We start from the raw sequence: 281,292 nt of genomic DNA, 5'->3' as shown, positions 1-281,292 counted from the left end.
AGCAAGTAAATTCGCCCATAGTGACATTCGCACGTGCATAGGTAGACGTCACGCAATATCCATTATGCGATATCACGCATCGGGAATTTATAGCAATATCACCTTTATTGTAACGGCGTTAAAACAGTGTTTCTAGTATCAATGTTCGTTTGAGCGAACCTGCTCGAACCGAACCATTCGGCAGACCCGACAAAAAAAGTTTCGGGAATTTATAGCAATATCACCTTTATTGTAATGGCGTTAGAACAGATTATGCCATTCGGCAGACCCGACAAAAAAAGTGAGTGTCATTTTTTTTCCAGATGCTTCGTCCATATTAATGTCATTGGTGTGGATAGTATTTTTTTGAAAACGAAAGTCGGAATGCAGTTACTGTCAATGAACAACGCTACAGAAACATTATTAATAATTTTCAGGCATGAATTAGATGATTTTGATCTGGGCGATATGCGGTTCTAACAAGATGGTGCAATATGCCATACAGATCGTGATACAATAATTAAATTTTTGAGAGTTGATTTTAAAATATATATTTTTTATTTGATAACCGTATATATAGTTGCCGTGTAACATTTTCACAAAGCGTTTTTATCACAAAGCGCAGATGGAAAATAAATCTCAAAACCCACGTGCGAAATTTCCTTCAAATGAGTTAAAGTCAATTTTACCATTAATCTCACTGACCTTTTATCGGTCTCATTATAGTAATACAATAAGGCTCCTTCTGAATAGAATAAGGCTTTCTTCGACACCTTTGACTTCAACTGTTTTTTTTTGTACTCATGTAAATACTTGTTTAATAATTAGGTTGATATTTTTTTTAAACGTTAAAACAACCTATTGTATAAGTATATACCGATACTGGGTACCATTTCGCATGTATCACGCAGGTATCAGTAATGAACTATGTCCGACAACAACGACTGACAAGCCCGTCAAAAGTTTCGTTTTCTGTCAAACACTCAGTTACTTACAAAATGACTATCTACTTGTAAAAAACAAATTACTTACTGAGTGGGTCAAACATGTCCTCAACAGAAATGTACATGTACGCTATTCGTGGACGCATTTCCGCATTATTTAAATTAAGAACCTGACAGAGAGATTATACTAACTAGATAAATTATTTGAGAGTATAGTAAACAACGTGATTCATAGCACGTTGTCAATTCTTTGACGTATAACATCACCATTAAAGGTTAACTACTTTGCAAGAGTCCCATTCCATGCTTTCCATGATTTGATAACGTGAACGTGAACATTTGATAACTTGCAAAGCTCACAAAAGATACAATGGATTAGAAAGAAGACAAGAGTACACCGTATGATAGATGTCGTCAAAATAATGATTTCGACTAATGATCGACTCGATTAGATCATCGGTAGCCCTTACATATTGGTATCGAAGAGAGACTTGCTGTTACGACAGGAGTGCAAATAATTGGAACGATCACAGAACAAATAATAAATAGAATACCGATAGGCTATATTCAATACGCCGCATGTTGATGCAGTGTTTTGAATGTGTGAGTGTCCTACGAAAAATGAAGCATGCATTAAGCACGTGCAATAGTGTGTGTAATTCACCAACATTAAATGAGCGGAAGTGCATAAACAGAGAGCAGTTTTCAGTATTCGACGTAAAACGTATTCTTGACACGTGTGTAAGTTTAGCGCGGATTCTTCTTTACTAGAGTCGGTTACCTGCTATCGCCTTACCTGTTATGTATTTCAGTTCCCACTATTTCTGAGTTCCCTGGGAATGATCAACGAACTGATCAAAGTCGGTGGAAATATGTGGCAGCAAAAAGCAAAAAACTAACAGGAGTGGAAGGTGTGAATAGGATGTCTTCATTTATCAGTGAATCAACCCTGGATTGTTATGCTAGTACCATGTTCTTATAATAATCTTCAGTCGGGTTCAATCCACTGTCAGATGAACGCCTCTACAAGATTATTCAATTCCTATAGGTTCTGAGCATTACGTTGCCATGTACTTAAATATATCACCGTTCCAACGACCCATTTTTTAAAAAGATAAAGTTACCTTTTGTTTTTATTTTGGAAACAACAACATAATTTTCAAATAAATACAATTTTAGCTAGTAAGCATATTTTGTAAGACTCCCTGTGGGAAGGTGTGTGATATAGTGTAAGGGTCGTATGCATGAGATTCCCAAAAACCTTATAGGCTATATACTGCACGTTTGTATGCATGAGTACAAACGTAATTAGCTGTTAAGTGACGTCACGAATGTGACATCTCATGTGTCATGGTGTTCGTATTATGGTAATCTTATAATATTTCATTCCCCGATAAATAATTCAAAATTTTGAAATTGTAAATGTGTCTGAAAGTGTGTAATAATTATAAATGAATAATTATTATGAACTTTAAATAATTTATCAGTTATTTAATCACATTTATTGTATAATTCTACTATACGAAAGGATACAGTATTACCAGTAAACATTTCCATATGGCAATAGATACAGTTTTTGCCGGTAAAGCTTGACGTGAAAGTGACAGATTGAAGCAGCCATTTTGAATTTCGCGTGACGTCAGATTGCTTACGTCACAAACAGTGTTATACGTTATAATTATGATGAAACATCGGTTAAATAGCTTATAAAGAATTAGGGAATCTCATACATACGGCCCTAAGACTTTTGTATTAAACTATAGGTACTATAGGTAAATGTATAATTATTGTATTAGCAACTGAAAACTACACTGTTTCGAAAAAAATGTCAAATAATGTGTATCAATTTTGAATAGTTTTGGCGTGACAAAACATATTACATACATGTTTCAAGATACCCCCTAAGGTTTTAATATATATATATACACGATATTATAACGTTTGCTATTTATTTTATTATTGGTAGTGATATTTCTAAATATAATGTAGGTAAGCAGGTATCTAGGAAAGGGCAAGTGAATGCTATCATTAGCGTTGATTTGTATAATGTGTAAGTAGGTAGCCAATATTAATATTATATGCCTATATATTAATATGTCTTCGTTAGATGTTTTTAATGATCTGTCAAGATATTGACGTGTGATTTACTATAGATATTTATTTCAAGCAACTCGGTCTTGGTCTGAAGCAAATATTTGTGAATTTAGTACGTGATTAATCAGCGTAAAACCTTCTATAATATTTGACATATTTTTTCCCTATTGTGACTATCGCGAAGAATTTTTAGCTTATAGTCTTTTTGTATTATTATCATATTTTTGTTGAAAATACATCGTTTTAAAAATCATCAGAAATATATTTAATTAAAAAGGGTTGGACAACATACCTATTAGAAAAATTCCTAGAGCATTCATCACCATTCAAAATTCCTACTAAATATACTTACACATTATGGAAAATACACGATTTTTAAAAAGTTCAGTAACATTCATAGTATTAGAAAAAAATTCTAGAACAAAATAAATTCAAATTATTTATTTTACATATAATGAATATGACAAATTATAAATTCAAAGCGTTCACAACATGACCTAAAATATTTGTTAACAATTTTGTTTGTAAATATTACACATAAAAGTACATGGAAGCACACAAAGTGAACTAGGTTGATAGACCCAATCTTAAAAACTTATAAAACAACGTCTTCCTAAATTCACTCTCACGTAAGCGGAATATATTAATATCCGAAACGAATCAAAGTTGGACCGAGTGTGACTGGAACTCATCCGGGAAGTGAAAGATGTGAGTGTATTTTCTATGATACAGAATTTAATATTCATAAAGGTACTGTTCGGTTAAAGCGGATACAGCGGAAAACGCATTTTGAAAATAGCCGATAAACTGGATTATTTGTTAGGTTAACCTAACCTAACCTTACCTAACCTTACCCAACCTAACCTAAACTAACCCAAACTAACAAATAATCCAGTTTATCGGCTATTTTCAAAATGCGTTTTCCGCTGTATCCGCTTTAACCGGACAGTACCTTCATAAATCTTGTCTAGGTATAGTCAGTAAGTAAAATAGTATTAGATTTTTGTAGGATAGTTACATTCAAAACTGTAGGTGTCGATAAATCAAAATAATCTGCGTTGGTGGCACTGTTTGTAAATAAATAACAACTTGTTTTAATTTTATTCTACTCTTTAATCAATATGTAGTATTGAATAAACAAAAGATTTAAAAATGTTTGATTAGAAAAATCTCTGAAATATACCTACATATGTTGGAATTGAAAATATTTTGGATATAGATCGGACTAATAGACGGATCAGTAGCTTAAATGATAGAAACAATCACTAGGAAAGTGAGATAATATGTGAGTTCCAATTTCACTTGGTACAACTTTCTTCGAGGATTTTTTCAAAATTATATATTTTCATTACAATTAGGTCAATATTCTTAAACATAATATGTACTCTATATATTATATAGAGTAATAAAATATATGTTTTTATTTAAATAAGACAGTTGTTTACGATGACACTTTGATGTATCTGTTAGAGATAACTGGACTTTCACCGATAAATTTAATAATAATTCATTCGCATTATTTCGAGTAATATGTTCACTAAATATAATTGACCGACGTTAGAAAAATGGTTTGGTCAGAATAATGCTGCCAAACAGGCTTTTGATAACACTCGTAAAAATATAATAGAAATTAAACGGCTTCTGAGATTTAGAATGCCTCGAAGATAGAGTGAAATAATTGAGACTATGCATCATTCAATTTATGTACCTACTCGTCGTTCTAATAAATATATTTTGATATACGAGTATATTGCGGGCGAAAAATGAAAAGAAAAATAATTATTTATTTATTTATTTAAGAAAACTAAATATTGCGGACATAGCAAATCTAAGCTCAAGACGTCCACAACATGAGATTTACATTATAACAAATATTATCCTCACAAAAGAGAAGAAGAGAATATAGAAAATAATAATAATAACAAAAAAATAAAATAAAAGCAATACAATTTAATGCAGAAAAATAAATTTTTTAAAACAAAAAAAAAAAAAATTTAAACAGAAATAGTTACAAGATAAAAGAACTTTTTATATACCACGTTTTTAAATTTTCTGTTGAATCATATAAACTTGACAAGTCTATGTATTAATAAATACTTTTTTTGTACTTGATAGAAATACTAAAATGTCATTTTGACGTTTCATATTGATATCCATAGTAACGCACGTATATATTAATAATTTAGTTGTTAGGACCCCCTTAGAAACCAATAATAGTGTTTTACTTTTAACGAATTTTCTCCGAAATAGCTTTCCATACAAAACAGAATTAACTGAAAATGAATTCAATTCTGCTTAAAAATGGCTAAAAGTATTAAAAGAATGCATTGCCGTCGTGTTCTGATATATTCTAAAAGTTTCAAATGTCTAGCTTGACGGGAAGTTAGTTAAAAATCTTCAATCGTCCAATACAAATCTTGGACAAACAAGAAAAAATCTGTACTGGACAAACAAGAATACGAGCTAATAAAAACGTGGTAAAATGAAGTTTCAAAGACAAAATGTAACGTACATCATTGTAAATGTCTATGTCTTTAGGGAGCGCATTTACTAATCTTGCACCGTTCGCTAATGGTGCCTGATAGGCTTGACACGAGGAAACGGTTCCGATCCAGAATAAATCATGGCTGCGACCACGTAAGTAATTAACATGCGCATGTAAATTCAAATTCATTAAGACACCAGGATTGGAAACCATCCCTCGCGATAACAGGGAAAAGTGTTTCAAGAGCAGAAGAGATCGACTAGATTCAAAAGATTGAAAAGTAAGGATGCCTCGTAGAAAGGTAGTCGGAAAATAATCATTTGAAGAATTATCGAAAGGAAAAGAGTTAAATGTCTTAAAATAAAGACATCTAAGAAATTTCTTTTGGACGCGTTCTAAAAATATAAGCTTATAGAAAACGACACCAGATAATCGACCCATATTCAAGAATGCTATGCACTAATGAGATGTAGAATTACGTAAGACATTTGGATTCTTGAATGGTTTGGATTGTAAAATGATGAATCTTAGAAGCCTACTCGCACGTAAAGCCGTAAAAGTGGGTCTAGGACGATTTGGCACCGGACAACTGGCCGCCACGGAATTCGAAAATAAATAGACGTTAGGTACTTATAGGTACTTTAAAAAATATTCAATATTATTATTTATACTTCAATGATTATATTATGATTTAATAGTTGGTAAGAATGTAAATATGCAGACGTAAACATTTATATATCGTGCATAATATGTTTAAGTTCCAACGAAAAAAGAGTTTTTTTTTATTTTATATAAAGCCTTAGGCATGGTAATTCTCAATCCGCGATAAAGAATACATTATGTTAAGAGCAAAATGAATTCAAACTTCTAAGTAGTAGATAGAAACTGATTAAAATACCTCGTCTACACGTGTCTACGACAGTGCGGCGTCCAATTGTCCGGAGGCCAATCGTCCCATTCCCGTAAATTTATATGCGAGTGAAAAGATAATGAAGAATCAAAAACTATCCCAAGATCTTTCGCCTCAGATTGACGCTTTAATGAACTTTTTGACATAATATAATTATATTTTAATCGAGGTTCTTGACCTAGAAAAAGTAATACAAAAAAATTGTCAGTTATATTATACTATACATTATTATACTACTGTTGGTAACACTGCTATTATGCTACAACATTAAACAAAATATAAATTTCAATGAACAATGTATTTAACTACATTCACTACTTACTATTTATTTTGATTTACGCTTTCTTGTTGCTTAGTTACCTCTGAAAAAGAATGAACGTATTGTCATTTTTATATCATGTCATGTCAACCGAAGAAGTAAATTGGTGATTCTCTTTTGAATGCCATATTAGTGGCAACGAAAAGTTTTCTAACATATTAATCGCTCGAGAGATTCCACAAACTGCCAAATAACAATTATAGCCATAATACACACGAATGTTTAGAAATCACCTAGGCGTTATTTCGACCATTAATAATTGACAGTATTTATCCATATAACTCTCATAAAAGTAAAAGTTGAAATCGGTATGATACAGTTAAAAATAATTTAATATATTTCTCAGGAGCGAAAGTTCAATATATTAACAGTCATTAAAATATCAAAAGTTACAGGGTAATATTTAATTTGTTTGTAAATAAATACCTACTTGTGCGCATTAAAATTGGCCAAAACCATTAAGCTGATTTTCGATTTCAGTATTAACACTTGTGGCAAATGATGCCTATTGTAGGTAGGTAACTAAATAAAAGTCCTAAGAAAACCATATATACGGGACTTTAATTTGAATTCTGTTTCATCTTCAGTATTTTACTAATACAAACCAAACCTAACCTGACCTAAACTAATTATTATATATCTATTATTATTATTCAAAATAGTATGTTTTACTACTTTTATAACATTTATAATAACGTCGTGGGTCCCAGGTACGAATCCTGGGTCGGGCAAATACACATATTGTATTTCAATTTGTGTTTAAATCAAAGTATGGACCTAATAGGTTGGGCAAGTGGCTAACATCCATTTCTTGTAAAAAACAAATCTGTTAATACAAACTCCACTATATGGAGGGCCATAATATGATCTTATTAGGATCGGACACGGTAAAAAAAAAAATATTTTACAAAAAAGTGATGCTGTACCGGGAATCGAACATGCGCTAAAATTTTCGTTAGTTAGACTTCTTGTCCATGAAATGTGCGCAAAATAACAAATGTAGATAGGCGTTGTCATGAAAGCATTATCCATTTCATATATTGATGGAGACAATCCTCCGATCTCAAGGACAAACACCATCGGAGTTACAAAAAAACTTTAGAAAACAATCCTCCGCTTGCATGTGTTAGTAGAAGATTCGATAGACATGGATACAGTCTAAAATCTAAAATTAGAAACATATGACTTTGTTGCTTGTAGAATTAATATATCTGGTTGGTATTTTTAGACCTTTTCAATATCTTTAGGTTATTTCTTAAGAAAGTAGGCTTAAAATAATCACCTGGCATGGAGTCTTCGCCATTGATTCACACTGAATCGAATATTGTCATCGACCAGCACTTTACCTATGTAACATTTAGAAGGACTTATAGAAGATTTGACATTAATTATTTCGTCAAACTTAGAAAAGAGAGAATTAATTCAAAGCGGATGTCCATGAAAACACATTACGAGCATCAGTGGCGGTTTTACATGAAGCGGATGAGGCGATGTTTGTAAATATATAATATATAAATTGCACGACCCAATAAATTGAATATTTTTTTTTGCGTAGGCACTTAAACTTTGAACACTATTTAACAGGATATCGGTCATGTTTATTAGTTGTTATTAGTACCCGCTTACTTACATATTATTAAGAAATGATTTGAGCATTGTCGAAATCGATGCCCGATATTGGTTGTGGTCAATTGAGATTCAAGATGAAACAATGCAATACCACGTATATCATATTGCAGTATGGGTTTATTAAAAAATACTTTTTCTTCTTCCTACAAAGCCATCTTCACTCGAAGATTGGGAAATGAACTACAATAATTAATACGACTACATATTATCCTGTTCCACTCCGAATCGTGGACTTAGCAAGTTGGGTAGATAAGAGAACAATAATTATTTATCTTGCTATATTACAGAATTTTCTTGCATGATAATATGTTACAATAAATGCTCTTTTATTGCAGAGAATGTATTCACAAGTATACTTGATATTGTTACTAGTGGCAGAATGAGTTAACTCCATTAGTATTAATAATTCTGAGATATTAACACAAAAAAGATTACAATTAGAATATTTCGTTTAATTAACATTTTTTTTTATTCAACGAATAATTCACAAGTTTTGAGAATGTAAGATTGTTTATTGAACATCAATAATTTGAAAGAAAGATTTTTTGTTGTATGTATCTATATATCTGTTAGTTGTTTTAAAAGTGTGTAGAGTATATGTTTCATAACTTTGCACTCCGACTCTAGGATGAAAATGATGTAATATATTCTACAAAATATTTTTTTACATATATTATCTGTCTATTTATTTATTACTAAATATATTAATACAAGTAAATAGCATTTGAGGTAAATTTATGCGAGGTGATCAGACAAAGAGGCGCAGCAGTATATGATTTGAGTTTCCCCATCTTCATAAACCATGTATAATGCAGTCGCGGTTTGTGCACGGCCACCTTCTATGACGCTATAAACGTGTTAGAATGAAAAGATTTTAGTGTCACACTTCCTTGTCCCGAAGCGATGCTGCACGGGACTGATGTAGCAACCATGCACCTTAGTGCTTCAGTATAGTCTCAGTATAGTAAAGAGTGCAAAAAAGTGCAAAGTTATAAAATGTATACTCTACCTATCATTCTTTATGGCACTACAACCCTTCGCGGGTCTTGGCGTCCTTCAAAAAATGCCTCCATCCTGGATGATTTATCACCGATAATCTCCAGCATTTTTAAATCTCCTGCGGCGCTGCCCAGATTTTCTCTTGCTCTTGGGTGTACATAGCACGCCTTGCTGGTATCTCCTTATACATTCTATTCAGCGCAGTCTCTGCATTTTCATATGCCAAGTGATCTTTTCGCACCATATAGTGTGTACAACTCTTCATTATACCTTGACCTCCAAATGCCAAATATATGTTTAACTAATTATAAATGCGAAGAGCGAAATATAATTACATAAAATACATTATAATTATTAATCAACCTAATTTTGATCTTAGTCAAATAATAAATTATCTATATCGGCTACCAAATCATAACGAATTTGCATCTCACGTCTGGTTTGAACCCATTTCACTGTAAGAAGGCTAAGTTAATAACTAATCCAATGATAAAAACGTGGATAAGAACATGTACCATGATCTATTCAATCAACAAGTTTATTACGGAATATAAAAAAGTGTATGTAAGTGACATTGAAATAATTAATACACTCACTCAATGATGTGTCAGTTCTCTTATGACTAGTCCGGACCAAAATACATAATACTATGTTCGAATAAAAATCAAATAATTGTTTGTAAACCTTTACTGCTACACAAACGCACATATACAATAGTATACATACTCGAAACATTACGCAAGTCAACACCTGGCAAGCAATGCTATCAAAATATTAACTTTTGTTGGCATAGTTATCGCGGAAATTTACATGATTTAATAGAAATAACCTTTTACAAGATCATGCGTCGCTACTACCGATGGCACAGTACAGCTTTTTCTCCCGATATAGTCACATTTTCTTGTTTATCATTAAATTTGCACATTTTTTACCAACCACGATATAACATGAAAAAACCTTGTTCATTTGTATAAAAAAACATTTTTTATGTGTTTATAAAAATGGTTTTGTACATTTCTGCACAACTTTTGTTTACGGACGTTTGTAGATAAACAAAAGCAAATGTACAAAAAACAATAAACTAATCTCAAATTCTTGAGATTCAAATATTCTTGAATTAGAAAATTCTGAAATTTTGAGAAATTATAAGCTCTATCATGTAATAAGTATATCAGTCAAATAAACAACGATTTTAGCAATTAATTATATTTTAACAACACAACTTACAACGAATAGGTACGAGATTAATGGGATACGAGATATTGCTTTCATTTGAAATATTTGTTACACATTGGCAATAAAATCAATGATCCATTAAATGAAATTTTATGTGATTTTAATAATAAGAATCATTGGTTACTTTCTTTTTTTATTGTTTCAAATGAAAAAAAAATTACAAATGAGATTTGGCGTAGGTGTTACTCGCCGCAGTCTACTCATATAATGTGGTCATAGAGAAATGAAATTATACATATTATATTTAAGATTAGTGATCTCTCGCATCTTTGTCCGCCTAAAATAAAAAAATATACTTACACAATAATTGAGAAGACTAAGTTTGATTGTAATATAATAATTAAACATAAAATCATTTTTTTTTATTTCTAATAAGTACATACCAGAAGCAAATGACTCTTGTTTGATTGGTTCTAAGACTATTCACCAATTTGGCATTGAGAGTGAGTTATTGAGTTATACATATAGAATGTTTATTACACTTGAATGGTCAAAAACATAGCTTATAATTAGTATCTTTAGAATTATCTTCAAATGTGTTAATCTTGCCCATTTTTTGAATAATAAAATGCCTAATTCTTGTCAAATTTGGGATCACAGAGATTATCAATATAATTTTTTATCGTAAATATTTTACAAAAATATTCTCGTCATAAATTATACTAATGGTTTTATAAATGCGTTTAAAAATTAATAAATGTAAAAAATCTTAACACCGCTGCACATTCATGTACTGAAATATGACTATATTCTAAAACATTAGAGCGAGAGGTTTAAAAGAACACTATTTTATCTAATAAAATACTTTTTGCAGTCATCAAATGTTTAAAATACATATAAAGGATAACAAGGCTTCAAAATTATATAAATAGATTATCTACAACGTTTAAGGAATGTCCATGATCATGGTTTGAAAATGCAATAAAAGTTCCATTTTGACCTACGCTGAGCATGTCCCCCCTTAACATAACTTGTTGTTAAGCTGTAATATTTTTTCCTGATAATAATATCACTAATGTTTATGATATTATAAACATCTTGGATATGGGTAATTCCAGGTAGGTATAATATAAAATTTGGCATTGAAATTTTCTATTTAAGTACTAAGTATCTTAAATTTGTCAAAATGTACCTATTCAAAAAATAATACATTTTTTGAATTATTGATAGGTAAATATCACAATGTTATTAAACTTATATTATGCTAAATTTAAACATTTCTTCTGAAAATACATACCGGCAAAATAATATAATATTATCATGTCGTCACCGTTCAGGTAAAGATTAATTAAGAGGATAATAATTGAATGTATAAAGTTGCATGGAAAATAAAGATGTTGGCACATATTATTTTGTTCTAACTCTATATTACTCTGTTCAACCAAATCGGTTCAGATTTTGATATATTCTAACTACGCGAGGATGAGTTTAGGTGGACGTTGTTATATAAATTCTTAAAATAGAGTGTACTTAGCTCATTCGGCATACTTCCATTTATCTTCTTTATACTCTTTTTATACTGTTTTTATTTTTGTTTTAATACCATTTCTTTGTTTTTCATATCAATTGTGAACGTCTTGAATTTTTAATTCGAAAAGTTTACTATACCCACATAAATAAATAAATTTGAATTTAAATTTCTCTATTTCAGTATTTTGTTTCAATTAACCAATTTAAAGTGAATGCTTCACCTATCGGAGGCATCTAGCGAAAAATAACATGCTTACGATTTTAGACAATTTACATGTGAAGTGTTTTAATTAATCAATACATAAATGTAAAAATAATACAAAATAAAACATTATTTTATTTGAAGTCAATATAAACTTACGATTAAAATGTGAATTTGTTAAAGGACGTATTTTATTATATGTTTATCTTTTAAAAAATCAGCTTTTTATAACGCGACAAAAATATTTATCTAGTATTTTATATCATTATGTTTATAAAAAATAAAAACGTGTATATCTACATCGTAATCCTTCTTATTTATATCGAATCTAATTTTGGTATGGTCGTAATATTATGTAAGCACGATTTTACATTGTCACTTCATCAGTTTGGTGATATTAGGTAATTATCGCATCGCATAATCTTGTCTGCCTCTGGTTGGTTATTACGGTTCTTTTTCTGGCCTTTCCGCGGTTGCAAACCGTGCCTCTATCATTGCATTTCACTCTTTGATAATTAATAATTGTATAAATATGTATCTATCTAATTGAACTTTGTAAAGCAATAAGTAAATTCAATTTCAATCAGAAATTTGTACCCCAGTTGATTTTATTAATATATTATGGTTTGATAATGTTTTACTGTGAGTATTTTAGACTTATTAATTATTTTTTTTATTGTATGGCCAATAAATTTGTTCGTATTGTTTTCACACATGAACAACGTGAGATAATAAAATAGTGAAACCGCCACGTTTACATTTTAGAAAACATTCTTCAAAAGAGAGTAACTTAGAATCACGATTTTTAAGCACCAAACGAAAAACTGGTTTTTTTTAAAGCTCATTTCCAGCAATAATATATTTTGATTTATCGATCACTAGATGCAAGACTATAGGGACTATAGGCATTACAGATAAGCCACACAATAATTTATGTAAATTACGAGTACCATTATCTCTCTTAAGCAGATAAAGTATGATGGGCATCCAAAGAGTGAAGGAGATATTAACAATTTCTTTTATTTTTATGTTTAACTCTACAATAGGCTATTTGACCCAACTACTACTAGGCTATGTGTCCGAATTGATTACTTGTCATTTTTATTCTAAATGTCATGTTGTGAACGTCCTGAATTAATAATTTGTTATGTACTCAACGTGTCTTTTTCAAATAAATAAATAAAAATAAATAAATCTATATCGATGCAGCATGTCCAAAAGACAAAAAACAAAGGGACACAAACGATCTTAATAATTAAGACGGTTAACGGACCACTTGTGGATGGAACAGTTCGCAATAACTCGTAAGTGAACGGGCTTCATTATATTTGCAGACCTGGTGTTTATAGCAAGACCCAAACTGTGGAGTATCTGGGTATGGAGAATGTATACAAAAAAAGTTTGTGGAGGGGTCCAAAGTTAAAGCCACGAGAAGGTAGCTAGTAATAGGCGGAATAAATGTGGAAGTTAGCTACGGTTTCATAGACGGGCTTTCTACGACTACTCTACCGTCGAACACTGAATAAATGGTAAACTTAAGAGATTGTGAATTTTTGTTCTGCTGATTGGTTTATAACATAGTAAAATTGTGAGCTACGGTGATTCTTGGAGTTGGCATGGACTGAGAAGACAATGAAGAAAGCTGTGCAGTTATGCATTTGTAGATTAGATTTCTTGACGTGCACTCCTGTATTGTGTGGTGTTAGTCACATGGCCTCCACATCCTGAAGCGGGCCCTCAGGCTAGGATCTTTGTCGGGCCCCCTACCTATCGCTAAGTTTAATGGCAGTGTGACGCATTCAGTGTATTACAAGCGATTTTTTCTATTTTTAATACATCTGCTTTAATTATGGAGGTGTCGAGTATCGACACACAATAATCAAAAATTACGTGGCACAATCATATAATTTAAAATGTTAATGGTCATGAAGTATAAAAGCACCGCAGGCGACTTTTTTACGATTAAAGCAAATTTATGATGTGTGTTTATCTCATTTATCTGGTCAAACCGCCACGCCGGGACCCTTTAGAACCTGGGCCCCCAGGCTAAAGCCCTGTCACCCCCCCCCTTGTAGGGGCCATGGTTAGTCGTATATGGTTTCTATAGCAGACATTGTTTAAACAGCGCTGTTGTATCACCTTGTATTGCTCTGCGTCCGACATTAGTGTTTCTTGCAAAAACTTTTGAACCATACATCATTCTTATAGCATGGAAAATATAGATCACATAACGTTGCAGTATCTCTACATGAATTACGAATCAATTGCAAACTTCAATAAAAAGTTTACTGAATATATTTGACGCAGTGGCCGAATGGTGGCTTGTCGGATTATAAAGTCATCGGGTCTCGGGTTTCAATCACGGGTTTGACAAATTTAAATGTAATTTTTTGATGTGTGCTTAGCGTAATAGGATGCAATTGGCTAAAATCCATTTCTCGTAAAAACAAAAATCTGTTAAAAACCTGTTCGTGACGCGGCCCAGATCCACATAAGATTGTAGAGCAATTAAAAAAATACTATGTTATTTACAGATGGTAAATTTTATACTGCCCTGCTAAGTAAAAAGACAGTGTTTTTGTTTTAGTGAAATGAGAACACAAGTTTTAAACTACCTTCTAACTATACACTGTCTATATAGAGATTATGTCAAAACAATACAATAATTTTACATACTATAAATTTAGTTTAACTTGGGTTCTCATTTCACTAAAACCAAAAACATTGTTTTTTTACTTAGCAGGCAGTATACTAAAACCATTAAATTAAGAGCATACTTCAGTGAAACGGCAAATAATTTTCAACTATAGGTGCGACGAAATTTCTCACTAGTCGCCAATCGGAGAGCGAAAGTCGAGCCGTGAACACGTCTATTTGTTTTATGATGGCGTCGGGGGAATTAATTCTTAAATCGTGTAAAGATGACTAAAAAACATTTCCCATTTACTTGAAAAAGAAAACATGTCAATGAATATATTATTATTATTACTAATAGAACAATAAACATAACATTAAATGGACGCATGTTGGATTTTTATGACAAATTATATTTTGTTCTGCACGCGTCGTTTACACAATCTTCGCGTCACGATCGTTTTAGACCGTACCCCAGCTGAAGTATAGCCAGAGAACTCAAAAATAATGGGAACTGAAATACCTAACGGGTAAGGCGATAGCAGGTAACCGACTCGAGTAAGGAAGAACCCGGGTTAAACTTACACACGTGTCAAGAATACGTTGTACGTCGAATACTGAAAACTGCTCTCGGTTTATGCATTTACGCTCATTTAAGGGGGAGACGCATGTCAGCAGAGAACCTAGCGGAAATATACGAAGCTTGCAATTTGAGATTTTTTTTTGATAATTTACAATTTCAACTGTATTAATTAATAAATATGTATCCGAAAACATTAAAAAGGTTTTTTATTTTTTTTTAAACTTAAAGATAAACTTACAATTGTAAAAAAGTTAATAAAATGTGAATACGTTGCAGAGTCAAATCTTATTATTGCATTATATTTTATAGTCATAATTATCATTAAAATTTAGTTTATTAAGTTTTAGATTTTCTGTCTTTTAGATTTTTGACTAATTCATCGTTTTAATATTTTTTATATTTATTTTTAAAAACATCGATTTTTATAAAATTATAAATGTGTATAACTTGAAATCCTTTTTATTTATATATATATATATATATATATATAAAATATTAAAACGATGAACGCAATGCAACGAATTCACATTTTTTTACAATTGCCAGTTTATCTTTAAATTAAAAAAAAAAATAAAAAATCTTTTCAATATTTTCAGATACATATTTATTAATTACCACAGTTGAAATTGTAAATTATCAAAAAAAAATCTCAAATTGCAAGCTTCGTATTTTTCTGTTAGGTGCCTCTTTTCGCCTCTGATAGTATAAGCATCCCCCTTAATGTTGGTGTATTACACACATTATTGCACGTGCATAATGCGTGCTTCATTTTCGTAGGACACTCACACATTCAAAAACCCTGCATCAACGTGCGGCGTATTGAATATAGCCTATCGGTATTCTATTTATTATCTGTTCTGTGACTATAGCCTTAAACTCAATAAAATTTCAATAGTCATCATAAATGTTCATTTGAATGAGTTTTGAATAAAGCGAATTTTGAGAAACGCTATAGGTATAGAGGGGAAGAGGAAATTGAACGAATACATTCTTTCATCGCCTTTTCTATTGAATTTAATATGCGAGTTTTTCAGTAATGACTTTTTATAATGTGACTACATAATAAATAAAAACCACAACATAATTAAAATAATAAATCACGATATTATACGTAGGTGACGCCAGAATGCATCAAGTCGAAAAAATTTGCATAAAAAATGATTAGTTTGGTTGGCCCGCCCACCAACAGATGCCGTTAGCACAGAAATCAGCGAATTATTTATATGCAAATTATTTTTTACCAAATTAAATGCATCGGGTGATGTTATAAAACTGTTTGTGGTCGTAAGCGATATGCACCAACTGCAAACTAGTGAAAGCTATAAAATATGCCCCTTTAAGTGCAGCTAAATTATTTATTATATTGTGCCCCTTTCTGACTTTATTTAAATTTGTATTTGTTGTAATATGTTATAATATGTTGTAATATGTTATTATTACACAAGCAGCTGTTAATCTACGTACTGCTTGATGAAGATATCTCGAATTAATGGTAAATTCGGTCTTTTTCACATATTTTATTTAAAATTATACATCACGAATCCGCAAAATGGTGCCTACGAAAAATATTTAATAATACATATGCTTTTATCAGTTTTGTCAACTGACGTCAACAAACATAATATGCCAGATGATTTAAAATAATTAAAAGATAAAAAGAACTTTTTATATACAACGTTTTCAAATTTTCTGTTGAATCATATAAGCTTGACAATTATATGTATTAATAATTTAGGACAAATAAGGCAATTGTCAACAAATCATTTTTTTGCTATTTTGCAACAAACAAATATAAATAATACTGAACTGTCATTTAGATTTCCATATATATTAATAATTTAGTTGATAGGACCACCCCCCTTAGCAACCAATAATAGTGGATTGGATTACGGATTTCTTCCGAAATAACTTTTTATACAAAACAGAATTAACTGAAAATGAATTCAATTCTACTTAAAGATAGCTAAAAGTATTAAAAGAATGTATTGGCATCGTGTTCTGATATATTCTAAAAATTTCAAATGTTTAGCTAGTCGGGAAGTTAGTTAAAAATCGATTGCAAGATTTGTACTGGATAAACAACCACCGGACAAATAAGAATACGAGCTAAGAAAAACGTGGTAAAATAAGCCATTAAAATGAAACAATCTATATTCCTTTAAATCCCATGGATAGTATTTTTCCGCTAATTATGTTCCTATACCCACCCCGCATTTTAATACCTCCCAGGCACATTTATGACCAGCGTAAAATCTATCGCTACTAGACCAATATCAATAATTATAAACCAATAAGCAGCAAAGTTATATTAAGTCTTTGAGCAGCAATGCTACAAGGTGACTGCGCGCGAGTGAATAAATAACTCAACAATATAAGACAATAAGTGTACGAGTGTGTTACCCGGAATTTAGGAGTGCTTCAAGATTCCAGAATGACTTCCTCTGAATTCACCAAACCCTATAAAATCTCTAGTCTTCTCTCATAAAATTCCACGTACAGACCTACACACTTATGGGATCGGGGAGCCACTGTCGAAAACTACCCAATCAAGACTCGTAACTGGACAAAATCTGACATTCGAATGAAATTTTCAAAATGGCGTCCCATTAGTAGTGCCATTTTTGGCTATTCAACAGATAAGTTTGTAGGTCTGTACCAATGACATTATTAATGGACAATGCACTCAGTACAGTACTTAGCAAGTAAATTCGCGCATAGCGACATTCGCACATGCATAGGTAGACGTCACGCAATTTCCATTATGCGATATCACGCATCGGGAATTTATAGCAATATCACCTTTATTGCAATGGCGTTAGAACAGTGTTTCTAGTGTCAATATTCATTTGAGCGAACCCGTTCGAATCGAACCATTCGGCAGACCCGACAAAAAGGATCGGGAATTTATAGCAATATCACCTTTATTTTAATGGCGTTAGAACAGATTATGCCATTCGGCAGACCCGACAAAAAAGTGAGTGTCATTTTTTTTCCAGATGCTTCGTCCATATTAATGTCATTGGTCTGTACTGTACAGTAAAAAAAGGTGCAATTTTGTTTCGAATTACATATAAACATTTTTAAAAATTGCTCACCTACGCAATACTACTTTTTAAAGTCACTTAAATACCCGATCATTAGAAAAAATACGAACTATTTTATACAATGATGATTTTTTTATCGTTAGGTCGCTAAATTATCATATTAATTGCGATAATATTATGGGAGTGGCTTTCGTACGTATTGAGAAATCAACTAGTATTCTGATAGAATTGCGAAAAAATGTGCTCAGTTTGACATATTCGACTATTTTCAAGCCTTGGCCGTTTTACACCTGAATAAAAAAAATAATAAACATTTTGATGTATTTACTGCAAAAAATTATGAGATTTTACTTTCTTTTCATATCTATTTGACCTCTTACACCACGTCTTATCTTCGTCAAATACGGAACTTATTGATTAGTTTCTTATATTTTACTCTACTTATTACTGTATTAACAAAACAAACTTTGAATTATTATTCACCAACAATAAAAAACTAAACAGATATACATAATGACTTATTTGATTTTTTTAAAACAATGAGATAAACAACGATTGAATCTAGGCATGCACCCCGTCTATCAACATCTCATCTCACCACCTTACCGTTAATATCAGACTACTAACGTACTTGTGATGAATTATTGCAAGTGCGATATTTTCGAGAAGTTTTATCTTAGCTTTGGAACTTTTTAATATAGCAATATAAATTTCTAGTAAATTCATACCAATAGTATTGCATGGGTTAAGTAGTTTTTTTGTTACAACGGAACAAACAGAGAGATACAAAGAAACTATATTTTATGCTTGGATATCATGGAAATAGTCAAAACGCTGATCAAATGGCAAATATTTTGAAAGACAGATAAACATTTCAATTTTATTATTAGTATAGATTCGAAATTGACATATAATATTATGACCACTGGAATCCCGTTATAGATAAAAATGGTTTTGGTTATAGGCTACTGGGTTTTTCAATTTCTTTTATCGACATCAAATCTATCTAATGGTTTTGTAGCGATATGAATTGTGAATGTATAAATTAAAAAGTTTTGTCGAGTTAAAAACCAGATTGTTATTTTATTTACGAACGGGAAATAAATGGTATTGATTGATATTTTGAATTGATTGTAATAATTGACCCATAAAACAAGTTTCCAATTACCGACTCGTCTCTCTGCAGGTTATCTCGATAGGTTAAAACAAAACCGATGATGGTCGCTATATAAATGATTATTGCTCACTATGATGACTTAGAAAAGATTCATGAAGTCATCATACCTGTTATTAGAAAAAGGCGTTGCCGGATATTTTATAGCCTGTTATCTGGTTCGCGGTCAATGGCTATAGGTCAGTTTCACTTTTTTTGTTCTATGGAAATAATTAAAAGTAAACAACAATGATCTCGAGTATTGCCCACCAGTCAGAGTAAACGCAGCGTCCATTGCAAAAGATAACAGATAATGGAATCTAACAATAGTTGAATGCTACGGTATGAATTGGTAAGTTTGTTTATTACATGTATTAGACTACCCGATGAGTGCTAGTGTAATACATAAAGGACACATTACGGAAAACATACTAAAGATTTTTCAAGCACTTAGACTCTCCGCACATTACGATGGCTATACGTTGCCAAAATGGTAGGAGTTGCATGACTGTTGCGATGTAATGCGCGGATATCGCATGCGTAGAATATTAACCGATGTATCTATTAATTAAAAATGCTGTCAATGTTAATAAGAACCATGGGAACATATTAACGCTTATGAGAGAGTCATATTCTTTATTAACTTTCTTCTTTAAGCACTACGGTGTATGGTTGCAGCATCAGTCCCGTGCGGCTCCGTCTCGGGACGGAATGAGCACTTAAAATCACTTCTTTCAGACACGTTTAAAGCTTCATGTAAAGCGGCCGTGCATATTCACGGCTGTGCATATATAACGGGTGGTGGTAGGAACTTTAACGTAGTCATCAATTTCGTATACTTGGGGTCCTTGCTTAATGATGACAATTTACCCTAGAAATCTAGATTAGGAGAAGAATTATTGTGATAGGTAAGAAATATGAGAAAGTCAAACATTAATGAATTCTTCACTTTTATTAAACACCTTTTACGATATATTATATTATATTGTTCTTAATCAGTGATGGTAGGCAGGTCAAGCGTTGATTAGGGGCGGTGCATTATATAGGGTAGCAAATGAAAGCCCGGACATAAATATTACAATTTTTTAAACCAGTGATGGCTTTCCATGAAACAAGCGATGTTAGGCGGTCGTTTTCTTAGAAAGTGTCGACATCTTAGAATAATAATATAAGCATAAAAAATCCTGGTAACCTATCAAATTTTTGTATTGTAATACCCAATGGCGGTTTATCGCAGAGGTAATTTTTTTACATGGGGGCCTCGAATCCTGTCAGCGTCTCAGACTCTCAACATATCTAAAAATATCCTTGTTTGTTTCGTGAAATGTTCTAATCCTCAGTAAATCATATGTTTATCGATTGTTTTAAAGATTAGGTAGGTAAACAGCCACTAAACTAAAAAAATTGCATACAATTTGACACTAGAACTGAAAAGTGACGGTATTCTATGTCTGTCTAATGACGGCATTCTGCTTAGCGACGTCACTCTACTTAATTATTTTAACTAAAAATACGTAGCGTTCATTAAATTAAATTTAAATTGTACTATTAGACTGTACAGGCTGCATGACGATGCATTAATTCTATAGAATAGCTATTGAGTATGTTTAATTTGGAATCTTTGAGTCCATCAAAAATACGAAATGGACCACGCATCAAGCAAGTTCTGAACACTATACCGGTATCAAGTACCGTTAAGAATTCATTGTTGCCAACATTATTTTGTTTTCAATTATTCGTCATTTCTATAGATGCAGCATACATTTTTTTCTATTACATACCTACCTATTTAATCGAGCGGTGCGTAAACGTAGTATGCGGAAGAAACGTAACTGAGTATAGCCATTTGCAGAACTATTTTTTAATTGATTAGATTAGTCGGACACGGTCACGGGCGGCGAAAATTGTCTATTGGGCGAGTAAGAGAGATACATGAGTTATGTTGGAGTACAGAAGATGCACGATAGGTGGCTTCGACGAATTTCGCGTAAGTCGGGGTACAACTTTGCATATTTGGGACCGAGGTCTAATAAAAACACTAGTTTAAAATAAAAATATTTAATAAAATAGAATATTAAAAAAATAAATGGGTTACATAAAAAAAATATTTCGTTGTCGATGGGAGGGAGAGAAACTATGACAGGGTTGATGACCTTCTTGCGAAATTTAGTTAATGTTATTCAAAATGTGCGGCGCGAAATATAATTATAGGTAATCTTAATTCAATGCACTGATGCACTATAAAAAAATTAGGCTATAACAAAATGTAAACTGCTCTTTCCTTATTTTAGACGCTAGACGTGAAAATATGTGTTTGTTTCAGTTTTGGAATGTTCTGACGAAACGAACGCCATATTATGTGCTTCAAGGAAAATCGTCACTGATTATTTTATATTTAGACCATAGATACATTTACATATATCAACTTACCTATGAAACGTAATACCATCTTCTTGCTTATCAGTACGGCTACCACATTTTAATACAGCACACAGAATTAACTAAAAATATTTACCACTGAATTTATGTTTAACACAAAAAATATCAATTTTAGCAACACGCGCTCGCGAGTTATCGACGCTCAGTTAAGCAAAAAACTAAGATTTGGCGGCTACGCCGACAACAAAATCTTCTACACATCTGTAAACCTTTTATCTTACTCTAGCGCGTGTCACAGAGATTAAAATGGTGCCGAATACTTTCTCACTCGCACTTATGCTTCGTTTTTGTTCAGGCTTTGATTTCATATCAATTTTCGTATATTTAGGCTCAGTCTCTATCGAAAAAGGTTATCTTCGACGATATTGAATAATATGTTTGGTTACTTATATAATGTTTTAATCGTTAACATCACAGGATACCATAACAATATATTAAAGACTTAAATTCAGATTCAAATAAAATAAAATATATTCACCCCAACTAAAGTAGCCTTTGTATGATTGAAACCGTAATAAAATTACACCCTTAATATGCAATACAACATTGCTCTTCCCCGCTGCACTATTATGTATTTAACAGTGACGTGGCGATGGGAGGGATTTATATATACTATGTACCTAATAAGTAAAACATAATATTTAAAAAAAAATCCTAGATACATATAAGCACATGCAATTTTTCATAAAATGACAAAAACTTTCATAAATAATTTGAGCTTCGGGTAAGAAATATCTTTACTAAGTATATTAAAATATATTTTACAATTCCTACATCAATCTGATAAATTTTATCTATAATACCCATGTAACTATATGTTAAATAAATAGGTTATTCTGTAACTACATCAGAGGTCACATTTTAGATAATGTTTAGGAGAGAATAAAATGTAATCACATATGCGTGTGAAACATGGACCCTAAGTAAAAGAGAGATCCAGTAACCAGAGTAGCACATCGTGGTATGGAGATGTGCATGCTGGGCATAATGCGAAAGGACAAAAAGCGGAATGATTGGATAAGAAAACAGACAAGGGTTTGCGATGTAATAAAGTTCGCTAAAATCTTCAAGTGAAAATGGGCTTGACATAAAGCTTGAAGAAAAGACAATCGCTGGACAAATATAGTCATCCAGTGGTACCCAAGACGTACAAAACGTCCGCAAGGTAGACCTAGAGGCCGCTGAATCGATGAAATGGTTAAGTTATGCGGAAGTACATGGAAACACAACACACATGACCGAGAGAAATGGAATTAACTTGGAGAGGCCTTCATCCAGCAGTAGATAGATTCAGGCTGATGATTATGATGATGATGATGGAAATGTAAAATAATGCAACTGTTATGGCGTACACTCAATTGATTAACTTCAGATCGCTCGGCCCAACATTTTATCTAATTTGAATGGTTTTAGAGTTTTTAAGGATGATGTATTTTCAATTATGAATATTCTTACATTATTAAAATTTTATATATTATATCCAGTAGCGAATAAAAAAAATATACGTATACAATTATTAAATTTATGTGTTTTTTTTATCTTATCAATAATATTGTTGTTCTGTTATAATTATACATTTCATAAATTTTTTATAAATCTTGACGATATAATTGATCATCAGACTGTATAAAGACTTAACTTCTCCATTTTCATTGCAGGTAATCCATTAATTTATCAATAGTAGACAAGAAAGTGTTTATTACTCATTTTCGTAAAAAATGAACACCCAACCTATTACTTCTGGCGTACAGAAGTATTTTCCAATAAACAATAATACTTGATAATATATTTTATTAAAGCAATAATTATTTCACATTCAAAAAGTACATTTGTATTTAATTTTATTTAAAACGAATGTTTATTTTTATTAAATGCCCTTCTTGAAAATTACTTGTGGTACCGTCACTGAACTTCAACCCCCACAACATGAGGGATAACACTATTTTTCTTTTCTCGAAAATATGTTTGCATTGTGCAAGAATTATGATGCGATTGTGTTCACAATGAGAGTTTGTGCGGATTGTCAGCATCTGTCAATAAAGCGGATTATTCAGTTCCTCACGATAATACAATAATAAGGTACAACATATAATACGATATTGACGATCGGTGACTGATAGAAAAGGTCTTGTCGTAAAGGGAAGGGGGTGTAATGCTACTGGCGATATCTACCTACGGAATTATCAAATACACAATAAAATATAATTTAAAGATTTTTTTTAAATTAGTCAATCTAAAATGAAAACAAAAATCGGTGTGTGTATTTGTGTACGCGCGTTAGAAGTTATACTTCTTTGGCGTAACAAAACAAAAACAAAACTTGTGATAAGCTAGATTCTTTGACTAACTCTTAATTATCTTGTTAAATTACACACTTAAGAAAAGGGACCGCTTATTGGAACGCCGTTGGTTTATTTTTATACACTTTAACTTATATTACTAACTGACGTTTAATCGTTTGTTTACGTAAGGAATTGAAAATAGCCGACAATAATAAATTCGCTGCCTAGGCAACGGAAAAATTCTAAACTATACTATTATACTGTATATTCGTCACAGTATCATACTGTGGCGTAAAGGTAGTGGGTTCGGCTGATAACCGAACAATCGGTGGTTCGAATCCAATCGAGTGCGTTTTTTTTCGTGTGAAAAAATAAATTATTTGATGCATGTCACACGCCAAAAATACACTCTGATATGATATCCCAAATGCGCCAAAAGAAGTATAACTTCAAAAATATATTTATTATTTCAATGAAAATTTACTAAATCAACGTGATACTGTATGTAGTGATCATAAGTGTGTGTAGCGATACTACGGCTTTCGTAGCTTAGTGCGTAAGGCATTAGTTTCAGATCCGGGGGCTGCGGGTTTGATGCCTGACGAGGTTACAATACATTTATATGATTTTTGATTTCAGAAGTGGTTTGAGCACTCGCGAAGCACTTTTCAGCTTGAATGTTCTAGTGCAAAGATGCCTAGATGTTAATGTTGATGTTTATATGTGTTTCATCGATTACGAGGAAGCATTCGATACTGTTAGGCATCCTAAACTTCTCGAACTCTTACAGGAGAAAGGCATCGATGCAAGAGACATTCAACTGATAGCTAACTTATATTGGAATCAAACAGCGAATATTAAGATTGAAAACGAAATCAGTGGAGAGGTAAAAATTCGTCGCGGTGTAAGACAGGGGTGCATATTGTCACCTTTGCTATTTAACATGTACTCGGAAGCTATTTTCAAGGAAGCCTTGAAAGGTGAATAGGTGGGTATTATGGTTAATGGCAAACATATTAACAATATACGATATGCCGATTGCTGATAGTTTAAAGAGTTTACATCAACTGGTAGAAAAGGTTAATGAGGTCAGTAATTCTTATGGTTGAAAAATGAACCTCAAGAAAACAAAACTATTACTAGTATCAAAAACAGTGACACCAGACACCAACACAAATTTTGTAATTAACAGCGAACCAATCGAACGTGTGACCCATTATAAATATTTAGGTACATGGGTCAATGAGAAATGGGACCAGTCTCAGGAAATAAAAACTAGGATTGAGATCGCAAGGAGCGCCTTTCTCAAAATGAGACGCCTCCTTAGCAATCGAGATCTTAACCTAGGTCTGAGACTGCGTATGGTACGTTGTTATGTGCTCTCAATTCTTTTCTATGGTATGGAGGCTAAACCATGAGATGTCACGGAGACTTGAAGCTTTCGAGATGTGGCTGTATAGACGCATCCTCAAAATTCCTTGGACTGACCGGGTGACAAATGTTGAAGTTCTCAACCGAATGGGAAAGGACCGAGAAGTTCTACGTAGTATCAAAACCAGGAAACTACAATACCTCGGCCACATTATGAGAGGACAAAAATACAGCATTCCCCAACTTGTCATTCAAGGAAAGATCAATGGGAAGCGTAGCAGAGGACGGCGCCGCATTTCGTGGCTTAAGAACCTCCGTGATTGGTACGAGTGCCGCTCCACCGAACTGTTCCGGGTAGCAGACGACAGAGATAAGATCGCCTTGATGGTGGCCGACCTCCGCTAGGGGATGGCACAATAAGAAGAAGATCAAAGCCTGGATGTATATGTAATTGTTTCACTTCAACTAGTGCAATACTCATTTTCATTACTCTACTGTTATTGGGCGACATAGCCTCATGTAAAGAAAAATAAAAGAATAATGCAATTATTATTATTTTTACAATAACATATGTTTAACACCCACGATGGCTGAGCGGCTTACTTGTCGGCTCATAATATTGTGGGTCCTAGGTTTGAATACTGGGTCTGGAAAATACATACTCATAATATGATCTTATTAGGATCGGACATGGTCAAAAGAAAAAGGGATTGGCAGTTTTTTAAATCTATTTATATATATATTGGTCAATTAAAAAAACTTAATGAAATAAAAAGATCATTGTCTTAAATATAAATTTGTGTTTCTTCAAATTATGTTGTGTTCAAAGTGAGTCATCAACAAAGAGATTGGAGTCCAATCTCTTTGGTCATCAACAAATTTCAACAATTTAATTGGCATTTCAAAATTTCACTGGTAATTTATTATTACACTGCATCTTACCTAGTATTTACAATGTGTAAAATCTACCTACATTAAACCGTTTAATGTATAGTTTAAGATTTAATAAAATCATTAATATCCCATCCTACGACAATGATGATGAATAAGCATGGAATTAAAGTGAAACATACACGTAGAAGATTTGTTTCAATATCTTGTTAAGTAAATACATAATACCATGTTTTAGGGTTTTCATATAATATTATTATGTTCTTATTAATTATCTCACAGAGTAAAAATCAACCAAACAGTACTTAATCAATAATCGCGTGTCGAGCGGGCATGGTTAAAATATTACTTCGTCACTTTTGTGGTTGTGTTGCGGTCAAATTATGAAGATTTTTGTTTTATTATAATTAACTAAGATACAGCCTCTGATGTGCAGAATGTTTCAAAAATATATTTTGATTATTTCTCACCCGTTTATGTAAAAATGAGTAAAAAAGGTAAATTGCCATTTTAGTTCCAAGACGTGTTATGGACAGTTCACAGAAAATTGGCCTGGCGAATATTTCAATTTCAGGATATTTTTTTTCTATTTTTGTAAATCTTATGACTGGTAGGTAGGTACATTATTCGAATAGAAAAAAAGAAAATTTCAATGGTGTAACTCATTTGGCCGGTTGTAAGATAGAATTATTCAAAGAAAATTCATAAAGCCCCATATCAATTTTTTGTATGATGTGAAAAATTTTTTTTTTTTGCTAATTGTTTCGTAATAATTATATTTTCATTATTATTTTTATTGAATACAAGCAGAAGTACCCGACTTCGCACAGGGTCGCTTCTTGGATACATTTATCTTAGATATTTAAAAAAATAATAATAAGTAATTATCTTTTTAATATTAAAATATCTGTGTAATACAATATGGCAATATGAAAATAATTATAATATGAGTAAAGGTCAAACTAAAGAACACTAAATTAAAATCGAATCCAAAATATGCAAACGTTATTAATGGTATTAATATGTAGTAAAAAATTCAAAATTGGATGGAACAAACAAACAACAAACTATGTATTTTATATAATACTAATTTAGAAACCTTCGCGGGTGTGCGTACAACAACTGAGAAAAGTTTCATCGCAATCGGATGAATGGTATAGGAACGCATACAAATAGAAGAAGAAGATGGTTTTTCTAATTCAGAAACGTTCGCGGGCGTGCGCACAACAACTCACCAAAGTTTAATCGCAATCGGATGAATGGTATAGGAACGCATACGGGACAGACAGACAGACATTCATTCTTATATATAAGATATAGCCCATACTCTTCGCGCAAGTGCAAGCAATAAGTTGACAAAGTTTTATCGCAATCGGATGAACGGTATGGCAGCGTATAAAATACGAACAAACAAACAAACAAATATTGATTTTTATATATTAGATTACAGCAAGTTTTTAATGGTTTTTCAATCTAGGGGAGTGAAATTGTCCGAATGTCAATAATATAGATGTCTCAATGGCTTGCGGTGATGTAGCACACTAGACGATGTTGTAGCAAAAAATAAATATTACATACAAACATCTGTTACATTATTATCTACTTTAGGTTTTATAACTAACTGCATCTTGGTAGGAAGCAGTGATTTCATTAAATGCAGATATAGCACTCGATTCGATAGAATATTAAAAAGGGGACCTTGACACAGTTCGAACCAGTCATGCACATATTCAGTTATACCAACATTTTAAGAAGAATCGTATTTATCACAAATTGAGTGTAGAATATTACCCAAAGCATAACCAAATCCCTGCAATTTACACAGTTTTGCAATAATAATACTAATCAAACACATTCGAATATTAAATTTACACACAAAAAAACATTATTTGTCATTTTTTAATAATAACTATTTTTTTTGTCTTTATTTTAGGAATGAAAATATCTAAAGGGTCGACAAGAGTTATATTGCAGTCATTCAAGATGTCAAAACGAAATAAAAAGAAATTCAAATTCGATATAAAAATGTTGGCCTATAAAATTGTGTAATATTAAAAAATTTAAATGACCTGCCGTAAATTTTCAAGATTTTGAAATATGAACCTTTTAACAATACTGAATAATTAAAAGGATGAAAGGTATTATTAACCTAATACCCATATTTTGTTAATATATAAATGTATGAACTTGGGTAAATTACCAAAAAAAAAAATGATAGCCGGTTGTTTGTAGTTGCCTAACCATTCTTTGGATATTACACACATCTATAAAAAATAACGAGATGTAATCTTTTGGTTACCTTGATATTCAAACCAATGCCGTAGAGTTTTAGAGTTTGATACTCTGCCACTACTCCATGTGGGTGAGAAGTAATCGTGTAATGATGTTGTATTATTATGATTATTAATAATAGGCACGCACACAAGGAGGGGGGTGAGGTAGATTTCTGGCCCGGACCCCCTCTCAGAAGCGGAAAAATACAAATTAATTGGGAAAATTGAATAGGTATTACTTCTTCTTCTTCGTCAAGACCTCATGATTTGACTGTCGAACATCCTTCACCACGGAATAGACCTGCTCACAGCATTCTACCACACCCAAGACCTGAGGCCACTAGAAGTCTTGCGGTCATAAATTAGTGCAACTAGTTGAGCCATCCAATGTTTGCTTTTATACTCCGATTCGGCATCTCTAAAAGACAAGACAATTATGACCGTTAAACCACGTGCATTCGATAACCATTTATGAATGTAACCGCTCGCAATAACTCCTAGGTGAACGCCGAAAGTTATACTTTCGGCCAGGTGTGTATTACTTGAATCAAAGAGCGGAGTGTCTGGGTATTGGGAACGTATCTGGAAAAGTGTGATATTGCACGATTGAAGCGACTAGAATCAAAGAGGAAGTCAGTGGTATGTACATGCTAGATTTTGTTAATCCGCCCGTCGCTTTAAAAAAATAATAATATATTATTATTATGAATATTTTTTTTAAATGTACCCCATACTATTTTCTGTGCGCGCGCCTGACTTATGCATTAATATAACTTGTGCATTGGCTTAGCAATTAAATCATTGTTAAAAAACCAACTACAAAATATGCTATCAAAACAAGAGGTCTAAAATACTGCTAATTAGCAAAAAAAATAGTGGTTCATAACGTCACAAGATATTCGGCAACTATTCTCCCCTATTACAATTCTTCACATCATCCTTCCGTCCTGTTAATCAACAATATTTAAAAACGATTATGACCGGTTTCGTCCATTTATATGGACATTGTCAAATTTTATCCATATATGGATTGCATCGGTTGTGATCTTTATTACATAATGTGAATTTGGTACTATAAATTTTAAATCGTGTCCGGAAATTATATTAATGCAATTCGCCGTATCAAACTCCACCATGAACTTTTGTACTGGAAACAAATGGTCGTATATCATTGAGGCCGCATTGTTCGTGGAGCAATTCACCGTGAAATAAGTTGTACGTATGTTAGAAACCATGGCCCCCACATCGAAAAGCGGGCCCCCACACCTATCGCTAAGGTTAAGGGCAGTGTGATGTTCTACACTAGTGTTCCCTAAATGGTATTCCCCAATGGAACCCTAGGGTTCCGCAAGGTAAAATAAAAGACGATTCGTGTATTTTTAGTGATTTGTAGTATTTTTAAATAAATCCACTTGAATTATTGAGTTTTCGGAACTCAGCATTCTAGGCATTATAAAGCACTGAACCCCATCCATTTAATAGTAGGCGGGTAGTCAAGTAACATGCGACCTTTCAATATATTTGATAAATGGCCACTTTTATTAGTTTGGAAACACACTGAAACCAATTAAAATTAATGTCTACACGTGAATTATCATTTAATTATATAAATCTTCATATCACATCGAATTGCACCACATACCCACATATTTGTAAATGTTAATAATTGTTATCAAATGAAATAGCGCCGCCGGCGACTTTTTTATTATTAGGGCAAACTTTTGATATGTGTTTATCTCACTTAACTGGCCAACCTGCCACACCGGGTCCCCTTTAAGTCCGGGCCCCAAAGCTACAGCCCTGTCGCCCCCTTTGTGGGGGCCATGGTTATAAACCTAACTTAGAAAATAAGTATCTAATCGGTGTTTTAAGTATACTTCAATGGTATCAACTGTAAAGTAGTGGTGGAAAAAACATTGTAATAATTAAAATACGACACAATGATAATATATATGTTACGCCGAATGTGCGAATTTGAATATTACATGAAATGGGCAAAATTTTGCCTAAATCATGAAAAATGCAAGCCCGTTGCCTTATTCATGAATTAGACAAAATATCTGGAGAGTGCGTGAAATCGGCAGTAATTTTTCTGCCTACTTCATGTCTTGGACAAATTAGATAGTAGCGCTACGGTGGTAGTTTTTGCAACTAAACTAAATGTATCAAATGCTCATGGATTGGTCAAAATGTACATTTATATTATCTATGGTCAAAATAGATGATCGCGCTCCGTGGTGTTTTTTGCAACTAAACAAATGTGTCAAATGTCATTGATTATAATGTAAAAATATACCAATCAATAACTTAAATGACGTTCATATCCATTTACTATGCGCAAAAAAATTCTAGAACTATAATATGATAACGGAAGAATTTTATTGAAAAGTATTTTCGCGATTTGATTCGTGCTTGGGTATCAATTGTGCAATGGTCGATTGAATGTTTGTGATAGTTTGTTCACACTTGATAGCTAACCTCAAAATGGACATTCAGTTGAATAATTTAATTCAGAATTACAAAGCCTAACCTAACCTAACCTAACCTAATAATAATAATATTATATTATGTCCGATTATAACTAATAAAACCATCCGTATTAAATTTACTCATGTCATTTGTCATGTTGACAGTTCAAGAATTCCATACCGTGGCGAATTCATGTACTCAGCTGAAAAATTACCTAATTCATGAATAAGGCAACAGGCTTGACTATTACATGAATTAGCCAAAATTTTGCCCATTTCATGCAATAGTCAATTTCGCACATTCGGTGTAACATATATAATATGTAGTGTTAATTTCAAATTAATAATTAGTGTTCTATAACAAATAATTTTAATCTGTTTGGTAATATAAATACCAATGCCATCTCAATGATATACGGTAATCTGTTGCTGGTATACTACCCTCCACGTAACCTTGCAATTTGCAATAGATTTTTTTGAATTATTTTTAATTATTTGATGTAATCAGCCAATCAGGCGCCTGGCATCTACTAATACACTAATACGTAGTGCGTGTACACACAAATAATCTTGTCACTGAGTACAATGGCAAAGTTATGTGAAGGATGCTATACTGTCCAACAGGTCACGATGAACTATGCGGTACAATACATAGAACCATTTTGTATAGAATATATTAAAATAATATAAAATTGTAATAAAATAATATTTTAGCAGTAAGAATTTATGGTCAAAGTGATTTGTGAGATATTAAATTGTGCAAAAATATTGTTCATTGGTATTTGCAGAATTTTGGACATAATATATTTAAAAAATTATCGTCCTCATTGTATACATAGGTATGATTTTCATTTCATGTTGTAATAATATTGTAATGTTGTAATAATATTGCGTGTAACGTTAAAATGAATGCGTGAATAACGTCAAAGCGAATTTTGATGACAAAGGGACGAACTTGATTGAACTTTTAATACATTTAAAAAAAATGTTGATAATGATTTTTACATGTACCTACTTTGTTTGCTGTTTTTTAAATGCATGCTGCGAATATTTAAAAAGAAACATGACCTTTTATTAAAAAAAATATTACAATTCAATTTAATTCGTGCGTGAAAGTTTGGTATGTACAAACAAGGCAAGATGATAAAATGGTGAGAAATATTATTATGGCATTTTGGACCATGTATTCAATTAATGTACAGTAAAATGGACACAATAATGCTTCTAGCATTATAATGGCGACAATACCTAAGGCCGGTTAAATATAAATATAAAAAAATCAACTAACACACATTTATATTTTTTGGCAAAACAAATAATTAAAAAAATCTTTCGAGAGAACTTATCAAATAATATAAGTAGGTAATAAAAAATTCTTATGTATAATTCTGCCCAGTTGATGACTATTGTACAAAAAAAAATTGAAAATAGCATTGCTGTTATTCGAATTACGCCCTCAAAAATTAGTTGTCAATTAAATTATATTTGGATATTGTTGTACGAAGTGTCGCACTCGCTTTGGCGGCATCCGGAACACGAACATTTTGTACACTTGTGGCACAGCCTCAAGGGTTTCGTCGCCGTGGCCGGCCCTCCCTCTCCCTGCAGTGGTGCTACAAGAGCGACCTACGTGCTGCAGGTATGACATGGCGGGAGGCGCAAGAGTTGGCGATGGACCGAGGGAAGTGGCGCCAACTTGTGCTTGGCCTATGCCCCAATGTTGGGACGTGACAGGGTGGAAGAAGAAGATGAAGATTGTTGTGCATTAAAATAATGGAATTAGTTGTATTAGAAGACATTCTAGCTATTTGGATGACTTCATTAATTGAAAATCGTGGAAGTAATAATATTATGACTAGTAAACTAATTAAATTTAACAATGATTGTACTGTCATAAATAGAAATAAAGCAAAGTTATAGGCAAAGTCTTATTTCGTATTGTATTCTAAACCGCCATCTATCTAGCGTTCATTGAACAAACTGTTCCCAAACGAACACAATAGCTACGCACTTAACTATTTTATTAAAATACCGATAATATTTATATTTATTATTTCATTTAATAGCTATAATACGTCATGTTAACTTAATAGTGAGTTCAGGGAACTCAGAAATAATGGGAACTGAAATACTTAACGGGTAAGGCGATAGCAGGTAACCGACTCGAGTAAAGCGTCAATTACATTGAGCTTTTTTACGAGCTGATTATTGGCAAATTTATAATCTGCCTGTAAATTCGCCCAGTGTAATCATCGAACAAGCTAATAAGCAGGTTGTAAACACTCCACCGAGAAAAGTTGAAAGCCGGTCAACTTTATAAGCTACACGCCGGCTTGTGGGCGTATCGCGTCTGCGCAGTAGAGCGTGGTGGTGGAAAAACGAACTACTCATTTTGAAATTTACCTTTTTGACGTTTAATGGAAACATTATTATGGAGCGTAGCGACCTCCCGGCAAAAAAACGAACTACGTTCCGTCAAAATCGCTCGCTGGCTTGTGGCTTATCAGCGAATGGAAAATTTTGTGTGTAATCATGAAATCGCAGTAGCTGAACCGCCCGCTTTTAAATTTGCCAATAATCAGCTCATAAAAAAGCTCAATGTAATTGACGCTTAAGGAAGAATCCGGGTTAAACTTACACACGTGTCAAGAATACGTTGTACGTCGAATACTGAAAACTGCTCTCGGTTTATGCATTTACGCTCATTTAATGTTGGCGTATTACACACACTATTGCACGTGCATAATGCGTGCTTCATTTTCGTAGGACACTCACACATTCAAAATCCCTGCATCAACATGCGGCGTATTGAATATAGCCTATCGGTATTCTATTTATTATCTGTTCTGTGAGTGAGTAATTAAATTTATATTGGTAGAAAAGGGATATAGGACACGCGGACATGGTGGCAACCGAGGCCAATTTTGCGGCCTTTACTAAATTCGCCAGAGCGTACGGGGGGCGGGACACTCTCGACTCCCCTTGCGACTCTTCAAATTAAAGTCACTCTGATAGTTGCCATATAAATTAACATCATGCATTCGCACTTCGGTGCAAGGTTGCATCACCAGTCCCGTGCGGCTCTGCTCGGGACAAAATGAGGGCTTAAATTCTTTGATCTGGCACACGTAAGGGTTATGTTAGCCGGCCGCGTATGACGTGGCTGCATATACATAACGGGAGCGGAGGTGGGAATTTTACACACCATGTCCTTTCGCAGTTTTGAAAACATGTGTAAATATCTACTTTGTTAAACTTTGTTTCAGTATTAAATTTCTTATAAAAGAGACATTCACTATTTCAACCGCAATGCAAAATCTTTGATGAGCTTTAATGTCAAAATCATTAATGATGCTATACGATATTATTGGTTTTACAGGTGTGTCTGTGGGCGATGATCAAAAAATAATTGTTGAAAATCTTATTGCAATGTTAAAACTCCAGATTCAGATAATGCCTATAGTTATAATATAATCGAAACACTTTCAAACATTCATGGTGAGTGACCAGAATATTATAGATCGTAGAAAATTTCTTTAGAAGACTAAGCCAATTTGAGGAGGGTTGGCCGTTACAGCCAGCTGGAGCTTTTATATTCTCTTATTGTGTTTTTTTTTTAAGTTATTGGAGATTATAAATGTCATATGTAATTATCTTCAAATGGTTTTCAGTTTTGAACTATTTAATTTAAGTTTTTTTTTGGAATCTGGATTTCGCCTTTCGGCATCTTCAGGCACTATGCGCACCAATGATAAATGCATACTGACAGTGTCAACAATAGTAATAATTTATAAATAGTACACAACTTAAATCCATTTTATTTTATTTTCAAATTCCTTCAAGTAGGTACCCTCGGTCGATAGCATTAATAATTTAATAATTATCTGTCGAGCTATGACTATAGCTCAAAGAATTTTGTAAAATATGAAATAAAAACAATGCACCATCTTTGATATAACCATTTTAAATACACATTTGAAGAGATTGGTCGGTTACTCCATGAATATTTATTTTGAAATAATTACAAGCAAACTGTCACCTGTACATTACCGACTGCATATGGATTTATTTTATTAATATATTTTGTATTGACAACGGTTATTAAAATGACATAGAACACATTCAAATTCAGTGACGACCCGTGGGGGCAGGCAAGTCATGTGTTGCTTAAGAGCGTCAAGCGATGGAACGAATACGATCATTGCATCTTTTGAAAACAGTGTTTGTTTTCCACAAAGCAGATAATGCTGTCGCTTCGTTAAAAAGTACTGAAATTTCAGTTTTAAAGCTCATAAGGAGGCCACCAAACATGTCAGTGCTTTAGATCTCCACGTATCTAATAGCACTGTTTGGAAGTAGGAAGTAGGGTTTCGTAGAAATGCTTTGACCCTCAGTAGATTATAAAATTATATATATATATATATATATATATATATATATATTTATATATTTGAATATTTATGTTATCTGTTTAAGAGTTTTAGATACCAAAATATGTAGGTATGCACCGTACGATTTTGAATGTATGCAATTTGAGACTAAAAAATAGAGGGTACCTACTCCATTCTAAGTCTGTCTAAGAGCAGTACTTTACCTGGGGATGTCAACGTTAGAATTATTAACTTGTTGACCGCGGAGCATTTAATTACTTTTTAATTACCGCATTTAAATAACATGCTAATTATATCGAATGGCCAATTAATTAGTGTACAACAGGTGTTCCGTCCGCGTGGAAAGGAATTTAAAAAACTGGCTGCTACCAACGCCCGGTATTATTATTTTTTTACTGGCAATGAAGCTGGATTCGATAGTTTTTGAACTTACAGATACTCAGAATCATACTCGAAAACAACGTGTATGTAACCAATCTTGAAACTTATACTCTGATTTCATGATTCCATATTGGTGAATTCTATATTTACATAGTATTATCATTTATGGAACTACAACACTTGGCGAGTCTTCTCCTTCAAAAACTTCCTCCATCCTGGACGATACAGCGTCGACACTCTCCAGTTGCTTTGACGGAGCATTCTTAAATCTCTTATGTCGCTGTCCAGTCATCCCAAGTCTTCTGTTGCCCTTGGGGGTTGCGTACATAGCTCGTCTTACTGGTATATTCTCCGTCATTCTATGTACTTATGTGGCCGATATTTTCTCCCCTATAAAGTGTGTACAGCGCCTCATTATACCTTGACCTCCAAATGCGACTTAACAGCCACAAAGATTTTTCTCAAACACTTATTTTTACATGGTATTAGGGGTTATAAACCCCTTTTCAAATAGCACAACAAATTTACTTGTTTGAAAACTAATGCGATTGTCGAAAAAAGTTTTGTTGCAAATAGGGTATCATAAACCCCCAAAAACATACTTACATACCATGTCCGATCCTGAGACGATCATATGGCCTCCACAGAGTGGAGGTTGCATTAACAGATTTTTTTATACGAGAAATGGATGTCAGCCACTTACTCAATTTATTCTCCATACTCTGACTCAAACACAAATTGAAAAACATGCACAGTGTATTTGCCAGACACAGGATTCGAACCTGGGACCCACGACGTTATAGATCGACACTTAAGCCGCTTAAGGCTGTGTACAAACATGAGGGGTCCCATAATTTTGAAAACCGCTGGTACAAGTGAAGATATAATCACTGAATTCTGCAATTGAATATACTTATTAATACAATGAAATGTAAATCGTGCAACGATTTAAACTGTGACTAGTGCGATAAAGTTGCTAATCCCATAGTTGGAGCGATGTTAAGTTTGACGCCGAAGTGTCCGTAGCATGTACCTACAAATTATTTCATTCTCTTGCTCGCCATTGACCTCGAGTCACGACAAAGCAGTTGCCACATTATCATATTAGACCTCTTCTTATTATCAGTGCCGTAGAGAGAAAAGTTAGCGCCGATCATTTTTTGAGCCTTGGTCGATATTATGGAGTAGATCATACGAATATTAATTTAATAATTTAATTTTGAACTGCAGTAGGTAATTAAAAAATATATTTATATGTTTTCAATAATAAGAAGATATAAATTTGTCAGCTTCAAGGACGTCAAACGAAAAAATGGACTACTTTCGATGCCAGCTATAAAACATGTTACTGCATTGATTTAAAATGCATAGTTAGTAGCCATTTCTTGACGGAGTTTGAACACATCAGATATCGAAGTTTTTATGCATATATAAATTATTTAAGTACAAGGATGCTCTCGGAAAATTAAAGGAAGGAAGATTTTACTTGATTTTTTCTGGGATTTTTAAGCAAGTTGAAAAATAAAGTTTATTTATTTTTTTTATTTAACAAAATGGTTTATGGTTATTTTTTATCATTAAAATTAAAATGTGTATAACTTGAAATCTTTTTTTATTTACTGTGACCATTTTATGTATTGTGACCATCTCCTTTGTAATACAACATTTTTTTAACATCATCTATTGTCTAAAATCATCTAAAATGTAATTTCAACGATATTCTACAAACGAAACAAGATGGTGTTTTTATATTAATACTTGATGGAATTTGAATTTAAATTCTAATGAATTTCAGTTTTGTACTATTCCGACTTTTGCATTTTATTACATCGTTTTTCTTAGCTCGTATTCTTTGTCCGGTAAAAATCTTGCAATCGATTTTTAATTAACTTCCCGACTAGCTAGACATTTGAAACTTTTAGAATATATCAGAACACGATGCCAATGCATTTTTTAATACTTTTAGCTATCTTTTAAGAAGAATTGAATTTATTTTCAGTTAATTCTGTCTTGCATGAAAAGTTATTTCGGAAGAGATCCGTAATTCAATCCACTATTATTGGTTGCTAGGGGTCTCGGGTCCTAGCAACTAAATTATTAATATATACGTTCGTTACTATGGAAATCAATATGAAAGTCAAAATGACATTTCAGTATTATTTCTATCAAGTACAATTTTTTTTTGATCGTTTAAGCTGGTCAAGTCAAGTTTATATGATTCAACAGAAAATTTAAAAACGTTGTATACAAAAAGTTCTTTTTATCTGATATGGCTCAAATGGAATAGTACAAAACTTAAATGCATTAGAAATTAAAATGACGTTTCCTTTGTTGTCTTATGGTACAATACCCTGTAGGCTTTGAGAAACCAATACGATAAAAAAAGAAAATCATAACATAAATAATATATCTGTCTCTTTTTGACGCTAAATAAAATAACTAAAACTTTGATATACTTAGTCCGTGCCGACCCCACGATGTGCGGCGTCACTGTAACTTATGATCACACTGCCAAATCAAAGATTTTTCATTGTGGATTCGGATGTTTCTAAACCAGTTTTAACGGCATCTGTGAAAGTTGACCACAGTGCGTAGTCACAATAAGCTGTTGTAGTACCTATATCCCGATAGAATACCGGTATCATAAAATTGGCCAAGTCACGGATACTCCGCCCAGTGTAACATATTTTTTATTAGATGGAATACTTAGGTGCTTCGGATGCACATTGTGAACGGACGGACGTTTGCAGAAAGATGTATGGACCATACTTGCGGCGAAATTAACGATTCGCCGGACATCGTTATCAATAAATCAATATCAATATGTAACAGAGATTATAAACCATTGGTGGTAATAAATTAATTATGAAATGAAAATTTATATTTATATACACATATTATAAGGTCATAGCCATATTTGATTTAAAATTATTAATTTTACACAAATATGTAGGTACATACTTAGTAAAGTGAACAAATTATAAATTCAAAATATTCACAATGTGACAAGAAACAAAAACAAAGATATAAGTAAATACAACTGGCTTCCTCTTAGGTATGGTTACATCCTGTAGTTTAAACACTAGACCAGTGGTTCCAAAGTTGAATGGACTCCGACCCATCTAACAAAAATTTCCAATTTTGGGACCCACCTCTTAGCTGTCTTAGAGAAAAGAGAACATAAATATTGGTAATGCCCAGATTCCCTAGCGGCGAGTCGTGGAACTACTTAATGCTGTCTTATTTGTTCTAATTGAAATATTTTTTACCAATATGAATGAAAGACTGTTGAAATAAGAAACACAACTTAAATAAAAAAAAATATTTCTTAAATACCCACACCTGCACGGTTTTTTTACAAAGCAATTTCAATGGGAAGGATGTATTTGTTTCTTATTTTTCTTCATTACAGTTTTAGCATCAACTTCAACTTTAGTTACCTTTAATCGCAGTGAGTTTGCTATATCCAATTTATTTCGGTATTTAGTTTTAATGTTAACCATAGCCGAAAATCTGACCTCACATAGATATGAGGTAGTAAAGAGGAGGAGGACTTTCATAGCTTCATCGAACACGCAAGGATAATTATTATCAGCAACTGAGAGCCAAAATTTCGTTAACTGTTTACGATTGAAACTATTTATTATTTAACAATGTAGTGCATTGGCAATTCAAATTATTATTATTTTATCACAATATTTTTCGTAACTTAAGTTTATTTCAATTTTTAGGAATTATAAATAGCTGAATGAAATATCAAATTTATCACTTCCTATTTTTTTTAATTAATGTATACAGTGGCGAGGGCCCACTCATTATTCGCTATATTATAGTTTGGGAAACCATGCACTAGACGATATTTATATTGTCAGTCTAAATGAGAATTCTGCCATTATTGGTAGTATTGACCTCTGTGTCCCTGATAACTATCTTATAAATCGGGATCATCAGTTGTTTGTTCTCCCAAGGTGCAGAACTAACCTACTGGTAATGCCAATTGGGAGGGCAATAACTCTGTTAAACCAAATCACTTCGAATATTGATATATTCTACCTACGTTAGGACGAGCATAGATTACAATATGGACATATGAATACGTGTATTAATTAAGGCTCTAAGTACCAAAAAGTAGTATTGCCTGTAGTTACAAAATACTGAGTCATTGCAGTAAAATTTCATGAAGCAGACATTTTGAAAAATGTGGTTTTACAGTGTGAAACAATCACGGCAGTTTCTATAATTTTAGGTATTAAGAACTTGCAAGTGTCAACACACCATCGACAGCCATTTTATATTGAATGAGGTTGACCACTGTAGTGCTATTTACACCATTATAAATAAAACAGGCCAACGGACTTACAACGTCGACAGGTTTAAATATTTTGCTGTATTTTTTTGACTTGCTTGAGGCACTTAGACCATAGTTAAAGTTATTGGCGTTCGTATGTAGAACACTTTTCTATAAAAATGTCAGTTTTTTTGTTTTTGGTACTTAGCGCCTTAATTAATACACGTATTCAATGTGATTTTCTAAATGTCTGGATGTTCCTTTGATGGTTTCACTATTACTACTACTATACTAATGTTTCACACTTTTACTATAACACACTTCTGTCGTTTCGTGGTTCACAGCTTACTGAACTGTTGAAATGAATAAAAAAAATGCTCGCTTATTTATTGCAAAAAATGTGCCCTCTACCATTTTTGATAAATGTGCTCTTTGTAAGACCCCATTTAGGAACCTCTGGGTAATACAGTTATAGTTTGGTATATTATATTGTTTTTAACAATACGTTAAAACTAGATTCACGTACTATATTATTATAAGTATGTATGCTTTTACTTACACATTATTTTAACCGCACCAGCTTCAATGATGAGTGGCCACTGAAAAAGATATTATATACAGCCACCAGTATTATGCAGCTCGCATACATGGACTCAATGCAACATCAGTTTGAATCTTTGATAAAATCTCCGATATTCAACTTTGAATACCTCGCAAGCAGTCGCACTATTTCACAATCAGTACACCTGTCATATCGTTTGTATTTAAAACACTAAGGAGGAAAGTAGGTACTTTTTAATATATACACGTTCATGTTTTTTGTAACACTACAACAGGTCATGAGTCCCAGTGGCAGTTGTGTAATGAAAGGGTAGTGCAATTAGTAATAGAAATAAAAAAAATCACAAACACGCAGACACTTTGAGAAAATCACGTAAATATATTGTGACCTCACCGGAATCCAACTCGGAGCCCCCGCATGAAAGGTCACCGCCTTACGCACCGGACTACGAGGGCTGTCATTATTTACTATGTAGTGTGCAATTATATTAATATGGACGAATCATCTGGAAAAGAAAACGACACTCACTTTATTGTCGGGTCTGCCGATTGGCATAATCTGTTCTAACGCCATTACAATAAAGGTGATATTGCTATAAATTCCTGATGCTTTTTGTTGGGTCTGCCGAATGGTTCGGTTCGAACGGGTTCGCTCAAATGAACATTGACATTAGAAACACTGCTCTAACGCCATTACAGTAAAGGTCATATTGCTATAAATTCTCGATGCGTGATATCGCCTAATTGAAATTGCGTGACGTCTACCTATACATGCGAATTTACTTGCTAGCTAGTGTATTGAGTGCGTCGTCCATTAATAATGTAATTGGTAGTGTGTATATTTATTACTAGTTGGTAGGTAGTCTATTGTTATAGTAATGGACGCAACGTGTGGAAAATTAACTCTGTTCTCCGATATTTGGGTATGTTTTAATGATATTTTTATTAAAAAAAAAAAACAAATAAATACACAAATCTGATGAACATAAAAAGTGAATTTGTGTCAACGTTAATATGACGTACATTATTATAATATAATAATGGAGAGTTTTTGTATACGTCAATTGGGTACTTATATTACCTACCTACCATGAGTAGTGTTCTATTTAATCTACAAAAACATGTAAATTTTATGGTACATTTCTGAAGCTTTTATATACTTCATTAATATAGCATTTACTATATCTTTAAAGCATATTAATATATGGAAGAAGTAACTACAACTGAAAACAATAAAATTATTAAACATATCATATTATATAATCGTAACTAGGGAATCCAGTCCCCAGCCAAAATTCTGATCCCGGGATTTTGGGATTACAAGTTGACAATCCCGGGATCCCGGGAGTGGTCCCGGGATTGGTATTTTTTTCCATCGTTAATATAAATTTTTTATATTTACAAATAACATTAAGAAAATTGGTCAAAAATAAATCTAGTATAATTTATACTATTTAAGACATTTATTTTTAATATTGTATACGTTCAATCTTGGAAATACACAAGTTTAATGAAGTATATCATGGCGGAATTACTTTGTTAAAAGTGCGAAGCATTGTTTTTTTCCAATCTTTCTCATTTTTAATAATTTATGTGAAAAAATAAAATGAATCGGCGACCTACACATGGGTATAAATCAAACTTCATTCAAACTCAGTTTATTTATAATGTAGTTATTCTTTATTAAAGGTATTTTTTTGTTAAATTTTCGTTTTTATTTTATTTTCCATAAAAATTGATAAAACAAATCAATCCCGGGATTATGTTTATCAATCCCGGGATTCATAGGTATCGAAAATAGCTCGGGATCCCGGGATACCGGGATTCGGGATCCCAGGATTGGAATCCCTAATCGTAACTGAAAAACGTGACAAAGAATGGACCTTGGCATAACAATAAGTTAAACCATGAAAAAATAATATATTTATATCATGGCGAATATAGATCGCAGGATGTAGCAATTTCTGTAAAATTACGGGCCAATTTAAAATTACACTATTAAGTTTTACCGCACGTGACTACATGTGTATGTGATTATAAATTATATTAATGTGAAGTGAACATTATAATATATTGTATAAGGCGCATGTTTACTAATGAATACTTTGAAAAACAGCTACAACAAGTTTTTTTAGAATAGAATAAAAGATGTTTAAAATAATATTTTTTTATTTTATATATGAAAAATATTTTATCATCAAAGTGATCCAAATATCTTTCCTACGAAAATTATTTATTGATCAAGGCTTGGTATACCTACGCCGAATTATTTGTGTTAAACCCTTCAATTGCATGCCTGATCTTGAGTAAAAGGTGCTTTGTGGACAGCAACTATATTCCATATATAAAATTAACGAGTTGCGATTGCACTGAGCTTCTGTCTGCAAGCTCGTTAACTTTTTTAAAACGTATTTATCAACCACAACATACAGGTGGTATAATTTAAAAAAATAATCTAAATCAACTCTATGCATGTAGGAATGATATGCGATAAGCTAGGAAAACTAGTTTGCATTATATTTGTATCAATCTAATATCGATATATGTATATGAATAATTCATTTTTTGCAGCTGACATTGATTTCAATTGTCCGACTCATAAAAATCAATAACAACGAAAAAAACTCGTTTTGACCGCCACAGAATGTTACCAGTGTGAGTTTTTTGATTCTCTTAGCATAATTAATAATATTGATAGATAATACCAATGACATTATACATAATAATATACACATATAATTTTATTGTAACTGTTAACTGTAATATTTTATAGATACTATTATTATGGATGTAGTAAATATTAATTGAAAAAAAATACCCTAGAGTCGGAAAGTAAACCCAGTATTATATGAAAAGTTTAAATATATATTTTTTAATTTTAGTCAAATTAATATTATTTACTAGTGGAACAAAAACTCACCATAAGTGCGAGTGAGAAAGCAGTCGGCACGCATATAATCTCCTCAATATGCGTTAGAGTAAGATAGGTGCCAGAATATGAATAATCGACTTTGTGAAGTTAGAAGTGAAGCCTGTAATAATATTTATTTGACTTATTCGCTTAGAACAAAACTGAGAGTACGTGTTACTGAAATATATAGTTTTTTATGCGAACTATAGATAAAGTGACGGTTATTATTTCAAGTTTTATTTAGTAGAAAAAATGGTTAGCTGTGTTTTGTTTAAATTTGTTACCCATACTAAAAAGCTAGATAATACTATATCGTTTCACAAGTAAGTAAATATTAATTAAATTGAGGTTGTACTGTGCACCATTCACAAAGAAAATGGCTTCATATAGCGGTATAAAACCCTATAATTATTTTAGTATTAAATTGCTCTGAGCTATAGAGTTTCCGACAAAACGATAGAAAATTTTCCTCTTTAGATTTCAGCTACTTATAGATATTTCACAAAAGTAGTGAATAAACAATAATCATCGGAATATACCGAACCATTGCCAAGTCTTAAAGTGCCTTATGTAGTCAATGTTAGATAATGTGAAAATATTTATATTATAACAATGTGATACTGAATCTTATTGAATCAACCCTTTGTTTATATGGTTTATTTTTTTAATGAAAAGCTTTGTTAAATAATATTAGGAGCTTGAATAGGTTTGATTCAAGCATTTCCTTCATTATTTTCCTTGTTTAAATTATAATTTATTATAGCGTAATATACACGTTTATATAGAGTCCACTGTCCGCTTTTCCATATATTTCCACCTCCCTAAGGTAAAGTTCTATTCAAGAGATGTGATCGGCGGTCAGATAAAAAACACACGATAGAAAAAATTTGTCGATTTCCATATCATGAAACTACTAAAGCATATGGGTGGAATATCTGAAACATTATAATCCACAATTTTAACCAGTAACTTATCTATGTAGTTTAGTACGAAATGAGCTGACGAGTATGAAATATTGAACAGCATACACCACCACATAAAAATATCAATTCTAACATGCATATAATATTTTGCAGAATTATGTCAAAGATATCTGACAAAAATCTAAAAAAAATATCTATTATTGCAATGCTGATAGACTTCTCAAATACAGTTCATTATTACGTAAACAATCGAACACCTATATAATATTATTAAAAAAAAACTCTGCATACATTGAAAAATCCGCATCGATGTGATTGCAGTAGTATTGTCATATTATGCTAACGTGTATACACGCGTCCATTTAAATATTGCCACATACAAATACATTGAATATTGTCTGTGGTTGACAAATTGATACTACTCAGGTTCTTTATAATAATAAGAGTTTACTTGAATATTAAGACTAACTGCCTGGTAATGTTCCGTATGAGAGAAAATGTGGTGTGGTATGGGACTTAATGAAAAAACAAAAATACAATTCTTTATTATTTTAGGAAGCACGGTCAAGATTATAACAAAAAACAAATTGCATAAATTATCCAAAAAAATAATCCTTAATGATTTTAATATAATATAAACAACGGAAATTCTTCCTGTGTGAATAAATGGAAGTTGTCATTATTGATGGTATATTTATTATTACCTATATGAAAGTGTAATATCACATATTATATTCATAATTATTACTAATTTGGAAACACAGAAAGTACCTATATTAATTAAGCTTATTCACTAACACCAAATGACAGGAAATGCTACGTTCATTTGTTTGGAAAATATTCTGTCATCGATAATGTATTAATTTCAAATTTAGAACATCCGGTGTAATAAAACAATATTGCATATAAACATCTGAAAATACCTCTCATTAAAAAGGAATCTATTTTTAAACAATGTCTGATGGTTTAGGTATTATATCACTGCTTATGAACAATCGCTCATTGCGTATGAGGCTCGCTGTAATTTACAGCATGCGGGCAAACTGAGAGAAAACATGATTAATTGGACCTTAATGAATATGTATGAGAATTATTATGGTCGGCCGTCTTGCGGCGACAAACCCCAAGTCCTGGTGCACCGAAGGGCTAATTCAAACCTTTGGTAAATAAGTTAAGCTCCTAGATACCTATTTCATTGTTCATCAAAATAGGCTTAGCAGGAACAATGTAGGTAGGTGGGTATTCTTTGAAATTATGCATAATGATGCAAATGAACCATATTGGATACGACACACAGATTTAAGATACCTGCTATAAAGTATCTCTGTATAAACAAAATAATATGTTGGTGTAATATTATTTTATATGTTGTGAAGGTTTTGTGGAACATGTAATCTCGATAGTCGATTTTAGTTACTAGTAATAGAGTTCGTGACTTCATATAAGTGAAATACAGAATATACGCCTACCTTATCTCAACATATTGTCGCTGCTATATTATGATCACTATACATGTACAAACCTGGACAAACTGTTGCAGGTACTTCGTTATTTTTGTGTGGTATTTTATCTTAGCTTCTTGTTTTTTTCGACTATGTTCGCACCTTATTCACCCCTGTTGCTCGCCAGTCTTCTTGCATCTTTCCAGGTTCAGCATTCCGTATATCCATTGTATACACCCTGTGTATATTGTTTAGTGGCCGTACAGAACGCTGAGATCCGGTTTGTTTGAAGACTGGGAAGTCAGGTTGAAATTTTCTTGAAGCACCGGTATTGGCACATCCGAATGTGGTGCGGGGCGGTTGGTTTGGTGGGCTTATGTTTGTGTTGTAGATTCAACTAGGTACACTATTTCACTCTCCGTGTGATGAGAGGCTACTTGGTCCACTCTCTTATCTCCTCGTTACTACTAAAGTTATACCACCGCCCACCGAGGATCTGCCACAAACATCTGTTCTTAAAGCTCAGTATACGTTGAATAGGTGGGCTTTAACTAAGTATAGCCGGGAGTACCAGGCATTCTGAATCGAGTTGAAGTTGAAAAAAAAAAGGTCTTTTTGTGAAGTGCCATATCATACGACGTGCACCCCCATGTATTTACAAAAGCTGTCCAATGCAGTTGTCACTACCGCCCTTAAGCCGCCCTTTTCATTTTAGTTTCAAATTGACTGAAAATTCATTAGGTACCTATTTTATTATTAATTTTCGACTATCTTAAGTAGACAAATACACCGACCCATATACTGATAATTATAATTGATAATTAGATATGTGTAGGTCTGTGGCGCTGACAGATTTGGAAGCACCATTTTGAAAATTTTGCCTGTGCAATAAACAGCCATTACAATATGTATTACCTACACTATATTGTGTATTACATTGGGTATAACAATAGTTATGTGATCAGGATTTTGTATACTTATAATATTTATTAAACCAAGATGTCGACACTTTCTAATGAAGTGAACGTATCTTCTGCTTCATTGAAAACCGCCACCGCCACTGCTCTCAAAAATTGTACAATTTGTATTCGTTCTTTCATTTGCCGCTCTTTATAATGTGCCGTCCCTATGCAATGCACGACCTGCCCACCCTCACGGGAATTTACTGGTTGATGTATGTTAATTTAGACGATGCGTATTTATACATGATAATTAATTATCTATAACTTTCAAAATCCGTTAAAATCTTTAAAAAAAATACTTAAAGACTAATCGATTAATTAAAATGATATTAATATTACCGATATTTTTTAATTTATTTGTATTTGTTCGATGTTCGATCTAACAAGATCATTTATGGGCCTCCACGGAGTGGAGGTATGTATTAACAGATTTTTGTTTTTACGGGAAATGGGTGTTAGCCACTTGCTCAACCTATTAGGTCCATACTCTGACTCAAACACAAATTGAAAAACAATTATGTGTATTTGTCAGACCGAGGATTCGAACCTGGAACCCACGATGTTATAAACTGACGCAGATTATTTATTGCAATAAATGGTTATTCAGTTAATATAAATGAGGGTAGGTAGGTATTGTTATATTTTAATAATATTATATTCTGATTGAAAAATAACTTATCATCTGTTTCTACTTTTTATAGTTTCTACTTAACGCAATGCTTACGGGCCCTTTTAATTAATTTTGTAATTAACGTGTTAATTTGCATTTGAAAAGTAATTAGCAAAAACACAATTTTGTGCGGCCCGTAAGATTGATTTGTGAACTTATCGGTTTTTGTAAATATACGTCTCAATTAATGTTATTTTGATTTTAAATAATACAAACAAAACATTTTGCAGTCACACTGTTGGTGTAAATATTATAAAATATTATACTTTGCGCAAAATACGGGTGCCATATTGAAAAGCTCTTTGTATACATTATTATTATGCACCGGATTCTAAACAGCGCCAACAATTCGTTTAGCGAAACTAAAACCGCCATAACACGGCTAATATAAATGGCGGCCATGACAGGGGACAGGGGTGGAGTTAGAGTTTGCCAGTTTAATAATATCACAAGTTTGCCGAGTGGGCACACGGGCACCTAGCATTACCATCACAATGCTGTGATATATCACCGGGAAGGACGGTCACCGCGCGTTCAGGCTACTCCAACTATTCTTTAAAGTAAAACGGTATCATCAGTTGGGTAATTCTCAATTTAAACTATCTTGCTCACAGAACAGATAATAAATAGAATACCGATAGGCAATATTCAATACGCCGCATGGTGAAGCAGGCTTTTGAATGTGTGAGTGTCCTACGAAAATGAAGCACGCATTATGCACGTGCAATAGTGTGTGTAATACACCAACATTAAATGAGCGTAAATGCATAAACCGAGAGCAGTTTTTAGTATTCCACGTAAAACGTATTCTTAACACGTGTGTAAGTTTAACCCGGATTCTTCCTTACTCGAGACGGTTACCTGCTATCGCCTTACCCATTGTGTATTTCAGTTCCCATTATTTCTGAGTTCCCTGGTCTTGCTGTATTTTTTTAAAACCTCCATCCATCCCTTGAACTTTTCCTAAAGCACATGTTTCAATATTTCGATTATTAAGTGGTGAAATTTTTGTGATATAATTATAATAATAATACGTTTTATACGTATATGGGCTGGATACACAGCCCGAAGATGGGAAAATTGCTGGACAAATATAGTCATCCAGTGGTACCCAAGAGGTACAAAATGTCCGCAAGGTAGAACTAGAGGTCACTGGATCGATGGAATTATAAAGTTATGCGGAAGTACATGGCAACGCAACGCACAAGACCGAGAGAGGTGGAATCAGCTTGGATAGGCCTTCATTCAGAAGTGGATAGATTCAGGCTGATGATGATGATACATATATGCTGGACTGGCGTACGTGCGGAACCCTAAACCCATGTCCAAAACGCCCCTGCACCGAACTACTGATTGACAGCATTGGGTAGTTAGGTATAGTGTAATATGTTCTGTGGGTATAGTATATTATGCTTGGCTAAAGTTTAAAAAATGCAATATTTTTTTTCCATAGTCACTTCGAAATTAGACTGAATAATTGTTTTTCTTGTATTATTATGCCCAGCTAACTATTATAGGTATATTATAAGTTAGCGATTTTGTCTCAAAGTAAAAATAAAAATGACATCATTTTATATTTCTTTTATTTTGTTAACTGTCAATTCATGGTGGAACTGCATTGTATTGTTGTTTTTATTTAATAAAACGCAATTTTTTTGTAGTACCTACTTATTCCACTTTTAATCAAGAGATTAGTAGTTCAGTTGAAAATGTCCCTCTGAGTCGGACGAAACCGGTACTAATCTCTTGATTAAAAGTGGAATAAGTACTGCAAAAAAAATGCGTTTTATTAAATAAAAACAACAATCATTTTATATCATCATCATCATCATCATCATCAGCAGCAGGGGTCGATCCACTGTTAGATGAAGGCCTCCCCTTACTCCCTCCACTCTTCTCGGTCCCTAGTTATTTTTTGCCACGTACATCTACCGAACTTTATGAGTTCGTTTATCCAGGGGGCTTAGGGTATCAATGTGGGCGTTTAGTGCCCTTTGAATACCACTGTATGACAACATTTGTCCAACGGTTGTCCGCTCGCGAAGCGACATGTCCAGCCCATTGCCATTTCATCTACTTAATGACTTATATATTCATTTGATTCAAAATGATTGTGTATAACATAACTATTTAAAGAAGTGCCTGAAGTCCGACTGAAAATAAATTCGGGGTCGCCAACCCGACGCGCCCCGACTAATGTATAATTCGCCGTCTAATTATTGTCAAATTTGGGATCAAAAAGATTATAAAATATAATTTTATGCCGTAAATATGTCACTATATAATGTTAACATTAATTTTACTAATTGTTTTGTAAATGCGTTTAAAAAATAATAAAACTAAAAAATCTTAACACCACTGCATATGGACGTACTGAAATATGACTATATTCTAAAACATTAGAGCGAGAGGATTAAAAGAATACTATTTTATGTAATTGAAATATTTTATGCAGTCATCAAATAATGTTTAAAATAAATATAAAGCATAATAAGGCTTCAAAATTATATAAATAGATTATCTACAACGTTTAAGGAATGTCCAGGGTTATGCTCTGAAAATACCATAAAAGCTCCATTTTGACCTACGATGAGCATGTGGGCCGTTAAAAGTCAGTTTTTTTCAGCCGGTTATTTTTGACGTAATTGCTATTGCCAATAATTTATATTGTTATAGATTATTTTTTGTGTAAGACAAAATACTACACGGTTTTAAGAATTCTTTAAAAATTCTTTGTTGAGAATAAGTTATAAGTTATGAAACAATATCAGAAACATAGAAACTTAGAAGAAACAGTGACTTCTTTTCCCACCAATATCATTTTTTTTTTTTTTTTTAATTTTCTAATCTGTACCTGTACATTAATAATAATTGTTTATTAATAAATCTGATTAATATAGAATTCTTTCACCTGAACATATATGACGGAAAGAGAGCAGTAGTCAGTATTTTAACAACTCCAAATTGTCCACTGTGATTTTTTCTCTACCTATATAGATAAGTTCACTTACGTAACTGCAGCGAACGAACCAAACTATGTAAGTACATACAATAAATGGGTACAGTAAATTCATAAGTTATATTCATTGGAGCCATAATATAGTTTGAAATTGCCTGTTATGTCCGGCCATTAACCATAGAGGGCGATGGTGTCGGACTATGTAAATGAAATTACCGCGGGTTGACGGCGTGGTGTGGCGAGAATGTGGCGACGGGGGTGGCTGGGGTGGCGGCCACTGTGGCGAGGCGAAATCCTCATTCGGCGCGCATAATGGCAAGATCACGCCAAAACCCTTGCGCGGACGGTGACATCTATACAGCGGCAATCGAAGCAATTAATTTGATATCTTAAACACTAACAATCTATGGACATGGCTACATAAAAAAACTTGATACTTGATAATTAATTGAGTATATTATACGTATTTCTTTCTTATACGATAGCCAACGATCAATTAGGTGTCTTAAACCATTGTGATTTCTCTGGTGAGTGTTAGGTATGTCTCAACGGACATTATTATCTGCCTTAAAGGATTGTCGATAAAATACCTCTCATGATTTTCCGTATTTTTGACAAGACTCTTCATTGTCCTCGTCTAAGTTACCTACGTTACATATTTTTAAACTATCCTATTCTTTAAAAATATATTAGTTGATAACAATCTACTTCAGTATTATGTTCACACGGAATAAGCTATTCTGTAACGACATATTTTATAAAAGAAACTCCACTATTTCCTTAGTCTCAACACATTGTATCTGACTATCCTCAGGCCGTAATGTCGTATATGGATGACGCCTAAAACCATCGCACAAGCGTGTATTATAGTAAAACAAGACCATTATGATTGTTTATTCCATCATATAGTTATAATAATTATGGGTATGTATGTTCCAAATTAATATTACATGTTTTGACATTGAATTCATTTTTGTTTGTTTTATGAGTTTTAAGTGTATTCAATTCTGAATTAAAATAAACCATCGAATCCTACCTGCATCAGAAAACATAATTATAATTATACACGATATGACTGTAATTCTAATTTACTTGCCAACATATTTTATTCTGTCTTCCCCTTATATTCTGTTATATATATATATCGTCACCTCAATACTACAACTATATAACTCTTATTTGGTCATTGTTGGGAAAATGAAATTTAAACTTTACTTGATTAACATAAATCTAGGCTATAATTATTATTTTAAATAAAGATGGAACATTGTGTTAGTCTAATTGGGAACATTTAAATAATGTTCAATTGTATGAAAAAATATTTTACATATATTATTTTATTTATTTAATGCTTTTATGGTTTTAAAGTTATGTAATATTTTCGAACACAAAATTAATTCAGTTTCCATTAACTTCTGACTTACCCAGCTTTATCATTTTGTAAAGAAATAAATGTAGAATCATATTCAATAGCTTTCTCGAAAATAGTGAAAATCAAGTTATCTAGTTGTAGTATTGAGGTGACGATATATTTAATAGAATATATTATCCTAATAAGTAAAATAACATTATTGCAGATATTGTGTGAGTCTATGTACTTAATCACACCTAGGGAATCCAATCCCGAGCCAAAATTCAGATCCAGGGATTTCGGGATTACAATTTGACAATCCCGGGATTGGTATTTTTTTCCATTGCTACTATAAAATTTTTATATTTACAAATAACATTGATAAAATCGGTCAAAATAAATATAGTATAATTTATACTATTTAAGACATGTATTGTTAATATTGTATACGTTCAATCTTGGAAATACATAATTTTAATGGAGTAAATAATATCATAATATAAATAATAATGTAAATTTAATATGAGATTACTGTTTCTGATAGTAAAGACTTAATGAATGGGTTGGCGAGATTTGAAATAGTAAAGCAAATCATGGTGTACTTATGGCCTTTCCGCTTCATAAATCTAATTAGTCAGCCAAATATGAAACTGCCGTAAAACGTATGAGATCATGGTGAAATTACTTTGTTAATAGTGCGAAGCATTGTTTTTTCCAATCTTTCTCATTTTTATTAATTTATGTGAAAAAATAAAATTAATCGGAAACTTACACATGGGTATAAATCAAACTTCATTCAAACTCAATTTATTTCTAATGTATTTATTTGTTATTAAAAGTATTTTTTCTGTTATATTTTCGTTTTTATTTTATTTTCCATAAAAATTGATAAAAAAATCAATCCCAAAAGTTTCAAGATTATGTTCATCAATCCCGGGATTTATATGTATCGAAAATAGCTCAGGATCTCGGGATTGGAATCCCTAATGCGCGATTAACATTGACTGTCACACAACATCTTCCATCTTATATTTAAACAAATAGTATTTTAATTTAAAAAAAAAACATTGCTAAGCTGCACTAAAATAAACATTGTGTATTGTCATTTGGTCAAATAAAATTATTGTTTTTATATCTGTGGACAAGATTAGACCACCAATGCGATGATACGTAAAATAATTGAATGTATTAAAAATGCAGCTATTGTATTATGGGAAAGACGTTCATTTACTTTATCAAAGAATATGCAAAATTATAGCAAGAGCCTAAACAAATATAAACATTAAATCTGTTATAATATATAACAATGAAACCACTGCAACCAAACAGCGATATAAATAATCATTTTCGCAATACCGAAACTGGTGAAATTACCATTTGAATAGGATAGGTCGCTGCGCATTGCTTGTTTGTGTACACAATGTACCTACATACGCCATTATCTATGGTCGGTGATATTTACTTCTGTATATATATATTATTTCTCATTCTCTATGACCTATGATATATTATGCTACGCTACTCGAACCCAAACGAAATAAGTGACAAAACTTATATATTATTTTATCTGTATTCGCTTTACTTTTTTGTTGATTTGTTTCATTTTATTCAAATGTCAAAAACGTAATACTTAATGGTTTCCGTATATATACATAGCTTAAATTTTATTTAAAACCTGACTTTTAATAGCAGTTACAAACTCATTTATATCGTCATAGTATGGGTGTAACCACTCTAACCTAATGGGTTGAGCAAGTGGTTAACATCCATTTCTCGTAAACACAAAAATTTGTTTTTTAACCTTTACTCTCTGGTGAACATTGTGATGTAATGTAATGCAATATTGAAATGTGTATGTATTACATTTTATAAACAGTGTATGTTTACGCGAATAAATTTAAGTGAATTGCAATTAAACCATGATTGTATAATTTATACAAAATAAAGATGTCAAACTTATAGTTTTATTTGTGAAAATTACAATTTTTCCAGCGGATCTGCATCCGCTACTCGGCTGCCCAATCTACAAACCTGCTAACTGTATTTTTGAACAAAAATAAGATTTTGGTGGCATTTTGTTATAAAGCATGTTTTCTACAATCACACACAATTTCAAATTCCTAAACCTATAAATAAATGCGTTATCGTTCTTCACAAAGAAACAGCCAACTACAGGTGCCAAATTTCCAATATCATAAATGGAACAAAATCGCTCTTTATAATATATATATTTAATAGTGTATTAATTCGTAGTGCAGCTTATTTGTAAAGATTTGTAAATTTCGCTCGATAGTTAAATTATTGTTCTTTCTCCTTCCTGGACAATATGCCCAAGTGTAGTTAGCCGGTTTGTAAATTAAGCAGTCGTCTGTTTGTTTTGAAAAAAGTGGTCAATTCACAAAATTGTTTTATAATAAAAATTGTAATAGTGACTGAGTGACGGAGTTTTGAATAAGCTTATGAATCTATCCCCACGTACAGTTGACAAGGTACGACGTGAGAATATAGTTATATAATTAGATATATTATAGAAGATTTTTTGAAATTGCTTTGGCGAGGACTGGGCGATAGCCTAACATAACGCAGGAATAATGAGAAATAACAATACACTGAAAGCGAAATTTAATACATTATTTCATTTACGTGGATGAATAAACTTACCTTTCGTTATTTTTTCAAGCGATTCATCTTTGCAAAAAAATATGTTTAACTAAACTACGTACCGAAAAAAAGAAAGTTGATTTTATAATATGAAATTCGGTGAATTGTGATGGCATGAAACAAAGTGGTCTGAATTTATTGGAAGATGTATAATTTATTTTCAATTGATAGTTGCAACGGAGAGTAATTATTATATTTGCTACGTTTTGGTTGAGCAAACACGCAGACTCTTATGCAGAGTCAACTATGAGAGAAAAAAAAACTTTTTTTAAATATCTCGTGTAAGATTTTTTGTATGTATGATAATATAAAAAGACAAAAAATAAATGAATTTCTATATATATATACCATTAGCGAAGGATGGAGATAGGCTGTTAAGATCCGATATAAATAGTACACATTAAACTTTATCAGTCATACATATTTTTGTTTGAGTTGAAAATGTCCCTCTGAGGCGGACGAAACCGGTCCTAATTTATTGATTACAAGTGGAATAAGTACTACAAAAAAATTGCGTCTTAATAAATTAAACAACAATATTTGTTTTCATTGATATAAAACCACAATAATATGCAGGTAGTATTGGTTAGTTTTTAAAATTAATTAAACCCTGCGGAACTAAGCCATTATTAGATAATAGTCAACAAATATTTGTAATAAAATGCAATACTATGTAGATATATTGTATCTAAGTCTATTGAATCTTCTACTAACACATGCAAGCAAAAGCTAGATATACTCATAATCCAAAGTTTTTTTGTATGTAATTTGATATTATTGTCCTCGAGATATCATAACTTTCTGCTACATATGACATTATATACACATTAATGAGAATGGTAGGCTTTAAGTAATCAAGTAGTATGGAGTCTTCGCCATTGCTGGATTGACCTTCCGAGCTAATCTAATAGAAATGGAACATTACTGACGCACCATTTTATGCTCTCAGTGCAATACGGCTATCTCTTTCCGGTGAACGGTGATCTCCTTACGGTGAAATACAATAAATGTAACCGACACGTTGTGTTAGTAGATTTTGCAAAACTGCAGAAATCGACGCGTGGCTAATCTAAAACATACTTAATTGACAAATCTCTAATCTAAAACATACTTAATTGACAAATCTGAGATTTTAGTGGAACCCAGCACCATCTATATAGAAACGCTGAAATTTTTTTAAAACCTTTTACTTAAGTTTTTTTATTTTTATGAAGACAATAAACTAACTGATATTATACGGAGTTATTTTGGCTATGATTCATTCTCAAAAATTGATATACTACAATGTTCTCAAACGTTTCGCAATATAGAAAATCATTGCCAAACTTTTGGCGATACCAATCTTTAATTTATTGCCAATTTTATTCAATTGCTACAGTCTGTTCATTTCAAAAAGATTCTCAACTTTCACTTCTCGTAATAACCACGAATTGAAATAATACATATTGCCGGTAAAAATAAGTAATCGACTCGCCCCCTGTATTATTTTGATAAAACTCCCGGCAATCACACATTATTTATGTTCATTGGAGATATAAAACGGATTGAGAAACTGTATCTCGTAATTTAAATTACCGCCAATTACGTGTCGAAGAAAATACTGTCTGACGAGATTGAGACGTGCGTAATACGTACGTGATACTTCGGACAATTTGATAAATTGTATACTATTGCTATTTATTACGCTTTACGCGTGTGTAATGTTATTACAAATAATATGTAGGTGCCCGCCCTGGTGGATACATGAGATTATTTTTAAGGTTGCGCACTACTCACGAAAATATTCACAGTCAAAGTATACCAGGGAACTCAGAAAAAATGGAAACTAAAATACTTAACGGGTGTGGAGTAACAGGCAACTGATTTCGAGTGTGGAAGAATATGAGATAAACTAAAACACGTGTAAAGAATACGCTTGTCTTTCGGTCTGACAACTGCTCTCTTTAACATATTAATGACTTGTCTCCCTTTTCTTTTCTAACACAGAAATATGCATTTAAATATTTTTTGAGTGATTTTGGTACTTGATGTTTTTTTTTGTAATTTTGCTATTATATTAATATAAAACGTAAGTGTGACATGAAATTAGGTTCTTGCCTCTATGCGCAGCGTGGCTGAGATGTCATCTGACAAAATTTAAGAGAACCAATTTTATTATTCCTATTCACAATTATATGGAATTTTCAGGGTAAATGACTAATAAATGGTATAAGGAATCTAATTTGTAAGTGAATTAAAAAACGAAAAAATTCATAATTATTCTTCTTCTTTGTCTTTCGACCATGTCCGATCCTAAGAGGATCGTATCGTCTCTGTTCTGGCAGAACACACTAACTGGAGAATACTAGATTTGAGTAATTTCACTTTTAAGTTGTTAACATGTTGGAAATGGTCTATCATGTGAGTTTATTAAGTAATCGTAAGAAGGATGACTTTAAAATAAAGACTGTTTATTTATTAAGAAGGTTTCCAGACGGTAAAGTTTGAAATAAGGAACATTTTGGTATAACCAACTCAATATGTCATTTTTTCGAATTAGTGTCTTCTGCCAGAACAGTGACGATATGGGCCTCCATAGAGTAGAGGTTTGTATTGACAGATTTTGTTTTTTACGAGAAATGGATATCAGCCACTTGCTCAACCTATTACACACAAATTGAAAAACAATATGTGTACTTGCCAGACCCAGGATTCGAACCTGGGATCTACGGCGTATAGTATAGTATTGGACTATAGTCCAACGCTTAATCCGCACGACCACCGTGGGCGTGGGGGGGGGGGGGGTTGGTTCATAATTATATAAGTAGATAAATATTATTATGATTAAAAAAAATGACACTCACTTTTTTGTCGGGTGTGCCGAATGGCATAATCTGTTCTAACGCCATTACAATAAAGGTGATATTGCTATAAATTCCCGATGCTTTTTGTCGGGTCTGGCGAATGGTACGAGTTCGCTCAAATGAATATTGACACTAGAAACACTGTTCTAACGCCATTACAATAAAGGTGATATTGCTATAAATTCCCGATGCGTGATATCGCATAATGGAAATTGCCTGACGTCTACCTATCCATGTGCGAATGTCGCTATGCGCGAATTTACTAGCTAGCTACTGTATTGAGTGCGTTGACCATTGATAATGTCATCGAGAAGGTGCATAAAAAGCATGACATTATGACTGTCATATTGTGTTCGTTAGTTATAACTATTAATATGTATTTGACAACTAAACAAAAAATCAATAAGTAATAGGGTTACTATTCACTGAAATAATATACTTCAATCATATTATCATAATTTAAAAATATATATTTTGTTTAATTCATTAGGTACAGAACAAGTGATCTCAAAATACTGCGAGAATTTTTGTACTTCAATATAGCATAGGTACTCTTAAGAAATTAAACGAGTTTAAAATTAAAAACATGAACAGAAGTTATAAACGTTCAGCTTGTATAATTGATGTTGCCATATCTATCATTATTAATTTCGGAATAAATTGAAAGGTTTTCAATAATTATCGATTTTTATGAATTTAAATAAATGTTTACTATTATATAAAGTCTCATCGTTAAAATAGTAGCATATTATCTTATTGTAAAGTCGTGGGTAGTGTGTTTGAATCCCGGGGTTCGGATTCAATCCGTATTTTTATTTCTAATCTTCACTTATACTACAGAACCTATATGGAAATACATTTCCACGTACTTTATCATTATAATTAACCTTATATTAGGCTTAATTTTGTTTATAAAAAATGATACATACTCATAATTTAAATAGAAACTGCCGCAATGAGAAATGAAATGAAATAATTCCAACGCTCGAAATGGAAAAGTTTACGAACCGGAGCGCCCGAAATTTTCTGAAGATATTAACATAGTTACCAAATTTTATGTGTATTTTATACTTAAATACAAGTGTATTATAATATTAATAATATCGACCAAAGGTACTTGATGGAATTTAAATTCTAATGGATTTAAGTTTTGTAATATTCAAAACTTAAATCCATTAAAATATAAGAGTGTTAGATTTTTTGTTATAACGGCATATCTAACTCAGATGGTCAAAATATTTTTCCACGAGACGGAGCGATAATTTTACCGATTCATGAACCGGAACGGCGCTCCGGTGCGCTCCGATCTATTTCGAGCCCTGAATAATTCCATTGGTTATATTCAATGACATTATTAATGGACAACTCACTCAGTACAGTAGCTAGTAAGTAAATTCGCTCATAGCCACATTCGCACATGTATAGGTAGACGTCAAGCAATTACCATTATGCGATATCACGCATCGGGAATTTATAGCAATATCACCTTTATTGTAATGGCGTTAGAACAGTGTTTCTAGTGTCAACGTTCATTTGAGGGAACCCGTTCGAACCGAACCATTCGGCAGACCCGACAAAGAGCATCAGGAATTTACAGCAATATCACCTTTATTGTAATGGTGTTAGAACAGATTATGCCATTCGGCAGACCCGACAAAAAAGTGAGTGTCATTTTTTTGTCTAGATGCTTCGTCCATTTTAATGTCATTGGTTATATTATTACAATATGACGTATATAATCGAAGTTAAAATTAAACTAATAGATTATAAAAAATATATAAAGCACATTCTAAATGGCGGTTTAAAATTTAAAAAATTAAGAAAGGCATATGATCGTTTATTTTTTTAGTGTAGATTCTGTGAAGACGAGAATTTTTTAGAAAAAATAATAACATTTAGGAGGGAATTTTTTTACATATAGGTATTGAGACAAAAAAAGTTAGGTGCAGCTATTTGAGACTATAATATATAGGGGAGGCACTTTACCTTGATACGTCACTGCCTGTATGAATATATTATTCTCAATGGCGTATTTAGGGACGTGGATGCCCGACGCAGTCGACCAGATTTCAAGTCCCTCAACGATACAAATATGACATTAAATGAAAAAAATATTATATTATTACAGATGACAGTATTATTATTTACTTTAATAAATCGCAAATTTATATCGTACTTCTTCCACTTTTATTTAATATCTTGGACCGTTTTCGTCCGCCTCAGAGGGACATTTTGAACTGGCAAAAGATGACAGTGATGATACAATATAATAATATTAATAACTTATACCTACTCATTTTTTGAGAATTGTGCATTTTTTAAGATAGTCCTAAAAATTATTAATCATATGACTGGTTTGAACAGTTTCGAGGCCCACTTTTAAATTTTCCGATTAATCGATTGCGTCATCTGCGTCATCTGCGTCATCTGCGTCATCGAAAATTTCCACTGATTTTTTTATCGATCGAATCATGTCATTTGTATGCAAGTCGCGACCCTACGATGGCTGTAATGTGCACCAGTGCAGTGCATACATTTTAAAAATCACGCACGCATTTCGCAAAGTACACAGCATCCAGCGAGGCGTTTCTAATATTGACACGTCTATTACATTCTTGAGGGTTGGTAATGCAAAATAAATAACGGGCGACATTTTAGTTTCCTCCCGCCCGCGACTAACCTCGCGCACGTGAGCGGCACGCGCCCTCCACGTGTCGGAGGAGGGCGGGGGCGCAAGAAACACAAGGGATGCCACCGGTTATGTGGCGGGAAATTGCACTTTTCGTTGGGCGGGTAGTTATTGGATTGGCCGTGTGGCGACGCGTCGGTGCGGGGTATGTGATTAAAATCGACATTCGGATCGGTTATGATTGATGAAAAATGATATATGAATTTGCAGGAAATGCGATATTAAATATCAGTGTGCAATGCGATCAGCCGCTTTCTCTACACTGGTGGATGAAGACCACCCTAAACTTCTAAATTGTATTTCTGTTTTTTTAAAAAATCTTCAGATTTGATCATTTCATAAGACACAGTTGCTTTGATTACTAACATAATAATAATTACAAGATAAAAAGATTTTTTTATATACTTACAACGTTTTTAAATTTTCTGTTGAACCATATAAACTTGACTTGACTAGCTTAAACGATCAAAAAAATTTGTACTTGACATGTCATATTGATTTCCATAGTAACGCACGTATATATTAATAGTTTATTTGCTAGGACCCCAGAGCCCTAGCAACCAATAATGGTGTCGAAATAACTTTTCATACAAAACAGAATTAACTGAAAATGAATTCAATTCTACTTAAAGTTGGCTAAAAGTATTAAAAGAATGCATTGGCATCGTGTTCTGATATCGTCGGTGTTTTGTAAAAAAGGCTACTTTACAGGAGGAGGATTTTTAACTTTTTATAATAAAGCTTAGAAAGAATACTCCCATTTACTTTACGAGCTGCTTGTTGGCGAATATACAATCTGCCTGTAAAGTCGCCCAGTGTCATCATCGAACAAGCTAACAAGCAGATTGTAAACAATCTACCGAGAAAAGTTGAAAGCCGGTCAACTTTACACGCTACACGCCGGCGTGTGGGCCTACTGCGTCTGCGCAGTAGAGCGTAGTAGCAACCTCCCGGTAAAAAAACGAGCTACATTCGGTCAAAATAGTTGCTGGCTTGTGGCTTCTCAGCGAATGGAAAGTTTTGGTGTCATCATCACAATCGCAGTAGCTGAATCGCCCGCTTTTAAATTCGCCAACAAACAGCTTGTAAAGTAGCTCAATGTAATCGACGCTTTAAACTCGAAATTAGTAATGTTCGCTTTTATATACAAATGAAATGAATTTAATTTGAATTCGTTAATAAAGTGTGGTTATCAATAAATAATTCATTAGGTTTATTTAATGTATTCAAATATTAAACCGAATTGATAATAGTTATTGCTGATCGATAGTACATACTTATTACCGTTTTAATAAACGTATATTTATTCTTAGTATTCTAGTTAGTGGGCGAAAAACAACTTTCCTTAATCTAAAACCGATTTTAAATATACACAATAGCAATTATATTGCGTATTTAGAAAGTTTAAATAGACTATTACAAGTAAATACACCTCACAGGTGTGTATTATTTACGATTTAAGAGGGCGTGGAAACAAGTGCATTTTAAACCAAAACCCTCACGGCAAACTTCCATTCGATTATTTATTATTAAAATCACATTCTTGTATATTATTATAAATTTATTGTGAATGGAAACTGATACTAACTATAACATAACCATACGTCAAATGTTAGATTTGATCCGCATTTAAATTTGAAATAATTACAAGATAAAAAGAACTTTTTATATACTTACCACGTTTTAAATTTTCTGCTGAATCATATAAACTTATAAATAAGGCAATTGTCAACAAATCATTTTTTTTTTTGCTATTTTGCAACAAACAAACAAATATAGAATACTGAAATGTCATTTTGATTTCCGTAGTAACCACCCCCTTAGCAACCAATAATAGTGGATTGGATTACGGATTTCTTCCGAAATAACTTTTCATACAAAACAGAATTAACTGAAAATTAATTCAATTCTACTTAAAGATGGCTCAAGGTATTAAAAGAATGCATTGGCATCGTGTTCTGATATATTATAAAAGTTTCAAATGTCTAGCTAGTCGGGAAGTTAGTTAAAAATCAATTGCAAGATTTTTACTGGATAAACAACCACAGGATAAACAAGAATATGAGCCAAGGAAAACGTGGTAAAATGTATTTTGTTTTTCTTTTTAAATTTGTGGAGAAAAATGTGCTAGCCGTATTCAACAAATGGATTTTGGCAGAAGCCGGAAAGTTTTTGATGCGAAGCCGTCTGGGTGAAGTCTTGGATGACCCATAATGCGATGATTGGATCACTCTTGGATTGGTGGATGATTGTGAAGGATAGACTGGGGTGGAGACGACGATTTGAGGAGGCCAAGGTCCGTACCTTGATTGCGCTATTGCGCTACGTGTGAGATTTGATTTTAAAATTAAAATAATTATGATGCCAAAAATATAAATACAAGCCATAGTTTAATGGGAAACTTGAGTCGGTTTGTTGTTGGTTATTATTATGTATTATCATCAATGGTGATAAAATGAGTTTTGACAACGGAACATAACGATGAGGAAACTGGATTACCTTCTGGGTATGGCTGTAAGAAGGTACAATTTTCGAGTGACTGACACTCCTGTTAAAGAATATGTTATTAAAAATATTTAAGCCTGTATCATAATGTGCATTAAAGTTAATCACGTAAATGAAATGCGCATTTAATATTGGTAAAATTTGATGATATTAAGCGGGCTTTGTATTTCTTGTATGTTTAAGCCATGCCCTACTGGGTTTCGAGTATCTATCTTAATAATTTATTCCGTGCTCTCTACCAGGGATCCTCAACCTTGTTGCCGTCGGCGCAGGCACTCCCTCAATCACTTTTGCGTGTGCCCATGAACTCCAAAATGATATATTGCTGATATCATTTGCAACAGATGAGATCTGGTGGATAGAAAAAATCCTTCCCCAAAAAGTGAGAAAAATTATATTATGATAAAATAAAGCTTTGGTTCAACATAATTATGCGAATTTTCAACAATAGACATAATTCAATCGAATCATTAATGCGAATCTACATGACTGTTTAGGAATAAAAATATCCATTTATATTACTAGCTATTAAAAGTTGATAGAAGAAATCGAATGCCAGATATCGCCACTAATTAAATTGTCAATATTTTAATATACTTATATTTTTTCAATACGACGATAATATTATAAAATACTTTTATTAATAAAAAAACATAATTACATATTTATGATTATTATCTGTTTCATTATATTTTAAAATATTATTTAAAACTTCATTAATAAGAGTTATTGACTGGGAATTAATTGTTAATAAATGTTAAAGTAATATGACGTATTAGTCAAATACACATATTATGTGTAGTATTCTTTGTTTAAGTTATTATAGCATTTTTGACAATAAATGTGCTTCTAATAAAAAAAACACCCACGGTGCCCGCGTGGCTTAAGCGTTGGACTATCACGCCGTGGGTCTCAGGTTCGAATCCTGGGTCTGGCAAGTACACATATTGTTTTTCAATTTGTGTGTGAGTGTTGACAGGGCTGTAGCCTGGGGGCCCGGCGTGGCGAACCGACCAGATTAGTGATTTAAACACCCATCACAAATTCTCACGAATAGTAAAAAACGTCGCCTGCGGCGCTATTAATATTCAATAATGTTATTGTTAAAAATTATGTGGTTTTACGATAGAATTTTTAAATGTGTATCGATACTCGACAACTCCATAATTCAAATAGATGAATTCAAATATACAAAAAACACGAAATATACACATTAATTTTAACGCGTATACCATTTGGAAAACGCTACAGTAGAGCGTCACACTGCCTTTATATTGAGCGATAGGTAGGGAGCCCGTCAAAGATCCTAGCCTGGGAGCCCGCTTCAGGATGTGGGGGCCATGCTTTCTATCATCCAACAAGCTGATGAAAACACTTTTCATAGATGTTGAAAGACATCCAATCGTGTGCCAGAAAAAGTATTTGTCCTCTATTTGCATAATTAATATGCGACCAGCATTAGGAGAACATAACAGACAGAGAAGTGTCACAAAATATGCAAAGCAAACAGAATGACAGACGTCGAAGGGAAGTATTGTATTAGCCGGCGACGCGCGACCAGCACGTGCCATCGCACAAAATCTGCCCTCGCAAGAGCGGGTTATTGTGTACAGAGCATAATTGCCAGGAAAGAAATCTTGTTATATCACCCCTAAGTATTTATGGTAGCCTGATACTTTTGATGATAACATGCGATAGTATATTTTTCAATTGAGATAATTTGGCACACATACAATGTTATCAAATGAGTAACAATGTACTTAGGTACCAGTAATTAGTGAAATAAAACTACATGGATATTGTTATGCAATAAAATAATTTTAGAATAATCTGGCGACCGAAATATTTACCAATATGTGAAAGTTTGTATAAATTAATATTATACTTTTCTAAAATGGAATTAAGTAAAAGTAAACACACAAAGTAAATTAGGTACATCACTCATAAGTGGAGTAAATAGGGAGAGGTCCGTTCCACAGAATGAATGTTATATTAACATATGTTTTTACAAGGAATGGTTCTTGGCCATCCGCCTAACCCATTAGGCCCTTGCACGGGGTTAAACAAACATAAAAAAGCAAAGTATTTTTTTAAAATAATATTTTTAAGATAATCCCGGTTAATGTCCATACAAAATTGTAATACTGCGATTTCGGAAATAGTATTTGGTTTAGTTCAGATATTCCGGAATTAAAACAAAACTAGGTGATATTGATCTATGAGATTCTAATTTTTATTCTTAGAAACATAACTTAAATCTATTAACTACACAATCTAATTTCAAAACTCGTAGTTTCCACTAAATTCATTATCGTGATTTCAGGATCAAAAAAATCAGGTAGAATCGTGCATCATTGCAAATTTTAGTTAACACCATCATATTGTTTTTAATTTAGATAAAAAATATCAATACACCTGTACCTACAAGTTACTCGTACATAAGTGGTATCATTATTAAAAAAACTCTCAAATACAATATTCTTAAAAGGCCAGAACAAAAACAAACCATAAGAGAGCATTCGACACGCTTATATATCAGAAATATGCGTTGGAGTAAGATAGAATTTCTACGGCTGAATTAAATATTTATTGTAAAAGTCGCCGGTAAATATTGATTTGAATACTACATTCATTTAAAAACTGCGAGCACGTGTTGCTGAAATTTATTGTTTTTGTGTTAAATATAACGTTAATGGTACTTACCTACTTTTAGTTAATATAGACTTGAAGCTTTAGAGATGTTACTGTATAGACGCATCCTCAAAATTCCTTGGACTGACCGGGTGACAAATGTTGTAGTTCTCAATCGAATGGGGAAGGACCGATAAGTTCTAAGTAGTATCAAAACCAGAAAACTACAGTACTTCAGCCACATTATGAGAGCACAAAAATACAGCATTCCCCAACTTGTCATTCAAGGAAAGATCGATGGTGAGCGTAGCAGAGGACGGCGCCGCATTTCGTGGCTTAAGAACCTCCGGTACGAGTGCAGCTCCACTGAACTGTTTCGGGTAGCATACGACAAAGATAAGATCGCCTTAATGGTGGCCGACCTCCGCTAGGGGATGGCACAATAAGAAGAAGTTGATTAGGAGAAGATATGGTTAACTATGTTGTGCTTAAATTTGGTAGACGTACTGTGAAGCAACATGATGGTATAACGTTTCATAGTTAAGTTAATAATAATAAAATTGAGGTTTCATTTTGTCGAACAATAGCCACTCTCTTTATATTATTACTCTGAGTATGCTTATCTATTCCTCTCTCTCTTACACTGTGTAGAAAAGTTACAAATTAATCTACTGGTACGTTGCAGGTCTCATATGGCAGGAGACACCGGACTAGGTTATGGAACACACGTAAATAACACGACTTTCTAATTGTCTTATGCTCCGATGATGAAGCGTCACACCTCACAAGGTTAAGTAAATATTATGTAACTATTCTGTATAAATAAAACGTTATTTAAAAATGTTCAAGTATTCCGGTCTCATTTAGTTCGATTAAAATATGAGAAAAAAAAAATTAGTCACATACGGTATATACATAATTTATCTATACTGTTAGGGGTGAATTATAAAGGTAGACTGGCAAGTTCTTAAAAGTTTCGGAGATTTATTTTTTAGTGCTCGTAACGGGCTACGAAGAAAAAATAAGGAAAATACTTCCCATTGAAAAGTCACCTTCGTATTTCCAAAACCCTTTTCTTGTAAAATAAATGATTCAGTATGGAAGATCCGGCATATATAGTTAACGCATACAAAAAAGAACTAGCCTTTGTCTTATCCTGAAGTTTTAGTATATAATGAAAAAGCTTTAAAATTCTATATTTGAAATTTGATTCGATTTATTATGTTAAAATCATAATAATAACGTGATTTTAACTGTTTTGTGAATATTGATTTCTGAATTTAATATTTTTTTCTTCTCTACACAGAAGTTATGAGAAATATTTGAAATTTACAAAACATCCAAAGAGATCTTAGAGCCACTTGCAGTGTAAAAAATACCAAAGTGAAACTAGGGATGCGACTACGCATCCTTCTCAATGGCGCTCGACGAGAAGTTGCTACCTGGAGGAATGCAGATCTTCGCAGGATGTAGGACAATGAATCGAATAAAAACTGAAGTAACCAGCACCAATAACATTATGAAATGGAAATACAGCCTGAGAATGTGGCGCTAAGAAAATTGCGAAGCATGTGATGGTTTATCTGCTCGTTGCGATCAGCTGCATCGCCAATGATATTATTTGAAGCCAATGGTGCAGCTATCGCGGTGGCCAATGCTTGGTTGGGAGGAGTCTAAACGCATCTCTCACACGGAAACGATAGAAGAAGAAGATGCTCAACAAATGTAAAAAGGTTTTGAAAAAGGATGTATTTCAAAAACTTTCTTGTGTAGAGATGGAGGTTTAAATTTCAAGTGAAATAAAAAGGGATCTTCGGGAGAATTGTGCGTCATGTTGTTTCTTTCTTTTATAAGCAGTTTACGTAAAACTGGAACAACAGTGATTTTTATAGAGGCATCATATAGGATATTATATTCATAGCCCTCACTGCCTAGTGTTTATATCCCGGTGGTGAAACAATTGGATGGCGATTGTTCTACCGTTTCTAGTGGACTTGATTTCTTTGAAATTAAAGGCGTTTCGTTGGCAATCTTCCTGAAAGTTCATTTCATGTCCCCCCTAAAAATACCCCATATTGGAATCGCTTATTTTGGTGTATGAAATGATGTAGTGAAACCCACGAAGTAGGCAAATGATCCCAGATACCCACTCCATGCACATTAATAATAAATTTCAAATTTTCAAGAAAAGTTTGATTATGGGGACAATATAAAACAAGTAGACTATATTCTGGAAGTTAGCTGATAATATGGTAGGATTAATTTAAATGACTGTACACTTTAGGTATTAAAAATTTAAAAGAGGACGCTGCAATTTATTTTGTAACGTTATTTTTTAGTGTTCGATACGCAATTATCATTTTGTACCTATTGATTTAAAATTTTCATTAATATCGTAGTGAGTAATTTTATAAAACGCATATAAATCCGTTTCCGCATGCAATTTTTGTAATTTGATAGCAATTTAAAAATAATCCATGGATGGATTGTGGTGACGAAATGCTATAAAATAACCTAATTTTGATGGTTGGTATTTCCTCAACATTTTTACAGATTGTAGAGAATCTCTGCAAAATACACGTGAGAGATATGGCCGAAGCGAGTACGGGTAAGGGTAAGATCCTAAACATAATAAAACTTAGCCGGGGTAAGCCTTCCCGGCCACGCGCCGCTACTGTACCGACGCCCGACGCCGACGTCGACCAAACTACTCCTTTCGCACAGAGGCGTAGGGAAATTGTAAACGCAACCATTATATTATATTTTATGTGACACATTATACATTTTTAAATATATTATGTCATAATTTTATTATTTTCTATTAACTTAGATTGTTATATAACAATTTAAATAATATACTATCTAAATTTATCCTTTACAGTAAAACGTAAAATAATTTAGAACAAGATTAACGCTTTCGCTGCTGAATAGATAATGAGATTTTAATTGCCCCCTTTAAAATGCACGTTAATTACATCGATCGGCCGCCTGGTCATTACGCACCGTGTGCGTCTTCCGCGTCCAAAGTATTAAGGGCCAAGGTGCCGTGTGAGGGTCGAAAATAAAGAATTTTAGATATATTTGCAAACTAAGCCTGAATAATTTGTAAATTTAGTAAAAAAGATGTATTATTATCACAATGTCCAATATTATTTCCCATTCAATAATTAATGTAAAAATAATTAAAAAGAATAATATTTTTGGTTTTATAATAACACAAGATGGTGATTTTTTTGCCGATTGGAAATACCAATTTCATCGCAAACATGTTATCTAACCATGAACTATATTTTATTATAAGAATTGATATGTATTTTTTAATTGCAACGGATACATAAACGCGGCGTATCAAATGCGAACCACTGATCTAGACTACACACTTTTTAATGATTCAGGAATTTAGTATATAATATATCATAAATACTATTTAAAAAATATAAACCTACACATAGGTAGGTACCTATATTAATTATCATTCTGAAATTTTTGTATATTTGGCGCTGATTTGTATCTGGACGTTTCAAATCCATAGAAGAAACTATATAAAGATACATGTTTTACATACTGAACACAATTACAAATTTGGATTTGTTTCTTAATTTATGTATAGTAACATTGACTAGTAATTATTACAAAAAATGTCACCTTATTATAAAATTTTATATTAAGTAGGTACTTACTTACTGATAAATAAAAATACTTATCAGTAAATACTAAAAAAACCTTGAACTGCTGAAGGACTTACCATAATATACCTAATTTACAAAGAGTTAAAATAATAATTATTTAAAAAAAAAAAATACTTACCAGATAAGAATAATACATACTAAACAATTAATACAATTACTTGCGAAATATTCACACTATTGACCATAAACACATTAGATGCGGTTCCTAAAAATTGTATATATAATAATAAAATATATTTACGTTTTGACTTTCCAGGTCCACGCCATGCCTTTGGAAGAAGTACCTGGCGGGTCCTCCACTGTAGAGTCTCCTACGGTCTAAATTGCTGCACCGGATTACATCGGGATTTGCTTTCCGGGATACTTTATGCTTAGTGGCGACCGACTCCCGGGAAAACCCGAGACCTCTGTACCCTCCCCCGCTTTCCTCTGGACCCCGCCCCTCTCCCGCGGTGAGAACATCGGTACAAATCTACGCTAACTTTCTGCCGTGCCATTTACCATGGACAATACAGCCTGTGCGAGAATAAAACGTATATATTTTACCTACTTAGGCAAAACCTAAAAACGCACATAGATATAATATTTTTTGATTCAATGGAACTTGACTCCACATCCATCGCAATCCAGGAGATAAGATTTACCAACTAAGCTACTGCCTCAAATACTATTCATGCAGAAAATTCCTGACAACTGAGTCATCTGAGCAGTTAAGTCCCTAGGCAGAGTGCCGCCATTAAGCAGACGTATGATGCAGAGTACTTTGTGTGTATTTTTGGCTATCGTAAACAGAAAAATACACCAAAAATCTTAAAATGACATACCTACACACCAATTACTGAAAATTGGAGCGTTTCAACGAGACCTACTCTGAGCGGTGTTTAAGGTACGTGTGGCGCTGATAGGCTTGGAGGCACGGTTGTGAAAATGTTGCCTGTGCCGCATACATATTATAATACATATCATATATATTATATACATTATATAATGTAATTTTAGTAACAATTAGTAATAAGTAATTTTTGTAAGTAAATTATTAATTTAGTAATAATTAATGGTTTTTTTGTCTCTCCTGTAAAAAAATTGCGCAATCTTAACACTTATCTTGAATTGCGTAAATTTTACAAGAGAAAATAAACCATTAATTATTACTAAATTACTAATTTACTCATAAAAATTACTTATTACCAATTGTTACTAAAATTATTACTTTTTTTATTTTTCGAGATCTCGGCCTTCGAGATTCCGGCCATTCGGGATTTCGGCTTTCGGGATTTTGGCCTTCGGGATTTCGGCCATTAGGGATTTCAGTATTCGGGATTTCGGCCTTCGGGATTTCGTCCGGCACCCGACTATTAGGTCCGTACTCTGACTCAAACACAAATTGAAAAATATGTGTATTTGCCACACCCAGGATTCGGACCTGGGACTCATGACGTTAAATCGTACTGTGATCGTACTATATATCATACTATGATTATTAGTGTGAAAAAATGATAATTAAAAAAATATGTGTCAAGAAGATTACCAGAAAACGTTTTCAGACACTCTGTATATGCCGTAGAAGTACAATATCGTATCCGTAATTAAACGAAGACGGGGCTACGAAGTCCGAAACACCTTTTATATTGCCGTACTTGAATTTGGGAAATCCCCTCGCAATTGTGGCCGTATTTGCGCCGCTTCTTTAATTTATTATGACCGCCTCTATGGATTAATGAGTCGAAGTTATCCGTTTATTATTGTGCATTTAAAAATATATTATAATCTCCGGCAATGTATTACAATAATATATTATGAACTGTGTATGCGGTTAATAAAGGCACTGCTTTGAATAATCATCTACCATTATCATCTGTCGTATACTCATGGCCCCCACATCCTGAAGCGGGCCCCCAGGCTAGGATCTTTGTCGGCCCCCCTATCTATCGCTATATATAAGGATACAGGCAGTATGACGCTCTACAGTAGCGTTTTCCAAATGGTGTCCGCGGTAAAATTAATGTGTATTTTTAGTGTTTTTTTTGTATATTTTAATATCTAAATTCATTTGAATTTTGGAGTTTTATCGAAATTGTATCGTACAACCATATAATTTGAAATAAAAATATTACTGAAGGAAATTAAATTAACATTTTTTTACTATGAAAGCAAATCTGTGATGTATGTTTATCTCACTTATCTGGTTGACTTGCTTCACCCGGGCCCCCAGGCTAGAGCCCTGTCACCCCCCCCCTTTGTGGGGGCCATGCGTGTACTACTTGAACCTCAAGAGTATTGTCATTTTCGTATATTCAATCAGAGATAGGTATATAGCGAATATTGTCTATAAGTAATCTTCTAAACTTGTGTATGTGAATAAGCTGACGTTTAGTAGCCATGTAGATGGCATTTATAACAAGCCACTGCAGATGTTGGCCATTGTCACAGAACAGATAATAAAATAGAATTCCATAGGCTATATTTTTAATACGCTACATTTTGATGCAGGGTTTCGAATGTGTGAGTGTTCTACGAAAATGAAACACGCATTATGCACGTGCAATAGTGTGTGTAATACACCAATATTAAATAAGCGTCAATGCATAAACCGAGAGCAGTTGTCAGTATTCGACGTATGACATTGACACGTGTTTAAGTTTATCCCGGACCATCCATTATTCGAGATCGGTTACCTGCTACTCCTTATCCGTTAGGTATTTCAGTTACCATTATTATTTCTAAGTTCCCTGGCCGTTGTGTTAGATCGTGTCCAGAAAATTGTACATATTATATGTATGTGGCCGTATTACAGTTTAATGTGAGATTTTGTATCGGAAACTGATGGCCATATATAATAATTAAGGTCAAATGTCATACCCAAATAAAACGCTTAAAAATACTTAATAAAAACTACCGAATTTCGAGGGAAAGTCAAAAGAAAATATGTAAGTAAGTAAATTGGAAATACATTCATAACGTATATAATTCATATAAAATTCTTAATGATTCGAAAGTCGGTTAGCAAGGAGGTGCTCGTAAGTACCAAGTTGTACCTAAAAAATGATGTTGAATTTAATAAAAATGGAACAATACAGTCTGCAATACTCCATGATTAACGCATCATTTTTTGATCTCAATGCTATACCCCCATCTCTCCTGTATGATAATTTACTAACGGTGAACTCTAAACGAAATGTAATATATACATACAATTTATATATAACCGTGTTGGGTGTTTTTAAATATGTCAGTATTAAAACTTCTGTAAGTTGGTATAATCAATTACTTAGTTCGATACAGGATTGAAGTAGGTCGATTGTTTGAGTCCCTCATAAGTTTAAATACAGCCTCGAGGCAGATAGGATTTTTTTTACTTAATATATAAATTATCCGTAACTGAAAGATAATCAACTAACTCATAAATAATAGGAAGTGAAGCACATTTTAGGTGTGGTTCTAAGAGGGTACAATTATTATACTGTGTGGAAAAGTGTGGGATATACTTGAACGCGTTTTTTCGAATTTCCGTCTATTTCCGGCAAAGCGCATTTAATATTGGCCATTTTTAGGACATTCAGGCGGCTATGTATTTCTTGAATTTAATCTTCTTCTATGTATAATAATCTTTATCTATAGTGAGTGATATTCACATTATCGAATTTGGATCGCGTTTTAGTGATCACATTCAATATCAAGGACTGATGGGTATCTATCCGAACTCAATTGTTTATGAAAAAAAATGTATATATTAGTGTACCTCCGTATTAAGCGGTGATATTAATTCTTAAAATTCGTAATGGTTTTGTCTTGGGCACACACCGATGGAAATCGCCACTGTATTACGTGAAGACCAAATGGTTGTTGTTCTACCTATGTTTTTGTATGGGTGTGCGACAATTTATATATATATTTAAAACAAAAACGGTGTTTCCGTAGTCACAAAGAATGACATTTTAAAAAAGTTAGTGGGAAATAGTTGGAGTGCTGGACCGAAAGACTGCGCTGTCATTGTCTGGTGAATATGCATGTCCTGTATGGAACCGTTCACACTATGCAAGAAAGGTGTATATACACTTGAATGACACCTTTAAGGGATGCAGTTGTTACTTCCTTTGTTCCAACTGCACCTATTATTCGTTTAACTTCTGAAAGTTGCTCGCGTGTGTGACATATGTTAGGGCAGTGAAGAATGGAAACACGAGTTGGTATTTTCTTGGTTTTATATTATAGGTTTAAAGTTTGGTAACACGGCACTATGAAATATATTATATTAATTCTAGTTTGAATGTAAAGGTTTAAGCTACACTTTAGAATTTAGATATTAAAAGAGACACGGACGAGTGGCGCGTGTCGACTACATTTTAGAAAAGCTCAAGAATGACTGTAATATTTCCGTCTATACATGACCATAGACAATAACATGTCAATATAAAACTTCTATATACCTACCTCATACTAACGAGATGCTTGAAACCTAGTCATGTGGCAAATGTGCACATTATGGCTGAAATTGCAACATTGGATGTACGTAGAGAAGTAGTCGCCGATGTAAATCGCACAACATAACTTTGTGATGAAAAACACATACTATATGGACATACACTGGTACACTCAGGTCTAAAATGTAAAACACGCTTCCTTAGAATGATCTACCAAAGAGATTTTAGAAAGCCTCCGGTAGAAATAATAGCGAGGTGGTGGACTATGAAGCCTTCTTATTGATGTCGATAAGGGGTTACGCAGGACTTCACAGTTTGAAGGACGTCGAATAAGATAAGAAGTAACTTGAATTATAAATATTATGAAGAAGTGGGGATACTCCAATGATCATTCAATCTGCTAATATAGTAGCGAGGAAATTGCTGAAGATGAATAATCGATGATACGTTGCCACGACGTAGTTGGGAAGAGTCTAGGGGTATCTTTCATATACGAAGACGATATACGAAGATCGAAATTTATTTAAAAAAACACTCTTTTATTTTGTATGTTAATATTACGTACCTATATTATGTAATGAAAAGGGAATTTCCCATTTCTATACAATGAAGCGTTTCTGCAAAGCGTTGACGAAAGATTCTATGAGAGCGAGCAGAAAGCTTTTTATTAATAATTTAAGGCGAAAAACAAAGAGGCAGTCTTAATTGTTTGATACCTTTTTAAGGCTGCAATGTTTTCCGAAGCTTAAGTCGTTATTTAATAGAGTATATCTACACAACGACTCTACAGGCTACACATAGCGTCGTAACGGCGAACTGCGACAGTCAACCAAAGCGGAAAACTTACATAATATTATCATCAAAATAAAATCTTCAGAACACAATTGAATATTATTAGGTATATTCTTTAGAAAATAAAGCTATCTACATAAGGATGAAGTTGCACTTGCAATTTTAAGTATTGTCTTTTTTAAAATTACTACATATGGTGACCATATCCAATACGAATTATGTTTGATTGGATCATTATTAAATCATTCAGATTGTATAAAAAACGTAATATATTATGAAATGACTGTCCGCGTCTATTATTATATACATATTATATTATTTGTAACACTACGACAGGTTTCGAAGCCAAATGACAGTAGTGTAAGTTAGTAATAGAAGTGTCACAATCACGAACACATTCCGACTTTTGTTTTGATAATTGCATAAGTATATTGTGATCAGGGCTCGAAATGGACCGGAGCGCACCGGAGCGCCGTTCCTGTTCGTGAAATTGGTAAAATTATCGCTCCGTCTCGTGGAAAAAGTTATTTGACCGTCTGACCTAGACAAGCCATATAATAGAAAATCTAACACTTATTTTTATGAAATTCACGTAAAATTTGTTAACTATGTAAATATCTTCAGAAAACTGTCGAGTGCTGATCGTGATCTTACAGGGATCGAACTCGAAGACCCCGGATGAAAAGCCAGTGTCTTTCGCACTGGACTACAACAGTCATTGTATATATATTGGCAATGACATACAGGTACTGTGCCATGATTTAATGTACAATCAACTTATGAGTTTCGATCAATAAAAAAATTAAAAAATTAAAATAAAATCAATTGTATAATGAAGAAATACATTTTATGGCTTGGAAAACTACATGTTAGGTACATTATAACGCGGATAGGTTATAAAAGCAACCAATGGATAAGGAAGCAGACAAAAGTACGCGATGTGATAGAGTTCACACGAGCTAATGAAATGGCAATGCGGCAGACATGTCGCTCGATAAGTGGAAAACCAATGCACAAATTCAGTCATTAAGGACGGCGAATAAACATGATATCAAAGAAATAGGGACCGAGAAGTATGGGAGGAGCAAAGAGAGGCCTTCAACCAGCAGTGGATCGACCTGGGTTGATGGTGACAATTTTTTTATTTTTCTGATTTTGTTAGGTTAAATCAATCTTTTAATCAAATCGTAATTTTAAAAAGTTTTATTTTTAAAGTAATGTAGTTATTTTACTTGAAATACTAGGATAGTCAATTTAAATTTTGTGGGTAGGCTCCACTTTCCGTGACTGTAAAATCGGCGTCCTAAATAGAGACTAAAAGCTTTTCATTATTATGAGAGAAGAAGAATAAGGAGCTTTGAGCTTTTGTTGTTTCTATTCACCTATCTAGTCGCCTCTCTCTGAAAAGCTTCAGGAGTCGCTCGCGAAAGCCTCCGGCCTTATTCAAATCCGTTCGCAAAGATTCTTCTGATAGCTCTACATAATCATATTTTGCCTTGTACTTCTCTCTCCATGAAGGAAATTCTGCTAGATGATATATTATGGGAATCAGTTGCGTACATTAAGAAATAATTTCTTCAAATTTGAAATTTTGACCGTATCAAATTATTATATTGTCGCCAAGATCTTGTTTACTACATGTAAATAAAACTCTATAAAATGTTGTTAAATTCAATCATCATCAGACGTCGTCAATGCACAGATGGATGAAGGCTTGATCAATCTCCCTCCACTTTTATCGGTCCATTGTTATTCGTTGCCACGTACATCCACCGAACTTTCTATCCATCTGGTTTTAGGGTGTCCCTGTGGGAGTTTAGTGCCCCTTGGGTACCACTGTATAACGGAATTTGCGACTTCTATTACATCGCGTACCTACACTCTCCTTTCTTGTGCATTGGTTTATTTTGCGATCATTCCGAGTTTTGCCCAACATGCATCTTTCCATGTTGCGCTACTCGTAATTTTTGGATTTCTAAAACATTAAAGCTTTATTTTTCACACGCATACCTGAAGATTGGTAGCACACAATGTGAGGTCACTTTTGAAGATACTTTTCAGGAGCCCAAATGCAATAAAATTATAAAAGTAAATAATAAGTTTATTTATAAATATTACCTTATCTATGTTAGGACTATATAAGTACATATAATATGTACAAGTATCATTTAATTTAAAAAAAAAGTGTTTAAAACCGTTTTTATACCACTACATAATAATAATATGTACCTATTTATCATATATAAATAACGTCATGTAAGTAATTGCTTTATATAAAAAGTTGTATTCATATAATTGTGTTTCAACCCATGGATATAGTATGTAAACGGTCGGCATTATTTTCACAGCTACGTATATAATTTGAATATCTCTCTTGGCTTGTAATTCTTCAAACACAAATGTTTTGATCACTTGTAATACTACTAAAACGTCAGGCTACGTTTGAACCCGCCACCACTTCCCCCGTATGAAGTGTAGGAGCCAGCCGGAGGGAACGCTTTCGCGGGATATATAAACGCAATGTCTTATGGTTATGTTGGCGTGCAGTTATAGTAATTCAATCATGGCCATCATAATTAGTATATGTTTTACTGTATTATGTCTCAGTGGTGAAGATTGATTACCAAACAATTACTTCGCACCTGTAAAAATGTGTTTTAATTATTTAATTACATACAAGGGTACGGAGCACGTCGCGGAGTTCTTCAGTTTGTATTCCTTCCCGGATGAGTTTGGTGTTAGGATTGACGCGTTGCCGGTAATAATATGACTTCTATAATATATTTTTTTCTAACATTTTATTGTCTTAACGTTATATAATTTTTCCCACTTCACAGTTCTCCATTGCACGCCACTGTCGAGGAAAACATCTATCTCGACTTATTTTATTCTTAAGTGAGTATATTTATTAGTTCTCGTGAACGACGAAATACGCAGGCAGCGGCGAAGCGAGGTGCGGTGGAGATAGGGGGGTCTGACGTATTTCAAATGTTTGTTCTGGAAGGCGGAGGTAAATCGTCGCTATAAATTATTTAAATATGGTAATAACTTCTAAAAGGTGTTTAGGGATTTATTCAAACATTTCTATAAAAAAGCTATCGCTATACATATTGTCATATTAGCTGTAACTTGTCTGGTTTTTCAACCATTTGAAAGAAAACACAATTTTAGTTTTTAACAGACACGTTATTTTCTACCAACTATATAAATCTCGAATCTATATCGAGTCAGATAGTCGATAGAAACACATCTTAAGGGGGGAAATGCTCAGCGCTCAAACACGCGCGTTATCATGATCTTACTCCCTACTTCATTTATCGTTTGTCAATTTATGGCTACGGCCGTATGTTGTAGCTTAGCCACTGGGAAATGCCAATAGAAATGGCGTATTTCAAAAAAATACTATCTTATTCTTAGGTCATAATTATTATAAAGCAAACATTATTCGTAGAATGTTTATCACATTTGAATGGTCAAAGACATAGCTTATACCTAATCAGTATCTTTAAAATTATCTTTAAATGTGTAAATCTTGCCCATTTTTTGAATAATAAAATGCCTAATTCTTGTCAAATTTGGGATCACAGAGATTATCAATATATTTTTTTATTCTAAATATTTCACTGTAATAATGTCGACATAAATTTTACTAATGGTTTTATAAATGCTTTTAAAAATTAATAAATATAAAAAATCTTAACACCACTTCACATGGACGTACTGAAATATGACTATATTCTAAAACATTAGAACGAGAGGTTTAAAAGAATACTATTTTATGTAATAAAAATACTTTATGCAGTCATCAAATGTTTAAAATAAATATAAAGGATAATAAGGCTTCAAAATTATGTAAATAGATTATCTACAATGTTTAAGGAATGTCCAGGATCATGCTTTGAAAATAGCATTAAAGCTCCATTTTGACGTACGCTGAGCATGTGGCCCGTTAACTAATTTACTCAATATATATAAATATATTATATCTGTAGGAAGATGACGAAATACAATATTGATTGCTTAATCTTCAAACTAGCCAACTGCACTTTTGACCAAAGATGAGATTTTGATAGTAATAAAGCATGTTTTCTATGCTCACACAAAATTTAAAACTCCTATACCTATAAATAAATGCGTTATCGTTCTTCACACAAAACACCCAACTGCAGATGCCAAATTTCCAATATCGTAAATGGAACAACTCCACTCTTTACCTATATACATTTTCTTTATACATAAAAGGGATGCTACAATAGTGTATTAATTCATAGTGCAGCTTAATTTGTAAAAAAAATAGTTCCAAGTCTATTTTTGCCTATTTGCTATTCCCTATTTTTGGAATTTTTAAATTCCGCTCGATAGTAGATAAGTTATTATGTTTTTTCTCCTTCCTGCACAATTTTCCCAAATGGAGTTAGTCGGTTTGCAGATTAAGCAGTCGATATGTCTGTAAGGTCAATACCCTATCATCCGCATGACTTGGCAGGAAACCAATAATTTATAACTACAATGTATCTTGCAACATAATATTGTTAAAATTGCAAAACAAGCGATTTATGTGAGTCAATCAAAACTTCAACAGAAAGCTAATTTAGCAAAAATAATTTAACAATTCACTTAATCAATAATATTGCAAATTAATAAATAATGCTATTTAAGCTTACCATAATATGCACAAAAGTTATTTGTATAAAATCAATCGTGCTTAATTATTAAAAACTGCATAATTGTTAAAATTAAAATCAATTATTTATAATTTACAAACGAGCCATGCATCACACAATTAAACCTAATAAGTATGAGTATCAAAAATATTCAAGTACCTAGTTGATAGCAGCATTTTCTATTGTATCGAATCACTATAAAAACACTCAGTACATGAAATCAATTGTCAGTCAGTTATCAGACTTAACCGTAAGGTTATCGTTCACTTCGCCCGTTCAATTTCGTAAATCCATCAGAACGCATAATCGTGATTTCACCCAACTAAATTATAATCTGTAAACTTATCTGTAATAATTTAATTAATATTTATTTGGAAGGAGATAGTAAAACCAGGGTTCATTTCATTCACGCACCAAATTCTGAGTTATTCATTTTGGAGTCAACCTACCCTGCCTGTTCCCTATACCATCTCACTTCCGATATGTCCGTTATTTTAAAATGTTCAGGAGACTAATTTTATACTTCAAAAGACATTCAAACAATAGACATATTATTATCACATATTGACACAGCTTATTTCTCCCAACCTATAATACCTATTATACATACCATATTTTGATATCTTATACATCTCACTGAGACGAGTCCGATGGTACTTATATATAACTCAATTAGCCAAAAAAAACGGACATACCATGTTTTGTCATCTTAATACAGATATAATATTATCATGGACACCACAAAAGGGGAGGGGGCTGACAGGACTCTAGCCTGGAAGCTTGGGCTTAGGAAAGGTTCAGCGTGGCGGCTCGGCCAGCTAAGTGAGATAAAAACACACACACCAATTTGTTGTAATCTTAAATGGTAGAGGCGCTATTTGACATCATTGAACTATTAACTTTTTTAAAAGGTATATGATTTGTTTGATAATACTTACATAAATGATAATTATTCACGCATAGAGTTTAATTTTATATTTATTTTTAGCGAGTTTCCTGACTCTTATAAAAATGGCTATTTAATCCAATATTATGAGGTGTCGCATGTTAGAGTATTTATACGCTTTATAATTTTGCGCTTTTTACTACACTCATACGCCTCTTTGCCTGATTACCTCTCATAAAATTAGGTCTAATCAGGGCTTAAAATGGACCGGAACGCACCGGAGCGCCGTTCCGGTTCATAAAATCCACAAAATTATCGCTCCGTCTTGTGGAAATATTAATTTGACCGTCTAAGCTAGATATTTCATATAATAAAAAAATAACACACTTTTTTTTATAAATCACTTTTACAATTAATCTAGTATGGTATAATATAGTTGATATTTTCGTAAAATTATCGAGCGCTCTGGTTCGTAAAATTTTCCATTTCGAGCGCTGGATCTAATGATATGCACTTGCATTAATGTTTGTTAAAAAAAATATTTTTAGAATATATTACATCATTTTCATCCTAGAGCAGGTGTGCAAAGTTATGAAGAGTATACTCTACTTGGCTACCACAAAAGGAGGCCGCGACCAGTTCTTCATATGATACACAGTGCGGACAGCCATTGCCGACTCAAGTAGAAAGCCGATACATTCACAACGACTGGTCCTACTTTTTCCGCCCCTCTCGTTGTTGTCTATGGATGACCTGTCATTGTTATACAGAGTGCTCGTACTGACGCATCTATCGCTTTGACACAGGGAATGATTTGATTTGGATAGATGAGTTACATGATAAATAAAACACTAGCATTAACACACATTCTACAAATGTAATGCATGTTTTGATCAATGTTACAAATTTTTTGGATATCGATATTACCACCGGTTTTTGTGTGAAGGACTAATCTGACTTTGACAGATGATGAATAACAGGAATGTATATTATTTATAAATAACACTGATAGTTAATATATTTGATTTAAGAAGTTTTTATAATTCAATTTGAAACGAGAAAGGGTGAATCAATATGTCAAGAAATCGCGGATCTGATTTTGACAGCTAAACAGTGGACCACTCGTTGCTTGTGCAAAAAGATATACTCAGGCTTTATTAATCTAAAGATGGCGCTGGGACAGCTCAATAATTATTCAAGTGGTTTTATTTAAAAATACAATAAACATACACGGAGTATACTTACTTAATTTTACTTCGCAAAACTATTGGATTTCGATTCTGTAGAGCAATGCTGTGCGCTTAGAGGGGCCCGCTTCAGGATGTGAGGGCCATGATATATTGTATAATATAGAAACATACCTAACAGAAATATATTTTTGAAAAAAATGGTACGTAACAGGGGTCGAACCCGCATTTATTGGAAACATCAATATTTTTTCATGTATGTTTCTAAAGTTTTCTATATTATGTACATATATATTTAATAACGAACGCAAATTAAGCGATATGACTTATTCATTGAATAAAAAATAGTTTATTAATAGTATACTTTCGTTTAACATTATAGAATGTTGTAAAGATATAAAACAATATTCAGACAAATTCTTTTTAGTACTACAACAGGTCCGGTGACGTCTCGTTGGGGTAGGCAGGTCATGCGTTGAATAGGGGGGGGGGGGGGGAATGAAATAACGAATTCAACTATGACAACTTCAAGCTATAAAGCAGACGATGCTGTCGCTCCTTAGATATATATATATATATATATTATAATAAAAAATAATCATAAAAAAATTGATAACATAATATCTATTACTATACTGTACTATATTGTAATGGCGGCTTAGCGCACATGTAAATTTTTCGCAAAAGCGCTACCACAGAACAGATTAATAAATATAATTCAGATAGGCTATACACCCAATACACTACGTTTTGAAGCAGGGGTTTGATTGTGTTTAAGTGTACTTCTAAAATGAAACACACATTATAGACGAGCAATAGTCTTAGTTGCAACCTACAAAAACACCAATATTGAATGAGCGTCAGTGCATAAACCGAGACGATTTGTCAGAACGAATGGCAAGCTTGGAATGACGTATTCTTGACGGGTTTGGGTCGAAATCCCGAAGGCCGGAATCCCGATATCCCGAATGCTGAAATCCTGAATGCTGAAATCCCGAAAGCCTAAATCCCGAAGGCCGAAATCCCTAATACCGAAATCCCGAATACCAAAATCCTGAACGCTGAAATCCCGAATGGCCGGAATCCCGAAGGCCGAAATCTCGAAAAATACAAACAGTATTAATTGCGCAATTTTACAAGAGAGACGAAAAACCATTTTTTTCATGGAAATTTCGGGATTTCGGCCTTCGGGATTTTGACTTTTGGGATTTTAGCCATTCGGCATTTCGGCCATTCGGGATTTCAGCATTCGGGATTTCGGCCTTCAGGATCTCGACCTAAACCCGTCAAGAATACGTCAGGATTTCGGCCTTCGAGATTTCGTCCGGCACCCATTCTTGACACGTGTTTAAGTATATCTCATATTCTTCTACACTCGAGATCGGTTGCCTGTTACTCCACACCCGTTAGGTATTTCAGTTCTGATTAATTCTGTCTTCCCTGAGTGCCATAGACCTTTACGTATACGAAGCCACTACTATTTGAAAGTAGGTTTCGTGGAAATGCTCTAATTATCAGTGGGTAGATATATGTCAATTTACAGAATTTTTGTGTATTTGAGTTTTAAAAATCGCCGAAAATAAACAATACAATATGAAAGTGGATACTTGAGCAAATTCGAAGACAATAATTTACAACTAAATATGAAAGGGGCCTGCTTTCTAAGTCTGCTAACGGGCGGCACTTTGCCTAGGGATGTCACTGAACAAGTCACGGTGCCCAATGACACCTGGAGTGTAGTTAGTAATAGAAGTGCGATAATAAAAAATACACAGACATTGAGAAAATCATATAACCATATTGTAAAGTCAGCGGGAATCGAATCCGGACCACTCGGATGAAAGTCAAGCGTCTTACACACTGGACTACGACATGTCTAGTAGTGCTGGTGATACAGAACTAGCTTCGAATCCCGCCAGTTAAATGATGTGTAACACATGTTATTTTACCACGTTTTTCTTAGCTCGTAGTCTTGTTTGTCCGGTGGTTGTTTATCCAGTACAAATCTTGCAATCAATTTTTAACTTACTTCCCGACTAGCTAGCTATTTGAAACTTTTAGAATATATCAGAACACAATGCCAATGCATTCTTTTAATACTTTTAGCCATAATTAAATAGAATTGAATTCATTTTCAGTTAATTCTGTTTTGTATGAAAAGTTATTTCGGAAGAAATCCGTAATCCAATTCACTATTATTGGTTGCTAAGGTGGTGGTCCTAGCAACTAAATTATTAATATATACATGTGTTACTATGGAAATCAAAATGACATTTCAGTATTCCATATTTGTTTGTTTGTTCGCTTTGCCAAATAGCAAAAAAAATGATTTGTTGACAATTGCCCTATTTGTCCTAAATTATTAATACATAGAATTGTCAAGTTTATATGATTCAACAGAAAATTTAAAAACGTGGTATATACAAAGATTTTTTTATCTTGTAATTATTTATTTTTCTAGTATGTTTTACTGGTTTGTTGTGAACACAAAACAGATTATTGTGATCATCTGAAATAATATTCGTTCGTGTAAATAAATTGTATGTGACTTTTTAATTTAAACAAAAATAACTTACCTTTGTTTTTACCAATACGAGTTATTTGAAACGATGACAATTTTATTATAAATAAAGGCGACGAGCAACCACCTTGTGACAAGGTATCCACGAATATGAACGAAGATTAACATTGCTTTGGAATAAATCTCGTCGCTTTGTTTGGGACGTTGGAGCCATTGTTTTGGCGGTGCCGTAATGTTTGTATAGGGAGATATCATTGGAGTACGCAATATTTTTAAGTAGGTAATAAGGTCATTTGAATGCCGATTTTTTTTTTTTTGAAAATAGTTTCATGGGAAGAATTCACCGACTATATTTTAATGAATTGGCGTGCCAAATGCTTTCAAAAGGCATAATCATTTTAAATAGATAATTAACTATTTCTTTTATTCAACGAATAATTCACAAGATTTAATAATGTATCATTCTAATTATTGAACATACATAATTTTGAAAAACACTTTCTGAGAGAATATATTATAACCAATAGAAAAAATCTTTTTTTTTTTTAAAAGTAAGCCACCCCGGCGGGAAATCGAGCCCTGCATCTCCTGGGTTTACGCCCCATCCGCACATTACCACTATTCTACGCAGTGACATACTATTGTGACAAATTTTAACTATTGGTCAATTTTAATACCTACTCATCAGCGCTTTTCCAAATCAAGCTACTTTGGCAATCAATTTTTGTTTCTTAAATCAAAGTAGATACCTATTACTTCGATTACTAACCGACGTCGTGGATTTCTCCAATATTTTTTATGATGTAACTTACTTGTACTTGCTAATAACTTATAATTAACTATTTCTTTTATTCAACGAATAATTCACAAGATTTAAGAATGTATCATTCTAATTATTGAACATATTGAAATAACATATTGAAAGAAAAAGAACATATTGAAACATAAAAAATATTGGAGAAATCACGACGTCGGCTTATTATTTAGTGTCATTTTCAAATAACTAATTTTATTAACACGTTAACTAATAGCATTGTTTGCGAGTAATAATATTTTAATACGATTTCTTACTGAATGTATTATCAGTATCTAAGGTAGGTACTACAGGTTTTTATAAACACTTCAAATATTAAAAATATTCAAAATTTGTTTTTATACATAATCCTTTACTTAGTATGTAATAAGGTTTTAACATATTTTATTGCATTAAATTACTAAATAAACAAGAATTAACTGTATTCGTTGTCAGTGTATCTTTGCCATTGGTGAGTGCGCATAGTGCCTGAGATCAAATGGAATAGTACAAAACTTAAATCAATAAAAATGTATAATATTAATAAGTATTATCGATCGAGGGTACTCGATGGAATTTGAATTTAAATTCTAATAGATTTAAGTTTGTACTGTTCAATTTGAGTCGTTTTTCGCGACCCGGGTTTCACCTTTCGACATCTTCAGGCATTATGCGCACTCACCAAAAGGTAAATACACACTGACACTGAGCGAATATATAATAAACTAATACAATAAAGTAGGTAAAAACTTTATCACAAACCTAAAGTATTCGACACCCACGGTGGCTGCGAGGCTTACGCGTTGGACTATAAAGCCGTGGGACCCAGGTTTGAATCCTGGGGCTCGAGTTGTTTTTCAATTTGTGTGTGTCAGGATATGGACCTAATAGGTTGAGCAAGTAGCTGACATCCATTTCTCGTAAAAAACAAAATCTGTCAATACAAACCTTCACTCTCTGGAGGCCCATATGATCCTATCAGAATCGGACATGGTCGGAAAAAAGTATAAACAAATTAAGAATAGTTGAAGTTTTTGTAAAAAATCCCTACATTATCACTAATAATTAAATCAGCGCAGAGTGGTAGAGTGCAGCAAGTCAATAATTATGCTTCTAATGCACGGAGACAGCGCTGTAATTTACACGATGATCGCTAATCGTGTGGTGTATCAGCGCATCGTATTAATGTGGTGAGTGAGTATTAAGGTGGAATCCAGAGGCACTGACTAATTCACTGATATCAAGGGTCCCCATGTTTACAAACAAAAACATCCATATTCGTGATTCCTCTCGATATGCCAATCTGGAATATCGGAATGAAAAATACTTGTATAATTCTTAATAACAATCTATTATAGAATTCATGAAATAATAAATTGGCACGCATTGAGAATTTCATTGAATCATTTTTAAAAAATCCCAATTAAAATACTATTTTACAACGTTTTTATTAGGTCGTATTCTTGTTTATTCTGTGGTTGTTTATCCAGTACAAATGTTGCAATCGATTTTTAACTAACTTCCCAACTAGCTAGACATTTTAAACTTTTATCATATATCAGAATACGATGCCAATGCATTCTTTTAATATTTTTAGTCATCTTTAAGCAGCAATTAATTAAATTCATTTTCAGTTAATTCTGTTTTGTATGAAAAATTATTTCGGAAGTAATCCGTAAAAAGTAAAACACTATTTTTGGTAGCTATGGGGTATGGGGTCCAAGCAACAAAATTATTAATATATACGTGCGTTACTATGGAAATCAATATGAAATGTCAAAATGACGTTTCTGTATTCTATATTTATTCTGTATTTCTATCAAGTACAATTTTTTTTGATCGTTTAAGCTAGTCAAGTTTATATGATTCAACAGAAAATTTAAAAACGTCGTATATAAAAATTTCTTTTTATCTTTTAATTATTTACTATTAATTTTATTTTGATACATTTATCTTTCATTGTAACAGTAATTTTGTCTCATTATCATATTTTAAAAAAATCAGTTAAAAAAGTGTGTATGTATTTTATTAATAGCACGCCACTGCAAAAGACGTAAATAAAGGGCGATAGAAAGAGGTTTGTTTCCAAGAATAGAGAGAGACAAAAGAGGACACAATTATTCGCATCTTCATTATTTCATCTTAATTAACGAGATTAAATTTCGCCTCCTTAATAAAGAGCTATTAGTCATTGTCGTGTTTTTAAATACCTACCCACCATGCACAATGGTTGACTTCCACTTAAATAATCTATGCATTCTGCTCAATTTAACTTCAGACATTCAATTAAGAAAATCGTAGATTTTTCTCTTTAAATATTTTCCCAACAGAAAATGAAGGATTTTATAAAATAATTTCAGTTTTAATTAAATTTTGTTAAATTAGACAAGTATCTAGTGAAAGAGCCGGGGGATTTTTCGAGTTGGTATTACCCTAAACCTACGTATCCTAAACGATATTAAGGAATTTAAAGAAGACAATTTTTTTTCGACCATGTCCGATCCTAATAGGATCATATGGGCCTCCACAGAGTAGAGGTTTGTATTGACAGATTTTGTTTTTTACGAGAAATGGATGTCAGCCATTTGCTCAACCTATTAGGTCCATACCCTGACACACACAAATTGAAAAACAATATGTGTACTTGCCAGACCCAGGATTTGAACCTGGGACCCACGGCGTGATAGTCCAACGCTTAAGCCGCGCGGCCACCGTGGGTGTGCTCACGAAATTGCTCACTAGTAATCAGATCTCAAGGTCATGATTTAATAAAAAGGTCTTAAGTGACTTACGTGCACAATACTTTTAAGATTTCATTCAAAACATCTTCATTTCAGGTTTTGGAAGAATGGTAGTGTGTTTAATTTTTGATAAAATAATGTTTATATTATGAGGGTTTCATGATGACAGAACAATTTGGATCTCGCCTCGTTGTCAGTTTTCGAGGTCTATCTGATTTCTGTTTTTTCCAAGTTGATATGGATAGAAAATAATCTATATTCACAAATACATGTAGTTTAATACACTGGACGCTAAAGACGCGCCCAGCGCGTAACGATTAGGTGGTCATTTGATATAATTAGCATACTATTTAAATGTGGTAATTAAAAAGTAATTATATAGTCAGCAGTCAAATCGAAATAGCAATTTTTTACTCATTACTTATAGTCAAAAAGATGAGAGGTTTGTTTTTTTTCTGAAATTCGATGCATGGATAATAAAAACTGGTGTAATATTTTTATTTCAGCCTATATTACCCCCAAAATTGTCACGTTTACCTCATTTGAGCAGTGGCAGTTCTCTATGGAAAAAAATGAGATGCTTGCTTTGTCAAAAAATGCCAATAACTTAAAAAAATCTACATTTTTTAGAATGTGAGTATAAAACGTTAATCAAAGTATTAGAAATAAAACTCTGGCAACATAATTAAATATTTATGTATGTTTAATAGTCGGTGGTGGTTTATCGTACAGTCAATTTTTCGCAAGCTTAATCGGAACCTGATAGCGTCTCAGACTTCCACTTACCTAAAAGCTCTACAGTACTTGAAATAACCAACCCATGTTTCCCGACCCTTAATCTGGTTATTTAATTTATCATATGCCTACGTTATTTATCTTAAAACTAAATAGTAAGATTATTTAAATAAGTGTCTGTAGAAATCATACCACTCAGCATTAAATGAGTAACACATTTTTATACCTATGTATGTTTTGTTGTCAAAACAAAACAATAGAGCGATACTGATCCTCAGATTCTCAATCATAACTAGACCAGTAGGGTCTGTTATGACTTGTCAATTGCGACAATATCTCTTGTAATATATGGACTGCATTTGTATAAATTGGAAGGAAAATGCATGAATCCTCACTCACTCATCGAGTCTGTCACGAGACGCACTACTATTGTCACGAGTCCTTCACTCGACACAGTCATCTGTCGTTCTACTCGAATTTAGTCTCTCAGTTCATTAATTTATAATCAATCTTTTGATCACATCGATCTCATCATTGACCGCGATTATAATCTCACGCTGCCATATCTATTAAAGCATTATTGTATTTATTGTATTCGTATTCTTGTATCGATCAATAAAATCTCCTTCAAACATCCACCTAACAACGACCTTCTATATTCTTTACCTACACTAAATCATCTAATGCTAAATATTTAGCATTGGTGTGTAGTGAAATACGTCCATGCAACACACATATTACGCCAGTCTCCGAATTCGCTACTAAGTGATATATTGTAGTATCCAGGTATGAAACATTTTAATTTGTTATACTAATTTCTTTTGGAAATAAACTTTAGTAAATACCTACCAAATGATATATTATACTTCGCACCCGAGGAATAATAGTGGCACAACTCGAAACAACTTGTTTCTGCAGGAGAGCAGTTAGAATATTTTATTTTGGTATGTTAAATCAGTTTTATTTTTAATTTACTTTATAATAGCGTGAAGTTGGCAAACTTGAGTCATCTCATTTTGAATGTTATCCGCAATAACAATAGCACAATGATCATTGTGCCACTATTTCTGCTTGAATTCAAGTAAAATATGATAATGGCAAAAATGATTTTAAGGCCACCATTATATTTTAAGAATTATGCCGCTATTTGTGCGGATAGAAATGATATCTTGGAATATTTCTGCATACTTAACTCAAACATGACAAATTTGGGCTTGTGCCACTATTATTCCCCGGGTGCAGCTTGTTCCTTACGATAGAATAGTGGATGGGTGCCCGTCTGTGAAGCCAGTTTGCTAAATTTACTAAATATTTTATCCCTATATACAAATAGGCGTATAGCAAGCTGCAATGCCCGGGGCAGTTCCAAAAAATGCGCCCTTTACGGAATACAAAACTTGTACCGAAACATACATGTACATAATATACTACCCATAAATCCACAGTCCACCTGTTTTCGGTTGCCACTAATCTTCAATTTGAGAAGCATAGGCGCAATGAGACCTTTGTTACATTCGTAAGCTTCTCTTTAATATTTTCTAATGGTAAAATGTGCACATGTTTTTTTATTATTACTTTTTTTTTAAACGTTTAGTTGACTAGTGATTTTAAACAGGTACGTAATAATTTCTTACTGGTTGTCGATGTACGAAAATTGCACCGGGACGACTGCCCTACTCGCTTGCCCCTTGCTACGCCACTGTATACGACATGCAACGTGTCATTGGTGCGATTTCATTGCATTGTACGTAGTAGGTAGGTATAACATCAGAAACAGAGCTCATATGAATTGATAATATGTATAAGAGCACTCACCCGAATAGTGAATGATGTGAGTCCGAATCCTGCTCGGTTAAACTAAATCTATGTTTTTTTTCTAATACGTGTGTACATTTTCAATGTTTTTCAGAAATGTATATTTGTTGTGACTTCTGCATTAAATATTCTACAAAAATAATATAATTATTTTCCTATGAAATGTGTCTGTATGTATGTATTATAAATTGATTGTCGGCTTGCTCAACCAGACGGACTCTATGTCACTAATGCCACTAAAGGACAATCAAATAAAGGCTGCAACTATAAAGTGTGGTACATACATGTGACGCATTTAACACTTATACACAAATTACAAAAAAAAAAAAAAACACTACGTATGTCAAAACCAGCGCCGTACTAAAATATTTACATAAATGTAATTTTTGTATACTATATCCATTAATAAAATTCAATGCCAAATGGTATCATGGTTAATAATAATTAACACACTGAACTACTGGGATAGTGGAATTTTCTAGCCCAAGTTTGAATGGCGGTTGGGCATTACTTTTTTACAACGTTTTCATTAGCTCGTATTATTATTTGTCCGGTGGTTGTTTATCCAATACAAATCTTGCAATCGATTTTTAACTAACTTCCCGACTAGCAAGACATTTTAAACTTTCAGAATATACCAATGCATTCTTCTAATACTTTTAACCCTTTATTAAGTAGAATTGAATTCATTTTCAGTTAATTCTGTTTTGTATGAAAAGTTATTTCGGAAGAAATTCGTAATCCAATCAACTATTATTATTGGTTGCTAAGTGGGTAGTCCTAGCAACTAAATTATTAATATATACATGCGTTACTATTGAAATCAAAATGACATTTCAGTATTCTATATTTGTTTGTTTGTTTGTTTTTTTATTTACTTCAAAGTATAAGTTTGAGCATATTGAGCATAATGCAAAATTTAAAAATGTTGTAAGTATATAAAAAAATCTTTTTATCTTATAATTATTTTAATATCGAATGCATGTTGTATTTTTTCATGAAATATATAATATTGAAATGTAAACTATTACTTATATTTTTATTCAGTAAAATACTGAAGATGAGTAAAATTCGAATTCAAGTCCTATAAATATGACTGTCATAGGAATGTCTTTTAGTAACTAACTACAGCCTACCTACCTTCAATTGGCAACCTTTAGTGGAGGCATCCTACTTTTTTACCACGTCTTTAATGCCGCGTTCGGCGTCATTAGATGGATAGTCCCGCGTCTTCATGAATAATTTTTCACCACCAAGGCGGAGAGGCGGCGTAAGATGAAAGTCACCGACGTCCGCCTCCTCGCCTTTGAGGAGTTTTGTGGATGCACCGCATATCTGTATATGCAGATGGGGGGACTCCATCCAAGACTAGGTATCACAGCATCATTACGACTCATTGAAACGACCATAAACCTCGTTTTATTATAAACAGATACTGAAGAATACTAAACTTCATTGTCTACTTGATTGTTTAAATCGTAATGTACGTGTATTCCTTACCGCAATTCATTATCTATACAGCGAACAGTTGTCTTGTCTTCCAGTTGCCCTGGCGCCTAGTCAGCGTCATACTGCTGGCGGAGTCCAGTTCTGTGGCGATCAATCATTCTAAACTCTCGAGAATTTCATCGTGTCCAATAGATTCAGACCGTACTTCAGTGAAACGGCAAATAATTTTCAACAGTAGGTGCGACGAAATTTCTCACTAGTCGCCAATCAGAGACCGACTGTCGAGGTGTCCACACGTCAATTTGTTTTATTATGGCGTCGGATGAAAATATTCTTAAATCGTGTAAAGATGACTAAAAAACTTTACGCATGTACTTAAAAAAAAACATGTCAATATAACAATAAACATAACATTAAATTTACGCATGTTGGATTTTTATGACAAATTATATTTCGTTCGGCACGCGTCATTTGCACAATCCGCGCATCGCCTAGCTACGATCTTTTTAGACCATGCCTCAACTGAAGTTTAGCCTTAACGGATTAACCAATGTAAATGAGAGGTGACGTCAAAATACGATATTATTATAATGTTTGAAATGTGTTTATTTATTTATCTTATACGATTATTAATATGTAGTCTATTCATTATTGTATAATTTCTGTGGTAGGTTTAATGAAGTTTTTTTGTATCTGTCAATATGCGAATATGAAATGTGGATGAAATACGTAGGAATATGAACATCTGATAAGATGTTTTACCTATTTTTGAAGCAAGCAGGATTTTAGTGTTATCGAAAGCCTAACTAAATCATAGAAAACTAACTGCAGTTGACCTGACATTACAAGAAGAAAGATTTCTGAATAGTTAGTGGTAATTTTTACAACGTTTTTCTTAGGTCGTATTCTTATTTGTCCGGTACAAATCTTGCAATCGATTTTTAACTAACTTTCCGACAAGCTAGACATTTGAAACTTTTAGAATATATCAGAACACGATGCCAATGTATTTTTTAAATACTTTTAGCCATCTTAAAGTAGAATTGAATTCATTTTTAGTTAATTCTATTTTGTATGAAAAGTAATTACGATACCATTATTGGTTGCTAAGGGGTCCTAGCAATGAAATTATTAAATAATATATACGTGCGTTACAATGGAAATCAATATGAAATGACATTTCATTATTCAGTATTTCTATCAAGTACAATTTTTTTGATCGTTTAAGCTAGTCAAGTCAAGTTTATATGATTCAACAGAAAATTTAAAAACGTTGTATATAAAAAATTCCTTTTATCTTGTGATTATTTAAAAAATATTTGACTCGGTTGACATTCCATATGGAGAATAGATATGATTAAAGAAAAAAGGTCCTATAGAAACGTTATGCTAAAATTAATAATAAGTAAATATACACAAAGCAATTTTTTTGCAAATAATTAATCATACGTAAACCCCCAAAAAAATGATAAATGCAGTGTATTTTTTTAAACGTTGCGTTTGGGGATACATTAAAAAAACAGTTTTTTCAGAGGGTTGCCACCGAGCGTCCCTTAAATTTCTAATATTATTATAAAGATTACATAACTGCAAACGCTATTAACTCCCCCACCCCCCCGCGGGAGGAATAGGGTGTCATTGGGGTGTCCCTCACTTGTGTCACTCTACACAATGAGGGTGAGACAGCCTTTTGTGTGCACCCTTGCCTCTTATAGGGTGACTGTATTTTTTGACAATTTATAATGTTGTACTACATTTCAGAATTGTATTTACTATACAAATACGCCAAAACCTAATTTTATCTTATTTACATAACATGGTTAAAAAAAAGTGGCACCCGCAGTGGTTTAGCTTTGGTTCGAATGGAGCGGGAGTACAAATCGTAGAGTGGTAATATTTTTAAAAAATCTACAACTTTACTATCATTTAAACAGCATAGCAAGCGGTTGTAAAGCATAAAAGCATCGCGTTGTTTACTCAGGTTATGTTCCAGCAAACAAAAACCAAACTGAGTCAAACAAATCAGACTGGAGATCCGAAACCATCAAAAACCGTCAGATTTTTGCGGGAACTTGATTCCTATAACTAAATTAGTGTTGCCAATACCTAAAATTAATCAGCGCTCAAAATGGAAAATTTTACGAACCGGAGTGCTCGATTTTTTTTTTGTTCCGACCATGTCCGATTCTAATAGAATCATATGGGCCTCCACAGAGAAGAGGTTTGTATTGAAAGATTTTGTTGTTTTACGAGAAATGGATGTCAGCCACTTGCTCAACCTATTAGGTCCATACCCTGACACCCACAAATTGAAAAACAATATGTGTACTTGCCAGACCTAGGATTCGAGCCTGGGACCCACGGCGTTACAGTCCAACGCTTAAGCCGCGCGGACACCGTGAAATTTTCACTCGATTTTACGAACATATTAACATAGTTATCTAATTTAATGTATATTTTAAATAAATAAGTGTGTTAGATTTTTTTATGTGACCTATCTAGCTAAGACTATCAAATTAATTTATTCATGAGACTGAGCGAACGATTTCGGGATTTTATGAACTGGAACGGCGCTCCGGTCATTTTGAGGCCTGAAATTAATTCAATAATTTATTTGTCTCTAAAACAGCAACACAAAATACAGATTGCTAAAACATTTTATTTATTAAAATTGTTTTTACCTGGAAGTATTTTTTGTCGGCGATAGGTACTTAACTGTCTTTGTGAGTTGATGGCGTGTGGTTATTTTTACAAGTCAATGAGTTCTGCGTGTACATGTAAGTAAATGGTATATATTGACTTTAAGTTACCTTATGCTACTACACTTGACATAATTTTCTAATATTCCAATTATTAATACCCAAAAAACTATTGCGTACTCTATTAACATGTTGTTTAGTATAGCAACCCTTAGCAGGTTTTGGCCTTATCCAAAACTTATTTATCCCCGCCGATCCGGAACAGCTACTTTCCTGTTCTTTTTGGCGGCATTATTTAATCATTGCACGCTAAAGTGTGTATTAAGTTGTGGGAAGCGACTTTGAAACGATTTTTTGACAAATGGCTACAAATCTGTGTTAAAGTATGGGGCTGCATAGGAAAGTCGATGTTTATCGCGCGAAAACTTTTAATATGTTATTATAATATAACGTAAGAGGCAGCTCTCGTGGTGCAGTGGGTAAGGGGCTGGCCTTCCACGCGAGAGTTATGGGTTCGATCCCGGTTATGACAAAAACATTTATGTGTTTTTCTCAAAGCCTGGGTGTTTGTGATTGTTCAAAAATTACTAACAACCAACCACCTTGTACGAAAAAGCAAGGACATGGTTATTAATAATTCTAAAAAAATATATATATATATAACATAAGATACATCATAATATTGTGTAGTACTAAATATAATACCTTTTTGTGTTAATTTAATAATAATCAGCACCGGTTTCGTTATTTTCAATGGGACACTATTGTTATTTAATTGTATGGAGTAAGTAAGTAGGTACTACATATTGTGTTTTATTTTATGTAATACAACTACTTACCATTAAGAATTGACAGTTAATATCATGAAAGAAATACCTATATTTGTTATTAATCGATAGCTTTTCCAAATGTAAATAAATCAAAGTGAAAGTGTGAATCTGTACATTGACAAGCACGCGTTCTTTAAAATCGTTAAGCCTATTGTTTACCATGTCCAATCCTAATAGAATCAAAATAAAGGTTTCCACAGAGTGGAGGTTTTGTATTAACATAGTTTTGCATTTACGAGAAATGGATGTTAGCCACTTGCTCAACTTATTAGGTCCATACTCCAAACACAAATTGAGAAACAATATGCGTATTTGACAGACCCATGATTTGAACCTGGAAGGCGTAAGTTTCTCAGCCATCGTAGGCGTATAGCCTAATATAGGTATAATATTTAAAATATTTTTTTTTAAATAACTCACATTACTTTCGGAGTTTACCTCTCGTAGTTTTTTCAGAGTATTTATTCTTATTCCAATATTTTTTAATTTTATTATATGTGCGGGTTTTTTATTAAAAGTTTACAGGTACAACTAATAGTCACCCCATATTCATTGCGACCCTTTCTCAGCACGCCCCATCCTGACATAATGCGATATTTATGCCTCGATCATCATATGCGACCCGTCATGCTAAATTTGACCCGACCCCACGACGGCGGAGGAATCGCCCGCCGGAGGAGGGAAGATTCGCGCTATCTGGTCGCTCACACCCCTTACTTGTTTACAAGGAAATGCAAGTGAAAATTTTCGAAGCGTTCTGATCGAGATCCGACAAGTGTCGAATATCATAGAGGTATTGGCTGCTTAGCCAGTGGGATATATTTATTCAATACTACTTACATATACGATAATCTTCCTCTAATAAAACATGTTATTTTTCTTCAATAAATTATTCAAAGGTGTAGAAAAAAATCATCTTTTATAATATCACCCAAAATTATCAGCACCCCTCTACAAAAAAATGTATATATTCATATTTCAAAACCAAAATATTGAAGTATGTTATTGTATTTCTAATACATATTTCGTAAATGAAATAACTTACAAATGAAATTATAAAACTATTTCATCATCATCATCAACCGGTGTCGATTTTTATGAACTCGTCCATCCAGCGGGTGTTAAGGCGTCCATCTAGTCGTTTAGTGCTCCCTGGATACCATTGTATCTGTCTCGCGGTTGTCCACTTACCGAACGATGTGTCCAGCCCATCGCCATTGCTTAGAAACCTCTCAACATCACGTTCTCTGGTCTGCTTTCTTGTCCATTGTTTTATTTTGTGATCTTTTCGTGTTACGGCCAACATGCACATTTCAATGCCACGTTTCGCTACTCGTAACTTTTGGATTTCTCTTACATTACGAACCCATATTTCACACGCATACGTGAACACCGGTAGCACAGATTGGTTGAATACTTTACGCTTAAGACAGAGTGGGAGGTAACTTTTGAAGATACTATTCTATACAATTTATGAAATATTAAATTGCATATCACAATAATATTTACTACTAAAAACATAAATAATAATATAATACTTATACTGGACATACATAACAATCATAACATGAAAATATCTCTGATATATACCCACTAAAAAAATTATGTTTGAAAAAAAATACAGAACTCGACGGGATTTCAACCCGTATAACCATAGGTGTTGCGCCAATCTGTGCATTAACCAATTATTATGCTACGAGCTTCCTATCTAATGACGACAATTTAAACTAGTGGGTCATACAATGACATTCTTATCAAATTGTGTTATTGTTGACTATCGATTTGCGTGTATTAAATCAAGGAATATTAATTATCTTAATTACTAACCGACGTCCGGCTCTCGCCAAATATTTTTAGTTATAACGTCTACTTGAACTTGCTAACAATCTTTAACAAACAATTTCTTTTATTCAAATGAATAAAAGAAATGGTTTATTATAATACTTATATGTTAAAAAAAATGATTTTCTTAATTAACATTGTAAGGGGGCTCGCAATCAGCAGCTGGGGCTTTCCTAAAACTCACACTTACACTAAAATTTTGAATATTGATAATTTTCTTCTTGATGCAGTGGCTCGATGTACTGCCTACTAACATTAAGTAACATGTAAGATTTTCGTGTGATTTAATAATTCTATCATTGGTCTGAACTATTTCGAGACACATTTTTAACCTTCTAACGAATCGATTGCGTCACATGCGTCAATAAAAATTGCCGCTGGATATAAATAAATAGTCCTGGCCAATCGTATCAGAATCAGACCATCAACACATTTGACAGCCACTTATGGAGTGCGTAGTGTATTGTAATCCGCAAATAAAATAAAATACATTCTGTAAAATGCGTTTACAAAGTAATTAGATGGTGTCGAGGGAGTGGGACGACTGGCCTCCGGACAATTGGACGCCGCACGTGTAGACGAGGTATTTTAATTAGTTTCTATCTACTACTTAGTAGTTTGAATTTATTTTACTCTTCACATAATATATTCTTTATCGCGGATTGAGAATTACCATGCCTAAGGCTTTATATAAAATAAAAAACTCTTTTTTCGTTGGAACTTAAACATATCCACGATTAAATCATTGTTTACGTCTGCATATTTACATTCTTACCAACTATTAAATCATAATATAATCATTGAAGTATAAATAATAATATTGAATATTTTTTTAAAAGTACCTGTAAGTACCTAACGTCTATTTATTTTCGAATCCCGTGGCGTCCAGTTGTCTGGTGCCAAATTGTCCTAGACCCGGTGTCGACATCTGACGTCTCTGACGTCGATTCCACGACACATGTTTTTTTTATACACATTTTAGCTTTGATAAAGTTACAATTGTTTATGCATGAGCGACAGGTTGATTGAATATAACATATTTTTTATTGGATTTCAACTGGTGGAGGGTGGCTTAATTAAACATCGACTGTCATTTAATAATATGTAATATTTAATAATCAAATGTGACACATTTACCATTTACGGAAATAATGAGGCAAATAGTCTCCGTAGCGGAAGCGGATATTAGTTAACCTCAAAATGGCGCGACGAATCCGTAGTTAAATATTGTTTCAATCAGAATGGAAATGGCACGTGTCAATCCAGCCCCACGTGCGAGAAGCGGTTTATTTAATAGTTTTTAAATCTCACCATTGTTAATTCTCTTTCGTATATAAATCATGTATGCAAAACGGGTACAGAATTTGCATTTAATATAATAATATTAAGGTAAAATTGTATTGCATCGTAACCTTTTTAGAGCTTTCGGTATGAAATTAATTCTAGGCATAATATATTGTTTATTTTTTTATAATCAGTATTATAATTATTATAATAAAAATAGCTGTGTATATTTTTTATTAAATTGTAAAAATAAAACTAGTTATTGTTATTTCGGATACATTTTTTCATGTTTGGTCAATAGTGAATCATGATTTACTATGTAACTAACATTTACATCCATGATGAGCCTCTCCAAGGTATTTTTTCGCCCCAGGAATGATTCGAAAAAAACAATATATTGAAGAATGAAAACGATTTTATTTGATTAGTAAGATAATCAGTTAAGGTAATTATGCGGACAATACATTTTATGTAAGTAGGTAGTTTTTTTTACCTAGTACCTATGTGTATAAATGTAGTCTTCAAAAAGTTTTTGGTATTTAATTTGGCCCTCGTAAAAAAGGGTTGCCCATCAATGATTTATAATATAAAATTATCAGGATGCGTTGAATACGGCTAATTATATTACCTACATAGTATATTATTATATCAGCCATTCTCGAATCTTGATCCACAGTTAAGCGAAGGCTTCTCTTTGCTGTCCCCAGTAGCGGGTTTCCATGAAGTAGACGAGGCAGTCGCTTCTTCAGAAAGTATGATAATCTTAAAAAAAACGCATATCTTTTTGTCTATTTTTTTGTAAATTAGTTTTAAAAAATAGCCTGCCCACTCACTATACGCAAAACTTTGCAGGTGCTCATTTTTTTTTTAGATATTTTACGAATATTAAAACGAATAATAATTGATTGAGAAAATACGGTCAAAATGTAATTTTCGGGCAATGACAATAGGTAAAGCTATATTAATTTATTTTGAACATCTGTCATCGCGAGTATTCGGTAGAAATAACGTATTTCAAAAATTAGAAAGCTGGCAAAAAATGGGTCGCTCAGACTTATGATTTGTATTTTCCACCTTTATTATTTTTGATTTAATACAAACAAGTGATTTAAAATACATCAATATAAGTATATAAAGAAAAATAGTTGGGTATCAAAAATCACTTTAAAGTTTAAATTTTAAAGTCTTTAAACCATCGAAATATAATTTCCAAATAACAATATTGGGTGGATTCTGTACTGTCACTTAAGCCTTTCTAAACAATCAGAAATCTTCATCTATCATACTGTCATTGTGAATTTAAGATCTCGGGAAAGTGACATACTGCATTTTATTTATATATAAAAACAATGAAAATCCTCAAATGTTACATAATATAATAATATATAGGTAGGTGCATACATATAAAAATATCGGTACTGTTCGATGATCAGGAATACAGCGGAAAACACATTTTGAAAATACCCGATATACTGGATTATTTGTTCGTTTGGGTTAGTTTAGGTTAGGTTAGGTTGGGTTTGGTTAGGTTAGGTTAGGTTTGGTTAGGTTAACCTAACAAATAATCCAGTTTACCGGCTATTTTCAAAATATGTTTTCCGCTGTATTCCTGATATCCGAACAGTACAAAAATATCATATATGATAATTTAGAATTTACCTGTAGGTATAATACGATTTTATTTTCTGATTTTTAATTTGCTGCATTATTTTTTTGACAAATCCACCTAAAAAAATTACAGCCTGTCAACTAAAAAAGCTACGTTTTATTAGCTGCATATACACGTGGATGTATACACGTGGATGTATACACATATTATTATATAGACAAGTCACGAGGTACATATCTACTCGCTCAATTTGAAATTCAATCAATCAAATGACACAAAAAGAGACCTGCCGTTCTCGATGGAGCGATGTCATATTAACAATGCACTCTGTTATATTCAAATACGGCTTCCAAAAAATCAATCAATTAACCATGCGGATAAAAAATAATCTTTTGTCATTTTCCAACACGTACATTTTAATGATATTGAACGCTGAATAAAGGATAGCACTGAAAAAAATGAGAATTATTATAATATTTTGTGACAAAGGTCAGGTGATATTTTACAAAATCGAACAGTGTGGTATATTCGATTATGACACTTGTTATGAAACGTCAATAATTTGAGATAAAATATGATTGCTAAATATTTAATTTATTAAATAAATAAAAATTGTTTCATAATGACAAATACCTGACCCAGTGGTGGGGAAATTTTTCATTTTGGAAGACTCAGAACTTTCAAGATGTGCATTAATTTGTAAAATCGATGTAGGAACTAATTAACTTAAAATTAACGGTATTGTATTGTACTTCTAAGATTATTCAAAATTTTGTATATTATTCAGTATTGCATAAAAAATAAGTAATTTGGTTTAGGGCCAATAAATAAATAAATCAGTTTTATTGGCATAGTAGTATCTATCGGTGATTTATTTTCATATTTAACCAAAATATATAACAGACAATTTATATTAATTTTAAAGTTAACAAGCCTTTTAATGACTGCATTTTGTAGGGAAGAATTTGAATATTTACTTGCATTTCAGATTAAGCTTAAAATAATGACATATATATTTATAAAACAAAATATATTAACAGAATTAAAAAGATTTATTTTAAAACAATGGATTCATTTTAATGGTCGGCTGCAGATTCTCCACTCCTGATCTAACCTGTAAATAAAAACTCAGTATTAAAAAATAATCATTCAAATATACGGAGAGGTGCATATTGGGAATAAGACGCGATGATCGAGAAAAACACAATTGGATAACATTAATGCTCATTGACTTCCGAGTGCAGATGGGCAGACCACATCATCAAGAGGTTACCAAGAGATTTTAAAATACTGAAACGACAACCATGCCTGCTGCATTGTTGAAACATACAAGATTGGTGAAAGTAAAAGCAAGGTAACAAAAACGCCCAAGGATCGAGATAAGTCATCCAGCAATGAACTGAGATTGATTAAAATTGATGTATTTTTATAACTTACTATACAAAACATTGTGCATTGTTTATTTTCCATACTATAATAGGTACAGATATACCTAACTATTGAAAATAACATATTCTTTAACACGTGTATAAGCTTATCCAATGTTTTTCCACACTTGAGAATTAAATCTTGTTTAGGCTCACCCTGAAAGCAACTCACTTCCTACTATTTTTGTGTTCCCTGATGGCAAATATAATATCAATCTTTTGATCAACAATAATTTTATTATGGTATACAATCTTCGACTAATAATACTACGTTAATTACAAATTATATTAGAAATACCTAGATGGCTACATTCAAATTATAATTGCAGCAAACATGGCCCCCACAACCTGAAGCTACCCCCCATGCCAGGATCTTTGGCGGAGCTAACTAAGATTAAATATAGTGTGACGTACTACAATAGCGTTTCCCAAGTAATATTTTACTGAACCCCAGAATTCCACGATGTAAAATTAAGGATATTCCATGTATATTTACATGCGTACATTTCTTTATCATCTAAGCCCGGGACCTCAGGCTAGAGCCCTGCCAGTCCTCCCCCCTCCTTCATTGTGGCGGCTATGGCAGAATATTATTATTTTATGCAATATCTACCTGTTTATTTTTTCAATAAAGTAATTTTATTTATTTCAAAGTCATCATTTGGAAGATGTAATATTTCAATATTAATTAGGATGCACTGCACTGATATTATGTTAAGGCAATAATTAACAATAAACAAATGGTAATTCATTTCAAATAAATAAAAACACAGTTTTTTTAAATGTAAAGATTTTATTCGTTATTTCGTAACAGGGTGAAGTTAATGTAGTGAAATGTTTTATAGTTATAAGTACATGTGAACTATTAGTGGATCCAAGGTGGAAGGTATGAAGACCATGATCACTACTTAGTCTAATTTAATTTTACAAAATATAATATATTGTGTACCTACTTATCTACTTATATAGTAGATTTCACCATTGCGTAATATATTTTTTTTTAAATTAACTAGTTTAATATATTTATGGCTATGTAACACTTACTTTTAATACCTATGTATGTATACTTTGTTTATATAAATGTTGAGTTAAGAGTTTGTTAATTTTTTTGAAATTACTACAGCCAAAAATACGATTCTGTGAGTTGTATTGACACTAACGACTCTTTTACACAATATATTTAAGAATAGCAAATAATGAAAAGGTGTGACTGATAAAGTATATTTTTGAGTTGATAAAATAAACTTCTGAGAAAGGACTGAAGTCTTTCAGGCCAAATAAACAACAGGTTGTAAATCAATCTCCAGATTAAACAATTTTTTTGAAGTGGGTTTCACAGACTTGGGTCCGCTATTTATTATCTTTGCAGACGTGTGATATTTCGATATTTTTATTGGTGGATACTTTTATTTTTTTGAAGATAGCAGTTCAGATAGAGATCTGTGAAATGAATGGTAGGTACAATCTGTTATCCTCCTCTGATAATTAAACATACATTTCAATATAATTAAGCACAGTGTAAAGTTTGCGACACTTTTTCGTGCAATATGATTTACAACAGAGTAATTAAAATTTTTTATGCTCCGAGAGGTTGAAATTACTTTTCTTTGAAATAGAATATATGACCACGAGTGTAACTATATATAACCCATAAAGCATTGCCTCCACATAATGAAGCGGACCCTCACTCCAGGATTTTTGGTATCGCTAAAGGGTCTCAGGTTCGAATCCTGGGTCTGGCAAGTACACATATTGTTTTTCAATTTGTGTGTGAGTCAGGGTATGGACCTAATAGATTGAGCAAGTGGCTGACATCCATTTCTTGTAAAAAACAAAATTTGTTAATACAAACCTCTACTCTGTGGAGACCCATATGATCCTATTAAGATCGGACATGGTCGGAAAAAGGGGTAGTATGATGCTCTACAGCAGCAATATCCCAAATGGTATTCCGCGGAACTTCATGGTTCCACGAGGTAAATTAAAATTAAGGGTATTTCGTGTATTTTAAGCATTTTTTTTGTATTTTTAAATAAATAAATACATAGCTGTTCTTATTAAAAGATAATTATAAAATAAACATCTACACGTGAGTTATCACTTAATTATATTGATCATCATATCTCATTAAACCGCCACGCTGGGCACCCAGACTAGAGCCTTGTCAGCCCCCACCCTAATGGGGGCTGAGGTTTAATGTATATCATAATATATTCGTAAATACATACTCTTCAGGTATCTAATTAGGTACTTAGGTAGTTACCGTTAAAAATGTTTTAATAAGTAGATATTCTTTATAATTGTATGTAAGTATATACATATATTGAAATACTTTGATAGGCTTTGTTAATTATAGAAAATAGTTAATCTTACTTAGATTTTAGTCATTTTCATTGTGCCAACGTAATACTTAATAGTATTTAAGTAACCTAGATAGTAGATATTACCTATAAATAAAGGTTATATTCATGGGTATCGGAAAATTGCAAAGGAAACAACTTAATCGGTCTATTACCTAAGTTCCAACATAATCGATGGAAGCTTTATCTACGTGAAAGCTTGAGGCGCAGATGCATAGCTATTTAGTATTAATTAAACATTTTTTACATTCAGATTGTCAAAATACACAACTATATAAAATGTGAATAGTTTCAGAGCAAGCGACCGCCTCATTTGCTTCGCCCAATAATACTTACATTTTTTTTAATTTAATGAATGTGGATGAAAAGTTAAGCTAAGATTTATACCTAAGTATTTCTTTATTTAGATGTTTTGTATATGTTTTTCCAGGAATCGATAAAAATGAAAATCCAATGATGCAACTTTGGTTTTTGCATATTGATATTACAAACATTTAATAATCATAAGCAGTCGTAATTTTATTTGACGCAGATGACCCAATCAATTCGTCAGATGATTTAAAAAGGGGTTTCGGAATAGTTTAAAACACTCATACAATAAATTATTAAATTATAACTACATTATTAAAATTTTAATTGTTACTTTAAGCGACACCGATCACATGCAATTGTAATGCATAGCTTAAACACCCGTATCAAAGTATAAATCTAGTACGTATCAGTGGCGAAGGGTGGAGGTAGGCTGTTAAGATCCGCCATAAATATTGCACATTAAACTTTTTCAGTCATACGTATTTGTTTTCATTGAAAGAAGACTATAATTTACGGATGGTGTTGGTTAGTTCTTAAAATTAAATTAAATCCTGCGAAAACCATGCCAAAATAGATAATAGTGAAAAAATACTCGTCTATATATAAAATATCTTAAATTATGCAATTAAATCATATATAACTTTGGATATTTTATAGATGTAATCATATTTTTATCTATTATAGTTTGGTTTAGGCAGGGCTTAATAAATTTAAAAAAATCCAGCAATATATGTAATATGTATTCTTATTCAAACGAAAACAAATAAGTATGAATGAAAAAGTGTGTACAATTTTGTCGTGTCGCCCAAAATATACCAAAACTATTATGGCAGGGCTTAATTGGTTTTTAAAAACTAACCAACACCATATGTAAATTGTAGTCTTAGTTCAATAAAAACAAATACGTATGACTAACAAAGTTTAATGTGTACTATTTTTGGGGGGTATTAACAGTCTACCTCCATCCTTCGCTACTGGTAGGTATTACACCCAGTGAAAATGAAATTTATTATAAGACATCTGCTAAATTTTTCAAACGATATGTATTTGAGTTTTCTTTCACAATATGAAAACTATTTCCGAAAAACAACCATCAAGGCTTAGTCGATTCAGGACACACTCGGCGCTAAATATCCAGCCAAATTGATGTAGGCAGAGGAAGATATTCTATTTGTCTTGCAACAGACAGTATATAAATTAATAACAATATTTTGTTGATATTAATTTTTGGCGGTGGCTGGTTTAACGAGGGGTCAGAAACTCAGAAATGAGAGAAACGGTATTGATATTGAGAAACTGTGTGGTGCACACTAAACTCATCCATTATTCAGAATTTTTGGGTGCAGTTAAAAAACTGTCTACCTACAGTACAATTTGAAACAAAAAGGTTGGAAAACCAGTAGTTAATCATTCAACTCGCTCTAATCGCGATTTTTATAAAAATAAATGATGTAAATTCATTCGGGTGCGATTGATAATGCATTATGGAACTATATCTAAAATATTATTTTAAAAAAATACTCCAATAGGCAGGTAGGTATTTAGGTTATACGTCAGTGGCGAAGGGTGGATCTAGGTTATCAAAATTCGACATAAATAGTACCTAAGTACACACTACTAAACATTGTCAGTCATATTTATTTGTTTTCATTGAACTAATAATACAATTTACAGATGGTGCCGGTTAGTTTTTAAAATTCAAACCCTAATAAACCCTAAACCATAATAGTTTAGGTATGCTATGGGCGATCCGACTAATATAGTGCACACTTTTTCAGTCATAATAAATTATTTTCGTTTAACTAAGAATACATTTACACAGGCTGTGGGTTAGTTTTATATTAAGCCCTGAATCAACCAAACCGTGTTCGATAAAAAAATATTCTCCTATCTAAAATTATGTATGGTTTAATGGCATAATTTTAGATATTTTATATTTTAGATTTAGGATTTAGGATAGATTTAGATTTTTAGAATATTTTTTGACTATTATGTATTTAATATTTGTGTAATTAATATTTAATTACCACATTTAAATAACATGCTAATTATATCTAATGGCCTTCTAATACCGATTAAATTTCATTTATTGAATTTTAAAAACTAACAAACACTCTCTAAACATTGTAGTCTTAGTTCAATGAAAACAAATACCTACATCTGACTGACAAAGTTTAGTGTGCACTAATTATGTTTGACTTTAACAGCCTGCCTCCACCTTTCGCACTGTTATACGTAGATCTTAATTTGATATAAGTAATATATTTTTGTTCTTATTGAACTCTTATTTTGAGGTGTAATAATAAATTCCTCTATTATTGTCTAGCATTTATACGAATACACTATTTTCGATATTATAGTAATTGAAGAACATATTATTTAAATATTAAAAATAATTATTTTGATGTTCTTTTATTTTAATCCTAATATCTTACCGGATATCGGCAATGATTTTAAAAATCAGCCATAATTATTTTCACAACAAAAATACTACAGTGATTTCCCGTGCCTTCTGGAGACCTGGGTAGGTACCACCTAGACACTTTTTTTTAAAATAAACTTTTTGTGTACCTAATTATATACCTACCTATCTAAAATATTTTGAAATGGTATTTTTCGAATGAAAAACAGGTAAACACATAAAAAAATTAAAGTAATTAGGTAGATATCAATCTATGTTTGGATAGGTAGATAATATCTACGTAGTGATTTTATTAGATTTTAAATTGTAGGTATAATTTTATTATATTTGTAAAAAAATATACCTAATTACTTATACATTGGAATTTAACATAGAATTTCCCGACTAACAATACTAATTTTCACATTGTATGTGACACCTATTGATGTTATATTGGTTTAAGAAGGTATCATAATTATTATTTTACAAAAAAACAACGGCATGGTTACCTTATATTTCCACAACACATAAACATAACCCTATTTTTCCGGAACACTTTTCCAATTCATCACAACATACAAAGCGCGCAAATTCAAAAATGGAACAATACGAACAACTTGAACTGTCAAAATGATTATTTGATCGATTCTGAATTCAAACAAACGTTAATCGATGCGTTCGATATTTGAAATAGTATCAAATAGATAAAATAGTACAGAGAAACGTCAGGACGAAAATAGTTTCGACGGCGGAAACAAAAAAGCTTCGCGCGGCGCCTCGTCCTGCGGCTTCCGGCGCCATGTTGTTTGTGAACAGGCCACGCCCCCGTGCGCTGCGATAGGCCAGCGGCTGGAGGGGCGACGCCCCACCGAAAGAGCTCGATAAGGGTTGCAAATTGAAAAGAGGGTATCTTTTTATTCGTTCGGAAAATATTATTTTTTTAATCTGGTATATTATAGCTATTAAATAATACAACGGGTGGCAGTTAATGATATAGATTTACATATTTAGTACGGCATAAAGTATGCCTACATACAATTTTGCAGAGTTACTTAGACGCTTTGGAAATTACTTTTTATGAAATATTACGCTCTGATAGTTTTATTTGGATTTTTATTGATAAAGTTTTGTACTAGGTAATAATTCAATGATACATGTACCTACCCATTATGATTAATTAGAGACATTTAGGTAACTCTCAATTTAAATGATTTAAAAAAACTTGACGTAGGTAGGTACCTACTTAAATATTAAAAAAAAAACTATAAGTAGGTACTAATTCATTATCCGATTAGGTTGAATAAATAAATGTAGTGTATCTAAGTAGGTATACAAAAAGTATCATTCAAGTACCTACCTACATTCCAAAAATAAATCGAATACTTAGTTAACACAGTGCTAGGTACCTACTTCTATTTTCATATTTTCAAAAGGGACAAATAATTATTGTCCTACAACATTACCGATGGCATGGTAAACTACGAGTTACCGAATTTTATCTATTATTAGGTACTTAACTGACAATTTACAACTACCCTTCAAATAATTTGCCACAACTAATTTAGAGAAAAATGTAAGTATTATTAGTTATTTTAAAAAACATGTAGGTAGGTAATCTAGGATTATCTAAGTATCCTTTATCTGATTCATAATAATATAATGAATTATTATTTTGTATTCTTGACTTGTAACGTAAAGCACCCACCCTGATTGATTGGCAGAATGTTGGACGCTGAAGTGTTGAGTAACATGTTCGAATTCCGCCCCATAGAAAATGCAAATGTTATTTTTATCGATGTGTGCTTGTATTTAAAACATCGACGTAATAATTGGCTGAGCGACTGGCTAAGAACTAGACATTTCTTATTTAAAATAATATGTAAATCTCTTTGAGTGGCGGAGAAGATCCGAACAGGAACGAAGAGCCAACTAAAAAAATAAGCAAGTACTTTAGAAATTATATACTTACTTATTATATTTATGCATATTTTTGGATGCAATATGTAAAGTTCTATATTTAAAATGTTTCTAAGTACCTTATAGTGCAACCCTGATTTTGTCTTTTTGAAGAGACAAACCAAAAAATACAGGAAACATGTAAATTATAAAAATACAGTGTGCATAGGTACTCTTAATTGCCTATAAATAGATACGCACACGTGCGTTTGTAACTTAACGATACATTTTATTTTAACGAGTGACATATACCTATAATTGAACCTACATAATATTATGTTAAAATAAATTGTTGTTATTAAAATTATAATTTCATTTTAAATATTTCAGACGTGAATTCGTAAAATTGGGTACATATTAATTTTTTTATTGAAATAAAACAGGACTGCAGAAAAGGAGGAAACGTGAATTCCGGATACGTTAAATCGGGGTTCCACTCTTATCATAGAGGTATTAAATAAAAAGAGGGGCAAGGAATCGGCTTTCTCATACAACTGAATGAAGCAGGCCAACAATAGCCAACAACTTACGAGAAATAGCGACGCGAAAAAAAAATACAGGGCATCACGGAGGATTTATTTTGGTCTTTATAACGTACCCATATAATATAATGTTAACGTGGGAATTTTGCCGGAAATTGAATACCAGCCTGCCTCACCATACTTTTTCACCATATTTGCCTGCTTTACCTGCCGCTCCTAGACTCTTATGTTGAACGGTAGATGGGAAAAAAATAATGTGTAGTTGTAAAAAAATTCTGTGCCTACCTACTTACGTATTAGGTATCATCATATCTAGGTATTTTATATCTATTAATAAATCATCATAGTAGCTACGTGACTACAATTCCATTTTTTCGTAAATATAATATATTTACTTACTTAATTGATTTAGGACTTAGGTAAATATATAAACCTATTCAGCGGTGGTGAAGCATATATAGAATAAAGCATAATATATAGGCAATGACGGGTCAAGAACGTGGAGGTTTGACGCACCGACTGATTTTGAGCAATAAAAAATATGTAAATACCATACATCACGTCCTTTAATTAAAATACTTCTGAGGATATATCACTGAGGATAAAAATAATAACATATCTATAATAATATTAGTGGTTTATTTTTTGTGTAAGTAAAAGTACCAACGTATAAGTTTGAGTATGCTATGGGCCGCTTTGATGTTATTTTAAGAGATTTTGTAATGCGTTGGGTACAATTTTATGCATAGTCAATTTGTGAGAAAGCCGCATCTTCTTAAAATTTTGTAGATATAATATTTAATTTATTAATTGTTATGACTGGCTTGGACTGTTTCGAGACCACCTTTTAAATAATATGACGAATCGATTGCATCATATAGGTACGTTCAATAATACTTTGCGGTACGAGGTGCTTAACTAAGTAAGAAAGTCCTAAAGTTTTATATCTAAACAACTTTTCAAAAATCTCTTACATAGAAAAATCGTGTTGGTAAATATCACATACCTACCTAGGTAATATTTATTTAATGTCGTAGACATAGTTAAAGTAAATGTGCCATAACTGTAAATTGATTCAGTCTGGGAACAAAAGTTTACCAAATGCACTTGTCAAATCGTGAAATAAGCCACGCGAAACAGAGGGCCGCATCAAATCATCCGAGACTTGACTTTTCAATCGTCTGCACAAAAACAACCAACAAAAATGAACTCCCAACTCCAAGAAAACGGCGTCTACGACGGTAGACCCCTCCAAGAAGATGGTCATATTAATACCAAGGAAAAGGAAAACAGATACTGCTCGCTCATGGCTTAGTTTTGTTTTCCCAAAACGTCGAGTCTTCATGCATTATTTTCCAAAACATCACATGCTCGTCTTCATTATCTTGCGAAAGGCGTGGTCTAACCCTGCGATATTCGTACTTCGTGAAAATCTTAAAACAAACCGACAAAAATATAGCTATCTCTTTTTTTACAGAAAATTTTCCTCGACGCCCATGCTTTGTAAGCGTACCGGGAAAGCGATGGCGATATTACTATCTCACATCAGATACCGTTATCTATTCCAAAGGATAACGTTCCAGATAAAAAAATATACTGATATCTCGTTTTGTCTCGTGGGGAATGTGATGAGTTTTTGTGAGAGGCGTGTTTTTGTCAGTTAGGGCGGATTCTGTATCGGGGTACGTGGTGCAAAATGTTAGGGAATCGTAAATGTGTGTGTGTGTGACGAATACATTGACAGAACAGCGACGGGCCCGCGGGCCGGATGATATATAGAGTAGAGGAGTTAGCATTAAAGCTCGGTGGGAAGTGGTCGAGATTAGAGGAGAGACGGCCGGCCAAAGTCAGGCACTGGGCCGTTGTAAGCCCACATAAGACTTTTTTAATACTTTTATATGGGATTTGCCGCTAAACCCCCGTATTGCCGCAAATCATACCGCGGCCATTCGGCTTATTATTGTGCGTGAATTTATTATTTATTTGAAGAACTCGCGATGTTTTACATTTGCTCCGTAGTGAATTTTGTTTGTTGTTGTTGACGGCGATTACAGTCGTATTTATATATATTTATTTTTTTATTTCGCACCCGCGTACTAAGTCCTCGTTCAAATCCTCGGACTTAAAAGATCATTGTAAACAAATCGGTGGCCTTACCACTGACTTACGCGCCACCTGCTTGCTTCTTCGGAAAACTTTTAGTTATCAAAAAAAATTTGACAGTATTTCGGGACAATTAAAACTATTGCGTCCGCTCTGTGTCGAATCAATCGCACCCCGGGAAAAAAACTGCACGCGTTTTATCTTCCGCGGATAAATCTGACGGGTTTCGCCACGTGTCATGAAAACACCTGTCAATGACGTTTGATGATTTATCAAGAGGACAGTGAAGTTTGACAGTTTTATCTGAGTTCTAAATTTAAATACATTATTGAAAAAGAATTCTAAAAACAATTTGAAAAATGACAGCTTATTCAAGAAGAAGAAAAATACAATAATAAACGTTGTTATTAATCAACTATAGTTATTGTTATGAAGTGAGGTGAGTTGAATAAAAATACCTTTTTTTTATTTAAATAAAACCATGATAATAATTTTATTCAAATTAAGTATTAATAGCTATTGTTTACGTGAAATAAACACAAACTTTCAAATACAGCCAGTAACATTTTTATTGATTTTTCAGACTGCACATTTAACATTTACCTTTTAATTATACTTTCTGTACATACACAACATTTCTGTACTTATATTAAAAATTTACCTATATAAATCAAACGGTAGAGTAAATGCTATGGGACCGTCTCTGATACGGTGGTTGCGGGTTCGAATCCAGCGTGTGACAAAAATCACAATATGTTGTATTTAGTTGTTTTTGATCCAGAGCAATGATTCGGTGCGTTAGGTGAATTGCTAATCATTAATCGGAAAAGAAGATACTTATCTAATCAATGTACCTAAATTTTACTTTATTGAGACCCATATGCTGCGTCTAGGAGCGAAAATGGTAATTTCACCACTATTCTCATTCATGTATATTTTTCATGACACTATTAATTGTCGAAATATTATTATGCAGGTATTATAAAAATGGCTTTATTTACCAACATACTTATTGATATTATATTATATTTAAATTATTTCGATTATTTTTTTAGAACAAATCGATATTTTCGTTTTAGTCGTATTGTCTAATAACATAGATTTTTTTCATAACATATTAAAATTATTTCAAAATGTTGATTAACCATTTTTTAAATGTTATAGAATATATACTATAATGATAGTAAAAGATTTGTTATATGAGAAGAAACAACCAAGGGAAAATTCTCACGAAGAATGTAATTTATTTTGGTCTCTATTCAGTAAGCATTGATTTCCATATTTTTGTCTTTAAGTACCTACCTACCTACTAATAATTGCCGTATATGTGTAGTAAAATAATATACTAGGTATATATTCGTATTCCATTTTCAAACTTGGTTAACTAAAAACTAATAAATTATTAGAAATATCTATGATATGACGTTTATATAAAATCTATTTTGCCATAGTAATAATAAAGCTAATTAATATATTTTATAAAACAGCTTTGACATTTTTAATATTAGTAAATATCTATTTAAAAAGTACTTAATTTAATAAGGCAAACTATAGTATTATTACCTATATCGTTATTACTGAAAATAGGTACTTATTTGTTTTATTATTTATTGAAGACATAGGTTGCTTATATATCATGTACCTACATTGATGGTCTGAAACAACACAAAAGCAAACAAGGAAAACTTAAATCCATCATAACACAAATTGAGAAATCTAATCTAATTGTTGTAGGTACATAATAATGTAAATCAAATTTACAATGCACTTCGATTATTATTTAACTATCCACAAAAGCGCAAGCATGCAGTGATAACACCTACTTACGTAACTGCATTAAAAATATATTATGTTACTTTGGTTAAAATACTATTTTTGAAAAATACGTTTTTGATGACGGATAATGTTAATTATTCGTAGTGAAAATACGTGTTGAGTTAGTATTTCGTGCAGTCTAGATAACATTTTAGGCCTAGAGAAGATAAGAGGTAGTGCACCGTTAAATAATTTTCACACCTTTTGACGTAACGATTTCCGTCGCTAACAGATGTTTTCTTGTTTGAAAGAGGTTTTTTTATCGCGCACCGGTATATAGTTGAAACAAAATAAAAATGCCGTAATTCGGTCCATCTTTGTTCGGAAAATGGAAGAATTTTTTGTGTATCAGTAGTAATTATTTAATTAGAATATGGTTTAATGAAGTGAATCGTTCGATTTTCATGCAATAAGTATGTATATTAAACCACTAGAAGCATATTAAAAGTTTGTCATAAGTTTTATTATTAATAATATGACGATTTGTTGTTTTTATTTTGAACCGAAAAATGTTGAATCATAGTAGGTATATAGATTTTTTTCTCATTAAACGTTTGGTAAACTAGTGAAAAGGTCGTCGAATTCATTTATTGTAAATTCAGAAAGAGTAAAAATGTAATCGAATTAGTAATAATAGCTTGTTTACGTGTCGTAAGTGTTATATATAAAGAAAAACAAAATAACGATAGATTTTATCAATAATATGTAATTGAAAATAACGTCTGATTCTAGCTGCCATAAATACCTGTGGTGAAGGATTAAGGTAGACTATGTAGATCCGACATAAATAGTGCACACTAAATTTTGTCAGATATACATAACACTTGCTTACATTGAACTAATAATACAAATTACAGACGGTTTTGCTTAATATTTAAATTATTAAACCCTGCCTAAATCAGACCATAAAAGATGTAAAATATCTAAAACTGTGTATGATTTAATGGAAGAATGTTTTTTTTATGTTTTATAGTTTGGCAAGGCAGGGTTTAATTGAATTTAAAAAACTAACCAACATCGTCTTCAATTTTGTACTCTTAGTTAAATTAAAACAAAAATAAGTAAGACTGGCCAAATATGCACTATTTTTGTCGAATCTCCAGAAGATAATTTTACTTTTTTTAAATTATAAATAACTAACTATACCAACATTATTTGTGCAGTATTTTGAATACCTCCACCAAACACAATAAGTATACACTTGATATTGATTTAGGTACTATACAAATCTATTTCGTTTATCATAGTCATATAATACAATATTATTATAACAAAGTATTTCGAAAATTACTCGACAATTATTAGAATGATTGTTATAGGTTTAATAAAATCTACTTGACACAAACTAGTCAAAAGAATTAATGACTGAAGTCTAATAAATACTAGTCTAAACCGTCGGTAAAATGACTACAGCCGCTATTGTAACTTGGGTTCACATTGTCTAAATAAATACCTATTGTAAGAAATTAACAAGAAAAATGTGTACTAAAGTGGGTAATGTGTGTGCAAAATTGAATTCAAATTAAATATTATGATAGGTAGTACCTATAATAAATATTATTTACCCGACGGTTGTTAGGTCAATATATTTACCTACCTAACTAACATAGTAACGGACTGATTTAACCGGTCACCATACTCATAACTGTTTATATTTTAAATAAAGTTTGGCTACCTACCAAATTATTAATTCCTAATAATTACCGTATAACATATAGGTACCTACATGATATTAATTATTATAGTGTATCATTTTAAATTTCAATAAATTAAAAATTTCTATTTATTTCTTTGATCAATGAAGCTATTATTATTTTTAATGCGTTGATACTAATCCCTATTATAGTTAGTTTGCATTAGAAATGGATACAGTGATTCCGATAATGATATAACCTATTATGCCCAGGCGTTGCTTAGTGTCAATCACTGGACGTTACTACACATCGTGTTCAATTGGGTCTAGGACGATTTGGCACCGGACAACTGGACGCCACGGAATTCGAAAATAAATAGACGTTAGGTACTTATAGGTACTTTAAAAAAAATATTCAATATTATTATTTATACTTCAATGATTATATTATGATTTAATAGTTTGTAAAAATGTAAATTTGCAGACGTAAACAATGATTTAATCGTGCATATGTTTAAGTTCCAACGAAAAAAGAGTTTTTTATTTTATATAAAGCCTTAGGCATGGTAATTCTCAATCCGCGATAAAGAATACATTATGTTAAGAGTAAAATTAATTTAAACTACTAAGTAGTAGATGGAAACTGATTAAAATACCTCGTCTACGCGTGTCTATGACAGTGCGGCGTCCAATTGTCCAGAGGCCAGTCGTCCCATTCCCTGTTCAATTAGGAGACGGTATGGAAATGAGAATATCATGCGCGACTGTTGCAAGTCAGTTACTCCGATAGGTAATGTCACGGAAGACACGAAGAATGGGGCTCGTAGCCGGCGAAATGTTGCAGTACCTACTTGTCCCCATGTCCAAACTGTTACTGCATTGAGCACAACATCTTTGACGTCCCTCTTCACAAGGGCCCAAATCAAGCAAGTGTTCGCACTCTTTGCTGGGTGTTGAAATACCGACACTGCGTCGATAGACTGCAAACATTTGTAGGCTAACGCGAATGTCGTCCTCTTCACAATGGTGAGCACCACGTGACTAGGAATATTTTTGCAACCAGTGTGCCGCGAATTAGTGTAACCTTTAACATGATGATTGATCAGAACAATGGTCACTACCAAGTTTCGAGTGTTCCAGTGATTTATTCGTTCCCGCGCTTCCCGCCCAACCGAACCGTGTCTCGGTCGATCGGTGTGAGACCGTCATATTGTCTAATTATTATGTCGATGCTTGTGTGCCATGGGATTTTGGCAGATGGTCAAACTTGCAGCTTTAATAAAAAAAGGTTGAAAACACTGATTTAGTATTTTTGTGCGCGCGGTATTACCTATTCTTTGTATTATAGCAGTGCCGTGGTTTGACATGCATGCATAATACACTCACTACAACTGTACATCCGCCAAAACACTGTCAGAAGTATTAGGAATACTCAAAATCTAATTTACCTAATATTTGATCTTACTTACTACAAATCTTATTGTAAAAATATTGTTACACTATAACTAATTAGGTAATTTAGACACGTTTCATAATAATATATTAATTTAGTTTTCTACGTTTTACGTCATTATATTAAGATAAATAAATTGGTACCAAAGTACCTTAATATTTATTTACATACATACAAATTCATTAGTATGAAAAGTGTCCAACAATCGAGTTAATACATATAAGAATAAGATTATGATAAACCATTTGAAACCTTCAATGCACCAATCGTTAAATACCATACGATCGCCATAATATTAATAATAAATTGCTTAAGTACAGCGTTAATTAAAAATAAATGTCTGCATAGATTTTTTACTACAGTTCTCATGGTCAATAAGAGGCGTCAAGCATAGGAAACATATATTGAAATAATGACGGAATGGTAAACAAAGTAATTTAGTTAGCGTACCTACAATGATGAAAATTCAATCATACCTACTAATAGTTACAAACATATTTTAGTATACTGTGGGGGAATGGGACAACTGGACGCCAGGACAATTGGACGCCGCACTGTCGTAGACACGTATACAGAACGTAGACGAGGAATTTTAATCATTTCACCCACGATGTTTGCGTGGCTTAAGCGCCGTTCTATAGTGTTGAGGGTCCCAGGTTCGAATCCTGGGTCTGGCAAAAGTACACATATTGTTTTTCAACTTGTGTATGAGTCAGAGTATGGACCTAATAGGTTGACCAAGTGGCTGACATCCATTTCTCGTGAAAATAAAATCTGTTAAAACAAACCTCCACTCCGTGGAGGCCCATATGATCCTATTAGGATCGAACATGGTCAAAAGAAAGATAAGACATCCACTAATTAGTAGTTTTAATTCATTTTAACATAATATTTTTTTTATTGCGGATTGAGAATTAGCATACTTAAGGATTTATATAAAATAAAAAACTCTTTTTCGTTGGAACTTAAACATATGCACGATTAAATCATTATTTACGTGTGCATATTTAAATTTTCACCAACAATTAAATCATAATATAATAATTTAAATATAAATAATAATATTAAATATTTTTTAAGCCTACCTATAAGTACCTAACGTCTATTTCATTTCGAACTGCGAGGCGTCCAGTTGTCCCGGCGCCAAATCGTTCTAGACCCTACTGTGGTGTTTAGTTTCTTTTCTAAAAATATATTTTTTTGTACATCATTTGAATGAATATGTTATCACTGATACCATTTGGCAGACGAGCATTGGAGACGAATTAAATTGTCATTTACCTGCACTTTACCAATAATTTTAAAAATATGTGCCATTTATTGAAGATACGTATCTACATTAATTAATAACTTGTTAACTGCACTTATTGCAGATATGTCCATTTAATATTTTCCATGCGACTATTGAAATTGAATCAATGTTATCAAAGACAGTGATTTTACATTATTTGTCTATTTTACTGTGTATTTTAGCTGAAATATTGCAATAAGTACTTTGATCGCATAGGAGGTAGAGTATTTATACGCTTCATAACTTTGCACTCCGGATCTTGGATGAAAATGATGTAATATGTACTAAAAATAATATTATTTATTTATTATCTACTTCATATTATATTAATACAAGTGAATATCATTTGATTTGATTGTATGCGTGGTAATCAGGCAATGAGGCGTATCGGTTTAGTAAAAAGTGAAAAGTTATAAAACGTATACTCTACATGGATTGTAATTCAACTGATAGTAGATAGTGATTGTAGAAAATATTTAATACTATTATTTTATATTTATTTTAACTCAAGCAGTCGCATTGAAAAATAATGAGAGCTCTAGAAACAAAAACGGCAGTTTCCATTCTTGTAAAATGTTGGCAAGCCATAAAAATGTTTTTTTTATTAGTATACATACAACATTTTATAATACCTATTTAGCAGACACATACAAGAAAGAAATCGCACATTTTTGTGGTCTTGTCATCATTTTACGAAAAAAGAAACTGCCGTTTTTGTTTTCAGAACACGTTTAATCTTAATTATACTTATAAGTAAAATCATAGCATTATTTGTTTTGAATGTACATAAAATAATATATAATACGTACATAAAATTCCTTTCCTGACTTTTTTATTTAGTACATTGTAATCGATATAATCACCTCAAGTCAATTAAAAGTCAACGTAGAATTACTTAGTTTTATTTTACTAATGCATTATTTCAAACCGACATTTAAAACCTAAAATTTATATAGTTTAGAAAAATCTTAGAAATATAATATTTAAAAAAAATCTAGATATATTTTTATCCCGAACGTTACTAACCCACATCAATCGCAATATTATGGGCGGTAAACTTTATTAATGAAATACCGATACAATTATATTCTGTTAATATTAGCCACTATCTTTTGTAATTTTAGATATATGCAGTAATAATATTAACTTTGATTTCTAGATGATGTCGGATTTCCCCAAATATTAGTTTTATATAGAATTATTACATATAATATCTTGTAATATGTAGGTACAACGCCATTTAATGAAGTAGGTAAAAACAGTTAAAATAATAACCTTTTACGAAAAACCAAATTTACTGATCACTGACTCACTTACTTTTACCTTAAAGTTGAGCGAAATAAACTAACAAATTGTTTCTAAAACTCATTTTCGACGTACATAGTTTTACCAAAACAACGCAAATATACATATTATAATAAATGTGTAGTTTGGCTATATATACGTACGTTTATATAAATGTTTATACTTTATGTGATGCGCATCGTTATTGGCAGTCTGTCTCGCAAGGTTTATTGTGAAAACGTTCACGTCTCTTGTTCTCAACAAAGTATCTTTCTCGTCTCCCGCGAGGAAATCGCGTATTGATCTGCTTTGCCCACTGCTACCCTGCTACTTTGTGATGCACCTATACAATAATATATAACGCTCTACGGACCTCGTTTATCTACATACAATTCGTCGATGCCGCAGACGACAGAGATAGGCTCGAAAATAAGATAATTATAACTTGTCAAAAAATAATGCATTAATTTAAATCCTGATTTTCTGAGAACTTTCTAAATTTAAAGAATTTTCTAAATGCCTTTACCCCACGTATACAATCAAGGTTGCTATAAAATATAGGCCTTAAATACCTTTTCACACAAACTACTCTATGCATGGCCCCCACATCCTGAAGCGGGCCTCCAGGCTAGAATCTTTGGCGGGTGCCCCTACCTATCGCTAAAGGTAAAGGCAGTGTGACTATCTGCAGTTGTGTATTCCAAATAGTATTCGAGGTAAAAATTAGGGTATTTTTAGCGTTTTTATTTTATTTCTAATACACCTACTTGCATTATGGAGTTATCGAATATTGACAAACAATAATCAACAATTGCATCGCACAACAATATGCTTTTAATGTTGCTTTAAGTGAAATAGCGACATTTTTTAACTATTAGTGCAATTTTGTGATGTGTGTTTATCTCACTTGGCTGGTCAATTTGCCAGGCCGGGACCCCCTTAAGCCAGGACCCCCAGGCTGGAGCCCTGTCAGCCCCCCTTGTGGGGGCCATGACTCTAGATACTTAGTATTAATTTAAAATGACAGTATGAAAAACTGTTTATTGAAAATCATTCGTCTCTACCCGCATTAGTTTTACAAATTTATATTCGGCCTGGGTCTATGACACCGTTTTAAAAGAGATCAGAGATTGAACAAGAATTCATTACGGAAAATACGACGCCCGGCGGGACTCGAACACACATCTACTGGATTCGCGCCAAAGTGCTTTATCAATTGAGCCATGTGCGTCTTACCCAATTATGATGATATTAAATTAGTAACATATTATACATCTGGAGTGCTTAACACATCCCGTTAATTTTGGCGATTGGTTTTTGTAGTTTGAAACAAGGTACCAATAATAGGTAATTACTAGCTCAAGCTAGCTGACGTCAGGATCTCTCCAAATTTTGGTACTTGCACTTGCTAATAATTTAAATATCGATGAAGAATGTAACATTCTCAAATCATGTGAATTATTCATTGCTTAAAATATCTTAGAATTTAAAGTGTAAAAAAGCCAGCACACTGATTTTCAAAAGAGTCTGGTGTAATATTCTAGCTATTTTATAAAAATATAAGCTTTGTGCTTTATAAAATGCAAGAATTTATGCTGTATTATGTCAGATGCACATTACTTGAATGGGTACACATAATAAGCTTTCCTTCAAAAATGATAAATCTTACCTATTGGCTTTCTAAAAATATAGATCTAATATTGGTATTGTAGACCTGTGCCATTTCCTGCCCTCGTAAAATAAATGACTTTAACTCCATTGAGTGCGTTGCTTTAAAGCTTTGAACATAGTAATGGATTTATATTTCTTTAATTACATTAATAAAGTAATGGATTAGATATCATTCAATTTCATTGGAAACTATTAAACCACATTTTTCAATGTTGTATAATATTATACAATAAATAACTTTTCAGTATTTTCTTTGTATACAATAAATGATAGCGATTAAATATATATATATATATATATGAAAGGAGTAATTAAATATCATCCTACTAATCTCCTCTGGGTACTCTGATCGCATGCAAGAAAATGAACCCGCGCTGACATGGAACTCTAAATAAAACAATTTTATACAAGAATAGTACCTACATAATATAAAGTTTTCTCTAACACAATAATTTCCAGTATATTGACGACATGAATTCGAGGAACCTCTATCTCAATCTTTCTTTTTCCAGTCGGTTACATACAGCCTCTCTGCGTCCTTCCTGACGTTATCCTCCAATGTCCTCTGGATGCGGCTCAGGGACTGAGTGTGTACTGGGGTTGGTTCATAAACTTTATGGAGAGGTCTTGTTCCACCGAATTTAACACCTGCCCATCTTAAGTCTTTGCACTCTCAAGGCATCGACTTTAGACTTTAATTATTCGTAGAAATCAGCGTTCGTACGGATGCATCACGTCTGGTTTTCTTTAGCCGGTCCTACTTTATAAGTATACTGTAAAATCCTTTACTCATTTCTACATTTGGCTCTAGATTTTTTACAACCATACAGAGCGATTGGTTATTAAACAATACTTACATTAATATTTACCTTATTTGATTTTAGATTAAGAAAATAATAATTATGAAATGCGTTGTTTACTGTCATTCGTCATTTTAGTGGAAACATATTATTATGACGTAGATTAATAAATATTGTTTAGCATTTAAATACCTATATATATATTTATATTTAAATATGGGGAGCTCTATTAGGAAGTTATGAGTATGGCTTCTGATTAGTGAAATCCGCTCCTGTACTTACGTCTTTTATTATTTGAAATATCCTTAAAAAAACCTCGAAACAGTCGACGAGTTTGTATATCTGGGATCAACCATCAGTGGAAAGAGCGGATGCAAAGCGGAAATAAGAAGGCGCACACAGATTGCAAAAAATGCGATGACACGCCTTACTACTATATGGAAGGATCGGGGAATTTCGATTGCCACAAAAATGTTGCTTGTGCAAACATTAGTATTCTCGATATTTCTATACGGAGTCAAGTCGTGGACCCTGAAGGCAAGGGAACGGAAAGCAATTGATGCCTTTGAGATATGGTGTTGGCGCCGAATGCTTCGCATTTCTTGGATGGAGCACAGGACGAACCAGTCAATCATCCAGTGACTGGAGATAAAGGAACGGCTCTCGACGATATGTCTGAGAAGAATTATGCATTTTTTTGGACATATTGTCAGGCGCGGACCGGATAACCTGGAGAGACTGGTAGTTTTGGGTAGCCTCCAGGGAAGGCGAAGCAGAGGAAGAGTGTCTGCGCGATGGAGCGACCAAGTGAAAGAGCTGACTGGGGGGGGGGGGCACCATCCATTCTACCCGAGAGAAGCGGAAGTTCGAGAAGGATGGAAAGTCTTGGTCGCTCAAAGGATGGCGAAATTTAAATGTGGTCACGATCCTCAGCGATGAGTGCACGACCAAGAAGAGGAGAAGAGAGATCCTTAGAAACATAATTATGAACCTATTAGAAAGAATATTGAATAGAACTTCAACTACATATTACATTTATGGCATTATTTTATTAGTAAATATAAACATTTTACGTCTGTAATGTAGAAATCACGACGACTTTTCCGGATACAACTTGTGAGCGGCACGTTCGCATAGATAACTGTAACATATAGACATTGTCTATCTTTCAGGAGCTCTTCTCGATTGTATCGATTCAGAACGAATGTTGGACAATAAAAAAATCATTGACTCATTTTTATGAAACTAGATGAGTACTTGTACCGATTATGTACGATTTCTTGAGTACTATTCAGTAGACTTACATAACAATCTTAATAATGTACTATGTGTGTATAAAATAAAATAAAACTTACAGTTATTTAAACCAAATATTAATTTTGTAACATGCTCAATAAACGTTTTATCATATCAGAATGTAAATAAAAAGATTTTATAATATATTTTTTATTCAAGACTCAATAATTTGAATTTAATATTATTACAGTACATAGCCAGGATTGTAATGATTGTGGGATTAAGTCTTATTTGGTGATTTTTTTCTCATTGGTAATTTCCGATATATCACGAAAAATCATGACATATCGTCAATAAGGAATGCTACAATATTTAATCTTTAATATATAATATTATTCGGTACTGTTATTTGTTATTATTTGTTAGTTTGGGTTAGTTTAGGTTAGGTTGGGTTAGGTTAGGTAAGGTTAGGTTAACCTAACAAATAATCCAGTTTATCGGCTATTTTAAAAATGCGTTTTCCACTGTGTTCCGTATAACCGAACAGTACCTATTATTCATATGAAAATATTTATTAAATATTTTGATTTTTAGATTTTTTTTAATATTTATAAAATTCCAAGACCAGTTTAGTCTTACAACAATTTGGCCAATTGATAATGTTGTAAGGAGAAAATTTATCTTGGTTTTTCTAAATGTGGATAAGTTAGTAAAAAAAAATTAACGGCTATAATACATTGTATTGTGATTTCTGTTGTCTATAATGTATTTTCACCATGAAATAACAGTTAAAAATATTAAGCGAAAATTATCACTTTAACTATTTTCTATGAATAATGACTGTTGGCATTCTATCAACATAATGAGTCCATGCTATTGATCCAAATACACATTGAAAGAAACGTGAATTTGATTCGATTGCTGGATTAGAATCCACTAATCTGGATTGAGAGTCGTGAGTTATGTTCAATATACTTACCGAATAGTTTAGCTTTAGGTTATTTAGTACGTAATGTAAAACAGTCTTCTCTGATCATTGAATGAAGGAAATTCATTGAGAAGATCGGAGTTTGTAAAATCATTTTTTAAAGAATATTTAATGAATGAATATGAATATCATTTAAAACATCCACTCAAAAGATCACGAAATCGTTATGACGCAAAATCAGAGTCGTATGGTAATCAGCTTCACCTGGGAAACGGAACAAAGCGAGTAGTCAAAGTCGGCGAGTCTCGGGTTTAAGTCAAGTAATCGAGGTTTTAGCACGTTTTAAAGGATTCGGTTCAGTGATTTTTATACGCTGGATTTGCGAGAGAGCGAGCGTCTCGTGGTCTACGCCGCCGTAGACCGTCTACGGCGTAGCCTCTCGCTCTAGAGGAAAGCTCCGCAGTGAAAAACTTTGCGGAAGACAATAGGTGTTTAAAGCTCCTTAAGTTTATTAAATGTAAAAGGCGTGTCAAGAGGCGACTTTGTGCGTCTAATTTTCCGTAACAAATAGGATCAACAGAGCGTCCTCCTTCCGAACGTGGCTTTGCGTCTTGGTTTCAGTAATTTGTTATAAATTTGGGTGGGTATTAGAAAAAAACTTTGAAAAGTTTAAGACTTTCGCAGTATAAAGGTTGTCAAAAATGATTTGTATCTGTACGGTTTATAAAGGTCTTTTTTAATTGGACACATTTATGAACTTTTATTTACAAATATAAGACGGAATAAGAAAAAAAATATCTGCAGAAATTTCATATACCTATCTTTATATAATTTATTTAAAATTTATTCTTTTTATTTACACCTGATAAAATAAAATATAAAATTAGTTTAACAATTTAATTTATAACAAATATGATTATAATAACTTATTTTTAGAATTTAAACCATGAATATAATCATAACAGATTTTGTGGTTATCACTACTTATTTTTTCTTCGACGTTATGGGCAAGTCAAGAAAAAAGAAGAAAAACATCCGTTGCCTTTATAAAAAAAAAAATATTTAGATAATAAACAACCGTAAAAGTCTCAAACATTCATAATATATACATCAATTTAAATTTAAGTAATAATTGCAGTAGAAAGACGGCATGTTATTTATAGTAACATAACATATTTGATAATTAATCTACATCATTAAAAAAACAGTTTTGACCACTCTCGTCAAAGACCAGCTCCAACTTGATATAGATAATATATTAGATTGGGGCAGGCGTAACAAACTAGAATTCAATATTGATAAATGCAATCTTTTGTCGTTTACCAGAGCCTCAAAAGTGTTGTTTTTCCAATACTCGATGCATGGCAGAGTTCTGTCACGAATATCATCTGTAAGGGATCTTGGCATTACGTTTGAGAGTAAACTGACATTTATTAGCCATATAGTTACCATTTGTAACAAGGCGCTTAAAATGTTGGGCTTCGTCATGCGTACTTCCCGGGTCTTTTCGGATGTTACGGTATTAAAACTTTTATTTAATTCTTTAGTTCGAAGCAGACTTGAGAGTGGGTCTATTGTTTGGGCACCGCATCAGTTGAAGTATGGCCTTATGGTGGAGAGGGTTCAGAAGAAATTCTTGAGACTCCTTTATTTGAGGTTGTACGGATACTATCCGTGGCTTTATCCAACTGACTTTCTCTTAGGCATGCTTACATACTGCAGTTTGCAATTTAGAAGAAATCTTTATTTAGCTATGTATTTTTTTCGACTTATACGAGGTATAAATGAGAACTCTGCCATTCTGGGCAGTGTTGACCTGTGTGTCCCTGATAACTATCTTAGAAATAGAGAACATCAGTTGTTTATTCTCCCAAGGTGCAGAACCAACCTGCCACTGGTAATGCCAATTGGGAGGGCGATAACTATGTTCAACGAAATTGCTTCGGGTGTTGATATATTCCACCTACGTGAGGATGAGTATAGGTGGACGTTATTTTATAAATTTTTAAAATAGGGTCTGCTTAACTTATCCGGTGTATTTCCATGTACCTATATAATTAATATTTTTGTATGTACATATTTGTTTAATAACATATTATCTATCTCTTTTTTATGTCATGTTGTGAACGTCTTAAACTTATAATTTGTAATGTCCACAATATGTAAAAATAAATAAATTGAAATTGAATTGAAATATATTATTTTATCGCCAATTTAACTATAATTTGTCTGTACTTGTGTAAATTGTAATTTTGGCAGTATTTGAGAATGTTTAAGTAGAAAAATCAGGTTCAAAATCTTATGTAAACTATATGGAAGTTAGCATCATATATTATAATATTTTAATAATTAGTATATTATACACTTTCTTAGGTATGTCAGTTTAATGTATTAATATAATAATAGGAATTGTCTAAGTACGGCTTTCAACACGCGTTAATTTATATTATAAGCTTCACTATTTAAGTAATATTATCGCCTTTTATCAAATATTTATTTACTTTATATTTCGATATATTTACCTATTTAAAAATAATGTAGGTATTTGGAAGTCAAATTTTTATACATGCCTCTTAGTCAATATGTATAAAACATTAAACACCGTGCAACTATTCATGATCTTATGTTAATTTAGCAACTATAAAAGTATTTTTTCTAATCGTAATGTTTTGTTTGTGTTTCAGGCAAACATTCTACGTCGACATACTTCATAATTCAACGGTTCGACGGAACGCGTCTACAAGTATAAAAAAGTGTTTTTTTCCCTACGCGAATAATAATAGTATAAAGTGTGTGATAAATTTGAGATTATTTTAATAATTATTTAAACTGTTTGCATCCATATTAAAAAATAAACAAGATCAATTAGAACTATGCTGTCTTGACAACTTATTTGAAAAAAAGTTGCCATAATTTAAAAATTCACATGATTTTTTTTCATCATAAACAAGATTTGTTTTAGTAAAAGTCTTATAAAAAAATTAGTGCCTGTATAGATTTCATGAATAAACTAGAATGATTTTTTGACAATCAAAACAACGTTTATTATATTTTTATTAAAATGTGGACAGTTTCATCTTGACAATGTTAATGTGAGGGAAATGATTTAAAGATATTTTTGGATATTGGACAAAATCTAGTGGACGAATCCACTCAAATACGTCTTGAAACTGATCACCAATACGGTTCAGCATTCACTTAAAAGACTTTAATAATTTTCATCTTCCGTGTATACTGATGATGTTAAAGTGATTGAATAAAAAGAGGCGATAGGATATTGGACTAGGTCCATTGGTACGATCCGCCGGGCTACGTCCTGCGGCTGATCACCAATCCGGTTCAGCGATCAGTCAAAGGCCTCATCATTCACCTCCGCGTGTATAAGGACGTGTTCCCGAGCGGGCTGACGTCGTACCTTCCTGGAGTGGCCATGGAGCCACTCGGGGAGGCCGGTCTCTGTCTACAGGACCTGGTGCAGCAGGATGCGCACGCTCTGCATGCGGCGCATCCGCACTCTCACCACTCGCACTCGCATCTCCACGATCCTGTGGCTGCGGCGGCAGTGTCAGTCAGTTCCGCCATCACCGGACTGATGGGCGCGCCCTCGCTGGCTGAGCATGCGCACCCGCCACCGCATCATTCTCATCATGAACCATTGGAGAAGCTAAAATGTAAGTGTTTTTATTTTAATTAATATATACTCGTACATACTGATCATTATTTGTATAGTATTATTAATACATATTAAATTTGATAGTAGAAACCTTTACCAGATAGGTAATAAGAAAGGTGTATCAATTTGACACCATATTAACGATAGAGAGAGATAAAATAATAGAGCAAATGTCTGGCATTTTCTTAATGAAGGATGTTTTTTTAAAAGAACGCCACATTAAAAAAAAAATAACACATTCGAAAGCATCAATACATGGAATTTACATTTGATAACGATGTTGGACATAATATAGCCATATCGGCTGTTAGAATTTTTGGCCACTTTGTCGAACACTACTCGCCATATATCTTTTTTTTTTAGAATTATTAATAACCATGTCCTTGCTTTTTCGTACAAGGTGGTTGCTAGTAATTTTGAAGAATCACAAACATGCAGGCTTTGAGAAAAACATATAAATATTGTGTGTCCTGACCGGGAATCGAACCCACGAACTTTCGGGTGGAAGGCAAGCGCCTTACGCACTGCACCACAAGAGCCACCACTCGCCATATATCACGAATCATGAACAATGTTGGTTTCTAAGGCGTCAATAATTAATTATTGCTGATTTATCAGCATACATCAATTACTTTTCATAGCTATACAGGAAATAGTCCAGATATGTCAAATCACACGACCTTATAGGCCAAATGACAGGTCTATTTCTCGTCCAAGTCGATGGTTGCGGTCGCCGTATGGCATGTAGTGCCATCTTGTTGAAACCACGTCTCGCTAATAAGAAAATATATATTTTTTTAAATATGATATGGGTAATAAGCGTTCGTTAAACCATACTAGTTAGAATCTGATGTATGCGGGTTTGAGTTACCCACTACGATTGTTATATTCGAAATCACGTGAATGATAAATTGAATTACCTAACTAATAAAAATAGTTTGATTAAAAAAAACGTTTGAGATACAATTTAACTATACCTTAAGCATAAGAAGTAATATTCCGTTTGCGAGTTAGTCTGAAGATTTAATACATCCATTGTTAATGTTAATTTAACCATATTGCATACTACATCGCATAATATGCAAATGGCATACATGGCAAAAATAGTTATTTCTGGGGATAGGTATGTTAGGTTAGGTACAACTATTTTTGGCAAGACAATTTAAAGTAAATATACATATAATGAAATCAATAGAATTCTTTTTTCAATGTTGCAAATTATTAATATCTACATAATTCGGAGGCAACACAAAAACATCCATATTAAAAATTCAAAATTAAACACGGCTAAATTAGTACCTAAATTTCACTACAAAACATAAATATTCACATACTTAATTTATTGGCACTCTTGAAAAAGTTTTTTTTTTAATAATTTCCATATTCCTTTTAAACACAGAATTATCCTTATAATGATAATTATTTAATTCAACTCCGTCCAATTCAGTCCAGTCTAGTATAGAAATATTTTCATTATAAAAATGAATAATCGAAGATTCCCACTTAATATAATCTATTATCTTAATACCAAAATCACATTTGGTGAGGATTGGCATTTTGATTGTATCAGCTATATTAAAATTCAATAAAAAAATGGATGTACCTATACGAGATAACGTAACCACATTTTGTTGATTGCCCGCTTATGATTTCTGAGGTGTTTGCCAGGATCCGTCAACACCACGCGTTTAAGGAGTTTGCAGCGTCGCATGAAGAGCAGGTTAATTGGGTTGGTTCCGATCATCATCGCATTAAAATCTTGCTATTAAGTATACACGTACAGAGGATATTTCATGTCAATGATACTAGCTGAGCCAGTACAACTCTTTTCTTTTCTCTCTAAATTATTTATCTAAGTACCATGTTGCATGGTTGTTACATTATTCCCGTGCGGCTCCGTATGGGAAAATAGCAGAGTGAGCACTAAAATCTTTTCTTTCACACACGTTTCATGCTTCAGTACCTATTACACAACTTGTTAAAGAAAACCTTCTTCTATACCTACAACAAATTAGTATTTTTAGTCGATAGATATTTTGGTTGTTGATTATATATACATGTGATACCTATATTCCACAGTAGTTGGGTGTTGGTATTATATTTCAAATAATTTATTACTAAATTGAATAAGAAATATTATGTGACTCGTTTTTTTCTGCCTGTAAAATATCTTAATATAGATAAATTGTTTATTATTATACATAGTTATTATTGATAACGTTTTTTTGTTTTTATTTTATTTTGAACACTACAATAGGTCATGAGGTTTAACGGCAGTAGTGTAGAGAAACAGTTGTGTAGTTAGTAATAGAAGAGAAAAAATCACATCTCCCGGATGAAAAATCGGCGCGTTACGCACTGGACTACGAGAGCCTATCGACAAATAAACGAAATTTTAAGCTTTTGTAATAATTTTAATTTATCGAGAGAGATAATAATTAATGTATATGCGCTTGGATTAATGATACTCACTTGCCAGGTAGATCCAATTGATAGTTAATTTGGAAATTGAAAGATCTTTGCATATTAAGCACACGAAAGCTTGAATCAGAACCACAGATGACTATAATATATGCTTTCCGTTTACTACCCATAATGTATGTATATAAGTACGCCATTTCGGCATATTGTGGCATTAAAAATGAGAAGCGCTTTACAAAGTTCTATTGGGAAGGTCACAAAAATAACTTCTTAATATACTGACTATCTGCCGTATTCATATACATTTGAACTGCGTTCAACGTAGTAAGCCGTTTATCGGCCGATTAAGGTAACTATAAAAAATGCATACGTCACGAGATGCGCACAGGAATGCGCACCAAACTTAAAATGGCGGCGATCTGCGCGAGCTGTCAGTGTCACTTTAATACACAATGACTTCATCACAACAAACGTTTAGTAGGAGGCTTGAAACCTTCGTAGGTTTTATAAATTATTGCGAAAATGTGTGTGAAACAGAAAGGAGGAGACGCTTGCGACTGCAAAAAAGATACATCAGAGATTATCAATGTTTCCCTATCGGCACAGCTAACTAATAATTCCTTTTCATCTTGCGTGAAGTTAACTGCCCGTCGTCGTTGTGCCACAATAGGATTCATGATGATGCTAAAAAATGAAAATAAAAATGATGCTAAACTTGCAAAAATGATCGAGATCGTGGTTCAATGGAGGTGTTTGTAAATATAATATTGACAATGATCCGTGAAGCTGTATTGCCATATTATGGAAATATTTACTGTGTATACTTTGATCATTTCGTGCATTATGAAGTAAAAAATAAATATGATTTTGTAACAAATAAATTATTTAAAGTTCATGATAATTATTTATTTATAATTATTAAATTTATATGGTACCGTTTGCACATTTTTACACCGATTCACAATTTCAAAATTTTAAATTAATTTTCGGGAAATTTAAATTTAAAATTAGGTAACATTATCCATGGCATGACGCGTATTACGTCGGCGACGTGACGTCACTATCCGTCAGATACATTTAGGTTTATGCATGCAAATTTGCAGTAAATAGCTTGAATGCAGTTTGCTGTTATATGCATACGCCTGTATGAATCGTGTCTAGGATTTATATTTTTTAATTTATTATTACTTTGGAAAGTAAAGTTGACAAAATACATTCTCTATAATATTATGTATGTATGACAGTGCAAATTATTTATTAAAACTTTAATAACACAGTCATAATCAGACATCATTTTATGGCCTCTTGCGGTACCTACTGTCGGTTATTTTTTTTTAAAGCTGTAGATTTTAAACACCGTTCAATCAAATTACTTTTTGCCAGGTTAACTAAGTTAGTGTGACAATATGATAATATATTTTTGCAATGAAAACATAGATGTCTTACTTCTTAAATAATTTTAATAGAGCTATTTTGACAAATTACTTCACTTATTGTGAATATAATAAATTATATTAGCCTCATTCATTCAGTAAGTTAACCGACCGTGTAGGTGTCGGGCATCAAAGCGAGCATTCTGAACGGGGGTGCAAGTCGCGAGGGGTAGCATCCCCTAATAAAAGTATGAAGAACAAATTACATCCTGCACAATGCATAATAATAAACGCACACACTAACGCAGTGAAGCGATCTGAATTAGCCCTCAGTATTGCAAATAATAAAAAAATATAATTCAGACTTCAAATAATTGTATGGCGCATAGCGCATCAATAATTATTACTTACACATTTTTATTTTTTATGTGAAAAAAAATACTTTTTATTATTATGCGGTTTTTATTGATCTCAGTATGTTTTTTTATTCGCTCCAAAATCGGACGTGGATCTTGTCCACACGATAAAGAGGTTTTTAAAAATTTTTTTTAGAATAAATTAATGTTAACGACTTTTTCAAACTATTAGGTACATGTGCTTGTTCCAAACATCCGTTTAATGCAACAAGTGTATTTGCTTGTCTCGGGATTAAAACACGAGACCCGCATTAGATAGATATAGGTATCTACCAGTAGCAAGAAGTACAAAGTGTATGGAGGCATACATTATTTCATTAGTGTTGCACCGTTATTTAGATGGGCAATCACGTACAATCATAAATTAATTAAAATAAAATACATTATGTAGTAGATACTATTTCCACTTTTATTGTCATAATAATCAGAACCGGTTTCGTCCGCTTTAAATGAATATTTTCAACTCGTTTTCGTTTTTTTTATTTTAATCAGTACTGTTTATTTCTACCAAGAATTGATGGTTAAGAAGATGTTAAACAATCGTAAATATTTGTGCCTATATAAGAATTCAAAATAAGTAGCATTTTCCTTCCTATTTATCTAAAAAAAAATGCTGCCAATGCAGAGAATATTTTTTTCTATCACAACTAATTCAATCAAACTTAAATAATTTTGCAAATTATTCATAAAAATAATAATATAAATATATTATTATGTAAATATGCATATGTATAAAAACAAAAACCATAACTTTCCAAGACATAACAGCCGTAAATCTATCACCATTAAAGGCGTAAATAATCTTATATTACGTTTTATCGAAATTATTATTTTTGTGATTTAAGATTGGCTCCCAATTATTATATTTAAAAATATTATAACTTAGTTACAAAATCTTTACCTGCATAACTCATTTAATTAAAATCATTATTGAGACAAATTGGCTCTGATGTACACATATGAATTATGATGTCCTCTAAATTCTATTCCAAACTCATAATAATTTAGTCAGAATTTAAAAAAAAAATGATAATCTAATGCATTATTATTTGCATGACTTTCACATTACTGAATTTATCTATATACACTTAATATAAAAGGTAGTGTCCTATTCTATTTCAACGTACAGCAATTTTCCTTACTAATATGTCTAATGTGTTCAGTTTGTATAGTGAAATAAGCTTATCACCCCCCATGGGGATTGACTTTGTCAGTGCGCAATGTTTAGGGATGCAATTAGTTGTGGCGGGGGTAGGTAGTTTGTGTACAGATTCACCATAATGGCAGGGGGTTCGTTCATAATAATAAAATAGCAAATTAAAAACGGATAAATCTTATAACACACCTGATACTAAGTAAATGCATGTTTATTCTTTCGATTTTCATTTAGTGTTTACTTTTGAAATTTACCAAAAATTCCATAATATTTTTCTTATATAAAAGTCTATTAGTAATACTAATGGACGAGATGGACGCAGTAGACTAAGTAACAGTCCTCACAACCGATCCTGCTTATAAAAACCTGGATTTACCAGGATCAGGACAATTTTCATAAACAGATACAAAATAGATGAATGAGTTAAAAAATAAATTCTACTTAAAGTATTGCAATTGAGGTCATTATTGTAAATCTGTCAAATATATTTACAGTATTATTTTTCTATTCTGATAACGTATCCTACAACTGTTCACCAATGTTTTTCTAAATATAAATAATTACAAGATAAAAAGAACTTTTTATGTACAACGTTTTTAAATTTTCTGTTGAATCATATAAACTTGACTTGACTTGCTTAAACGATCAAAAAAAATTGTACTTGATAGAAATAATACTGAATTGTCATTTTGACATGTCATATTGATTTCCAAAGTAACGCACGTAAGTATATATTAATGATTTAGTTGCTAGGACCCCAGACCCCTAGTAACCAATAATGGTGTCGAAATAACTTTTCATACAAAACAGAATTAACTGAAAATGAATTCAATTCTACTTAAAGATGGCTAAAAGTATAAAAAAATGCATTGGCATCGTGTTCTGATATATTGTAAAAGTTTCAAATGTCTAGCTAGTCGGGAAGTTAGTTGAAAATCGATAGCAAGATTTGTACCGGACAAAGAACCACCGGACAAATAAGAATACGAGCTAAGAAAAACGTTGCAAAATAGTTCAGCCATGACACATTTTATACAGTAGGCAGTTTCTTTTTAAAATGACTACTAAAGATTATTTAGTAGGTAGCTCAGATTACAGAATAATGTAGGTAGCTAACCAATCAAAAGTTTTGTGGTCACGGACTTTAAATGTACATAAACTGATTAACTTTGATTAAGATTTGATTTTTGGAATTTTGATGCAATATTATATGATAAACTTTGTCGATAAATGTAGATTATGTATGTTAGATAAAAATAAATGTAAAAAAGAATTTCTTTTAATGCATAATATTAAATATACTAAAATATAAAGAAAACATACTTACCAACTTAATAAAATTAAGTGTAGGTACACTCAGTATAGATAAATAATTACAAGATAAAAAGAACTTTTTATATACTTACAACGTTTTTAAATTTTCTGTTGAATCATAATATAAACTTGACTAGCTTAAACGATCAAAAAAAATTGTACTTGATTGAAATAATGAATAATGAAATGTCATTTCATATTGATTTCCATAGTAACACACGTATATATTATTTAATAATTTAGTTACAAGGACCCCCTAGCAACCAATAATTATATCGAAATAACTTTTCATACAAAACAGAATTAACTATTCATATTCTACTTAAAGATGGCTAAAAGTATTAAAAAAATGCATTGGCATCGTGTTATGATATATTCTAAACGTTTCAAATGTCTAGCTAGTCGGGAAGTTAGTTAAAAATCAATTGCAAGATTTGTACCGGAAAAAGAACCACCGGACAAATAAGAATACGACTTAAGAAAAACGTTGTAATAAAATACCAAATGCGTCATAGAAATGGCCGAAGTTAGTTAGATATTAGTAATTATTTTATATTTATAATGTAATTTTTTACTGATCAGTGATTATATTTAGAATCAGTTTCAAAATAATTGAGAGATCAAATTGAAAAAAATATCGTAAAACAAAATTAACTAAAATAACCTGTATTTTTAGTTCTTTTTTGTTCATATAGGTATATATAAATTTTGAAGTAACTTTTCATATCGTTTGAACTATATTATAATATGTGTGAAGTGATAGTTTGTAATCTATCAAATAAAAAGGGGGAGTCCATTTTAAAGCGCTTTGAATGAATAAAGCTAATACGATTGTTGCACATTGCCCTTTTTGTTACACGATCATTTTTACACTTTGATATTAATATCGTATGCTGATATTATTATGTGCACTTACAATATGATGGTAATTAAATTTAAAAGGATATTACGTCATCACAGCTTCGATAAGGGACATAGGCGAAGGGAAACCCTCACAGTTTAGTGGGTAAGACATCGGCTTCTCATACCGGGAGTTCCAAGCTCGAACTCGGTAAGGTAACAATAATTGTAGTGTTTTATTCTACCTGAATTCAAGGATGCACCATCCGGGGGTTTTTGGCGTACGAATCACCCGAGCGGCAGGTTTCAAGGGTCGGCAAAGTCTTTTAAATAATTTTATTAAAAAAATATTGGCACACGTCGGATATGGGGAAGCTAGCGGTAAACACATTATGAAGATAGCCGATATACTGGAGTATTTGTTAGGTTAGGTTAGGTTAGGTTAAGTTAGGTTAAGTTAGGTTAGGTTAGGTAAGTTTTTCATTCTTGAATTTTGCCAAAATCGCCTATGACAATTAGCGCGGTTGTACCGACTTGTACCAAAATATTTTATTCAATTACATAAACCAATAATTTTATGATGAATTTTAATATACCTTTTATGAAGTACTATAATATGCACGTTACCTATTTATGAAGGGCGGCACTTACCGTGGAGCGGCAAATCGAAGAGTTAAATCGGAATATACGAATATTACATATTTTATTCTTAAAGGCGGTTTAAATCTCATATCTTTACATAAATTTTCATTAGTTACAGTTATACATAATAATATGCAGAAACAGGGAAAAGCATTCTTTAAAAGTAACAATAACATATTATTTAACATGTTTTTAAATTTATCTCATATATAAAACCATATTTGAGATCCATACCCTAATTATACCATAACCGGTAGGCTAGGCTAAGCCAGTTATTATTAATATCGTGTACTCTGTGAGTGTCTATACATATTATTTTAATAAAGTAAAGAGATAATTAAATATATTCAATCGGTTTCATTTTCATCCCTTGTAAAAAAATCGTTCTTCGATAAACCTTGCACAGGCACTTAAATTGAAAAACGTACATCCTCAACATAATTTCTCACCTGCTATTTCCCGCGTTTCCGAATCAATCCGTCGACTTTTTGAAATAATTCATCGAGTCGGTCCAAGTCCAAAGCCGTAATCTCTATCCTCAGCCAATTATTCGCAGCACACTTGAGGCTAAGTCCTAGGATCACGCCTTAAGCCCGCGTTAATGATTCGTCTGAGCCTCTTCGCTGCTGCCTACTGAAAAGTATTACCTGCCGGCTATATGGATTTTTTCCGACGTACTTCCGTTGTTTTTACATATTCAATTTACTGCGTGACTACGTACGTTAGTACTGATTTAATAATGGCCTATTTATACTTACTAATATACACCCAATCGCCATGTGTTTAACATTCGGATTAAAGCTGTCGATTTATAATAGTTGTTGAAATTAAATTATTAGTATCTTGAGTCATCCGTATTAAAGAAAACATAAAGAATAAAAGCATATTATATTATATACTTAGTCAGCAGTGGCGTACCGTCTATTGATGCTGGAGATGCAGCGCACCCCCAGAAATAATCGATATAGTACTATGTAATAATATTATGTGGGTATTCATTTCTAAAGAATATTCTAAGTATATGTACAGTTTACGAATATTATTATAATTATTAAGTCCACAGAGGTCAATGAAATTGGAAAATAAATTAATTTAAAGAGTCATATAGGTACATTAGGTATGTTATGACATTTCAAATTATTTTGCAAGCACATCATGAAGCATGTTTAAATTAGTAAACTCCGCAAATATTAAGACGGTACTTCAGTGAAACAGCAAATAATTTTCAACTACTAGGTGCGACGAAATTTCGGACTGCCTGACAGTCGGAGAGCGAAAGTAGAGCTATGAACACGTCAATTTGTTTTGTGATGGCGACGGAGGAATTAATTCTTAAATCGTGTAAAGATGACTAAAAAACGTTACCCATTTACTTGAAAAAGAAAACATGTCAATGAATATATTATTATTATTATTAGTAATAGAACAATAAACATAACATTAAATGGACGCATGTTGACCTTTTATGACAAATTATGTTTTGTTCTGCACGCGTCATTTGCACAATCTTTGCGTCGCGTAGTCACGATCATTTTAGACCGTGCCCCAGCTGAAGTATAGCCTTAAGATCGCTCAGTTGCCATTCCGATTTTCTTGCTTAAGCAATGACGGCCTTTTTATGTTCATTGTTATTACTTACTCGAGTGCAGTTATAAATGATTTTATACAAATTTACAGGATTTTTCAACTACATAATAATGCCGAAGTTTAGTATTATCGGCCGCTAATCTATTTATCGTGACGGATTGTCTTTTTATACGTCCCTCAAATTGGCAAAAAAATATCATAACAGTAGTATGAGGTTCTCTGCTAATGAACGTGCAATACAAAGTCACTTGTCGCTAACTTAATCAGTTGACCTTTTTTTGCATAGAGTTCATAAATTCAGGCTCCATCTCTATAGAGACGAAGAATTGTTCAACATCTTTTGTACATGTGAAATAAAATGAGTATTCAATACTAAAAAAACAATCGATCTGTTGTATGAATTCTGCGAATTATTTCTATTAACTATTATCAGATATATTTCGAATTCCAACAGTTATTCTAATATTATTTTTTTTGAATAATAAGAATAAAACACTATTAGATAGGTACATCTTAATACAATAATGATAATAAAGTTGTTTTATATTTCGTATCAAATTATATTTATAGTTTTAAAAAACGGGTTTTTATTATTGTAACCCATTTAATTTCCTTGTTTTATCTTGTTAGGTACTATAAAACTACTAAAAATAATTGTGTTAGTCTTTAATTATAAATTTGGTTGGTTTAAATTAGCACAATATTCAAATTATATTTTTTCAAAACAATTTTACAAATGATTTAAATAATAGACATAAGAAATAATTTAATAAATCGAAAAGAATCTCTACATAAGATGATATTCTTAAATAAATTATTTTTACGCAAAAAAATATGGTTTTTAAATTTTGGAATAAATGGACGTTATAGTAATAATTATCTATTGCTAGCTGAAGCTGAAGTACATTATTTACTGTATCAATAATTATAATTATATTTTTCATTATTAAATATTAATCTATTATTGTACTTGCTTATTGTTTCATATTTTTGTTTTATGTTAATAATTAAGAATATTTGGTTTTAGTGTCCTTTTAATGAGGTATTATGGAATATTGATATGCAATTTTATTCATTTTAATTACTAATTATTGTTATTAACATAATACTATTTGATAGGGTACTTCAGTGTATTGGTTGAATGTTTTTGTCACTTTTTGAATTTAATATTATAAATACATGTTATGTTGAATATTCTTTAGTTGAAAATGTCCTTCTGAGGTGGACGACACCGGTCCAGATATTAATTAATAAAAGTGGAATAAGTATGACAAAAAAGTTGCGTTTTTATTAATTATACAATGCATTTCCACCATGAAATTGACCGTTAAGACAATAAAAGAAATGTTAACACAATTATTGTAGTCTAGCTGGAATATGTCAAAATAGAAATAATTATGACAGCAGTAAAAGTCAAACAAAAGAACAGAAAATTTTCTAAAATCAAATCCAAAACTTACAAACTTTATCTCCGGTTAAAATTCAAAATTAGAAAGAACAAACAAAAATACGTAATTCAAAGTAATTCGTGTTATGTATTTTATATACAAAAATTGAAGTAGGCAAAAAATATTGATTCTTTTGGAATAGTTGTCTTAGTATTTGCGAGAATGTCGGTTGATATGATATAAATGCAGAATAGCGATTTAGTCATATGACATCAATTTAATATAGAAGCGTATTTTAAGATAATAATAATGGCTTGTTGATTTTACATTAATTAAAATGAATATTTATGAAATATGTAGCGTGTAATGTATAGAATCTGTCGAAACTCCACGTCGCGATATAAATCATTTTAAATGGCGGACTCACGCCCATCAAAGCAAAAAGGACAAAAAATTGAATAAACATTTTGATAACAGCATGGCTACGGAATCAACATTCAAATAATATTTATCACAGCGCATATGATTCTCATACGAATTTGACATCATTAACGTAGTGGCGTACGTTCATTTCCCATGGGGTTTTCGACAAATGATTTTTTCAATGTATTTAATTATTTACTGAATTAATTTAGCTTCGACAAATGATTTTTTCAATGTATAATTAATTATTTACTGAATTAATTTAGCAGATCGAGCTGCATTATTCATATCGTCACCTCAATACTACAACTAGATAACTTGATTTTCACTGTTTTTGAGATAGCTGTATGATTATACATTTCCTTCTCTACAGAATGATAAAATTAGGTATGTCAGAAGTTGTTGGGAACTTGCATTAATTTTGTGTTTGAAAATATTAAATAACTTTAAAACCATAAATAAAATTATATATCTACGATATTTTTTCGTGCAATTGAACATTATTTAATTATACCAATTAGACAAGCATTTTATTTTAAATACTAATTATAGCCTAGATTTATGTTAATCAAGTAAAGATTAAATTTGATTTTCCCAAAAAATGACGAAAACAGAGTTATCTACTTGTAGTATTGAGGTGACGATATAAATATTAAGCAATGGCTGGTGAAAAAATGCATGTCATTTTTCAATGTGTATTTGATTCACTGCGATTTAGTAGATCGCAGGCGATTATTGCACGAGTAAAATCATTGTTATTTGAATGTACACTATCGTTGCATTCTTTAAATAACACCATTAGAGTACCAACGTTGATTTCTTTTATAATATTGAAAAATCCAACATGATTATATCAGTGGAGTTTTCTTATTCCATTTAAAAAAATTAAAAAACCACAAACTAATCATAGAAAATGAAAAAAAAAATCCTGGAATTAAAATACATTTTCATTTTCGTCTGTATTAAATAATGATCTATGGGGGTTAATTTTCTATAAACCTCATAAAATTAAACACAGTTCAAAGTAATTAGAATTAAATTAGGAATATTCATTCTATTTTTGATAATTTTTATTATAGACGGCAAATGATTGAGGAAAGTTGCTGGTTTCAATATAATCAATAATCGCTATATATCTAATTTAAAATAAACAAACTTACGTTGAAGCACAATTGTATTAATTTAGTGTTTATTTGAAAGCATGAATTAAATGTGATTGCAACGGCAATGAATTTAATCTGCGGTCGCTCGTGAGTTGCAGAAATAATAACAATTAATGTGTCGATTTTTTAAATTAAATAAAATATATTTTGTCACTGTCTTGTTGAGTATACATTTATGGTATATAAATATACCTACTGTTATCTTTTCTCAGCACGCCAATGCCTCCAAGTAGGCTTGGCATGTCAGATGTTCAAAGTATCGGGAGATCATAGCACCGGCAGGGTAGATAGAAATCATAATAGCCGGCGGGATGTTTTCTTTACGGACACTTTGTCAAAAATTTATTATTACCACGCCCTCTCGTAATAAACTGCCGGATTGGTTGTTTTTCATCATCACTGTATTAGTTTTATCATCATCCAATGCAATATGCCGAGAATTTGCAGCTTACGACATTAGTTTTATTTGATTTTTATTATAATGAACTGGCTTATCTGTCTAACATGTGTTTTAATGAAGGGAACGCCGTTTGCCCTCCCTCCTTTTAATATAAACTGTAACAAACACGATTACAAAATAATATTATTGTAATTCATTATAGGTATATATTTTATACCTCTCCGAAGGTATAAACACGTTTAATGTAGGTATAACTCGATATAATATCAGCAGCTTTGTTCTAGGTAAGTGTGTTATTTTATAATTAGTTAAAAGCCTAAAATAATAAAGTAACATTATTAATTTAAAATATGTTATATCTTCAAATTTAATAAAAAATAATGTAATTACTAATTAGAATAATTTACATTTAAAATATTTCTTTTTGGTGCCGTCTTCTATTGACGTTTGTCAAGCAAATTATTGCAGTACACCTCCATATTCTGGGCCAGTCGTATCAGATCCCCAACACTTTGGACATTGAGTCAAGAATATTATTTATTACACGGGAATATTATTAGGTAGGTAGGTAGGTAGGTATGTATTATAATTAATAATGATGAAACAGTGACATACTTCTAAGAAACACACGTTGTTTTGATGTAAATTAAAAATGTAAGAGTATGAATTATTTTATATTTTTTTTATTAAATGATGAAAAAAACATTTTTATACCGTTACAAAGTTTATATTAATAGCGTGCTTTCTCAACAAAAAAGAGCCATAATTATTGATGACTACCTAACTGTTAACCGTAAACTAAATTAATTATATATTAACTGTCAAACTTAGATTATTGCATTCTATGAGTAAAGTAAATTATATATTATATTTTAAATCGGGTATTCATATATTCATAGAGCTTATGAATTACGTCAAAATTATAATATTAATCAGAATCCCTTTTCCGTGTATGTATTAACTATTCTTTTTATTAATACCTATTGAGATTTATTATTTATTTTGATGTAAGTAATATTTGGATATTTTTTATCATAACGTCTCTGTTCTGGCAGAACACACTAACTGGAAAATACTAGTTTTGAGTAATTTGACTTTGGAGTTGTTAAAATGTTTGAAATGGTCTATCATGTGAGTTTATTAAGTAATCGTAAAAAGGATGACTTTAAAATAAAGACTGTTTATTTATTAAGAAGGTTTCCAGACGCTAAAGTTTGAAATAAGGAACATTTTCATATAACTAACTCAATATGTATTTTTTTCGAATTAGTGTCTTCTGACGATCTTCTGTGATCTTCTGACTTCAGTGACGATAATTTCAAACACATTATTGCGTTTTTAAATGGTTTATTGTGTATGATGTGTGTACCTACCGATGAAGCACAGAAGCACAATTTATAAAAGAATATTTAATTATATGAAAAGTCTCCTGTTGGAATGTCTCTCGGTAGAGACACACATTGAATAATAATATGTGTATTTTGGCAGGCCCGGGATTATAACCCGAGACCCTCGACATCATAGGCCATCATGCAATAATAGTTGCAATAGTATACTTTTGCTATATCAAAGAATATAAAATTGTGGACATTTCTTCAAAGATCTAAAAAATATCAAACTTATTGTAGGTACGGAAAATGATTATTACTAATTTATGAATTTAAAAAAAGTAATATTATTTTTTTCATCCAAAATTTTTTATAGTTTAATTAAAATTAAAATTTAATAAATTTAAAATAAAATTCATGCCAAAATAAGATATTTTTGTATAAGTACATTAATATATTGATTGTGATTGATGCATTTTAATAACACAAGCGAGAGTCAAGCTAATGTCATTATTAGAATTACACACAATGGAGATAGCCAACGGGTTATACAGCGAGTAGCCAACTATTAGTCAGCCAAAACCGGGAAGATAGTGACAGATCAAATTAATTGGAAAAATACAGTGACAGATGTGCGCCTCATCAATATTTCATTGCACACGCTGGGTTAAGGGTGGGTGGCGTCGCATGGGGGTGAACGGATACCCCGGGTTAAATAAGTCAAAACGACAATAAATGTTTGTACTGCTTACTAAAGGGTTAAACGCATACTGTCCGCAATCACTACTTTGTGGTGTGAACGAATAGAGGTGAGCGATGGATTGTGTTCATAGTTTTAGTTGGATACGTTATCTCGTTGTTATCCTCTACCTGTTTCCTTGCTAATAGATAATGGGCGTATCTATACACATTTAATTCTTTCGTAAATATATGAATGTGATTGAAAATTAATCTCTAAAATTTTTGAAATACAGATGATTATTGCAAATCTCCGTTAGTTTACAGTCTTTATATCTTATTATCCACCCACCCATGACACCCACGGTGGCCGCGTGGCTAAAGCGTTGGACTATGTGTGTCTCAGGTTCGAATCCTGGGTCTGGCAAGTACACATATTGTTTTTCAATTTGTGTGTTAGTCAGTGTATGGACCTAATAGGTTGAGCAAGTGGCTGACATTCATTTCTCGTAAAAAAAAAACAAAAATCTGTTAATACAAACCGTGGAGGTCCATATGATCCTGTTAGGATCCGGACATAGTCGAAAAATTTTTTTTTATTATGATAACATGTCCATAAGTGTCCAATACTTATGAATTATTTTCTTAACGTGTATTGATTTTTTTGGAATAGTTAATGTCTTTTTATGTACTACGTCTTTTTGATTTCAATATATTATTGTCTAATGTGAAAAAAAGACATGGTAAATTAATGTGTGTCGTGTTGACGAGGAATGAGCTTAAGTTAATACTGAGGCTAAGAATAGGGCACACAGTGGGCAAAAGATTTGATGTCCTCATAGGAAGAAGCGAATCGAAATTCTGCGATGAATGTCATGTTTTAGAGGACATTGTACATATAGCACTACAATGCCCTAAATATGAACTTCACAGAGTACAGCTGCAAATTGCGGATATCTATGAGAATATCGACGAATTGAATGGTGTCCTGGCGTGGGTAAGACAGAAGAGCTAGGCAAAATTGTAAAGTTATTTAACAGAATAGGAGTGAGGACCTGGTTGACGGATCCCCTTCTAGAAGAGAAGAGGCTATATGACAGCGAGTCGCAGTCAAAGCCTCGGAAAAACCACAAAAAAAAATAATGTGTGTCGTGCACTGCAAATAATAATCATATTTATAAGACATAAAGAAGGACAACTTTTTACGTGGAAAAATTTAATTAGTCGACACGTTAGCAGAATGGGCCAAAAAAATTAATGCAAAAATCATTATTATTGTAATTTGGCCAGAGTTTATATTTAAACTACATACAATATACATCATTGAGTTCAATATGGTATTAATTACCAGAATATAACTACAGTCCTAAAAAACATGAAAGCGAATTGGCAATCACGCTTATGCTAGCACAAAGTAGGGTTCATATTTCAACCATATCCGTCTCTATTTATATGCTCCCAAATGATAATTTTGGCATTGTATAGTAAGGAAAAAAGAAAAAATACTTACTGACATTATATGAATTAAGGGTACGATGCAGGAAAAAGCATAACTTTTACCATGTCATATTATAAATACCAAATTAATATTATATTTTCATATTAATATTTTCCAGTGTGCTTGTATATTTAAAACAAAATAAGATTTATTTGTTAATATTAAATTGTTTACACTGTCCCTCTTATTTCCGTAAGCTTTCCTTCCTGGCAATTTATTTTACAAACTTTATTGGACAATTATGTATTTATTAATATTAATTAATATTCAATTAATATATATTTTATGAAAAATTAAAAATTGTGACATCTAGTCATAATAAACCACTACCTACAAATATTAATAAACTAATGATAAAACATTTAAAAATAATTACAAGATAAAAAGAACTTTTTATATAAGTACAACGTTTTTAAATTTTCTGTTTAATCATATAAATTTGACTTGACTAGCTTAAACGATCAAAAAAATTTGAACTTGATAGAAATAATACTGAAATGTCATATTGATTTCCATAGTAACTCACGTATATATTAATATTAATAATTTAGTTGCTATGACCCACTTAGCAACCAATAATAGTTTTACTTTTTACGGATTTCTTCCGAAATAACTTTTCATGCAAAACAGAATTAACTGAAAATGAAATCAATTCTACTTAAAGATGGCTAAAAGTATTGAAAAATGCATTGGCATCGTATTCTGACATATTATTAAAGTTTCAAATGTCTAGCTAGTCGGGAAGTTAGTTGAAAATCGATTGGAAGATTTGTACCGGACAAACAACCACCGGACAAATAAGAATACGAGCTAAGAATAACGTTGTAATAATACATGTAATTTACTGTGTTTTTGTGTGACCAAGGTTTTGCTATTTAATTATTGTTCATCGCTCAATTCTCACGAAACAACATCAACAACCCTATCTGGTAGGTGGTGAACGAAACGATTATATCATGAGGCTTTACTCTTGGGGTGGTTGAGATTACTTTCTGTCTTTTGTTGGATTTATATAAAAACAAAAGATGCTCCTCTCTGATACGATTAATGAATTACTAGCCTACGATAAGAAATTGTTCACAGAACCAGTTGGTATGCTACATTCATATATCTGCTCTTTCATAATATAGCAAAAGGCTATTTTCAACGCGTTTACGGACAAAACTTGACAAAAGGCTCATAATATATTACACTCAAATAACTTACTTACTGAAACTGTGGTTTATAATGAAATTATTCGCGATGAATTCTGTCATGACTTGCGCAATCTCGCAATTTATATGTAACATAAATTAATTATATTACTATACTGTCCTACTATACACTGTCTATTTAGAGATTATGTCAAAAAAATCCAATAATTCTACATAATATCTATACGAGAAATGGTAGTTTAAAACTTGGGCTCTCATTTCACTAAAACCAAAAACACTTTAGACTATAGATACAAAAAACACACTGTCTTTTTACTTATCAGAGTAAATATAACATAATAAATCGTTTGGTGTTCAAATTTACAACTGATAATCACATTATAAAAAGTATTGAATGATATGTCAAATGTTAGCATGTGGTGCCCTCACTCGTCAGACAACTTATACTGGTGGATTGATTGGCAGAATCTTTATTTTTGATAAGCGCATGGTGCATGGTGAAACAGATACAATGTAAATGAAAGTACTCCTCGAAGAGAATATAAATAATACATTGCTTGTCTTCTTACTCGAATGCATAAGTAAAGAATTTGTTTTAAAAAGTAATAATGAAATATAAACTCCTCTCGCGTTGGTTTGAAAATCAACGCGAAGAAAACCAACGTCATAGCACATGTCTTGATCCAGATTTCCCTCTGATTAGCGACGGACAAAACATCGAAAGCGTCGACAGTTTCAAGTACCTGGAGGTACACATCACGGGAGATGGCATTTTGCAGAAAGAGCTTGCTGTCGCTCGGAATCGCTGGAGCATCAACATTCAACTCGATGCGGAATGTCTGGGACTCACGATTGTACTCGGTCAAAACCAAATGCCGCCTATTCAACGCTTGCATTCTGACGGTGCTGCTTTACGGTAGCGAATCATGGCACCTTACGAAGGCTCAACCGTATACTGAGCTTCGAAAACAGATGTTTGCGACGAATACTGGGTGTGCGGGTGGTATGACTTTAGGAGCAACGAGGAGATAAGAGAACGCACCAAGCAGCCTCTCATCATGCTGAAAGTCAAGAGGCGACGTTGGACCTGGCTCGGCCACGTGCTGCGGATGCCAGAAAAGAACTTCAACCTGGCTTGCCTGTTCTTCAAGCCGACCGAATTCCGGCGTCCCGGAAGGTCGCTAAATACAATTTACAGAGTATATACGGCGGAGCTACGGGATGCTGGTTTGACCTGGAACGAAGCAAGAAGACTGGCGAGCGACAGGGATTCTTGGAGGCGCCGCGTGGTGTCCATATGCTCCAGTTAAGGGGCGGATATGGCCAAAGAAGAATAATGAAATATACATACTTGTCACTAGAGTCAATGAGCCACCTCAATGCAAATCCTGCCTAGGATTGTTTTCAACAAATTGTTTTATTTCAAGACAGCATGTTGGAAATACTCTCTTCTATTTGCCAGTCTTATTAATGCCTATCTGCCCCACATTGATCTATATTAGTATATTAGCATACTTTACTAGCAATGAGTAACATAAATTCAATAAATGTAACCATATAATTAACATATTTTTTAACGTGGTACTACTGCTTAAGAAACCTCTTCAAGAGGTAGCCAAAATCTACATCGAATATATAGTACCAATGCAAAAAAAAACAAATTGCTAAAGATTATCATAATATGGTATTAACACTGTTACAGTATTGATGTATTTATAACCTAGTCTTGAGAATATATCGATTGTTTGGACCTCGTATTAGTTAAAGTACGGCCGTATATTGCAAACTAGAGAGGTTGAGAATAATATATTGACTTTTTATGTCAGTGCACGAAATATTTTTATTGATAAATCAGAACCCTCGAAAAATTGCTGAATATATTAAAAGTGTCCTCGAAATTTTTATATATACCTACTATGAACAAACACATAGGTATAATAACTTAGTCTTTTGTGCCGGCTAGACGGCAGCGACTTTCCTGCGCGGTATAGTTTGTGTGAAAAATACTTTGACAGCGCTTTTCGGTTTGCGCGAACTACAGTTTTTCCGTCCATACACACGGGCTTCCCGATACAAACTGGTTTGCGCAGGTAGTTTGTGGAAGGAAATGAATAAAAATTTATATTACCTAAAAAAACCTTGTAGCTAGCTAACATAAAAGCTCAATATTGCCTGCAGAATATAGGTTTTTAGGGTTTAAAATATATAAAATATGTTAATTATTTAGTTACCATTCGACAATAAAATTATTGTATTAAACTTCAAGAAAAATATGCAATTTAATTGTTTTCCACGGGACAAAGTGATAATTTTGAGGTGTTCACGAACCGGAGCCGTTCAAGTCAATTGCGGGCACTAAAATAGTTGCATACTTAGGATGTATCGATTAAGTTAATATCTTTATTTACCTGTTTTTCTCTTCAGGAGACTGAAGATAAAAACTTGGAATAAAACTTCTTAAAATTGGATACAACTACGCACGCAATTGTACTCATATTTAAAACAAACTAAACTACAGAAACCGTTACGCATAGGAAAATACTAGCTGAAGAAATAATATTATTATAATGACAAATTAAATTACAGAGTTATTATTATTTGCACATCGTGATACTGTTACCATTGTCTGTCTGTTGGTCTGGCACAATGACCGTTAAATGATTTATTTTATTTTACTTTGCCACCCTTAAAATATTTTTGTATAAAGTAAACTTTTCGACACACCCCTGAAGCGCTTTTTCAAAAGAACTGTTTGTACAACAGCCGCAGATAAATGATTAATATTTATAAACAGAACTTTTGTTAGTCGCATAACAATACCGGAAAATATGCCTTCCGTATTTATTTGTTATTTCTATAGTTATGTTAATATGTTTAACTATTTCACAGTATTACGCCATTTTTAAATATTAATGTCATTCTCATTCTCAGTGAAATCATTTAAATCTATTGCTATTCTAACAAATATTAAACAAATATATAGTTTGCCGCATAAGGAATACCTATAAGTGAGAATGAAAAAGGTTACTACAGAAAGTGCATTACAGAAAAGAGTTTGTATAAACCAGTTGTTAAATTACTATGTTAACATTTAAAAAAATGTGTGTTAAAATTATAGAATGGTTAAAATTCGCGTGAAATTTTATTGATTATATTATTATTGGTTATAAAGTAACGAATTTTATCGGACACAATTGTAGTATTTAAAATATTAACATGATATTATGTGGAAAATCCTATTATACTGATAATACTGTACCGAACTCTGTGATATCCTTTGAGGTTAGGCAGATTATCCATTGCTTAAGAAATGCATATTTTAAGAGACGAGAAATTATATAATATTAATAATACTATTCTGAGTAAGTTTCGTGGAAATAAGATTTTTTCGTCTACGGTTCTATTATGATGTACAATTTTAAACGTCGGTTGATGCCGTTGTATACAAACATATTATAAACACGCGCTGACCAACTGAAGAATTCTAGCGTTAGAATACAAAACATACAATTGAATAAATGTCTTAAAATATCATAAAGAGAATTTCATATATTTTTTAAATTAAATGTAAACTTACAGTTTTAAAAAAAATCGTTATTTTTTATTGATTAATTATCCATTATTGAAATCGGTTTGTTATTTTATCTATTTTCATTTAATTAGAGAACATTAAAAATCACTCAAAACTTGCCAAACTGCATATTCTAATAATAAGATGAAGACGTTTGTAATTTAATGTTTTTAGAAAAGTATTGAATATTTAAAATACCTAATTAAGTATCAGTTAAATATATTAAATTATATGTTTCAATTTTTCTCCCGAGATGTTTCTAGTACCTACCTACATTACTGCATTACACTTTTGTTTACGTACATACAATTGTATTTTGTTTTACCTCTTAATACGTCATATACAGGGCTCGAAATGGATCGGAACGCACCGGAGCGCCGTTCCTGTTCGTGAAATCGGTAAAATTATAGCTCCGTCTCGTGAAATAAATAATTCGACCATCTGAGCTGGATAGGCCATATACCTAATAGAAAATCTAACACACTTATTTTTATAAAAAAAAACACTTTGATAACTTTACTATGTAAAAATCTTCAGAAAACTGTCGAGCGCTCCGGTTCGTGAATTTTTACATTTCGAGCGCTGGTCATATCGTGAGGCAATTAGTTTTGATGTGAGCCATATTCAGTTGTTCATGCCTCGGAATATCTCAAGAGCAGGTACTCAAAACCAAAATTGCCATGCACGTATGAGATTGAGAAACGGCCACAGAACAGATTAATAAAACATAATTCAGATAGGCTATACCCCAATACACTATAAATTTTGAAGCAGCGTTTTGAATGTTTGAGTGTCCTACGAAAATGAAACACACAATATAGACGTGCAGTAGTGTGTGTTGCAACCATAAAATACACCAATATTGAATGAGCGTCAGTGCATAAACCGAATGCAGTTGTCAGAACGAAGGCCAAGCTTAGAATGACGCATTATTTACACGTATTTAAGTTTATCCTATATTCTTCCACACTGGAGATCAGTTGCCTGTTACTCCATACCCGTTAGGTATTTCAGTTCCCATTATTTCTGAATTCCCTAGATAGCACTCATACTTTGAATGCAATATGGTAAACTGTTTCTAGAAAATGATGATTGTTGCATATTGAAATGAATTGTAATAATTTGAACGACATAATATGTAATCGAAAATAAGTATATCAAGTAATTCACTGGCGAATGTTGGATGTAGGCTGCTAAGATCCGCTATAAACAGTGCACACTAAACTTTGTCAGTTCCTTGGTTGCCATGCACCTATGAGATTGAGGGGCATAGAGAAGCAATATAAAAAAATCTTCTTAACTCGGTCTTGTCTAGGCATAACAATAATAAAAAAAACCTTTCACTATTCACTGCAAGACTATTAAGCATGTATTTTTATGTCCCCGCGACTCCGCCGCCAAAAAAATAATCACTATAAATAAAAGTTAAAGTGTACATAAAACACCCCGCGATGGACGTAATTCTTTATAAAAACTCCTTGGAGGGATACCGAACGATAACATAATAGGTTTGGTTAGGACTTAGGACTCGGGGCGGAGGTGACTGAACGACAAAATGATATCACACAAGCCCTGGTCCCACGGGACCGCGCTACTCGACGAAAGAAGAGGGAAATCTGCGGATGGTTGGCGACCCCTTTGCATTGAAAATAGTTAGCAGATGCTACATGAGAATAAAATATTAATTTAGTATTTTTATAACACAGTGTTTGGTATTTTTTTTTTCGATTTTTATTATAACACGATTAATATTATTTGATGGCAAATTTTATTTACTAACTACGAAAATAAAGCGAAAGCACAGTTTTTTTTACTAATGCATTACACATAAATAATACGTACATACCTATCTATTATCTATATCGGTTTAACCATTAAACGCTTCGTATGATTTTTTTTTAACACTAATGCAATTCTTCTTCTTTTTAGTCCATATTTTTTCCTCGTTGGAGCATATGGACACCTCCAAAAATCCCCGTCACGTGCCAGACTTCTGCGTGTTTCCAGATTATAACAGGATCTCGTATTGTGTATAGGTATTTAGTGGCTTTACATACTATCGAATTTCGATTGGCTTGAAAATCAGACAGGCTCAATTAAAATTCTCTTGATACATCCGTAGCGTGTGGCCGAGCCAGGTCCAACGTCCTTCTTCACTCTCAATGTGATGGGAAGCTGTATGATCCGATCTCTTATATTCTTGTTACACTTCAAGGCATACCACCCAAGCACCCATTCTCGAAGCACAGTGTATGGTTGTTCTGAACCTTCGTAAATTGCCATCACTCAATATCGTAAAGCAGCACAGTTACAATGCAAGCGTCGGATAGTTGAAATTTCGTTTAACATATCTTCTTAAAAACAAATCGAAAATCAGAAGTGTGAAAGTTGCTACACATGCAAACGAATTACAGTAGATAGATAATTATAGTGGAATCTTTTATTCACGAATATGCGCAGAAGCAATTTTTCCTACTGCGCAGTAATTGTTAAACAGCGCAAAAGTGTTTTTTTGTTATTGATATCCAAAGCATGACATTAAGCATGTACCAAGGAAGAGTTAAGTTTGTCTTAGTTTATTGTAAGTATTTTAATTAGTATATCTATAGATTACATACTTTCAAATATTTTACAGTAAGTATACTAATGTATGGTCACTACAATAACTTCATAAAATACGCTGTGTAAATAATATAATAGTATACACATATGACGAGAAATGATAACCAGTGTAAATCGAGTGGGGGTAATAATATTATTTCTACATCCCGATATTATTAGAAAACATCCATAAATAGGCAACGCAAAAATCTGCTAACCCGAATTTAGGGACACATATGGGACCAATTTTCATCCCCTATTTTCTCCGAGATAATTTGCAAAACCAAATTGGCTGCGGTCAACCCCTTCCCGGTCGAAATAAGGGCACTCGTTTTGTTTGTGGGCAGCCACGACACAACAACTGTCTATTTATTTTCGTTTTTTGACATATTTTGGCCTTCCCCCGGGGCCAATGATATGTCGACTCATCTTTTGTCAGTCACGAAAATGACAACAGAAAATTTTGTGGAAAAACAAATATCGTATTCATTCAATGATAATAATATAATTGCGAATTTATATCTTTGGAGATTTTTAAATACTTGTCAATTATTGAATAATTAAAGTTAATAACATTTCAAGAGATTTTGATATTACTTAGTGGTAATCCATGAAAATTTGTAAGAGTAAAAATAAACTATAATTTAAAAAATCTGATTACCATACGGCAGGGGGGGGCAAACTTTTTGGGTGGAGGGCCAAATTCAAGAATTCAAAATGAGCGGCGGGCCGCAAGTAAAATACCATTTTTAGATATACACTATTTATTATCACGAAAAATAATGAGAAGAATGAAACTGTTGTACATTTTTTTTAAATTCAGGTGTTAATTTTGTAGTTGATATTCTCAAAACTGCTTGTAATTGGGCATCGGAGATATTTGATCGTAAAGAATTTTGATTGAGGTTCATGATCGAAAATTTTTGTTCACATATATAGGTTTATCCAAAAATAAATCTTTAAGTTGGTCGAATTTGTCTGAATTAAGGGCATTGTAAAATTTGGAGATTTCTTCACGACGATGCAATTCTCTTAAATCAGTGTCACACTGCAGATCAATAATCTCAAGTTGTAGCTCTGCCGGTACACTATCAATATCTATTGAAAATGGATCGCGTACTATTGCTAAACTTGTCTCAATTTTTCGGAAGTCACCAAATCTTTGTGAAAAATCGTCATTCAGAGCTTTAATAATTTTACCATACTCTTCAAATTTATATTCTGGTGTATTCAGCAACTTCAAAGTTGGAAAGTGGTCCACGTTGTTATTCGATATTTGTCGAAGGAATAACTTGAGTTTTAATTGAAATCCATTCAAACTTTGTACCATATCATGGGCATATATTTTTTTCCTTGCAACGCGGAGTTAAAAGTATTTAAATGTGTCACGATGTTCAACGTAGAAAATAGTGTTTACATAGTGTGAGACGAGACGTAAGGAAGACGTACTGAGATAATACAATTACGAAACAACAAATTCTTCAAATTTTAATCTTTTGTCAATATTTTTAAAAAATTATAAAAAAGTTATTCGTAATCAGAAGTACAATTAATGATAGCGGGCCGCAAAAAAATACCCGGCGGGCCACATGCGGCCCGCGGGCCGCAGTTTGCCCTCCCCTGCCATACGGCGTACGTTTTACGCCATTATGGAGAAGGTTTGAAAGAAAATTTTGAGACTATTACATCAGACTGTATGTATACATAAACGCACATGTAACGATAGATTTTTTGTACCTAATTATGTATGAATGAATTTTGATTGAAAAAAATTGTATGTAAGTATATAGTTTTAATTTAATATATAATTTTGTAGTATTGATTAATATTAAAATACACGTAAATAATTAGTAAAGTGTTTTCCATTTAGAAATCCATTAGAATTTAAATTCAAATTCCATCAAGTACCTTCGGTCGATAGTATCAATGTGTATTAAATTCATATAAAATATCTCTCAAGTAATGGTGTATTTTACAACGTTTTTATTACCTCGTATTCTTGTTTGTCCGGTGGTTGTTTGTCCAGTACAAATCTTGCAATCGATTTTTAACTAACTTTCCGACTAACTAGACGTTTGAAACTTTTAGAATTTATCAGAACACGATGCCAATGCATTCTTTTAATACTTTTAACCATCTTAAAGCAGTTATTTCAGAAAAAATCCGTAAAAAGTAAAAGTTTATATTGGTTGCTAAGGGGGTGGTCCTAGGAACTGAATTATTAATATATACGTGCGTTACTATGGAAATCAAAATGAAATGTCATAATTTCAGTATTCTATATTTTTGTTTGTTTGTATTTTATTTACTTCATATCAAGTACAAGTTTGAGCATATTGAGCATAATAATTCAACAGAGATTTTAAAAACGTTGTATATAAAAAGTTATTTTTATCTTGTAATTATTTATATTTCATATTATGTTAACATACCAGACTCAGCAACGATTTCCAACCTCATTTGTTTATCAGAACTCATGAAATATTTTATAAAAATCTCGAGAAACCACTGTGATAAATATAAGGGCCATTGGGTAAATTACAAACATACGTGTACAACAGTGGTCAGTGAAATACTTTGGCAAAGTAAACATTTATTAAATTAAATAAAATGTATGATGCACATGTTGACAAAAGAATAATTGAACGTAGTTATGCAGAATGTAGCCAGTCCACAATTATGTCGAGCTGAGATAATGGTACTTTAGCAACAACATGATATTAAAAATATATGTAAAATTGTAAATAGTATTTTATTTCAAGAATATTTTTTTGCAGTTTGGCTATTTTCAGCAGAACGTAGAGAAAACCTTCTCGCATCTGATCTATATCATATCTCATTTTTTATTTTTTGTGAACTGGCTGCTTTCTGCATAACTATGTCCAATTTAAAAAAATGTTATAACTACTAACGTCTCATGGGGGTAGACACTCAAATAAATATAGCTTTACTCTGTTTACAATAGTTCAGTTAGGTACTTATTAAATCTATGGTAGGTACATATTACATATTCACATATTTTTGTGACTCTGATATGTCGACTCATGCTGATATAATAGGTACAGATAATTATAATGACACATGTATTTTTCTACAACGTCTACAGATTATTCATGATTAGTTTCCAACATATACTAAATTGTTAATTTTAGATTGATGATTTCATCTACATATTACTTATTTACTTACTTTACCCTGTCACGCGCCAGTGTTGGGGCATAAGGCAAGCGCAAGATTGTAGATAAACGAGCCACTTTTCTCTATCCATAGCCACGTCACGCGCATCCCACCTTGTGCGACTTGCAACGCGTGGATCGTTTCTGTAGCACCGCTATAAGATGATGGTGGCTCATTCGCGGCGACAAAACTGTTGAGGTTGTGTCACACGGGTACGGAATATCGCACACTCTGGCAGCATCCGGAATTCGGTGATAAGTAATAAGATAAGTAAGGTCAAAATGGAGCTTTTATTCTATTTTCAAAGCATGATCCTGGACATTACTTAAACGTTGTAGATAATCTATTTATATAATTTTGAAGCCTTATCATCCTTTATATTTATTTTAAACATTTGATGACTGCATAAAGTATTTTTATTACATAAAATAGTATTCTTTTAAACCTCTCGCTCTAATATTTTAGAATATAGTCATATTTCAGTACATGAATGTGCAGTGGTGTTAAATTTTTTACATTTATTAATTTTTAAACGCATTTATAAAACCATCAGTATAATTTATGTCGATATTATTATAGTAAAACATTTACGATAAAAAATTATATTGATAATCTTTGTGATCCCAAATTTGACAAGAATTAGGCATTTTATTATTCAAAAATGGGCATGATTAACACATTTTAAGATAATTCTAAAGATACTGATTATAAGCTATGTCTTTGACCATTCAAATTTGATAAATAACCTACGAATAATGTTTGCTTTATAATAATTATTGACCTAAAAATAAGGTAGTTTTTTTTTTTGAAATACGCCATTTCTATTGGCATTTCCCAGTGGCAAAGCTACAACATACGGCCGTAGCCATACATTGACAAACTATAACTAAAGTAGGGGGTAAGATTGTGTTAACGCGCGTGTTTGAACATGTACCTAACCGAAAAAAAAATATTTTTTTAAAACGGTACATGTTCAAACACGCTCACGTTATGCTCGGAAAAATCCATAAAAATATTATCGAAAAAATATCGAGCGCCCCGGTTCATAAAATCTCCCATTTCGAGCGCTGTGTATAACTATGTATTAATAGGTAGATTCACAATATAATGAATATTCTATTATTAAAATAGGTACGTATAACATTGTAAAAAGAAAACTCTACCTGCGTATTTTCTTACCGTTTTTTAACTATTTTCAGCCACGTTGTAACATAAAATGGCCTGTTATTAATTTCAAGTCATATCGTGTTCCGAAATATGTTCATCATAAAAAGCGTGACAATAATAAAACACAGTCGAGATTTTTCCCCGAGTACTTTATGGCCGACGAAGAGAAATAATAAAATACAACTGCGGCGTCGAAGGAGGCGAAAAAAATGCGAGATAAAGTCACGAAACTGGCCCAGAATGGTGTCCCCGACATTGATACAGAAAATATCGCCATACAAAACGCTCTGCAGAAGGGCATAAAACACACAGCTGATAAATGACTTCCGAAAATCCTAAAGGAAGTTGAGGCTTAGGAGGATTTAGGAGAAGAAACGTCGCGCGGGTTTGTTCGATCGCTTCTTTGCTAGTCCTCGACGAGAACACTTCTTATTATGAGTGGCTGTATTTGGTACATACTTGTTCTCGAACGATATTACTATTAGACGACCTAGTGGTTTACTCAAGTTTACTGTAATAATATTATTATCTATCTATACTGGAAGCCTTTTAACTTTTTAGATCATATACCTCTAGATATTATTATAATAATATGTATAGACATAAATCATTATGTATTTATAATTGCGTTTTAATTAATGGTGAAAAGAAGAAATTAATTGCGTTTGCTATTATGAGATATTATTAATATAATTAAGTATGTTTTTATTACGAAAATTTTATATGACTGCAGTGGCGATTTTCTGAGACGCGTATGACGGAATCGATTCCTCGAAAGCTTTAAAGCGAAGTCTTTACCTACCAGTGGGTGTATTCTATGCTTATCGAACACTAAATTGATAAATAGTATCAAACTTAGGGTAGGTTTGTATCAAAATATTAGCACTTATTGTAACAATTACACGAAGCTGGTTTTTATTGTTGCAATAAGTGCGATATTTTAACAGCAGTAAGATAGGTGCTGTTAAAATATAGCACTTATTGCAACAATAAAAACCAACTTCGTGTAATTGTTACAATAAGTGCTAATATTTTGATACAAACCTACCCTAAGTTTGATAATATTTATCACTTTATCATTTTAGCGGTCGATAAGCATAGAATAGACCCACTGAGGCGCCTAGCAGAAAAATACGAAGCTTGCAATTTGAGAAATTTTTGTGTATATTTTTATTTTAATAAAAAATATAGTTTAATCGAAAAATACTTAGACTGGATGGGATTTGAATACACATCTATATCTAAATACTATTCGGAACAAGATTTGAAGTAGGTAGTTTATCGAGTAGATGTGTTGCTAATATTATTTTAGGTTGTGTATAGGATATAAATAATTCAGTTTCTACGAGTGATTCGATATATTTTTTGAAAGAACTACACGTATCAACCTGATACATTGAATACCGCACCGTGGGACGGCCACGACTTGAATTTTTTAATGTTCTGGAAATAATTAATGGTTATAACAGGGGACTATTGAATTAGGAGTGCAGAATGAACGAGGAGGTCCGCGTTACCTCAATTTGTGTCAGTACCTTTATGATGTATTTCCTTGCGGGAAACACCTACGCGCGCATTTATACCTCTTTGTGCTCCTAATATCCTATTCATCATCTTTTTACGCCTTTGTGAGTTCTCATTCACACATTTTGTATTCAGGAACGGTATGGAGGTATATTGAGGGAGCGAGGGTTTTAAGAAGTGCCAGTAATGATAATGCATTGAGAACATTGAGTTTCTTTTGTATTTTTAAATGAATCGAGTACTTTTGAGGAATTTATTTAAACTAAATATTACAAGTTATCATTGTTAATTTAATGGTGTTTAGTATAAGTAATTTAATACTGCCCAGGACCGATTTCGTCCGTTTATAGTAGTGACTCAGTTTTTTAAGTTGATACCCTTAATATATTATGTGCACATGTGCTCTGATCGCTAATTAGTAATTAAGGTAAATTATTAATACTTTGATTTAAAATACAAAAACCGATTGCCAAAACCATAACTCAATTTAGAAAGAACTTCAGTGATAATTATTGTGAGAACCGATAATTAATAATAGTCACAATTTGATAGGACATGCACAGCTTAGCGGTTAGTGCACATGTACGCGAATCTCAGGGGATGCGGGTTCGAACCCGCAGGGTGTCGTATTTATTTCTCTGGTGGTTGGATTTCACAGGTGTTTTTAAATTATGTAAATTACAAATATATTTTTTTTGTTTAAATAACTACTGTAATAATAAATTTTATATCGATATTTTATTTTTTCTCAATCACTGAGCTAAGATATTTGCCAATGGAACTTACCAATGAAGCTTTACAATATAATAAATAAAATAATTTTTTGACTACTTTTTTACTACCTCGGATCTCGGTTCGAAAACTTAGCATATGCATATATAAGTTTATTATAAACATTTGAACGTTGTATAAAAAATGTTGAAAAATAGTTAACATGTTAATGTGATATTATAAAATCCTCAAAAGGTTGTACCCTAATAAGGAATTAATAAAATAACTAACGATTTTATTCAATTTAACTAGAAATTAGCTTTCTAAAGATTTATTTTCTATATGTATATTTGTTAGCGACTAAATGGTTACAGTTGTAAGTTATATGCAGAATGTTTCAAAGGGAATAAATACATATTTTGGTAGTTTTTAGTATAATATTTTTTATGTAATAAGTTCATAGAAATACATACTTACAAAGCTTTTTGAGACCGGTGCGTAAAATCAAGTAGAAATTAACGTTTTCTGAATTAAGAGTCTTTCTTTTGAACTGTGTAATCGAGGGATATTTTTATGCGATCTACATTATTATATACGGAAATATAACATGTTTATTAATTCGAATACATATTCAATATCTATCATGTTAGTGAGGTAGTCAGTCAATACTTAGTAGGCATCGATCGGTACGAACCCACTACAATTTTCACAATTTAAAATAATGATTTTATGAACAGTTTTTATTCATAATTATTTAGACATGATCATGGCCCCCACATCCTGAAACGGACCCCTAGGCCAGGATCTTTGTCAGACCCACCTACCTATCGTTTAGGTTAAGGGTAGTGTGATGCTCTAAAGTAGTGTTTCTTAAATTATATGAACACGGGAATTATCATTTAAGTACCTATATCAATCATCATAATTAGGGAATCCAATCCCGAGCCTTGGCATTTTTTTCCATTGTTAATATAAAAAAATATATTTACAAATAACATTGATAAAATCGGTTAAAAATAAATCTAGTATAATTTATACTATTTAAGATATTTATTGTTAATATTGTATACGTTCAATCTTGGAAATACATAAGTTTAATGGAGTTAATAATAATGTGAATTTAATATGAGATTGCTGTTCCTTTCCGCTTCATAAATCTAATTAGTCAGCCAAATATGAAACTGCCGTAAAACGTATGAGATCATGGTGGAATTACTTTGTTAATAGTGCGAAGCAATATTTTTTTTCCAATCTTTCTCATTTTTATAAATTTATGTGAAAAAATAAAATGAATCGGCAACTTACACATGGGTCAAACTTCATTCAAACTCATTTTCTGTTATATTTTCGTTTTTATTTTATTTTCCATATAAAATGATAAAAAAATCAATCCCGAAAGCTTCGGGATTATGTTTATCAATCCCGGGATTCATAGGTATCGAAAATAGCTCGGGATCCCGGGATTGGAATCCTTAATCATAATACATCAAATTGTAACTCACAACTGCATATTTTAAGTATTTACTAGCCCTAAAATAAAGTAGTACGACTTTTTTGCTATCATAGTAAATTTGTTATGCGTGTTAATCTCACTTAGCTGGTCGACGCTCCATGCCGGGCCCCCAGGCTCGAGCCCTGTCAGCCCCTCTCTTGTGGGGGCCATGTACATTATATTAATTGCTATATAAATACATACATTATGCGTTTGTAAGTGTATAAAGAAATTAATTGTAACATGAGAGTCATATTAAAATAGACAATCTAAGGTGGCCTTTTGAAAGTGAGTATTCTCTCAAAACTATCTTATGCGCAGTTCTATCAATATCTAAAAATAGGAGATATCACTATGTTATAATAATTTTACATAATTTATGTAAGTGACTTAAGAGAATATTTCCGTTGGAACATTACTCGGAAATTACATTATCTGTACAAGTGAGATATTGTTATCTCTTCAACTCATTCAGCGATGCGCTTTATCATTGAGCAAATAAAAAATGAATTCTTATGAGATTGCAATTAAAATCAAAGTGCATTTTTACAGAGTTTTTGTATGTCTGAATTTACCGTAGTAACACTGCCTTAATAAAAAAAACAATCAGTAAGAATTAGCAGGATGAGTTGGTAATATTTACTGCTCTGTATATTTTATTGTACAGTAGGTAGTATTTAACATGAATATGACATACATAAAAATGGTGAGTGATTTTTTTTACTTATAAGTTGCTAAAAATAGTAAAATAATAGTTGTAATATGTCAGTATGAATGGCTATAGAAATATTTAATTAAATCCGTTTATTCATGTTATTTTTAAAAAATTTCAGGTTTGTGGAGTATCTATGAAAAAATGTGTCTCGCTACATTTCAAAATCAGCCAAGTCCACATTTAGGTATTTTTTACTTATTATCAAAATGTGGGATTTATTAATTTTAAATATTCTATACTCGAAATAATATAAACTTTCACCCCTGTGACTGTGTATTTGTGAAAACAAAAAGCTATTTTTCTCCTATTCATATATTATAGACTTGGCTGATTTTGAAATCTAGCGACACAATTATACGCTACGCGAACTAATACAAAAACTGCTGTAGGTATCGAATTTGACGGTTAATAGCTTTAATAAAAGCTCTAAGTCTCAAGAAAAATTAAAAAATAAAACTACCACTACAAATATAATTGGAAGATTTTCGTAAACGTTGTATGTACATATTATTTATTTGCTTATTATTATAGTACTAATTAAAGCTCAGATATTTATTTGGTACATGTAAATTGGAGACATTGTCCAAACCATTGATTTACAGAGGAAATGATGAGCCTTCAGTTAAATTTACATAATGCGCACTCAATTTCTGACAGTTCGCAAACATCCGAGGTCTTTAATTGGTCGTAGTATTAATATCGGATAATATGCAGCCAATGAGGTATCGACAGATTTGTATAGAGTGATTTTCAGCCAATGAGATTTTATATTTTATTATAATGCAGATGTGCTGAAACTGCATCTCCAGGAGCATAACAAAAAATCAAACCTCTTTGGTCCTCAGTCCCGCAAACTACTAGTGTTATAAAGTGTTTTAAATATTTATCACAAATTAGCACTAATTATAATGGCACTCAGAGTAACACAATATTATATTTTATAAATCGTGTCTTTTTAAATTTGAAAAAATAATACCTTCTATTAAATTGGTGAATTATAGTTTCCGTTCCAAAATTAAACAACTAGTATGTATTCTAAAATATTGTAAGCTTAGTACATTGTATGGGATTTGATTGTTAGAGGTCTAATGAATACATTATGTATCTATATGATTTGAATAGATGAAAAAGTAATGTGTGAATTTTAAATCGCAATTAATCCATGAAAAGAAAACGGTTTGTATCAATAAGCGAATTCAATAATTATATAATATTATTGTCATTCATATTTTAACTATATACGTGAGTATATATATATAGTTGTTGGTAATAATACAATAAAGCAAGGGTTTTATACTTTTGATAAAGGGTAAGTGACGTGATGGAAATTGTATTTAAATTTCAGCTGTCGAGAAATGAAATATTTTAAAATTCTGATGGGTTAGGTTAGAATTTAAAGCAAGATAAATAAATTTATTTCTACTCTTGATTGGATATAGTAAAAATTATATTAAGTACTTAGGTATATCATATTAATATATATTATATTCTATATTCAAATTAATATTTTGTTTGGGCAATTAAAGTGTTCGATTGAAGTATTGTTTTTAACAGAGCACGTGAGTAGTTTTAAGTGGCAGTTTCAGATTACATCTTAATTTAGCTCTTTAGTGCTAACTATTCACTTCTCTGTCATTGTAAATTCTAACTTATTTATAATAATTAAAGGTTTCATTCAACTGATTTAAAATACAAATTATAATACTAATGAATGAAACAATATAATTTTCGTTTTTCAGGTGTAAAAATCTATAAGTATATCGATAAACATCTCATAACTACGGTTTATTTACATAATTGCCAGGTGTAATAAACATAAAAAACTAATAAATAAATTTGCAATTTCTAAATAAACCAAGTAACAAATTTAAAAAAAAAATGCACGTTCATTCAATTGTAATTTAGAATTTACATATTAACTTAACACAAATAGAAATAGGTGCATACTAACTCTTTAGTTGATTGTACATTATATTGATTTGTATTTAATGTCATTTAAAACATATTAATGATACTTACTCATAAAAAATATATTCTAGAAATCAAAATCTTAAAAACATGCGTATTTTTCACTATTTTCAGTATGAATAAAATAAAATTGCTATACTTATTTGAATATGCAATAGTAGTTTATCACCACAGGCAACATTTTTGTAAGGAGCCTACAAATCTTGGGCTTCAACGTATCTAATATGTATCATATATTATTTTGAAAAAAACACTTTCTGATATAGTATATAATAACCAATAGAAAAAATCTTTTTTTTTTTTTGAAAAAAGTAAGTCACCCCGACGGGGAATCGAACCCTGTATCTCCCGAGTATACGCCTCATCCGTCGCATTACCATTATGCTACGGCGTGACATACTAATAGCGAACAAATTTTAACTATTGGTCAATTACTATACCTACCCATCAGCGTTCCTTCCAAATCAGCTACTTTTTTCAAAAAAAAAAAAAAAGATTTTTTCTATTGGTTATTTATATACTATATCAGAAAGTGTTTTTTTCAAAATAATATATGTTCAATAATCAGAATGATATATTCTTAAATCTTGTGAATTATTCGTTGAATAAAAGAAATAGTTAATTATAAATTATTAGCAAGTGAAAGTAGCTACATCTATAAAAATATTGGAGAAATTCCACGACGTCGGTTAGTAATCAAAAGTAATAGTAATATATACCTACTTTGATTTAAGAAACAAAAATCGATTGCCAAAGTAGCTGATTTGGAAGGAACGCTGATGGGTAGGTATAGTAATTGACCAATAGTTAAAATTTGTTCGCTATTAGTATGTCACGCCGTAGCATAATGGTAATGCGACGGATGAGGCGTATACTCGGGAGATACAGGGTTCGATTTCAAAAAAAAAAAAGATTTTTTCTATTGGTTATTATATACTATATCAGAAAGTGTTTTTTTCAATATAATATATGTTCAATAATCAGAATGATATATTCTTAAATCTTGTGAATTATTCGTTGAATAAAAGAAATAGTTAATTATAATATGTATCAGTTATGTAACTATTTCATATATTTCACATGTGAGGCTTATTACTTTAAAAGTCGGTAACCTCCTTATTCCGTCATTTTGAAATATAATGTCTTCTTTTTGCAAACATATTGGTAAAAAAAATAAAAAAAGCTAATATATAAATAAAATGTTCTTAGCGTCATGAAAATTAATAAAATCAATCTTTAAAGTAAGTCGTATGTAAGTGACTTTATAATCAACCTCCGTTTTAATTATATAGGTAACTAACAGACGAAGCCGAAAAGTAGGTATATTTTATGAATGAACCGATGATGGAAAAGTATTTACAAAATCAGAATCAAGACAAAATCAAGACGTCAAAATTGGATCATATATTATGAGTCTTCACATAGTGGAGGTTTCTATTAAGAGATTTTTGTTTTTACGAAAAATGGATGTCAGCCACTTGCTCAACCTGTAAGATCCATACTCTGACTCCAAACACAAATTGAAAAATATTATGTGTATTTTCCAGACCCAGGATTTGAATCTGGAGACACACAACGTGTGGGCGCTAAATGGAGGTTACCTACTTTGAAAATAATAGCCTCATGTATGAGGTGACTTAAGGTGGAATTTTATAACTTCTGAAATAAGGGTGAGCTTATTAAGCTTATTCGGTGGACTTCCTTGTACGTTTATTTAAGTTATTTTTTTATATTTCATTTATCATAATGTTACGTTAATATTTCTCTTAAAATTTCCATATTATTATGTTTAGAACGTTGTTAACTTATAATTATTTATATTATCTGGTAAATGAATGGGTTTGGAATCAAATTGCATGTCTCATAATTTTGTTAGGTAAATATTAGATGTCTCAAATACATAATACTATTTCAGTAAAATTGAAATTTAATGTATCTAAACAAGGTCCTAAATAGAATATTCCGATTAATACAATATTGTATCAACGACATATCGACGATATAATAACATTATATCGATTTTCTTCCGTCGTTGATAGACACACGGTCTTGGTTGATGTAATAATGATGCTATGAAAGTGCGAATGCGGTGTAAAACATAGCGTGGGAGTTCACCACGTGGCTAGGGAGCCTATCAATTCGCATTATGCTCGTCTGAATAGTTCACTATATTATGGCACTTCACACCCCTTCATAATAATGTCTTTAACAAGAGTAGCATATATATTATATACCATAACATACAGTTTCGATATGTAGATTTAAACTAATATTGCTGAAATCGACAAAAGAACAAAATATGAAATATGATAAAATTCAAATATACTTACAATATACGAGAACAAAATAAATTATCTGTAGAGTTTTAGAGAATACTATTGAATATAATTATATCTTATACTGACATCAGAAGATAACTAGATATTTTAGAAGAACCATTCATTACTGAGAGTACAGGCCAGATAATATGTTGAAAAAATGTTGTTCTTTAGAGCGCATATGAAATTGTAGAAAAAAGGAATTATACTAAACTAATTATTGTCATATAAATTCTTAATAAAGAAGAAGCGATATATTTTTTGTTACTTAAGAAGGTATATATGGATTTTTTTATAGAATTTGATAAGGTAACCACAGAATACGACATATTCTATGCATCCTATTCAGTTTTGTGTATTCGTGGGTTTGAAATGTGGCTGTATACGTGTATCCTCTAAATAAAATATTTTATGGCAAGGTAAGTAAATTCAATTGAACAATTCAACAGAGAATTGTTTAAAAATTTATTGTATTATTGTCCATATCTTCAATAAATAATTTTGCATTTTAAAATTGTTAGTATAAATATAGTATGCATTGTACAGTTCGAACTAGTTTGAAGCCAACAAAATCGGTCACTATTATAAAACAAATGGAATACGTACTAAGTATACATATATTGTGATTTTATTTTACTTAATACGTATTTCCATCAAGAAGTGATATCTAACACAATTAAAAAAAATGGTATTTATAAAGAATTAATAAAATTAACCCTTATCTTGGACTTGAATATTTTAATCTTTAATAGTATAAAATACATTACTGTTTTTATTAATTTTATTTTATTAAATAACACCGATTGAAAAAACGTATAGTACCAAAAGAAAAAAACATCGTTTGAACAGTAAGTATCTCCATTTTTATGTTGAATATTTCTTTATACAAAACGACTGTGTTTAGGAAAAAGTGCGTAACCCTCGATTTTTCGAAAAGTGCTTTTATTAGATATTAACAATGTATGCAACTAAATACACGTTCTGTAAAAGGGAAATTAAGGTTTTAATTGAGCTTTAATTAAGTTTTATTTTAAGGAAAAAAGCATTTACCCTCAATTTTAATGATTTTCTGTAATTACTTCTTTAATTATTAGTCGATCGAAAAGATATTACACCAAATCATCAATCATCATGCACCTAATGTCTGTGCCTATTTTTTTTTTATTAATATTATACCAAAATTATTCAAAAAACGTTTTTTGCCTTTCCTGTAAAATTTGTTCTATGTGGGTTACGCCCTTTTTCATAAACACGGTCGAAATATACTCAAGTAAGTATAGAAAGATACATAAGTAGTAGAAAATGGGGTCGACAGAGAAAAATAAACCATGAGCTGTTGAATAAAATAAACACTAAAAATAATAGATTCAGTACGTTACATACACTGCGTTGATATTGCCATGGCTAAATTGAAAGAATACCATACGGCAGAATACCAAAGATGGGTACTAAGTGACACAGAAAGTGGTTGATTGGTTGAATAGAGGACTGGAACATAATGGAAAGGCTTGGAAGCTGGAGATTGAAGCGAGGGCCATAAACTAGTGCACCACACTAGTGGACTGTAGAGGAGGTTAAATCCCACTACTGACATCCTGTAGGGGTAGGCACGTCATGCATAGCTTAGGGCATATTTTAAAAGGCGACAACGAAAACGACTCTTACAACTTTCAAGAGCAGTGACTGAGCAGACGTCGATTCTTTAAGTTTAAAACAATGGAAGCAATAAAAATCAAGGTAACCTATCCTATTATTTCTAAAAAATTACCTCCTAACTTGTTAATGCCTCAGATCTTAACGATTTTAAGGGAACCGCTGTTTGAAAATATGTTTCGTTGAAATGGTCGAATCCTAAGTAGATGATGCCTAATAAATAAGTCAGGTATGTCCCCAACAAATTTGCATACAATTTGAGGCTAAAAATGACAGGGATGACATTCTAAATCTGCCTAGGGTCGGCACTTGCCTAGGGATGTCACTGAATCCTATAGTGAGGTGTAGCACCGAGAAAGAAGAAATATCTCTGTTTGCATGAACACGATTTTTTAAATAGCATAGTTACGTAAACGGTCACTATCTTTCTTAATGAGAATATTAATTTTATTATTAATATTTGCACGAACGAATTTCAGCAAATATCACTTTGAATAATAATATTACAATAATAATTAATGTGATTTCATTTCTTCTGTCATGATTAAAACAAAGAATTCTAACGAACACCAAAATATAAACAGTCATATCAAAAGAAGATCACGTAGCTACTATTTGTACAGGGGAGGCCAAACGTTGGCATCTAAAAATCTGTACTTATTATGAAAAAATGCTAATTAAGTTAATTATTAATTGATGTGGCATTTACGTGATAGAGCATAGAGCAATATATTAAATCTCCAATGTTATTTCGTCGTGGGTCTCGGGTTAGAATCATGAGTCTGACAAGTACACATATTGTTTTTCAATTTGTGTATGAGTCAGAGTATGGACCTAATAGGTTGAACAAGTGGCTGACATCTATTTCTCGTAAAAAAGAAATCTGTCAATACAAACCTACACTCTGTGGAGATCCATATGATCCTATTAGGATCGGACATGGTGGAAAGAAAAAATAAGTTATTTCGGAGTTATTACAGTAAGTCTGTAAGTCTATAATACAATCTTCAAAACGATTCAATGTATACTTTGATTTACCCGATTTTTTTCTAACTATAATGCAACATGAATATTTTGAATTTCATGAATAGTGCGTAATAATTTGGCGCCGTTGTTACAGGATGCAGGAAAATCAACCAGTATTATTCATATTTTTATTAAGTTGAAATTACTTAGTAATATATGTTGCTATCATTTGAATACGTGTATTAAATAAGGCTCTAAGTACCAAAAAGTAGTATTGCCTGTATTTACAAAATACCGAGTCATTGCAGTAAAATTTCATGAAGCAGACCTTTTGAAAAATGTAGTTTTACAGTGTGAAGCAATCACGGCAGCTTCTATAATTTTAGATATTAAGAACTCGCAAGTGTCAACACGTCATCGTCAGCTATTTTATATTGAATGCCGTTGACCACTGCAGTGCTACTTACACCATTATAAATATAACACGCCAACGGACTTACAACGTCGACAGGTTTAATTATTTTGCTGTATTTTTTTGACTTGCTTGAGGCACTTAGACTATAGTTGAAGTTATTGGCATTGGTATGTAGAACATTTTTCTATAAAAATGTCAGTTTTTATTATTTTGGTACTTAGCGCCTTAATTAATACACGTATTCATTTTATGGTGTTAGTTATATAGAGTCCGATATATTTTTTTAAGAATTATTTGATTTATAAAATCTATTTTCATTTAAATTTGTCAAAATAATGATAAGTTTGCTAGGTATGCGGTGTTTGAGACAGTAAAACACATATAATGAACCTCCATCTTCTAAATATCTAAAAGAGTTATTATATTTAGCTCCAGTTTTAGTATATCTTCTGATTGATCTCGCTACGGAATGTTTATAGTTACCCGGTGTGACTGAGTACTACTCGTATTTCGACAACTACCTTACCGCTCCTCATTATTTCCCGGGTACAATATCGCTGTCAAACCGAGCGTTGATTCTGGCGATGACAACTGCCGCTATGTTAATGTGTTGCAGGTTATTCTATCAATTAATTTTTTCACATATTACAATTATTTTATCTTAGTCCAACTGCTGTCTAGTATGACCCTATGAAGCCGTATTTTAACTTATATATGTTTAAATATAGAATATGTTTAATGGCAAGACCTAGGTATCTTGAAAAATCGAATCCCGGAAGTATCAAACGAAAGTGTCATGTTTTTTGTGAACATCTTTTTCTACAAACGATGCAATTTCATTTTAACGCGTGCTCACATATTGCTCGCCGCGCTGAATTCGCGACCACTGGAGTAGTTGCCTTTCTTCTATGTTTGCCTCATTGTTAGAGCACATGGACGCCATACGGCACCTCCAAGAATTCCTCTCGCTCGCCAGTCTTTCCAGGCCATGCCAGCATTCAGTAGCTCCGCCGTATACACGGTATTATAGCGGTCTTCCTGATCGGAGGAATCCGTTTGGCTCGAAGAACAGGCAATTTATGTTGAAATTATCTTCAGGCATCCTCAGCACGTGGCCGACGTCCAGCGTTGCCTCTTCACTGACAGCTCTTGATTCACTCTATTATCTCCTCGTTACTCCTTTTGAAAAAATAAAATACCTTTTTATACTATTCCTGGCGCAAAGCATATTTTTGTAAAAATAAAACAAAATATGTATTATTTTAGTAAAATGTCATAGAATATATTGATACCTTCCAGCCCCGGCACCTCAAAGGAAGACGAGAGATTGCGGAGCGGCGGTACCTCTTTACCAAGATAGTTGGCAAATATTTTGAAGGTACCCACACGGTATTTAGTTATATTATTCAGTTACTTGATGTGACAAAAGATACCAAAATTATTGAGCTAAACGTAGGCGGAGTCCGACAAAGATGGAGTATTATAATGAAGGGAGAAACCACGTCATGATACTACACCCGATCCTCTTTATGCACGGCTTTTTTTTGCACGGTTTCGAAATAACACGGTTTGATTGTTTTTTATTTACACTGATATTTTTGCTTTAACACGGTTTAAAAAAGCTAAAATGAATAAAAATAGATATGTATGTAAGTACATATTTATCAAAAAATTGCGTTGCAATGGACCGCACGCCACTGTTGTCACAAACGTATATACATGGCGCCACTAGTCAGTCACTTTGGTTTCGATACGAGAGGACACGTCGCGTGCTTCGGCGTCAGCGTCATTAAGCCAAAGAAAAACAGCGTGCCCTTTTGCACGTTTATTGTCAAGGAGCGACACTGAATAAATATATTTCTCTATGCTAAATTTAATTTAAATCGAAAACTATGTATTTTTATGTATTCATATTTTTATGTATAAATAATAAATAAATTCAATTTATGTTGAGTTCAAGATTTTCGTATTTTGAGTTGATTTTAAGTAATGGAACATAATATCTACCATTTTTGTATGGCCTTATCTTTTTTTACACGGTTTTATTTTGCACCGTAGTCTTGGTAACGTATCCCCCGTGCAAAAAGAGAATCGGGTGTACTTGCTTTTTGTAAAATTTCACTATTTAAACCGCCCCCTAATGTCTTTATTTGATGATCCTGTTAATGATACACCCCCACAATATTTTTTTATGAATTGACACAAGGCAAGAAAAGATTGTGGTCTCCTATTATGTTATTATGACGTTTGAGGACGTCATACGTCAACAGTGTTGTTTGCAGGTGATAACGCGCAGGTAATTTACGACTTGGACGACTTTTTGTTACTTTTTCCTCTTTGTTTGACGACACAGTTTACACTACGACTGAGAGAAGTTCAAAGATCAAACAAGTTTTATCTGACTGTTCACATTTTTCAAAAACATGAAACATTGTTTCGCATCAAATGTCGATTCCATTTCAATGATACGGTCACTGTATTCGGGAACATCTTTAAAATGTACCTACCGTTTAATATAACAGTCTTGTCATAAAAAAATGAAGACAACTCAATACCATATAATAATAGATCGATAGAGAAACCTCTCAAGAATTCTTGTTTGAAATTTTCGCACTTTTCTTGATTTGTGAGGGATATGTGTTTTTTATTTAGTCTAAATTAATTTAGCAATTCACAAAGCATTTTTACTGCTTAACAAACGAACAAAGAATCTATTTAAACATTCGCGTATACATAATATATTTCAATTAATGCTTAATCCTAGTAAGGATTATTCAATTTTATGACATATTTAAATTTTTATTTAGTCTGTTTTGCTGAATTATAAAGGAAAAACCTTTCTACATCGAATGGTTTTATTAACATAAAAACTTCACATTTTGAATATCCATAATTTGAAAACACCTCAGATATATGATATATCTACCTACTAGATTTTTTTTAAATACGACCTCCGATGGGATTGGATAACCAATTTAGCTATCGTCATCAATTGGGATAATAGTGGCTATCGGTTACAGTGTTTTAAATTAAAGTCTCAAGTGCCTTAATTACTAACCAACGCCCGGATCACTCACAATTTTATTTATAACGTACTTCCACTTGCTAATAATTTTATTAGCAAGTTTATTACCTAAGTATAGAAATATTTTAGTTAAACTATTTTGGATTTCGTTTATTCTCAATATTTACATTTCGGAAACTGAATTATTGATAGGTAGATTTAGGTTAAGTTAAATATTAAATAAACGGATGTAGATTTGCATGCAAAAATACTATGAAATAGTTTGTCAGGAAATTTCAGTCAATTCCGAGAGTTCTCACTACTTAGGGCTTGCGCAGACAGAGAGCGGTCGGAGTTCTGCGTTCAACCGACCGTTGACCGCTAACGTTCAGGGACAGCAGACAGGTGGCGGTCAACAATAAGCGTTCCATTTGTTTACAAACGTTGTACTGACACAAGCGCTGCATAATGCGAGACCGCTATATTCCGACTGCGAGTGGAAGTGAGAAAGCACCGCTGTTGCGTACTCACTCCCCCGTGTGGTTTCGCTCTATGTTGTGTGACTGCTCAAATTCCTATGACGGGACTGGACGGGAGGTACGGCGTTCTTTGTAATTCCGGGCATAGAACTCCAGAACTCTAGCGTTCCAATTGATCGGCGCGGTCTGACCGCCGGCTGTGTACCCATACAGTATGAAGTCCATACAGTACAAAGAACGCCGAACTCCGAACGCGGAACGCAGACCGCCTGACCGCGCTCTGTCTGCGCAAGCCCTTAGCTATTATACTTTTCATAACAGACAATAGCGTTCTACGACTCTGCCAGTCAGTGCAAATAACATACTGAAATATGTATTATTTTCAATTAATATATACTTCAGGTAACCAGTTAATGTTGCAGTTTAGTGTGGTCTTTGACAATTTGCGCAAAGGCACGAGACAACAACAGATTATAATTTTTATGTTGGAAAAGTTCAAAATTAAATTTTTCTATAAATTCAGATTGTCGGTCTGACAGACACGTCCGTTCGTGTGATCAAAATTAAAGTTAAATTGATCAGGATTACTAATACAATAATATAATGTGATTGAAAACAAAGCATTTCTTCGCACAAACATAACGTCATGTTGGTATTATTTTTTTATACACCACGCTGACAACATATTAATATTTGAGTTTGTATTTATATTATTTATTCAGGTTAAAATGAATTATAGTGTCAATAAAACCTTTGATAGTATTTGTTTGAAAGACTTACAATTTTAATAAAAAAAAACCAGAAAGAAAAAAAAACTAAAAAAAAGAAAAAAGTCTGGTGCATAGCTGAGATAAAAATTAACTGCAATTTTTGTTGAATATTTGAATAAGAGAAGAAAGAGACAAGAGGGATACATATTTTTTGTGAGGTGTGTGCAGAGGGCACGTGTTTGAAGTGCATTTATTTGTCAAACAATGTTGTGTTGCGTGCTGTTCGTTTTACAATGAACTCAATGGCGCTTGGGACATGGTATCATAAACAAATTAATAGTGATAAAACCTCTAAAAGGATTACTTTTATAATCACATTATAAAACATTACGAGAAGACAACGTGATATACATTATGTTATACATGTATGAGCAATCGACGTGGTCGTCAAACTGATATTTTTTCATTTACCAAACTAATTAATTATTACCATTTTCAAGGGATTTAGCGTTTACGGTACCTAATGGATCAAATAGACTCTGTGATGATCGGTCATATAAATGCCGAAAAACCCCTTTCTTTTGTTGGCGTCCTGTGTCACAGAGTGTAAATACGATGTCATAGCTGTCATACAATATGTATGTATAAATTATATGCGTCTATTCACAGTGAATTAGATTGTCACATATTACAAAATAATCTCAATTCAATTGAAATTTGGGCGAAAGAAAATAAACTCGAATTTAATACTGATAAATGTGTGTGTATTAGCTTTTCGAAATCAAGATCTCCAATTATTTTCAACTATAATATGTCAAATAGATTACTGAAGCGTTAATCAGAAATTAAAGATCTTGGCATATTGCTTGACTCACGTTTATCATTTCGCTCGCACATCACTTCTACGGCATTGCGTGCGAGCAAGCTTCTAGGATTCGTCATGAGACAAGCCAAGTCATTCAAGAATCCAACTGTTTTACGTACACTCTATGTGTCGTTAGTACGGAGTATTCTTGAGTATGGCTCCATCATCTGGAGTCCTTATGAAGTTTCCTATAAGCTTGTTTTAGAGCGAGTTCAGAAAAAATTTCTTCGTCATTTCTATTTTAAAGTTTATAATTATTTTCCTTTTGATACCTTCTCAAACGAGTCTTTTCCGACTAACTTTCTTCAAGGCATGCTCGCCTTTCATTCTCTTGAAGCTCGTAGGTCACTTCTGCTCTTAAAACATTTTTCCCTGCTCTCACGTGGTATCATTTTCAATCCCGATATTCTAGAAAATTTAAATTTTTACGCACCCGTCAATTACATGCGTGGTCGCAGCCATGACCTATTTTGGGTGAAAGCTGTTTCCTCATGTCAGGCTCACCAGGCACCAATAGCGAGGGCTGTGCGGTTGGTCAATGCACTCCCTAGAGATGTAGATATTTTTGGCGATCCATTATATATTCTGTTTTTTAAATTCTATTTTATTGTTTAATTTGTACTTTTTGAATCATTGTTGTTTTTTTAAATTTTATTTCTTTTGTATAAAAATATTTTTTGCTTTTTTTTTCCCTCTACTTTGTTTTTTCTGATTTTCCGAACTGATTACTTGTAATTTTTATTCTAAATGTCATGTTGTGAATGTCCTGAATTAATAATTTGTTATGTACTCAACGTGTCTTTTTCAAATAAATAAATAAATATGTCGGAATGGCATAGATATGATCATAGACATTAAATCGCTGTTAGCATATATGTGCCAGATCGTCATTGTGTCTCTTTTAACCTTAACACCAAATAGTAATAAACATGTTTTATAAATCATGCAGTTTAAAGTTTATCATTTTATTTTTGAATACTACATATGTATTGATTTGACTTGTAAATACTGCAAACCCATACAGAGTTATAGAATGATGTAATAAATGAAATGTAGCAGTAACAATATTGAAGCTCATTTACAACATAATAATATGGTAATCTTTGCATTTTTTTTATAGCATACAACATATTGTAGAGTAATTAATATCGCCTATGCATGTGCATGGATTTAATGGCACGAATAGTGTGTAAATTCAACTATCGTGATAATAACTGGTTGCACGTAAAAATTCTGACTGTCTCACCAATCTCATTCTTCAAGCATAAGTAAGACGCGTTGTTGTCATTTTATAGTACTATTTGACTGGTTGTGAGAATTGGTAAACGTAAAAAATTCTCTGCGCGGGAGGTTTGCCACAATATTGTTCTACAAGTCCCAACTCTTGCGTGAATATTCAGAAGCTGCTGAACTTTTTTGATCCATGGACGCAATCTTGCAACTTACACGATAATACGTGTTTATACGTGCATTTTCTTGGTATGGCTGAGATAACACTTACTGTCAGTTAGTAGTAAATCCATGCTCAGAAAAACGGGGTATAAATAATAATAATACTTACATTTTATTTTATTTTAACACTGGAATAGGCTACGAGCTCCTGTGATTATCGTGTATTACCTAGTAGTGGAAAAGTCAGAAACACCTATACTTTCAGAAGATCACATAAAATATGTATTGTGACTTCTCTCCTTACTAGGCGATTATTTACAGATCACCTTAATACAAATAAATTGTATGTTGCATCATGTCCGTAACAGAGACACGCGTATTATCAGTGACGTCCCGTGGGGGTAGGCAGATTGAGCGTCGCTTGGGGGCGGCAGTTACTCGAAGGGCGGCAAACCGAGGAGAATCATTAGGTATAAGTATATAGAAATACATATCTAAACTTAGTAATAACGGAAATATCTTTCCATTAAAAGATTGACCTCACTGATTAGAAAAAAAATGTAATTAACATAAAAAGCTTAACATGCCTGATTTTTTTTGTCGGGTTCGCGATGTCTAGTTTACTTCCGTTGTCCTTGGACGTCACATCCTTGATGACTAGGACAATGACAGGTGCATATTTGCGAATTATATTTGAATTATAGGTAGTAAGTACCTATAATTTATCGAAATATTTTTGCCAGTCATTCGAGAGTTTTGAAAGTTGTCAGGTGTATATTTAAATGTATATGAAACCGTGGACACGCAATATTGTAAATTTAAGTAGGCATGGCATTTAAATAAGATTTAGTGGTACATATCGTCACCGTTCAGGCAAAAGTCACCAACCCTAAAAATATAGTTTTGAGATATCGCAATTTGAAAGTTTGAAAATGCAGGAAAAATCAGATTTTAATGTTTTTAAGGTTTTATCTACATTAAATTATTTTCTCATGTCTTCTTAATAATTTCTTTAAGGTAATTTTACTTTTTGATGCTAATTAAAACATCTGGAAGATTTTGAAGGAGGCAAGGTAGCTCAATTATGGTTTGGTGACTTTTGCTTGTTAATAATCTGAACAATGTTAGCCAAAAGAAGGATCAGTAAAACTCACCATCCATAGTATAGTGACTTTTGCTTGTATATTTATAACGAAGGATTTATTTTTTTTGTATAGTAAATAATGTCTATTCACCTATAATGACTTTTGCTTGTTAAGATTTTATCGAAAGTCATTTAGTGAAAAACAAATAATTGGGATTTTAGCAAAATTTTACTAACTAATGTACCGTGGTGAGTTTTGCATCTTAAAGAACATAATTTTACGCTTCGGGTGACATACTCAACTCAAAACTGCCATTTTCAGGGTTGGTGACTTTTGCCTGAACGGTGACGATATAATATATATTTTTTTAGCAATGTATCCATATAACACATTTCTTAGATATTGGAGCCATGAAAGGATGATAAAAAATATTGTATAAAAAATGGGGCGGCATTTTGGCGCTGCTTATGGGCGGCATTATGTCTCGGGACGTCACTGCGTATTATATTGTAATAGTGTTGTCGCAATACAACTACTTACAGATGCATTGCGTCCAACTGCAACTGCACTGTTGCCAACTTAGCGTTTTTCTTACCAGATCTAGCATTTTTGAATAGGAATCTAGCTTGCAAAATTCGCATCTGGCGTATGGCATTAAATTTCAAATTATGCGTTAACGCAAACAGCTTAAAAAATTCTGAATTAAACTAGATTTAATACCAGATTTCTTTTAAAGTCGACATATTTACTGGTCTTCGATGTATATTCATGTAAAAATAAAGTAAACATCTCATAAATAATTATTATTTTTATTAAAATACTGGTTTCTAGACACTTAAAATTTGACAGTTGGCTACATTGGTTGCGTCATATTATATTTTTATATAGGCTGTAATAATCTCTAACTATATTTATCATGTGTTTGTATCAAATATCTTAATATCCATCAGAAAATTATCGGAACATACCGGAAAATTGTAAGGCGTTTCACTATCAACCTTCAAGAATATAATTAAAACTCAATCTATTATAGTTTTTTCATTCAGGATTAATTAAATGATGTAAACTAACTAATTTGTAATGATTCTACGATATTATTCTACGTCAACATTAGTATTGTATTCATCAATAGTAAGTATGACTGGCAAGTAACTATGCACCATTTTTTTTAACCCCATACCTACCGGCTTTACCACTGATATCCATATGCTTCGTTTAGGAACGAAAATGATTTTTTTACTTTTTTAATTAAGTTAAGTAAATAATTTTGGGTGAATTTTACTTAGATAAACTTTGCTTTATATAACGTTGTATATTGTATACAAAGGGTGAGATTTTAGAGTAGATGCATGGAAAAGTTCATATCATAAATACCCCGTTTTCACCCAAAGTAAACCTCTCTTGGCGGAAGAGTAATACGTTGTTGCTCGAGAAGCAATATAATATATTATCATCAGGAAATATAACGGATATGCTCGCTAACTGAGAGTTACTATACCACGTTTCCCCTTTTAGAAATGGACATCACAAAGTAACAACCAGTGGTCACGGTGAAAATATACTTATGTGACTGTAGAATGATTGCAAAGAAACGTTGACACAATTTGTTAATTATTCGGTACATATGTCTATTTTTTTGCCATATTAAATTAGTGTATAATTAATAAGATTTTAATAAACCTAGATCTATCAGGTTATAATAATAATTATGGGATGTAAAAACTTAAGTCAACGTTTCAAAATAAAACAATGCCTATTGTAGGAAAATTCAAATCTATATAGGTACATTTATGATACTTATCTGATTACAAAATCGATTTTAAATAAGCCTTTGTGATATTATTTAATTTTCCTTGTATTAGCCACGACCTGAGTATGGTTTGACACTAGGGGCGGCAGGATATACGAAAGTATGGTGAAGCAGGCAGGTATAGTGAAAAAGTATGGTGAGGCAGGCTGGTAATCAATTTGCGGCAAAATTTCCACGGAAACATTATATTATATGGGGACGTTATAATGACCAAAGTAAATCCTCCGTGATGCCCTGCATTTTTTTTATCGCGTCGCTATTTCTCGTAAGCTCGTCGCTTCATTCAGTTGTTTGAGAAAGCCGATTACTTGCACCTCTTTTTATTTAATACCTCTATGGTTTGACATTATGGAAAACGGTTTACAGTCAATGCTCGTTAAATTTAAGGTCAATTATGACAAAAAAGGGTATTGTTATATAGTCGTAAATTGAATTGTAAATCAACACATCGTGATGCTACTTGCTATTCTATTTTTTCATAACAGATAATTATTATTATTCGTTTTGTGACTCTGCCAACTAGTATCAATGGCATACTAAACTGTACCTCGTCTTTTTTGGCTGACTTATATCCTACTTAATTGAGGACGAGTGGTATAGCATTGATATCAGAAAATTTCGCGTTGTTTGTGGAGCATTGCAGAGCTGAATTTGATCTTAAATAATACTATACGGTTTTCTACTTCCGATAGAACAGCTCATAGTCAACTGTGTTACGGTTAACTGCCTACCTTCCATGCAGACTACGTTATTTTAGTAAAGCATATTCATGATTATTTAAAGCTTAGATTATGCAGACTTAGAACGCCGTACCCTTTCATATTTAGTTTTAAATTGTATGCAAATGTGTTAGGTACCTACTTATCTATTTTATTCGGTACATATTTATTTTTGGCTATCTTAAACAGACAAGTGCAACAAAAATCTTCGAAAAACTGACATACGACATTATCTACCCATGTCCACGAAACTGGCAGCTCAAACAACGATGATATTAGGTACACAGGTACCTGAGGAGCTGATAGGTTTTGAGGCCCCCTTACACAAATGTTGTCTCTGCAATAAACTGCCATTGGCTTTTATAAATCAAAGATAGCTAAGCATGAGAGGATTTTTATGGTTTCGTTATTTTTATAACTAAGATGCCGCTCTTTATAATGTGCCGCCCCTAAGCAACGCATGGCCTACTTATCTTTACGGGATGTCACTATTGCCATTACTTGTGAAAAAGGTAAGTATAACTATTGTATTGTGCTAATATCTAGATATTCTCCGTAATCAAATATTTCAATTATTTTGACCCCGTAGTACTCACAGATAAAGTAGTACTGTACAAAGCTTTTCAAGAATAAGCTTTTACCGGAAGCGGATGTCCGCCGTGGACGCTGAGAAGATGCTGGTTAACGCTAATATATTTATGACGTAGATGTGTGTAGCGTTTTCCGTTACTTTCTTCATATAAGCAAAGTAAAATATGGGACATGCTTTTGTAAATAGAGCTTTGGAAAATTTCAACTGTTGGGTTTAATGTGACTGTCATTCAGTCAATTTCCGAAGTCTTGATTTACTGTTTACTTAGTGCCAGTTTTAAAGTTAAGTAAAGCTTTTCTTGCCAATTAAAAAATAAAGTGCATAATAACTTATCCCATAATAATACCTACAATAAGAATTATTCTTCTACACTCGAGATCGGTTGCCTGTTTCTTCACACCAGTTAGGTATTTCAGTTCCCATTATTTCTGAGTTTCTTGAATAATGCTCGTACTTTGAATGCAATATGGCAAACTTTTTGTAGAAAATGATGATTGTTGCATATTGAAATAAATTGTAATAATTTGAACGAAATATGTAATCGACAATCTTAATCTATTGCAAAAAATTATCACATTGCATTTTAAGTATATTCAGTTGCAAAGGTTGGAAGTAGGCTGTTAAGATCCGCCATAAACAGTGCACACCATATAATATTAAATATAACTGTGCACACTAAACTGTGTCAGTCATACGAGAACGTATTTGTTTTCATTGAAAAAAGACTACAGTTTACAGACGGTATTAGTTAGTTTTTAAAATTTAATTAAACCCTGCGAAACCAAACCATAATAAATAATAGTCAAAAAATACTCGTCTATCTTTAAAAAAATATCTAAAAAATATTATGCAATAAAATCATACATAACTTTGGATATTTTATTGATAGAATAATATTTTAAATCTAATATAGTTTGGATCTTTAAAAAAATATCTAAAAAATATTATGCAATAAAATCATACATAACTTTGGATATTTTATTGATAGAATAATATTTTAAATCTATTATAGTTTGGTTTAAGCAGGGCTTACTAAATTAACAATATGTGTAAGTAATAATATGTATTCTTAATACAACGAAAACAAATAAGTATGAACGAACAAGTGTGCACAATTTTGTCGTATCGTCCAAAGTATAGGTACCAAAACTATTATGGATTGGTTATGCAGGGTTTAATTGATTTTTAAAAACCAACCAACACCATCTCTAAATTGTAGACTTAGTTCAATAAAAACAAATAAGTTTGACGAACAAAGTTGAATGTGCACTAATTATGGCGGATTTTAACAGTCTACCTCCACCCTTCTCTACCGTTAAGGTTACACTTCAGCTGAGGCATGGTCTTAAAATATCGTGACTAGGCGATGCGCGGATTGTGCAAATGACGCGTGCCGAACGAAATAAAATTTGTCATAAAAATCCAACATGCGTCCATTTAATGTTATGTTTATTGTTATATTACTAATAATAATAGTATATTCATTGACATGTTTTCTTTTTTAAGTATATACGTAAAGTTTTTTAGTAATCTTTACACGATTTAAGAATATTTTCATCCGACGCCATGATAAAACAAATCGACGGGCGGACACCTCGACTATCGGTCTCTGATTGGCGACTAGTGAGAAATTTCGTCGCACCTACTGTTGAAAATTATTTGCCGTTTCAATGAAGTACGCTCTTAATCTATCGCCCATTTTTACCGTTGCACGCTCGATTACTACAAAGCATGCCGAATCATCGCAAACTCAAATAACATTATAATATTATGAAAAAATATTATCTTTAGGACCTGCATACGGACCTTATAATAAATTATTTTGACCGTCGATTGACACTTGACCGCTCCGTCGTAAAGCCGCTTCTCTTTTACAATTCGGCTATCAGTTACCATTTTTGAGAAATCCAATCTGTTTTTTTTATACTATTTGCCTATGAAAACATTCTAGTGGGTGTGCGATATACGTTTACAAAAAATCACCTTTGCTCCGACGCCGATGTGTCTAGCGATTTCTGAAGTCACCCATATCCGAAATACGACTGCTTGGTATAATTAATGGGAAACATTCGGAAATTCGATACAGAACGTTTAAAATTATAATTAACTGCTTCAGAGAGAGATGTTCTCGCGTAACTAACTGGTGTTTTTAAACTTCGAACTAAATTTAATATAATATAATATCTTTTACGAGTTTATTTTGGTTAAGTACAAATTGTACGTATGCGAATCGTCGTACCCACCATGAGCTCTTTTATCAGAAAAAGATGGCCGTATAGCATTGGTGTAAAAAATACGTGGAACATTTCACCGTGAAGTAAGTTATACGTATGTTACAAAACCATTTAGATACTACATTCGTTTGCAGACAGTAACTTATTTACACTAATTGACAGTCATTTTATTAGATTCAGTAAGTAAATCAATTTGATAGGTACGACTTGATACTTGCCAACCTACTTTTGAATCATTCAGAATTAGAGATATATAAATAAATTATAAGATATGATTGAATTTTTAATTTATTTACTTACCTAATTATTTTCTTCTCTTTCCTTTGTGTTCCAATGGTTTTTATTACGTATTGTTAAGTGTTTTATTTAGACATAACTTTGATCTCAATGCTATATGGACATCTGTTTTCAATACTATATTTTTTTTCGTATCCGGAAATTTGTACGTAAACAGTTCACCGCAGGACATTTATTCGTGCGCCGCAGTACGTGAAACATGAGTTCGTGTGATATAGTTCTTCGTTGAACATTTCAGCGTGGAATATATTTGTACGTATGCTACAACATGTGGCGAATTTTATGAGATGTCTTTACTAGGTTAGGTTAGGGTTAATCTAATTGGAACAGTACTATATGCAAATTATCGCCGCATTTTGTAAGATACGTACAAATGTATTCCACGGTGAAATGTTCAACAAAGAACTCGTCATTTGATAAAATGTTATACGAACTCATGTTTCACGTGCTGCGGCGCACGAATAAGTGTCCCACGATGAACTGCATACGTACAACTTACTCTGATCTAATAAGATCAATATGGGCCTCCACCATTGATGCAGTATAGCAATGGCCTCCACAGAGTGGAGGTTTGTATTAACAGATTAGTGTTTACGAGGAATGGATATCAGCCACTTTCTCAACCTATTAGGTTCATACTCTGACTCATACACAAATTGAAAAGCAATATAATAATATGTACTTGATCCCAGGATTCGAACGTAGGACCAACGACCCTATAGACCGACGCTAAAGTCGCGCGGCCATCGTGTGACTGTCTCTTCTCTCTTATACTATAATACTAACTATACTACGGCGAACTCACATTAAGTTACCTAATAAAATTGTAAATTACCGATTTGGCAACTGAATTTCGAATTTAATACAATCAAGCCCTCCGCAATAGCCGATTTTAGTGAGTCATGTTTTAGCAAGTGCATAGCCAACACGCCACAAAAATGGCAGTCAGTCGATAAACTGACATTGTGCCGGCAACATCTACAAGAAAATCGGAAAATATGCCGTCTTGTTCTATAAAACGATGTCAAAACACATCTAGGAACCAAAAACAGGAAGATGGGATTACTTTCCACTTATGAGTACTTCATAAACAGTGATTATTCTATATTATTCTGTAATCTGAAATCATTTCCTTGATTAGCTTACATTTCGTTGCGTACACGCCAGAATTCTGCAAGTGTGGGTAAAAATGTTGCCAGATTTGTGATTTTTGATTTCATCTGTTTTAAAATAATATTACACATTTTGCGATATTATACACATATTTTAATATTTCGTATTCAAGCTTATCTGTAAGTTGTATGAATAAATCAGCTACGGCTGCTGGTGTATAAAATATAGCGGTAGTTTTTAAATATCATTTATCACTTATTTATCGGATTCGTAAGTACCACACTATATTTCGAAACGTCAGAGTTTGTTGAAAAACTTGTATACAAAACGACAATTTTAAAAAAAAACTAATCCAAAACCAAGGGCTATAATTTCTTATTCCTTGAATGTCTATATGAATTTTCGTTTTATATTAAAATTCATGTTTAATTTTCAGAATTATATTCCTAGCAAATTCCAATACATATTTTATTCGCATTTAAACTAAATATGTCTCATTTTTAGTGTTAGCTGCTCATAACGTGTTCTCCAGCATTAATCGAACGCGACACTTGCCTCTTTAAAACGTGCCATCTCCGATGTACCTACTATATGATTGTAAATTTACGTAATTTTGTTTTATGTGTCTGATTTTTTTAGATTTACTAGATTTGTGTAAACGTCTTTGTTCTTTCCGAATAGTATGTGGCGCATGGAGATAACCAAAAGACTCCAGACCATTGGACTTCCTAGTTCTTAACCGGTCACGGTGGCTTCGTCAACGAGCTCTATCAGCTTGGTTTTATAAAATTCGATACATGCTTATGTAGAATGCTTTAAATAGCAGGGTGCCAATCACATCCTCTGGTAGTGTTCCCATTCATCGGTTGAAAGGGAATGCTACCAGCACAATTTTGAAGGACGCTTCTCGTTCGTTACGCCACGGTATATGCCTGAAAGGGTGTTAAAACGTGGCGGGTGGTGGATGGAAAAGCATGTCTCCATAGATTTGTAAGCCGGTCAACTTTACACGCTATACGCCGGCGTGTGGGCCTACTGCGTCTGCGCAGTAGCAACCTCCCGGTGAAAAAACGAACGACGTTCTGTCAAAATAGTCGCTGGCTTGTGGCTTCTCAGCGAATGGAAAGTTTTGTGTGTCATCATCACAATCGCAGTAGCTGAATCGCCCGCTTTTAAATTTGCCAACAAACAGCTCGTAAAGTAGCTCAATGTAATTGACGCTTTATATTTTTCTTTACTTATACTTCTAAGTCGGTAGGTACCAGCTACATAATTTATTTAGCAAATATGTTTGAATCGTTAATTGAATGTATTATTTGATTAATAATAAATAAAATTTTATGAAAACATGTTTTTTTTATTTCTCCGAACACTATAAATAGGAATGTAATAAATATTATTCATATTTTTGAGATTGTGTGTTACCTAAATATATTTCGTATTACCAAAATTCACTCTGCTAATATTTATTAATATAATATAAAATTAAATCGCTTGTAAAATAATTCGAAATCTGGCAACACTACGCCAAGCAAATGTTCACGCACACTGTCACGTATTTCCGAAAAACCCTTGAAAGGGGCGTGAAGGACGCGTGGTGGGGCTGACCCAAGCGCGAGAAAAAATTCGTCATCTGTTCGGGAACAAACACTCACTATCGCTCTATCTATATTTTTCTATAATCTAAGAATACAATATATAAAAATGGAAACAAATACAAAATAATTCTTGTAGCTAACTTTGCAATTGATGCCCTCAAATACGGCTATGTCAATATCTTCAGACCCCATAAAATATTAATAAACACCGTAAAATCGGTATAGACAGTGAGGCGCTGAACCCGTTACAGAATTTGACCTCACAACATGTGCGAACGTCTCCGTCACGCCCAATATATTTTTTTAATCATAGACCCGAACCTTTGTCAAAATTTAGTGAATTAATGCATCGTTAAATTGTCGCAAAATAGATGCCGTCCTAAAATTGAAGATAAAAATAATATTGAATTGTAGCACCAATAAATCAAAACATGACTGAAGAAATATTAGGGGAGGGAATTTTCAGTATTTTTTTATCGTTTCCTGGAAATTTATAGACTTGTAATAAAATAATAATCAAGTTTTGCAATTTTACACTTTGAACTTATTCCAGGTGGCAACCCTCAGCCGCTGTAATATTAAGGGTGTAATAATATCTGTACCTCAGAGGCAGACGGATGCAAATCCAAATACCCAATTGTTCAGGAGAGCCGAAAAACAATTTTTATTTTAAACGAATACTCATAACATCTAAGAAAATATACATAGAATGATCATTATTTTTTTTATTCTAATTCAATTAAAGTACTTCTGGAATATGTAAGATAGGAATAAATATAATACAATTTTATTTCTAAAAAAAATAAAATAAAAAAAGGAGTGTGGATTTGCATCCTTCTGCCTCTAAAGATATTTTGTTAATGTGGATTTGTATCTTATTTACCTAGCCAAAATAAAATAATTTGTAAGTTAAAAAAATTTATATGTATAAATATAACAAAGCAAAATACATTTTTTTTTAATTTTTTTATTATGTCATCATCATCATCACCAGCCTGAATCTATTCACTGCTGGATGAAGGCCTCGCTAATCTCCAAGCTGATTCCACTTCACTCGTTCCTGTGCGTTGCGTTGCCAAGTTTTTCTGCAGAACTTTATCATTTCATCGATCCAGCGGGCCTCTAGGTCTACCTTGCGGATGTTTTTTACCTCTTGGATACCACTGGATGACTAAATTTGTCCAATGATTGTCCTTTCTTCGAGCCATGTTCCAGCCCATTTCCATTTGAGGTTTTTAGCAAACTCTATCACATCATTAATCCTTGTCTGTTCCCTTATCCAGTCATTCCTTTTTTTGTCCTTTTGCGTTATGCCCAGCATGCACCTTTCCATACCACGTTGTGCTACTCTAAGTTTCTGGATCTCTCTTTTACTTAGGCTCAATGTTTCACACGCATGTGGTTACGGGAAGTACACACTGGTTGAACACTTTGCACTTTAGGCATTTTCGAAGAAATTATTCAGGCGGCCAAAAGCACTCCAGCCTAGCTTTACTCTGCGAACAATTTCATCAAATATACATCCATCTATAGACACTTATTGTGCCAGATAGATGTAGTTTTTCACCTGTTCGAGCTGAATGCTATTGATGAGGATCTCTTTTTGGCCCGCAAAGCAGTTGAACATGAATTTATTCTTTGATACATTTATTTTCAAGCCTACTTTGTTGCTTACTCCAGCGAGTTACTGCATTCTGCTTTGGAGGCCTTCTGAGTCTTGCAAACTACTATTTATTGTTATAGGCAAAGCGTAGATGACTCACGTATTCTCCATTTATAGGGACCCGTGTCATTCCAGTCAAGTTGTCTAAATAAGTCTTCAAATGTAGCTGTAAATAGTTTAGGTGAGATTGTATCACCTTGTCGGACTCCTTTGCTGATAGGAAATGCGCGATGGTTTATGGAAATGTTGTTGCGCTACTGTATATATTATTGAAAATATTTATATAGCGCCCGGGGATTCCTTGATTTCTGAGTGCATCGAGTTTTGAAAATTTCTTTATGGAATCGAACGCTTTCTCATAGTCTATAACTAGTTAAAGTAAAGCTAAAGTAGGTAGATACCTACCTACTTTCCAATTACAAAATGGCAGACAATTGTAACTTAAAATGAAAGGGGATGTTTTAAGTCTGCTTAAGGCAGGGCTCGAAATGGACCGGAACGCACCGGAGCGCCGTTCCGGTTGGTAAAATCCCCAAAATTATCGCTCCGTCTCGTGGACATATTAAATTGACAGTGAGCTAGATTTGACATTTAATGTAAAAATCTAAAAGTTTGTCCACTAATTATCAAAATTTGTTAGTTTAATCGAAATTTAATGATGTTGTCAGCAACTTGTTGCCAATGTGGACACGGCATAACACACTCATTTTTTATAAAATACACAAGCAATTAGATATCTATGTTAACATTTTCATAAAATATTGAGCGCTCCGGTTCGTAAAATATTTCATTTCGAGCGCTGGCTTAAGGGCGGCACCGTGTCTAGGGACGTCACTGCCTATATTCCGCCGTACCTACGAGACCGTGATCAACCAAAAATCTCTTGCGATTCACCATACCAGTTGGCCATAATTTATGCATTTTATGAACCATCAATAAAACGATGGAAATAGCGGGAAATTCAATCAAAAGGTTAGTGTTTGTTATGTTACGTTATCAAGTTGGAATAGAATAACAAATTTAGCAAATAATAAGTACGCGAGCTTTAACTTGTTTAGATTTTTCAATAATATGTAATTTGGTTTTTATCGTTTATTGTACAAGAACCCCAACTATCGTAACATAGTCATGATGATATAAGTTTCAAATAAAAATGTTTAAATTTATGTAAGTAGTAATGTCTAGTAAATAATTTAAAATGACAGTAGATGTAAAAAATAAGTGTTGTGAATAATAGTGACATTTTTTTATTGGCTGTAGAAAGCAATATCACTAACGACCTCATTAATTATTCAAGATACATTTTGTATTCAACACGATGTAGACATGTTTCATTAAAAATAGAAAACACGATGCATCTTCCTGTAATGATGAAATTTCACGAGCAATATCCCGTAACATCATTGTTTGTTTGTTATAAGGTGAGGTTACTAGACATTGCAATTTTAGAAAGGATTTTCAATTCTTAGATTATTTTGTTTATTATCATGTCCAACTTGTCAATCGCGGGTTGGATGTAAAAGGCTGTAATATTATAAAATGATTGATTTGAGGTTTTGAAGAGTAAGTATTATTAGCAGCTTACTTGAAAGTCGTTTTCAAATTGTGTCGCTAGAATTCAAAGTGCATAATAAATGAATAGGAGAAAAACAGCGTTTTCATTTCTCAAATACACAGTCACAAGGGTGAAAGTTTATATTATTTCGAGTATAGAATATTTAAAATTAATAAATTCCACATTTTGATAATGCAGAAATGTTAGAAAGCAGGAGTTCTTCAGCAATTCACAAACAAGTCAAAAAACCTAAAGGTGGACTTGGCTGATTTTGAAATGTAGCAACACAATTAATCATAAGGAAGCCCGCGCAACATCGTCGTATCGAATGATTTCTATTGCATCACCCGCGGCTTGTTGCAGAAGTGAGAGAAATTAATATGCGAATGTCCTCGCTTTAAAGTGAGGCGTAGTTCCCACTGTCGTCACACAGTAGAAGAATATTGATGCTCGAAAGAAGACCAAAACTTGTAATATTCGTGACGGGAAATTCAGTTTTTCTTTCTGATGGTGGAAGTTTCTGTGTCCTCGGCCAAGTATGATACGTTTGTTTAGGTTGAATAATGACGATGGTAAAGTCTGATTGATCACTGCCAGTTTTGATACTAGGTAGTCCACAGCCTCCGTGAAGAACGTGTGAGGTATCTTCAGTGTGGAATTACATTGAATACCTGTTGCTTGTAGCGTGAGCTTACGTCAGCTCACGTTTGCTCACATGCCGTAATAACAGTCAGTTTCTACCTTAACTGTATTCATGTCTTTACAACACTGTTGTTCTATTCTGCCCACGTGTTCATAGATGTCCTCCAAATATTATTAAAAAAATATACATAGTATATAGTTAAATATGAACGCTACCCACCTTTATTGCAATCGCAATGATTATTGGAGATTTTCGATCAGGTATTTGGCTTATTCTGCTAACTTGTCCACTTTAATATTGTTTGTTACGCGATGATTTGTTAAAGCAAATTTAATATTAATTGTTAATTGTTTTCTTAATCGAGTGTATCACGGCACCCTACGTTTGGATGTAAAGCATCAGTATTTTTAATACGTGGGAATGTCTCAGGAGCAGTTACCCAAGGCTGAGGCCGTCAGGCATTCAAGTAACAAAAGCTAATACAAAACTACCAAATAATCTGTGATGAATCTGTGAAGTGATGAGATTTAAATATTTCGGAATAACAGCAGTGGTGTAATGGAGAGGGATGCTCCGGACTTCTCCAGACAGTTTTCATCAATAACATGTTAACGCAATTTGAGTCACGTAATTAAAAAAATTATGTCGCTGTTATTTTTAACTTGAAAACTGTATGTAGAAAGTCTGAGACAAGCGATTAGTCAGTTCAATTCATGACGGAAAATAAATTGATCTTTAGCATTCCGTCGCTTCGGTTTTTTGTCTATCATTGCTTCAAAATGTAGTGTATACCCCATCGAAATTTTATTTATTAATCTATTCTGTGGTGGGTACGTCTGGTATGTATATAGTAGGTATATACATAACTATTCTAACTCACATTTGAAATATTTTAGAAGGGAGTTCTATGAAAGAACCTACTTCAATTATTTATTATTTTTATAGATACATGAATACACCATATTTTAGTAGGACTATTGACGAAAAATGACGCATAAATGGGTTTACATAAATAATAAATATGCAACTTAAATATGGTGTTTCCAAGAACGTCACAGAAAATTTGGGAGGTTTTTATTTCACTACGCCACTGAATAACATGCTATGGAGAATGGAGATAACTGATTTTGCAATGTTATATGCGAGATAAACGGTATTGCTGCCAATTTGTCTGATGTAAGGAATATCAAAACTCATAAAGCAACAAAATCGTCGGCTGTAAAAAGTCCACGTCGAAACGACAAACAAATGCTGAGAAGTCATTTATATTTTAAAAGCCGGCCGGAATGTCAAATCGTCGACTGAGATACATCGCTCGGGCGCGATAAATTTGGAACAAAAGACAAAAAAATAGAATTAATCGTTTTCAATGGCGACAATCTAATGCGATATCGGTTTTGAGGATGACATTTTGTTACGAAGCTATTTATTATAATTTTGTTTCAATTATGTCGGCTGAAAAAATCCACAATATACGTAGAAATATCAATATATTTATTATGGAACGGTGGAATCTGTTGAGTAATTTTCTTAAAGGCTTTGACGTATTATATCGTGGACGAAGTGTGTAAAAAATAAAATGACATAAAAAATTTAATCTGCCAATTTTTTTCGTAATAAACAGATAAATAAATGCATACGAAAGTGATGGAAAATTAACTTTATCCACATTGTAATAAGGGTCAATTTCTAAATCGCGTTAATTTGAATAATAATTTATGTAATTATGTTTTGTTTCGTACATCGTACATCGTATAGTTATAATACATACTTAAAACTGAACTCTACCTACATTGCAATAAGGGTGATCTGTACAGATATTTTCTCAGATGTATTTTACTTTTTGTAATAAAATATTGAATAGGTATATCGAATATTATTTGTAGGTATCATTTAAAATAATCGGTTTAAGTATGTTTTTTTTCGTGTAATTTTGCTGAGTTTTATAAGATATTAATGTATGAAATTACATATAGAATATGTACGTATATAGATATGATTAATCGATTTTTAAAAATAGACCACTAAAATGTATATTATATAATTATACTGAGGTAACTAAATAGCTCATGATTTTAATACTACGGAGAAAGGGAATAACACTGTTCTAACTTGGAATTTAGTACTTTTTATACGGTAGCTTATTATATCACTAATTAGGCATTTTAATATTCAAAAAATGGGCAAGATTTACACATTTAAAGATAATTTTAAAGATACTGATTATAAGCTATGTCTTTGACCATGTGATAAACATTCTACGGATAATGTTTGCTTTATAATAATTATTGACCTAAGAATAAGGTAGTATTTTTTTGAAATACGCCATTTCTATTGGCATTTCTCAGTGGCTAAGCTACAACATACGGCCATCGCCATAAATTGACAAACGATAAATGAAGTAGGGAGTAAGATCATGTTAACGCGCGTATTTGAACATGTACCTAACCGAATTTTTTTTGAACGGTACATGTTCAAACATGCGCGTTACTAATTATATTATACATTATATTAAACTGATAAAATGTTTAATATAATAATAAAATATACATTATATTAAACATTATCAATATAATTTTTTATTGTAAATATTTCACTATAATAATGTCGACATAAATTTTACTTATAGTTTTATAAATGCTTTAAAAATTGATAAATATAAAAAAAATTAACAGCACTTCACATGGACGTACTGGAATATGACTATATTCTAAAACATTACAGCGAGAGGTTTAAAAGAATACTATTTTATGTAATAAAAATACTTTATGCAGTCATCAAATGTTTAAAATACATATAAAGGATAATAAGGCTTCAAAATTATGTAAATAGATTATATACAACGTTTAAGGAATGTCCAGGATCATGCTTTGAAAATAGCATAAAAGCTCCATTTTGACTTAAGCTGAGCATGTCCCCCTTAATGACTAATGTTTAATCATTTAATATTTTAATGCATCCATAAAAAGTCGATTCGATTGATGCCATCTTCTATTGAAGGTTGATAAATAAACCACAGTAGGTACAGCTCTCTACCCTGGACATAGATTAAATATAGCCCTAGACCTTGGATATTGAACCACTTACCTACTGAGGTTGCAAAGCCATGATATCTCCTTCTGCTCTTTAACCTTTTCCGCATTATAAGCTGTCTTAAATCATACTTTATACTGTGGAAAATGGTTGAATTCCTGACTGACTATAATTATTCAGACTGTGCCACTGAATTGCAACTTACGATGTTAGTGCTAGTTATTGGATTATCTTCATAAACAATGCGGTAACTTGTTCGCAATAAATGATTCGATTGCATAATTATTTCAAATTATTGCCCTTTATTTCAATATGTACATTAATCACTTTCTACAAACAGTTTGCCATATTGCATTCAAAGTATGAGCAATAATTAACACTATCATCCAAGTTTTCAGTATCTAGGCTAACTGCGCTTGATCGTATTTCTTTAGGCCTTTCGCTCATGGAGAAACTAAAATCCGACGATCTGCTTGGTGATGGAACTCATCAGTGACGTCCCGTGGGAGTAGGCAGCTTGAGCGTTGCTTGGGGGGCGGCAGTTACCCGAAGGGCGGCAAATCGAGAAGAATCATTAGATATTATTAATATATATAGAAATAGCCACCTAAACTTAGTAATAATGGACATATTATCTTTCCACTAAAAGTTCATCAGATTTGATTGATATAGTTACTGACTTTGCAACAAAAAAGGCCAGGGAAGTTTTTTTATTTTAATGGTTGAGTCTTGAGACTAATTTATGATTAAAAATATGTGTATATTAAATAAATTCTAATGAATATTATTTTGTTTAGATGTTGTAGAATAATAGTATAGAAAAAATGATGTGAACATAAAAAATCTGTGTATTGCTATATGGTGCAAACCAAATATGTCAGAAACATCAACCAAATATGACTTCAGACTCAGATTTGTATACATCTAACGTATGTATATTATATTTATTTGCTTTTTATATCTAAATTTAATTTTATATGTTTTAGTGGTAGGTATAAGTATATTTTGTTAGTAATGTATCTATACAACACATTTCTTAGATATTGGAGTCATGAAATGATGATAAAAAAATACTGTATAAGCAAATGGGGCGCCATTTTGGCGCTGCCTAGGGTGGCATTTTGTCTAGGGACGTTACTGGAACTCATAAACTGGCCAATAACTGATTCTTTGCACACGGAGCTACTGAAACCATTTGCAACAATTATCTCATAACCTCAAACTGTCAAACCATTGACTTTCCTACTTCATTCTAAGCTTTTTTCCGTAATATCTTTACGGAAATATTCTGGCAAGAGTATTTCTTCCCCGTCTTTAACTTTTGACGTCTATTTGTCTTGTTATTGCTTGTTCTGTTCAGCTTAGTACTACCAATTTTGGTAAGAAAATAATATGTTTTTTCATCGAATCTACTGATATTGGCACCACTGTTTTATGGGAGACTAGCATGTCGTGTTTCTTCTGTTTAGTAATGAACATTTTGAAACAGAGATTTTTAGTCTTAGGCCGTGAGCGAAATTAAACGAAAAAAAAGCCATTGAAATAAATTATCTAGAATCTAGATACTGACTGGAATTTTAGTGTCTGTCTCGTCTTTTTTGAGTATTCTCGTGAGCGGATGGCCTTAGAGTTATTGGATCCGCTTAAAACCTTTCTATTAGCAATGTGACCAGCTTGGGAAACTACAACGTTTGTATATTATACAACCATGTCCTAGACCAGCGATACTCAACCTGCGGCCCGCGGGCCACATGCGGCCCTTTAAGCTTTTATGTGCGGCCTGAAACACATTTATTATCAGGAACATGATTTTTAATTTTGAAATGAACGCTTGGATACACATTACTTTTGTTTATAATTTATAAAATCTCAAAAATGTTTGTAAAAAAGGGGGGGTTTCATGATTTTTTTCGTCACACCATTAGTGATGCGGCCCGCGTTACTTTACAAATATATGTATTTGGCCCGAAGAAAAAAAAGGTTGAGTATCATTGTCCTAGACTATATTCGTCACTGTTCTGGCAGAAGACACTAATTCGAAAAAATGAAATATTGAGTTAGTACCAAAATGTTCCTTATTTCAAACTTTACCGTCTGGAAACCTTCTCAATAAATAAACAGTCTTTATTTTAAAGTCATCCTTTTTACGATTACTTAATAAACTCACATGATAGACCATTATTTCAAACATTTTAACAACTTCAAAGTCAAATTACTCAAAACTAGTATTCTGCCAGAACAGAGACGAATTATTATCGCCATTATCGGTCAAATGTCTATTTATGCAGCCACAATACAGCATCCAATGTTATATTTTTTAATAAGTAGACAACGTGTTGGCACTAACCAAGTAATTTTTCATTTATTACTCATTCTCGAATTACCCCCCTTCAATTATTATCGGGTCATACATCTGAAAATAGTCTTCGTCTACCTATAATAACGAAAGTTTTTCATAGCCTGGGCGGGATTGAATCGAAGGGGAATGGCAGTGTTAATATCCCCTCATTTATTCTCTATTTCTGTTTTTTACGACGCCTTCCGATTTTGTCGAAATAAAAATGTAAAACATGCTCGTTGAACACGTCCAGACATTAAATAATGAATGCATCACTGTGGCTCGTTAGTGTACATCGAAGAAGTTATATTGTTTTATTTTGCAATGATATTCTTTTTAATTGATTCCTTTTTATCTGGTATTATAATCAGGTCAGGCACGTACACAACGGGAATCCAGTGTTCGAATCCGGACCCCTTCTTCTAATGCGTCAATTACATTGAGCTTCTTTACGAGCTGTTTGTTGGCGAATTTACAATCTGCCTGTAAAGTTGCCCAGTGTATTCATCGAACAAGCTAACAAGCAGGTTGTAAACACTCTACCGATAAAAGTTGAAAGCCGGTCAACTTTACACGCTACACGCCGGCGTGTGGGCCTACTGCGTCTGCAAAGTAGAGCGCAGTAGCAACCTCCCGGTAAAAAAACGAACTACGTTCTGTCAAAATAGTCGCTGGCTTGTGGCTTCTCATCAAATCGCAGTAGCTGAATCGCCCGCTTTTAAATTCGCCATCAAACAGCTCGTAAAGAAGCTCAATGAAGTTGACGCTTAAAAGATTATTTCTAGTGTTTTTAATGTAGGTTTGTATGTTCAATAGAAGAAGAAGAATGTTACTTTCTTAAATCTTGTGAAATATTCTCCTGGATCCTTCTTCAGCCGATCACCCTATAGTCTGTGATTCTATTGAAAGGCTCTCTAGCCACCGTGGTCAACATGATACACAAAAGACAGACGATATTGGCGTTACGGTGCGTTGAGATATTGTAGTTTGTTTGATTTTACTATACTGTGGCAGTAAAATGAACAATTCTTGAACAATTCAAAAATGAATGTAAAATGAACAATTGTACAAACTGTAGCGCTTGATAATATTATAAGTAGTTGTATTATATAAGAGTTTCGTATATACTTGCTAAGTTCAGATAGTCAAATGAAATAAGTCTTTAAACTCGTGGCATACAAATGTTGTCAGCGCCGCAGGCGAAAATGGAGTAATATTTACGACACGTCATAATTCCGACAAGTTTCGTATACACGTGAAAATATATTTATGATGTACATAAAGTACCTAAATAAATTCTACAAATTTTTAATAATTATCGAACCGGAACGCAATATTTATTATTTTCACGAGATGGAGCGATAATCTGGGGGATTTCACGAACCGAAGTTGCGTTCTAGTCCATTTCGAGTCCTTTTCTGTGTGGCTTAAATCTACGAAGGATTGCTTAATCAAAGGATCTCTGCATATGGGTAATTGTAATAGAAATAGGTTATATTCAAAAAGGTTCGATACGTACACCACTTGTTTTTATTTAGAAAATAAATATAACTAGGCACAGCTCTAGGTAATTGTGCCGCAGAGGTGGACACGAGGTTTTATATTTTTTTTTTACGAAAACAGTTAACTCCATGTAGACAATTTAATTTATATAGTAAATACTTTTTTCTGTCGGCGCATCGGCTTTTCGATCCAATAATCGTTAATTGAATATTTGAAATTTTCATACATTTTGATACACCATTATCACAAACTAAAATTATATGAGGTAATATTAGGTTGGGGTAGGTTAGATTAGGTTATGTTAGGTTAGGTTAAGTTAGGTTTGGTTTGGTCTAAAAAGAAAGTTGTAAAATCTCATGTCCACCTCTGCGACACATTAACCCAGCTCTATTTTAAATAATCGTATTGCTATTAGTTACAGCTAAACAACTTTATTTTAAATTTAAATTTTAAAATAAAATATAATAATAACAGAATCTGAAATTAAAATATTCATAAATCGCCTAGTTATGCGTCCCCGAGTCACGTGAAATTAATGGGGCATGTGACAGTCGCTAAACGTTTCACAGCATCTTCACTGAAGACTAAAGACACGCTCCTTTCTTCAAATAACTCCACTACTAATTTGTTAACAAGTGTGGGAGATAGGTACTTCGTTATACGCCGAGTGACACCTTGTCGACTCGCTGTTGCCTGGATAACCAGTCCGTACAATATGAACGGAAAAAATAACCGTTTCAATTAGTCAAAAATGAGAAATTAAATTTACTATGTATGGATTGACAAATGTCAGGGATATTGTATTTATTCTTGTTTTACATGCGTGTTAAAGTATGCCTATCAACGATACGACAATTGCGATAAAAATACCGTACAGAAAAAACTCAATAAACTAACCATGCGTTGAATTAAGTTTTTTTTTATAAATTATAAAAAATATACGTTCAAAATATTGTTCAAATTAAACTGTGAAGATATTCCGACAACGTCTATTAATTAAGATAAAATTAAAATACAATGATTAAAAATTACCAAAGATCGTCACCAATATTATCAGTATTTGAGATAGGGTCTAGGACGATTTGGCGCCGGGAGAACTGGACGCCACGTAATTCGAAATTAAATTGACGTTAGGTACTTATGGGTACTTTATATTTAAATTATTATATTATGATTTAAGAGTTGATGAGAATTTAAATATGAACACGTAAATAATGATTTAATCGTGCATATGTTTAAGTCCCAACGAAAAAAGAGTTTTTTATTTTATATAAAGCCTCAGGCATAGTAATTCTCAATCCGCAATAAAAAAAACATTATGTTGAGTAAAGTGAATTAAAACTACTTAGTAGTCGATAGAAACTGATAAAAATTCCTCATCTACGTTCTGTAGGTATACGTGTCTACGACAGTGCGGCGTCCAATTGTCCTGGCGTACAGTTGTCCCATTCTCTTGAGATATAACTCCAACGTATAGTTTTTAGTAAATTTCACCATGAATAGTATTGTGCAAATTTCGCCAGAATACAATTCTACCAACATTTTTTAATAATATGTATGTTTTTAGGTGTTTTAAATTATGTATTCTATACAGATAGATTTAATATAACACTACCTACGTGATATAATATGATATCTTAATCTCTTTGATTACTGATTGTGAATAGAAAATAATCAAGGTATCTGCTTCAATTCTTTTATTTGTTTATAGTTTTTCAGTGTAATATTAATCTAACAATTGTAAAATCAGTAATAGGTATCGTTTCCATTTACTGCTAGCAATGAACAATGATTAATTCAATTGATGCAACTTAGTGAAACTTTGGAACATATTAAAATGAAAGTCTATTAGATATGTACATACAAAATAGTAATATGTATTAATTGTCTATAAGCAGTAAAACTGTTATCAATATTGGTCTAGCAGTTATTGAGTTATAATAGAACAATTAAACAGACGTGTACAGTTGTGGGCTAATGTATCATGGGAAAAGTCAAATCGATGATCAAAAGACACGTGTCCAGAAAATTGAAAGTACGTACACCATGAGAATGAGATGTTGTATCGGAAATCGATGGCCATATAGTACTGAGATCGAATCCATGTCTAAAAACACTTAAAACTACGTAATAAAAGCGATCGTAATACAATGGAAACAAGAAAATACGCAGGGAAGTAAATTAAAAATTCAATCAAATCAGAGGTATATAGTTATATTTTAAAAAAATTGGTGAATGTACTTATGTACGCGCGTTAGAAGTTATACTTATTTGGCATAACAAAATAAAAACAAAACTTGTGATAAATTAGATTCTTTGAATAGCTCTTAATTATCTTGTTAAATTACATACTCAAGAAAACGGACCGCTTATTGGAACGCCGTTGGTTTATTTCTATACACTAACTTATATTACTAAATTATATAATGGTTTCGCATTGTTTGACGTTTAACCGTTTGTTTACGTAAGGAATTGCAGATAATACATTCGCTGCCTAGGCAACGGAACAATCCTAAACTATAATATTATACTGTATAATCGTCACGATTGCATTATCATACTGTGACGTAAAGTGCAGGTGATAACCGAACAATCGGTGGTTCGAATCCAATCGAGTGCGTTTTTTTTCGTGTGAAAAAATAAATTATGTGTTACATGTCACACGCCAAAAAAAGTATAACTTATAGAAGTATAACTTCAAAAATCTGAATGATTCAAAAATATCTTAGAAAGTATGTGCTCGTAACGTAGGTATCAAGGCGTACCGATCAATATCAAATTAATGTTGGATCATTACTGTCATATGTACAATTTGCATGTAACCACTATATTATATTATTATACAGTGGCTAGAAAAAATAACTAATAGGAACAGATTAGTTGTGTTTCCTGGTAGTACTTCATTTTTTTCTCCTGTAAATTTTTAGTTTCGGTTAGTTGGTTTAGTTTCTGGTAGAAATGAATTAATGAACAACGATGTAGCAAAATGTACATATTATGATTATACCATAATTTATGAATAGTATTTTTGCAATATCAGAGATTTTAAACAAATAAATACCTAATTTTCTATTTAAAAAAATCGGCATGCAAATCGCATGCACAGGGTGTCATAAATCAAAACGGCTGTCACTTTTGCGTGAGATGCACCCCGTAAGCAGCCGCAAACGTCTCGCGGTGCGGCCTCTGACACACCAATTAATTTCCACATCTCGGAGACATTTTCTTAATCCCCATATGACGTTTCAAAAACTATTCCAACGGCAGATTTATGCCCCACCGGCGGCAGCTGTCGGCGGAAGAGCGAGATAAAAATCGCGGAAACAGAGACGCAAACTGTCACTGTGCATGTTATTTAAAAACCTACGTGGAAAAAATACGAAATGTTCTAGTTTGATGTCTCAATTTGAAACAATTACTTTGGTACTGTAAAGTCAAAAGATTTCATAAAGTAATTAATATAAATTACCTCACATTTTTCTTTGCAACACCCGTCTCGTCTTGAAAAACAATATAATTAATAAAATTATATATTTTTTAAATATGACATATTTTAGAGTTCAGACCATAGAGGTATTAAATAAAAAGAGGGGCAAATAATCGGCTTTCTCATACAACTGAATGAAGTAGGCCAACAATAGCCGACAACTTACGAGAAATAGTGACGCGATAAAAAAAATGCAAGGCTTCACTTTACTTTGGCTTTTGACCGTCATTATAACGTACACATATAATGTTAACGTGGAAGTTTTGCCGCACCTTGATTACCAGCCTGCCTACCATACTTTTATATAACCCGCCTACTTCACCATACTTTCAAATAACCTGCCGTCCCTAGGTTCAGAGATACACCACTCCAGTTACAGCACGTCTACGTAAGTTTTACTTACAAATGTATTATATTTTAATCTCAAATTGATTATCGGATGCATTTGGAATCAAGCGAGATTTGCGTAGCCGCACTGCAACTGCAGTGCTGTGTATCAGAGCCCTTATGCAGGCGCTCCATTGGCAAGCTAAAAGTATGAGAACAATAAATCGTCCGATTTGTCTATGCTCTGCTAATGGTGCTAACGGGCGATCAATAGAGGAATAAAACGTCGAGTTGTCAAATGTTATGATTATCGTAATGTCTCCCAATAATCCTGAAATTTTGTGTCATTTATTCACTTGCACAAATAAAAAAAACAATAGCTAAATCTCCTATTTTTTAATATTTAAATTAACAAATTAATCAATAAAAGAGTTAAAGATAATTACAATTTTTTTTCGGTCATCTGACTTGCGTTCCAATGAAAAACAGGGTTTAAGACTCGTCAGAACAATAGGAAAATATTCCTTTCCCCGTGCAGTTGATCACAACCATAAACAAGTTGGTCACGCCACCCCAGTTTCATATATCTATAATATGTATATATCTTTCCAAATATATAACTTATTAAAAATATAAACACATGTATTTACCATGTCAGTCGTTTTTAAACTTTTTCATCTCACGGCGCTTTTCGTGTCTAATTACTTTTTAACAGCACTGCTTTACTACGAATACTATGAATTTTAATATGAATAAATTAGCTACGAGTCATTTGGCGTTGCACGATACATTTATAGCACGATTCTTCGAAAAATATTAGTTTTTGGCACAGACAATTTTGACAATGCTAAATATTTTTTTTCTATACATATCTACCAATTTAATACTATTTCAATTATTTTGGAAATGCGGTTAATTAATGTTATCTTAATAGATTTTTGGATTTTCACCACGTGAGATAATGTACGGTCGGTATATGTATATGAATGCCGCTCTAAGTATATCAAAAGGGATCCAATTAGCTGAGAGCAACAGTGATGACCAGAGACACCAGATCGAATATTGGATTTCGTTGACAGTGCCGGAAGCCATGGAGTTTTTAACCATAGTCCATCATCCCTATTAATATTTTTAGGGTTCTTATGGATTTCGGTGTTCACATTCATATACCTACAGTACACTTCATCAACACATTATCTCTTGAGAGTGACCTCTGCAACGAGCACGAAACGTCGAGGAAAGAAAAAGGAAGAACACGCGGTGAAAACCCAAAAAACCTATTACGACAACAAACAACAGTGAAAGTCTCACACATTATCTGTTAAATGTTTGTAATACAAATGTTCATGAATCTACGTCATAATGCATTACTATATACACAATATTATAATTTAATACAAATCTCTATTTCTATTTGCAGTATGGGCGGAAACCGGTGACTTCAGAGACAGTGCTCACAGTTCTCTGACGTCAGTTTCCGGCGCCTCAGGAGCGTCAGGTGCATCTGGCGCGTCCTCCAGTGGCCTTGAACATGCTGGACTGTCTCCCCATCAACTCACCTATCCTCCAGCGGCCAGGAGTCGACCGCGGGACCGTAAAGGTACGGACGATGGTAATGTATCCCAAAAACGTTTAAAATCAAACAATCCATCACATACTAGGTACTTACATCAGTGTAACAACCTGGAGATCATTATTTACTAATTATATACATAATTACTGAGTTCACAATATCATGCTTCAACATTAGAGCACAGAGAAAGCGTAATTTGCCAGCGTGTAGATTGCTGTATGAACTGTATGATAGTGGGTTCACCTGGGAAGATGCACGAATACTAATAGAAGACAGAGATTCTTGGAAGTATTATGTATACATATAATTTGATTTCGTTACCTTTTCGGTGACGTTTATAACGACCAAAACTAAATATATTTGTCCCTCATGTAACGTTTTTAAAAACAATTTACAATTTAATATTCATTACATCTATATTGCAATCAAAGTGTTTAAATTTCAATTAAATATTTACGAGTACTTAGGCTAACAATCACAAAATAATGTTTCATTCATTAGGATCTTGCACACAAGGACATATTACCGCTTGATACCTACAAATAAAATTCGTAAGTCTTCAAATATAATTGCAAGTACAATAAATAACAATCTGTATCAAAATCTTCAAAGAGATTTCTAATAACTAAGAAGTTGTCTACATTACAAACAGCTGGAGTGATTCAATGTGAGCTTTAAAGCTCTATGCTATTTTGACAGGGTCGAACTTTGTTTTAGAAAAAATAAATAAATATGCATAACATAAAGAGAACTTGCTAGTAGTTTTCGTTATGTTGTAGGTAAGTATTTAGGTAAAATAAAAATTAAGAAAATATGTAGGTAGATAGTTATTTTTTGTCATAAATGGAATTTGTAAGTTTGATGGCCAAATACAACATACGTTTAAAGAAAGGGATTTTTAAGTGTTTTAATACCGTAGGCAGGTAATAGATTAGATTCAAAGCCTGAACAAAAACGAACCATACGTGCGAGTGAGAAAGCATTTGGCATCCTTATATCTCCGCAATATGCATTAGAGTAAGATAGAATTTCCACGGTTGAATTAAATAGTTTTTGTAAACGTCGCGGTTTATATTAATTTGAATGACTACGTTCATTTAAAATTCACGAGTTGCTAAAATTTATTGTTTTTGTGTTAAATATAAAGTTAGTGGTAATTAATTTTAGTTAATCTAGTAAAAGTATGGTTAACTATGGTGTTTTTAAATTTTGTAGCCGTACCGAGAAGCAACATGATGGTAAAACCGATAACCATAGTTAAGTTAATATTAATAAAATTTAAGTCTACTGTGCGTAATACGCAAGAAACTCGGCTTCATTTTGCCGAAAAATCGCCACTCTCTTTATATTATTACTCTGAGTATAGACTGCAATTCCAGATAATTTGCTAAATTATTTTATCCTTATAAAATGTATGTAGATTATAATATAAATAACCATATAGTTTTCTTTACACATTTCGAGACTTATAATTATGATTGAGAGGTAAACAAATCGTATAATCATGTAAAAGCGTTTCGATCCCGTGTCGGAGAAAATTATTATGCTAGTACCTTTGTTTGTTTCAAGACTTCAAAAAATCTTAAAATCATATTATATTACAATAGCTAGGTATTATTTGTTATATAAAACATAATAATCTCAAAACAAAAGACATAATAAATATGAATCAAATATTTAGTATTAAGACAAGTATAACAGTATAGTTAATATTCATAATAATTTGATTAAACATTGAAATATAAGTAAATTTCGTTTAAATTGGTAGTTTTCATAATGTCATAATAATATGTATCTTCTAACACGTAGCTGTATCTAATAGGTATAGTCTCCACGCGACATCTACGTATCTAAGACATCGGTTGCTTTCCTATTTAAATTTCAATACTTTTATAATATGTATTAAAACAAACGTCTTGTGATATTTCAATCAGTTATGAAATAAATTAAAATATCGGTGAAATAATATCTCGATACGTCTCTGTGAATACCTGTTCTTAAAGTTAATGCTCCGCAAAATACCAATAATGACCATCACATTTATACCAACTGACCAGCGATCAAAGACGCGAGGGAGAGGGATGAGTTATTCACAAAACAGTGTGTCAGAAAGAGAGAATTGTCAAGGGATGAGAAACTAGGCATTTGATAAAGTAATCTCCAGAGAAGGTGAGGGATTTTAGAAAGTTATCATATAAATACTACCATCCATATTATATTTAGATTTTTTTTTGGTATTTACCAAAATTTTACAATTAAATTATTTTCTTAATATACCGTAGCCTCGAACTATCGAAATGAGGTTGTTTGGCAGGTACACAATATATTACGAACACTCGCCATTTATTTATTACTAAGTGAAATACAGATATATAAAATACACATATCAATACTCATGATTCAATTTTATTATTTACTCTAAGCAATCCCACTCGATTTACAAAGGTTAGATATAGGCGCGCGTAGCTCTAACTGTGCCTCACCACTCCATAACTACTATCATAATACTTTACCTACTCGTAATACTGACATGCACTGACTGGATTGGTAAAGCCAATTTGGCGGGAAATATTTTTTTTAATTACTCTTTATACCTACTGTTTTTCAAAAACTGCTTCTGTTTCTATTTCTTTGTGTTTACCACGTTTTTATTAGCTCGTGTTCTTGTTTGTCCGGTACAGATTTTTTCTGGTGCAGTACAAATATTTTAACTAACTTCCCAACTAGCACATTTGAAACTTTTAGAATATATCAGAACACGGCGACAATGCATTATTTAATACGTTTGGCCATCTTTAAGCAGAATTGAATTCTTTTTCTGTTAATTCTGTTTTGTATGTTTCGGAAAAAAATCGTTAAAAGTAATATGTACTACTCACTATTATTGGTTACTAAGTGGGTCCTAGCAACTAAATTATTAATATACACGTGCATTACTATGGAAATCAATATGAAATGTCAAAATGACATTTCAGTATTATTTCTATCAGGTACAAATTTTACATTAAATGCTTATCGAATTGCGTTATAAGGTTGACTATCGGTTTTTTATCTACAATAATAAAACAAAGTGTTCATATGCAATTTCAAATTATGTATATTCAGTATAATATAGAATGTTATATTCTGAAATCTTGTGTCTTATTCGTTGAATAAAAAAAATATTTTTTTTTAAATAATAATAATATTATATTGAAGTCGTTCTCTCTGCGTGAAGTGTATTATAGCAGTATGTCTGGCTCTGAATCGCTTTCCCGACAAATGGCCGCATCGGAAAAGCAGGCGGCTTACAGTCTGGACCGCAGACGCCCAAACTTTTTAATATCTTTCAAACTGCGTGGATGAATACCGTACCTGATCCTTCCAGTATAAAGTCAGTCTGTTGAATTTGGTTAAAGATTTATTTTTTAATAATTCATTGCCGGAGTTCACAACAATATTATAATGTTTCAACTATTCTATGTTTTGCCAAAAACGATTGTTTACATGAAAAGAATATTACAAATATAATTTTAAGACGTTCACAAAATGATATGTAGGTACTTAGACATTATTATTAAGATTTATGAGTTGGACGGTTTTTAATATACGACCAAATATTTCCGATACAACAGTTTACGGTGAAGTGTGATACGGCGAACTGCATACGTACAAATTTCCAGACACGAGGTAAAGTACCGCCATTAGACAGTCTTAGAAAGCCATCCCCTTTAATTTTTACTCTCAAATTGTATGCAAATGTATTAAACACGTACCAACCAAAGAATTTGAACGATACATAGATTATTTCTGTTATGGCATTTTAAATCATTATTCGCAAGCGCATGAAGCACTGTTAAGTTGGTAAACTCCATAAATATTAAGATTGCTCAGTTGGAATTATGGTTGTCTTACATACGCAATGGCGGCCATATTTTTTGTCCATTGTGAGACGAATAACATGTGCATGACAACTTAAAAATCTATTACGATATATCGATATTATATCTGACAATGTCCCTTACGATTTTACTATAATATATGAATATTTGTAGAGTATAATTATTTTCTACGTTTATGAGTATAGTATTACGTGCATAGGTGTTAGGTACTTGATTCATAACAAAACATATCAACCGCACAAGTCTTACAAAGGATTATTATGATGTTATAGTCTGACAGAGTGGCTCAATTATATGTTTAATGTTGGTTTATTAAGAATTTATGGATTAAAAGGTTTATTTTAATAATGAAGAAAATAATTTCATGATAAAACATTAGGAAAAATATTTCAAACAGATTTTAAATGTCGTGGGAAATATAGTTAGATTATATAAATTGTGATAAATACAAACCAATTCTGCTTAAACTAAATCATAATAAATAAAAAAAAGACATTATTCTATCTATTATGATTAGGTTAAGGCGGGATTTAATTTAATTTAAAAAAACTAACGAATACCACGTGAAATTTGTATTCTTAGTTCAATGAAAACAAATAAGTATGACTGACAAAGTATGCATTATTTTAGTCGAATCTCCATAGCCTACCTCCATTATTATGGTTTGATTTATTCAGGGCTTAATTCATGAAATACTTACTAACACCATCAGCAATTTATATTCTTAGTTCAGTGAAAACAAATAAGTATGACTGACAAAATTTAGTGTGCACTATTTATGTCGAATTTCTACAGTTTACCTCCACTCTTCGCCACTCCAATATGCAGTTATAACTTAAACAATTAGGTAGTGGGAAATAAATAGTATATTATAATTTCAGAGCGAATTAACATAATATGTATTCAATAAAATAGTTATTTCTATTGGAATAGTCTTATAATGCCCACAATAAAGAAATATAGGTACTCCATTTAACCATAGTTTGGACACTAATTAGACTTTAATTATTATTGTCGATAAGGGGACGTGCCTAGTATTTGTGTAGTCTCAAATATCAGATTATTAAGTTATATATCGCAAGTTTGCAGAAGAGGGAGTGGTTATGAAAGTAAGTGAGTATTTAATATATATATGTATATAACAGGCCACTTGTGACCACTCAACTCAAATCAGACACAGCGACAGATTACGTAGTTTGAAGATGGTCAGAAGGAGTCGTTAGCATTTAAAATGTTAGTTAAATGTCTTAAAACGAATAAATACGATGTCGTAAAATTTTGGCGATACCTGAATACTTCCGATACAATATTTTTAAGGTAACTTTCAAAAAGTTTTTCTCTGCATAAAAGACATTTTAAAACTGGGCTTAAATTTGTTTAGCATTTATTTGCCATCCAATAAATAACGTGGTAAACTTTAAGAAGACTTCTGCATTTTTAAAGGATATGGTTCCTATAAATATATCAAAATTATCCACCGGCTATAGACTGTTCAGGATTTTATATACTTATTTGAAAAATAATTACAAGATAAAAAGGACTTTTCATATACAACGTTTTTAATTTTTCTGTTGAATCATATAAACTTGACTTGACTAGCTTAAACGATCAAAAAAATTTGTACCTGATAGAAATAATATTGAAATGTCATTTTGACATGTCATATTGATTTCTATAGTAACGCACGTATATATTAATAATTTATTTGCTAGGACCCCAGATTAGCAACCAATAATGATGTCGAAATAACTTTTCAAACAAAACAGAATTGACTGAAAATGAATTTAATTCTACTTAAAGATGGCTAAAAGTATTAAAAAAATGCATTGGCATCGTGTTTTGATATATTTTAAGAGTTTCAAATATCTAGCTAGTCGGGAAGTTAGTTAAAAATCGATTGCAAGATTTGTATTGGACAAACAACCACCGGACAACAAAACAAAACAAAAATACGAGCTAATAAAAACGTTGTAAAATACCGAGCGCCCCGGTTCACAAAATCTCACATTTCGAGCGCTGTGTATACTATGTATTAATAGGTAGATTCACAATATTCTAAAAGTTTCAAATGTCTAGCTAGTCGGGAAGTTAATTAAAAATCGATTGCAAGATTTGTACCGGACAAAGAACCACCAGAACGTTGTAATAATAGACTGGGATTTAAAGCCTTTACTCGTTAGACTCAGCCTGCGTTAGTTAGGTACTCAGTATGCTAATGCTAAAAATAGCTTTACCACCTTGATTAAACCGAATAAATTATTGTAGAAATAGTTTTAAGGGTGGTTTTCAGGTCTCGAACACCCAATACAAATTATTTGGGTAAAATATTACTTCTTCCTTTTCGTCAAGACCAGCTGATAACTGAGGATAGTGACCCGGATAAGTTGGCTCTCGAACAGCCTTCTCAACGGGTTAACCCCACTTTTCTCGGCATTCCCGAGGGTTAATAAAAAATAGTGAAACTATTTGGGGCATCCATTTTTACTTTAATATTCTGATGCGGCATGTCTAAAGATAAGACTTTGCGTACGACACAAGCGGTTACTAATGATCCTATATAGTGGAACAACTTAACTTTCTTGTACTGCGCACGAATTTCTTAGGGTAAATTTAATTATCATATACCGTTATTATTTCCGACTGTTTTTACATGAAACGTATTGCATTGTTTTCTCTCGCTCGGCGTTGCTCTAACTGCCCCAGATTTTCTTTCAAAACCATCGAACTTCACGCAACGTATTGCAATAACTTGTAGATGGTTACACTTAGTCATAACTGCAGGTCAGGTGTTTATCGCTAGACTTAAAGACTGTGGAGTGTCTGGGTATGGGTAATGTATCTGGAAAACTATGGAGGACCGTGGTTAAAGCGACAACAAGTCATTAGTAGTTGGTGGAGTAAATGTGGAAGTCACCTGCTAGACTTTATACCAATGTAAAATTATTATGGATATCTATTAGAAATATACCCTCTCAACCTTTTTTCTGTATGCCCACCTGAATATCGTTAATTTTAATATTCATGTTAGTTTATATAAAATATGCAGGGAACTAAGAAATAATGGGAACTGAAATACCTAACGTGAAAGAGTAGCAGGTAACCGATCTCGAGTAAGGAATAAACCGGGATAAACTTAAACACGTGTCAACAATATACGTCATACGTCGAATAATGACAACTGCTCTCGGTTTATGCATTGACGCTCGTTAAATATTGGTGTATTACACACAGTGACGTCACTAGATAAAATACCGCCCCTAGCCAGCGCCAAAATGCCGCCTCATTTATTTATACAGTATTTTTATCATCCTTTCATGTGTCCAATATCTAAGAAATGTTTTGTATGGATACATTACTAACAAAATATCAGACTAATTATTCGCAAATCTGCACGTGTCGTTTCTGATCATCAAGGACGTCGAAGGGCAATGGAAGAAACTAGATATCGCGAACCCGATAAAACCAGTGAGCTGATTTTTTATTAAGTTTAGGTAGCTATTTATATATATATTCCAAATGATTCTCCTCGATTTGCCGCCCTTAGAGTAACAGCCGCCCCCAATCGACGTTCAATCTGCCTACCCCTACGGAACGTCACTGATTACACACACTATTGCACGTGCATAATGCGTGTTTGATTTTGGTAGAACACTCACACATTCAAAACCCTGCATCAAAATGTAGTGTATTGAATATTGCCTATCGGAATTCTATTTATTATCTGTTCTGTGCAAATATGTTACGTGTTAAACAATGAAATAAAATCTAGCTTTAACAACCATATGCCATCTTCTTTGCATACCAATAGTTCTAAATTCTAATTATCCCCCATTACATCCAGTTGCTTTTCATGTTTGTCTTGAATCTTGATGATGTCCGACATGGTCTGGGGTGGTTTCGTGAAGCTTTGATTTACTTGTAACTTTCAAAGTAGTCTTGATTTGAATTCTGTCTGTAAACTATGTAATAGTTGACTTTAACGTCAACAACAAAAAGATGAAATCCCTTTGTAAGATGAGCAATATTCAGATAATTTATACATGAGAGCTCGAAATAAGCACAGTTTTGTCTTAATAAATGTGTCACAGGAATCGGTTACATGCTGCCATTATTTTCTCCCAAGAAACACGCGGTCAAGTATGCTCGAGTCTTTGAGAAAAGTAAACTCCGATCATTTAAAACTGTCCAAACGGTAATCCCCCGTCTAGAGAAACAAAATAAGAAAAGGGAAGGAGAGGCGAAACCAAAGTTATGGGAGTTACCGCTCGAATTTGTGCTGGAATGCTGGAAGCAAAGTTGAAGTCATATATATCCTCTCCAATGATGGAATTAATTTCTTTTTAACTGGTTAATATAATAGTGACTTCTTTTAACTTATTTAAGATAGTGATAATGTATTTAAGTTTACCTCAATACTACAAATAATGGTCTGCTGGAATTTTCAATAGTAAAAACAAATTAACTGTCTACATGATCTCCACCTATGTACGTATATAAGTTATATAAGTTTATTAGTATATTAAACTAAAAGGTAGGTATTCCAAGCTTTCGATTTTTAGAGTTATTACTCTAAGAGTCTAAGCTATTGTAGTCGATGACAGACATTTTCTGGCGTAAAATCGTTGGTGGGTTGTGTTTTTTTACAACGTTTTTATTAGCTCGTATTCTTGTGGTCCAGTGGTCCAGTGGTTGTTTATCCAGTACAAATCTTGCAATCGATTTTTAACTAACTTCCCGACTAGCTAGACATTTGAAACTTTTAGAATATATCAGAACACGATGCCAATGCAGTCTTTTAATACTTTTAGCCATCTTTAAGTAGAATTTAATTCATTTTCAGTTAATTCTGTTTTGTATGAAAAGTTATTTCGGAAGAAATCCGTAATCCAATCCACTATTATTGGTTGCTAAGAGGGTGGTCCTAGCAATTAAATTATTAATATATACGTGCGTTACTATTGAAATCAAAATGACATTTCAGTATTCTATATTTGTTTGTTTGTTTTTTATTTACTTCATATCAAGTACAAGTTTGAGCATATTGAGCGTAATAATTGAACAGAAAATTTAAAAACGTTGTATATAAAAAGTTCTTGTTATCTTGTAATTATTTCAATTATGTTGCGGTAAATGTGACCAATTTCGATAACTTGCAGTATCTACCGTAATTTTTCGAACCCTGCCGCAAGTTGCTTCAATCTACTACAAACTGCCACGTTTATGCAGCAGCTAACAGTTAAAAAACAAAAGTGATTGTTTTGTTATGTGATGTTGATATTAATATAAATACAAAGAAGTGGGTCGGCCAGAGTGCATCTATTCCTCATCAAAAGGCTGTTAATATGACATTCACTCTGTGGATGTCCATATGCATCGCTAATAATCGAACATCGTTTTTTTACAATAAGGCGTATGTATATGCGTACCGCAGCGAACCTATATCTAATACACCTTCTTACCTCATTTTATTGTATTAATTTATTATACAAGCTAGATTGATGATTGTTTTCGTTGTCAGTGTGCATTTACCATTGGTGAGTGCGCATAATGCCTGAAGATACCGAAAGGCGAAATCCAGGTCATAAAAAACGGTTAAAAAGTAATACTTAAGTAATATAAAACATTACATAAATTAGAATTAAAATTCAATTTCCATTGAGTTCCCTCGGTCGATAGAATTGCACTCAATATATTTGGTGCATTATTAAATATTCGATATGTAACTACTTATTCCCCTTTTTCAGCACAGATAGAAAATACAATATAATGGATTTTTTTGTCTTTCATTAGCTTATTATTTCAATAACTATACCTACCTTTTGCATAACATGGACGATAATATTATATAAAATCGACACTAGTACAATACAACAAGAAAATTCTTCATTTTATGACGATGGCGTATTAAGGCTATACCACAGCTGGGGCACGGTCTAAAACGATCGTGACTACGCGACGCGAAGATTGTGCAAATGACGCCTGCATAACAAAACATAACTTGTCATAAAAATTCAACATGCGTCCATTTAATGTTCTGTTTATTGTTCTATTAGTAACAATAATAATATATATTCATTGACATGTTTTCTTTTTAAAGTAAATAGGTAACGTTTTTTAGTCATCTTTACACGATTTAAGAATTAATACCCCCGTCGCCATCACGAAACAAATTGACGTGTTCACAGCTCGACTTTCGCTCTCCGATTGCCAGCGAGTCCAAAATTTCGTCGCACCTATAGTTGAAAATTATCTGCCGTTTCACTGAAGTATGCTCTATTATATATTCTGTAAATACAATCGTATGTAAATATCGATATAATGAGCAATCAATGATTTGGATTAGTTCGATATCTTCATATTATTTTTCTGACGTTCTGGTTCATTTTAAAATAGATATTATTTTCTATTGAAATTTTCCTGTATTTTTAATATGTCTGTGGAACAGTGGGGCACCCAGGATTTAATATTGGGGGGGGAGCAAGGAGGAGAATGTAAATTAGTCCTATAGGCTCTTTTTCTTTTTCTTTTGTCTATTGCACTCAGTGTACCTACACCATGGTCCCCACATCCTGAAACGGGCCCTCGAGCTAGGATATTTGGCGGGCCCCCTACCTACCGTTAAGATTAAAGGCAGTGTGAAACACTACATTAACGTTTTTCAAATTGTGTTTTAGTTCAAATTAAGGGTACTTATACACTGAATTATTGGCGATTTTTAATACATCTACTTTAATAATGGAGCTGTCGAGTGTCGACACATAATAATCAAAAAATATATTGCACAATTATATAAGTAATTAAAAATGTCCATGGCCATGAAGTATAATAGCGCCGCAGGCGACTTTTTTTACTATTAAAGCTAATTTATGATGTGTGTTTATCTCACTTATCTGGTCAACCCGACACGCCGGGCCCCCCACAGCCCAGGCCCCCAGGCTAGAGCCCTCCTTGGCCATGACCTACGCCACTCCGGAATTCGGGTGGACACCGAGAATTTTTTGACAGTTCCATTAGGGATTGGGTTTCTAAAAAACCTGACGTTAGTGTTTCGAAATTTTTGTGTTAGAAATTAATATCTAAGAAATTTTTCTAAAAATGGTGCTGGAGAATTATTAAAAATCATTTTTTGCCGTGTTTTTATTTGTCTAAGCCCAAAGGTATAGTTTATTGGCTTTCAATTTCAATGTTTAAAATCATTCTGTTAATTTTCATTTTTGGGGGGGTGCCAGGGCCCCTTGCCCCCTCCCCTGGGTGCGCCACTGCTGTGAAAAACTATCAGTTTAGATAGATGGAAAAGCTTAGTAAAAGAGAGACAGGGGAAACTTAGAGATAAAATTGAGATGGCGGTTTCAGTGCAGTATAGTTTCTAACTCCCATCGTATTTTACAGTTAGTAGTTGAGATGAACATAGAAGCAAAAGTTTTGCCGCGGAGTCTTGCTTTGACGCTTCTATGCGTTTTGTGAAATTCTCTTTGGATTGGTTTTGGAAAGTTGTCGTATTTGATAAAAGCATTGCACTGGTAAGTAGGTATCTAGAAGTTAACATGATACACAATGACTAGTACCTATAGTAATAATATTTATAAATTTTTATATAAGAGGAATGCATTTATATTCACAAAAGAAATGAATTGAAATCTGTAATACTCGTACATAGGTAAATCGCTAGATATTACATTATTAGATTAAGCAATGCTTTATATTAATTTTTCTGATCTAAAATCTATGTACAGTAAAAACAAAAAATGATTAGGTTCATGGATTGTATATGGTGCGAATACGTATACCGTCGTCAGCGCTACATCGGCTGCGAGGTAAATTAGTAGCACTAGTAGGGGAAACATCCGCACGCACACCATCAACCAACCGAATCATTGTTTTGTTTTTACTGTTACTATATGTAGAAATATTAACAATGTATTTAGACTGACAGTTAATTAGGTTATTTCAAATGAATACGACTCCATATCTCGCTACCCTTAGCCCAGACACACGTTGAAAATTATCTGACTGAGATATTGTCATACATCAAACATGGGCACAATGTTGCAATATTCTTCCTCGCCTAAGCATACCCGGAAAGTGACTTTTATTTATTTATTGTTTGCGACACCAGTTTTCAAATAATGTCGTTTTAGAGCTGTATGCAGAAGTACATTAAATTACATGTATTCTGTGAATAGTAACACAATCACATCGACATATTCGACATTCTTCAGTCGAGACGAGCTTAGATGTGCGATCCGACTTATTGTCGTGTTGATCATACATAGGTATATATGAACAGTGACTACCTACTTCCAGTCGGCTCGTATTGAAATTATTATGAAATCAAGAATTTGAAATTTAAAAAATGATTAATACTTTGGACGCGGAAGACGCACCCGGCGCGTAATGACCAGGCGGCCGATCGATGTAATTAACGTGCATTTTAAAGGGGGCAATTAAAAAATCATTATCTACTCTTAATTAAATTGCGTAATATTAATATATGTGTAGGTAGTAATTAGTGACGAAATATGATTTTTTAAGGTTCAAAGTTATTATGCGCTATTGTGTTCTATACAATTTCAAAGATTTTTATTTATATTTTGAAGTAGATATATAACACGTTCTAACTGACTACGGAATGGTTTTTGGCATAGGTATACATAAGTTTAAAAAAAATTAAAGGTCAGTGTTAGGCTTATCAGAAGTGTGTTTATGTATTATAAGAACTAATTCTTAATTTAATTTAATCCACGTATACCTACATGTAACCCTGTGCCTAAGTTATGTTATATAATATTTGTATTATATGTATAACACTATAACATAACAGATCAAAAAATATGTCCAAAATATTCTTACTTATAACAATCGTTCAGTTTAAATAATGAAAATTGAGACGGGAATTCATATGATTTGAAAAATGTATTTTTATGTATATTATACTTAATAATTTTATTTCCGAAGTTTTAATTTTGAGTTAAGCAAAAATAACATTCTTGTCTTCGAGAAGTCTTGGATACGCATGGATTCTGAATGGCAGACTTCCTTAATTGTCCTAATTAGGTCCGTTAATTTAACTACCTTCCATTAGATATTAATTCATGTAATCATTTTTATGTGGCCAATAAAATATTGAATTTGGCGAAAGCAAGCCGAGGAAAGTCTGTCAATGATATTCAGTGACAATCATCGCGTGTACCTGAGTTTCCTTCCATGATACTCATAACATTTGTCTTCAGTATTATATTTCAATGTAGTGTAGACCTCGTTAAACTTGTCGACAGTTGAATATGCATCTAAAATAACTAATAATCCATTTACACGTGTACGGATTTACTGCTGACAGTATGTATAATCGCGGCCATAACAAGAAAATGCACATGTAAACACGTAATATCGTGCAAGTTGCAAGATTGCATGCATGCAACAAAAAAGTTCAGAAGCTTCTGAATTTTCACGCAATAATTGAAACTTGCATGGTGGTGCGCATGCGCAGTAGAACGTTAGTGGTAAAACTACCGGAATAATATTAACTACACCGCACAGAACATTTTGACGTTTACCGATTATCTACTAACCTGTCAAAAATAGCATCATACAATGACAACGTCGCGTCTCGCTTACGCTTGAAGAATTAGATTGGAGAGACAGTCGGCACGTCTTTTACGTGTAAACAGTTATTATATACACAATTGGTGCCAGTAAATTCATGCACGTGTACAGGCGCTATAAGTGTATATATAAATTTACTATTTCTACACAACATATTATTATATTTTATTAGGATGAAAGTAGGTAAATATTCTTATTGTGTCATGGTAGTACCTACCTGATAATACAATTTAAAAATGTATTCATTATAATTTTGTTAGGAAACCATGTACTTAGTATAATAATATTACTTGTTCAAGTATTTTTTTGTAAACAAAAATTGTGTGCCTACAAAAGAGCGACTTTGTTACATTTTCAAATGTTGAAAATGGCGGGCACCGATAATGGACGACTCAATTGACGTTTAGCCCCATTCCCTCTCCTCCTCTTTCTCTCTCGTTGTTCCGACAATCGCTGCTCGGTTGAGCCGCATGTAAATACGCCGAAGCCAACCAATTTTCAATAAGGCCAATCTCTGGCGGGGCAATAAATAAACCCATTAGTTGTCCGCGCGAGCGGGAAAATTCCGCCAACCGCGCGCGCTTTTTCCGCCATTTCTTTTCGGCGTCGAATTCAGTGTTGCTACCGTTTGAAATATCCATGGATATTATTTATTCATCATGCTTATTTTCGAATACACTCGTTTATTTTCAAATGAGTGTTCTTTTATATTGTCGGATTAATAATAGTCAACGTTTATAAATAATAATATATCAGTGAATACATAACATATTGACATTTTGATAAGGGGAGAGTTCTACTGAAATTAACAAATTTTGTGTTATATTCATTTTTACCATTATAATATCAAACATTATGTGTGAAAGAAGTAAACATTAATAAAGCATTAATAATGGGTTATTAATTAAAAAAAGTCAAATATTTGAATAAAGAACATTTGAAGAGACACAATATAGAGTTATATTTTTTTGGGAAAGGTTTCAATTGTGTACTATTTTAGCGAATACTCCCAGTTTTTAAAAAACGTTTTTGAATCTATAAATAATGAATATAACGGTATATATTAATGATCCATGCAACATATGTGGTAGCACAGTAGGAAAATCAATACCACAATCTACATATTAAAATGTGGAAATATCATACATCATATTTATATTTAATAAAAAAAAGATTTTGATTATAATTAAATTTAATACTTCCTATAATACTCGAACCTTACATCTTAATAAAGCATAGAAAGGGCATGCGGTCACGTTGTTTCCCTTGTTCCAGCACTATTGTGCATGATGATTTTTGTGAACTAAACACCACTTTACAGTGACAGTTGAGTCATAATACAAGAAAATATTACAAATATCTAATACAAAATTAAAGATTACATAAAAATTACAACGAAGCAAACTTTTGTGAATATCTGTCTCATTATTCTCAACCTTCCTCTTTTTACCAATATGAAGAAATCTAACGATCAGTTCGTTATCAGGGCGTCACAAGAGACATATAGATACCTGAGGAACTCAATTTTCCGTGCGATAATTATTTGAAAAGGTGTGCTCTGTGATAACAGTGATAACCCTTTGAACAGGGCCGCTCTGGCCGCCTGTGAACCATCCATCACGCGATGGTGACACCTTTGCGATTGCGCCCTGTGCCGACGATGAATAAACACATGTCCAAGCAGCGCCGCAGCCAGGGATTAGTGTGGCCATTGGCCTGCTTTGAAACGTCAGTCAATGTAGTCAGTAAATAATATATTAAAAACTGTCGGCCTTTGCAGCTAGTTTTTAGAAAACTCAACTATCACCAACCATTATGAATTCAAAACTCGAAGAAGACTTCATCAACATATTTCTAAGTTTTACTTTCATATTCTCTGCCACTTGTTTATATTCAACTTAAGTGATTTGCTAAGCCAGCAGCTTTCTAGCTCCTTTTCGAGAATCTCTACTTCTAATCTTGGCAACCACCAAATTATATAATATTTTGTGCACTCCCTGAGAGATAAATCACAGTATTCAGGACCAACTAAGCGATTATTATTTACTGCAAACCTTGAATATTAAAAATATTTAAAATACGTGAATTTTATAGCCATAATATCCGCAAGAAATTGCTATGAATAGGCTCGAATTGATTTATTACTAAATTTTTAATTAATAAAATTTCAACGTGAAAAACTAGTGACACAATTAAATACGAGTACTACGAAATTATTGAATCTGTAATCGTAAGTAACATTTAATATAATATACATAAGTAGTTATAGAAAATAAGAAAGAAGAGATCATAACATTCAGATTGGTTATTTGTTAAGCCATTAATATAATGTAATATATTTACACTTCATGTATATTATAACTCGGCAACACAAAAGTAAGGGTTGCCATTGGCCAAACAAGACCGAGTGTAGTGAAATATGGAATAAGTTAATAACACGTGTTATAGAATACTTATATTATTGTCAATAATTCATGTTTGTGTCTCTGTATGTATTGGATTTTATATCCTGATCGTCATTAAGTTACAAGTAAAATATCAAATTTAATATCAATGACGACTCACGTTTTTACTTATTAATCTGTTCTGTGATTATAACAGATCGATCTTTTACTGTAATCATTTACTCCCGTGTAATTTGTAGTCTTCACCACTGATATTGTATACATATACTTCCCACGTGAAGCTAAACAGTATGATTAAAAACTCAACATGTAAAATGACGTTTAATTCGCATAATACTATTTATTATTAATTTCTATCTTGCAGATTTTAGATTTTAGATATTTCTTCTTCACTTTACACTGATTAGGTACAACATTTGTATTATAAAATTTTAAATCAGTTCACGTTCGGTACTGTTAAATTTAATAATTATTATTTATTTGTAAAGATATTTTTTATGTAATACATTAATCAAACGGTATCTATGTGTCATTGAAACAATAAATTACGTGTTATAAAAAAAATGTCTATCAAAAATTTGTTAGCATTTTGAATATGAGATTATACAGATAATGTATCTTATCCTTGAATAATATTTCCAATCATTCGAAAATTGATTCTTCGATTTTATAAATTATCAATTATAGATTTTAGAATAAATGATAAGACAATTTTAAACTGGTACCAAAGTGATATAAAATTATGATAATGGAAATAGGTAGCCATGGAGTATATTAGATCAATGAAAAACCTATCCACTTGTAGTGAATTAACTGTGTTAGACAAGAATGATGTTAATTAACCTGTACCTTCGAAGAGTCAATGAATACATTTGATAGATACGTACCTATCTAAAAAGTAAAAAAACCTAATTGAAAGTGCAAAACCAGCTTAAATGAAAATGGTCATAGCTTTTTTTAAGGAAATAATTTAATCGATTAGAATAAAGTAGATTTAAAATTCAATAGTTTAGAATTCCTAGTGTAAAAACAGTAACAGCCATTATTATTGACATCCCGTAAAGGTAGGCAGGTCATGCGTTGCATAAATATATAAATAAAAAATGCATAAATATGCGTTGCATAATAAACACCAGTGAATGAAGCAGTAATAATTGCGGTTTTCCATTGTGTATACGATGCGATTTCTTCATCAGAGAATATCGACATCTTTGTTGAAAAAAATGCTCTGATAACATTACTATTGTGGTATTATAAAACCCATTGTAACACATATTGTTATGGTGGTTTATCAGACAGCAAGTATTTTTACAAGTGTGTCTCCAAACCAGTCAGTGTTACAGACCTTACCTTCACGTATCAAAAACCACCACTATTTTCGTAGAAATGCTCTTATTCTCAGTAGACGGTGTTTATGGCAATTTATGATTTTGGAGTATTTGTCTGTTTAAGGGTCGTATGCATGAGATTCCCAAAAACGTTATAGGCTATAAACTGCTCGTTTGTATGAAATGTTATTTGTTGGTTAGCGACATCACGATGTGACGTCATAATGTGTCATGGCGTACAAATAATTGCAAGCTTATAAAATTTCATTCCCCGACCATTAATTTAAAATTTTGAAATTGTAAATGTGTCTGAAAGTGTGCGAACGGTACCATATAAATTTAATAATTATACACGAATAATTATTATGAACTTTAAATAATTTATCAGTTATTTTATCACATTTATTTTATAATTCTACTGTACAAAAGGATAAAGTATTGCCAGTAAACATTTCCATTTGGTGGCAATACTGAATATTATTATGACTAACTTCACTTCAATTATGAGATGTCAAAACAGAATAATAGATGACAGAAATGCAAATGATTTAGATAATAATATATAATGATCTCTGTATAATATTATAATTTATACCAATCACCGTATGACACTATTGATGTTTGCAGTGTATTTGAGAGTTATGCCTTGTTCATTACAGTTATCTTACAATAATTAACTAGGTAGGTAGGTACCATAATATTTGAAGAATGCAAAATGCTTCCAATTGCATATTTTAATGCCAGATACAGCAGTAGGTACATATTTTTGCGGTCGTTTAGCGGAGATATTTTATCGTAATCTTACGTAAGTCCATCTTATCTTTCCATGAGAAATATTGCAAGCGAAATAGGTACGAGGCATTTTATCAGTTACCTACTATCTAGATTATAGACTAAGGATGAAAATTATACGTATTTTGTAAACAGCACGACTAGGAACTGTTTTTAAAGTTCGCAAATGTTTTACAGAGTCTAAAAAATGAACAAGAGCCTCAAGGAAACGTTTGTTGTAATGAATGCAAAATTAAAATGACATTTGAAAGTGACAGCTGAGGCAGCCATTTTGAATGACGCGTGACGTCAGATTGCTTACGTCACAAACAGTGCTATACGCTATATGATGGAAAATCGGTTAAATAGCTTATAAAGAATTTGGGAATCTCATACATATGGCCCTAAGATAGCTGAAAATAAATAATAAAATAGGTAAGTAGCTAGGAACCTAATAAATTTGTAGACTATTTTAAACTAAAAATAAAAGAGGACGGTATTCTAAATATGCTTAACGGTGGCACTTTGATTAGGGATGCCACTGGCAATAAAATAATCTTAAACCTTAATTACTCCCCACTCTCGACCCGTTAAAAATTCCCACCCCCTCATCAAAGTGATGAATTTGAATTATACCAATTATTTCTTTCACCCAACATATCATTACCATCCTTTCTACCCCCACCTAACCTAACAATATTGACAACAATAATTATAACCCTACACAAACTCAAATGTGAATTTCGTTACCAATACTTGAAAAAGCTCTCTGTGTGAAATTAATTTTAGGTTTACTATTATCATCTAGTACATGGATGGCGAACCCATAGCACGCGAGATGATTTTGAATGGCACCCAAATGTTTCATTTTGAAGAGAAAAGAAATTAATACTATATATTATATATTTTAAAAATAATGACGACATAGACATGTGTATTTTCTTCGGTTTTTCATATTACGTTTACTAATCGATGCGCAAACGGAAACGACGAAATTCATCCATAGATGACAACTCAACTCGCATTGTATAAAAAATAGCAGGCAGATCCTGTTCAAGAATAATCATTGCGTTTAATGTAAATACAATTGCATCGGTCGGTTCCTAGGATCGGGCAATTAAAAATAAAAATATTCAATCAACAAACCTTATGAAATTATTAATTATCGAAAGTCATTCAAATAATAACTGTTTGTTATTTTGCCTCAAACATAATCTCTAAAAATGGAAAACCGTTCAGTGATGGAGAATATGATATGAAAGAAGAGTAGTTTAAATGCTTCCACGATATTTTGACAATTTTGAAAATAAGGAAAAAATATTCAAATAATAAAAGTTATGCATTCGGCTAGAAATACGGTGAAAGATATAATATCAAGAACTCAATTGTAATGTTGAAATATTTTTAATGGAATTTTTAAAAACAATTTTTTTAGAAAACTTTCAAAAACCTTTTTTTCACCATAAAAAAAACTGCTTGGCACGTCAGACAGTCGAAAAATATTATTTGGGAAATTTTGGCACGCGTACGTAAAAAGGTTCGCCAAGCCTGATCTAATAAATGATGAATCCCGTGAAAAGAGTGTATTATGAACTCTATTACTATTATTTTATTACACCACTATCATAAGGCCACGTGCCCTATTTCATTTTAAAAGAGTATATATATTCGTATTGACTGTTAAAAGGAAAAAGGAAAAAGGACATAACTAATTCAACTGAAATTTTACAGAAGGCACAAAAATGTTTTTGTTATGGTTTTCGGTCAAAGTTAGAATATAATATGTACAATCGACATACTCACTAAGTGCACGAAGATAATTATTTTGGTGATTTATGTCCCCGATGTGATAATAGGTAATTAAAGAAAAAAAAACAATAACTAACAAAATCTTTTTTTCCACTTAAAAAAAGTCAAGTTAAATTTAAATAATAATTCCCTTTTTTGCATTCGTTGGATACAGCGCGTATTTAGTAGTGTTCAGTGTTATTATCCAATAAACCTATTTTGAAAAAAAATATCGTCAACCAGGACTCAGAAATAATAGGAACTGAAATACATAACAGGTGCGGAGTTACAGGCAACGGATCTCGAATGTGGAAGAATATGGGATAAACTTAAACAAGTGTCAAGAAAACGCTTATCCTTCATTCTGACAACTGCTCTCGGTTTATAAAGTGACGCTAATTCAATATTGGTGTATTTGAAGGTTGCAACATACACTATTGCACGTCTATAATGTGTGATTTATTTTCGAAGGACACTCGCACATTCAAAACCCTGCGTCAAAATGTAGTGTATTGTGGTATAGCCTATCGGAATTCTATTTATTAATCTGTTCTATGGCGTAAACTCAATTTTTCATTCTACAGTCGATTATATATATTTTGTATCAATAATTAATATACTATATTTCAGTAAATATATCAAATTATACAAGATAATAATAAACATAGATCGCTTGCAATTATAAATATATAATTAACCATCTCATGACAAATATTTTTTCAAAAATAAAGCACGATTTAATGAAATTTGCTGAATATTGTCATTATCATCATCATCAGGGGCGCGAAAACTCGGTGTGGGTCTTGGCCTCCTCCAACAGCTTCCTCTACCTGTCCCTATCCAGTGTGGCCGCTTTCCAATTCGGCACCCCAGAATACGGCAGTCACTGGCAGCTCCATCCAACCAGCGAATCTTTGGCCTGCCTCTTCTTCTACGCCCTATTGGATTGCTGGACATTACTCTCTTTGCCAGTTCATTGTCATTCATACGGTGCACATGACCTAGCCATCGCAGTCTCCCAATCTTAATTGATTGAACTGCGCTGCAATATTCGTACACCCCGTAGAGCTCAGCATTATATCTTCTCCTCCAATTGGTGTCGTCCCTGATCGGTCCATATATACGACGGAGAATTTTTCTTTCAAAAATGTTCAGGGCTCGTTCATTTCGCAGAGTTAATGTCCAGGTTTCCGATGCGTAGGTGAGCACTGGCTTTACAAGTGTCTTGTAAAGAGTGCTTTTAGTTCAGCGAGATACTCGTAGTATGCGGGACTTAAAATGTCTTAACAGGCCAAAGGAGCATTTATTTGCAGACATGATTCTCTTGTTAATTTCTTCTGTAATATCATTATGTCGAGTTACGAGGGAACCAAGGTATATGAAACTGTTGACCGTATCAAACTTGTATGCACCAATTTCTAACTTTGATTCGCCTTCTCGTGGTGTGACATAGACAGGCATATTGTCATTTATTGATTTTATTATTTTAAACAACAGCATGTAACTGATTTGGTTGTACACAAAATAAATATCTTAAACGTAGCTGTATAATTAATTAACTGTAGGTGGCTGGCTCATTTTCGAAGTGATGTTCTAATATCTACCTTCAATGTTATAATAAAGTTCTAGATAGTTCTAAAATGTTGTTAATAAAAACAGTAGCCATCGTCATAAAATTTAATTGATACGATCTGTTGAAAGATTGTTATAAATTATTGCTTCAAGAAACGATGTCTAGATAATCTCTTGAATGATTGATTGTAAATGAGTATTATCGTTTAGAATTGAGAGAACCATAATAATTCATTGTTTTCTCATTTTTATGAAACAATACATTTTTTTACATCTATTTTTGGCAATATGAAGTTATTTATTACATCTACATTCAAATTTCTTTGAAGAAAATAATAGTTACATGTAAATTGTACATATTTCATTTCGCCGTAGCACAGTTCGCTATGGGCTTTCTTATTGAGCACTGAGATGAAAAAAATATGCGTTGTTCTGTATTTATAATTTAATTACATACCTGTTTTCAACTGTCTTTCCCTTATATTTTGGTAGTTTTTATTAAGTATTTTATACATACATGTATATTAATCATACAATTCGGTTAACAGGAAGCCAGGCGAGAACCGCGTCAATTTTCATAGCCGATTTTGGCAAAATTCAAGAATGAAAACCTAACCTAACCTAACAAATGATTCAGTATATCGGCTATTTTCAAAATTTGTTTGCCGCTGGCTTCCTGTAAACCGACAAGAACCGTGTTTTATTTAAACATGAATTTTATCTCAATACTGTACTACCCAAAGAGGTTGGATGGTCTTTAAATACGACCACCATAGATTAAATATAACACGACCATATCGTCAGTGTTTTGTAAAAAGGGCGAATCAACCATTTTGGCGAAATCGAGATTTTAATGAAAAAAACAATATGTACTGCACTAGCTTTGTTGTGTAAAAACGGCGAATTTGTATCTCCACATGAAAGTACTTAAAAACGATAATCGTAAGGGCAAATATCCGCTTAGTATTACGAATAAAATGCGAATGTGACATACTAGGCTTTTTTAAATATTATATTATAATGCTTATTATAAGGACAGTATTCTTTCTAAGCTTTATTATAAACTTGTTATCCACAGGTAATTAATACATAATTGTCAAAAGTTAAAAATCCTTCTCCTGTAAAGTAGCATTTTGGCTAATTCGCCTTTTTTACAAAACACCGAAGATATATTTCCGATACAATATTTCACGGTGAAGTGTGATACGGCGAATTTCCGGACACGGAAAAAATATTTGAAACGAAACTAATTTGACTCTTTTTCAACTGTATGTACAAGCTGTTTTTTACCTGTTTACTCCCATGGGATTTTGTTAGGTAAAGAAGTTCCCGTGATGGCTACTGACTTTTGAAGCACTCACGGTTTTAAATTACATTACCATAAACAATTATTGGTCAATAGAGTGAGAATAAAATATAAATGTTCGCTTTTGTCCACGATTCAAACAACCGACTGACAACTGATCATTATCGTGGCAGACGGTCATCGGAGATCAAAACTGATTGTATAATTTGGGCATAAGCCAAACTATTTAGAGGTTTGTTTCAGTTATAACAGTCGTAATCGAGTTAATGTTAACCGCAAGTATAACGCGTATATCCGTTGGTGGTATAGCGGCGATAATATGACTTGTAACTGATGATCAGAGATCGGTAAAAAACTTACGATGTCAAATTATGATGTTGTATAATAAATAAGTGGCAAAGACTCTATGCTAGGCTATTATTTAAAGTACACCTTCCAAAGAAAAATAATTTTTAATTTCATATTGACGTATTTATATAATCAATTGATTATATTAAATTATATAAAAATAATTGAAATCCAACGACATCTGTCGTATATGTAGGAATGTATTATAAATATATACAGATTACAGAACAACTTTAAACAAAAATATGATACAGCGCGTCATCTGTCTTTATTTGTCGTCGAGGAATAGAGATGTTTTTTTGTATGGACTTTATATCAGGTGACCTCAGTTTGTCTATCGCATTGTATACAAATGGTAGGCGCCGATCGCCAATATATTATTGTGTATGACCGCAGCTTTGTCCGTAATAATTAATAATTAGATAATTAAAATATAATAATTTCTATGGCATTTAATCACACATACTTAAATAAATATGGATTGTTTTTTAAAATATAAATAAATCTATCTTATGATTTTTAATAATCTTCCGAAAAAATACGCAATTTTAACTCATAGCTCTATTTTATGTCGTCAGCGAGCTATTGAAATTTCATCAAGTTGGTGTGTCGTTGTCATTAGTGTGTACCTATTCATTAGTAGTGATATTGTATTATCTTCTTATTTCCCATAAGTATATCTAAAAGAGTGCTCTTTTTCTCAGATCTCCACAGCCTACCTCTATCCAAAAGACACCCTTCACCACTGTTAAGCACCAGTCACCCATAAGTTACAGTTACATTTTCCAACTAGATACTTTCAATATAGTTTACACGTGATCTCAACCCAGTTTATTATTTTAAGCGGGAAAACGTAAGCTGTAATCGATGAAAATTGTTGTTGTTTCAAAAACACCACAGTATCAAACTAGAAAAAATATAGATGCCATGCGGGACTATATTGGACTCCGGTAAATATACTTAAGCAATTTACGACAAAATTAACTAAAAAATTTGCGATTAAGCAGTGTTTATTAAATTCAGTTAATATGTGCGACTATCTTTCGTGGTATTAAGGTAGGTACCTACCAACAATAAATACTTACGTTGATTCCTAGCTGGCGTCAGGATCTTTCCAAGTTTTAGTCATAACGTGTACCTACTTGCTATTAATAATTTTAAATTAAGATATTTTTTTATTAAACGATTATTTCATTCCATTCCGAATTGTAGCATGTTCAATTATTAAATCTTGTGAATTGTTCATTCAATATAAATTATTGTTTAAACTTTAATTCAAATAGATAAAACAAAATGTATCTATGGCGTTAACTCATTTTTCAAATCTACGGTCTAGTATATATATTTTAAATTAATAAATAATACGCCACATTTCATAAATATATAAAATTATAAAAGGTAAATCGCTTATAATTAGAAATATATTATTAACCATCTCATGATAAAATAAATTTTCAAATATAAAGCATGATTCAAGGAAATTCGCTGATTAATTTTATTATTTTACAACAGGGTGTAATTGTATAATGTGGACTCGGCAGGTGTATACCAGTTAAGCTGTCGCGGATGCCCAAAAAAGTATATGGGCCAGACTTCTAGAACAGTAAAGAAGCGTGTGAGTGAACACGAGAGAGCATACCGTCTTAACTTAAACATTACACGATGTCGGCAATTGCCGAGCACTCGATAGATACAGGACACAAATTTGACTTTGAAACCAAGATATTGGGTCGGAATAAAGGATATTTCGCACCATTGGTAAAGGAGGCCATTGAAATTCATAGAAACCCTGAAAATATTAATAGGGATGATGGATTACGGTTAAAAACGTCAAAGCTTCCGACACTATCAGCAAAATCCAATATTCGAGCCGGTATCCCTGGTCGTAACGATTGACAGATTACTCTGAGCAACGTTTGCTCTTAGTTAATCGGATTCCTTTTGACATTCTTAGAGCAACGTTTACATTCACATACCTACACTACATAAAACATTTATCATCTCTCGATAATGGCCTCTGCAACGAGCCCGAAACGTCGAGTAAAGAGATTGGATTCTACAAAAAATGAAAATCTTAAACGTGGCTGTATAATTAATTAACTGTAGGTGGCTGGCTCATTTTCGAACTGATGTTCTAGTACCTACCTTCAATGTTATAATAAAGTTCTAGATAAAAAAAATGTACAAAACCAATCATAGAGTTGATATAGAATTAAAAAATGTATTCGTCTAATAATACTTTGTGCTGATTTAGATTAATAAAAGCATTATATTATAACGGTGAACTACTGGTCATATAAAAACATGCCCCCTTTCAGTACTACCTACCATGCACTATCTTATCAATTCTATAATACTTCAGAGATAGCTGTTATAATATAATATACGAAAACCTATATTTTTATTAAAGTGGTCTCAAAACCGTTGATTCGTGGCAATAATATACTCAATAACGCAGCATCGAAGCATAGGCCAAGTACAAGGTCGTACCACTTTTCTCGGTCCATCGCTAAGAAACGCATCCCTAGCCATGTGAGGCTCGTAGATGATTTTCTGTTCTTCACCATTGCAAAGTCAAGAAAGGTTGACTCGCATTTATTTTGTATTATCCTTGTAATTAACTTTAGTCTGACTATATATACACAGTAAAATAGTGTGTATGGCATCTATCTATATTATAGAATATAGATAGGCTAACTATGATATTATAATATTGTGACATTTATAATCAATTCACAATTATTTCATGTGTTTATCATTATTTTACATTTTGAATGAGTTTTAAACCTGACTCAACTTAAAAGCGCCTGTACACGTGCATGGATTAACTGTGATTCATCAATAAATTAAACTATCGCGATAATAACTGTTTGCACGTAATACTGTCTCGCTAATCTCATTCTTCAAGCGTAAGCGAGACGCGTCGTTGTCATTGTATGGTGCTATTCGGTAGCTTGTGAAAAATATTAAACGTCAAAATACGCTGTGCGGTGTAGTTCGTATTTTTTCCGACATGTTCGCCAATATCGTTCTACTACGCATGCGCGTACGTCATCCAAATTATTGATCAATCTTTGCAGTGCATTTTCTTGTTATATGCGCGATAATAGGTACTGTAAGTAGTAAATAAATGCACGTGTAAACGGTGTGACGTGATAATAATTGTAGGTACATAATCGATTCAATGAGAAAAAAATTGTAGCCATAACCAATACATAATAAACAATTAACGTATTATTGTTTTATAAAATGTAAATAAACGGATGTTCGCTTTTAAATATCAATTACTTACCTATCATTAATGCTGTGTTTATAAAATAAATATTAATTGAAATCGAAATTAAATCACGACACGCTAAGCTGTAGAATCTACTAAAATTCTTTGAAATATTTTTTATACATAATTTATTACTACAGACATTATTTATTTTGTTTTGTACAAAAATACAAATTAGTCCAGATATGCATAAAATGTGGGATGTTGATTCTTTTACCAGAAACGATAGCATACGAACACGAAATGTCATTATGTCAGCCCCGCAAGTGGTCGTGCCTCCCACTTCACATGTCGTAGCTTGGTACTTCACAGACACCGCGCGCACGCCTTGGTTTTATATGGATAATATGAGAGATGCATTTGCTTTTGTAATTCGTCTACCCGGGACAATTAATAGTATACACGATAAGCCATGGTATCAGCCAGTGGCGAAGACTCCATACTAGGCGATTATTTAAAGCCTACCTTCTCAAGAAAAATATTTTTTAATTTTATATTGACATATTAAATAATATATTCACATAATAATATATTAAATATGCCCAACGACATCTATCGTCATAATAATTTTACGATCTTTTCCACTATTTTAATAAGCACTACCTATGGCATGTCTCGAAGGTTAAAAAATTAAGCGACATCTCGTTTCGCTTCACATATTGTATGGATTACGTTCGCGTGAATCGAAAACTTTTTTATATGAAGTTTGTTTCTCATAATTTCAAGACGTCCGCGGCGGCCCATATAAATTGGTAAGCTATTTAAGGAGCGCTTACATTTTACGTAAGTGCACATTCATTCAAAATAATTTATAAGATAATTTAAAAAAATAATTTATAAGGATTCAATCACATATAAATATTGATTGTTGTTAAAAATAATAAATAATTTATCTCGTGATTTTTATTTGTCAGTTAGTTTATTCATAGACTAAGAAAATTTATTCAGCCAATTATGTAAGTTGAAATCTGATATTGTATCTAAGTCTGTGTTTTAAATATAGAAGTATTTTAAAATGTCTAGTTTACGGGTTAAATTATAAATTGTTATGGAACAGATTCACAACAACGGATATTTTTAATATATTTTGAGCGTATCTTGCGTTTATATTTAAGAAAATACATAATTCAAATTAATTGCTTAATTTTATGCTATCAATGAGCTTTTGAAATTTCATCGGTTTTTGTGTACCTACCTATTCAACCTTAGTTATGTCGGATTATCTTCATATTTTCCGTAAATACATATCCACAGCCTACCTGTTTCCAAAAGTCACCCTTCGCCACTGCTTATTTATAGTACTCGACAACACCGCGTGCGTGCACTCTTTTTCTTGATCATATGGTATACACACGATGACTTCTGATATGTATTAAGAAGAATGCTATTTTTTGATAAAATCATTCTTTTTCTTCTTCGTTAAAATCTAATGACATGGATGATTTTTCCGTCGGGCATCAGCCGTGTCCACGGTTCGGCTTTACCCCACTAAACAATCTAGACATATGTATAGCCACAGTGGAAACTGTATAATAAATAAATTTGATTCCTTAAAAAAAAAGTTTTATTTATTCTAAATACCGCTCTCTTCACGTGTAGTAAACTGTATATGGTAACATAATATATTATTTTGCATATTTAATACAGAATCAAAAACAGATATCTTAATGCTATTTTTATAGAGTTTGCTTATTTTGATAATTAAAACTTTATCGCCGAGTTGCCAAAGTGGGGGTGCATAGATATTAAAATCAGTAACCAACGGCCAATAAAAATGTTCCCTTCTTATCATTTTTTGGTAATGTAGGCGGTTTCTTCGCACGACACCTGCCTCAAGTGGTCTACAATCGTATTATTACGCATAAGTTTATACAATATACAGGTAGGTACCTACCTATATTATCAATTTTAATAATATTATATACATAATAATAATATATAAGTAATATACCGGTAGGTAACTACCTTTCATATACGTATTATATGTTTATATAGCTAGATAAATATTATTGATCAGTGGCGTCAGATAGTAACAATAATTTGATTTAATAAGTAAGTTGTAATATAACATTCTTTATTGTACGAATTTATTATACTGACACGTGTTTCGCTTTCGTAATAAACGTTACCGCTGCATACATTGATACATGTACAGGATACAACTAGGGATTGCAATACAGATATTTCAAAACCGGTATTCAAAATTATTTATCGATACCGAAATATCAGTTTCAAAAATCCAAAATACCGGTATTTTCGGTACCTGTTAAGAAAGCATACACGTTTATGTTTTTTGAAAATTAATTTAATGTCATTTTTTCATTACTTACTACTATATGGTATATTAAATTTAGTGTATAAAATTAATGCTGCAAAAACGCAAATAGGTATATCGACAGAAATCAACAAAAGTTATATAATAATAAAAAATCTCTCAAATATTTATAAAATTATCGCAATGAATTAACATATTTTTAAAAAGAAAACATTCGTTTAAAATATTTCCAATTATTGTATAACTATTGATCCAATGTTGATATTACATCCAAAAACGTTGAATTTGATAGAGATTTTTAAAATATTTGTAAAAAGTAGCAGTTATAAAATATTATGATCTATCTATACATATTTATAAAGGTCGACGTAATAAATAATGTATGTATGTTTTTTAGCTTACTATAAAATAGCGTTTTCAATAGACTTTAATAGCTATTTTTATTGATATCGATACTTTCTTTTTTTACTATAATATATTTTGAATAATACCGGTATTCAATAAGAAATACCGGTACTGATATATTCATTTGGTATTGCAACCCCTAGATACAACATTCCATACAATATATAACAATAACATAATATACAATGTGTCTATAAGATAAACATCTTATTCAGCGTTTAGGTATTTGTTTTTGATGGTATACTTACTTATACTTGATAGTGTTTACTGTAATATCAATAAAATGCGTGTCATATTATAAAAAAATCATATTATGTAACAGATAAAATTAATAAAAATATTTCTAGGTATCTATGGCTTTTAATAATTTGTTTAATATTATCAATTGTTATGATCAATGAAATATTTCGTTTTCGTTGCAGGCAGTAGAAGTCTAAACTCAGAGCCTACGATAAAGACGGAATCCTCAACTCCTGGGCTAGGAAACGACGAACCTCTCGCCGACGGTGAGAAGAACGACAAGAAGAACAAGCGGCAGAGGCGGCAGCGGACGCACTTTACGTCGCAGCAGCTCCAAGAGTTAGAAGCCACCTTCGCCAGAAATCGGTACCCCGACATGTCCACCAGGGAGGAGATCGCCATGTGGACGAATCTTACGGAAGCGAGAGTTAGGGTAAGAACATACTCATTTTTATTTGGACTGACTAATCGCTTTTCTTGCATTTTATGTACAGTTTACTGGGAATAAATATGTATACCTATACCTGTATAAGGTAAAAATAGCAAGGAGATATTTTTTTATATTCATGTGATTCAAAATTATTGAGTGTAACTCTGTGTGTCTTGAGAGTCGGTCTATTGTTTTGGCACCGCATCAGTTGAAGTATGGCCTTATGGTGGAGAGGGTACAGAAGAAATTCTTGAGACTCCTTTACTTGAGGTTGTATGGATACTATCCATGGCTTTATCCAACTGACTTTCTCTTAGGCATGCTTACATACTGCAGTCTGCAATTTAGAAGAAATCTTTATTTAGCTACGTATTTTTTTCGACTTATACGAGGTATAAATGAGAACTCTGCCATTCTGGGCAGTGTTGACCTGTGTGTCCCTAATAACTATCTTAGAAATAGAGACCATCAGTTGTTTATTCTCCAACCTACCACTGGTAATGCCAATTGGGAGGGCGATAACTATGTTCAACGAAATTGCTTCGGGTGTTGATATATTCCACCTACGTGAGAATGAGTTTAGGTGGACGTTGTTTTATAAATTCTTAAAATAGGGTCTGCTTCCTCATCCGGTGTACTTCCTTGTACCTATCTAATTTATCTACTTATCTATCTCTTTTTTTATGTAATACTGTTATATTTATATATCTTTGTTTCTAAATGTCATGTTGTGAACGTCTTAAACTTATAATTTGTAATGTCCACAATATGTAAAAAAAAAAAAAAAAAATTGAAATTGAAATAATATTGATTAGAACTATTTGAAGAGTGCCGGAGCGGAACGTGTATCGGCCTAGAAAAAAGTTCCGTGTTAATATCTTAACTTATTAATTTATTTATTTATGTCCATAATATTATACAGTGACGTTTCGTAGATAGGGGTGGGCAGATCATTCGTTGTACAGGGGTGGCAAATAATAAAGGGCGGCGTATGGTGGGACGAATACAAATATTACAACTTTAGATAGTAGTGGCGTTTTTCCATGAATTAGGCAATGTGGTCTCATTACAAAGTATCGACATATTAGTTTAAAAATACGGTTAAGCCATACGAAAAAAACCACATGGGGTGCCTCCAAACCCACCAGTGCCACAGACCTCTACATAACAAAACCTACCACTGTTTGAGATTAGATTTCGTGGAGATCTTCACATTCTCAGTAAATGATGTGTATTGTAAGTTGATTTAAGATATTTTGTGTATTTGTCTTCTTATTTTTGATCTCCTTTTGACCATATCCGATCCTAATAGGATCATAATATGGGCCTTCATAGAGTGGAGGTTTGTATTGACAGATTTTTTTAATGAGAAATGGATGTTGACCACTTGCTTACTCTAGTGGGTCCATACTCTGACTCCAAACACAAATTGAAAAACAATGTGTATTTTATTGTTGTTTTTATTTAATAGAACGCTTATTACTTAAATAAAGTACTTATTCCACTTTTAATCACTAGTCGATCTCACTTCAATTGATAATATTGTTTATTTTATTATTTTTTATAAATTGTTTATTGTAAATTTTGACTAATCATAATAATTATTTGTTGATATTAATGTTATTGTAAGTGTTGATTGTTTCATATTTTGTAGCTTGTTAATATTTAAAATAATTTGTTTAATGCCCCTGATGTAGTATGAAATATTAATGTCCAACCTCATTAATTTTAAATTAATCTGTTATTGGGAAGGTATTATTGGACGGATAAATATTTATGTACCTATTGTTATATTATTTCTGTCGCTTTGGATTTTGTTTGATAAATATTGTTTTTAAAAAAATGTATTCAGTTGAAAATGTCCCTCTGAGGCGGACGAAACCGGTCCTAATCTAGTGATTAAAAGTGGAATAAGTACTACAAAAAAATGCGTTTTATTAAATAAAAACAACAATACAATGCAGTTCCACCATGAATTGACAGTTAACAAAATAAAAGAAATATGTGTATTTGTCAGACCCAGGATTCGAATCTGAGACCCAAAACATTATACATAGAAAATAAAATAGGTAATGAAGTAGGTAGGTACATAACGAATTTTTAGACAATATGAAACAATAAAATATTAGTTGACGGCATTCTCTGTCTGCTTAAGGGTAGCACTTTGCCTAGGGATGTCACTGATAATAATATATGTCCTAAATAAATACATCTCTCTCGAATAAATCATTCTAAAACTTTACACAGTGTATTGAACTTTGGTACGTACCTATACCTATTCCGAGCGTATGATGCGTAAGTCTGAAAGAGATTTTTTTCTTCTGAAAACATTCCGAGTTCATTGCTTTCACTTTTTGTATACATTTTAAAGTTTGAGGGTCTTAAAGTTAATGCGGGCCTAATCCCGCCAGTTCACGGGGTATTAGCCAAGATGAACGCAAACAAAACAAAAATGCGAGCGCTGACTTTCGTGAAAAATATTATTGTTGATTTTGTAAATCTGGAAGCGAAATCATTTTTCACGCAAACCATAAAACACTTCGGAAATAGTATCGCAACAATATTTCGCATAGCATTGAAAATTAAATTGATGCCAGAATAATATACCTACATACTACCATCAACTTGGATCAATTTACTTAATGATGAAAGCGTTTTAATTTAAGCGATTTAAGCGTAATTCAACATTATCTCTTCGATCCAGCGGCTTCTAGTTTTTTTTTTTTTTTTTTTTAACTTTTGAGTATCACTGGATGACTAGATTTCTCCAGCTAGTTTTCTCTTTTTCGAGATACGTGATGAGTTGTTTTTGGTCAATTTATGACACGTGAAAATGTACTAGTTTCGTGATAGGTTGTGGACAGGGAACTCAGAAATAATGGGAACTGAAATACACAACGGGTAAGGCGATAGCAGGTAACCGACTCGAGTAAGGATGAATCCGGGTTAAACTTACACACGTGTCTAGAATACGCTTAACGTCGACTACTTAAAACTGCTCTCGGTTTATGCATTTACGCTCCTTTAATGTTGGTGTATTACACACACTATTGCACGTGCATAATGCGTGCTTCATTTTCGTAGGACACTCACACATTCAAAAGCCTGCTTCACCATGCGGCGTATTGAATATAGCCTATTGGTATTCTATTTATTATCTGTTCTGTGGTTGTGGATATTTATAGCTTGGCTAAATTTTGTGTTTTAACTAAGATTTTCAATTGGTCAATCCAAACTATTGAATTAATAATAATACCTATTTGACGGTCATAAATGCAACAAAATAATAATGTGACAGTGACAGTTTCTTTTTTTGGTTTTTAGGGAGAAATTGATTGCGTTAATTTTGGCAATGAAATTTTATGGTTTGCAAGTGCAAGTATGTTAAAATTAGAATGATGAGATTCTGTCTGCTTGTATTAAAGTAAGTACCTTGATTCAAACAACAAAATCTGATTGCCAAAATTAACGAGATTTATAAAGTATTTCGGATGTATGAATATTAGCTTATTTCGTGCTAAATAGGGTGGAGGCAAATGGCTCAATGGTAAAGTACATTGGCATAAATCCGATGGATGCGGTTTCAATTCCCTCTCGGCGTCGTATTTTGTTTTCAAAGATTTATTCTGATTTCTGTTGTCATTGTATGTTTTATAAAGAATGTTAAATATACTTGCTATTTATGAAAAACCGCAGATATAAATTATATTTAATAACGTACTCATTCAAATTTAATATACTTTTTATTTAGTACGTAACTATAGGATTCGTCACCAATTTTCTGCCTAATATAGGCTTTCAAAAATGTATTTATTTACGTAATTTTACCTTATAAATAATATGTCTAACCATTCAATTTTATTAGATTCATTAAGATCGTTTACATAAAAAATATAATAGAATATAATTATAAAAGTAAAATAATAATATTACAGGAACTGCATACGGACAATACAAAAAAAATGATGAACTATGTACAAATATAAATTACATTAACCTATTGACACTCGGTTTCCCTAAGTATATAGAATACCTCCCCCAGCCCCCTGAATACTTTAAGAGTACCTAAAGCAGCGATTGCATTACCTATTTTTATTCCTATGTTTACTCGTTGTCTCAGGTACTCAGTTGAATGAAACTCATCTGTTTTATCAGACAACCGACGACCGATTTCCGGACGGTCCCCAATGTCCAAATGTCTCGAAACCCAGGGGACAGACAATATAATTAGGTGACGAACAGTCATATTTTTGGTTTTGTTAGAATCGGCTAAAAGAACTGCTGAATATGACGCTTGAACTGAGTTATTCAGGTGAAATGCCACGAGTGTAGTAGCATGCCAAACGATACATTTTTCTTCTCTCCATGGAATCAACGTGATACCATCAAGTCGTTTGCTATCGAGAGACACCAAAAAGCTCCTACCTTGCCTATTCAGTTGAATAGAAAATTCTCTATTGCATCCAATGCTTTTAATGCCTCTATATCCAAGTCCATTTCATATGGATTTGTTTTAAATCATGCATATTATTATGTACTATGGTACTAAGCAAAATTTATTGTAAAATTTCTTAATATATAACATGTCTACAATATACGTGTACGTAAGCTGTATTAAATCAATGCAATAGCGATTAAATTTAGCATATTTTCACCCTAGGTCTAACTTATCATAGGTGAGATATATTCCTCTTGAATTTAGTTGGAAAACTAAATACAGAATATAAATATTATTATGTGAAATTGGTAGAGTAAAATTTCAGTGGTTTAGCAAAGACTTAAGCCGATTGATAAAATATGACAATACATACCGAAGCAAAATCCAAGCTATACACATTAGAATGATTTAGTAAATAATCCGTACAAATTAGACACATGGCGGCCACATATATTTTTTATACTATAATATATTATATGGTATTTCTTGTGCAACACGATTATTTTAAAGTGGCAATAATATAATATGATTCCATGATCAAGGCTGACGCGTTATACCTCGTTAGAATATTTATCCTTTTAAATCCTTCAAATTAAAACTGAGCGTTTGTTAGTTTTACTATGAAACAATAAAAATTTCCTTACATTGACAATCATAATTAAACGTATTCGAACTCCACATAAAATTCATTAAAAACTCAACTAAAATTTCCGAATCAGTGGGAATCAATCAATTTATTAAATCAATTACAATTAAAGGTAAAATTTTGTAATATTCTAATACAATTATATGTCTATTGTTTAAATATTGTTATTTTATAACTAATGGTCTTTTATCGAAAGATAGTGGCAATACTGCGGGGGAATGGGACGATTTGGCACCGCGAACTGGCCTCCGGCAATTGGCCTCCGGTAATTGGCCGCCGGTACAATCGGACGCTGGCCCAATTGGACGCCGGCCCAATTCGACGCCGACCCAATTGACCTACGGGAGGATTGGACGCCGCACAGTTGAATTAAATGCGCAAAGGAATAGACGTACGTTACGATTTGTTGGAGTAAATAAGCAGGTCAGTTTAATATGCTTCTATCTTCCCAGTAGTTGTACCTTATACATTTCGCGCTTGACACATTTTTAATAAGGATCAATCTATATTAAAAATGTGTCAAGCGCGAAATGTATAAGGTACAACTACTGGGAAGATAGAAGCATATTAAACTGACTTGCTTATTTACTCCAACAAATCGTAACGTACGTCTATTCCTTTGCGCATTTAATTCAACTGTGCGGCGTCCAATCCTCCCGGAGGTCAATTGGGTTGGCGTCGAATTGGGTCGGCGTCCAATTGGGCCGGCGTCCGATTGTACCGGCGGCCAATTACCGGAGGCCAATCGCCGGAGGCCAGTTCGCGGTGCCAAATCGTCCTTGACCCATACTGCGGTACATCTCTTATACTAGCCCAGTCGTATGAGACCATTGACGCCTTTACTTATGTAGGTGGCGTAGCCGGTTACATATAAATTATTGTACTTAAAATTTTCACAGTGGTACTGTAAGTTCACCGTGAGCTTTATTATCGGAAAGAGATGACCTTATACTATACAGTCTTAAATTTTATTGGATTCAATATGAATTTTCATAGCTGATTTTAGCAAAATTCATGAATACCAGAATAACCAAACCTACACTAACATAATCTAACAAAAATCCAGTATAATACCGGCTTTATTATTGACTGCAATTACTTTTTAATTACAACATTTAAATAGCATGCTAATTATATCGAACGGGCACCTAATCGTTATGCGCTAGGCGCGTCTTTAGCGTCCAATGTATTAAAGACCGTCCAACCTCTTTGGGTCGTATAATAGTGACATAAAATTCATGTCTAAATAAAACACGGTTCTTGTCGGTTTACACTTTACAGGAAGCCAGCAGCAAACAAATATTGAAAATAGCCGATATTTTACTGGATTATTTGTTAGGTTATGTTAATATACGGCCATATATTTCCGATACAACATTTCACAGTGAAGTATGATACGGCGAACTGCACACGTACAAGTTACCGGACACTGGCGTAGCCATGACAATCTCTTCCTGCATATACATCTGCGTCCCTTTATCTATCCCTGTATTGTAAGCTAGAGTCAATCGTATTTCTCATTGTCGAAAATATGACCCGAGTAATCGACTAGTTTTAAAACCTCCTAATTGCTAAAGCGTCAATTACATTGAGCTACTTTACGAGCTGTTTGTTGGCAAATTTAAAAGCGGGCGATTCAGTTACTGCGATCGTGATGATGACACACAAAACTTTCCATTCGCTGAGAAGCCACAAGCCATCGACTATTTTGACAGAACGTTGCTCGTTTTTTTACCGGGAGGTTGCTACTACGCTCTACTGCGCAGACGCAGTAGGCCCACACGCCGGCGTGTAGCGTGTAAAGTTGACCGGCTTTCAACTTTTCTCTGTAGATTGTTTACAATCTGCTTGTTAGGTTGTTCAATGATTACACTGGGCGACTTTACAGGCAGATCTTAAATTCGCCAACAAACAGCTCGTAAAGTAGCTCAATGTAATTGACGCATAACGTGATCAACTTAGATTCTCATCGTTTCCCGATACAGCAACATAATGACGAAAGTATGCAGTTTTCTGATTTAACGTTTATTTAACATCCAGAATTTTAAATCTGTTAATCAATATGGGTAATAATACTAATAATAATTATTAGTTGTGTGAAGAGAGTGTCTTTGCCATATAATAATTTTATGAATCTTATTATAGATACCATTCAGATGTAGGTACATATTATTATGCATGTTGAATGAAAGAATTTATTTACAATGTGGGATGTTATTTATTGTATAGCTTAATTGAGGTTTAGAAATGGGTTAATTTTAAGACGCGAAATAAATTATATGTTACAACTAGAGAACTTGTAGTTTTTATACGTAATAAATATCATGAATTTATTATTCAAAATATTTCAAAGAATGTGTTCATTATAACAGTTCCAAATGTGTGTACTTTAGACTAGCACGGACATTATTCTTCTGTGTTTCATAAAAATATAAGTTTATACCTATGAATTCATTTGATTGATTGTATTAAAATAAATAAAATTCGTTTTGAGGAAAATATTCTGCAATCGGTTTACTTAATAAAACGATTATTAATTAGTTATTTTTGGTCTATAAAATGTGAATACGAAATCATTGAATTTTACGATGTTATCTTTGGAAGCCAGCATCTGTAAAAAATTAATTATCTTGTACTTACCTACTTACTAATATTATATTATAATCGTTACATATAATATTAGACACCTAGCTAACAATATCGTTTTTCGTATGTTTAAAATTAATTTATATAATATGCTCTAAATACGTACGTGTCATGAATCGTTGTAGTTACCTCTCCAAAAAGAAAGGTTACTATGTTTATTCTCTTATTCTTTGCATTGGCTTTATTTATTGTTTGCTTTCGGATGTTTTTGTTTCAAGTAATAAGGTAAATTTGAACATATAGTAAATAGAATTCCGATAGGCTATATTCAATACGCTACATTTTGATGCAAGGTTTTGAATGTGTGAGTGTCCTACGAAAATGAAACACGCATTATGCACATGCAATAGTGTGTGTATTACATCAATATTAAATAAGCATCAATGCATAAACCGAGAGCCCTATGCAGAATCCAAAATTTCCATCCTAAGGATAAGTTACCGAAAAGCATGACTTAACTATAGACTATACTGAGTATAGAGTTGAGGAATCCTTAACCATAGACTACTTTTCCTATGAACACGCCCTCTTCTGTATTACCATTTACCACTGACAGCTGCTGTCAAAATAAATTCGCATGTCTATAAAACAGTCCATACACTCAAATTCATTTATCAATGTATCTCAATATGGATATTGATAGTGTTAATTCGTTTGGCATGTACTTGCAGAATATTATTTTACTTTTATATGCCAGCCAGTAGAAATACAAGATGCCAGATGATAGAATGACACTTGACGCTAGTGTTACCATGTTAAAAAAATATCTTGCGGTGCCTGTGGAATCACGTAAGTATAATGAAATATAACGGAAACTTAAGCGTATTATAATTAAATATTAACATGTATTTATAGTTATTGCATTTATAAAATGCAGTTATCATATTTTTGTCATCGTTTAACAATTATAAAATAATTTATCTAAACTATAGGAAAGAGAATTTTTAAATATGGTATTATTTTCAATAGAAATGATCTTAACTAAGGACAATATTTCTGCATAGTGTTTTCTGCTAAGGAAATTTTAGTTATGACAAATGTTTCTGCATTCCGCTCCGAGAGCACGTATTCTTGACACGGTTTAAGTTTATCTCGGATTCTTCCTTACTCGAGATCGGTAACCTGCTACTCCTTACCCGTTAGGTATTTCAGTTACTATTATTTATGAGTTCCCTGGCTAAATTGTTTATCACTATTGGAATTTGGTAGCGATATTTTGTAGCAGTAGTCTCGCCGTCAACCCATACAAACGTAGCATGACCTGGTACTGTCAGGGGACAAAGGTAATTTAATTGATTCTGACTACGAATCTGCCTGGCTACTCTGACACTTTTGGGCAAACGACGCCATCTTGGTAAAATGGCGGCCAAAACGAATTTGTTATAATATTTCATTAATCTTTATCCATATAGAAATTTTATTCTAAGATGAAATAAAGATCGTTAAACTATACACAAAAATTATCTTATTTATTTTTGATAAGTCAAACGATTTTTAAATAATTTGAGAAATTAATGTTAGCATTTACTGTCTTCTCGTTTTTTCGACATGATGTATTGATTGATCTTGATGCACTGCTGGATGAAGCCTCCTCCCATCCTAGCCTATTCCACTGAAGGATGGAGGTAGGCTATTAATATCCGACACAAATAGTGCATACTAAACTTTTTAGTCAAATGTATTTGTTTTCATTTAACAGCAATGTGTAGGTGTTTGTTGATTTTTTAAATTCGACCAAACTCTGCCTAATTCAAACTATAGTGGATAATTGACAAAAAATATTCGTTTATCCCTAAAATATTTAAAATTATCCCATTAAACCAGACATCATTTTAGATATTTTTATAAATATAAGAATATTTTTATTCGATTATTTATGGTTTGGTTTAGGTAGGGCTTAATAAATTTAAAAAAAAAATCAAGATCATCTGTAATATGTATTCTTAATTCAACGAAAACAAATAAGTATGATTGAAAAGTATGCACTATTTTGTCGGATCTACTATTACATACCTAAACTATTATGGTTTGGTCTAGAGAGGGTTTAATTGAATTTTAAAAACTAAACAGCACCACCGGCAAATTGTATTTTTAATTCAATTAAAACAAATAAGTATGACTGACTGAGTTTAACGTGTACTATTTATGTAGAGTTTTAACAGCGTACCTCCACCCCTCGCCACTGATATACCTAGTGTATAATAGTCCAGTGCCGTTATAACGCCAAATCGTGGTATGGATAAAGTTAGTAGTAGAAATAGGTGAAGATTGTCAAAGCCAAAATCTAGTCTTAAGACAATCGTAGAAGAAAACTTTCATTTTAAATAGTCATTCGCATACATCAAAGAGAAGAGACATTTAATAATAATATAACTATTGCTTACATTTCACTTCTGACTTTATAACTACATCCAAACCACACGGCATCATCACCCGCACTCATCGCTGACGCTGCGAGGTTAATCCGCTCGTGATTAAGACTATAAATCTGCTCGGATTATGCCGCGACTGCACGCCTGCATATTAATGCATCCGACGGGCGGCCGCGGCGCCTGGTTCGGACCTGCGCACTGCGAAATGTGACGAATCAGAGAGAATATTTTGACAATGAATGCAAAAAAAATATGACAATAGTCAACGATTCCGGATGACCTAACCAGTTGTTAGAAGGATAAAGTAGGGTGCCTGAAACTCTAAGTATTATTTATGTATTTAATATAAATACAGTGCCTGGAGTATATGATGAAGGCGAGTTCAATTTTTACTTAGTACAGTGTTCCAAATTAAGTAGTGTATGTACGGGGTAAATCTAATAATTTCACAGAATTTGCGGCGAAGAGATATTAAATTAAAACACCGTACATTTAAACATAATTATTATACTCTAAATTAGAGGATAAAAATGGATTCACCAGGCAGAATAGCCAGGTATCAGAACGCATTCAGCGTTGGCGACAAACGAAATCAAACATGGAGTAAAATGTTTGTTACAACAATATTATTCTTAAATTCACAACTAAAACAATCACAGAATATATACAACTAAACCTTAATTATTACATATTATATGTAAGCTAACTTCTGGTTGGAAAGAGAAATCGACAGAGTAGATGTCAGTAGGAATGTTCAATAACTATACATTCTAAAAACAGGTGTGTTTATTTAATCATTGCATAAAAACAGTATAACGTAGAATGAAAGATTGAATGGATTATGTCGTATTCGGAGAATTGACCGTATTACATTTCACAGCAGCACAGTTCACCATAAACTTTCTTATTGGAAAGAGATGACCGTATACTATAATTATGGTCATTTCTTATTTTGGCAAAATTCATGAATTGAAGAATGAAAAACCTAACCTAACCTAAGAAATAATTACAAGATAAAAAGAACTTTTTATATACCACGTTTTTAAATTTTCTGTTGAATCATATTATAAACTTGACAATTCTATGTATTAATAAATACTTTTTTTTGTACTTGATAGAAATACTGAATAAATTAATAAAGAATACTGAAATGTCATTCTGACATTTCATATTGATTTCCATAGTAACGCACGTATATATTAATAATTTAGTTGCTAGGACCCCCTTAGCAACTTTTAACGACTTTTTACGATTTTTTTCAGAAATAACTTTCCATACAAAACAGAATTATCTGAAAATGAATTCAATTCTGCTTAAAGGTGGCTAAAAGTATTAAAAGAATGCATTGTCATCGTGTTCTGATATATTCTAGAAGTTTCAAATGTCTAGCTAGTCGGGAAGCTACTTAAAAATCGATTGCATGATTGGACACAAGAAAAAATTTCTGCTAGAGAAAACAAGAATACGAGCTAATAAAAACGTGGTAATAATTCAGTTTATCGGCTATTTTCAAAATTTGTTTGCCATGGCTTCCTGTAAACCGACAAGAACCGTGTTTTATTTAGACATGAATCTTATCTTAGTAGGTAATGTACGATCCAAAGAGGTTGGACGGTCTTTAATATACAACCATATTATTTCCGATAAACAATTCACGGTGAAGTGCTATACGGCGAACTGCAGATGAAAAAATTTCCGGATACGATAGAGTTTACCGTATACATTTTTGCCATGAACTTTTGTACCGGTAACAGATGGCAGTATCACTGAAACCAAATGACGAATGAAACGAAATGCGTTGTCCGTGGAAAATTTAACCGTGAGGTTATTTGTACGTGTTAATTTTATACGTGAATCTTATTTAATTTTCCAATAATTTTATTCAATAATACCATTTAACATTGATTGGTATCAACTATTTAAGGGGGGACATGCTCGTCGAAGGTCAAAATTGAGTTTTTATTGTATTTTCAAACCATGATCCTGGACACTCCTTAAACGTTGTAGATAATCTATTTATATAATTTTGAAGCCTTATTACCCTTTATCGTTATTTTAAACATTTGATGACTGCATAAAGTATTTTTGTTACATAAAATAGTATTCTTTTAAACCTCTCGCTCTAATGTTTTAGAATATAGTCATATTTCGGTACATAACTGTGCAGTGGTGTTAAAATTTTTTACATTTATTAATTTTTAAACGCATTTATAAAACCATTAGCATAATTTATTACGAGATAATTTTTGTAAAATATTCACGATAAAAAATTATATTGATAATCTCTGTGATCCCAAATTTGACAAGAATTAGGCATTTTATTATTCAAAAAATCGGCAAAATTAACACATTTGAAGATGATTCTAAAGATATTTATTATAAGCTATGTCTTTGACCATTCAAGTGTGACAAACATCTTATGAATAATGATTGCTTTATAATGATTATTGACCTAAGAATAAGGCAGTGTTTTTTTGAAATACTCCATTTCTTTTGTCATTCCCCAGTGGTTAAGCTACAACCTACGGCCGTCGCCATAAATTGACAAACTATAATTGAAGTAGGGAGTAAAATGATATTAACGCGCGTATTTGAACATGTACCGTTTAAAAAAAAATAAAAAAAAATCGGTTAAGTACATGTTCAAACACGCGCGTTAACATAATTTTACTCCCTACTTTAATTATAGTTTGTCAATTTATGGCTACGGCCGTATGTTGTAGCTTAACCACTGGGGAATGACAAAAGAAATGGCGTATTTCAAAAAAACACTACCTTATTCTTAGGTCAATAATTATTATAAAGCAATCATTATTCATAAGATGTTTATCACACTTGAATAGTCGAAAACATAGTTTATAATAATTATCTTTAGAATCATCTTCAAATGTGTTAATCTTGCCGATTTTTTGAATAATAAAATGCCTAATTCTTGTCAAATTTGGGATCACAGAGATTATCAATATAATTTTTTATCGTGAATATTTTACAAAAATTATCTCGTAATAAATTATGCTAATGGTTTTATAAATGCGTTTAAAAATTAATAAATGTAAAAAATTTTAACACCACTGCACAGTTATGTACCGAAATATGACTATATTCTAAAACATTAGAGCGAGAGGTTTAAAAGAATACTATTTAATGTAACAAAAATACTTTATGCAGTCATTAAATGTTTAAAATAACTATAAAGGGTAATAAGGCTTCAAAATTATATAAATAGATTATCTACAACGTTTAAGGAGTGTCCAGGATCATGGTTTGAAAATACATTAAAAACTCAATTTTGACCTTCGACGAGCATGTCCCCCCAACGCTATCTATCAGTTACTAGCACCTACTTTGGAATCATTCAGAATTCGTCCTGTGCTTATATAAGTTGTCTTATTAAGAGGATTTTTTACAGCTGCGAATTGCGGATATCTATGAGAATGTCGACGAATTGAAGGGTGTCCTGGCGGTAGGTAAGACGGAAGAGCTAGGCAAAATTGTAAAGTTATTTAACATAATAGGAGTGAGGACCTGATCGACGGATCCCCTTCTAGAAGAGAAGAGGCGATATGAAGAAATTCTTGAGACTCCTTATTTGAGGTTGTACGGATACTATCCGTGGCTTTATCCAACTGACTTTCTCTTAGGCATGCTTACATACTGCAGTTTGCAATTTAGAAGAAATCTTTATTTGGCTACGTATTTTTTTCGACTTATACGAGGTATAAATGAGAACTCTGCCATTCTGGGCAGTGTTGACCTGTGTGTCCCTGATAAATATCTTAGAAATAGAGAACATCAGTTGCTTATTCTCCCAAGGTGCAGAACCAACCTGCCACTGGTAATGCCAATTGGGAGGGCAATAACTATGTTCAACGAAATTGCTTCGGGTGTTGATATATTCCACCTACGTGAGGATGAGTATAGGTGGACATTGTTTTTATAAATTCTTAAAATAAGGTCTGCTTAACTCATCCGGTGTACTTCCTTGTACCTATCTAATTAATATTTTTGTATGTACATATTTCTACTGTTTAATAACATACTATGTATATCTTTTTTTATGTAACACTTACTGTTTTAAGTATACTTCTTTGTTTCTATATAGTATATAATATCATGTTGTGAACGTCTTAAACTTATAATTTGTAATGTCCACAATATGTTAAAAATAAATTGAAATTGAAATTGAAAAAAAAAATGAAATGACAGCGAGTCGCAGTCAAAGCCTCGGTAAAATCACAAAAAAGAGGATTTTTAATAATTTAATCTTGAAACTATATAAATATAAGATATTACTATATTTACAACGTTCTTATTTATTGTAGGTATTGTCTTTCCCTTGTACTTCGGTGGTTTTTATACCAGTTAGGTATGTAACATTGGAATAATATACACTAAGTATAGGTACATTGCTATACTGCTATCTTTTACTGATACAAAAGCTCATGACGGCGAAAATATATACAGCGAACTGTATACGTACATTTTACATGTAACCGGATTTTATTGGATAAAATGGTAGAAAGAATGTAGTTCTGTACGTTTTTATTTTATTCTATTCTACCTGTTGAATTGAACAATGTTCTTACTTCAACAGATACAATAAATATATATCGATAGCTTTAATCACAATGTACTAACACATACTGGAACATATTACTTTTTTTAATTGCATAAATCTACTTAAACTTCCTCTTTTTCCCTGCAAATGCGATATTTTTGGTTGGGTCCATAAATGTAAGAATCTTAACATTCAATTTGATTAAAACCCGTCGCTTAAACTTGGATATCGTAAAATGGTTCGCTTTCGAAGCGTTATCAAAAAGCCTACCGTAAAAAATCGCTGACACGGCGCGAAAAATACGTAAAACACCGGATATATACGCTCAATATTATCTATGAGCGATGTGTGTACGTTTTTTAACGTTACAGTAATATTTCAGCGCTCTCGCCACGACGCCCCTGGCGGTGAAAGCAAACATTATTTTTGCAGTGAACGCAGCTTTTAAACGCCTTACAGGTTGGCCAATAGTTCGAAAACTAATACTAACCGCGTTAGTATCAGTTGTCAAAATTATTTTTTGTCAAAGCAACATTTAATTGGTACTTAATAAACCTTTAATTATTAACCAATTTTTTATACAAAAACAATATAATTATTAATAAATATGTATATTAAATCATATCTTTAGAAATCAATATCGGCTAAATAATAACGAACGTAAAAACTTTTGATGTAAGTACTACATTGTAGATCTATGAAAAATATATTGAGAAGTTGGTAATAATAGCAACGTTCTTCTGTTCCCCTCAAAAACTCTTTTCGCCTGTTTCCACATATTATAAACAGTGACTTGAAATAAAATACACGTGTGATAATGCAGTGACAATACATTATATTCGAAATTGGGGGCGGTCCGCAACTCCAAACATGAAGTCTCTACCAAACAATATTATTAAAAAAGCTAACTTTGCTGTAATGACGCTGTTGATCTGACAAATTCAATAACAAATTCCTTACGATTTGCAGAAATAAACGTAATAAACATGGGTGTCATCGATTAACTTTTTGAAATAATTAAATTAAATTATTTGGCCAGTAATGTGCACCCCAAACTGGTATTTTATAAATTATAATATATCAATTCTGTCCATAATTAGCTGAAAATCTTTGACAATTAAAATATATTTTTCAGTATAAGTATCAATCAACTCGTCATACGTCATACTTGATTATTCGATCAGTTTATTTGACTAAACTTATTAAAATTCGGGTATAGATTATGCTTTTTTTGTTTTAATTACTGCAATTCTTTTTCATTTTTCGTGTTGGAAGTCAGATACTATGGGAAATAACTTCACCTTGTCTACCATTAATTATCCTAAAGAGGATTTCCGAAATACTTATTTTTCTTACGTTTCTCTTTTATCGAATTTTTCACTGTATAATTTCATACTTTCTACTTCCCACCAAATATTCATTTTTCTCTATACTTATCTCAACACCTACTCTGTTTCTGACGATGTTCATCCAGGAGGTCGTAAATAATTGGCCAAGAAATGATGAAGTATCACATATTGATAAGTAAGTATACAGATTAGATATTAATATGTCCTTGATGTCAGCTTCTGCAGAATCAAGGCATTGATTCCGTGTTCTATCAAAGATATTATAAAAAACTGTCACCCTTACCATGTATCAAATACGTCGACCATTTTCTTTCCTCTTTATTCGCAATATCCAGGATTTGACACCATGTATGTAAATATAAATATTTCACTTTAACGTAAATAGGAAAAATAAATTATATTGTAAGAACTTCTGAAATCGCTGTACATGCATGAAACGCTGCATTTTATGGAGTGCACATTTTTAGCGGATTTTTTCCGACGCCCGGCTAGAAATGCGCGGAAAAACTGGACGGCGCTAATTCCTGCAAACATATTTGCAGGGCGCCACGACGCCGATGATTGATACACATTACCTTCGCTTCGTCACCTGCCCGGTTGGATTGCGGGCCTATCGTTTTGGCACGTAGAGGTGCTATCTACCTGACACGTGCATACGTGGCTGCAAACTGTAATAAATTGCGCTTTTATCGCTAGTTGAGTATTAGAGGAGAAGAGTTGAAGTCTATTTTGGGAAATACTTTACTTCTTATAAAATATGTTTGAAAATACTCCATACATAGTTTAATACCTATTTCATATTATTGTACGTACATTTCAAATAATATGAGATACACTGTAACCTCCACTTTACGTGTTACCATCCACTACAACTACTGCGAGAGAGTAGCCAGGCGCTGTTTCTGTTATTAAAGTTTAGATGCTTTTATTAACGAAATAATTTCTACGTGATCGCTTCGAATGAAAAAGGCATTCACAGCACTAGAAGCCTCTGCCAAAAGAATGGGTTTACAAATAAACGAGGCAAAAACTAAATACATGCCTGTCTATGTCACACCACGAGAAGTCGCACCAAAGTTAGATATTGGTGCATACAAGTTTGATACGGTCGACAGTGTCATATACCTTGGATCTCTTGTAACTCAACATAATGATATTACAGAAGAAATCAACAAGAGAATCATGTCTGCGAATAAATGCTACTTTGGTCTGTTAAGACATTTTAAGTCCCGCTTACTATCTCGCCGAACTAAAAGCTCTCTTTACAAGACACTTGTAAAGCCAGTGCTCACCTACACATCGGAAACCTGGACATTAACTCTGCGAAATGAACGAGCCCTGAACATCTTTGAAAGAAAAATTCTCTTCCGTATATATGAACCGATCAGGGATGGCACCAATTGGAGGAGAAGATACAATGCTGAGCTCTACGGGCTGTACGAAGATTGCAGCGCAGTTCAATCAATTAAGATTGGGAGACTGCGATGGCTAGGTCATGTGCACCGTATGAATGACAATGAACCGGCAAAGAGAGTGATGTACAGCAATCCAATAGGATGTAGAAGAAGAGGGAGGCCAAAGATTCGCTGGTTAGATGGAGCTGTCAGTGACTACGTGTGTTCGAGTGAGTTCGTGTAACATTTAATCAAATGCCGAGTTCTTCGTAAAACATTTCACCGTGGAGTATATTTCTACGTATCTTTGTAAGTGTCCCACGATGAACTGCATACGTACAAGTTATATGTAACCTGATCGCTTGGCTCGGGAAATATATTTATTTATAGAAATATTTGACAATTACAAAAATATACAGATGATTTATACGATTTTTTAATGTATAACATGTTCCTAAAGCTTTTCAACGAAGAACTCGTCATTTGATAAAATGTTATACGAACATGTTTCACGTACTGCGGCGCACGAATAAGTGTCTCACGATGAACTGTATACGTACAACTTACATGTAACCCGCCCCCGGATGAGATGAACATGAGTGTGACCGACTCAGGAAAGAAAGCTCGGAATAGTGATACCCAGAGAACGGCTGTGCAGTTGGCTAAGGATTTTTATGGTCTGTAGTGCCAGCTTAAGTAAACATTCTAATTATCTCTCTTCGCGTGTCAGCTTTTTTTAGTTTCTAGCGATAATATTCATAATCCTATAATAAGATTTATGATATAAGTTACATTAAATTAGGAGAATATATTTATCAAGTAGACAATTTCAAAACAATACGTAAAATTGATAATTAAAAAATGCTACTAAATTTTAATATAAAATATTTCACAATCTTTTTATTTGCCTAGCAACATTTAAAATTAGAGTCGTTATGCACACGAAATCTGATCAAATATTTACACCATTCGGAGTGCAGTTGCCTTCTATGTATGTATATTCTTCAAAAATAATATTAAACAAGCGTACCAACCTAATTATAGCATTTAGTTCTTAATTATATATTTAGCAGTTTATCCAACATAAATTGTAGTTTAACCGTCATAATTATTTTGCGCAGTCAAAACAAATAGCTCTATTTCCTATGTAGTGCTAATCCGGGGTAACACTTTGAACTAGACTGGTTATGTTTATTTGGATCCGGATCAAAGGGAACAAGATACATATTTAATGCAACTGTAATTGGTTTTAACGTTGTGATATACCTTCGGATTAAATGCACCGAAGTTTGCGCGCGCAATCTCGATTATTCTTGAATTACGTGGAATAGTGTTGGCAGAAAAAGAAGAAACAAAATGACAACCAATGAAATATCAATTGTGATTTAATTTCATCTAAATGACACGCTATTCTATTTTTTATTAACTGTAAACGCTTGTACAAAACTATACATTAGAATGTGTATTTTACAACGTTTTTATTAGCTCGTATTATTATTTGTCCGGTGGTTGTTTATCCAGTACAAATAATTTGTATTGGGTGTTTGAGACCTGAAAACCACACTTAACACTATTTCTACAATAATTTATTCGGTTTAATCAATGCAGTAAAGTTATTTTCAGCATTGGCATGCAGAGTACCTAACTAACGCTGACTCAGTCTAACGAGTAAAGGCTTTAAATCCCAGTCTAACTTCCCGACTACCTAGACATTTGAAACTTTTAGAATATATCAGAACACGGTGCCAATGCATTCTTTTAATACTTTTAGCCATCTTTAAGTAGAATTGAATTCATTTTCAGTTAATTCTGTTTTGTATGAAAAGTTATTTCGGAAGAAATCCGTAGTGCAATCCACTATTATTGGTTATTAAGGGAGTGGTCCAAGCAACTAAATTTATATACGTGCGTTACTATGGAAATCAAAATAAAATAGCAAAAAAATGATTTGTTGACAATTGCCTTATTTGTCCTAAATTATTAATACATAGAATTGTCAAAATTATAATATGATTCAACAGAAAATTTAAAAACGTGGTTTATAAAAAGTTCTTTCTATTTTCACGAGGGGCCTTCAAACTTGTCTGTGAAATTTTTAGCCATTTTTGTATGCAATTTGAGACTAAAAATGAAAGGTGGCGGTATTCTAAGTCTGTCTAAGGGCGGTACTTATACTAGGGACGTCACTGAGTACATGGAATGTAAAAAAAGCAAGTTGTAGTATATGCAAAAATACCTCAATTACTTTAACTATTTAGATAATAGTGTTGTACTCACATATTAATAATGCATCGGTTTAAAACTAATGCATTATTATAGGGAGGAATACCATTCACGGTTCTTTAAATACCGGGATAAATAAAAAAAAATACCATATCTACGATACAGTGACGATTTTCTCTGATCATTTTTCGTCAGCGCAAGTCGTTCGGATGACCACTTCGTAAAAAAGCTTTAAGAATATGTTATACATTAAAAAATCGTATAAATCATCTGTATATTTTTGTAATTATATAATTCCCGAGCCAAGCGATCAGGTTACATATAACTTGTACGTATGCAGTTCATCGTGGGACAGTTATTCGTGCGCTGCAGTACGTGAAACATGAGTTCGTATAACATTTTATCAAATGACGAGTTCTTCGTTTAACATTTCATCGTGGAATACATTTGTACGTATCTTACAAAATGCATGATAGTTTGCAAATAGTACTGTTCCAATTAGATAAATCCTAACCTAACCTAACCTAGTAAAGACATCTCATAAAATTCGCCACATGTTGTAGCATACGTAGAAATATATCCACGGTGAAATGTTCTACGAAGAACTCGTCATTTGATTAAATGTTACACGAACTCATGTTTCACGTACTGCGGCGCACGAATAAGTGTCCTGCGGTGAACTGTTTACGTACGAATTTCCGGATACGCCGGGGGCGGCCTTCCTTCATAAACTTTAGATCTATCGCACCTAAGAACGTGACTTCTGAGTTTTCGCGACCTCTTTTTATGCACACATCTCAGTGTATAAGTGATGGAACGTAGCTCTTTTGCTTTTAACATGGTAGCAGGACCATAGATATTGCAGTACGAATACATAATAAATATTATAAAACGGTTAGCAACACTAATTAGTTTTCTAGTACGAATTTACGATCATTTCGAATAGGTACAGGTAAAAAAAGTATTTTGGATAAACCAGGTCTTACATTGGATTCTCATGCTTCTTATGATGATAATTATTCGATGAATATACATAGTTTACATTTACAGGTAAAAGCAATGCGCATGAGTGTTTTGTTTGACCTACAATATCAGAGTGAATTGAGGTTCAAAACAAAGTTTATGGCACCTCGGGTAATAAAACTGATAAAGTTTACTGCTAATCAAACAAAGGTGAGCAAACATGACAATGGTGAAATGATAATAATAATTACAATTGTCTATCAGTGTTTGGCATTTTATTTTCTATTAGTAGGATTCTAGGCAATCGTTATTTTTGTTTTATACATGTATCTGCATGATAATAATATGTAGATACTTTGTTATGGCGTTGGAACGATGACACCCTCGCACATATACGATATTCTATAATACTTAGGATAAAAAAATAACACGTATATAATTAGAAATTTCAATTAGAATCAAAATCAACACATATACTTTTAATTATTTCATGATCAATAAATACATCAAACGCTGGTATGGTACGCAGAACGTCCGATTTTTTGGGAAGTAGAGACAGATTGTATAAAATTTGTTTTGCAGTCAACCTTTGATTTTGGAAGAAAAATGTAGTTTGGTGTAAGAAAACGAGTTTCCTTTGGCTTTGGAAATTAAACAAATTTTAGAAAAAACGCATAAATAAATCGACTTTCGTTTTGGAGGTAAAAAGATCTTCCGTTAAACAGATATAAATATAATTACAAGATAAAAAGAACTTTTTATATACAACGTTTTTAAATTTTCAGTTCAATTATTATGCTCAAACTTGTACTTGATATGAAGTAAATAAAAAGCAAACAAACAAACAAATATAGAATACTGAAAAGTAATTTTGATTTCCATAGTAACGCACGTATATTATATTAATAATTTAGTTGCTATGACCCCAGACCCCTAGCAACCAATAATAGTGGATTGGATTACGGATTTCTTCCGAAATAACTTTTCATACAAAACAGAATTGACTGAAAATGAATTCAATTCTACTTAAAGATGGCTAAAAGTATTAAAAGAATGCATTGGCATCGTGTTCTGATATATTCTAAATGTTTCAAATGTCTTGCTAGTCGGGAAGTTAGTTAAAAATCGATTGCAAGATTTGTATTGGATAAACAACCACCGGACAAATAAGAATACGAGCTAATAAAAACGTTGTAATAAATGATTTTTTGATCCAAATATAAACATGTTATTAAAAAACTGTCTTATTATTATATATTTGTTTATGATTATTTTCTATTAAGCATTGAAATATTTATAATTCGTAGTTTTCATATTGTATTTTTCTAGAAAATGTTTATACTTAACTTAAAATACTTTTTGTATATGGAATCAAACTTTGATATTAATGATTAATTTTTATATGTAGCAATCGTACCACTCAGCATTACAAGGGTGACACATTTTAATATGTATGTTTTATTGTCAAAACAAAACAATGGAGCGGAAAAGATTTTCAGCATTTCCTGAATCATAACTAGATCAATATGGTCTATTATGATTTGTTTAATTGCGACAATGTCTTTTGTAATGTATAAACTGTATTTGTATAAATAGCAAGGACATTCCATAACTCACTATTCCACTCGAGTCCATCACTCGGTTTACTGTGCATCACGAGTCTGGTCATTCGACATTCGTCTCTCGAGCAGACTCCCGATAATAGTATATATTTTAATTTATAAACAATGATAATAATGTTATTATTAAATTGTATTATTACGTCATGAAATATCTTTGTTTATTGCACGTAAAATAAATAAAATAATATATTTTTCCGCCTTGTTTTGCTATTTACCTCAAATATAATAATCAGATTTGAATAGACATACATAACAGCTATTATTTGATTAGCACTGCGATAAGGCAATAATTTTATGGTATCTATTTACCTACTAATAAATTTGTCTATACAAAACACAATAAAAATTATCTTTATGATGAGAAAAACACATACGTTATTAAAAAAATCTTATCTTCCGTCCACTAATTTGCTCATTTTTGAAATGTTGCAATTCTACCAAGGTGGGCAGTCTGCCTACATCAATGGATTTTGCGATCATAGCAAATTAATAATCAGTGACCAAGACTGCCTCTTTCGACAGAAATAAATGATTACAAAATACAAAAATAATCACAATACATACGCAGACCGTGATTAATGTATTATAAATAAATTATGACACTGAATACAGTTGTTTCAGTATCACATTGACATAACATAATAGTGGAATATAATTTATGTATTTATTTGTGTGTGTGTAAAATATTACTATTAATAAATATTTTGAAAATTAGATTAAAAAAATCAAATTGTCAACTACGTGTTTACGTTTATCACATATTCTTCCAGACTCGAGATCGGTTACCTGTTACACCACACCCGTTAGGTATTTCAGTTCCCATTATTTCTGAGTTCCCTGGGTCAGTTTTTTTGACGTATTCACCGTATTGCGGCGTTATGTTTTCACACATGTCTTAGTTAAGATCCAGCACACAAGAATGGAAAAATAAATCAAATTGCACTAAGTATTTGTCGCAATTGTTTTATTACTGAGTAGCTCTAAATCAAAAAGGCTACTTTCCGTCACATACACATTAAGATAGACGCTTAAAAATAATGACACAGTTTTGAAGGGGGTTTCTGTTCCAATTTAAACATTTTAAAGAGAAACTGTTGTGAATTTCAAAAATGGAGAGAAGTCCTTTCATTTGTCGAGAACATTTATTATAGTAGGTACAAAATCTTTGTTTTTGAGAAATGCAGTATGTAGTAGTCTTAGATTTCGACAAATTTAAATACATCGAGGTGCACAACACGACAGAAGACACTTTATAAAGAGAACTTTCTATCCGAATAAAAATGCTGGGGTAACATTCAACTCGTATACTGAATGTCTGGGACTCACGAATGTTCTCAATTAAAACCAAATGCCGTCCATTCGACGCTTGCATTCTGTTAGTGCTACTTTACAGTAGAGAATCGTGACACATTACGAAGGCTTGAGAAGCCGTATACTGAGCTTTGAGAATATACGTTTGTGGTGGATTGTGGGAGAGCAGTGGTATAACTTTAGAAGTAACGAAAAGATAACAGAGCAAACCATGCAGTCTCTCATCATAAAAAGTAAAGCGACGTTGGACCTGACTCGGCTACGTGCTGCAGATACCATAGGAGAACCTCGACGTTCTGCAAAATGCACGCATAATAATATGTTCAGTTAAATACGGAAGATGAAACAAAATTCAAATTAAAGTCCTGTAAATATGGCCTATACTAAAACTTTCTTTTAATTACTTACCGCAGTCTACCTTGGCCACTGCCGTGTGGTATTCATTTATGCTCTAACTGAGGACCGGATATGGTCAAAGAAATGATGATATCTTGCAGTGGATGTTTATCCGGAAATATCAGTCCGTATTAAATTGAGAAGTTGTTAAATTATTTTGTATTTCACGATAATCCATAGGTATACTTACTTATATTGATTATATTATTAGTTTGCATTAATAGTACTTTGAGTGAAGCACGAGTCTTTCATTTTTTTTTGTAATTTCGTAAATTAATATTATAGCATCTGATACTGGAAATGCAGTCATAGTTATTTAAATACATGTTTTTATTGTAATAGGTGTTTGGGTGGAACCGATGGGTGTGTTCAGAACAGCAGTTCACATAACAAAACTGTAAAACTAACGTAAATTTGTTTCTCACTTCAAATTGTGGTAATCACAAGACTTCTTTTCATCAGCGTACATTCCTTTGACAACCGACAAGTACCCACAATTTTGTCATGCTCTTTGAAGATGTTTCCGATGATAGATTGTATAAACACGAACCAGTGGCACCCGTTGAAATTATTCTGCCAGGATTCTAAGTATAAACTTTACTCTTCTAAAAATATTAACATAGAAATATATTTAAGAACGTGTCCGGTATTTTATATAAAGAAATATTTTAACTCATATTTAAAATATTTTACAGAAGTGTTCTTTGAATTAACCTATTTAAGTTATTTATTATTTATATATACAGATTTATTTTATGCATCATTATTTTTATCAATAGTCTTACTAATGTGACGTACCTATTCAATTTATCTATACAAATAATAAATAATTGAAGTAGGTTATTTCAAAGGATTCCCTTCTAAATTATTTTAAATGTGAGTTAGAACAGTTCTGCATTCAGAAACGTACAGTACGAAAGGATAATTGCCGAAACCATCAGGGAGTTACACAAAAGGAATAAAGGTAATACAACTGCAAAGAGTTTTCATTGGACATTATTTTGTCAAAGCGATATTTGGTTGTTACATTTTTTTAAATACCTACATAATGATATACTTAATATTTGAAATACTTTAAAATATCTACCATATAGTGAGGTGTGATGGTTTTGTTTGACAGATAAATATACATAGAATACGCCGAGCGCGAGAAAGCGATGTAATATAGTTGATGTGGGTACAGTGCACGTTAGCAAAAGTAACCATAATTGCATAATACCCTTCCTAATTGATGTGAATTAGAAGTAATCGCATATGCGCAGGATAAACATTAAATTGTTCCACTATAAATGCTTTTTAGTATTCGTCAGAATTACTGTTTAGACAAAGAACTGATCCAAGAAAATTCTATTCTGTTTGAATGTCTTTCTATTATTAAAAAAATTGTTAATCGATTCGATGATTTCGGCCAGTTCTTTTTGTACAAATAACATGTAACCATTTTAATTCGCCAAAGAAATGGTATGGTAATGGTATGGAAGTATGGACGCTAAACCAAGAGATGTCACGGAGACTTGAAGCTTTCGAGATGTGGCTGTATAGACGCATCCTCAAAATTCCTTGGACTGACCGGGTGACAAATGTTGAAGTTCTCAATCGAATGGAGAAGGACCGAGAAGTTCTACGTAGTAACAAAACCAGAAAACTACAATACCTCGGCCACATTATGAGAGGACAAAAATACAGCATTACCCAACTCGTCATTCAAGGAAAGATCAATGGGAAGCGTAGCAGAGGACGGCGTCGCATTTCGTGGCTTAAGAACCTCCGTGATTGGCACGAGTGCAGCTCCACCGAACTGTTACGGGCAGCAGACGACAGAGATAAGATCGCCTTGATGGTGCCCGACCTCCGCTAGGGCATGGCACAATAAGAAGAAGAAAGAAATACAGATTTTATTTGCACTGCGACAAGCATATTGTCAAATTTAGAATGGATTACCCAAATTTTTTAACAACTGATTCACATATTAGTTTATTTATGATATTATGCTCTAAAAATATTAATATTAGACTGTATACTAGCGTGCGAACAGACATGTTATCTCACAAAGACGTGTCCCCACTCCATTGACTAGTCTGAAGACAAGTTTATTTTGTAGATTTGACAATAATATCATAAAGTCGGCACCAGAGCTTGACTCGCTCATAAAGTCTCGGTAAAAACATAAAAAATCAAGCTTTTTCTTTTTATTACCGCTGAGCTTTACGAAGCTAGTAACAGAATTTTCACGAACTTAGCTTAATAGCGACTGTAAGCTTGCATGGATTTACTGGCAGCAATCGTGCGTATTTTAAAATATCGTGACAATAACTGTTTACACGTAAAAGTGCTGAATGTCTCTCCAATCTCAATATTGACATTTTTATGATACTATTTGACAGGTAGTTAAAATCGGTTAACCTCAAAATGAGTATAGTTCGTTTTTTTGCCGGCAGGTTCGCCATTATCGTTCTACTGCACAGGCGCAGATCGAAAAAATCCCTACTGTCGCATGAAAATTCAGAAGCTTTCTAACGTTTTTGATTCATGCATGCAAGCATACATTTTCTAGTTATGGTCGCAATAATACTTACTGTCAACAGTAAATCCATGAACGTGTAAATGGGATATAACAACTAATTAATATAAATTTATGGCAACAGAAAATTGTGATGAAAGACGCTTCGCTGATGTTTCTTCATCGTAAATAATGTTTCTATTTTTTTAAGATTCTTCTTCTTCCTAATAAGATCATATAGGTATCCACAGAGTGGAGGTTTGTATTAACAGATTTTTGTTTTTACGAGAAACGGATGCTACCACTTGCTCAACGTATTAAGTCCATACTCTGACTCCAAATACAAATTAAAAAACATTTGGGCAACAGGCAAATGTGTAATTGCCAGACCCAGGATTCGAACCTGGAACCCACGATATTATAAGCCGATGCGTAAATCGCTCGGTCATCGCGGGCCTTTATCCCTAAATCTCTTTCATAACACACTAATTTATCGATGCTATAATCACTCGATATGCTATTGCCGCACTGTAAGTATCTGTCAAACTATTATTAGAGTACCATCTGTTTTCTTTCATGATCCAATTAAAATAAACGATTCTTCCGATTTTTCAAATTTAGAATTTGCATTTATACGTGTATATTTTGTACGTATTCTTACTGCCTCGCTTTCTCTTACACATTTCCATATATTTTCTCCCACGTGTTATAGATAATAATATGCTCGTATATAAGGTTTACTGTTTCTGTTAATATCGAAGCACGGTTTCAGGTTAATGGCTTGATTTTCTTGGTGTTTTATTCTGCACCGTCCGCGGACGCCCATGGTGCCGTCCCAGGTAAAGGAGAACTTAACCGGTTGACTGCACCGACAACACACGGATAATAATTATTACATGTGTACACAGCGATAAGTGGTGATAAGTATCGTGTTATTTTACTTTTACATGTGTTCTCCGGCGATAACCGATATGTATTGTCGTCGACAAGCGCACTGCGACACTTTTGATTCACTGTTGCACTAAAAACGGCTTAAGTAATTAACATATGACTGGTTCAGAAGCTGAAAGGTTTAACGGGGTTTTTAAAACATCCAGAAATATTTAATAGAATAAAGTGCAAGTAGGTACCTAGTATTAATTGCAATTCGATTAGAATGTTCAATCCCAAGAAATATCCGAATTACAGGATTAGTATTTTTGAATCCCAGGTTCAGCAAAGACCAGTAAAAGTTTGCCATATTTTTACAACCTGATATTGACAGCCATTCTCTAGTTACATAGAAGACGTTGGTTTTGAACCAGTCACGTATTACGGATGCCTCAAAAGAGTCTCGAATTTCGTGTCCGGAAACTTGTACGTATGCAGTTCGCCGTATCACACTTCACCGTGAAATGTTGTATCGGAAATATTATAGCCGTATATTAAAGACCGTCCAACCTCTTTGGGTCGTATAGTACTGACATAAAATTCATGTATAAATAAAACACGGTTTTTGTCGGTTTACACTTTACACGAAGCCAGCAGCAAACAAATTTTGAAAATAGCCGATATACTGGATTATTATTTGTTAGGTTAGGTTAGGTTAGGTTTTCTTTCTTGAATTCATTAATTTTGCCAAAATCAACTATGAAAATTGAAACAATCACTGCTAACCTTTTAATTACCACATTTAAATAACACGTTAATTATATCTCTAATGGCCAACGATTCCAAACGCGCCAGTAGCGGTTTTAGCACTAAATGACATACGGTCATCTCTTTCCGATAAGAAAGTTCACGGTGAAATGTTTTACGTATAATTTACATGTAACCCTCGAATTGCCCTAACTTTTCTTTGAGGTAACCGTGTTTTGGTATCGTGAAATGTCTTTAAATATCATTTGTACAACGGAAACATTGGCTGTAAACTGTATTCATCGAGTGATATTCCAAACTTGAATTTTTCATATGGTAAATAAAATAAAATATTTTTTTCATGTGTGTCGTGACTCATGAATGAAAATTAAAACTATTTACGTGATATATTAACAAACCTCCGTTTGTTTTTCTCCACAGTCATAACATAACCTCAATCGCTAAGCCATTACAGGGATTTATTTGAAACGGAGAGACAATAATAGTGAATAGGAGGACAGCGGTGGACGAGGGTGATATGTGGTTATTAAAAAGCGCCCCGCCGAGAGGGCCCGGCACAATGAAAAGTATCAGGCGAGTATAGGTATTTATTAGTCTTCGGTATATTTGTTTGTGTGAATGAAACTGTGGCGCTGAAAACGATATACAAACTTGGGCCCGTTTCAGACGGGACACCGGTGTCGCGCTCGTATATAATAAGGAGGTCTTTGTATTCGAATAAAAGGGCCTTTGTATTATGTTTATGAACGCCCCGTGCTAATGAGTCAAAGCGTGTCCGGTACACTTTTCCGTAGGCCGCTACATTCTCAAGCCGCCGATACACATGTTTTTATGACGGCAGCCAGTTTTATGTTCTAATTTATATCGCAAAATCATGCGTTGACTCATTAGCTCTGGGCGTTCACAAACATAATACAAAGGCCCCTTTATTCGGATACAAAGGCCTCCTTATTATATACGAGAGCGACACCGATGTCCCGTCTGAAACGGGGGTTAGTATGTCCCAAAAAGATTGAAAATCACCGTCGAAAATAGCATAGTTCTTCCCAGCACTACTAGTACTATTTTAATATATTTAAAAAGAGATGATAGTTACCCACCTTATAATTAAATAATTACAAGATAAAAAGAACTTTTTATATACCGCGTTTTTAAATTTTCTGTTGAATCATATAAAATTGACAATTCTATGTATTAATAAATACTTGACACGCGCACGTGCGTTAACATGATCTTACTCCCTACTTCATTTATCGTTTGTCAATTTATGGCTACAGCCGTATGTTGTAGCTTAGCCACTGGGAAATGCCAATAGAAATGGTGTATTTCAAAAAAACACTACCTTATTCTTAGGTCAATAATTATTATAAATTAAACATTATTCGTAGAATGTTTATCACATTTGAATGGTAATAATCATAGCTCATAATCAGTATCTTTAAATGTGTAAATCTTGCCCATTTTTTGAATAATAAAATGCCTAATTCTTGTCAAATTTGGGATCACAGATATTATCATTATAATTTTTTATTGTAAATATTTCACTATAATAATGTCGACATAAATTTTACTAATAGTTTTATAAATGCTTTTAAAAATTAATAAATATTAAAAATCTTAACACCATTTCACATGGACGTACTGAAATATGACTATATTCTAAAACATTAGAGCGAGAGGTTTAAAAGAATACTATTTCATGTAATAAAAAAAACTTTATGCAGTCATCAAATATTTAAAATTAATATAAAGGATAAAAAGGCTTCAAAATTATGTAAATAGATTATCTACAACGTTTAAGGAATATCCAGGATCATGCTTTTAAAATAGCATAAAAGCTCCATTTTGACGTAAGCTGAGCATGTCCCCCCCTTAAGGGGATTCCGTGTATTTTTAGCGATTTTTAAATTAATTCAGTTGATTTATTGAGTTGTCGGCACTCATTATTATGAAGCACTGATCGCGACCTCCTTTTTTGGTACCCAAGTAACGTGGAACCCTACGCCATTTTGGATAAAAAGCTATTTTTTAAGTCTATTTTACACTTGAATTATCATTTATTATATCAATCATATCACATTAAATTACATCGTACAACCGCATATTTTTAAATGATAATAATTAATAAGCAAAATATTTTTTACTATTAGAACAAATTTGTAGTGTGTGTTTTGGGCGATTTGCCACGCCGGGCCCCCTCTAACCCCAGGCCCCCAGGCTAGAGCCCTGTCAGCCCCCTCTTGTGGGGGCATATGGGAATCACTGTCCTAAAGTATTTTAATACGCATTACTAACATATTATTTGTATTATCTTGTTTAATATCCTTGGTTTATATATATATGCAGGTATTTTAAATCTATCAGTCTGTATTTGACGTATTGTAATTCTGAATCAAATATAAAAATTTAATGATATTCTTCTATTTTCGTCTGACGCTATGAGAAAATTCAGTTTAGTGGCGTGGATAAATTCGTAGTAAATTGTAATCTGACTATTTTTACGGCAATGCAATAAAATTGTCATTAGATTCGGACGGACGCACGCACCAGACACTGCCCCAATGTAATTGCAATTTGCGATCCAGTAACTGCCGTGACTAAACGATTTTTTTATATCACGAACTAGTTTGAATCTACTATTACTTTGTTTAGGGGTGGTGAGAAAATATATAAATTATATACGGTTTGTTTTGTATGTTCTATCAATATATCATAATCAGTTTGTATTATTATTATGGAACAGTTATGAACGAAGTTTTATTTATGTATTTTATGATTTTAGTTATAGATAATATTTTTATATACTCTGGCACTATGATTATAACTGTATACCTATATTTTTACATTTCTGCCAATAACCTTTTCACCTTGTTTACATCTTCTTCTGACGAGAGGTCTAGACTGCTTCCAACTATACCTTGGCAACCGTGATGACTGCGTTATTGCCTTCAAATATATCATAGATAGCAGTGGCGAAGGCTCCATACTAGGCGATTATTTAAAGCCTACCTTCTAAGAAAAATATATCTTCAAGTATTTGATTTATATTAAAATAGGTAAATTAAAAATATGTATGCAAAATATAAAACAATTGAGAGTCATCTATCGTCAGAATTTAGAATACCATTTAATTTAGTTGAGTTTCGAATAAGAAATAAGTGGCCACAAGCGCCGTCTATTTTCAACTGAATTAGCTTCGGATTCCGATCGACAGAATCCAAACTACATTTTGTATCGCTATGACGTCACATAACATCAAGCATGTCTGTAAATTTGAACCGAATCTATAAGCGCTACAGAATACCAGGGCTCGAAATGGACCGGAACGCACCGGAGCGCCGTTCCGGGTCGTAAAATTGGCAACATTGTCGTTCCATATCATGGAAAAAATAATTTTACCATTTGAGTTAGAATGGCCATAATATAACAAAAAATCACACACTTATTTTTTATAAAACACATAAAATTAGATAACTATTTTAATATTTTCATAAAATTACCGAGCGCTCCGGTTCGTAAAATTCTCCATTTCGAGCGCTGCAGAATACGCTTACTGTAGGCCCTACATTTTTAGGAATATGTTTATTATCGATATCTGTCGCTTTAAGCAAATAATTAATACATAAAATGATTTTAAAAAATAATTTATATTTTATTCAATGAGATATAATTAAAAATTGATTTAAAAAATAAAAAATAATTGTATCTTGTGATGTGTCATTGTGTTGTATACATATTCATTAGTAGTAATATCGGATTATCTCCTTATTACCCGTAAGTATATCAGACAAGTATATTTTTTTTCTTATATCTCCAGAGCCTACCTCTTTCCAAAAGTCACCCTTTGCCACTGATAGATAGTATAGCAGGTTGCAACTACCTTTACAAGTACCTACTGATATAGAGGGGTACATATCGGATAGTTTGTTTTGACTTTAATTAAAACCACTTATTCTGGGCAAGTTAGTAATAACCTTATCACACGAGATAAACATAGGTGAAAGTTTATGTAGTAATAATTGTCAATATGTCACGGGCATCATTAGTGACGTAACACATTTATTTGTTTTTGCATTGGCTTAATTAAGAACTCTACGCTTGGACTACAATTAATATTATAACTAGTCTGGTGGGTATGCACACTTTGGCGCGAAAAGGTGGTGTATTTTTAGTTTGGAGACACGCCTCAGCATTCAAGACCTGATAACCGACTGACTACCTATAAAATATCTTTATCTTCCATCCCCCGCGGGGGTGACTCACATAGCGATATTTTTTTTCTATTATGCCTAAATTTGAATAATTGTTAATTTGTTGCATTGTACCAGATAATACCTACTAGCTTCTCACTTATTGATCGTTTAGTTTCGAAGTGACAAAATATATGAGTTATAATATTTTTCTTCCTAATTCTGTCAATGTCACGACGTTTGATGGAGAATTTATGAATTTATTACATTAGTTGGTATCACTGCCTAGAGTGCCTAGTTATATGATATTCAGTTATTTTTATCCAATGATAATAATATAAGTTTATGGCCAAAGAATTTGAACTACTGGTAGCGCAAATATAGTCATCAGAGTGGGTCTATTCCAGGGGTCGAAATGGACCAGAACGCACCGGAGCGCCGTTCCTGTTCGTGAAATCGGTAAAATTATCGCTCCGTCTCGTGGAATAAACAATTTGACCGTCTGAGCTAGGCCATATAAAAGAAAATCTAACACACTTATTTTTATGAAAAAAAAACACATACACTTTTTGATTTGATAACTTTACTATGTAAAAATCTTCAGAAAACTTTCGAGCGCTGGTCTATTCTATACTAATCGACCGCTAAAGTGATAAAGTGATAAATATTATCAAACTTAGGGTAGGTTTGTATCAAAGTATTAGCACTTATTGTAACAATTACAATAATAAGCAAGGGAGGTGCTGTTAAAATATAGCACTTATTGCAACAATTACAACCAACTTATTCTAATTGTTACAATAGGTACGTGCTAATACTTTGATATAAACCTGCATTAAGTTTGATAATATTTATCATTTTATCACTTTAGCGGTCGATAAGTATAGAATAGACCCACTGGATTTATTAATCCAATATTTTCATTAGTTTTGGCTTTTTTAATAATTATAATATGTTTAATTGAATAAAAATATTATTATAAAATATTACATTTTCCAATCAATTCATTCCATTAGTGCATTAGGTGCTATGTATAATTTGTTTATGCATGTCAATTATTTACTTACATAGATAATGTTGGCGATTTTCGGTTGCGTCGAATGTGGATATGCGAGTCCGCTTACAATTATATACTATTAGTAACAAACACAATCTAAATTTATCAATCTTCCCACAATCGGTAACGCGCTATCGTATTTGCGAGATAGATGACCTGTTCAAAACGTCGCAACGACGTGTGAACACTGCAATCGTATCTAATGCGATTATATGCACCCCAATAAACAAGCGAATTGCTGGCGCGTGTGTGTGTTATTGCACCCTATAATTATATGCTTTGTGACTGTGTATAAAGATAGTGCAAGAATAAGATTATCATACTTAATACATTCGTCTGTCAAAAAAACATATTGAAGGCGTTTGTGACATTTTAATACTTCGTATGTTCAAACTATTCCACAGAATTATTTAATACTATCTATAAGGCGCATAGTGACATTTTCTGTTCCTAATTTAAATGACACTTCACTGAAAAATAATTTATACAATAATTGTAACATTTATTTGGGCTATTTTTTAACATTTTATAATATTTTAAATTTCCTTGATAACACATCATTTCAATACGATTTGATTTACATTGAACCTATCGACAGTATTTGATGTATTTTATATTATAGGTATACCTATATTTGTCTTGATTTATCTGTAACGTACGAGAGAAAAGTGTGTAAATGTGTTGGAGAGAGCATAGAAAAGATACATGTAAAGGCAAATTCTAAATTTGAAAAATAAACGGTCACGAAGATAAATTTATTTTAATCGCGTCGTGAAAGAAAATGAATGATATGATACTTACATAATAGTTTGAGAGGTACCTACTTACAGTGCACTACTAGTATTTAAAAAGTATTAAACGATTTGTGACAGATTGACGCAAGGTAAGGCAGTAATAAAGTCTAAACAATATTTTGTTTGCAGAACTAAGCCACACCTAAGAATGTTGACAGGTGGCACTGCCGCATGGTATTTTTTCTAGTCTAATATACTACGCTGATGATAAGGGTGACGTGAGATTTTATTGCCATGCTTGATGTTGATCATTTTGAAATGATCATTAATGTCAGTTAGAAATACTGTCAAATATCAAAACAAATTTGATATAAAATTTAAAAAAATATTTATTATCTATTAGGTATAAAAAGATATGTGTCTACTCCCATTCTTAACTCATAATTAGATTGACGTATATTTTCGCATATAAATGTGTTAGAAAATAATGTTATCAGATTAATATCATTTGAATTCCAATATAGATTATGGTACAAAATTGTATTATTTTATTGGCATACTATGGTAATTTTATGGAACAGAGATAATGAAGTGATTTGCTGCTGGTATTTGAGAATCAAAACTACCCGATGTCATTATTAAGACATTAATATTCTTTGCAACTATTGGGGTGCAACCCTCGTGTCAATATCAAAGTATGCTCACACTCTAGTGGCAAATATATATCTTATATAAAAAAACTTGATTGTGCTATATTGCAAATTATCCCATTTACATGAGAATGAAGTTGTGAATATAATATACAGACCTACAAACGTATCTGTATAATGGCCAAAAACGGAACTACGAACTACCATAGGACGCCATTTTGAAAATTTGATTCGAATGTCAGATTTTTACCAGTTACGCGTCTTGATTGGGTGGTTTTCGACAGTGGCTTCCCCATCCCATTCTTCAGATAAGTTTGTAGGTCTGTAGGTACATTCGTTGTCAGTTGTCATAGAAACATAAATAATATAATTCTTATATGAAGGAATTAAACGTGTTATGTGTATAGAATTTAGTTGACGGATTAACTCTAAAAATACATTGCAATAAGCAGTAATTATCCGTGGGGGTAGGCAGGCCATGCGTTGTATAGGAGTGACACAACAATACAAATTTTGAGAGTAATGGCAATTTTTCACGAATTAGAAGATGCGGTCTGTTCGTTGGAAAGTATCGACATCTTAGTTTAAAAAATAGTCGGAGAATAAAAAATTCTGACAACACAAACATTGTTTGTAATGTAATGCGTATTGTGCACAGGTAAAAATTTCACAGGGGTGCCTCCAAACTCGTCAGCATCACAAAACTCCACGTACCTAAAACTACCACCGTTTGAGAGTAGATTTCGTAGAGATCTTCACATTCTCAGTAGATGGTGTATTTGTCAATTTAAGACTTTTTACGTATTTGCCATACATAAATAATAAAATAGGTAAATAATAACAAAAAATAAAAGAATACTGTATTCCCAGTCTGCTTAAGGGTGGCACTTTGCATAGGGACGTCACTGGCTATAAGTAGATAAGCGTACATATTGCAAATTTATGTTGATAATGTGCTGTACTTCCTTATTGATATTGTGTACATATCATTGGCGTGTGTTGACTTTTGCTCGTAGAGATGTTGTTTGGAAAACACATTCCTACTATTTGTTACAATACCTATATTATCAACTTAAGATTTTGTAACTAATTATTGTATCATGACGGCCAGCCGAGGAAGTAGTATGATGTGATTTACTGAGCAAAATTACCTCACAATTGCGCAATAAATGAATAACATTATTTATAGTAATATTTATAAAATATTTATGGGGATCCTCCACATACACAGCATCTATAGACCACAATCACTGGTATATAACTAATGCTATGGCAAAGGAAAAATAAATTCAATTAAATATGAGTATTTAAAAAAAAATGGTTGAGATCATCATTATTCTAAAACTTTTGTGGTTACACGTGAGTAACGTCATTTGATAATACGCTCAATACATCGATATTAAATTCTTTATATTCAATCGTTTCCTTATAATTCTAACGCATATATTTCAAGCCAGAATGAAGACTTTCCGTGTTGGCTCATATCGTTGTTCGTTTCAACTGGGGATTGCAATACTGGTATTCCAGTATTTATCAATACCGAAATACCGGTTTTAAAAATCCAAAATACCGGAATTTTTGGTATTAAGAAAGCACACTCGTTTACGTTTTTCAAAATGAATTATAAGTTATGTGCTGCTAAAATGCAAATATATTGATTGAGTGAATCCAACAGAGGTGAAAAAATAATAAAACAAATTTCATCAAATATATTTATATACTTAAGTAATTGTCGCGATGAATTATCATAATATTATTTCGAAATAGAAAACATCCGTGACAAAAATATTCAATTTTTTCTATAATTATTGATAACTTTATAAGCATTGAATTTAAGAAGTTTTCCTGTAGCCGGACTTATTTGCACTTGATAAACTTTTGAGGGCTTCAGTTAAAATTATCTATATACATATTCAAATTAAGTATTTGTAAAAAATCACTAGTTCTACACTTATGATCAATACATATTTTTTAAATGTCAACATAATAAATGTAGGTATGTAGGTTTTTGCTATAAAATAATATTTTAAAAAGATTTTAATAGCTATATTTATTGATAAGCACCTACTTCTGTTTTTTTAATGTTTAAGAAATACCGGTAAAAACTTGGATGTTTAATGATCGCGCAATTTAGTCCGAGTACGGTACGGGGTAGATTTGCTAATGCGATAATATTATGAGCATAATTGCAGACTGCGTTTTATCTTTTTCTATTTTTAGTATTATCGACGACCGTTCCTGTATTTCGAGTCCCTGTATGCGATACTGATGGTTCGTGCGATGCTCTATTGGTATTATGTTAAACATTTAAACGCACTGAAAACCGTTTTTTCTTATAACTTCTACATATAACCTGAAAAAATCTGTTTTGACACTCGAATTATAGTAGGTATGCAGTGTACAAAGTTACGACACGATATCGTTAACGTATTATGTTTATGTTGTATATATCCTATCGTATGCTATAGCTTCATGACATAAAGCGTGTAGTTATTGGATAATCATGGTAATTTCGTGTACATATATCCCTCTAATCATATTCATAAATTCTGCGTGAAATCATATATGACTGCGTAATAATACTTAAAATCTCATAGGATAAATAGTTTTTCTTACCGGGTACGTTGGTGGTTTGAATTTATCGTTTTATTTTTTTTATCGTGGGGGGGGCTCAAAATCAGTCAGTTGCTCCGGCCTCTGCGTCCCTAAGCTCGCTACTGGTGCAATGTACTCTCTAATATATACCTACATACTAAAAAAATATCACATTATATTCTATAAACGCATTGATATAGCGTAAACACAATTCCAGTTCGGTGACATCTTTTAGGCTAAAATAAGGCAGTAGCATTGCGCATGCGCAGCTACGTTCTGTCAAAAATGTACATATTAAATATGTGGATATTTTCATTTGTTATGTGTTACTCGTAATTTCGATAACTACTTTGTATGTAGATTCCATAACACTTCAGAGTTATCTCGGATCAAGAAAAATGACAAAAAAGTGTTAAGGGGGGACATGCTCAGCGTAGGTCAAAATGGAGCTTTTATTCTATTTTCAAAGCATGATCCTGGACATTCCTTAAACGTTGTAGATAATTTATTTATATAATTTTGAAGCCTTATTATCCTTTATATTTATTTTAAACATTTGATGACTGCATAAAGTATTTTTATTACATAAAATAGTATTCTTTTAAACCTCTCGCTCTAATGTTTTAGAATATAGTCATATTTCAGTACATAAATGTGCAGTAAACGGTAAAAAATCGTAACACCGCTGCACATTTATGCACTGAAATATGACTATATTCTAAAACATTAGAGCGAGAGGTTTAAAAGAATACTATTTTATGTAATGAAAATACTTTATGCAGTCATCAAATGTTTAAAATAAATATAGAGGATAATAAGGCTTCAAAATTATATAAATATATATTAAATACAACATTTAAGGAAAGTCCAGGATCATGCTTTGAAAATAGAATAAAAGCTCCATTTTGACCCACGCTGAGCACGTCCGCCCTTAAGGAGTTAACTAGTTGGAATAAAGCTACTGATGAGCAATGGGACAGTTGAATTAATAATGATGACTCGTTCACCTTTCAGTCTTGACCACTGTTATTGATTAAAATTAATATTATGTTATTGTATATAAAACCAAAAATCAATAGACTAGACACTGTTGAGTACATATATTATATAATATAGAACTTCGTAACTGTTTACCAACAAGACAGCATCTTGATAGGCCAAAGCTTCGAGGCAGACACAAGAAAATATATTGTGGGGACTTATTGAGTATGATAGCCTCCCATCGACAACCCATAGGTTCGTTCAGTATCGCCTCACTAACTTTACTTTACTTCGGGTCTCCCGTCTTCGCAAAGTCACTCCGAACGGGTCGCGGGAGGGAGAGGGACGTATCGGGAGATCACGCGAGGGACGGAGAGGTCTACCGTTTCAGACACTTCGAGGCTACTATTATGCGACGAAGTTGTCAACCATTTTTGATGAGGTGGTCTCGATCGGATTTTGAAACAGAAATAGAAATTATAATAATACACAAGATTTAACAGATGTCTATTTATTCGTTGCATACAAAGATAAATTAGGTAATTAAAATTTATTAGCCTTTCAAAGTATATTAAAATTTAAATTCGGAGAGATCCTTACCACATCTAGGAATTAAGTTAATTTTAAAATACCATTTATAAAAACAATTTGCTAATTTTAATGGAATTTGAAATAACATCTCAACTATCATGTTGTTAAGAAACTTCTGCGTGTATAATAAATATATTGGTAGATTAATTGATAAAGCTCATCGTCCGGATTGCAATGTATGTGAGTTAAAGTTGAATTCGGTACAATATATTTTGTAGGATTTTTTGTTAATATTTATATTTCCGATGTTGATCCAAATTAACTATTACACTATTGAGAACTTTATACTTGAATAGTGTCGCAGGCAAAAATAATTGTTTTAAAATTATTTTAAAAAAATCGAAATTCTCTACTAAAGTATTACTACTATTAAGTACTACCGATTTTATGAATATAAATGAAATATTGTTGCTTATTATTTGCATAGAATAATAAAAGTTATATATTAATATGCTCTAGGGGAAAAAAACTAACTTCTCATTTGTGACAAATGAAGGGCTGAAAACACAAGGGATCAAGAGCGTGGATAACGATGTTGAATAAATTCAATTCAAAGTTAAATATGCGATGACTCGACATATAGATTTTCAGAATTTTGTAAATTTCCTCTCAAAACAAAATACCGTTATTGTGTCAATCGCAAAAATGTATTGATTTTCTTTTTATCTATTAATATTTTTGGGCGTGTAATAAAATGTTTCACTGCTCTCATTAGATTGTTTTTTAAGAGAATATGGATACAAGTCAGACAAAAACATCCAAATAAGTTTTTATAAAAATATGAGCTTAGTTCATGCTCCGTTAGAGCTTTCTAGAAAGTATATTTTGTTTGGTAGCATATTTTTGTCAATAGTGAAGAAATAACACGGAGAGTTCTTACAGCAAACATGTGCTCCACAAAATCAGCTAAAGTCTTGTAGCTTCTTCCGCCGTACAAACATTACGAGTACCTACAAGACGTTAACCTATGGGTCAGAGTGTTAGATCCTCACCAAGGCTGATGAGCATGCAATAAATATATTCGGGACAATAATGTGCTGCATAGAATACACGGGGCCATACTAAAATGAGAATATGGCATAAGTTATATAACCTAGAACTCTTCAACAAGAAGAATATATCTCCAAACTTAATAGACTTCGATGGGTGGGATATGTAGCAAGAATGGATTCAGACTCCGGTGGTTCGACGGTGTCAATAGGAATGCTAAATCAGCAGGTGCAGATACCCCGAGGACACCGGCCTAGGATAGGAAGTTCTCGGAGTAGTTTAGGACCCAACCTAGATTTTTAGATCACTGATGATGATGGTGATGATATGCATATTATTTACCTTTTAAACGATGTATCGTTCACTAATCTAATCCAAGTATGCCTGAGCACTGTGAATGATCGTAGCTAGGCAACGGGAAAGTCTGACACCACGAGCGTCAAAAGTACCTGAAACATAAACTTAATAGACATTAGACATAAGAGGAGATGTAGACCTCTTAAAATAGATAATTCAGTTAATAGCATTCCAAAGGCATTCCTAAGCCTATGCCAGAAGTTAGTAATCACTGAATATGGGGGTGTTGCGAATTTCGGTGGGGAAGTCAAAGTATATGAGAATGTCGGGACCAATCACAGAGGTCGTTTATCTTCATTCCGACGCCACAATTAGACGGGTCGTTGGCTGCACTGCTGCTAGGAAAAGGGGGTGGCTGCCGGGGGGTGGAGGGCGGCGGCGGCCTGCGCTCGCTCAGACGAATCGCTGCAATATTTCGCGGACGAAAAGAGCATTTGTTTTGTTTTTCTTTCGTTAATGCCGGCGATATTAATGGGGGGTGCTCGAAAAATTGTATATCTTTTCATAAGATCTCAGTGTATTCGATTTCGATTATTATGGTCACAACAGAAACAACTGACAAGTATCTAAATGATTTTATCGTTAAGTGTGAATTTTACCGTGTCCGGAAATTTGTACGTATGCAGTTCACCGTATCATACTTCACCGTAAATATCGGAAATATATGGTCATATATTAAAGACCCTCCAACCTCTTTGGGTCGTATAGTACTGAGATAATATTCATGTCTAAATAAAACACGGCTCTTGTCGGTTTACAGGAAGCCAGCGAGAATCAAATTTTGATATCTGAATAAATAGCCGATACACTGGATTATTTTTTAGGTTTGATTAGGTTAGGTTTTCATTCTTGAATTCATGAATTTTGCTAAAATCAGCCATGAAAATTGGCGCGGTCCTCGCCTGGCTTCCTGTAAGCCGATTTCTACCTAAAATACGTAATAAAAACTGCTGAAATACAAGGGAAAGACAGTAGAAAATAGGAATGTAATTAAATTAGATAAAACACAACAACGTGTATATTTTCATCTCGGTGCTATAGAGATGACCTTATAATATACCGTATAATATACGTGTATGAAATGTAATAAGTACAACTTACATGTAACCGAATTTTACAGGATTCGTCGTAATTATGTTTCATAATCTCCATAAAAAATGAGTTGTAACTTGATACAAAAGATATCATTGTAACTTGTAACTAAATAATCTAATATAATAAATACCTAGGTACCTAACTCTTTTTCAACTAACCTAAACTAACCAAGCCTAACGCCCTTTTTGCATTGTACTCTTTACCAATACACTGGTAGGATTCTATCAAGGTTTTTTATCGGTTGGTTAGTCTTGTCACAACGTGATGTGTAAAAACGAATATACAGTGTATCCAAAGATGTTGAAAATGGGATCTTTGGTCTACAGATTAAGTTAGCTACAGGTGACTTTGCATTACAGGTTCATTTGAGTACCTACTTTACACTTGAGTTTACACTGAGTAATTAGTATTGAGCATATATATAAAATAACCAGAATTCGAGCCGCCATTTTGTTTTTTGGACTGCCAATAGAAGAAAAATAATAAACGTCGTGTTAACAATACAACAAAGGAGTACATATACAAATTGTTTGATTCAAAAATCGAACAGCCTTTAAAATTTCTAATACGAAATGCGCATATTAAGACTCGTTATAATTATTATAGAGTCCAACTTCTTTGAATATTTCAGTTCAGTATGTCTTAACTTAACTATACTATGTAAATATTTCAACATTAAGTATCCATATTACATTAAGTATATTAAGCAACATTAAGGATTTTGGATTAGTTATAGATAATGCAGTTTTCTTCATAAAAATCTTCTTTGAAACAGCATATAAACACATTTTCTTTAAACGATAAAAAAATCTGGTGCATTGGTGGTTTATTAATTTATTTGTATAATATTTTTTGTTACAGGTATGGTTCAAAAATCGCCGGGCGAAATGGAGAAAACGCGAGCGAAACGCCATGAACGCTGCCGCCGCAGCAGCTGCGGACTTCAAGAACGGCTTTGGATCCCAATTCAATGGCCTGATGCAGCCCTTCCCTGATACCGACTCCCTATATTCCTCATACTCCTACAACAACTGGGCAGCGAAGGTTCCCAGTCCATTGGGTACCAAATCCTTCCCTTGGCCCGTCAACCCACTAGGCTCAGTCGTACCAACGAATCACCACCAAAGCTCTGTCAATTGCTTTAATGCTGCGACATCAGTAGCCGGAATGGGTTCAGCAGGGTCTATGTTACCTGGAGGTATGGGTTCTGGGTCAAGTTCTAGTGCTCCCCCATGTCCTTATACGACGCCTCCTAATCCTTATTCTGTGTATCATCACCGCGGTCCTACGGAGCCGTGCGCAGCAATGTCTTCCAGCATAGCAAGTCTTCGCTTAAAAGCCAAGCAGCATTCGTCAGGGTTTGTGTATTCGTCGCCCAGTCCCGCGTCCCGTGCGGGGTCTGCTGGTCTCTCAGCTTGTCAGTACGCTGGGGTAGGCGTGGGGTCTGACAGGACCGTCTGAGAGGAGCTGCTCGCCCACGGTGGGCGGGTGATCATTGACTCTGCGGGGCGGGGTGATGGAGGCGAACTTGACCACAATAACAGGAGCCCTATTTCTAGTATGGACGAACGACGGAACGCTGGGCACGATTCGTGAAGTCATGGGCTGTTCGGATTAGGTTTCTTTACTCAGTAGGGTGTGCAAAAAGTCTTTATTTTATAATAATAGTACAATAATTGCAATATTAGTTACACTAAATACTATTTTCTCATATAATATTTTAAACATTTACCACTAAACTTATACAGAGTGAAAGCTTCTTATGTAAATTTTTTTTTTATAAAAAATGTCTATAAATTAGAACAAAAATGTCATAAACAAGAAAGTAATAAAATCACAGATAATAATATTTACATTTAATTCAACCTTGTCTGCCTACTAACTTTTTCTTTAATATTATATAATATATTGCTGCTATAGCAATAATTATTGAATTTCTAATCTTATTAGTGCGTTCAAGGCATGCTATACGAATGCGTAAAACGCAGTTGGAATAAATAAATAGGCGCGTGGAGCGTGTTCTCTTATTAACGCACTGCGCATACGCGAAATCATTATTTTACAAAATAATTAATGCGGAAACAACACGCATTGAACGCACTATGAATGAATTCTACTTCATAAGCACAAATATGAAGCTTTCATTGATGTAACAACAAATTAAATTTCTATACATTCATTCTTACTCAACATTTACACATTTTACACATTTTCTTCTTACAGCGATTGTCACAGACCTAAACACATCAGCGCACTTTACATTAAATTTAATATAATTTAATTTAACGGCAAGTAATGATGTAAATAAATCATCTTTTTTAATAAAAACAAAAACCGTAAATCACCAAGTATGTTACATTTATCATTTATTTGTAAAAATCAATTAAAATATTTAATAGTACACCCAATCAATTAAAAATATTATCCGGTTAATTCATCGCAAATATTTTTATGACTTATAATAACACAATAATCATGTAAAAAAAAAGTGGAAACCAATTATTGCCAAAACATCTGCCAAATCGAAGAGTGCAATTAATTATTATGTAATAATTATACATTTGTATATTTTAAGTAGTTCTTTTATGTAAGGTACAAAGGAAATATAGTATTTTATTCAATTGATTATGTACATAGTGTTTTTTATATTAAGTACGAGTATTTTAATATTTTTTTGTAAAATTATTGAAAACTATTAGATATGTAACGTTTGAGTTATCCGGTAGCCAAGCGTACACCCAGATTGTAAAAAGTAATTTCAAAAAGACATTTTTATTAACGGGCATGGTTATTGTAATAATTCATTCATTCTATTTTTTCAATGATATAAAAAGTAGAAATCTTCTTTGCGTAACAGTTTGATTGGCCCTTATTATTCAGACTTACACGTAACTGAATGATTACATTGATTTAATATTATTTTTTATATTTTATCGGCATTTGGTAGCCGTTATCGATTTCGGAACTCTGTCACCGTAAATGAAACAATAGAAAAAAAATATTCTGTGATGAATTATCGTCGGTGGCAAGTTGTGAACTATAATAAATAATAATACTGGACGTTAGTAAAAATGAATATGATAAATCTAACTAAGAAATAACAAAGCTTCCATAATTATTATTAAAGTAATCTTTCTAGCGAGTTTTAAGCCACCCCTTATCCACTAATTATCATCTGAAGATAGAACTCTTATATGTCACATTTAAAATATTTTTCGTGAAATTTTTTGAAACAAAGTACATATTGTATTTTAGATAAATAAATCTATGACTTTTTTGTAGTACTATGGTTGAAAAAAAGCATACATTTGTTTATAGCAGACATATCCAATGCAATCGTGGGATGAGTTTTGATCGATGAGTTATGACAATGTAAAAAGCGTGTAGATTTCGTTTTTAGTGATTTGAGCTTTATTTATTCCTGTTTTTATTTCCTTAACTAGCTTACGTAAAAGTCGTTTTCAAATCAACCATGAGAAAGCCTGTGCCACCTCGTCGGATCACTCAATTTGTATCACTCACGGACTGTCGCTGGAGTGAGAAAAAGAATATATTATGCGCTTTAAATTCAAGCAATATATTCCCCTCACCGTCGCGCAGTAGGCTCTTTGCATAGTAAGGTATTAGTTTGACAATGAATGCAGTGAGTGCCCAAAAACAACACCAAAAATCTTTATGATGGTAAATGACAAGTGTTGCTGAATTTTTAACACCTCATTATTCTCATCCAAATATAATACATTTATTTAAATAATTGAGGAATGACGATCGGTGGCATTTTGATACTGGGTATTAGATCACAGTAAACTTAAAATTGTGTCGCTACATTTCAAAATCAGCTAAGTCCACCTTTAGCTATTTTTGACTTTTTTTTGAATTGCTGAAGATCTACTACTTTCTAACATTTCTGCATTATCGGAATGTGGAACTTATTAATTTTAAATATTCTGTACTCGAAATAATATAAACTTTCACCCTTGTGACTGTGTACTTGAGAAAACAAAAAGCTGTTTTTCTCCTATTCATCTATTATGGACTTGGCTGATTTTGAAATCTAGCGACACAGTTGGACTTGTCTGTCTATACAAATATAACAAATAATACTCTCCTGTAGTATATTTCAAATGTGACTTAGAATAGTTCGGAAATTTAGAGACGATATGTTTATTTTTTATCTTTATTCTTCTCCCCTTTCTGGGTGTGCACTTGACGATAGCTGTAATTTTTTAGATTCAACTTTTCACTGTATAAAAAATGCAAAAATTAAGATACAACAAAAATTGTGAAATATAATGTATAGAATATGAATAAATTAATTTGTATATTTAATAACATTTCCAAAGAGTTGATGTTCTTACCAATACTTCGGTGTGACGATGATGACACTGTTAAAGTACCTTGAACCCAAAGAATAGTAATTTTATCATTAAACCTGTAAATAATATTTATTTACAACGTATACAACATTGTGAACTGTTTGTTGTAACTATTTTAAGTTACTAATTTTGTGCAATCCCATTATTCTATAGGTACTACTGCAAAATACTTACGATATTAATTTTAATACTTTCACATGTATAACGTCATCAACTTTACTATTGATCATTTTAATAAAGACAATCAGGACTTTAATGATTTATTGTCAAACTTTCACTAATGTCATTTTTATTAATCTTTTAAAACTTTACCATCAATTAAAAACAGTACTTTTCCATATAAATTTATAGAGATTTAATTAGCAACCTTTTTGCTCACTTATTATGACAGTCTCAACTGATATATAAAATACATTATTAAGCTATAAATACGTCACGTAAGCTCATATTATATGCTAGAATTATCATAAACTTTAATACTAAAAATTGACAGCCTACAAAACATTTGTCATACAAATCATTCGTAGTTTTCTTTGAAACGACTAAAACTAAAGATACGCTAGATCACGTGACTGAAAAATGTGTAAATTAGCAGATAATATAAAAAAAACGGTTTGTCATACGTGAGGTGACCTTAATATGGTTCTGATACAAATAAAATAACATTGTACATTTTTTGCCCGTGGGGCTAGCATACCGTGAGCTCACGAGTTCTTACGGGACGTTATGTGAATGTGTTTCTAACATAAACTTTCGAACTACACACGTCACAAGAAACAGAAATACTGTATCACACAAATATATTATAGAAAGTCCCACTAGTCAAGCGAAGTATTGTAACTCTAACTAATCTTTGATAAATTACACTTTATTACTGTTTGCATTGTTGATACCGGGATATTTCAATAATCGTCGGATTCTTTTTTGAGCTGATGCACAATTTGACAGCCACTATCAAAATATCCGAAATTATCCAGTTATTAACTTATTTTCATTAATCTATGGGAAACGTTTATTTATTAAATACATGACAACTACTAGACAAATATTGCCATAATAACGTATTTTTATACCAGTTGAGAATGTCTTACAAAGCGGACAAAATTGGACCTGATATGTGCAACATTATGTGGGATACGCACTCTATATAATGTGTTTTATTATAATTGATATAATATCTTTCTACGAATAATTTACAGTTAACACCATTCAAGCAATGACATTATTAATGGACAACGCACTCAATACAGTAGCTAGCAAGTAAATTTGCGCATAGCGATGTTTGCACATGTATAGGTAGACGTCACGCAATTTCCATTATGCGATATCACGCATCGGGAATTTATAGCAATATCACCTTTATTGTAATGGCGTTAGAACAGTGTTTCTAGTGTCAATGTTAATTTGAGCGAACCCGTTCGAACCGAACCATTCTGCAGACCCGACAAAAAGCATCGGGAATTTATAGCAATATCACCTTTATTGTAATGGCGTTAGAACAGATTATGCCGTTCGGCAGACCCGACAAAAAAGTGAGTGTCATTTTTTTTCCAGATGCTTCGTCCATATTAATGTCATTGCATTCAAGTGATCCTATATTTACCGACCACATTGCAAAAGACAATTTTACATAAATGTTTTCCATTAATGATTTGTAATGCAAAATGTTAAAATAAATAAAATTAAAACTAAAAAAAAAAACATTTTTGTAAAACCTGTGGTTGAAAACATTATTTAATTTGACTTAAAATCCAATTACTACTTTCTTTGAAAAATTCATTATTATATATTTTTTTTAAATTATCATAAATACAATCATAAATATCAAAATTTTAATTCGGAAGATGGGTATAAATATGTAATGTTGTTAAAATTGACAATAATAACGTCGAAAAGATTATGTCGTTGGATATTTTTTTTATTTTGTAAGTATATCCAATTTTTTTTTGATTAATAATATTTTTTATAATTACAAAAATAGTGAATACATTTCATAATTGTATTTTTTTCATGATTTATGATACTCTTAATTTTACTAAATTTAATTAAAATTGAACCATAATTTTAAATGTAATTTCTGTGAATAAACATTCTTTTTTAACAATTGTTTATTAAATACGAAATTGTATAAGTTTAAATAATGATTAAATATAACATTGTACTTATCAGTAGCATTAAGACCATATAATTATTAATAAAAAAACCTCATAATGTGCATATCGTTTGTAACTTCATCGAATCGTCTAGTCACAATAAAACCAAACTTTAATCAATGCCTTGTTTTATTTCAACACGAAACATCCTGTACAGTGATTAAGTTTACTAAATACCTGGAAGATGTGACACTCAATATTGATAATATTATTTTTCTGTATGAAAGTCAACCAATTGAACCAATCATAAAAGTATGTAAGTATACAATACTGATGAATCAATGAGACAAAATAACTGAATTAGTATCGATTCCAATAACAGATGGACACAGAAGACATGCATAAAAGAGTAAATACAATTATTAAAAATTGCATACAATAGGGAGAAATTTAAATTGTTATAAGGGAGCGAATAATAAAAAAACGACAAGCGATACAATATAAATAGAGTTACTATGAATGGTAATTAGGGTAATTTTGCTACATCTTATTTTGAAAGAGGCAAGAGAACAAAACAGTTTCTCTCGATCAATTTATTGATTCATAATTCTGCAGATAACATAAGTCATAATATAGTAAAGATGTTAAAGTATAATTACTTGGCGATAATAAAAAGGTGGCAAATTATATAAAAAACTAGGAATGAAGTGAGTAAGTGGTTAAAAATAAACCTTCTCTATATAATATACGGAATCTAAATATATGATAGTGAAGCTGAAAAGAAGTTGTATTATGATTGTCGCATTGTAGATTATATCTATATTTTTTTTAACTTTAGACATTTAAACATAATTCAAGATTCAATCAATGAATTCCATAAATTATAAGATTTGCAGATATTGCCAAGATACATTCTGTCAACTTGAACTTGTTATGAATGGTATTCAGTTATTAATTTGATTATTTTATCCAGTGTACATTATTAGAACACGAACAATATTTAATTTGTACCAGAACCGAAACGTTATAATTTATAATAGTAGCTATACCTACAAATCTTAAATAAATTATACAATAAAGAATTATCTAAATATGCCTCAAATGACGGCTGCAACCAAAGTTTATAGCAACCATCTTTCTTTCGTCTATTTAATTACCAGTTTCCATGACGTAGATGAGGCGTTCTCTTCATCAGAAAGAAAAATCGAAGAATTTTTAAATCCTAGCAACAAGACTGGTACCTACATACTATATTTTTAACACAAAAGGGATATTTAACAAATATTTTAAAATTTTGAAAGAAAGCCTCTAAACCGAAAATCACCATATTCAACTAACAATCAACCGCACAATAAATGATGCAGATCTGATGGAAACCACATAATTCCCTACTGCAAATACAAGTTATTTTATTTAATCAGACATGGTCAGTAACGAATTTAAAATATGTTATTAATTAAGTCTTCAACTTTTACAATCTTTAAAGGGTCAAGCCTACTCCAGACCACGATCAAATTCTTTAATAATAATTGAACGATCTTCTTCTTCTTCGATGGCGCTACAGCTCAAGTCGAGCCCTGGCCTCCTCCACCGCCGTCCTCCAGCCGGAACGGTCCTCCGCACGTCTTTTCCAGTTCATGATTTTTAGCAGCTGGTTGGCATCTATCTTTTGTAATGTTGTCACCCCAATTGACCAATCAACGACAGAAAATAAAAATATATGGACGTTTGTATTATAATATATTAAATTTTCGTAATTATACGTAAATGTTCGTTGACATCTTTGATACAACTGTAGAACAGTTTGTATTTTTGTTCATATTGGTCTGGACATCAGAAAGAAACGTTATAATATACATACACGTGTTGGATAAAAATATTGACTTTTAAAATAAAATCACTCAGAAACCTACAAATACCTACATTAAAATAAATAGCCATAGGTATATGCTGTCTTCCCAAAATCTTTCAGAAATCTTATCTAGGGGCGTAATGCTCAATTCATACTTACCACAAACTTACAGTAAAATTGGTAAATAGCCGAAATCCATCTGTTAACTATAGATTATAGAGATAAGGAATCCCTAACCATAGACTACTTTTGTTATGAACTCGACCCCTTCTGTATTACCAATTACCACTGACAGCTGCTGTCAAAATAAATGTACGTGTCTATAAACAGCCCATACACTCAAATTCATTTAACAATTGATCTCAATATGGGTATTGAACAATTATTAAATATCCGTGACATTTAATACGACATATTTCCTTTACTTTCGTTGATTCTGTACATGTCTTAATTTAGTAAAACCGATTATCGAATTGAAATGTCAGTGTCAATGAATTATGAATTAACTTTTCTTATTCGGATTTAGATATTTATGTAATATTAAACCAATAGATAGGTAGTTAAAATATATAAGTACTTAGTTACCTACACACCAACATGGTTATATTAGTTTTAATCACTCTATATATTTATTCATATCATGGCATATTTGTAATAATTGTAAATGACAAAATCTGACATTTCAACGGCAAGTGTTACCGTATCGGGAAAAACATGGGTCAAAAAATAACTTATATTATTCACTAATTGCGGAGACATTTAATCATTTTAATTAAATATTAATTGTGTATTTATAGTTATTGAATTTATTTTGTATATTTTTCATATTTTTGTCATCGTTTAACAATTACAAAATAATTTACCTAAATTATGAAAAAGAGAATTTTTAATTTATAGAAAAACAGAACGAAGCTATTGCAGATTTGGTGGACCATAGACAACTCGATCATAACTATGAAAGGCTTTCTGGATAGTGTTTTGTTGTAATTATGACAGACGATTGAGCATCGCGCTCTAGGTACATAGTAATTTTCCTAGTTAAATAAACTTATGATAATATGAATTTATATAATCTACTCGCGTTCCACTCAAATATCAGAATAAAAATTGACACAAAGAAAGCTTTGGAAATAATAATGGAAGAAGAAAATGCAAAATGATAGAGTCATTGCTCACATTATGAGGAAAGTATCTGACCTGAATCCAGCGAACCTTTAACTTATTCGTGTTTCTCTACATCAGATGGGGTGGAGTAGCAGTACCGTATTCATTTTAATTTGGGTAAACAAACAAAATTGGCACAGCAGTATATAAAGTGCTTTGATAATAATATAATAAATATAACTACTTATCTTTTTTTTGAAACGTCTCACTAATATCACTTAAAGAATTATGGGCAAGAACAAAATTATGTAGGTTAAGCCTTGACAGATTTGACTTGGATAGGGCAAAGGGCTGTTGCAGACTATCACATATGTAGCAATGTTACCATGCACTATCTGAAAGAACCTCTTTGCCATTCTGTAGTAATAATAAAAATGTCTTTGTTTTCGTTATGTTTAAAACATTGTAGCCGTTTTAAAAAAAAATCATTTTTTACAAATCGCTTGAATCCACGCTTCATCATCTCGAAAAATAAATCGACAGTAGGTACTCATGTTTTTTTTTCAATTTCCATCTGAAAACCGTCCATTCAGAATCAATTTACTGGAGCTTACAGATTGATAGCGTCGTTAACAGGTATTTTTTTTAAATAACATTGTAAAGAGTTTGGAATAGGTACCGGACCACCCCCATATTGTTATAAAATGTCATCATCGTCAGCCTGAATCTATCAACTGCTATATGAAGACCTCTCCAAGCTGATTCCACTTCTCTCGGTCCTGTGCATTGCGTTGCCACGTACTCCCGCAGAACTTTATCAATACATCGATCCAGTGGCCTCTAGGTCTACCTTGCTGACGTTTTGTACCACTTCATGACAAAAATTTTCCAACGATAGTCTTTTCTTCGAGATATGTGTCACAGCCCATTTCTATTTGAGGTTTTTAGCAAACTCTATTATATCGCAAAACCTTGTCTGTTCCCTTATCCACTTATTCCTCTTTTTGTCCTTTTGCGTTATGCCCAGCATGCACCTCTCAATACCACATTGTGCTCTAAGTTATAAAATGTATTGTCACGCATATCACTTGGTATACGGGAAATATGCAAAAAAAGCAGGACAGAAAATTTTTGTAGATTTTAGCTCTAACTTATCTTTTTATATTATAAGAGTAGATATTTTTACGACGTTTTTCTTAGCTCGTATTCTTGTTTGTCCGGTACAAATCTTGCAATCGATTTTTAACTAACTCCCGACTAGCTAGACATTTTAAACTTTAAGAATATATCAGAACACGATGCCAATGCATTCTTTTAATACTTTTAGCCATCTTTAAGTAGAATTGAATTAATTTTCAGTTAATTATGTTTTGTATGATAAGTTATTTCAGAAGAAATCCGTAATCCAATGCACTATTATTGGTTGCTAAGGGGATGGTCCTAAATTATTAATATATACGTGCGTTACTATGGAAATCAAAATGACATTTCAGTATTCTATATTTTGTTTGTTTGTTGCAAAATAGCAAAAAAATGATTTGCTGACAATTGCCTTATTTGTCCTAAATTATTAATATATAGAATTCTCAAGTTTATATGATTGAACAGAAAATTTAAAAACGTGGTATATAAAAAGTTCTTTTTATCTTGTAAATATTTATTATTATAAATGACGGAGAGATCGCTCCGCCCTTTTTTTTTGTGGCATTCGCCGTGTTTCTCATAGAAATATTAAAAAATGATGGATGACTCTGTTCTGCAGATAGCGGCGGCGATATTTTGGAGAAAAACAAAACAACAAAACGCCTCTTTATTACGCCTCGGAGAAGGGTGGGAGAGAGGTAAGAAAATGGAAAATGTGGAAGGGACGACGCTCAATCTAACCATCAGACGCCGTGACGTCATTTGACAGCTTGCAATTTTTCATATATCACTTTTGGTAAGTGAGTGACGTTGAATGTCGTTACTTGTTACGTGCCTATAACGCTTGTGTGAGTTAATGGAATATTTCATTTAATAATACGGCCATACAAACCGTAAGGTATATTAATATAAACCTCTCTTATCAGACCTTTCCTCATGGCTGATGATCGTGATCATCCTGAAATACAATCAACTTCTGAGCGACTAATACTAGAAACAAAAAAAAATATGATCACTTCACGTAAGCTTCACGGTAAGTACTTACGCGCCACAATAAAAAAGTGTGCAATGATAGTAATAATAGTAAATTTAGGAAAATCTGCCAAAATGTATCAAAACTCCACTGAGGCCACCGCATGCGTGATAAAACATTTTTTTATTTTCTGAAAATTTACACATTTTAGAGTCATGTGCTATGAAGTATCTTTGATTTTAGTGGTTTGAAAATTAGCTATACATGACAGGCATTTGACACAATGTTTTTGTAGGTTGTCAGTTTTTATTATTGAATTTTATAATTAGTATAGAACATGAGCTCACGTGACGTGATGGTAATGTGTTTTTAGCATAAGGCTATTTACTCCT

The 281,292-nt window shown here is 32.5% G+C and overlaps 1 protein-coding gene across 2 annotated transcripts; it reads left to right on the top strand.

The window, feature by feature from the left end:
* The first annotated feature begins 110,253 nt into the window (after nucleotides 1–110,253).
* Nucleotides 110,254–275,578, top strand: Ptx1 (pituitary homeobox homolog Ptx1). 2 transcript variants are annotated; one of them, XM_085958948.1, is made up of 5 exons: nucleotides 110,254–111,010; nucleotides 125,367–126,353; nucleotides 198,282–198,461; nucleotides 227,816–228,066; nucleotides 270,221–275,578. In XM_085958948.1, the coding sequence occupies exons 2-5, from the start codon at nucleotides 126,113–126,115 to the stop codon at nucleotides 270,818–270,820; spliced, it is 1,272 nt and encodes a 423-aa protein (XP_085815074.1). In that variant the 5' UTR covers nucleotides 110,254–111,010; nucleotides 125,367–126,112; the 3' UTR covers nucleotides 270,821–275,578. The 2 variants fall into 2 exon arrangements, with proteins under 2 accessions (XP_085815074.1, XP_085815063.1); XM_085958937.1 differs by having other exon boundaries at nucleotides 198,282–198,473.
* The last annotated feature ends 5,714 nt before the right edge of the window (nucleotides 275,579–281,292 follow it).

This window comes from Rhyacophila brunnea, unplaced genomic scaffold (assembly GCF_057557595.1).
Source record: "Rhyacophila brunnea isolate RB1 unplaced genomic scaffold, BYU_Rbru_1.0 scaffold_11, whole genome shotgun sequence".
In the NCBI taxonomy this organism is placed as follows: Eukaryota; Metazoa; Arthropoda; class Insecta; order Trichoptera; family Rhyacophilidae; genus Rhyacophila; species Rhyacophila brunnea.
Note: the sequence above shows the minus strand (reverse complement) of the source record. Positions and strands in the feature narration are given on the sequence as shown.

Coding starts and splice junctions, on each gene's coding strand:
- Ptx1 (XM_085958937.1), top strand. CDS start 126,113: ATGGAGCCACTCGGGGAGGCCGGTCTCTGTCTACAGGACCTGGTGCAG. Junction 126,354..198,281: donor ACCATTGGAGAAGCTAAAAT/GTAAGTGTTTTT, acceptor TTCTATTTGCAG/TATGGGCGGAAACCGGTGAC. Junction 198,474..227,815: donor CCGTAAAGGTACGGACGATG/GTAATGTATCCC, acceptor TTTTCGTTGCAG/GCAGTAGAAGTCTAAACTCA.